At 40.5% G+C, this 288,358-nt stretch overlaps 3 protein-coding genes across 10 annotated transcripts; 1 reads left to right on the top strand and 2 right to left on the bottom strand.

Annotated features, from left to right (window-relative positions):
- Window positions 1-17,838: 17,838 nt before the first annotated feature.
- CPEB3 (cytoplasmic polyadenylation element binding protein 3) lies at window positions 17,839-117,741 on the top strand. Of its 4 annotated transcripts, XM_075216159.1 has the most exons (11): window positions 17,839-17,981; window positions 31,867-32,681; window positions 69,500-69,590; window positions 76,169-76,225; window positions 86,562-86,585; window positions 89,757-89,924; window positions 90,780-90,869; window positions 103,326-103,444; window positions 107,067-107,181; window positions 111,053-111,234; window positions 113,858-117,741. In XM_075216159.1, exons 2-11 carry the CDS (start codon window positions 31,878-31,880, stop codon window positions 114,083-114,085), a joined length of 1,878 nt encoding a protein of 625 aa, XP_075072260.1. In that variant the 5' UTR covers window positions 17,839-17,981; window positions 31,867-31,877; the 3' UTR covers window positions 114,086-117,741. The 4 variants fall into 4 exon arrangements, with proteins under 4 accessions (XP_075072260.1, XP_075072261.1, XP_075072262.1 ...); XM_075216160.1 differs by lacking the exons at window positions 17,839-17,981; window positions 86,562-86,585 and having other exon boundaries at window positions 31,563-32,681; XM_075216161.1 differs by lacking the exons at window positions 17,839-17,981; window positions 69,500-69,590 and having other exon boundaries at window positions 32,597-32,681.
- An 18,241-nt stretch (window positions 117,742-135,982) lies between these two features.
- Window positions 135,983-195,570, bottom strand: BTAF1 (B-TFIID TATA-box binding protein associated factor 1). 3 transcript variants are annotated; one of them, XM_075216164.1, is made up of 38 exons: window positions 195,178-195,570; window positions 183,253-183,376; window positions 183,058-183,172; window positions 182,154-182,300; window positions 180,100-180,257; window positions 179,711-179,847; window positions 176,004-176,130; window positions 172,732-172,800; window positions 172,436-172,525; window positions 171,530-171,625; window positions 170,791-170,967; window positions 170,527-170,667; window positions 170,100-170,224; window positions 169,848-169,968; window positions 168,938-169,042; window positions 168,716-168,865; window positions 166,466-166,608; window positions 165,542-165,716; window positions 164,564-164,767; window positions 163,802-164,225; window positions 161,006-161,196; window positions 154,044-154,197; window positions 153,714-153,823; window positions 151,415-151,616; window positions 150,144-150,292; window positions 149,504-149,656; window positions 148,730-148,851; window positions 148,456-148,623; window positions 147,846-147,923; window positions 144,095-144,224; window positions 143,503-143,644; window positions 143,284-143,414; window positions 142,956-143,081; window positions 141,311-141,463; window positions 140,640-140,851; window positions 139,984-140,143; window positions 137,619-137,789; window positions 135,983-137,244 (listed from the first exon to the last, which is right to left on the bottom strand). In XM_075216164.1, exons 1-38 carry the CDS (start codon window positions 195,189-195,191, stop codon window positions 137,098-137,100), a joined length of 5,541 nt encoding a protein of 1,846 aa, XP_075072265.1. In that variant the 5' UTR covers window positions 195,192-195,570; the 3' UTR covers window positions 135,983-137,097. The 3 variants fall into 3 exon arrangements, with proteins under 3 accessions (XP_075072265.1, XP_075072264.1, XP_075072266.1); XM_075216163.1 differs by having other exon boundaries at window positions 176,004-176,133; XM_075216165.1 differs by lacking the exons at window positions 182,154-182,300; window positions 183,058-183,172; window positions 183,253-183,376; window positions 195,178-195,570 and having other exon boundaries at window positions 176,004-176,133; window positions 180,096-180,172.
- A 13,158-nt stretch (window positions 195,571-208,728) lies between these two features.
- Window positions 208,729-239,912, bottom strand: LOC142160989 (uncharacterized). Of its 3 annotated transcripts, XM_075216168.1 has the most exons (11): window positions 239,535-239,912; window positions 229,380-229,510; window positions 221,645-221,720; window positions 220,693-220,824; window positions 220,489-220,612; window positions 218,012-218,072; window positions 217,807-217,853; window positions 217,643-217,718; window positions 215,854-215,940; window positions 212,301-214,610; window positions 208,729-209,595 (listed from the first exon to the last, which is right to left on the bottom strand). In XM_075216168.1, exons 2-11 carry the CDS (start codon window positions 229,400-229,402, stop codon window positions 209,388-209,390), a joined length of 3,144 nt encoding a protein of 1,047 aa, XP_075072269.1. In that variant the 5' UTR covers window positions 229,403-229,510; window positions 239,535-239,912; the 3' UTR covers window positions 208,729-209,387. The 3 variants fall into 3 exon arrangements, with proteins under 3 accessions (XP_075072269.1, XP_075072267.1, XP_075072268.1); XM_075216166.1 differs by lacking the exon at window positions 229,380-229,510; XM_075216167.1 differs by lacking the exon at window positions 239,535-239,912 and having other exon boundaries at window positions 229,380-232,028.
- Window positions 239,913-288,358: the final 48,446 nt, after the last annotated feature.

Here is a 288,358-nt window from a genome sequence, read left to right on the forward strand (position 1 = left end):
AAACCGGAGCACCCAGAGGAAACCCACATAAACACGGGAAGAACATACAAACTCCACATAGATAAGGCCATGGTCGGGAATTGAACTCATGACCCCAGCACTGTGACGCAGAAATGCTAACCACTAAGCCACCATGCTTTTCAATTTTCCTACTGAAATGCTGCTCAGTTTAGCTTTATTTGTATCTTAACTGACTCAAGAGAATGACGGCGTATGGGGACTGTTTATGAGTCTTTCTTTTAGGTTTGAATGTTGTTAGTACATTGATGCTTGGGAATAAATGTTAGTGCAAATGATATCCAATTGAAAGTTGAGGATGACTCCTGGTTGTTAGCACCTCTTGATTTTAAAGCCTTTGACATGGAGGAAAATTGACAGGTACCTTCCCCCTTTATGATCCCTCTGCACCATTTGTGTCTTATTTCCATTTTCACATCCCACAAACTAAAATCTTGATTTTGCATGTGGCTGTATTCTCAGCAAGGAACGTTCTGAACTTCCAAACTCTCCCAGCAGGAAATGATACATTTTGCAGAACCCATATGCCATCACTTTATGTGCTGATGGGGTAAGAAACTGAGACTGAGTTGCTATAGCATGTGTCCCTGCCCCTCTGTAGGAGTGAACCAATCCACACTGTGCATTTTTGCAAACAACGTTAACTGTCAGTCACTGTTTGGTTAGTTAGAATGCTTGTCTAGGTAGTTCCCCCTAACTAGACAAGCATTCCTTAATAGAATCTGCTATGTATCCCAAATGGAATTTATGAGTAGCATTATCTATAATACTTCCAAAGCTCTTTGTTAAGCTAGGTACACACTACACATTTTTCATCCAATAATCGGCTAAATCAGCCGACATACGACCGCTTGTTCAAAAGTCGGGTCAGCGTGTGCAATGACACGATGGTCGAAAGTCTGCCCAAATGGACGATTGTCGCCTCATTTGGTTGGTCGTACCGTTTAATATTTTCGTTCCAATCTCGTTTCCGCTGTGTAGTGTGTATAAACTTCCGACCGATCCACAACAGTGAGTACGAAATTACAGTCATTGCTCACGACAACATGGCTGTAAAAAGTCGCTAAAGGGACATCCGCTCTTCCCTTTATCCTCCTAAACAAGGCTAGTGTGTATGCAGTCCATGGACTGAGCGATTGGAACATCGATCGCATGTAAAATCGCTCGGCATAAAAAGTTGGTGGAAAATTCTGTAGGGTGTACCCATCTTTACTTCCACACCCGTCTGTCCTTCATCCAATAGCTGTTTCAGTATTTTGCCGTAGTCAGGTGATCCGCCAAACTCCAGTCTTATACTCTTGGATCCATCCCCAACTCCCTCCCCCAACTCTCCCTATATTCTCTTTTCCTCTTTCCAAAAACTGACTCCTGACACTTCTTTTTTGAAAAGTGGTCAACATTCGTGAAATGCACTTTTTATGCCATTCCAGACACATTGGTATTCATTTTTAGCAATATATGTATATTTTGATCTTTATAGATTTTTCGGCATGTACTTATTGACCAGTGTATAAATAAAGGAGTTTTTAAAAAGAAATGAAAGCCCCCGCACCCAACACAAGACCAGCTGCAGGGAGTGAAAGAGAGCATTATGGACTTATTTAGTTATGAATAGGCATTACAGTGAATTCATGTATATTATTCAACCTTTGATATATAGTAATGTCAAGAAGTAGCTTTACTTCCACTTTAAGTATGAGTGGCTATAAAGGTGAACCAGGATACAGGAAATACACTGCATGTGGAACTTTACCTTTTGGCTTATATGTTTTACTGCAGACTTAAACAAAAATTATAGCCTAAAACAGTGATTCACTTCACATGCAGAGCCCTTGTGATATCATGCTGACTCACATTTGTTTAAAGTACGGTAATGTAACTAACTTCTGTGTACTCTGCACGAGGGGTTCTCAACCATTTTTATTCTGAGCCCCAAACATTCTCTGAAAATATAAGGCCCACTTGTTCCATGACCACTTATTTTCTACATCTATAGTACTAAACATTGTTAGTTATGCACGTAAACACTCAGATATAACCACAATTCTGCATGACAGGCAGTTAGTGTTATACTGCGCCCATGAGGGCAATATTATATATACTGCATGGGCAGAACATTGTGCTTACTGTCCTGCAGGCAATACTGTATGAATTCTGGCTTGAGAGGAAATATTGTGCATACTGAATGAGGAGTAATACTCATACTGTGTATTTACTAACATTGAGCAATACCATACTTACCTACTTTTCCAAAGTTCTTTCCGGGAGATGAGCGTGACTGGAGGGCGGGAGGGGGCAGGGCACGGCCAGTTGCGTCATTTTGGCCCCACCCCCAGTGACGGATATGCCGTTTTGACGTGAGGGCGGGGCCAAAATTACGAATCACAGAGAGTAGCAGGATGCGGGAGATTTGCAAGCTCTCCCGGGAGTCTGTGAGACCGACCTGAATTTCGGGAGTCTCCCGGACATTCCGGGAGAGTTGACAAGTATGGGCAATATTGTGTATATCAGTACTGGAGCATATACTATGTATCCTGACATGTATACTAACAAACATGCAGCATGAATCTGAACTGAGAGCAATCTAGCCTTGCTGCCTGGGTATTTTACACATTTGAAATAGCTGCCCTGAAAGCTACTAATTTGGCTACAATCAGTGAAAATGTAGACGTGGCGGTATGGAAGTTTAGAAATAGCGGTATAAACAATGTAATGGGAATATAAGTGATTGGAAATTGATAGCTTTACAATGAAGGCAGTAGGAGAAGTGGCGGTATGTCATACCACCGTATACACCCCCACTTTCACCACTGGTTACATTGTGTACTGGCATGGGGCTATTGTAATTCTCTCCGCATGGAAAGAAGTTTGAGCAGACTGATGGGTGTGGTGAAAGAAGCAAAAGTCCCAGCAGAGGGTGATAACTTAGAAAGAGGGCATGGACTTATATATTGCGCCTGGCTGCAACTTTAGCAGTGGGTTCCCCAAACCCGAAAACCGTTTTGAGTATCTGAATTTGGGCCTGTGGTGATTTTTTTTAACCTCTGACAGTTTCTATTTGTGACTTTTACAACTGAACATCAATTAGACCCCTCACACAACTAACAGCCATCTGTGGTGATTCTGACTGTTGGTTTTCCCTGATTCTTTCACCTGGAAACCTGCTGTACTCCTTTTGAGACCAGATACAGTGAGCACCATGAAATCATTATGGGCCTCATTAAGATTTCGGAACAAATCCATCTCTAGGGCGCAAATGTGTACTTGGACAAACCATGGAGTGCAAATGCAGTTTTTTGCATGCAGGGACAATACTGCATGATTTTGCATGTAACACACATTAGCCACCCCTAATTACTGGGCCTCGCTAATCTCCAGGACCTGTAATGACCACATCCCCTATAAGATATGCAAGATGACCAAGGCTTTGGAACCTACCTCCACCTTTGTACTCTTGGTCAGATTTTTGTTGCCATATCCTTGGGTTTACATTTGTCACACATCACTGGAAATCACAGCTATGGAGCCCGGGATATGTGAAAGCATAACATGCTGAGTGGAGAGAAATCCGGTCCAGAGATGTCAGCAGCAGCATGTAGAGGTCCCAGAGCACAAGCAGGAGAACACACCAATGAGGACCAACAACATAACAACAATGACCAGCACAAGTAATAGAGAGAAGCAGGTATAAAAAAGGGAACCACCAGATGCAGGTGATAATTAGTGCAACAGATAAACCCCAAGTAGTAAGAAGAAGAAGGCACAATAGCAGCAACTCTGGTGAATTAGAGATACTGCCAGATGATACATTCAATGTAACAAGTCCAATAGTCCTGGAGGTAGGAGCTGCCAACACAAAGCAGCATGCAAATACAGAAAGGTGAAGGTAGATCCTGACAGCATTTTCCTGGGCATATAGACATTCAATAGTTGGTGAGCATTACCTAACATATTTTTGTTTTTTGCAGCTTTGTTTTAAACTCACACCTAGTTTGTCTGATTTATCTATAGGTAACCAATGATTATTTGGATTAACTAACTCTCTATGGCAAAGCATATATAGTTCCATAAAGTTCTTTGAAAATATTTGGTCATATATATTATTGGTGGTATTTTTGGTTGCACCATTCTGAATACTAATACCACGTTCACAAGGCAGCCCCGCGTGACCGAGCTTCCCACCCAGACAAATTCCCAGATTGACTGGGTTCACATTTAATCTGGGTCTGCCCGGATCTCCCTGGCAACATCACAAGAGGAGCTTTGATTGGCTCCTCTTGTGATGTTGATTTTTTTTTTTTTTTTAAACTATTCAATAGGTTTCGGTGAGATCCGGGTTGAAAAACCCGGGTATCACCGTTCAGACTGAAGGCTACCCAGGTCGGACCCGGGAATAACCCTGCAGAAGTCCTGGGTTCAATTCCCGGGTCATCCGACCCGAGTAGATGGAGGGGAGCCGTTCACACTCAGCCACGACGGTTTTTGAGGTAGTGTGAATGGGGTACAACAGTCTAATATACAGTTTACTGTACAAGCCTTTTATTTTTATTATGTGACTATGTAACTATGTGCTTTATTTGTAATATAACTATTTATTTGTTGTTTTAAGATTTACTTGGGGTAAATGGTAAAATTGTCTGTGCCTTGTATTCTGTTTTGGTTATGCCTCAGTTGTTATAGTGTGAGGGCTAAGTCTTTCATTGAGCCAAGCTTACGTCACACATACAAGTGAACCATGGAGGAAGACTTGCATAAACAAACATTTGATATAAGGCAGTGAACTGAACTAACAGGTCTTATCTGTTTCTTGCTGTAAGCAATCTGCCACGTGGCCAATGTGAACCATAGCCAATGACTTCTATGAGTAAATTACATCACTGTTTAAGCCTTCTTGGAACTAAGGGAGAGATTACAGGTAACTAAAGTTTAATCGGAACCCTGGTATTATATTTAACATCAGGGCCTTTTGTCTTTGGAAAGTTTGTATCAACTGCGGCTTTAATCGTTTTATTCACTTCCACCAGCCTGTCATTTGTTACTTGGCTTTAGTACATAGTCATATCCAGCTTTCCTAAATGCTGTTACTGTTTAAATACACTAAAATGATGTTAGCAGGTTTCAAGTGTTGGAATGAGAGAATGTTTAAACGTACTGAGTGTCCGGATTCCCAAGTATCTCTTGAATGTTATTTAGATGGGTACAGACCCAAACACTGTCTAGACAACGTTTTAACATAGATTAACTTTTTGCCTGTGACTTAAGGGAAAAATACGTATACGTATGTTATATAGCTACCCTATAAAACGTGTTACCTGTGGGTTTTGCAGACTAAATAGTTTGCCTCAATCACATGTTATGGAAAATAGCAAGAAAATTGCATAATGTTTTTTTTTAATTGGTTGTCACAGGGATGTATTAAACCCACGCTAAATGTGTTGAAATAACAGACAAAAACAGTAAAAATTGCAGTAATTTCTACAGTAATAAGAGCACAAGTGTAGCATAATGGTGTCACTGATTGTATACACAGAAAATATAAGGATATAACTGTTTGCAATGCAATAAATTAGTTTAAGTGACAAGAGCAAGTTTGAACTGATTCAAGTAGGAAATAACAATTAAAGGTTAGCTCCATGAAAGTCTCTCTAAATATTTGAATAATTTTCTCCCAGAAAAATAACCACGATCGCCAAATGTGGGATATAGTTCCCACATCTCATCTGTATCTCCAACATCAGTTTAACACTGAAGGGTAAACATGATGAAGGAGGAAAGGAACTGGTACAACCTTTAAAATATTTTACAAATGGCATGGTAAAAACAAAGTAACCCTTATGTGTAATGTGTAAATTAGGGAAAGTTATATGCTAGAGGAACCATTTAGGCCAATACAAAACATACAAATATTAAGTTCAAAGAAAATGCCTTCATATTTCATATTTTGGGAAATCAGTGTGCCACTCCGTACTCAGGGGCAAAAACCGCATAAGGGTTGTGAAGCATAAATAATAACTATACAGGGAAATAGCAGTAGTCACGTCTTTCGGAATGAGGTCTGATATTGTTGTAATTCCATCATATTTGGTATGTAAATGTGCAGGAGGTTATGACCGGTTTATTGAAGGGGGAGTTATATCTCTGAGAAAAGTTAAGAAAGGTCAAAATTTATGGAATACTTTTGAGCAAACCATAGTTGACACCCAGGGGACATTTCCGCCCCCCACATTAGCATTTACACTGCCCCTATGAATGCCATCCCATTTCAGTTGGCTTATAAAGCCTGTATGTGAAGGGACAAATTGTCAGCTCTTGGGGCTCAATCTAATTGAAGGGCTGTCCATCTCTTCTGCCTGCCCCAGGCATACAGATTACTATACGTAACTTTATTCTCTGTAAGATCATCCCATTTGTTTTTATAACTATTATAATTTATTATTTGCATTTCATTTATTATACTTGTTTTCACATCCATCCTGTACCTTTGTATATTAAATCTAAAATTTAATAAGTCTTGTTCTTGATACTCTAACAAATCCATTAGCTTGTTATGAAGAATATCGCTTGACCATGTTAACCCTTTGAACGCTGTGCTGGTGTGTGAATTGTTAATACATATGACTAACAAGCCTAGTGTGTGCTTGCGTGTACATTTGTGTAACAGAGTCTCGAGGTGTTAAGTGTTAACTCTTTGATTGCTTGTTTGGGCATTGCTAACCTGTGTGTAACAAGGAGTACTGTGTGCCAGTGGGGGACAGTAGATTGGGGTCCCATTGTCCTTATTCAATATGTGGTGACAGAAAGAGAGGGCGGGTGTGTGAGCACTGTTTGGGGGCGATTTGGCAAATCTATAACCTGTGCTATAGGTGAGAGAAAGATTGAGCGCTGGAATCATGTGCAACCCCATATAGTAAACACCAAATGTCACGGAAGCTGGGAGCGCATAAGTGACAGATTGGGGGCAGCATGGTGGCTTAGTGGTTATCACTTCTGCCTCATAGCACTGGGGTAATGAGTTCAACTGGAGTTTGTATGTTCTCCCAGTATTGGTTTCCTCCGGGTGCTCTGGTTTCCTCCCACACAAAAACATACTAGAAGGTTAATCGGCTGCTATTAAATTGACCTTAGTCTCACTCAGTTTGTGTGTGTTTATATTAGGGAATTTACACTGTAAGCTCCAATGGGGCAGGGACAGCGATGCGGAATTAGTGACGCTATATAAATAGCTGATGATGAGGATGATGATGGTTCACTGGCTTGTCAGGATCTTCAAGCTTTATGCGTGTATTATTATTATTATTGTGATTATCCTTTATTTATATGGCGCCACAAAGGATCGCCGTACATAGAGCATGGACAAAACAGAAATGGCATACAGGGTAGTATAAAAACAAAAAACAAAGAGCAAGCAAACCAATTAGGTGAGGAAGGGACATGTGCACAGGGAAAAGAGGTATGAGTGAAGTCATGAACACTTAGAAGCTAGGGAAGGAACGGAGAAGAGGTGTAAAAGTTAGGCTGGAGAGCCGAAGGCAGAGGTAACAGGACATGACGATTAGAAGGCCTTGTTCGTGAAAGCTTACAATCTGAAGGAAAGGGGCAGACTGACAAGAGACACAAAGAGGGGAGTCAGGTTGAGGAAACTAGAATCTGAAGGGAGAGATGAACAAGAGCGGGTAGTATAAGGAGCAGAGGGAGAATGAGGGTGAGGTATACTAAAATACTGAAGAAGGATTATGAAGAGGGGATGAGGAGGGCAAGGGAGAGGTTAGACAGAGGAAGGCTTTCCTGAACATGTGGGTTTTATGGGATCTTTTGAAGTTATGCAGAACAGAGATCATTCCAGAGAAGGGGGGAAGCACAGGACAAATCTTGAATGTGGAAGTGAGACGTGGTAACCAGATGAGAGGTGAGATGAATGGAGTTGAGGTTGGAGATGCAAGGAGCAGTGGAGTTAGAGAGGACTTTATAGGTGAGTGTGATGTGCTTGAAAAGGATTCTGTAAGGGAGGGGGAGCCAATGCAGTGCTTGACAGAGAGGGGAGGCAGATGTAGACTGGCAAGAGAGGAAGATTAGTCAGGCTGCAGCATTGAGTATGGACTAAAGAGGAGCAATGTCACAACTATATTGCGTACCTGCTATTGTTGACGCAACTTGGAAGAAGGTGCGGAATCTAACGTGCCCCTGGTATTCACCAGGAACCCCTGCAAGGAGGTATGGACTCCGCTGCAGGAACACGCAGGTCGCGGTCCTTCCACGAGTCAATAGCGAGATACAAGAAAGGATTGTCAGACAGGACAAGTTGGTAACGTTCTGGTAACAGGAGGTACACAAGGATATCCGAAGGGATGGTGAGGCAAGCCGGGTCAGTAATGTTCAAGTAGCGCAGTACAAAGGGGAGATCCAAAGGGGTGGTCAAACGGTCCGGGACAGAAGGGTCACAGCAAACGAGGAAGGTCAGGAACAATGCAGGAACTGGAAACACAGGAGAAATGCTGGAGGCAGGAAGACCTGATACTCTGGCACAGGTGAGTGCTCAGGAAGTGCCTTTTATAGTTTGAGGGACCAATGGGAGACTAGTGGGCGGCAGCGCTGGTCTCAGCTGCCGCCGAGACTGTAGAGTAGCGTCCCGTTGCCTAGCAATGGGACCCGCGTGCGCAGAATGCCAATGTAACTGATAAGGTCACCCAGTTAAGAGGTGTACAATGATAAAAGCAGAGGGTCGAGGACGGAGTCCTGAGGAACACCTACGGGAAATGGAGAAGATGGGGAGGAGGAGCAACAGCAGATAATGGACTTCATCCCCTGAGTAAAGGAATTATCTAGACCTGAAGTCGTGTATCATCACCTAAAACATGTGTTGCAATGCCAAGTAATAATTCTTAAAGAAAACATTCTCATGGAAGAAGGCGTTAATTCCAATAATTCCCAGGCTGGAGGAGTTGAAGGCCCCAAGCAAAGCCCAGGGACCTTAGCCCAGCCACATACTATTGGCCAGTAATGGCCTAGTCTTCAGAAATTATTACTATTACAGGCTGCTATGGCTGTCTTTAGGGGTTAACAAATCTCCTAATACGACTCTATATGTTAGATTATTGCAATTCAATACAAAGTTTAAATAAAACACCAGAAAACAATTCTCTGAAAAACTAGTACAGCTCCAAATCAATATAAGGAAGTCCACACGTAGAGGATAATGGTGTTGTTGTGCACTGTAAGCTGAATAGAAACTGCAAAGGAACCATTACTCTGCGACTGAGAAACCACAGGAAAAAAGCACCTACATATTTCCAAAGGTAAATAAAAAGTAGTGGTTAAATCTACTTTTGGCTGTTAAGCTAAAATTAGTTTTTTTCTTTTAATACAGAGGTGTTCATTGAGAATTTTCTAGGTTTGGAGAAGGGAAAGGAGGAGGGGTACAGAAAAAAAGAGAAGTAAGGGGGATGTAAGGGTGATGCTGTCAAAATCTACAGATACAAAATATAAATACTGACTTATTAGTGTAAATAGATCATCATGATAATACTGGACAGCATAATATTAACACAATGATGTCAGGAACTTGATACATTACATTTAGGAGACAGTTAAGAGGAGATGGAAGGCCACTGGCTATCATCACCAGGAGCTTTCAACCAAGGGACAAGCGCATTTTATAGAGAAGTAACAGGCATGGATCCCCATCTAGTATCAGCGGTGCTGCTAAAGGCCATAATGCAAGGAGGAGGGGTTCTGAAGTACAATGACTATGGTTACCAAGTCCGAAAGAAGTGGTTTGATGCGTCATTCAGAATGCAAGTGATGTCCTTCATTTTATATATGTGCCAGTTTCTTTGAATGACGGCCATATGGGTTTTTCCAATGCAAAGCCATTATACATGTGGTGGCATTTATGTATGCCTGATTATTGCTGTGGTTACTCGTATCTGGGATTGGGAGTGGGAATAAAGAGAATGAAGGGCAATCTGGGACAGTTACATTAGTGATGTTCCGGGTGAGAATATGGAGTTCTCTCCACAATGATTAAATTTTGGAGGAGTCCTGCCAAATGTAAAAGAAAAAATGCCTTCTCAACTGCACCCCAACCAGCAGAGTTTAGAAGAGTCAGAACCATCTTCCAGAGCCTCATGGGACCAGATACTATCAGTAAAAAAAATGTATTACATTTTCCTTCACTCTGATGCATATAACGTTTTTGGAGTCGAATAGCGGTCAACTCCTCAGTTTCTAGGATCTTCCCCAGCTCCTGCTCCCACTTCATTTTGTGAAGTTCCCTAACAGAGTTATCATGGATTCTGTCATGCTTAGAAATAGTAGAAATAGTAGAAATTAGGCCCTTGACAGAGGCTTTGAGATAGAAAAGGGAAACACTGGGACCCCACCTGAAGCCGGGGATGTGAAGAATAGAAGTGCAGGATCTGGAGTGATAGGAAGAAACCTGAGTGGGAATATGAAACCTTGTCTGAACCTCTGTGACCGTGGCCAAAAACCTTAGTGGGGCGATATCAAACAGGAATTTGTTTAGATTAGTTCAGTGGTTCCCAAAGCCGCGGCAATCTCACAGGGGTGCCACGGCCAGGGCCGGTGGTAAGCAAAGCAGGGGACTACTTGGTAACTATTTTGGCTTAGGGGTGCCTTGAAAAAATTATGGAGACCCTAAGGGTGCCTCGAACTGAAAAAGTTTGAGATCCACTGGATTAGTCCAATGATGGACGTGAGTGCCGTATTGTTCAAAAGTGGGAACATGGTGGGGGGAGTGGAATATAGTTTATAGCATCTTTCCATTCTACCCAAACCTGCAGGGAGAATTCTGAGCTTTGGCAATAGGACAGGATTAGTTATTTGTGTGTGGAGGACCAGTAGCAGACTGTATATCGTTAACCAGTTAATGGTCCCCAGTTCAATCTCAACCTAGTGACAAGTCTGCAGGGGAGGGGTGCCACATAATGCAATGTGCTATATGGGAGGAGGCAAAATATTTCTGAAAGTTGGGAATGCCAAGGCCTCGCTCTCAAACGGGTCTGTGAAGGGTGCTCATATGAGTTCTGTGATGGTTTATAGAACATGTGAATTTTAAGGAAACGTGTTGCAGATGTTTGAGCATATGACACTGGGAGGGCCTGAAAATAATAACGTACGTGAGAAAGGATATTCATTTGAATGACAGGGCCTCTCCCAACCCATGAGATTAAAGAAGATCCACGTTTTTAAGTCCAAATGCAGATAGTTTGCAGTATAAAGTGGTTTATATTGCCTAATTATTTGAACACCTAAATATTTTAAAGATTGTGCTTGTCATTTGTAATTGAATTTTAGCATGCTTTGTGTTTGTACATGGATGTTAAGATCTAGAATTTCTGTTTTATCTCTGTTTATCTTATAGTAAGAGAGTTTGCAGTAAGAATTAATTTATTTGTAGATATGTGGAGGAAATGAGGGGTTAAGGTACAGTGAGCAGAACATTGTCTGCATATAGAGCTAGTTTGTACTTCTTAGGGCCAACACAAATGCCTGCAATATTCTGATTTTCTCTGAATCTTGCTTCTAATGGTTCCATCATACGGAAAACATCATCTGGTGTCATTGCTAATTGGGAAGTAAGTGGAAGCGAACCCATTGACAAGTCTCAAGACAGAGGGGTTTATTTATATATTTTTCTATATATGTTTATTTATATATTTATTGGTGTATACAGCAAGGCCCTTGCCCTGAGTATATTGATATACACAGTACAGCCTCATGCTCCTAGAATTTTAGAAAAACTATCTCAAGTACCCACACTATAATCCACCACTGAGTATCACACATTTATTAATCAATTTAAATTTATTTAAACTGTAAACCCATCTAACAATTATACATACACCAATAATGTCACACTATCATGGCTACCCTTTGGCTATTTACCATGGAAGACCAGGAGAGCGTACATATATGGAGACTACCAGAGATTACTTCCTCCACAGACCTACACTGCTACATGGGTAATTATTTTCACACCCAGGCAAATATCTGAATAAAGAATATGTATTTATTTTACATGTTCACCAACAGAGCTATAGCACTTTTAGGAACAAGTAAGCAATGACACTGTAACATACATGAAAGGGGAAAACAAGACCACAAACAGCATACTCATTAAGCCAATCAATGTGGTATCCTTCTTGGGCACAGTCCAGTGGCTTAAATTTGCTTACTCCTACTACCGGCAAGGCAGCAGTCCTATTCAAGTGTCTCACAGTGTCTAGTTATGAAGGAGGTGGCTATCCGATCCTTGCAGTCCTTCTTTTTAGCCTCTGATCGATCCTAAACAGTCCATCAGGAGCCGCACCTCCTAGGCAGTCCTGCCTCAAACGTTACCAAGCTTCCACTGGTCTCTGTGCACTGCTCTTTTATCCCTATTCTGGTTCCCTTGTCAGTGGGTTTTGGATACAGTGGAGAGCTATCTCCTTTGTCTACCCCAACTGGAGGCCCTAACTTTCTGAAGGTTAGGTAGGGACTGGGTTCTGCCCTCTCTCTCCCAGACCCCCTACTGGCTGTGGCTTGGTGAAGTCTGGAGATAAGGAGCACACGCTATAGTTATGAACAAAGGGGCACAATCACTGGAGATGCATTCAACTGTGGTACCCTCCCAGACTTGTAGTCTTTTTGTAGGGGGTGTGTACTTTATAGCGATAATGACAAACCCGACAATGTTGTTTGCTTTGTAAACCACATTGTTCTGGCAGCAGATCCTTAAATTTCCACCTTAACAGCAGAATATCACAGTGTGGCCCTTAAAAGTGACGTGATTGTAGCGCCCCGGGAGATTAATTCAGCGTACTTGTTGCAGGTCTTTTTTTCAAGCAGACGGTATTACAGCTGTGTCGGGCATTACAGGTTTGTTGTCCTCATGTCGGGGATACGGATGATGGGTTCGTCATTATCGATATAAAGACTACCACTGTTTTTGTAGATTCCTGATCTCTGGGATAAACAGCACTTCAGGAGCAGTCTGACTGGCTCTCTGAAGCCCAATAGTAACAGTACTGTCTGAAGGATTACCCCAGGGAGAATTAGGCTCTTTTCAGGAACATTGTGCACATTAACAAGACATTTTCAAACTTAATAACATATTAACACGGCTACATGACAACATTAGTGAACACCTAAGGGAATTTCCAACAGCATGTTCCCAACGTGAGGGGGTCCCGTGTGGGCTCAACCTTTATTGAAAAAGCCTGGTACCCATCCCCCATTGCACATGGGTACACCTGGAGGACATAGGACACAAAGTACTGTGAACTAGAGATGATCAGGCTCGTTTCCCCTAGAACCGAACACACCCGAACTTAGCAGATCCGAGTACCGAGCCAAGCTGGCTCAGTACTTTCGCGCGTCCTCTGAATTGAAAACGAGGCAAAACGCTGTTGTTACATCATCGGATCTTGGATGTCAGGGTTTTTGGTTTCTATAAGTATCGTCCTCCACGTCGATCCAGCGCCATTTTACAGAGGGACACAGAAGGGGTAGCACAGTTCTTAGCAGTCTGTAGAGCAGTTGGGCAGCGTCATAGGTAGAATAGAAAGAGGAGGGGGTAGCAGTGTTCTTCATAGTCTACAGTGACAATCAGGAGAGCTCCATTGCTCCATTGCTAATTGTCATTGCTGAAATAGAATTAATAGGTCTGGCAGGCTTGGTCTTCTAAATCTGCAGTCCCATAATGTACAGTGTTATATAGGTAACACACAAAGAGGAGAGCTCCATTGCTCCATTGGTAATTGTCATTGCTGAAATACAAATACTAGGGCTGGCAGGCTTGGTCTTCTGAATTTGCAGTCAAAGTGTATGGTATTATATAGGTAAAACACAAAGAGGAGAGCTCCATCGCTCTATTGCTAATTGCACCACTTTTCTTTACTGACACTGCTGTGTACCAATGTGTCCTAGATGTGCTAGGAACTGCCGTGTGTTTGAGTCATTGCTCTGTCGCTTAGCATCCAGCCAGGTCGTTGCAGTATTTGTCCAAATGTGTATGAAAATAATATTGTGACCTGTGAGGTGGTCAAAATTGACTGCAAATGACTTGAAATTAGTGTTATTGAGGTTAATAATAATGTAGGAACAAAAAAGAGCAAAATTATGTGATTGTAGCATATTTTAGCAATTTTTCTAAAAAAATACAGATCCAAAACAAAAACCAAAACACACAAGGGCGGTTTTGCCAAAACCAAAACACGAAGTTAATCAAGATCCAAAACCAGAACACGGGGGTCAGTGAACATCTCTACTGTGAACACATTCCTGTGCTCTGTGGAAAACAATGTACCTGGTGAATGTGGAAAGTTTTAACTTGTCATTTTCCACAACTAATTACCATAGTTCATTGGACCTACTTATATATCAGAAGTCTGTAGCCATTTAGACCTTATACTAAAAGGGTAAAGTACATATACTATATGTATATTGTACAATATACATTACCCTTAATAATATTTATTGGTGATTCATATAACTACAATATAAATTTATGTGTAGGATCTCCTTTCAACAAGTTGATGAGGTTGATTATATATGGAATAATGTACTCCCTACTGTAAATTATAAGGATGTTACCAGTTACCAAGGTGTTCGGTGGCCACAGAACAAAGTGTCTTCTGCTTCCACCTGGAGAGACGGAACGTGGGCGTTCTAAATGTACGCCGAGTACAGTAAAGGGCATCTTCGCATGATTGCCAATAGATGCAGACAGGGACAAAGCCTGAGAAAGCCATATTATTTGCGGGTGGTCAAGGACAGGTGCAAATAGTGGAGGATGACGACTGTCCTCACCATCCGCATGTGATTGGCTGTTGGTGATTCCTTTAATACCCGGCCATATATTATGTTTTTGTGTGCACTTTATTTCCGTGCACCAGAAGGGGGTGTTCTCTGCTATATTAGAGAGGTTTTAGCAGATTTAATGATGCCTAATAATGAATGTGTTTGTAATAGAATTAAATGTTATAAATTTGGGCACAAGTGTATGTGACGTATGCCTGGAATTAAGTTGGCACATAAGCTACTACTGACAACTAACGCGCATCTTAAGGATACTTTGATACTTTGCATATAGTCGCAATTGCGGTTTTTATAATGAATGTAAATTGCGCCTGCTTTGGGGTGCAATTGCGACGAGCTGCGCATTGTTCCCTGACTGTCCAGCTCCTGTCACAAAGGCCAGTTAAACAAAGAAACATTTAGGGGTGTATTACTAAACTGCGGATTTGAAAAAGTGGGGATGTTGCCTATAGCAACCAATCAGATTCTAGTTATCATTTATCTAGTGCATTCTGCAAAACGACAGCTAGAATCTGATTGGTTGCTATAGGCAACATCTCCACGTTTTCAAACCCGCAGTTTAGTAAATATCATCATCATTTATTTATATAGCACCACTAATTCCGGAGCGCTGTACAGAGAACTCATTCACATCAGTCCCTGCCCCGTTGGAGCTTACAGTCTAAATTCCCTAATATAGACACACACAGACAGACAGACAGAGAGGGACACACTAGGGTCAATTTTGATAGCAACCAATTAACCTACCAGTATGTTTTTGGAGTGTGGGAGGAAACCGGAGAACCTGGAGAAAACCCACGCAAAACAGGGAGAACATACAAACTCCACACAGATAAGGCCATGGTCGGGAATTGAACTCATGACCCCAGTGTGTGAGGAAGAAGTGCTAAACACTAGGCCACCGTGTTGCCCAAATATACCCCTTAGTGCCTGTGTATCTCAGCCCCATGAAACATGGTGCTTACACTTTGTATTTGTTACACATAGCAGGCGGTGTAAGCGCCTTGTTCCTCGCACAGGCGTACTGATAAGTTCTATAAACACTGAATGTACCAACGCTTGTGTGCCAGGATTGCGGCTTGATAGTTAAGGGCAGCACTGACTTTTCTCCTTTGAACAAACTTTTTTAAAAATCCCTTATTGTATCACAAAACATCGCACATCATAAAAGCACTTCACTCTAAACTAATTAGAAAACAATGACTGCTTGGCTACAGCGAAATTGTGTTCATGAAAGAAATGCCAATGTTTAACAAGCCTTTAGATATGCTTATATATCAGAACAAATATAGGCTTTGTTAGCTGGAAAGACAAATATTGTTTCTATCTTACTGAAATGCGGAGAAAGTAGGAGTGATAGTGAGTAGGGTGGAGAAGATGACATCTTCTTTTGGAAACCTAATCAGACCAGTGATAATAAACAAATAAATGTAAATCTTGTTCAAGGGAAAGGGTTAAAACATAGTTATTTTTTCAGTAATTATATTTAAATTGCAAATACTGCCTATCATTTATTCTTGTCTGCCGAGAAATGTTATCAATAATAGCATTTTTACATGGTATGCTAAATAAATAATTACAAGAGGCAGCACGGTGGCTCAGTGGTTAGCACTTCTGCCTCACAGCGCTGGGGTCATGAGTTCAATTCCTGACCATGGCCTTATATGTGTAGAGTTTGTATGTTCTCCCCGTGTTTGCGTGGGTTTCCTCCGGTTGCTCCGGTTTCCTCCCACACTCCAAAAACACTGTCTCAATATGTGTCCACCTCTGCATCGGCAGCATGTGCGCCCTGTTTACGACAAGTCATCATCATTAGCGTGTATTTGCACCCGCCCAGTAGCAGGTACACAAGATACGACTCCTAACAGTCGTATATATGCGTGTTTTTTCAGGTTCATATTATTATAAACACTCCTTTACTGTACTCAGCCTATCATCATCATCACCATTTATTTATATAGCACCACTAATTCCGCAGCGCTGTACAGAGAACTCATTCACATCAGTCCCTGCCCCATTGGAGCTTACAGTCTAAATTCCCTAACACACACAGACAGAGACTATGGGAAATTTTGATAGCAGCCAATTAACCTACCAGTATGTTTTTGGAGTGTGGGAGGAAACCGGAGCACCCGGAGGAAACCCACGCAAACACAGGGAGAACATACAAACTCCACACAGATAAGGCCAAGGTCGGGAATTGAACTCATGACCCCAGCGCTGTGAGGCAGAAGTGCTATCCACTTAGCCACCGTGCTGCCTATGCGAGAATGCCATACTTACCAACTTTAGAAAGTTGGTTCCCGGGAACCTGCTGGGGGAGGTGGGCATGATGGGGGGCGGGGCCCCCATGACGTAATGACACAAACGTGTCATTTGACAGCGGGGGCGAAGCCAAACGCCGCGATTCCCGTTTGGGACCTAATTCTGCCCACTTCTCTAGGAAGTGGGCAGATCCGGGAGATTGCCACATTCTCCCGGGAGTCCGTGAGACCCTCGCAAAATGCGGGAGTCTCCGGGAACATTCCGGGAGAGTTGGCAAGTATGGAGAATGCTCATTCCCTTCCCCGTCCTGCCTCTACAGGCGCAGACGGGCATAAGTGCAAAAATCACACAAGTCAGCATAGGCACGTACGTGTGCGCCCACTTCCTGGTCATGCGCTGAGCGGTTTTGAGGCTGACAGTTGATTACTTTGCTCAATTTACATTTAAAGCAGATGGAAGGTTTAACAAGCTATAACACGAATATCCAGCGTAAGGTTTTATAAAACAGGACACTATGTCACAATGCCTATATATCCCTGATAATTGTAGATATGGTGACATATATTGATGGTCATGTGAGTGTCATTGTTTCCCCCAGTCAACCAGACAGCCCCACACAAGTGATTGTTGCGCAATGTATCAGCTGATGTGAAGGAGGCCGGCTCAGCTGTTGGTACTGCAGTTCTGGAAACAAGTCACACAGCAGTCATGCGCTTGTGCAGGGAAAGACTACATCTCCCATGAGCCTCGACGCGCGCCTGCGCACTCCCTCTCCAGTTGTCAAAGTGCTCTTGGCGATCGGTCGGTCGCCTGCAATAAGCAAAGCGAAAGAAGGATACATAGCATTGTTTTATCGATCTTTAAAAGTGATCACAAATAAGGTAATTATAACCGATCACCGCAATCTAATGCATGTTAAAATTTGCAGTTTTCCACTAGCAGAACAATTGATTTAATTACTGGGCAATATATGCTGATCCTCTGCATCAAGCTGTTTGGAGGTGATTATTTCTATGTCTGTGTCATGAAAAAGTTGCCAGTTGTCCTGTTAGAAACCCGAACCAAGCTCGATTTATTTAATTCTGGGTCTTGACCTTGAGGAAGCAGGCGAGTTTGTGTTGGGGGATAATTAAATCGCTGATTACATGTCCACTTGTTATTCACCTTTTAGCAAATATCCCATTAGCTATGCAAGCATTAGAAGTGGTCTGTCACTATCGCATATTAATAATAACAAATACCCAGTTTGTTTAAAACTATCAATATTTTGACATTGGGCATAAAGTGGTTTAATAGAGTAGTTAATCCTCATTGCCATATGTCAGTTGATTTATTGATCATTTCCACCTAAATGTTGGGCGTTGCTATTGACAGTTTAGCAACTATATACCCAATTTCAAACAACTATGCAAACTACCTCTCATAGTCTACATGCACAAGTGATCAATAATGCAAGTAATAAGCCTGTCATTGCCCTGTTTAACCATTTCCTTTTTAGCAAGAGCCTAATCAATGCCAAATAGTAGATTGTTTGAATACTTCACCCAGAACATTTTATGTATTTTAAATCTCCTGCAGTAACGTGTTAATTGGTGGACACAGAGATAATATCCTCCAAAACCTCCCTATGTTAGTTCATTAGTGACTGGAAAGGTTCAGCGAGTCTATTTGTGTGTACAAACATTGCTGGATGTAATGATATTTCAGAATAGCAGGTGATAAAGCATTCCTGTCTGCCAACCTTATAAGTGTATTTCAAAGGTTAAATGGATAGCAAAGCTAGAAAATATGCTAGAGTTCATTATGCAGGACTTTGTCATACTGAACTGGTGTAAGCTTTCTGGGGCCTCAGGGTATTGTGTATGTTGTGCCAGCATTGAAGCAGCTGATCCAGGATTGCTGCAGTATAGTACTGCAGCATTGGTAGTGATCAGAAAAACCATCTCTCTGTTTCTCTGCAGACTCACAGCATTGAGCCCCTGGATTTAGCTGTCTGTCCTTTATGTTTTACCAATCACCAGCTAGAGGCAATAACAGCCAAATCCTGCGGATTAGCACACATCTACCCCAGCCAGTAGTAGTGACATAGATCATGTTGCATGTTCATACCGATCCTTTGCCAAGGGAATGAATTTGGGTACTCCTTTACCCTAAAATGTGTTGCCAGTTTATTATCTACAATAATATTTGTAGTACATAGAGCAAATCTTCCAAAATATTTCATTTTGAGAAGTGCAGTTTATTTACCCGTAGGATGTTGACTGCTAAAGACACTTGTCCGCAACCCTTTGCCTTAGATGGTGTAAGGGGCGGCAAATTATTAGTATTAAAATTGGATATCAGGCCGTGAACCCACAAGATAATGGGGATGTAGGGTCTTCTTGTCCAAAACAAGGTGTGACAATGACAGCCCGCTGCTGAGGCACACATTGCAGAGCTCTAAGTCATGGCTTGGTAAGGTTGTCATTCTTCTACACATCTGTATTAATTGAAGAACAAATAGCGACTTAGAGGTTCTATGATAACTGCATTAGTTCCTTTCTTAGCCAGGGAAGCTTGATTGTATTTGAATCCTGTTTTCCAGCATAAATAACTGCACCACAAATGGGTTGGTCTCTATCATGTTAAAAATAAACAACAGGCAACAGCACCCAGGCAGCTACCTGGCATAGTAGCAGCAATTAAATACATTGTGGAATGCGACACATATTCTGTTGTGTAGCTGTTAGGGGATTAGTGTCACTGATGCATTTTCGCAGTCCGTTGCTTATTTTCCAGTTTGTTTAAGGTGCAAGGAAGTATAACATGAAATTAAAAAGTATGACTGGCAAAACAAGAGTATGTATAGGTTATAGGCTGTGGCACACAGGCATTTGTGAAGATTATTTCCATGTCGCATGGGAACAGTTCCGTTGCGTGCAGCGGTTTCACAGCTGAAACGCTCCCGTGTGACAGGAGAACTGCGTCAACCTTTCAGTGTCCTTACAACAATCTCTTTATACTTTAAGAATGCTGCATTTCTCTGGAAGAATATACTCTGCGTTCTCAAAGTACATTGTATGTATATGTTTCAGTGCATTAGTGAAAACACCTAGGTGTTTATATGCCATTTTGGTAGTGTCATACACACACTTCCAACAGTAGCGCTTTTCAATCCATTCAACCACTCAAGTCAGTTCTTTTAAAACCAACTTCTTTTACTGAGCGCTTAAGAACTCTGTGGCAGGGCCGGCCTTAATAAAATTGATTCAGATGGAATCTATGGAAGTATTTGATATGAGCACTGTTTACATTTTCCAAAAATGCAGTGCTTAAGTTGTACGAGTAACGCTCTATTTAAAAGTCATTGCTGTCTATGCAGAGCCTGTGCAGCGTTTACAGAAAAAGCTTGTGTGACACTATCCTTACACAGGTTCTGTGATCAACCAGCGGCCCTGTGTACATCATCGGCATCCTTTATTAAAGGGATGAGTTAGCAAGACTGACAATCCTTAGACTATGTGCATACTAGGTAAAACAATAATCTGATTCTATCAACTGCGTACTCTTATAGAGACAGATAGAATGCCTGTCATTATAGAGATCACCGTGCGCAACCGCTGTACTCATTAGTAGTAGGATGCGGCTGAAACAGGGCCGCACGCAGGGGGGTTTCTGGTTCTCCACAAACCCCTCCCCTCCGCGAAGAACGGGGGCTAAACAGTGCCCCTACATAGCGGCACTCTAGCGTCCACAGCGGTGCTGTATTGTACTACCATACAGCACCGCCGCGGAAGCTTCATTGACAGCGTCGTAGCTGCTGTACACTACAGTGCCGCCGAAATGGTGCTGCTGCTCTCTATATATTTTTTAAAAAATCCTGTGTGCGCCTCTGTGAAATGTATAACTTTTAAGTGCATTCTGCTCTTGTTTTGCCAAGTGTGTATGAGGTCCTACCCTAACGCGTGGTCTACGACAGCTGATTTTCAGTTGTGAGTCTAGGGGCTAGATTTACTAAACTGCGGGTTTGAAAAAGTGGAGATGTTGCCTATAGCAACCAGTCAGATTCTAGCTGTCATTTTGTAGAATGTACTAAATAAATGATAACTAGAATGTAATTGGTTTCTATAGCCAACACCTCCACTTTTTCAAACCCACGGTTTAGTAAATATACCCCTAAATCTCTTCAGATTGATGATTTAAGAACAAAACAGTACAATTCAGTTAAATGTTTTGCGATTAATCACATGACATTAACAGACAACGAAAATAACCTTTCTGCATTCTCTATTTCAAATGAGCAATTTCTGCCAAGAATCATTTAACATCTCTTGGGTAAAAGCAATTAATCTCCCGTTCCATTGAATTCTATAGGTAAGATTAATTTCTTGAAACTTGTATAAAGGGAATAAAGTGCAACGTCGAGTGGTTAAAGTGTTAAAATATCTTGCAGAGCAGTTAAAAAAAGAGTTAATTACGAAATTAGTGATCTCTGTTATGAAATTAATCTCTGAACCACTGTGCAATTAAAATTCACCATTCTAGCCTAGCTTTTAGGGTAATGTCCCGTTATTAGAATGCTAGGTTTTAAGAATGGCGCTTAATTGCTAAAGCGCTGATAAATAGGTATGAACGGAAATTTACAGCTAGCCATTGTAGAGTGCAAAAAGTTGAAATTTGGTGTTTAAATCACTTGTTTATTTATTTGTAAAGTATTTTATCAGGGAGAAATACATCGAAAGGCACCTGTTGATTTCAGGTATGGATACATCATAGAGATGTAACCAAATTCCAAACAAAAGGCATTAAGTGTTATAGACATGTTTAAAGGGCTGACAAAAGTTTTGAAAGATCGTAGACAGGTGACAAATTTATGTGACTCCAAAAATGGGGAACCAGGTAGCAGAAGGCAGAGCATGCAGATTGAATTTAGGAACCATTAGTAGGCTTCTGGAGGTAGATCATAGGTGATAAGCTGCAGGGGTAAGAAGTCTGTTCAGGTAATTGGGGAAAGTAATTGAAGGATGTGTGAACTCTGCAAACAAATTAAGTTGTAAAGAATATGAAGGTAAGGTACATTTGAGTGGCTGTATATAAACTACAAACTACATCCTGTAGTCTATAATTGGCATTGGCATCTGTTGTGTGATCGGCTTTCTGGCCCTAGATAGAATTTGTTTCTATAAAACAAGTCCAATGTGGAAAACATTTTGGATGTCATGGTATTGATATGCAAACTAGATGAAATGTTAGACTCAATTCATATACCCAAGGATTTATATTTGGAAAATAATGTCATTGTTGGAGTTTGCTGTAGTAATTAGATTAGGCAAACCAAGCCTTTGTCCTAAAGAACGTGGACAATGTTTAATCAGTATTCAAAACCAGTTTGCTCTGAGTTATCCAGTGTTCCTCCTGAGAGAAATGAGATTGCAGAAAACTTTAAGGTCAGAGAAGTTATATTACTAAGACATTAATCTTAACATTAAAGTCTAGCAGTAATTCACACACAATGGAAGCAGCCATTTTATGGGCTAAGAATGTATACCTGACAACCTTCAGGGTTAAATAGGCCACAACCTTAATCCACCCAAGTTGTGTCTCATCTAACTAAACCATATCCATTTCCTGACAGGCGACCACTTTTCCAGTAACCAAACAATGGGAATGTTCTGGAAAAAATGGGATTGCTGACAGTTATGAGAATGCAGCCTAGAAATTCACAGGAAACCATTAATGTGATTGAGGCGTTATGTCACTGGTTCCTAGTGAATTGACTTGAATGTGGTTCAACCCCTCAAAAAGGACTGTCTCCACTGTGTTAGACAGGGATATTTCTTAGTTTCATAACCGATGACTTTACCATTTGATGAGGCATTACCATATGACTATTTATTTGAATGTAATATATTATTAATAGTAACACTTAATAATACTGGTTCAGCCCACAATATGGACCACAGCCCACAAAATGGCTGCCTTCATACTGTGTAGGTAATGGACACATTTTACACACATCTGTGCTTCAATATGGGAACTTAAACTGACACATGCCTGTACCTATACATAAAGAAATCTAGTTCACGCTAATGGTGGACCCATCTCATAAGTTTAAGGGAAAGACTACCACCTAAGGCAGGTTTGGCTAACCTGTGGTACTCCAGGTGTTGTGAAACTACAAGCCCCAGCATGCTTTGCCAATATATAGCAGCTTATTGCTGGAACGGTATGCTGGGACTTGTAGTTGCACAACACCTGGAGTGTCACATGTTAACCAAGCCTAACCTAAGGTGTAGGAGAGGTCCAACAGGGAAGAATCTCCTTTAATTTTAGGCACTCAGCTGTCTTTTTATTATGCATATAAGCAGGGTTGGAGTCTCAAATGCTCTTTACCCGAGAAAATGTCAGTCACTACCATTTTGTGACATATGGTTGACTGACATACTTATTTCCAGTTAAACCTTGCTGTGGATTTGCTGTGACCTCTGCGATGAACAAGTCACATGAAATTGGTATCCTAAAACACTGAAGGGAAATAATAGCAAAAAATAAACATTCATATTGCATTTTCTTACATCATGGAATCAGAATTCGGAAATTCTTTCCACAGATCGACACAAAATGCTCCGTACTATCAAATAAAAAAATGTAAGGCTTTTAGTCAAAAATTAATAAAAATAACCATAATCAATGCTTTATAGAACCATGTTTGCATAAGTATTTACATCCTTGGCTGAGGACAGAGGTTATGTAGCTTGATAAATAGCATATAATAATCCTAAGAGTCTCCATCGATACTCTGGAGCTTGAGAATCCTGCCTGGATAGTACCATCCGCCTTCCTGCGATCGCTTTGACCTAGAAGTAATGTGTAACTCTTATATTACCTCATACATCCCACGAACATTTATGTGTTTGTAATGAACCCCTTCCAGTACAATCCTAGTATCCCATGCCTGGCTTGGTACAATGCCATGTCTGTTGGCGTCTGTGCTCCCATGATACAGAGGGCTCACATGGAGGTTATGATACTTGTCATATCAGATGCATCATACTCCTCCATCTACACCAATCTTTATATTCTGTGAGCCCTGTAGCATCATGGGACTTAAAGCAAAGCATGTGAAACATATTTAAAAATGTCTGGTGTTGATTCCTCCATACACTGTTAGACGATCTATACTATGGAACCACCATTGCTGCATGCTGAGATTACACGCTGACAGGATTTAACCACACATCACATGAAGTGATGGCGGTATCGATGGAGGCCAGGCAGGCAAATTGTGCACCACTTATCCTCGTGAATACATAAATGAGCAGCAACCAATGACAAACAGTGAAGGGCAGTTGAAGGGAATTTGCTTTTTCACATGCAGGGATATCATTGGTTGCTATAGGCAACATCTCTACTTTTTCAAATCTGCAGTTTAGTAAATATAACCACAGGAGTAAACACAGTGATTAATCTGTGTCACCGGGCACTTCCTCCTGCAGTGACTGAGGAGTGTATCAGCGTTCAGGGGAGGGTTAGCAAATTTTAGCCCAGGGGGCAAGACTGCACTCAGCAGCCTATTAGGAACATTTCAAAGGAAAAAATTGCAGGTGGCCCAGTGATTCAGCCCAAGGTAGCCCACTATGGGACCGGCCCGGGGGGGCAGGTGCCCCCAATTCCCCCCCCCCCCCCAGCCCAGCCTGCCCCTGTCAGCAACTGACATGGGGAGCGGAGGGTAGGGAGACGTATCTCTTCTGCACCCTGCACACGTCATACACAGAGCCGTAGGGCGCTAGCCCAAAGGGGCACAGCAGCCGTCTGCTACCTGCCTCTGTACCTTCAACCTTTTACTTTCGCAGTGGAACGTGGTGCGTTCCACTGACAGGAAGTTCAGCATTTGGAACGTAAACTTGCGTTCTAAATGCCGAACTTCCGGTTAGTGTAATCTCTTTCTCTCATAGATATTCATCCTTTACAACAAAACTGTTCCTATTTATTAAACTTAAATTTAGACAGAATGAGCAAAAGGAAAAAAAGTATTTAATGCATCAAGTAGAGGATTTAATAGCAGGGTTTTGGGAAGCAGTGGAAATAGACTTTAATATTCAAATTTATACACAAATACGTTTGTTTCTTTAATAGGAGAGTTAGTATATGCATGAATGCCCCATCTTGGTGGACATTTGTTAGCACTCACAGGCAAATTGAACTAAACTAAAACTAAAAGATCAGGTAGTGTCAGCAATAACTTATATCAGAGATGGATAAGACACGTTTACATATTATCTGAGATTTCCCCAGTGAAGAGATGTAAATCAGTGATACTGACAGCAGATAATAGCTAGCCACACCCCCACACTAGGTTGGCCACACCCACTTGGCAAATGTCAGTCCCACTTAGATGGGGGGCGCCGGTGCCCTGTCTCGCCCAGGGCACTAAAATGTCTAGTTACGCCACTGGTCATACAGTCACTGAAGGAAACAACAAGCACATAATGGTTAATCACTATGTGCTTCCAGGACCGTAACTAGGGCTGTGCGAGAGGGGCGGCCGGCCAGGGGGCAAACATGAAGGGGGGGGGGGCACAGGGAAATAATATTTTACATTAATTTAGTTAAAATTGAGGGTTTGGGGTGTCACATTTCCTTCTTGCCCCAGGCGCTAACATTTCTAGTTACGGCTCTGTGCGTTTCCTCATTCTATGACTGTATGATGAGGAAAAGTATGTCTTTCAGGTCAAACAATGCTGAATTACAAAGGTTCAACAAAAGGTAAAACAAAAACACAATCATGCTCATTTTATGGTAATGTTTTTCCGCAGTATTTCCCCTTTCTCTTGATCTGTAACTTTTTGAGTTTTTTTGCATTTTTCACCTACTACATCAATTTTGCTAACCTGGAAATTTCCCAAACCGGAGTCCCAGAAGCAGCTCCTTACAGCTATTTTTCCCGGACCTGTAATAGAACCAGCAAATCTATTTTGTTCACCACTTTTAAATGGAGGCAGAGGGGACGACCAATCAGAAGCCGCATTCTCCTGATTGCAACTTCTGTTTGGTCCTTTTGCTCATATCCATCTTCCGTAGCATCAGAGAAGCTCAGATTTAAAATTACTAGAGGGATCACCAACTAATGTAGTAGGTAGTAGTGCAGCTTGGAAGAAATGCATGTACCCTTATATTGTACCAGTTTATACATAGGCAAACCAAGGGGGGGGGGGGGGGTCCTAGTGCCTGGAAACTCCCCTCCAAGCCTGGGGCACTGGACCCTGCCCCCGCTTCACACGGCTCTGCTTGAAAAGGGAAAGCTGCATGCACCGAACAGTAGTGCATGCAGTATTGCCCATGTATATTTTAGGGATAGGAAGGGTTGGAGAGCAGCCAAGCACTGTCTAATATTATAGCCATGCCCCCACGCATGATGGTCACGCCCACTGGTGGCGTGGTGTGGAAACCCTCCTCTACAAATCCTGCGTTTATCCCTGTTATATATGTAAAAATATAATTGATCCAGTATCTCTGGTGACAAATGTAGGTCCTCCCTGTAAGCAGCGTCAGATAAATGCTCCACAATCATGTACTTAGTTGCCGACATTTTTAAATAGTTTCCAGGGAAGCTTTGCTGCTAAGCTTGTCAAAAAATATCTATGTATAAAGACTCCTAAATAAAAATATAATACAAATTGCATCCAAAAGTTAGAAAAAGAGTTCTATGGTGCGATTGTTCAATATTGAAATATAGGGACTTTTCCAGAGACAAAATTTTCCAAAATGAACAAGAAACCTGGGACTGGAAATTCGGGATAGTTGCCAACATGGGATAGTTGTATATGACCTTTGTAATTACCCGTAATGTCTGTATTACATCTGGGAGTCACAGGGGCGCACAGAGGATTTGTCAGGGGGGGGGGTTTCCTCCGCCCCCGTAAAAAAAAATAATCTAGAGACCTGCCGCGCATGCGCGGCAGCGCCGTTTCAGCTGCACTGTAGTATACAGCAGCCGCGGCGATGTCAAAGAAGCGTCCACGGCGGTGCTGTATACAATACAGCACCGCCGCGGATGCTTCTTAGACAGCGCCGCGGCTGCTGTATACTACAGTGCCGACATGTAGGGCACTTTTTAGCGGGGGGAGGGGACCCAGAAACCCAGAAACCCCCCCTGCGTGCGCCACTGAGTCATTTCAGTTCATAGGAAATATACTGATGCAAATTTATACAGCGATATTGCGTTCCTTCTGTCATTTATTGTTATTTTTTGCACATTGTACCATAAATTAAGAGACTATTGACCTCAACGTCTAAACAAGTTAGTATTTAATGCGTGTGTCAAAAGTGATTATTTTTTTCCAGTAGGCGATAGTATAAAAAAAAAATTATCTACTGTAAATCTTTGTAATCTTTCCCAATAATGTGAAAAAAACTGTATGAACCAAATGTATTCAAATTTTTATTTATGTAGTGCCAAGATATTACTCAGCTATACACAGAATAATCACATCAATCTCTGTCCCATTGTAGCTTGTAGTGTAAATTCCCTAAAAACACACACAAACACACACACACACACACACACACACGTCCATTTTAGTCACCAGCCAATTTACTTGCCAGTATGTTTTTGGAGTGTTGGGAGGAAACCCACACACAGATAGGGCCCTGGTCGGAATCGAACTCATGACCCAAGCGTTGTGAAGCAGCAATGATACTGTGCCACCATGCTGCCAATGAAGTAAATGCATCCATCTGTTATGGTGGATTTTATACCTGCATACAGGGCAGAAGTGTTGGTATGCTAGCATGGCCGATCCCCACAACAATTGGGAACCCGGCATCAGGAAAGGGGGCGAGCAACACCAGAATGGGGGCATGGCCATATCACAATGTGGTGTGGTCCCCAGCGCTTTTTGAATAACTAGGCTACCCCATACTGTCCTCCAAACACCTCCATTGCCGAGCACACCAGTGAGTGTGGCACCCAAGTGAGTGCAGCTATGCAGGGCAGCAGTGATTGAGTCATACCTCAAAAATTTCACACGAGAGGGACAGAGACCTCAAATTGGACCTGTCCCTCCTAAATTGGGACGATTGTGATGCATGCTCAAGCAACTGATGTCATGGTTTACTTTTGTCATTACCTTGAGTGCAATGCTACTAAGGATACTTACAAGTGCAGGCATGGCCAACCTGGGGCTCTCCACGTGTTGTGAAACTACCAGCCCCAGCATGCTCATCCAAAAGATAGAGAGCCGATATCTGGCAAGGTATGCTGGGACTTGTAGTTTTACAACACCTGGCGAGCCACAGGTTTTCCAGACCTGCACAAGTGTGAACATTTCTGTAACTGATACAAAAGTAAAACACGTTATGACAGGAGAGAAGCTAAGCTGACCTAAAACCGACAAAGGGGTAGTTTTTGACCAGAATCGGACCCTTCCACCTCAATTTGGTTTCATTTGTTTGGCTAGTTTCAGTCAGACAGAGTGGAAAATCAAACTTATGACCCCAGTCATCCTGTGTGTGAGGAATTTGGCCTTGGAATAGCAGGGGACTCACTTTCCCTTAAAAAATATGACCATAGTGCTTATTCTTTGCTAAATATGTGGCGGCCATATTTCCAGAGAGGTCCAACCCCTTTTAGAAACAGAAATCTAAAAAAGGTTCAAAGGAGGAAATGTGCAGTTTCACTTTAGGGTGGGGCTCTCTGTTCTATGGCTAATAGGTAGAGTATAAAAGTCAAATATAAATCTGTGTGATATTTTCTGCACCAGATTACTGGCGCAGAAGGTTCAATAAATGACTCTCTCGAGATAAATAAGAGACAAGCAAATGCAGTATTTAGAAGTCCTGACTCATTCAGCGAGTACACACAGGATGAGCAGCGATGGAGCCTGTGAGTGCTCCCAGAGGTGATATTTCAGCTTAGCTTTGAATACAGATGTTACAGAATTCTTTAGTAGGTTAGTGATTCTTGGGACACAAGTTCTTTATATACCATGGTCATTTCCATTTAAAGATACGTTTTTTATTACCTAGATATAGTGTACTTATTAATATATCATACCACAGGTATGGGCTCTGTTATAGCAGATAGCCGTTATCCATAATGCTCCAAAAAGTAATATGTTTCAGAACAACATATACATTTAAAATGAGTATCAACGCAACAATATGTAAGCACAGTAGCATCTACATTACCTGTCTTTTGGGTATATATTACATGGAGTTCACCAAACATTCCAGAAGATTGCTATTCAAGCTGTACCTTTAAATTGATATTACAGGCGCAATTCTACTTTTAACACTTATTATGTTGGATATGTGTTGCTTCAAATCATTATGACTTTCCAGGCCACCATTGTACTTATGTTTCTAAGTCCACGGGGTAAATTTATCAAGCTGCGGGTTTGAAAAAGTGGAGATGTTGCCTATAGCAACCAATCAGATTCTAGCTTTCATTTATTTAGTACTTTCTACAAAATGATATCTAGAATCTGATTGGTTGCTATAGCCAACATCTCCACTTTTTCAAACCCGCTGCTTGATAAATTTACCCCCCATGTTCCAGCCCCAGTGTTAGCAGCTACTATTCTGGGTCTTTAAAATGTGATTACATCCATGGAAGGAAGTGGTGTAACTACACACATGAAGGTGGGCCCGTGATAACCGCTCACTAACTGCTCTGCAAGTTGATTCCTCAAATGTGGAGGCCTAATTTTAATAGAGTTTCCCACTGGTGTAGGAGAGGGAGTCCCATTGAGAGCCCACTATTCAGGTAAGGGAGACAATACAATAAATTATTTTTTAAACGAGTTAGTTAAAAAAATAAATAAATCGGATTAACCTGTAACTAACCAAACCAGTGCCGAGACAAGTATTGCATATCTCAACTATGCTGCCTGTCCAGTCCCGATTTAAGGTACCTGTCCCATCGTCAGGACTATTGTCCCGATTCAGTGACAATTTTGAGATATGCCCAACTGAGTGATGCTCCTTGAATGCCCATGAACCAGCAACAGGTGAAGTGGCTATGATTGTCCCAGGGCTTCCAAATCACTGGCCCCCAATGTGATGTGGTCTACTTTGGACAGTCAGAAGGTATTCATTAAATTTAGCAGTGCTCCCACATATTATACAATCACTGCCATTGCTGGTTTTACTAGCATTGCCTGATAACTGACCCCAATACTTTCCTGTACATTGTTCAGAACTGAATATCTGCACTAAATCTGTAGCAACCAATCAGATATTTACTTTCATTGACTAATTCGGACCAAACAGATCAAAGGTCATCTCTGATTGATTGCTGTGGATTTACAGCAGATTTGCCCCTTTGATCATTGTTAGTAATAGTTTAGTGACACAGATGAGGAATTGAGACCACTTGGCCAGTCAGCTCTCTCAGTGCTGAAGTTAAAGGTATTTTAGACAATTTTAGGGATGGTGCTTCAGATTTTTGGATGTGAGGAAGTTACCATATACAAAAACCACAGAATAAAAAAAATCCATACCTGTATTGTAAATATCTTCCTACATTGTGCGTTTTATATTTACATGTAAGTATGGGCGTGTATGATTAATTGTTTTAGGAATTAAAACATTTTACAGTAAATGATTGCAGTTTTAATCAATAAATAATTTGTCTTGAATACAGAGAGTCAGCCTATTTATTTTCCTAACACAGGGCAGTGTTTTCTAGTTCTTAGACAAAAAAAAGTCTATTATTCACAAATAGTTAAAAAGAGTATCCGTTTTGTGTTATCATTAACAATTTGCATCTGGCAAAGTCAGTAGTTTGAATTGCATGTTATGTGTGAGGAGCAACGGTTGATAGTGGTTTGATGGATGGCAATAGAATTAATTATTGATATTTGGTTACCCATTGGAAATGAGAACTATGACTAACAGTGGGGTCCCTCACAGAAGATAGAGGTGTGGGGTACAGAATGGAAATGAGAGCTGATGACAGTGAGTTACACACGGCATAATCGATTGTTGGTTTCTGCATGGAACTGTTTTATGACGGTTGATTGTGACGTAGAAGAGCTATAACAGTGGGGTGGAGTATGGGAGAGTTGTAGTAAGATGCTACCTGGAACTGTGTATTCTAGGGGGGTGACAAAGCCATGCACCTACTATATGATGGAGGGGTGATGCTTTGAATTGAGGTTGGTAAGCTGACTGCTCCTAAAAGTGACAGCTATGATGATTGACAGTGGGGGGCGACATTATAGCTGTAATAATTTATAGGGTGCTATGATTGGACTGGGTCTGCATAGAGATTATTACATGGCAGCAATGGCTCATATTGAGATGATGACCCAATAGGCTGCGGTACTGAAGCTGTGCCATGCCCAGTCTGCAGGACAGGGCAGGGGGCACAGTCTGAAGGCCAGGCCATCGGGGGGCACAGTTGACCTCCCATGTCTGAGAGGTGATCACAGGGTAGCGGCACAGCCTGGGTAACCTTGCTTAAAGGACGTAGCAGCCTTTATTGACGTATGCAAATAACACAGGGGGGATGGGAGGTGCCTGCAAATAACAGGAACCAGAATCAGGCTCTCAGTGCAGCCTCACAGCTCAGAGTTCCGGTACGGGGAGCACAGAGACGTGGCGGAATAGCAGTGTAATGTGGCTCTTCTCCCCCCTGGGAGGGCGCACAGCTGCAGGACAGGGGCACATTGGCTGACATGCTGCAGGAGGGATCAGAGCCGGGCACTGCAATCTCTGTATGCTAGGGAGGCAGCACATCAGGTGACACAGTCATAAAACACATCTGCTTTTCTCCTGTTTCAGCTGTGCAAGCCATGCAGGATGATTTACTGATGGACAAAACCACATCTCAGCAGCAGCAGCAGCGACACCAGTCAGCCCCAGCTCAGCAGCAAGACCCCAGCTCAGAGATCCCCTGTGCATCAGAGACCCCCAGCCCAGAAAAGAGTGTCAGCGCCCCCAGAGAGAAGATGCAGATGGAGTCCCCTATACTGCCCGGTCTGAGCTTCCCTCAACCTGGCCAGCAGGAGCCCCCCACCGGCCCTTCCTTGTCCCCATCCTTTGGAAGCACCTGGTCCACGGGAGGCACCAGCAGTGCTGTGGATGACAGCTTTTTCCAAGGAATTACCCCTGTCAATGGGACCATGCTATTCCAGAACTTCCCCCACCACCACCCCGTATTTGGGGGCACCTATTCCCCCCAGCTGGGGCTGGCCCATCAGACTCATCAACAGCAGCAAAGGAGATCCCCTGTGAGCCCCAATAACCAGCCCCCCTACAACCAGAGAAACGCATACAGCCATCAGGCTATCATGAGCAATAAGCCCTCCTCATCCTCCTCTTCATCATCCCCTTCCAGCTGGAATAACCAGCAGAATGCTGCCTGGAACAACCCCTCCAATCCCTGGGGAGGTCTGCAGCCTGGCAGAGACCCCAGAAGGGCAGTAGGGGTTGGTATCCCCTCACCACTCAATCAGATTTCACCATTGAAGAAGCCTTTCTCCAGCAATGTGATTGCACCTCCTAAATTTCCTAGAGCTTCACCTCTGGCTCCTAAATCCTGGGTTGAGGACAACGCTTTCAGGACAGATAATGGCAATAATCTATTGCCCATGCAGGTAATCAATAGTTAATCAGTGTATGTCTTGTGTGTTTTTTTTTTTTTCTTTTTAATCCATGCATGCTTGATAGGCTGCCACTGCTTTGTAGGAATTATCATTTACACATTACTGGTAATGACGGGGTTAAAAAGAATACCAAATTTAGCAGATTGTAGATCATGCTCAAGTACAGATCAACTCAAATCAGCACTTGAGTTGTGAAATGCATGTGGGCAATTTAAAAGGCTGGGTAGCACAAGTTCAGCAGTTATGTTCTTGACATCTGGTGCAGGATTTTTATATCTGGTGTATGCACACTAATATAATCTTCACAATTCTAGAAGGTGTTGGTGTATGATTAGTTTCTTAATTTTATTGAAAACAGTATATGTAACCATGAAAGGATTGTAATATATATATCATTTGAGATTTTGTTTAATTGTAAAGCTACGTATTTTAAAACTAGTGTGGTTATTCATTTAGTCTGTGTTCTTGTACAGTGTTTATAGTAAGTGATTACCGTTTTCGTACACCATAGCCTCTCTTATGATACAGTATGTGTATTGGCAAAATGTTTATTTAAAATGCAAAAATATTTATCAATAAATGGTAATGTTAAACTACTCTTGCCATATAATCCAATTTTATAGATCTCTATTTTGCTTTATTTTTATTTTTTTCTAGTTTACAGTGCTTTTTATCTTTTACTAGTGTAAATATGAATAACGTTTACTAAACTGTAAGTACATATACTCTAGACAGTAGAATTTCCTCCACAATTATTTTTTCCATTGTAGATGTTATTTTTGTTTTCAGATTATAGTGAATTATTGTCAAATACTCCATATCGGAACACATGCCTTTACATTCATCTATTCTTATATCTGTGTTTTTATACAGTGCTAAAATACTTGAGTGCTATGTTGTTTGTGATGTCTTATGTAAGGCAGGTCACATTTTCTGAATTTGCAGCATGCAGACAAACCTGTTAGTCACTGGTACTTATAAAACTTTTTTTTTTCTCTCTATTAATGCGGTTTGACACATGCAATAATTTTGTGTACAGCTGTAGATTTAAGGTGGTAACGCTGCAGACACCAGACATTTAATTTTTTATTTTTGTTTGCAAAATAATACTGACCTCTGTAAAGACAAACGTTTGTATAGTCTCGTAACAGCTGTTGGGTAATGCAGTGCTGAAAAACCATTCATTCAAGCACGGTCTTTGACGGGTCAGTTAATTTGCTCATGTGGCAGCAGCGTAGTCTGCCTGCAGCATTATTTTTCCAGAAGCATTTGTAGCTTTTCATCCTTAAAATATGTGGGAGAAATCCCAATTGTACCTTTTTATAGAGTATACAAAGCCATGAATATTATAAAACTGTTACGTTGCAGTGTACCCATCATCTATATACAGTGGAAGCAGCCATTTTGCTAGCTGAACCAACAATCAGCATTTGGATTCACTGGGAATTAATTAGTGACCCCATTGAGGCATGAGGCAAATTGTGCCTCAATTGTGTCACTTGTTTCTATTTAATTGTTAGCTTGCGTTCTAATGTTCCAGACCACAAAATATTTGCCTTCGCTGCATGTAGATGACAGGTGCAATTAAATCTTCATATATTTTTTTAATGCTCTCAACCTTTGTCTGTATGCACATTATACTGTCACATAATAACGTTCTCTAGGGTACGTTTATGAATTTAATGCCTTTCTTTTCTTACAACTGATTTTGGTATATTGAAAATTAAGTTATGAATACTTTTTTTTTTTTTTGTAAAGCAGAAGTATAACTGGAAAAAAATCATTTTGATATATTGTAAGTGAGCATAAACTGCACTGCTTTCCGTAAGATTAGCAGAGACCTCTTATTCAGGGGTATCGTTTGCTTTTTGATTGCTGACATATGTTTTTGAATGTCTCTCCCTTTTCCAAAGTTACCAACCTAGACCAATCTATAACCGGTCCTGTTAGCATTAATGTGTGCTTTATAAGAATGTAACCATATTGTCCTATGTATTTATGGCAATTTAAAGAAAAATAAAATCTAGGCCATTGGTTCTATATATTATTATTATTTTTATTGTTGGAAGAGAAAAAAGGATCCGCTAAGCTGTGGTAAAATTTCCACCATTAATACGTGACCTACTAAAGATCAGTGGTGAAATCGTGGAAAGGGAAAAAAAAAAAGTGCAAGGGCTATATCAGTCACGAAGGACATGTCCGAGTGCAAAGCACATTACAGAATAATTGGCATGGTTGGTCATGCAAAATAATGGGTGGAGCTAAATAGTTTTGTTTATGTGGGTGAGCATGGTATGGGCATGGGGAAAATGTTAATAGTTTTAATAATCGTATAAGCACAAATTTGTGGATCTAATGTTATCATGTACAGTATCTCGGCATATAAATGAAGAGAAGTAGCAGTGTGCTATACACAAACTATAAGAACCAGAACTCAACAAATGTGGGTTTTGCTTCGTCTTGTTTTAGTGATTCGCCCAGACACATTTACATATACTCAGCTGTCAGCAGGTGAATGGCCTTTAAAGTTTAAAAGACAGCACTATGGTGTCAAATTGCAATGTAGATAGTTAAAGAGCTTTATGTTCATAACTTCAGCAATGGAAACTGTACATTTAAAGTTCTCTACCTTTTTAACAGTTGCATTGTATGTAATATGAGGCATGGTTTGGAGACATTACTATGCATCACTAACAAAAGCACCACAATCTCTTGTGAAAATGTTGTTTTATTATTATTTTGTAGTTGTGCCAAGTTGTACGGTGAGGCCGAATAATAATACATTTTTTGATAGGGGCTGCACAAAAATTTTCCCATACAATATTTTTCCTCTGATGACTGTTAGGTGACATTCTATTAGATTATGATTTAATGTTTGCATAAGAGGTGCAATTTAGCTTTTTTGAATGGCAGGTTTATTTTTATTCTTTTTATATTTAAAGTGATTGAGCACATCATGAAAGTGATGTTTTAGTGTGGTATCTCTCTGTGTGTGTAAAAAATGTGCTTTGTCTGAAGGTGGTCTAAACTTCTAAGTCCTTTAAATTCAAAATGAAGTAGATTCGGTATGCAAAGAGACATATTTGTAGAATTCCACACACAATGACTATGAGGGTTTTCATGAAGCCAGAAATGGTTGTAGTTATTCCCGAGTACTGCACTGTAATGGGAGCTGTCGTGTTCAGCTGGGTTCCTATACAGCAGGCCTGTCCAACCTGCGGCCCTCCAGATGTTGTGAAACTACAAGTCCCAGCATGCCCTTCCAGCTATCAACAGGTTGTATACTGGCAAAGCATGCTGGGGCTTGTAGTTTCACAACATCTGGAGGGCCGCAGGTTGGACAGGCCTGCTATACAGTATAACGGGGAAGTGGGGGCTTTTCTGATCATCAGGGCTGATTGTTTTGTTGTGCTGTTTAGAACCCGCTACAGCTGTGGGTATTGCTATACCTTTACATTGCAGATATGATTTGGCAATAAGTGTGACATCATAAGCAGACTCTGCTTAAGATGGATATTGCCATATATTCTAAGCGTAGGATCTTCACAGCCCATAGCTCTGCAGTTTATGAACTGTAAAGCTGCCCGCATAAGTCAGGTTCTCCCCAGAAAATGCTGCCAGCCAGGTGGCATTAGGAGGCAGCCTCGTGGGGGCAGTTGTAGTACTTTGAAATAATAATGAAAAATGTTGGTATTGTCAACACCTGCCAGGACTGGTCAGACTGTTGGGCAGTGGTGTAACACACACTGCTGGCTGTAGTGCTCACATAGTGCCTGTTCTAATAGGAGAAGCAATCATCATCATTTATTTATATAGCGCCAGCAAATTCCGTAGCGCTGTACAGAGAACTCATAACAGGAGTCTGTTGGGCTCCAAGAGCCGGGTGGCCAGTAAAAACAGCTGGGTGGGGCACCCTGCAAATAGGTGCTGGGGAGAACTCTGCTGTACATCTGGCCTGACTGTCAAATGTCTAGGTCTCTGGTCTGTTTGACCACAAGTGGGGCCAGATTGCCTAAATCCAGCACTTTTTGGTCTGCTGATAAACCCACACACCAATGGTGACCATCTCCCAGATAGTCTGTTCAAATCTGAGTGCATTTATATCCTACAGTGCAACCGAATTACCCAACTAGATCTGCATAAGTGTTCACGGCCAGCTTGACTCCCATCAATTGTCAAGAGCGCTGAGAACCATTACTTATACATTGTACCTGTTTTACTTTACTTTACGTCACTAAATAAGACCATGCTAATTAGGAACACTATATAGTCTGCTGATTTATGTATAGGGTTCAGTTACATGAGCTTACTGCTCTACCCACGTGCCCCTATTTTCCATTTAGGTTAAATGCATTTACGACACAGCTAACGTTCCATTTACACAATCGTCTAGGCAAGCAGACCACTCGGCACTAAGGACCGTTTTCCTGAACCTTTATGTTTAGGGCTTGTGTTGGATTACTATTGTGTGCGTGTGCATGAAAGTTTGTGTCTAGTTTATTGTAGATGGTATATTTGTTTCTTTTATAATACACAAGTTTCAGTTTGAAAAAATGAAGAATATATTTGTTTGAGGCACACCTAATACCCAGGGGTGAATGGCTTCACTGACTGACACTTCTGAAAGTGTTCTGTGATGGAATTTGTGACTTGTTTGCTTATGTTTTACAGGACTTAGATCACTACTTGTACATATATATTCATGTGTAAAGCCCTAGCTTCATTACTTCAAAAGAATCAACTGTGGCATTCTATAAGGACGACTGACATTGTGTCAATGAAATAGGAAAATTGTACATAGTGCACTTACGAAATGTTAGCTCTTTATTTTATTTTTTTTATTACACTTTTCTTTAAAATGTTACATATCACCCTAACACAACTAAGATCTAGATGACTCATGTCGGCTCCATAAATGCAATTACTGTTGCGATCATTTTATGTTGTGCGGTCATTGTCAATCAAACACAACTTGCGGAAATTCCACGGCGTGGTCACACACCCTGGGAGATGCTCCACGTTGCGGGAAATGTTCTCAAAGAAAAACAACAAACCCATAAGGTTTATTTATACCCGGGATCTGCGGTTTGTTGTTAATTATACTATAAAAGCAAATTGAAAATTGCAGCAAGGCTTATTTTAGTCTGTTTCCAAGGTACAGTGATAAGAGGACGAGCACTAGGAAAATGGAGAAAAGGCCGCCTGCCGATTTTATTAGAAAAATAGATCAAATGCATTCTTTAATTTTGTTAGTGTACATATATAATACAAACCTTTTTCTTTTTGCTTCATTTTGTTTTTATAAAATAATTTTTTGCAGTATTCCCTGTTTTTTGTGCAGAATCGACACTGCTGAAGGGCTGTAATGTGTCGGGGATACAGCATTTCTCATTGACTGCAACGTGTCATTAGATAAGCTTCTAAACAAGTTTCTTTGGCTGTAAAAAAGCGCTGTCTTTTACTCCAACATGACCGCTTTTGACCAAGTGTGCGTATATTAGGCCATCCGAATCTTCTTTCTTTCTTTTCTTCTTCTTTTCTTCTTTCTTCTTTCTTCTTTCTTCTTTCTTCCTGCTGCTAATTTGTAAGGCAATGCTCCGATCGTTCAGCATGTGGGTTGAATGTCTGGCTGATAGAAGGCACGATATGGTCTGTTGACAACTGCATACACAGTCAGAAGCTGTAATTGCTCCACCGCATGTAGCAGCCAGCCAGGTTGACTTCTGATCTTATATCATACAATAGCGGCTGTAAGCTAAAAGTTGCTGCCTCTGAACCTCCGTCACAAAGCACACTCTGTACGCACCAAGAAACTCTTCGATTTTGCATCCACTCACCCGGATGGCCGGCAAGGTGATTGGCTACTCTCCAGTCTCAGAAGACAGCTACACAAACTAGAAAAATCTTGCGATGCAAAAGTGTAAACGTACAATCAAAGTCCACCCTCCTACCACTTTAATGATGCTTTGCAGGTGTTTTTCCTAAATTGCATCTTGGTTTAGCTTGACAGTGACAGGACAGCGGGACTGCTTTATATGTAACCCTTTTATGTGTGTGAAGCTTTTTATTAAAATTGCTTGGAGTGCTCCTAGAAATACGCTGTATTGCAATTGGAAAATGCACAGTGGGTCCCATTAACCGTATTGGGCTGGTGCAAAATGCAGCCTGTAAATGGTCATGTGACCCTCTGCATAGCTAGAAATAATCCCAAAAATGTGCACACCCCTTTCTCATTTTAATTATTACGCTCATTTTTGCCTTTTGCTTTGTAAAACTAGCACACAGGGCCACCTACTGTGTACGTTGCAAGGAAAACCCTCGGTCTGCCCAAGCGGTCTCCTTTACCTGTAGCAAACTTATGCTCCTCTGCAGACGCTGCAGAACCCATTGGCTTTTGTAGAAGTGTAGGCATTGTTGTGCAATAGAGGTCCGTCTTGCAGTCAGATGTATCTTATGTGCCTTCTGCATAGTAGTGCACCAAAATCATCATTCGTTTTTAAAAAATTTAATTTGTTATTGTCCGCTTACTAAATCAGAATACTGATTTTTTTGCACATTACTGCTCCAGTTATTGCTTCTCACTGCCAAAAATAAAGATGAGATGTTCTCATTTATGCTAACACGTTAATATGCAAATTAGGGTCTCTATTTGCCCAAATCCTTAAATATGAATTTGGTACGTCCCTAGTTCATTAAATAAAAAAAAAAAAGCTGCTTTTCCATCTTAAAAATCACTGTTAGGTATGTATTTACACGTTATAAAGTAGTATCATATTAGCAGTTGTTGCATTATTAGAGAATCGAATAACAACAAGTTCTTTGTGGGTTCATATTTGTTTATTTAAAGCCTGCCATTCCTTATTCAAGTAGTATCACAACATACTAGCACTTTCAAGCAATCTGAATATTTTGTTATGCAAATATCTGGGCTTTGGTTATCATTCTGTGTCAGCTGTAATGGATTTGTATTGAGAAATAATGCTTATTAATGTTGCATAGTGCATGAAGGCAATGCAGTTATGAAATGCCTCAATAAAGCCTAATCTATATTAATAAAAGAAGGGGGGGGGGAGAAATAGGTTTGAACAGTGCATTAATAATTGATATGGGACTTATTACACTATATGCTATTAGCTATAAAAAGCAAGGTGTTTACAGACGTGAGTCAAAACATAGATACAAAATATATACATAAATTATTTTTACAACATTTTAATTGTCCAATGGAAATAACCTCAACCCCTCCCCAGTCCCTTTGTATCCCAAACAAAACACTAAATATAGCTTCAGAAAGCAGTTGAAAGACCTGGGTTGTGCCTTCCGCATATACTGGTGATTAGCATCCTGCATGATCTATTAATTACAGATTAATATTCTCCAGCAGCGTTCCATGTCTGTCTGTCTGCACTTCAGGCACATTGCTGTAATGTAATGTGCCATCGATAGACAGAAGCATCTTGGCTTACCGGCGTAGAGGGCAGTGCATATTAAGATCGTGTTTCAGAGTAACAGCTCATGCATAATGTCTTCCCCACCTGCCTTCTAATGGTTTCTGTCTGAAGCCATATGAAAAAACACTTTTGTGGTTTGTAGCCGTACATGCATAGCTCCTGAATCTGCAAATACTGGTGTGTTTTCAGATGGCATATAAAGTGTTCTTTTTAGGTGCATTTGACTCTGTTGTGAACACCTGTTGTCATTCTTCAAAATAGTAAGCAAGGATGTGCAAGACAGTTGGCTAGAGCAAGCTGTTAGCAATTGGAGCAACACAGAGTATTTCAGCACTCTAGCTCTTGTGTGTCCAAGTGTAGGCGGCTTTGAAGTGGGAGACTCTAGTCCAGCTGAATATCAAGTTAACTCTTTGATTAAAGAAATACCTGTTCTTAACATTCTATAAAGTACCACCGAAACCTGTGCTTGGCCCATAATGCATGTGTTTCTTGTGGAAATAAACATATGAGAACTAATTTTGTGCAAAGCAAATGTAGCCCTGTGCCCATCATGTATGGTGACACCCCTCTCGTTCCTCAAGTCCAGTCATCATGAGAAATCAGCTATGAGTAAAGATGTTCATTACTATAGGCCAGGGGTGGCCAACCAGTCGGAGACCAAGAGCCAAAATATATCTTTAGGTTCTGCAAAGAGCCAACTTGACCTTTTATATATGTGTGTATATACTTATACTCAGTATAAACACACACATACATACATTAAAAATATAACAATTTACAATAGTGAAAAAGAAAATATTCAACACATTGCCAAATGTTCAGAACAATCCTCAAATCAGTGAAGGAAGGTTCAAAAGGATGCCTATAGTCTGTTTCCAGTAGCTCGCACTGCTACTGCATCCACAATCCCTTAGACCTAGTAACGTGTCCCTCTGACTTCTCCAAATGCCCTCAAATCTACTCACATGCTCCTCGGCCTCCCCACCTGTCACCAGATTTCACCAGATGCCTCTTGTATGCCATGAGACCTCCCCAACTGTCACCAGACATCAGCACATTCCATCACATCTCCTTACATACCCATTAGCCTCTTCACATGCCATCAGATCTCACATGCCCCTTACTTACCTCTCCCACCTCCAGCCCTTAGCCGTATGAGGTCCCGCAGATGAAGGCGGAATAGCACACTGCATCTCCTCCTTCTCCGATTTGGTTGTCTGAGACACTGTGACCGCCCTGCATTGTTCAGAGGAGGTCATTAGACATGGCTGCTCTTTGTCAGTCGAGCAGCTGAATGTTTTCCAATCTGCCCCTGCCGGTGCCTGGAACACTGTTTGCCGGTCAGGAGTCACATTTCAAAGCTCAAAGAGCTTGGGTTGGCCACTGCTGCTATAGGCATTTTAAACTCTTCTCAGTAGACAGTCATTTTTTTTTCCCCCCAGTCCCATAATTCCCTAATCGCTTTCAAAAACCCTTCCGTTAATCTTAATGTTTGATAATCCTCACAACCAAGTCACAGGTCTGTAAATATGTCAGAATGCAGGCCAAGTGGAGGAAGACCCAAACCCTAAATTTGTTCTAACCTGTGCAAAGTAATATCCTAAAACTGTGCCAACCATATGCTACTCCTAACACTAGGTACACCCTGGAGATTTTTCAGCCAGTTATTGGGCCAATCACCTGATAAATGACCACTCGGCCACATATCGCATTAGTGTCTATACTTGGACGATGAACGCCAGTCATTCCAAAGTGCCCGATCGTCATTTCATTTGGTTGGTCGTGCTGTTTAATAATCTCGTTCCAATCACCTTCCAGTCATGCAGTGTGTATGCACTCCTGATCACAATCTCCATGGAGTTTACAGAGTCATGGTCTTTTCAGCCGATGCCGGCAATGAACATGTCCTGGTGATTTAATGTAGAGAGTGCTGTAGATGGAATAATTAGTTTGAAACTAAATATTCACTCTCAGAACGAAGAGTCACAGAAGCTAACAATATTCATTATGACATGTGGATAGCTATAACAAGGCGGTTAATTAGTGTGACAGGAATGAATGAATGCATATTGTGCTGTCATTCTCTAGACGACTATAGGACCAGATGAAGAGCACAGATCTGAAGGTAAATCGTGTGTAGTGTTTACCTATGAATCACCCGACCAGTGGGACCGTCAGTCGTAGGAACAATTTTTGTAGATAACAGATTTATAGGAAAATTCTCCAGTGTGTACCTAGCCTTATACTCGGCTAATCTGAGGTTAGAGTTCCTATTAAGTGTGTGACCTTAATATGTCACTAAGAATTCCCATAAGTTTCGTCTGTATACTTGTGATTTGTGGGTATTATCAGACTCATTTGAGGGCATGGTTTGGGCAGATTATCGGTGTGTCCCAATTTTCCAAATGGGTGCGTGATTTTAGATCTGTAAAAGAAATATAATTCACAAGTACACTAATGGTTCTTAATTTTAGTTATGTTAAGTGTTTCATAGCAGTAGAATATATATTGAGCAAGATAAATAAATTAATATTTTGAAGTCATTCCTTCTCATCTTAGTCGAGAAACTCAGGTTTGTTTTTTTGCTTTTACTTAAGTGTGACGATTACATGTTACTATTATTTCTACAAAAGATACGGTAAGTGAATGAATTGCCCATTTGGCAATAACATAAATTGCTGCACAATTTTTCCACTAACTAAGCTAAACTCCATGATACAAAAGAGCATACAAGAGCAAAGTTTATTTAGTGTAGTGCGCTTACAGCCAGATAGTTTATGTAGTGTTTCTAATATGATTCATTTCCTCAAAGGTTAAAAGGCAAAATGTTATTGTTTTAATTAGCTTAAACATTTTTGGTTAAAACGACAGCGAAATGTTAAATATCCTAGTGCTAAATGAAGTCCTAGCAGTGAAAATGAAAATCCTACCGAGTATAAAAAATAATCAAATATTATAATGATGGTCCTAATTCCTGTACAGTTACCAGATAAAGAGAATGTGTCAGTCTTATTTCTTGTATCAATTTACGCTTAATTCTAACGTATAAGTAATGAGTGTCTTATGTTTTATAACTTTACTGCATTCATTTTTATACTTTTATAGACATTTGTAAATTGTACAATGTAATGGAGAGAATTGTAACCCTCCTTCTGTTGATATGTTGTTGCAATTAGTAATAAAGCCTGGCTTCTCATTGATTCCTTGTGGCAGTCGGGGGAGATTGGTTAGTGGGTCTCTATTAAGCGTTAAGTTCATAGCTTGTAATTTGCTATAGTCTCTAATTTTACAGTAATATCACATTAATTTCCAAGTAAGTCACCAGATTTAGTATTCTTTATTTTCATTAGAGTACTGGACTTATGTTATCCATTCTGGGGAATCCACTAGTCTAAACTCCACTTCAAAAATAACTAAATGCAAGGTATAGGTCTCTGTGCTTGAACGATAATAAAGAATATAGTGTTATGTTACCTAGTCCCTCGCAGTTGCTATACCAGCTTCTAGGACTGTTTCTGATAGCATTTTTTCATTTGAAGAACCTCTTTATATAAAGTATATATGGACATATACGCTACTTAAGAAAGCAAGGTCCAGTGAAACGTCCTTGGCGTTATTGCTGATTTGTATATGTCCATAATTTGAATTGAATGAACTAACAATAGCATTTTGCCTTTTAGCCTTTGTGGAAATGAATCCTATTAGAAACGCTATATAACTATCTTACTGTAAAGTGCACAACACTAAATAAACTCTATTCTCTGTTATCCTATATAAGTGTTCTTTATAAGACTTTGTGCAATGTCCTGTGGTCCAGTGTTATACAATATGTTCTGTTCAGCTGCATAATGATTGTATCTAATAATAGGGCTGATAGATCTTTTTGAAAAATGGATCTTGCATACCTGCAGGCATTCTTTTCACATGGACGACTGACCGTGACCTTTTCCTAATAGTATTGTAGATTTATCCACTTTTTAAAGCTTGAATTGAAAAGCTTTTGCATGTGATGTTTAAATATTTCCGCTACATTTTCCTAGTCAAGCAATGCGTCAAACGCGTTTCGCTCTCCTTTGCTGTGTAGGGTGCGTGCCCTTCTCTGCAGCTCCCTTTTATTTATTTTGTTTTATGCTTTTATTTCTCCTTGTTCAATTCTTGCAGCGCAGGCTTTTCATTTTACTACTGTAATACTACAAAGCCAACATGTTTAGTCTAGCTGACTCTCTCCACAAGCTAGCAAGTAGGTCATAAACGTACTAGTTTGAATATTTAATGCAAGGCCATGTTCCTGGAGAACTTGGCACTAGATGTATAAATAAATGAGGTTCGGAGATGTGGTTTTTTTTTTTGCTTCTTAAACTAGAGACTCTATTTGTAGAGGGCTAGTTCCAAGGATGAGAAATAAATGCAATTTAAAGTAGATGTTGCTAATGTTAGTCTATTTTTTTAATTTATTTATTTTAAAATTTTATTTATTTTTATTTAATGACTGTTACATTGTGCTTGGAATTCACATAGAGACGTGTTATTCAGGTTGCAAATAGTGTAACTAGGCACTCCTAATACCAAATAAGAGTATATTACTTCTGTAATGACTGGAGTATACAAACAGCCATGCCACACCCAATCTGGTCATTCAATCCAATTGGATTGAATTGTTAAAAAAAAGTAAAAAAAATCCATTGGTAACAATCTTCCTAATAAAACCAAATATAGGTGGCTAAATAGATTTGATGGTTTGATTGTGTTGGGCGGAAACATATTATCCAAAAGGATTGGATTAAGATTTATGTCTATAAATTGTGGCGTTAAAGTCTAACAATTTCAAAAATTTCAATCAGATTGTAACATGAATGCCTCAGTTGCTTCACAATGTGACATTAAGGCAATCGGCTTGATATGATCTTGATCACTAATTTCCACTACAATGTTGTTTCTATAAATATAATAAAGTAAATATTTATCCCTATCATTTCCTGTACTTCCATAATATGTTCAAATATGTCAGTACTGAAGGGAATTAAATATTAAATTCCAAATGGTTCCAGTGTGAAAAGAAATAATTGTGACGTTCTAAAATGTTGTTTTCTTATGATCTGTTACTGTGTTCTCCCCATCAATGTAAGCTATTTTCCTCTTGTTACCAGCTATTTTAGGCTCAGGAAGGCTAAATGGTCTTTTTCTGTCTATAGTCTTTCTAAGGCTGGGTACACGTTAGTGTTTTCAGCCGATTTATCGGGCCAATCACACGATAAAGGACCATTCGGCCCGATATCGCATTAGTGTGTACGCTCCAATGATGAACGATTATTGTTCCAAAACTCATCATATTGGTTTTCGTTTGAGTTTTAAACTGGGCTAAAAATCTCATTCAACGATGGAACGATGTTGTTCCAATCCTGCCGTGTGTATGCACTCGCCACCAGCAGTGTCCATAGATCTGTATGGAGTGTGCAGAGTCACCATCTTATCAACAGATGGTTATGACAGATGAAGAGCACAGATCTGAAGGTAAATAGTGTAACCCGTGTTTAGTGTGTACACAGGAATCTGCACGCTGATCGGGATTTTTATTTTTTATTTTTTTTAAGTCGTTGGTAAAATTGTTAAGGATCTCGCATCAGGAGATATTTTGCATAGTGTGCACCCAGCCTAATCCTGGTGTGCATAGAAACACATCCCTACTCTAGCAAGGAGACCTTATCCAAATATCTTAATGTATTTTTCTTTATTTTTGGAGGGCCTTACACCTAAATTACAAGGTGCATTTTATACGGATGCTGCTTATCATGTCCACCAATAAATATGTAAATGTCATACTTTGACATAACTTAATATATTTGACACTTCATAATCATCAATATCAACATTTATTTATGTAGCGCCAGCAGATTCCGTAGCGCTTTACAATTGGGAACAAACTAATAAAACAATACTGGATAATACATACGGAGAGGTAACAGGGCCCTGCTCGCAAGTTTACAATCTATTGCACAATGGTTTGATACACAGGGGTAAGTGATGCATCAAATTTAATATTTGTCCAGCTAGAATGCAAAGGTTACAAAGTATTTAGTGCGCTGTATGCTCAGTCACACAACTATGTTGGTCAGAGGGTTGTTGTTTTGTGTTAACTGTGTAGAGGGTCAAAATAGGTTGGCCTAGGGAGATTAAGAGGGTGGTAAAGGAATATTATAAGCTTGCCTGAAGAGGTGGGTTTTCAGAGAACACTTGAAGGTTTGAAGACTAGAGGAAAGTCTTACTGTGCGAGGAAGTGAATTCCATAAAGTGGGTGCAGCCCGAAAAAAGTCCTGTAACCGGGAATGGGAGGATGTGATGAGAGTGGAAGAGAGATGAGATCTTGTGCAGAACGGAGGTGTCGAGTTTTGAGATATTTTGAGACAAGTGAGTAGATGTATTTTGGTGCAATTGTGTTGATGGCTTTGTATGTTAGTAGAAGAATTATATATTGGATTCGTTGAAAAACAGGCAGCATTTTAGAGACTGACAGAGTGACTCAGCAGATGTAAAACGATTTGCAAGGAAAATCAATCTAGCTGCTGCGTGCAAAATAGATTGTAGGGGCTCGAGTCTGATTTTGGGAAAACCAGTAAGGAGGGAATTACAATAGTCGATGCGGGAGATGATGAGTGCATGAATTAAGGTTTTTGCAGCGTCTTGTGTGAGATATGTGCGTATTCTGGAAATGTTTTTTAGATGTATTCAGCATGATGTAAATATAGAGTTGATGTGGGGAACAATGGATAGTTGTGAGTCAAGGATTACACCTAGGTAGGGAGCTTGCGGGGCGGGATTTATGGTCATGTTGTCAACAGAAATAGAAATGTCAGGCAGGAAGCTTCTATTGTTGGGTGGGAATATTATTAATTCTGCGTTTGAAAGATTGAGTTTGAGTTGGCGAGAAAACAAACAAGATGAAATGGCAGAAAGACAGTCAGTAACGCGAGACAACACAGATATCGAGAGATCAGGAGAGGATAGATAGATAGATTTGTGTATCACCCGCATAGAGATGATGCTGAAATCCAAAGGAGCTTATTAGTTTTCCTAGAGAAGTGTTGTAGATAGAGAATAGCAGAGGACCTAGGACTGAGCCTTGGCTTGTGGTACTCCAACTGATAAAGGTAGCAGATTGGAGTTTGTATGGCATTTCAGACAGAGGCCTTTAATAGACACTACGCATCAATAAACCTAAAATACAAGCTTGGTTTACATAAAAGAGCTACTGGAACATTTATAAATGGATATGTAAAGGTTTCAGGTGCTCATCAGTTGTGATTGTGGGGTGGGTATATTCTCCTACACAGAGCAGCCTTCCTGCTAGTGGTCCCATCAAAGGACACAGTAGTCAGACTTTTTTTAACCACATTTTGCAGAAAATTGGCAGAACGGAGAACAGCAGACAGCGCTTGGCTGCACAGCAAATATAAAATTAATATGGAGCACCTGTTAATATATGGGAAGTATATATAAGTGTGTGTGTATATATGTGTATATATATATATATATATATATATTATTATACACACACGGCAACTCGTTTTTTAGGGTTAGTGGTACTTAAAAAGACAGGACGTCTGCTGTATCTTGGGATAAGCTGTGATATGTCATGGATCCTGTGAGTCAAACATTTCTGCAAAGCAAGACTGTCAAGCTGTCAGTCATCATCATCATCATCATCAACATTTATTTATATAGCGGCAGCAAATTCCGTAGCGCTTTACAATTGGGAACAAACATTGATAAGACAATACTGGGTAATACATACAGACAGAGAAGTAAGAGAACCCTGCTCGCAAGCTTACAGCCACCCTGTGCTTGCTGTGTTGTATTGGCCCCTCCCTCCTAACTTGGCACCCGCTGCAGAGGTTAGAGAGAGCATGGTAGACAAAGTTTAATATAAATATGGTGTAAACACTCCAGTTATAAATAGATGATGATGATGATATTCCATGTGGATTATTTAGCTTCACAAAATTCAGCAAGCTGCGATGCACTGTGTGTGCTGACACCTTTCTATCATAGCCAGCATTAACTTTTTCAGCAATTTGTGCTACGGTAGCTCTTCTGTGGTATTGGACCAGACGTATTAGCCTTCGCTCCCCACGCACATCAATGAGCCTTAGGGGCCCATGACCCTGTCGCCGGTTGTCCTTCCGTGGACCACTTTTGTTAGGTACTAACTCCTACATACCGGGAACACCCCACAAGACCTGCTGTTTTGGAGGTGCTCTGACCCAGTCGTCTAGCCATCAAAATTTGGCTCTTGTCAAAGTCGCTCATATCATTACTCTTGTCCATTTTCCTGCTTCCGACACATCAACTTCAAGAACTGACTGTTCACTTGCTGCCTTATATATCCCACCTGTTGAGAGGTGCCATTGTAACAAGATGATCAATGTTATTAACGTTCCTTGTCTGTGGTTTTAATGTTGTGGCTGATAAGTGTGTATATAATATTTCAAATAATGACTTGTATTACTCTTTAGAATGAGCAGGTGACATAAAACATTTCTTTATTTTGCTGTCAGAATTAATTTGTAATTTGCCTTTAGCAACCTCAAAATGTCAGGAAAACAACCCCAGATGTGTGAGTCAGAGGCCAAAGTAATTGTTGTTTTTATTATCCTCACAAAGCTGTCTGTGTAGACAGGTCTATAACCTTATCTCATTGGAATGCAAGACACATTCATGTCAGGTTCTCTATAAATTACACAGGTGACGCTGCACGCTCCTATAGACATCGTTCTGCACTTTCTCCCATTCTATAAAGAGTAGTGTCACACTAGTACTTGGTGTGCCGGTATATAACTACTTTATGATTTTCTCATACAAACGCATAATAATGGTGGCTTCTTTAAGTCTCTGTGACTGCACGTGTAGACCCTTTAAACATAAGATTCAGAAAGTCCATTCATTACTTTGTGTCTATAGAAGAGATCATCATTTATTTATTTATTTATAAAGCACCACTAATTCCGCAGCGCTGTACAGATAACTCGCTCACATCAGTCCCTGCCCCATTGGAGCTTACAGTCTAAATTCCCTAATACACAGATACAGACTAGGGTCAATTTGTTAGCAGCCAATTAACCTACCAGCATGTTTTTGGAGTGTGGGGGGAAACCCATGCAAACACAGGGAGAACATACAAACTCCACACAGATAAGGCCATGGTGGGGAATCAAACTAATGATCCCAGTGCTGTGAGGCAGAAGTGCTAACCACTGAGCCACATCACTGCATTTGTTTGGTAATAATCGCTGGTGAAGGAATCGCTATACAAATCATATGCTGTATGTATTGGAAATGAGAATCACTTATCTCCTCTTGTAATTGTTACGAGCCACGGCGGTGTTCACTGCCGCCGCAGCTCGCTCTCGGTGCTCCACAGCGTCCCGTCCGTTACCTTGACGACAGGGACGTCCCTTCCCGGCATGGCCCGACCTGTGCTAAGGCAACGGTCGGATGCTAATTCCCTCAGCGCCGCTTTCCGGCAATGTAAGGAAGCCGGGTGCGTGCGCAGCACCCCCACCAGCCTGCGGGCTAATTAATTAAATTTACTAATTTATTAACGGGGGCTGTGGATACTTCCAGAGCTAGGATCTGATTGACTGCAATTGGTATTTAAGGCAGGGAGGGCTTGGCCTCCCTGTCGGTTATAGCGTCCAGTTTCCCAGTCGGTGAAAGCCTTTTGGATTGATTACTGTGTATGACCCCTGCCAGTACCTTGGACCTTGCCTGTGACCCTGATCTTTGGCGTGTTATCTGACCATTCTGCTTGCTAGTGACCTCTGACCTCAGCTTACATTTGACCATCCGCTGCCATCTACTGTGTCTCCTGGCCTGCCGCTACGGTTCTGTATTACAAACTTGCACTATGTCTGGAGATAAGTCCTGGGGGCATCTGAGTACCGGTGAACGTATAAAGCTCTATGGGAAAGGCGGCTGCTAAAGGTATAGACCTCCGCCAACTAGTTCTGTGAGTTTGTGAACAGACCGTCAGCCTAACAGTAATTGAGCAACACTTGGTTAGTTATTGGCTGCCTATCCCTGTTTTGAGCTTCTCTGCACACATACAGGTTTTGGTGCTTTTCAACCAAATTGACTACAAGTTTGGATGTATGGGCCCCCCAGCGTGCTCTTCCAAGCCATTGAATTTGGTCTGAAAATTCTGTCTGCTAATAACTAGGGTCCTCCTAAGAGCCGTCAGTCAAACGTTCAAATCTGCTCATTTTGGTTGAACGTGTGGCCAAATTAGGTACAGAGCCCGTCATTCAATCCAATGCTAATGTCTGTGGCTAGGTTTACAGAGCGTAGGGAAGATGTTCTTTACTCTGTTACTACATTGACAAAGATAATTATAGGTCTAGTTTTGGGAGGAACACTATTTATCTGTTCTCATTGTATCTGGGTGAGTAAAGCCCTCTCAGACGAAATCTTTTGTTTGTGTCAACAGTAAAAGCTTTTAGCTTTTATGTCCCCCTTGCTGGAGAATTTGCAGAGCACGCTCTCTCGTTTTTATATTGGGTAATCCTAAATCTTCTGTCACGGAATGTAATTATTATCTGTTTTATTCGTTACTCTGCATCCATTTATTTTGTACAACGCAAATTGTAAAAGTGTTGTCCACCGTCATGTGGCTTGAACTTATTTTCTTGTACGGGCCTCCTTACAACCTATACTTCTCCTTCTTTATCCTTTGTGGCTTACTGTTGTGCTTTAGCCATGTCTTCCATATGAGCAGGCAGAATTGGTATTGAGCCCTTAGATACGACATAGATTGCTTCAGCTCTCCGTTTTGTATAGTGTTGTATCCATGGGGAAGCTTTATGGAGAAAAGAACAACTCTGTTGGCTTATGGCCGATATATGTGAAAAGCACAGGAGAAAGAAAGCCATGCGTTTCAGGGTAGTTGCATCCCGCTGGTTGGATGAATGTAATGGTGTTTATTTGTTAAAGTGCTGGGCTGAGTTTTGGCAAAAGAGAATAGTCTTAATGCACCATATGTAGCTTCATGTACAGTGTGGTGGAATAAGTAATTGACGTGTGTTTAAAGCAAAAAAAAATATGCTTAGTGTATGACTGTACACGGTATAGTTGAAATATAAAATAAATGTACATGGTAAGGAAAAATAATGTGCATAATTAAATCAGTTGTACAGTCGGTCTTGGCCACCTCACACTTTCCAAGATGCCTCTAATGTACAATGCCATGTACTACATAACAGACATGTCCACAACCGCACAATCTGTGGTTTCTGCAGATCCAGGCTCTTCCCCTGTTACATGGAGCTTCGTCCTCACTAACGTTATCACATAAGCTGGCAGGTCACTGTCTACCACAAGATCAGAAATACATTTCCATAAACATTCCGACGCCCTGATTGGTTACAGGTTGGTCTTCCAAGGCCGTCTTGGGTGCATGTGCAGGAAATAGATTGATAATAAAAAAAAAAGGTACTCTGACCCTAGTAAACTCACTTTAAAAACGAAAGCACTTCATCTAAAATTCAGTGTTGGGTATTTCTTCATACATGTGAAAATGATTAATTTCTAAGCTCCGATCCATTTTTTTTCAATCTTGGCCTCACGTGACTGGAAACTATAATGATTATCTCTTTGAGTTGGTGGTGTTGTTTCATACCATATTGAAACACACATATTTTGGCATATTTCAAGAGCGCAGCTTTTTTTTTCACACCATTTCTGACGAAGATGAGCTGTTTTAACAATGGTCACAACGCAAAATACTCTGTACCCAATTTATTGGGCTTAATTTAATTTTAAATGAGCAAATAAAGAAGATACTCAAATAGGCTTAAATTAGGAAGAGAAAAATACTTTTTTTCCCATACATTGCATTTTGGTGGGCAGATCACCAAGTCGTTGATAAAGGTGGGCTGTGCTCTTCCATTATGTCCTTTCATCTTCTTCATCATCATTTATTTATATAGCGCCACTAATTCTGCAGCGCTGTACAGAGAACTCATTCACATCAGTCCCTGCCCCATTGGGGCTTACAGTCTAAATTCCCTAATATAGACACACACACATACACACACACATACACACATACACACACACACACACACACACACACACACACACACACACACTAGGATCAATTTTGATAGCAGCCAATTAACCTACCAGTATGTTTTTTGAGTGTGGGAGGAAACCGGAGCACCTGGAGGAAACCCACGCAAACACGGGGAGAACATACAAACTCCACACAGATAAAAGGCTATGGTCCGGAACCAAACTCATGACCCCAGTGCCGTGAGGCAGAAGTGCTAACCACTAAGCCACTGTCCTTTGTATTAGAGCGTCACTGTGACAACTGGTTTATAGTGACATAGTCTCTGTATCAGTACATACATTTATTTAGACTTTAGCTCACCCTCATGTACTTACCTTTTCTCAGTAATGCCAGTTCACCAATTATTGATCCAGGAAATATTACACATAACTTGTATCCTATCTTCCTCCTTCTCTGTGGAGGCCTTGTAAGGTGGTCATGCACCGGATCCTACACAACGCTTGTTTCAGTTTATGATTTGCCAATTGTGTGTGTTACAGGTTTCCAAATACTGCAGCGTAATATTTTGACACTTAAAAAAAAACACTGAAAATAATGTTTGTTTGTTTTTGTTTTTTTTTCTCTGTATGTTTATATTCCTAAATTATTTACATTTTCAGTGGCCTTTTATATCTTAATTTGCCCTTTAATGCTAGAACTTGATTAGGACCATTAACACTGCTTTTATTGGAGGCTCACAGTGGGTTTAAACACGACACAAAATACTCTGTGCGGGGAATTCAATTGACTGCGGGGTTGTTATTTTGGGTGTCTGTTTAAAAAATAAATAAATAAAATTTATCCGCACGGGTTTTGACCCGTTGACGCAACCGTTTTTAGCTAACGCAGCATAAAAAAATCATTCAATTCAATTTAAAAACCGGTAAGGCAGGCCCTGCGTGTTAATTATTGGTGCTTGCGAAATTTTAGGGGACTGAAGGGGAGGGTTTAACGCAGTCAGCTATAATAAAAAAAATAAAAAAACATTGCACTGGCATACATTTGTATTGCATTACACAACCTCCTATTTTATAATCTCTACTTAACAGTACTTTTTTTTTTTTTTTTAACCATACAATCATCTATTCCATGACAAAACACATTAGGACATACCGATTAGTGCTTACATACATGCATAAATATATTAATTAGGGATTATTGTTTATTACATGCTTTTTGTAAACAAAAATCACCTTTTCCATCTTATGCATTACTGAGAAACATAATTTTTCTTTCTTTCTTTTTTTTTTTTTTTTACATGGAGATTTTTACAGTATATTGATTTATTTTTGATTGCTCGTTGGGACACTCTAATGTGGCTTTTGGTTTGTGTCCTATGGAAATATACATTTTCTGCCGAGTTTTAGGTCTCTTGCCGACTGGAGAAGGTTTTCCTTCAGGATTTGTCTATACCTTGTACCATCTAGTTCCCTCTGACATATAAAGCATCTCCATAACATTATTCGTCCCCCACCACAGGGGCAAACGCATGATTTGCAGAGGGGAGTTTCCACACCACGCCGCCGGTGGGCGTGACCAGCATGCATGGGGGCGTGACTATAATTTTAGACAGAGCTTGGCTACTCCAACTTTTCCTATCACTATAATATACATGGGCAATGCTGCGTGCACTACTGTTAGGTGCACGCAGCTCTCTCTTTTCGAGCAGAGCCGTGTGAAGTGAGGGCAGGGTCCAGCCACCTCAACCATACAGTGCCCCAGGCTTGGAGGGGGGTTTCCCCCTTGGTTTGCCTATGCACCATGCTTGGCTGTAGGGATTGTGTTATTGGGATGATGTGCAGTGTTAGGCTTGTGCCAGACATAGCACCTACTATTGAGGCCTAAAAGTCTCTCCTGGGGAAAAATGTATCGAGCTGCGATTTTGCCTTTTTCAGCAATTTTCTTAGGCGAGTTTGAACCTGCTGATGTCTGTCTGAAAGTTCGAGTTGATAGTAAATTGCTAGTAAAGTAACCAAAATCGATACCCTACAAATTGCTGTCCCTACTTTTGGCCATATGAAGAATACAAGTGGCCATATGTATGAAGCTGAGATTTTGCAAACTCGCCCGAGATTGCTGTGAAAACAACCAGAATCAACATGCTGCTTTGGATAGGCGAGATCAACAAACACGTCCGCCTTCCACTGCTGCCCAATGTTACCATAACACAAGGCACAGTTTTAATTATGAAGGTAATCATGAGTTCTTGTTTGGTGGGGTGAAAAAATTATTACTAATTATCTTACGGGGGCAAATATCTTTTTGAATAAATTAGTGGGCAGCATGCACTTGTGCCCATGTGCATGCTGCCACTTGTAGTGCCACAATGAAGTACTTGAAATGTTGTCTCCATCTGGAAATTCTACATCAGAAAAAAAAAATATTATTGCCCCACTGGTAATGAAACAGTATGCCACTAAAATATAATAAAATAAAAATTCCCTTACATAATATATTCATTCATGAAATTTATAAATAAAATAATTTGACTAAACAGCCGGCAGGATAGGGGTTTTTAAAATCAGCTCACATCACCAAAGATTGGATTTTGGAATGTCAAAATCACAGGATAATGCGGTGGGTGATTTTGCGCATAATATCGCCCCAGGATCCCAGAACTGATTCAAAACGTGTGGCAAATATATAATTTAGAACACATGACTAGCATCTTAAATGATCGCCCTAAACAATTCCTCTCAACATGGCATTATTGGCAGGACCATTTTGCTCCTTCACAACACATTTCTTAATGTATTACACCATTTGAAAGTTTAGATAACAACATGCTTTTTAGATTGTCTCTTTACTTTCCTTTTATTACTCCCCTTTTCAGTCAACCCTATACTAATAAACCCTCACCCCCCCTCTTTTCTTTCTTTCTTTCTTTTTCTTTCTTTCTTTCTTTTTTCTCCCTCTCCCTCTCCCTCTCCCTCCCCACCCACCCCGCTTTCCTAGTCCTTCCTTCTCCCCATACTGGTACAAAATCTGCCTCCCATCAATAACTCAATCTGGACTAACCCCTCAACACTACTCCAGACTGTTCTATACAAGATATTTGTACTGTTATTTTGAACTTGCCTGAAATGTATTTCATCATCATCGCCATTTATTTATATAGCGCCACTGATTCCGCAGCGCTGTACAGAGAACTCACTCACATCAGTCCCTGCCCCATTGGGGCTTACAGTCTAAATTCCCTAACATACACAGACAGACAGAGACACAGCCACAGACAGACACATAGACTAGGGTCAATTTGTTAGCAGCCATTTAACCGACCAGTATGTTTTTGGAGTGCGGGAGGAAACCGGAGCACCCGGAGGAAACCCACACAAACACGGGGAGAACATACAAACTCCACACAGATAAGGCCATGGTTGGGAATTGAACTCATGACCCCAGCGCTTTATTGTTTACTTCTAATATTCTGGGATGTAGTCCTGATTCATTTTCTGTACCTATTACTTTTGAAAAAACTACAATAAAGTTTTATGTAAAAAAAAAAAAAGTAAAAAAAAATAATTGCAGGTGATATCGAGTGATTTGCCGTGATTCAAATCGCAGTGATACAAAATGCTCTTTTTTTTTTTTTTTTTTCTTTTGTTGGAGTTCACTTGATTGAACATGCCCTAACCAGTGGTGCGACCTCTCATAAACAGGTTTATTTATTCTTGAAAGGAATTGAAACAGTAATTGTACTCTGGAGTCCAGTTTATCAATAGTGTGTCCTCTGAAGACAGCTGATTGCACCAGGGTTTATATTGGCAGGTGAGCTTAGTCCCAGTATAGCTGTATTGTGTACACATTTCTCCTTTTATGTATATGCTGACACACAGTGATTTGTATATTGTTTGTTTGTGAGCGCCAGACAACTTTCTTTTGTTTATATTAGATATTTATAAGGGCCGTATACCTCTAATTATTGTTGCTTTTGTTTTTATTTTAATTGAGTAAAGGCTTTAGTGTTTTTTTTTATTTATTTTTTTAAATTTTCATAATATTTTGTGCCTAATAAATCCATATTGACTCCATGATGTAAGAGAATAAAGCGTGAACCATGCCAAAGGTGGTGAATAGTTTATAGAACCAATATCTTTATTACACACAAGTCAGGTAGAGTCGGTGCTCGCGAATACACTGTGTTAATTTTCATCCATTTCTGTCCTCCACAGACCATTTTCATGATTGCTTTTTGATGCTGGACAAGGCATAGAAAATTACAGAGTTTATTGCGCTTCTGCTATGTCTGTCTGTTCATTGTATTCTGGGTCACATTATTCTTATTGTCCACTCCACAAGCATCTAAAGTTGTTTTGCCTCAAAACACCATCCAAATTTCAGTTTAACAATGTGGCTCTATTTATCATCAAAATCTGCCTCTTGAGACTGAGATTTAGCGGTCTATTTCCTCGTTTAATGCAGTGTTCATTTTTCTTTTCTTTTCTACTTCATGAACAGAGCGTTAAAATCACTCCCTGAATGCATTCTCTTTATATTGTTAAAAAATGAATGACGGACCATAAATTCTGAGTGTCCTAATTTCTTGTGTCTATGACCAGTTATTAATTTTGTCAACGTCTGTGTAAATGGTATGTCCCTTTATTCATAGGGATCCATAATGCCTTTTAAAGGTAAATGCAATGCAGTTTAAAATAAGTCTCTATAATGCTAGTATGCCTTAGCCCTTCAAAAAGAAAATTTGTAATTTTGTTTCTTGCTAACATAAAATGATTTATGCGAAGCCTTACCAAGCAACGTAACGTTTCTATTAACGCTGATCTGTTTATAGTTAAGTCTCTTTTTCTACTTTAATTTATTTCCGCCATTCTCCCAGAAGGCTGCTTGGCTGCCTGCGAGGTGGGCGGGACATGCTGTGATGATGCAAGTTACGTCATCCAGCCCCACCAAGGTCAGTGCACATTGAGTGGGCGTGTTTAGTAATGACTAAATTAGTGTTGTCATACACCTCGCCCCTGCCCAATTGATGACACAAAAGGCATTGTCAAGCCCCGCCCACCTTTTTATCTCCTCCCGCCGCATCTCCCGGAAGTGAGGTATGAACAGTAGTCAAGTATGACTATATTTAGTACAGTGGTATTACTTAAAGAACAAGTAATGGTGCTATTTGATGATATACATGATGTGTATGGGGTGTTTATACGTAACTAAATATGTCCAAAGTGCTCTCTGCAGTAAGGGCCATATTAAGAGAAAAGTGCTTCTTTAAGCAGGTGCAGTTTGAGTGTCAGCCTTTGAGACTGGCTGTGTAGAAATGCTTTGGGTAGATTGATAAGGGGTCAGGTGTGGATCTATATATATTTTTTGTGGGGGGTGTGATTTAGTGCTCCGCCCCCTCTTTCACTCTTAACAGGTACCGGCTGCCTGTGGCCACACACTATGTACCTGTTGGCTGAGAGGATTCTCGGATACGTTTGTGTGTGTATATAGTGTACGGATGTATTTCCCCCGCTGGATCCGCCTCTGTACAATGATGTCACAGTAACCCCATCGGGACAATGTCCTAAATATGTGGGATGAGCTTCTGCTGTTCAGTGGAGTGGGGAAAGGGTAATATTTTGTTATTTGCCAGAACTGCAATGGAATGTCGGCACTAAGCCATATGTTTTACCTCCATGATTCACATCTGAACACTTCAGTTTGGATTTTAGTTGTCCATTCCATAAAGCAGTGGGTGGCAATCTCACAGTGGTGCCGGAGGTAAGCAAGGCGGAGGACTACTTTGTAATTATTTTAGCTTAGGGGTGCCCTTAAAAAAATAGACACCCCTAAGCTAAAATAATTACCCCTAACTCCATAGAGATAAATCACGGTTTTATGACAGGATTTCTACTTTTCTCAATCTGAGGCACCCTGAGAAAGTTTGGGATCCACTGCCATAATGTATAAAAATGTTATTTGTTTTTCACTTTTTTTTTCTGTAAAGAGTAAGCAAACTCCTTTCCAATGTAGTGTGTTTGCGCTGCTTACCATGCAAATGGTCACCCTAAAGAGAAGTTATGCCATAATTGACAGAGGTTAATACTACATTTTGCCGTTTAAACCCATCCATTCCTTTTAAGTAAAGCCTGCAAAATTCAAAGTGTTTGACAGCCCACGTTATTTTTGTTGTCTAGGTAGATTCATCTCTTAACCACAATCACTGCATTACTGGTTGTCATGGGGACCAGAAGGGAAGAGATATAATGTCATTAATGTTAGGAGAATAATCTAAAATTAAAATCCGCGTGGATAGTGGTAACACTGATCGTTCTCGTCATTGGCGGACTGAGTTTTGTGGCGATGGTCTTGATTTTTTTTTTTCTCAAAAGGTTTTTATTAAGTTTTTAGTAAAAGAATATGTAACAAACATAGCAGTTACCACAGAGTACAGTGCATAATGTAGATCCAATAAATCAAACAGAACTGCCCATAAACCATCAAAAAAGTAACAAAAAACAATAACACCGGAAACATTCAAGTACACATAAGACAAAGACATCAATGGGCAGGAGTCGGAGACTGGCCGTATTGACCCCAATCAACCATAAAGGCACATTTTGAGAGCGGGACATCTACCCTCCAGAGGGGTATACAGCATGGGAGATTTAGGTGTCAGACACAGGTCTATAATTTGAAAAGAATTCGTACCATGTGAACCATTTAACCAGGGGCGAGGAAGCTCTTGAGGAAAAGTTAAAGCCTATGGTTTCCATCTCATAGCTGTGTTGTACTTTGCTGATGATTTTGGTGAGAGATGGAACCAAGGGGGATTTCCAGCTTTGAGCTTTTGCGCTCTGGCTGAGATGAGTATGTGCCCAGCCGCATAGTGATTATGACGCTGCAGATGAGGGGGATATAGGTGTAAAAGCACCATAGCCGGACATGGGGATAAATCATCCTTCGTGACCTGGGTGATTAGCTGGAAAATTTCAACCCAAAGAGGTTGTATTTTAGGGCAGTTCCAAAAAACGTGTATAAGCGTACCCACTTCTCCACAATTTCTCCAACAGTACTTAGTTTCTGACGGCCAGATTTTATGCAGTTTGTCTGGCGTGAGATACATCCTGTGAATCATTTTAATAAGCATTTCTGAATGGTTAATATACTTTGACATTTTGTATACCGGTATATTCTGATTGATTTTCGACCAGACCTCTGGTGAAATATCTAAATTTAGTTCTTTCTCCCAAATCCCCTGCACCGAGAGATCTCTGCTGTCCACAGGAACCATCAAGATACCAAACCGAGATGCCTCCCGCGTGAGAAGTGGGAGAGAGAGACGACATAAGGCCAGGGGGAGCCGGTTTTAAGACCGGAGGGAATGAGGGATGAGAATGCACCCAATGTCTAATTTGGAGGTACTTGTAAAAGTCACGGACTGGGACATCATATCTCTCTTGAATTTGGGAAAAAGAGAGAAGTGAACCTCCCTCCATAAGGTCCTGCACCCGGCTAGCCCCCTGCCTGTCCCAAAAGCCAAGGCGCAGATCTGGAATCAGTTGGGACAGTGCAGTTGTAGAAAGGCTAGAGGAGGGGAGATGAAAATCTGGCAGGAGAATCAACATTTTGTCCCAGACAGAGAGAGAGTCTCTAACACTTCTCAGGGCTTGTGAAGGGCTCACTCTACTTGGCTTGTCTAACCATAGCAGGTCTAGTAATGGGAATGGCAAGAAACTATGTTGCACAATGTCAACCGAAGGCTTCCTTAGCTGAGGAGGGGCATGCTAATCCCTAAACTGATCTAGGATAGCCGCAAACTGATATGTTTCTAGCTTAGGGGCAGCTAATCCACCTTTTACTTTAGCTCCAAACGATGGTCTTGATTTTATGCCGTTCTATAAAGGACTCTGAAACTGCCTCATTTCTATTTATATTAACCTATCCTGACTAGAAGAGCAGCTCATGTCTTCACTTCCCATGTTTTAGATAAAGGCAGACCTGTGGTTTTATACAGTCCTGATGGGGGAGTGACTCAAATGTTCTAAAGCTTACATGTGATAGTTCCATGGCCTGTAGGTCCACAGGTCTACATAGATTGGATTATTATGGCATTAGGATAATCTAGCTGGAAAAAAATACAAGGAGGTATAGAAAACCTAAACTTCCCTCAATACAAGTTATAGTACTACAGAAAAATGGCAGACAGCTAATGGTGGGGACATACTGGGCCAATACGCCCTGTGAGCCAATATCATATTTAGCTTGTTGGCTTTATAATAATCAACCCCTCTGACCGCCTGACCACAGACGTGCCTGCTCAGCGTTTTGTACTAGCGATAAGTGTAACCGGGCCTCATTCTGCTCCACGGCTTCCCAAAGCCAACACCCCAGGGTCTGAAATAAGGTATCCTTAGTGGGGTTATTGAGGAAGTAATTCAATCTGGGTAAATAGGACCAGACCATGCTCCAGCCAACTTACCGGGACTATTTGTGGGTCAGGAGTTTAAGAAACTAAATTATTTGAATAGAAAAAAAATAGTCCAGATGGGGAAATAAAACGTGTGAAAAAATAAAAGGAATATATAAACCCTAGCTAAAGAAAAGTGGACCATACCACATCAAAGCCATGTAGTCCTCCTTTAGATGGGCTGATTATTGTGTGGTGCAGGGCTTAGTATGATCTAATGTAAAGACTATCAACGGTGGTTAGACTCCCGACTTACACGATTTGTAATGTATGCCTATGTTGTCATGAGCAATCTCAACTCTTGCCATGGATTGTCATATCTACAAATCTCTACTAAAATGTCTATATTGTGGCACGTGCTGAAGCTGCTAATATGGCAATCTGTCCAATGTACGTCTCCTTAGTCAGTGATTTGGACAGAATGGATTTTAATGAGTTATTTGTCCCTCCTGATTTAAACAGTTGTTCCATTCGAGGAAATAAAACAATTTTACTTCTGCTTTTAGCATGAGCAGTAACTTGAAGATGCGACACACACATTGATCCGAACCATCACTCTGTTTCCCTAAATTCTGTCACCAGGTCTAATTATATGGTGGTGAAGCTACTTTAGTTTAATTTCTTGTTTGTGTAGCTGTATCTGATCGCTCTATCCCTGCGTTACCATCTCCAGCCCTGGGATTGCTCCTTCAAATGGCTTTTTCTTCGATTCAGTGAGTAGATAATAGTTTATTGACCTGTGCTGCGTTCAGAGGCTGGAGATGGAAGATGTGACTGAAATGCACAATGGCTGATTTGGTTGGGAGGCCGCTGTAGAGATGCTGAACTGATTCTGATGGACAGCCGAAAGGACAAAATGTTCTGTGGAGTTGATTGCTATTCTAAAGGAGGACTTTGTTTGTCTGACCTCTGCGTGTTATTTGATTAGGCATCAAATCTATAGATTGTACGATAGTACTGGGAGACTGATAGAAACCGCAGTCGCAGGAGGCAGAATCTCATTTAGCAAACACTTGGAAAGCACAGATGGATTATGGGCCCCAGATAAAAAATACAATTTCTGGGGCCCAACATTCATTTCACCTGCCATATCTAATCACACTCTTCAGTTTACCTGACCTCTCTCTTTATTCTGGAACTGCTGTACTTCCCTGCTCCAACCCTCATGACTTTAATGGCTGTAGCGTTCTTTAGAGCCAAGGTTTTTCAACTGTTGGTACACGTACCCTTAGGGCGCCTCAAGTCAGATACCTTGGCTTGTTTTAGTGTAACATTAAGGGCTCGTACACACAGAAATGGAAAAACCATGCTAGTTAAAGCCTAGAAAAATCCTTGTACTTTGTCCTCTCCCTAACAGAGCCTGAGAAGCGTGTTTATTAATAAGTCTCAAAACGTCCTTGCAGCATAGTGTACGCAGACTTAAATGAGCGTTCTTATGGACCGCCATTGTATTTTTATCTAGCGTTACTGCTTCGGAATGATGTAGGCAATGTCAAAATTGATGCAAAACAGATATTTATTTTTTAAATTGTGTGCGTAGATTTCCAATCAACTTTTTTGGGACTATTGGCATCAATGTGCAGTTATAGACTTTGCACGTTAAATGCTTTGGAATAACGCTCCTATATACAAGGCTTAATAGCGCAGTCTGCATAAAGGCCATATTACAATGTTCAGTTGTTGACCAGCAATTCCAAAAAATACTTTCTTTGATTTCCTTCTATAATGCTTTAGGCATTACTTAAATCAGAGGTGCTCAAACCCAGACCTCAAGAGCTACCGGCGGGTCATGTTTTCAGGATTTCGGTATGTAGAAACAGGTGGAATAATATCTGATGGAGCACTATCCTCAAGAGCTAATGGGGTATATTTAAGAAAGTACGGTAGTGCACTATCGTGCACTTACCGTGTAAATTAGGCCACGATGTGCTCTCCGCAAATTTATTAAAGGTGCATCGCAGCAGATATCATGGATATCTGCTGATTTGCACTCCTGATCGTTTTTGCGAGCAGTCACCATTCAACAGTATGGTGACTGCTCTGGCCGCAATCTAACAGATTTTTTTCGGGAACTTGTTGTGTTAATGTACGCCAGCTGAGGCTGGCCTACATCATCCGAAATGCTGCTAAAACTTCTGTTCTTCGTTATGTCCAGCTCTGCTCCGGAGAGCAGAGCTGGACAGCGCATGCGCAGGGAGTGATCTTGTGATCCCTCCCTGTCACAGCCTCAAGCTCTCCGGACGGCACATGCGCAGTAGCATGAAGAGACAGTGCACCGAAGAGGAGGAGATCGGGAGACAGCGCGACCGAAGAGGCCGTGTTGAGTATGGTTTTTTTAACACAGAAACAGCAGTTTTTCGGAACTGCTGTTTCTGTGATCCATTTTTAATAAATTTGAGAAATACATCAATCCTTATCCATGCGATAAGGATTGATAAGTGTTTCTCATTTTCCCCGATACATGATAAATGTGCCCCTAAATGAACTGTTAAATGAACTTAAATGAACTGTTCGTGCAGGCTGTCCAGTGTGGACATGATTTTTCCATACACACACAATTTGTTAATGCGCAGTAAATCTTCTTTTATTGAGAATTGTATCATAGTCTCTGTATTTAAAGCCCAAAACTGCAGCAGGTCAATATTATTTTTTTCATGTGCTGGATTTTTGTACATGCATGAAATATAACTAAAATAATATTATCAGTTGCCCCTATATTCACTTTTCTGCATCGTGATCTTATTATAGTTTTATGTACTCTACATCTGCTGCGAGACATTATTCCACTTGAGTTATCTTTGCCTGTACTTGAGACGTGCAGGATCTGAAGGGTAGAGAGGATATTTCTATCTTAATACGTTGAACTTTGTAGAATGATTGACATCCAATCTCCCACTGAAATGGGTCACACCTTGCAAAGGTCGTATTTAAGAGGATAACAATCTTTGGCTTAAAAATCATGCTCCAATATTGATGTTCAACTGCCAAGCTACTGGGGAGAGGGATAATTGTTTTTTTTTTTTTCCCTGTACTTTTAAAGAACCACTAATCCTAAAATACAAGTTGTCATCTGAGGCTGCAATCATTACCCACTGGCGTTAAAAAGTCGGTGATCACTCGCGTTGCTGGGATCACAAACTATTCTATTAGTTATTTTAATGGTTTAATGTCTGTGTCTTTCAGTAGATTTAAAGGCAGGAAGTCTGCTGTGCATGGGACAAATATCTTCCTCCGTGGATTACAGCTGCAGCTAAAATATTGTCAGTTCTAATTAGCTCATATAACTCTTACATACCTATCGTTTTTTTGAATGTTATTTGTGGCACTTTGTATAAAGCAACTTATATTGTAGGCTTATTAGGTCTTTGTAATGTCCCGAAATAATCTGGTAACTTGAATCAAAAGCAAATACTCTAATGTGCTTTCCCTGTCACCCAGCTGTTTGGCGCTGGCTTGTTGCAAGTAAGTTAATGTTTTCCTGTTGCTTCTGGAAAGGTTGTCCACTACGTCATGGGTTCTAATTGTAACTGATATGTTTGTTCGCCATTGGGCTGTTAGCGCAGTGAATAGGCTGTGAGCTTGGATTCTGAAGGTGTTGAACTTTACAGAGTGATGCAAATGCAACAGTTACTGTGTTCACTTAAAGGTCACTGAGCACTGGGATATTCCTGGGGAAAGTAATGAGTTATGCCCTCTCCATCAGTGATAAAAATATAGGCAGCTAAATATTGGAAATGGAAAAAAATAATTTCTCGTGCTTTATTATTTTAGATTAACGTAAGCACCTGTGCCCAACACAGACGTGCTCTTAATCTGTGTCATCCTGCCACTGTGACTCTAATTACTTCTCAGAATGCTTGTGTTTCCCAAGTCCCTTTTACACTATTGGCTTCTTATGTTGTAACTGAATTTAGACTAAGTCATCATCATCATCATTTATTTATATAGCGCCAACATATTCTGTAGCGCTTTACAATTATGGACAAACCTAGTAAACTAATAAGCAAACTGGGTAGAACAGACAAAGGTGAGAAGGCCCTGCTTGCAAGCTTACAATCTATGGGACAATGGGAGTTTGACACACAAGTCTACATTTTGCATTTCGGCTCAGTCAGGCTGCAAAGGTAAAAGTGACTCATAGGCTAAATGATCCTGTCACACAACAGTGTTGGTCATGGGGTAGTCGTCTTGTGTGAAATTGTGTAACGGATGGTAATATGGTAAGGTGGTAGTGAGGTTAAGATGGTGGTTGAGGAATATTATAAGCTTGTCTGAAGAGGTGGGTTTTCAGAGAACGCTTGAAATTTTGTAGACCAGAGGAGAGTTTTATTGTGCGAGGGAGAGAATTCCATAAAATGGGTGCAGCCCGAAAAAAGTCCTGTAACCGGAAATGGGAGGATGTAATGAGGGTGGATGAGAGACACAGATCTTGTGCAGAACGGAGTTGCCGAGTTGGGAGATATTTTGAGACCAGAGAGGAGATGTATGTTGGTGCAGTCCTTGAGTTGAATGGCCGCCAGCAATGGTCAAATTGTATATCCACTTCATGATCAAGAAAATCTTGTACATGTTAAAAAATCAAAATGTCACATGAATGTTAATCTCTTTTGTTGTTGAATATTTGATTGTGCAGGCCTGTTATATCTCTCCATGAGCCTTGTGCAGCAGTTTGGTCTCACTCAGTGATATCTCCTTGTTCTGTTCACTCATTTGGCGTTTGTTCAATATGGGAGAACCACTCCCCCCCCCCCCCCCCCCCCCCCCTCCCCATCCTTTATGCCCTTTCTTTTCCATATCATAACCCCAACGCTTAATATATGCTGTCCCTGTGAAGTTTTTCACTTATCATTTCGCAGGCTCTTCAGTGCGAAGAGAAGGGTCTTCACGGCATCTTCCTCGACCAAAAGTATCGGGCATTCGCACAGAGAGCCATTGTAGTGTGACTGTGACAGGGAGGGATCATATGATCCCTACACATCGTGCTGTGCAGCTCTGCTCTTCGGAGCATAGCTGACAGTAGTGAAATGTTTCAATTATGTTTAATGTTCGTCCTGCTTAGTAAAATGAAGAGAGATGCAAAGCAGCTGATATCTATGATATCTGCTGCGATGCTATGATCATAAATAACAATTTTGCCGTTAATCCCCAAAAACTAACATTTTCGGGCATTAACTGAGGATTAATGGTTGGGGAAAAATAGGCAGAGAACAGGTAAGTGATAACGTTCACAAAGACAGCAGTTTAACGTGACTGCTGTCCCTGTTGCAGCTTTTCGATAAATGTGAAATCCTTATCAACGCGATGAGGATTGAACAATATCTTTCATATTATGCGGCGGCGTCTTAAATACGCCCCATAGTCTTGCAGTGTTTTCTACCCATCTATCCACAGAGGATGATAGTGGAGTATACAGCCAGGTCGGTCAGAACTTCTAGTGTCGGGCAAGTAGAAAGTAATGAATATTCAGTAGCCACCCAGCTATAGTGTATTCAAAAAGGACCGGGACAAATTGCACAAACATAGGAATCATTTGTTTTTCAGATTTTCATACATTGAACATATAACACAGCTACAATTGTGCAGATAGAGATGGAATGTTTAGCTCTAGACTTGATGAACAGTCCGCTTTACATGCATTCCATAATTAAGTTGTGTCCAATTTTGATGTTAACCTGTAAGAGAAATGAACCACAGTAGGAATCCGTGACCATAAAACCGTGCTGACTCTGCCATCGAATTGTTTTTATAACTGTATCCTATGGTTTTTCGTTTCTTGCAGTAGTTCTGGGCACAGACCGCCTGCTCTTTGCACCCTGCTCATATCTTTCAATTTGCCTTTTGCATGGTAACGCTACCGTGTTAAACCACAGCCAGTTATGATAGATCATGGTTTACAGTTAGGTGAATATGCCACATCACGGCTAATGTGTATAACCAGTATATCAAACTTTGTTTTCGCTGGTGCTGGAGGGCTCCATAGAAAAGCACCGAACCTTTAGTATTGTGAGCGACCGAGCATACTTCCATCAGCTTTGAGTGCCTCACAGTGCTTTACTGCACCGCCTCCAGGTATTGGAGGAAGATTCATACAAACTACAGTTGTATATTTTATCCTGTGCATGTTGACAAGAAGCAGCCGGGTGCTTTCTGTTTTAGTAAAGTATTGTCACATAAATGCTGTAGGACACTTTATATAATTAATTACAATCTGTCCGTATCTGCTTCTATAGTACAAAGGGATATCTGCGGAATGTCTTCAATCCTCAGTTTTGTGGTTGTACCAAGTAGAAAGATTTCATCTCCGGTTTTATTTTGTTTGTTGCTGTAACTGGAATAGAAAATGCTTTTTTCTGCAAGTCATAATGTTATGTGGATGGCCTCTTATGGCAGAGGGTGCAGCCCCCAAATGAGCCTGATTGTAATTAGATTGAAGTCAGAAGATGCTATTGTAAGAGGACTGATATTGGCATCTGTGAGACAGACAGAACCGTGTGTGAGAGAGCTCGCTCCAGCTCGCTTGTACTCTCCCCCACTATGTTCTGTCACTACGCTTAGAAAGCTGCTCTTGTGGCCCAAGCCGTAGAGCTTAGGGGCACATATTTTATACTTCAACAAGGCTTTCCATTGGCCCTCTACAGCGTAGGGATATAGCATCATGTGGCCCTCTGCAGCATAGGGATATAGCATCATGTGGCCCTCTGCAGCGTAGGGATATAGCATCATGTGGCCCTCTGCAGCGTAGGGATATAGCATCATGTGGCCCTCTGCAGCGTAGGGATATAGCATCATGTGGCCCTCTGCAGCGTAGGGATATAGCATCATGTGGCCCTCTGCAGCGTAGGGATATAGCATCATGTGGCCCTCTGCAGCGTAGGGATATAGCATCATGTGGCCCTCTGCAGCGTAGGGATATAGCATCATGTGGCCCTCTGCAGCGTAGGGATATAGCATCATGTGGCCCTCTGCAGCGTAGGGATATAGCATCATGTGGCCCTCTGCAGCGTAGGGATATAGCATCATGTGGCCCTCTGCAGCGTAGGGATATAGCATCATGTGGCCCTCTGCAGCGTAGGGATATAGCATCATGTGGCCCTCTGCAGCGTAGGGATATAGCATCATGTGGCCCTCTGCAGCGTAGGGATATAGCATCATGTGGCCCTCTGCAGCGTAGGGATATAGCATCATGTGGCCCTCTGCAGCGTAGGGATATAGCATCATGTGGCCCTCTGCAGCGTAGGGATATAGCATCATGTGGCCCTCTGCAGCGTAGGGATATAGCATCATGTGGCCCTCTGCAGCGTAGGGATATAGCATCATGTGGCCCTCTGCAGCGTAGGGATATAACATCATGTGGCCCTCTGCAGCGTAGGGATATAACATCATGTGGCCCTCTGCAGCGTAGGGATATAGTATCATGTGGCCCTCTGCAGCGTAGGGATATGGCATCATGTGGCCCTCTGCAGCGTAGGGATATGGCATCATGTGGCCCTCTGCAGCGTAGGGATATGGCATCATGTGGCCCTCTGCAGCGTAGGGATATAGCATCATGTGGCCTTCTGCAGCGTCGGGATATAGCATCATGTGGCCCTCTGCAGCGTAGGGATATAGCATCATGTGGCCCTCTGCAGCGTAGGGATATAGCATCATGTGGCCCTCTGCCGTGCATTGGATCGACCGCACACGTGGCCCTCTGTTGTATAGGGAACTAATACTACAAAGCCTTAATTACTTGGTGTAACTGCTGAACAGTGGTTTTCTATAGGGATATTTTGTAGTATAAAATACAGAAATAAACAACTATTTATAGTTGGCTGTTATGCTTTTTTCCAACGTATTAAAAATTAATGTTTAAGATTTAATGCCTTTTATTTAGGTTTGTACTGCAGCCACTAATGACTTGTGCAGGAACAATTGCAGAGATCTACAGTGAACATGTCTAAAGCTGGGTACACACTACAGAAATTTCAACCAACTTTTTATGCCGAACGATTTTACATGCGACCGATGGTCCGATCGCTCGGTCCATGGACTGCATACACACTAGCCTTGTTTAGGACGATAAAGGGAAGAGTGGACGTCCCTTTAGCGACTTTTTACAGCCATGTTGTCGTGAGCAATGACTGTAATTTCATACTCGCTGTTGTGGATCGGTCGGAAGTTTATACACACTACACAACGGAAACGAGATTGGAGCGAAAATATTAAACGGTACGATCAACCAAATGAGGTGACAATTGTCCATTTGGGCAGACTTTCGACCATTGTGTCACTGCACACACTGACCCGACTTTTGAACGAGCGGTCGTATGTCGGCTGATTTAGCCGATTATTGGATGAAAACTGTGTAGTGTGTACCCAGCTTAAGTTAGAACGTATTACTTTGTTTGCTAGTGGCACACTGCGTGTTGTGTTATTTGTGTATCTGCTGTAGGATCCCAGCACTTACACTGCCTACAGTGTGATCAGGAGCGAGTAAGTTCCAGACTTCAGTGTGCTTCTGCCCTAAGAATATTTTGTTGTGGAAATTCCGTAACTGTGCATTATTAACCTTTATTATACTTTAATAATTCTTTAGAGATCTTTCACATAGGTATTCTTTTCGCTGCTTTGCATTAGTTATATTCTGTTTATATTTACATAGGGGGCAGTGATTACAGAATGCTCCTTATTACTTCCCTGTGGCACTAGGAGCACAACGGACCACCCATGGACAAGCAGTGTCTGTGTGGTTTAATATGTGGCTATTTTCTGTTTTTAGTGTTGATATTATCTGATTAGAATGTATTATTGTTGCTGATGTAACATGGCTATTGTCGTACTTCTACCTTCTTCACTTTTTATCTTCCAGGACCGGAATAGGCCCTATGACTCTTTTAACTTGCACTCTTTGGAGAATTCATTAATGGATATGATAAGGACTGATCATGAACCTCTAAAAGGTAAATTCTCCCTTTCTAGTGGACAATTACTGTCTAATTTAAGGATCGTTACCAGTCCGTTTTATTTGTCATTGTATGTGTTGGAGGAATAAGAGGAATAAGTGAACTGTGTAAAGATTTGTCTGGAATTGAATATGTGAAGTAATAGACTTTTTGCTACAATTTGATTAGTCTTATCAAAGTGTTTAACTTCTTACCCATTTATCTCAAAACAATCTATATACCCCCTTCCTAGTCTATATGGGTAGAATGCAGTACAGATATTCCATTCAAAGACGTAATTACAATGAACATCTTGGGCTTGTAGTACGGAACTCATTGCTTAGGGTCACATGATGTAGGTGACCTTACTTACTGTGTGCACAGACCCGAATTACTGACTGCAGAATGACTGTACATCAGACTGGACTGTGTTCTAAACAATGTTATAATCACTGGGCACAGAACTTGTTCAATTTCCCGTTTTGTTTTGTCTGTGATTCCAGTATTTGGATGCCATAAAAATTTGACCAAAGAGTCAATAAGTTGAACGATTTTGATTGGTCATTTGTGTTTTTACATATGTAAATGTTTCTATTGTCAGCATTACTGGTTAATATTGACCATTTGCACAAATGCTTTCAGCAGCTGTTTATGATTTGTTAGTTTTCAGAACCTTAAAAGTACATTTACTAAAGGATAACTTCACCTAAAACTAGTCCCCACTTAACTGAGGTCCGACAATCGTGCTCTATGGCGTATCTCCCAACATCCTGGTTATGCCCACGGCTGCCCCCTCGCTCACCATGCTCCTGCAGCCAGTATGTGGCAGGGGTATCATCTGCTGACCTGGTCATTGTTTAGACTGAAAGCATGAGCGAGGAGAGTGCTGCAGACATCACTCCCGGAGGCCTCTTCACTACCTTTCAGCAGAGCTTCCTGGGGCTGTGTTTATGTTCTCTTACCAATGCGGATAGTACTTCTTTGTTTACAGATCTCCGTCCAGAGTTTTGTTTAGAAACTGGCTCATTTTTTATTATTATTATTATTATTATTATTATTATTATTACTAGTACCATTTATTTATATAGCGCCACTAATTCCGCAGCGCTGTAAAGAGAACTCATTCACATTAGTCCCTGCCCCATTGAAGCTTACAGTCTAAATTCCCTAACATACACACACAGACAGACTAGGGTCAATTTGAAAGCAGCCAATTGCTGCACGGGGGCTCAGTGGTTAGCACTTCGGCCTTACAGCACTGGGGTCATGAGTTCAATTCCCGACCATGGCCTTATCTGTGTGGAGTTTGTATGTTCTCCCCGTGTTTGCGTGGGTTTCCTCCGGGTGCTCCGGTTTCCTCCCACACTCCAAAAACATACTGGTAGGTTAATTGGCTGCTAACAAATTAACCCTACTCTGTGTGTGTGTGTGTGTGTGTGTGTGTGTGTGTGTGTGTTAGGGAATTTAGACTGTAAGCCCCAATGGGACAGGGACTGATGTGAGTGAGTTCTCTGTACAGCAGCGCTAGGGAATTAGTGGCGCTATATAAATAAATGTTGATGATGATTGCTGTCTGTGGTCAGGACATGCTGCACTGCATAGGGATCATTCGGTCTGGAACTGGTGTTATTATAACAATTATTTACTTGCATCGCATTCATTTTGGAATAAGACACAAGTTCTCCGTTCATAATCGCTCGTCTGGACGATTAAAAGCATATAGTATGCTCATTTTACTGATATAAACAGGAGAATGGTGAGAGTAATAGAATAGCTGCTTTTTGGGGCTGAAATGATAAGGCAATGTTCCCGTATTCAGTATATGGATTTCCTGATTAATGATCTACAGGTTGTGATGGGCGGTTGTCCCTCTGCATCCCCCAGAGGGGGTGAGTGGCAGCGTAGGTGATCCCCAAAATAGTGGTCTGTTCATCACTATGAGGCTAATGCCTGCTAGACAGACCCTGGAAGTTACTTGTCGTGTTTGCGGCTCAGCAGCCTGCGTTTAGTATATACAAAGTATTCTTGTTAAGGCAAAATTCCAATTTTATTTTATTGCATATTCCCTTAACTTGTGTTCCGGAATGTTGTCTTTTGTACTCCACATTCTATAATTCTTCTATTGCTCTTTTCTTCACCACCTCTGCCTCTTACGCTAATTGACCAAACGTGACTGATTTAGAGAACATCGCAACAAATCTTCTCTTTTACAGAATGCATATTATAATCCTCATTTTAGGAGTAAATCTAACTAAAGGTGCAGTTTTGCACCTAGGCAGAACCATGCCGAGCTGCAGGGGGACAATTTAAAGTGTAATTTAGGCTTGGAAGGAGTGGACATGTCCTAGGTCAACTCTGAATTGCAATGTAAAAATAAAGCTGCCCAAAGTTTGTGTTACATGTAAAAACAGCTAGTATGTTCCCTGTGAAATGAGACCCCATCTCTCCCCCTCTCGTTTATGTTATATACCCCCCCCCCCCACCAAATCATTAAAGAATGGTAGGTCTGTATCCTGTCTGAAGAGAATGAAACGACATACATAGCTCTATTCTTAGAAAACACTGAAAAGGGCAAGAGGGACAAAGAAGGATGTTTTTATACCTTACATAAAGACTTCTTATTAGAATTGGATGGGAAATAATATGTTCGCTCCATCAACATTTTTAAGGACCTTTTCGTACTCCTTGACTTTTATAGAATTCCCCCCCGTAGTGATCAGTAGATTGCTATTTTGAGGTCTGTTCTAACTGTGCACATAAATCCTATGGTAAAATATAACAAAAATGGAGTGAAATTATTGTAAAATATGATGTTTATTTGATCTTGTGATGTCATTGCTTACTAGCTATGCCAATAATGGAAAATATCGTAGTGATGTACATTCAGCGTCCTGATCTGATATGAAACTGTGTTTAAGCATTGATAATAATTATGTTTATATAATCTCGCAGCATTGGGTAACATTTTTTCTTGGGAGGTTTCCCTGTAACTCTCCTGATATCTGGTCATTCCACCTTAAATCCTTGTTGCATTAGTTTGAAAACCAAAGAGACAAACCGGTTGCAGTCACTCAGTTTGTTGTTGAATAGCGTGACCATCCGCTAATTCATTAACCTGTAGCTTCAGCTGAGTCATCATGGACGTGTGCTGAAGTAACGTTACTAGAGGTAGGATTTGGGGTTGAGTTCAATGAAACCATTGCAGCCTAGGACTTTTCTGCTAATATAATGTTTGACCCCTGTGAAGGACTAAGGGCCACGTGTTGGTCTGGTTTTGTGCAGTGTAGTTTGTCTTTGTAGTAATACTTATGTTGTAAATAACTGTTCTACTTGTAACCGATTCCTGCGTTATTCTGTTCTCTTGGCATTCGGGGTAACGTTTAATAGCTTTAAACAAAACTTTTTTATGAAGTCAAAAGCTGTTTTATAGAGGCTCTGTAGAATACTCTGTACCATCACACACTATAAACAGACTTATGCATAATGTTAGGTGTCATTTGGTTGCTGCTTAGCCATATTCTCCACCAACGGGCACATTACATCTGCCTATAACCGGGACTTTCACGTGAGTGTAAAACTGTGTAACTACATAAACCAGGACAAGATGAGTAGAAGCCAGCACTTAATTAAAAAATAAAATAAAAATGTACATCTTTTTAATTGAGGTCAACTTACGCATTCCAGGCAGGCTCTGAATATCAATATAAAGATTATTGTTTAAAATGTCATCGGGTGAATTTTTAATCCGGGAAGTATGTGGTCTGTGGGAGTTGTATGGATGTAAGCGAGATCTGACTTCTAATTTACTGATTAGTAAAATAATAATGACCTGGGAGGATCATGATCACTTCTGTGGCAGTGTGTATATTATGGAGAAATGCGTTGCTTACACTTGCCACACATGAGCCGCTCTCAGCCTGAGCACGGAAGGACAGGTCTTTTTTCCAGCTCCCTGAGCTGCGAGCAGAGAGTCGGCGTTAAAGGTACCGCAATATTGGTAATACTTTTGACAGTATATTCAATTGGCCGCGTTACTTTTGACAGGGCCATCATTACCTTCTGGTTCATGTCATTGTAAGTGATTTGCTCATGTCATGAACCCCTCAATGTAGTGCGCTGTGTAATACGTCAGCACTTTATAAATAAAATGTAATCCAATATAGAAAAAGATTGTAGCTCACCACATCCTAGTGCATAGTGATCTCCTCAGCAATAAGCAACAATGGCCATGACACTCTCCAGCATAATGTTGAAGGCAAAATCTCTGTACTCTAATATTTTGGTCTTCTTTGAGACTTTTCTCAAGTAGAGTGATTATATATATATATATATATATATATATATATATATATATATATATATATATATATATTTTTCTATAGATATTCAGTGAAACAAATAGGCATGGGTTTCAGAGATCAATGTTTTATCTATTGTTTTAGAGTGCTAGTTGCCATCTTGCTGCCCAGCTAAATTTAAATATCATGTATACATTGGCTTAATTTTCGCCAAACAATGTAATGCAAATGAGCTTTCAGATTGAGTCTTTTGCAGGTGTTATGCTCCTTCATTTTTGACCACGCAGCCTATGCAGTACACCAAGAAAAGCCTGTTTTTGCTGGCGGGACGGCTTTCTCAATGAAAACTTCCCGTTGCCAAGCAGAGGGAAGACTATTTATAAAGCCCAATGTGGCCGTGTCCCCAATGACTCCACATTTGCTATGTGCTTTTACTGGCTTAGAGAATGCAAGTAAAACACCAACATGAGCCCTGAGTTAGTCTGCACTAAATCGTATTAAAACAATGATTCTACTGTACTAGTCACAGAATACAGTAAATGTTTTGAGGTTAGCCAATCGTTCACTGACCGGGATCATTCGCATATCTCAAAATGGTCATTTCTCAATCATTACAGGGACAGAATATGTGACTTGTCCTTTGTTTAAAGTCAAAACCATGCATACTGACAATGGAGTCCTAATAGTGATCAGTAGAAGCCAGCCTATCAGATTCAGCAGTGTCAGGGTTTGGTGGCAGGTATCCCGATTTAGGAGAGCGTATTTCGTGCATTTATGGGGGGCCATGTTGGACGGTCTTTTTAAATGATTTCCCTAATTAACAATATTATTCTGAGACTCTTGGAAAGCTGTATAGTACAACGTCTCTTCTCTGCCATGTTTTTCAGGTTTCGTTACACTTAAAAACAAACTAAATCCTCCTTTCAACATCACAGATGATCACAGCCTCTGAAGATTGTCTTCCCTGTGAAGTGTTCTAAGCTCCTTTCTTATAGCAAACACTTTGATTATATGCTATTTTCTCTGTAATTTTCTTGGCTATAAAAAGTTTAACTGTTCAACCACAAAACAGTCAGCATTTCGCTTGTTTTAGATGCACCCAAAATAAACTTTTTTAATATGTTGTGTTTTCTGTAAGAACCTCCACTCGGATGACAACGCCCGAGGTGTTGCAGGTTCTCACGGCCCCCAGCATGACACTCTCTACTAGCACTCTGGTCAGCGGACACTCTGCAATAATTGATTGCAGAAGGAGTACAGGGCGAGTGTTATCATGCACCGTTTCCTGCAGTAAGTGTAGTGTGTGACTGACAGTGTTAGTGAGAGAAAGATGTTGAGAATATTTCCTCTACAGACTCCTCTGTGTCCTGTAGTGAGGGGGTTGGGGCTTAATTGTCGGTAGTGTGGCGTCAAGCAGCAAAAGTTGGTAGGAGTACCCACATTGCACTGTAGAATTGTGTGTGTTTGTGGCCCCGGCGGCATACTTCCAGAATGATGATGATGATCATCATCAGTTTATATAGCACCACTAATTCCGCAGCGCTGTACAGAGAACTCGCTCACATCAGTCCCTGCCACATTGGGGCTTAGTCTAAATTCCCAAACATAAACACACACACGGACACACAGAGAGAGAGCGACTAGGGTCAATTTTGATAGCATCCAATTAACCTACTGGTATGTTTTTGGAGTGTGGGAGGAAACCAGAGCACCCGGAGGAAACCCACGCAAACACAGGGAGACCATACAAACTCCACACAGATAAGGCCATGGTCAGGAATTGAACTCATGACCCCAGTGCTGTGAGACAGAAGTGCTAACCACTGAGCCACTGTGCTGCCCATGATCTGATAAAAGTGAATTGGATCATTTTTGAGTGTGCCCATAATTACCTTCGGCAGCTGAATGTTAGACCTATGTGTGTACTGATGGGACTGTATGTGATACATTTGCTCTACCGAAGCGCCAAACACCAGATCTGTCACTGATTCCAGTTACGTGGGCTGATTAACACCTTTGTCCCGCCAGCGTTGGACTAGACACCATTCACAGGGCATTCTCTATCTCAACGAGTTAATTGGTTCCTTGTGAATTGTTAGGCTACATCCTCATGAATATTTGTTCAGCACAGAAAATGGCTGCCCCCGTTATTTGTAGGCCATACATGTACTTCAAAGTAGATGTCCATGTGGATTGTTTTACTACCCCGGTTTAAATTGTAAAATGTTCTACTGGCTGTGGCCATAACCGGGAAAATCAGAAGCCGTTTAATAATGTTTATTCTTTTCTCTTTCACAGCTCGAATGGGGATAAATTTCCATCACCCGGTAACCGACAACATAATGGCACTTAACAGTAAGTTTCTGAACATTTTCTATTCTGAATCTACAGGTTCCAACTTACATTTGTTATTACTATAATCTGCAAAAAGGGTCTAGTGATCCCTGAGTTTTGTAGCCTCATAATAAACCCTTAGGTTTATTCATATGAATGGTTTTCCTCTATCCGGCCAACATTCTTCCTCCCCGTAACAATGATCCCTATTGGTAGAAGCGTCATCCTTTCCCTTGGATGTCCACAGTAAGAAACGGAAAAATGTTCCTGTGAGTAAACCCTTCTTGCTTATTGGAAGACTCCTAAATAAAAACATTTCAACCAGCGTTGAAAAGAAAATCTCGACTTGGATTTAAATGTGAAGGTTGGTTCTGATGTACTTATCCATTGTTCTTTTGACATTTTGATTTCTTCGTATGGTTTTAAGTTTTGTCACAGAGCATTTATTTTGTAGGCAGAGAAACTTATGTTTTGTTGTTTTTTGTTTTTTTGATGTTCCACTAAAGGGATGTAAGGCGTGCTCTTCTGGTCTTTGAAGTGTTATCGGAATAATTCAGCATTCTGAATTTTCACCATTTTCTCTGTTGGCTGGTTTATTGTGATAAGCCCCGGCTACAGATTTTCTTTTTCTCCCAAGCCCCTAGGACATCTCCATTTTGTCCTTTTTTTTATTTTATATTTTATCTTTATATAACATGCACCGGTCTTTTTATGAACCTGCTCCAAAGAACGTCTCAACAATTCTTTTACTATACTTTTGTGTTTATTACTTAGCTCTTTGTTCTAAGCGCTGATTTATGTTTAATTTCTAAATGCAGTATGTAGTGGGAAGCTTTTATGGTCTTTCTAAAAGGATTTTCTTACAGGCGCTATAAATTTGCTGATGGATTAATAGAGATGTTCAGCATCTTTTTTTAGAAGTATTGCAACCAGCATTGCTCTGAAGCTCATCTGCAGGCTTAGAATGGTAAAGAACTTCATATAAATGATGTACTTTTTATTTCATTACATTAACTGTATGTGGAACAGGAGCCGTTGCCTGTGGAATCTCTATAGTCTGGTGATTAAAACCCCGGGACATTGTGTTCCTGAAGAAATAAAATGGCACGACGGCCTCACCAACCATTATTTTAAATTAATTGGTGCAATATTTACATAAGAACACTTTGTTTTTTTTCAATAAATATTCACTCTATTTATTGCACTTGGGCAATATGCTGTATAGAATGGATTGTGAATGTAAAACTTACTGGGGCACGAAGTGTCTCTGGAACGGACCCTATGGCACTTTGCGTTACCGCAACATCAGGGATTTCCCTTCGCCTCCCATAGGGCTGTGAAGGAAAATCCGCGATGTAGCGGTACCCTATTAGCAAGAAATGCGCATCCGCGAGGTTTGGCCTTAATTATATATGCCCCAGTGTCATTCTTTGGCTTCTTATTTGGTTTGTATCACACGGTTGGATCAAATATTGTAGCATTCAGGAGCCAAATGGTGAAATCTAGGGGAGCTGTATTAAAATCAGCGCAAGGTCTTGTAGGAGCTTCATAAGATGACAATCTGGCGCTCATTGTGTGAGGAGATAGGAGCAGAGATTTCTCTACTATAGTAACCGGTTTCGTCCAGCTTTTTATTTTTAATAATATGACTGAAAGGAGACGCATCTTAAGAGACACAGGGTCAGTCACTTTTAAACCGCTTCATAAAAGAACATAATAAAACGCTGATAGGCCGCTACCTGTATCGTGGATCTTCTTGACCAGGGTGTCTACTTTTGGGACATTGAATTAGTGGGAAGGGTCTTCCAATAAGAACTGGACTTCAGCACAAGCAGATAATGGCTAATCTATCCTTAATCAGCCATTAAGATAAAGGATTTATCATTAGTTAATGGGGCTGCTGAAGTGCTGGTTAATCCAATTACATTTTACAACAGTTGTAAATATATAGGTAAAATATCAGTTTGCTACTTAGCTGATTCTAAGGATAATATGTCCTCTGTTGTGTCAGTCATTACGGTTAACGGCAGGAAGTCCATACTCATATGCTTTTGTAGCTGAACTGTTCATTTTGGTCTTTTGGCGTAAGAGTAAAACTGGGTTCACACTACAGAGAATTTCTCCCGTTGCGATATCGTTAGCGATTTTACCAATGACTGACAAAAAAAAAGGCCCCAATCAGCATGCCAATTCATGTGTACACACTAGATGCGATTACCTTCAGATCTGTGCTCTTCATCTGTGTAAAAGGACCTATATTTATGCCTTACTTGCCCAGCTATATTCTTATTCTGTTCTCAGATACTCGTTATAAAACTCACACTTTTATGCTCTTTTCCTTACACAGTGTCGCCTTACTCAGTCTTTTTTGACCACACTAAATAACACTTGGGGCTAGATTTACTAAGCTGCGGGTTGGAAAAAGTGGGGATGTTGCCTATAGCAGCCAATCAGATTCTAGCTTTCATTTATTTAGTACCTTCTACAAAATGACAGCTGGAATCTGATTGGTTGCTATAGGCAACATCCTCACTTTTTCAAACCCGCAGCTTAGTAAATCTGGCCCTTAAGCTTTACAGAATTATTTATCCAATAACCACTGTATCTCAGCAGTACTTCACAATATATATTCGTTATAAATAACCAATACTCACAACATATGTATTTAAATCAAAGTATTTTACTGTTGACACAGAAAACTCTGCATTCACAGTTCACACATATATGAAAATATTGTTTCACATAACATAGTATATCAATATAAAATTAACCCTAGGTTCACCACCTTTATTCCTGACATTATTTTCTTTACATATGATACAATATCAAACAATAGCTACGCAGTTATATGTATAAATAGTTAAATCAACATTGCAAGCACATGTAGCTTTATAGAAATATAATTATAAATGATACTTATCAAATCCTTGTATCCTGGAACCAATTCTTTGTCTGCAATGTAAGGAACTTTCCTGTAGTACTTTTCTGTAGCGTAGTGTATGTTTTCTGTAGCGTAGTGTATGTTTTCTGTAGCGTAGTGTATGTTTTCTGTAGCGTAGTGTATGTTTTCTGTAGCGTAGTGTATGTTTTCTGTAGCGTAGTGTATATTTTCTGTAGGGTAGTGTATATTTTCTGTAGGGTAGTGTATATTTTCTGTAGCGTATATTTTCTGTAGCGTAGTGTATGTTTTCTGTAGGGTAGTGTATGTTTTCTGTAGCGTAGTGTATATTTTCTGTAGTGTATATTTTCTGTAGCGTAGTGTATATTTTCTGTAGTGTATATTTGATCAAACCTGGCCTTACTGTACATTGCCTAAGTGAGAACACAGTGCCGCTCTCAAGTCATTCCTCTTCAGTCGTAAGGATTCGTAAGGGCCACAAAGTCGTAGGTCTGAATAGCCGCAGTTACATAGGTTCATTTTATAAGTTTGCGCAGGGAAAAAAGCGCTAACATAAATTACGCAAATGGGCATATGTCTCAGTCTGAACCAGGCCCTCTAAGAGCTCATATACCATAGGCAGGATGGACCGCCTATGCCACCCTGTCTGTTGTTGCTGGGAACCGGCTGGGCTTACTTTGCCACCGTTCCCTTTCATTATCCAAAAAGCGCCCTCTTGCCGCAGTAGGAGGGTCTTACACGAGCTGCCACCACTGGACTCCTTACCAGCATCCAGTACCGGGTTTCTTCTGGGTAAATGACGCTGCTAGTGTATCTCGTTGCTGGTATACCTGGGCTGGTACTCCTGACCTCTTACTGTGGATCAGGGTTGCTGTGAATGGATCCTCCCTGGCCTATCACACTGACCAGGGCTGCTGGGTAGCAGGCAGAGCGGTGGTACTGGAAAAGCTGGGGTCCAAACCTCGGATACAGCCGGAGAACGGATTAGATTTAGGGTCTAATCTGTAGATCACAGGAATACAGCGATATTGAAGATGTTTCCAAGCAGGTCTTTGAAGCAAGATGTTTGTTTGCTCTCACACACTGGTGGAAGATACCAGTGTGATCAGGTCAGTTGATATCAGAAGAACGATACATTTCAGTGTACAAGTCAGTGTATTTATACTTTTCAGACACATGCTATTTTTAGCATCAGGATATACTCTATTTACACAAACATAGATTTACATGCATTGCAAAGTCACTAATATTTATACTTGGCTATGAAATTCTTAAAACCCCTGTTGTGATTTCCTGGATCTTATTTCAGAAGCAGGAGACCGTCTAGCAAGTCAAAAGGTCTGACTGGCATGAATACTTCAGACAGTCGCCGAATACCCATTCCCACAGAAAAAAAAAAAACAAGCTACTTCCCCACATCACAATACACCAAAGGCTTGGTAAACACAGGCTCATTGTATCAGATATATACATCAGAAATAGGCATATCTTATAGTAAGGTTAAACAAGAGACAAATATCTTCCCCTGGTCTCAGATATAACGATTTCCTATCTCACAATATAAAAAAATAATTTTACGTGCAATTAAATAAATAAGTGCCCTGCGCTATTTGCTTTAAATACATTTTTACCAAAAGTTATTTAATAGTGATCCAGTCACAGCATCTAACCTGCACTGCTGTCAGCTGTGTCCATTTGCCAATATGCTGGACACGGCTAAAATCAATGAAAGGAGAATGTTACTGCTTTAAATAGTGTGTGTGTGAGACCTAGTTAGTCCCAGGTTATAGGTTGATCTATCCAGGAAGATGATCTAATGTTCTGTCAGGATAAAGGTTGGTCTAATCCTGTGAATATTTTTATGCTCTGACAAGATACAGGTTGGTCTGGTTCTGTGAATATTTTAATCCTCTGACAGGTTACAGTTTAGCTTTGTTAACAGACATCACTGAAAGAGTAAATGCAGACCTGCAAAATGTTCCTTATTATAAACACTTAGCTGAATGTGCTACTGAAATGTTTGCACATTTACTGCATCTGTGAATAGTTACTAATAGTGCTTTTATAGAAGAGGTGTTTTTTTGTTTTTAGATTTATTGGTTCAGAAGCAGAAAACTAGAGTTGACTTCTGCTCTTGTTGAACTGCGAGCCCTGGCATAACAGCTACAGAGGCTTTGAGGGAGATTCAGTTGCTGGGATGTGGCACGTGGACGTCGCGCTGCGCTAGTTGCGGGTAGTTACTGTAGAAGTCTCCACTCATTTAGAGGTGCAAGGAAAAAGGATTTATGTCAAATCTCCACCGCGAGGTATCTCGCGGACGTTCCGGAGACATCACGCGGCTGCTTGAATTTTCCCCTCTGTGTGCATAAGTGAATTAGGCGCATGTGCAACACTCGGTGGGTAATGGGCACACAGAGTAACATTTATTAAGCTGGTTTGCAAATTACTCACACACCAGCAGGTCATATGAGGAACTGCCTAGGAGCATACCAAATGTTTGCATTTGGTGTGGGGCTTAGTGCTATGCCAAAAAGTAGAGCAGATTAAACTCTTGTCCTACACAAGGTCTGAGCTGGCACAGGAACCTGCCAGCGGGTGCTGATCATTCGTGTAAATGTGGCAGTGAGAGCACCTTTTGTTTCTTCTGCCCTGTTTCTCAGAAATATCCCACAATTAGTGTATTGTATGGGTACACTTACTCCCAAAAGAATTAGCTGCTTGTTAAAATTCACTGTGCCCTCTTAGGACGGGTGCCCACTCGCGTTTGATTTCCGTTTTTAAAATGTGTTGAAGCACCAGTGACAAAGCACATGTGAAACACATTTGGATTCTGGTGGTTTTCCTTGCAGGAGTTTATTGGAGAACATTGACCATGCATTTCTACCTACTTTAAACACATTGAAAGGAACCTGGAAAACCAAAGGTAGTCTGAAAAGCGAGTAAATCGTGAGTGGGTCATATCAGACCTACAAATCCTGGGTTGACCTTTTTGGTCTCCCTTCTTCACTGTAAATCTCCCCACTTGAGTGAAATAAATGTATTCTAAGTGCATACATAAGAAAACCATTAGATATGAGAACAAAAACAGCAGATTCCTACTGGGCCTGCAATTCTGCTGTTCTAGGCCTGGCCCGGTGTGACCTTTTTATTTTTTTACAAACACGGTCTTGCTTTGCGTTCTAATGACTCGAGCAGGTAAAGACCCTATTGTGACCCTAATATATAGCACTCATTTGCATTACCAAGCTGAATAATACACCTGAAATATCTGACACATATAGTCAAATATAAACAAGTCCATCATGCTTATTCTCACTCCCTGGAGAATATTTCCTTTGTTAAGGCATAGCTGAGCAGACAAAATATGAGTGACAGTCTTGTAGTACTGCAGGGCGCGGGTCAGTTATGTCACAGTAACATAACTTGAAGGTCTGCTTTTTGACTTGCATCAGATCCCATATAGATTTTAACACTGAACAATATACAGTATATCAATTTGTAAGATATTACAATTTTGGGGTTCAATGGACCTTTCACTTGGGCTCATGTTATTAGATGACAAATCATGCCGTGTTAGAATAGATAAACCCCTGTCTCCGCAGTCTCTAAGAATGGCTAATGGCACCTCATTTCAGTTTATATGTATTTGAAGATTGCTGGGGTCATTTGTGACCCACATACTGATAGTGGTCCCTGATAACTAGCATCTATAAGCTAAATACCTTTTATGGACTAATTGAAATTTAACTCTCTAAATAGCCCTTATTATTGGTAGTTTAGCAGGTGTTGGATTTTTACAACCTGCACAAAATTAAGTGTTAAACGCTAGTGCTGCCATCTTTAATAGACTATTAATAGAACTGTTGGATTACTTTGCTTTCTTTCTGAATTGTTAGAGCATTTACAAACTTATTAAGCCTGTAGGAATTAATGCTAGAAAGTTTTACTCTTGTTGGAAGATTAATACTACATCTATGAACACAATTTTATTAACCCAACATCCAAGGACATTTCTGGATAATTTAATGTACCACAAATGTAAAACAATATTTCCACCTGGTAGCAGGAGGTTTCTGGAACAAGGTAGAGGTGTACCAGGGCTGCCATTGGCTGCTAAGATTTAGCTCCGTTCAGCAGTTTGTTACGCCTGGTCGGTGATTTGATGGATAGATTGTTAGGAAGGGAGCACATGAATCCTCTGTGCTAATAAATAAGGGATGTGGAAGTGCAGATATTAAAGGGGAAAAACTATATTTTAGCAAAATAATATATTTTGGAATTTGGTCTTAATATAATATTACAAATGATAAACTCATATTATTCTGATTGTGCTATAAACTTTACCTCCGTACTCCTTGCATTCCTGGCTTTAGATTTCTGTCCAGTTGCTGCTGTTGGATCTCATTGCAAAGTCTATTTTATATTTATTTTTTTCTGTTTGTGTTATTTAATAATGGCCAAATTGAAAGATGTATTGTTAGTTATTTTATTAGTTAGCCGTCTGATAGTCTCTCTTTAATTTATATACTGTGTGTGTGCATGTGTATGTATATATGTGTGTGTGTGTGTGTGTGTATGTGTGTATATGTGTATATATATATATATATATATATATATATATATATATATATATATATATATATATATATATATATATATATATATATATATATATATATATATATATATATATATATATATATATATATTATTCATACTCCTTGTTTTTTTTTATTTATTGTATGTCATTTATGTTAGAAAATTGCCAGCATAACAAGGAGTGCTGGAAGATGATTTTCCTAACAAGTACTAAACACAATGAGCTATAGGACTACCATCCAGAAATGTCGTTTTTTTTTTTTTTTTTTTTTTGCTTCTGTAGAGCATCCTCTTTACAGGTTCTGTTAAATTCCATCAGCGCACAGCATGAAGTAAATGAATTTTCTTTAAGTCATATATAAGTTGCCATTATTATAATAATGGTCATTAAAGGACCTTTTCGCCGCTGAGACATGTCTTTTTAGTGAACAATTCTGTCCCCCTTGTTCAATTCTGTTTTTCAGACCTTTGTCAGGGACCAGAAGTTGGGTCTCCAGGAGGTTACCTGGCACAATGCAGTTCTATTTGGTTATCCTAACGCTGGGACAGATCGGGTGATGTGGAAATGTGTAGAGTAATTTAGTAGGGATCCGGTATCTGGATGTATTTGAAGGATATTTTATTCCATTGGATGTCAAACCTTTAATGTTTGATCAGTCTTCATTTGTAGCAGTCAGATTTTCAGTCACAACTGCACAGAGTATTTCAGGAGACTAGTGTGTTGATTGTGTGGGTAATGGTGACCTGTCCACTTGTGTAATTGATAATGGGGCTTCAGGTGACAGGGTCTGATGATGGTGGTAAGAGGGAAGTCACAGTTTGAGTTTGTTAGTGGAATGAGCGGGGTCCCCCCAACAGCACAAAGTAGTGAGGTGAGTGAGGCTCTGTCTTGTGGGAGCTTCTATTAAACACATCTCTATATGAAATCTAGTTCAAACATCCAACTTGTGGTGTTTTTAGTTTTGCTATAAAAACCCATCTTCTCTGGGCAGGCGATATACTGGGTACATAAAAGAAGTTTTTAATGCAACTTTCTTCTGGTTGTATTCGACTGAGTTTGCTGCGTTATTGGGGACATTTATGAAAATGAGCCCAGGGGGAAATAAAATGGTAACCATAGAAACCAGAAGTTCACTTTCATTTTCTGAATTGTCCTGGGAAAATGACAGACTATGTGCACTTACTATGGATAACTTCATCTTTCTCCTGTACATGAGATTTTATGAATGTTCCCCCAGACAAAAACTGCTGAAACATAAGTTATGATCGAGAAGACACAGGTTGCTCCACAGATAACTATAAGGAGCGTTTTAAGGTTGCTCTTGATGGTGTCGGTGTGTTCTGACCGCTCTATAACCTGTAGATCTCCTTTATTAAATATATAACCACCATGTTCTCTCCAGCAGCACTAGGGATGTCTGATAACTGTCTGTATTGTGTACAGCAGTGGTGAGCAACAGCCGGGCCTTACCTGGCAGCCGACTTCCATGTCATGTGAGCTCCTCTGTATAGTGCAGAGAGGTGGCGCGGTATACCCGGAGGGAGGGCACTGCGTTCTTCCTCTGTGTTGTCCATTTGAAAGCCAGAGGGCCGCATGTTGTCCATCACTGGTGTACAGTAACAAATAGTGTGCTGTGAACAGATACTTTTTGCGGAACCTCTTTTCAATATTCTAAATATTCTTTATATTCTAAACCAAATGAGCTGGAAATGTGCACCACTCTATGGAATTCTCTCCCTCGCACAATAAGACTCTCCTCTGGTCTACAAACTTTCAAGCGTTCTCTGAAAACCCACCTCTTCAGACAAGCCTATAATATTCCTCAACCACCCTCTTACCCTATTACCACCCGTTACACAATTTCACACAACTACCCCCTGACCAGCGTTGTTGTGTGACAGGATCATTTAGCTTATGAGTCACTTTTACCTTTGCAGTCTGGCTGGACCGAAATGCAAAATGTAGACGTATCCTCATGTATCAAACTCCCATTGTCCCATAGATTGTAAGCTTGTGAGCAGGGCCTTCTCACCTCTGTCTGTTTTACCCAGTTTGTTTATTAGTTTACTGTGTTTGTACCCATTTGTAAAGCGCTGCGGAATATGTTGGCGCTATATAAATAAATGATGATGATGAAATGTGAATTTTAAAATCCTAAATCTATTTGGCCATTTATATTTGAATACAGTTTTGGATAGGCCGTCAGCCACACACCCCTGTTCTTTAATTTTATAAAAAACAAAACTTATGGGATTGAAGAATCATTGTAATGAATGTGAAGAGTTGAGGATAGAATGGGTAACTGATTAACAAACAAGAATACTTGTAGGACGGCAAATTCTCAAAACTAATTAAACGTGTTCATATCAAAGTACCATGAGAAATGATGTACTGTTTATGAATCACTTGTTTTCTTTATGGCTGTTGTAACTAAAATATATGTAAATGAGTCATTTCTGACACAGCGTAGCATAAATCCAACCAGTTTGTTGATTATTAATTGAATCCAACAACCAACATAAGACACAGATATTTTGTGGTCTGTGCCAGTGTTGAATTGCTGAAAGCGTTTAAGGTGACACTAGCGGTAATTTTGTTGTGCAGAGTAAATAACACACACCTGTATGTGTGATACATGTGACACAACAACATTATCATGCTACCACAATAGCTCAACAAACATTTGCATGTATAGCTTGTTCCTTACAGGTGTGGTGTCTGCAAGTCATGCTGCATAATAGACATTGATTTCAAGCGCAGCTTAACCGTAAAGCGTTATGTACAAAACAGATAAATAAATCGGCGCGTTTGTTCATGTATGTGTTAATTTTACCAACTTTTCCTCTGTTCCCATGCAGCCAGGAGCTATGGTCGGAGACGAGGTAAATACACTTGTTTTGGGTGTTTTTTGCTTGTCAAAATCTCAGGGTCAAAAATATAAATAATCAAAAATATTCCGGCTTTTGCATCACTTGTGATTTATTGTGTTTTATTCTTATTGATCATTTTGTTGTTAAGAAGGGTTCTGATGATTTCTATGTCTTTTGTATGATTTATTTAATTGTGTTTTTGCTGCTTCAGTTTTCTCCAAATTAATTTACACTTTTATTGTGCAGTTGTATAATCTCCTAACCCTTGGCTTTGGATTGGTTGCTTCTTAAGCATTGATTTGAGTAAATAAACCAAAATTTATTGCATATTTCTATTCTGTTTCTTTTTGTCAATTACTTTTTTTTTGCCCTTTACAGTTGAATCCTTCATAACCTATTATGTAATTTTATTAGTGGTTCCTTGTCTGTCACTAACCACTTCTAATGATTTACGATTATTTTACTTTAATGTCGGCAAAGGGTCTTGGAACTCTTCCTTGTACGGTTGCTGTCGGAGAAGTGATTCATGTGTGATCCTTATACCCAGTCAGCATAAAACCATAGACACAAGAGCAAATATAAATGGCCTCCAATTGGTTGTTATGTGTGCTAGGCAGAGCCTATAGCTTTCCCATCTGATCCTTGTGATGTCCATGACATCTCCATTTCTGATCTACACATGTTCAGGGACCATGCAATTTATATGTTTACCAGGAATTCATTCAGCCCATAGGTGCCCTGCTGAACATGTACTCTTACTAAGCTACCATAGTATCACAATGAAAACTCTTTTGCCCCGATTACTAAAATACAATAGATTTATTATTTCCTACGGAAGAGCTGGAACCCAACCATGGCAATCCCACATTCTCTTACATCACCCATGATACCCCGGACTTTTAAACATATTGAATAGAATTTTAAAAAGGCACAACATATCTTTTGAGAGGAAGGGGGCTGTATGATAAAAACAGACCTCGGTGTGGTGCTAACAATGATCTGCACCTGTTAGACCACCAACAAAATAGTGGTTATTGCCGCTTGTTAGTAGGAGAACAATGGAGTTTCGCTCAGCACATTCACAGCGCATGTGCTTTTAATGCATTGTTCACTTGTTTTTGATGTTGTGAACAAGGCATCTTTCATTGACTTGAATGGAGACCGGTTAAACCTTGCCCCCACCAGTCTTCATTTTGAACTTCATCACATAGACGAATCTGTGTAACTCGCCCTTTGTAGGAAGATCCGACATCCAGCTTGTTGCTCCTTGTGTCGGTCAGTGAGAGAATTATTAGTCCAAAGATTTCCCAACTGATTGTTTCTTAACCAATGGAAATATACTACAGGTAATGGTTACGGAACAGTGTTTGTTTCTGTCAACTTTTATTAAACAAAAAAAGCTTGTTAGAGAGCGTCATATTGTAGGTTTCGGGAGTTTCTTATGTAGGACGTGGAACCAAGTTATTTAGTTGGATACATTCCGGTATAGTTATAGAAATCTGCAGAGGTAACTATTACTGCTGATTCAGCAAGATTTTGGAACACTATGGCCCCTTTCTGACATGGTTTATAATTGAAGATCATCAAGACCACTGATGGATAATTCATAATGTTCTGGGCACGGTGAAGGTCATGTAATAGGATCATTACAAACTGGTGAATAAATGTAACATGTTCTCATTCATAACTTGGGAGATTGTTTGTCTATCTGGTCACTATCATTGTAAAATGAACATACAGAATTCTTTCACTCAATATAAACAGATGAGAACTTTTCCCCCGTTTGCTATTCCAAGTATAAACGTACTTTACAGCGATCTGTTAACTGGATTTGAAGCTGAACGAATGTATGTCACCTTAGTACAAGTCATGACCACATAAGGGTGGATTTGCCGTTGGACGCACATGAGTTTTGCTGGCTGAGAGGGGAGGGATTTTGAATTTTGAAATTTTTTTTTTTGTATGCTGAGGATCACATGCAGAGCGATTAAGTGACTCCTTAGTAATACTAAAGCTGAATAACACATTATAGAGTGTATAGAGGAGTGCAAATAGTTCCAAGTTCCTAAGATATGTTCAGTTCTAACGTAAAAGAAAAAAAATCTTGTACATAATTCTTTATGTTCAAAACACATCGGTGTAGACTGTAAGCTCCACTGGGCAAGGCCACCGGCCACCCTGCCGCCCGGGTCCAAGGTGGCCGCCCGGGTCCAGGGTGGCCATCCCTGCCGCCCGGGTCCAGGATGGCCGCCTGGGTCCAATGTAGAACAACAGGGTCACTCTAGTCTGGTCGCACATATTAGTGAATAGAAGAGCTTGCAGCTCTGTGGAAATGGTCCCAGCGAAGGATGGCCGTGAGAAGTGGTTTCCACCAGGGTTCTCGCCGTGTCCTACACGTAATCCTAGGGTACTTCTGAGAGATTGATGTTGACTTTAACTCAACGTAGGTTTCTTGTATCAATAAAGAATAAATTATATAAATGTGAACATAAGATATTTATTTATGGATAATCATTAATGGACCTAATAGGGTATTTGGTGAAGACTTAATATTATTGGATACTTGGTAGTAAAACACTGATTTTAGATCCCTTCATATTACCCTAACAGTGTTGTACTTTATATACAGAATTAATTTCTCAATTGTTGTGTGGAACGCGATATAAGCAATCAGAACATCTATTGATACATTGAGGAGGATCAGGGAGGCTTAGCTATCCACCTCCTCTTTCCCAACTCTTGTTCATCATTTGTTTTAACAGAATTAAGATAGAGAAGATAACATGGAAACAATAAAGTATATCATTTAGGTCCAATAGAAAATGACTAAACCTAGAAGATGCGCTGATTAATGTTCCACACCTAATGGAGAGATCTGAGGCCTTTTACTGAAGATCGCTCTGTAGATCTTGGTGCTCCATCTTGGATATCCATGTTCGCTATATATATATATATATATATATATATATATCTTAGTGACCTATGCTGCAGATATATATAATGTATCTGGATAAATAATAAAGTAGTTGCTTCTAAATTACTATATGTGGTCTTTGATTGATTAAATTTGGCTTAAAGCAAATAAAATCCCAGTATTGTTGATTATTATAGGAACTGTGATTTATATTTATTTATTTATTTATTTATTATTTTTGTTAACCCCAACCTCTCTTTTGCTTCCAGGTCGGTCTTCACTTTTCCCCTTTGAAGATGGTTTCCTCGGCGACAGCCACGGTGACCAGTCCTTGTCATCTGGTTTGAGTTCTCCAACACACTGTCAGAATGGTGAACGGGTCGAGCGCTACTCTCGCAAGGTGTTTGTCGGAGGGTTACCTCCAGACATCGATGAAGGTATTGTACACAGTCAAAACAAACACCTCTTAGAAATTGTCTCACAATCCTTTCAAGAGTGTACTGGACAGCAGTAAAGACATGGTGTGGTCCTAATGCTTTTAGTAAGTGTTATAGTGTTATGCTACATATATAGGGATAAAAAAACACTAGTAAAAGTAAGTTGGTTTTAATTGACCTTAAAAGTATGTCCTTTCTCCCATTAGTACAGACTAAGTCATGTTAATAAAGTCAAACTAATGCTGGTGGTTAGCCAAGGTTTTAGTGTCGCACTTGCTCTACTGAAGCCAACTTTCTGAATTTGCAGTGTAGGGCAGGTCTGGCCAACCTATGGCTCTCCAGGTGTTGTGATACCAGCCAGCTATTGGCTGGCTATCTAGTGGCAAAGCATGCTGGGGCTTGTAGTCTTACAACATCCGGTGTAGAGACAGACTTATCCATTTCTTAAGTGCTGGACTCTGCATTATATGTTCATTGAGATGTGTGTTGATGCTTTAGGGTTAATAGTACATGTACATTACACTTAATGGTTATGTTTCTTATCTCCATTCATTCTTATATTTACTATTTAACACGTATGCTTCACTGGTGACACCTAAATCCCAAGTTTGAGTATAAATTTGGCAGCTGGCTTAAAAGGAAAGAAAATAAACATGAATTAAAGTATCTGCTGCCCCATGAATAGCATTTCCCTATACTTTATACCTAGACATCACTTGCTGGAGTCTAGCAATGTGCTAGGTTTTTGGATTGTTCTTTGCTATGTCTCATGCATATATAATAACTCATTAATAAATAAATTGATCATAAAGGCCTTTGCAAATTATACAAAAACGATTGTGATGTTATTTCCAGATGAGATCACTGCAAGCTTTCGGAGATTTGGTCCTTTGGTGGTGGATTGGCCTCATAAAGCAGAAAGCAAATCTTACTTTCCACCAAAAGGTAATAAGCCTGTCTTTATTATTTATTATTATTATTATTATTATTATTATTATTATTATTATTATTATTTTATTTTGTTATTGTTTTGTTATGTAATTGAGTAAAGGGCTGAAGAGCAAAACTAAAAATAACAAATCCATTTTTGTTCATGTTTTAGCTAATTGCCCCCTCAGTGTTGCAAAATTATGGGAGTCCCTCCCCCTCCTCTCTATTACCTTGTAGCAACAACTGCACAGCCCCAGTGAGGGGAAGGAGTTTATAAGACTACATCAGTGATCAAATTCACACTGCATAGGATGGGAGGTGTGTAATGAATGTAGCACCTGATTGGACAGAAACTGCAGCCATCCAACCACGCCTTCAGTGTGCGCCGCCGGTCCGGCCTGTGGTGTGCGCCGCCGGTCCGGCCTGCGGTGTGCGCCGCCGGTCCGGCCTGCGGTGTGCGCCGCCGGTCCTGCCTGCGGTGTGCGCCGCCGGTCCTGCCTGCGGTGTGCGCCGCCGGTCCTGCCTGCGGTGTGCGCCGCCGGTCCTGCCTGCGGTGTGCGCCGCCGGTCCTGCCTGCGGTGTGCGCCGCCGGTCCTGCCTGCGGTGTGCGCCGCCGGTCCGGCCTGCGCTGTGCGCCGCCGGTCCGGCCTGCGCTGTGCGCCGCCGGTCCGGCCTGCGCTGTGCGCCACCTATTCTTGCTTCTCCTCCTTTTGATGAAAACATAGGGGCTGTTGCAGTCAGATAATAGTAGGACACCACGAGAGGAGATTTTGCCACAAGGTTAACAGCCCCATTAAATTCAAAGAAAGCTTTCGGTACACAGTCATACATACATCCATGAGTTATTTTGATCTACAACAACAGCTAAATAAGTGTCTAATATCATCATATATCACTCTATTATCTGAATGTACCTGTTTAAATAGCCCCCAGTAATTACTGTTCTTCCAAACCAGAGCTGCCACGTACAGGTATTTGTGTAGACATAATTCCCTGTTCTGTTTACTATGGGTGTAAACTGTTAGTTATTTTTTTCCCCTTAGGCTGGAAATAGATTCATTAGAATATTTACGCCTTTGACACACTGCGCTGTTACTAATTCATGTTACATCTCTCAGATATTCTGCCTAAACGTTTCAGGTACATTCATGCAGCAACTTCCTTGTTCTCGCGCACTCTATTTACTGTCACTATTAATAAAAATATTTCTCAGCGTTTGATCATAAGACACAAGCGAACACAGAGCCTGTTATCTATTTCTGTGTCGCGATTCTTATAAGGGAAACTGCTTTGGCATCCTCTGCCAGCTGCCTTCTATCTCAGGAAACAAATACTGTTTATAATATCAATGACAAATAATCCAATTATTCCTAAAGGATAACCACCCAGCTACTTCACCCATTGACTGTAACTTTGAGCTTATTGAGCAATAAAATAACTTTATAATATTCAGTATTAGGATGAAGAAAATAATGCGTCCCCTGCACTAATAACACACCCACAATAATGAATGGATTAAAGATTTTGAACACACACGCGTGTGCGGTGGTGGCTTATAAGATGACAGAAATCGGTGTATGTTGTTGGCAGACGGTGGCTGACACATGGAATGCACTAGGCCAGTGATGGCTAACCTGTGACACTCCAGGTGTTGTGAAACTACAAGCCCCAGCATGCTTTGTCAGCTATCAGCTAGTTATCTACTGGCAAAGCATGCTGGGGCTTGTAGTTTCACAACACCTGGAGTGTCACAGGTTAGCCAACACTGCACTAGGCATTGAGTGGTGACCTCTTGTGTGCCGGTTACCGGTTGTCTTGGGATCAATATGTAGAAATAGCGGAGGCCATACACAGTGCAGTATTTTACAATTAAATCATGTTAAGTTAAATGGAGGAATATAAATTTGCGAGGGGTGATTTCACACGTCTCTGTAGTCACAGGACAGAATTGTGCTCTTAATGTTAATTTGTTTATTCACTCAAATTTAAGTTGAAAGATGTTTAAAGGATATTTAAGCGTTAATTTGTCAATAAATGTCAACATCCTCCACTCGTATTCTTGGAGGAAAGGATATTATGTCACAGCTTAAAGAGTACCCTACACGTACACAGAGTGGAGGCAGCCATTTTGTGGCGTGTACAAATATATATATATATATATAATATATATGCATTCCCTAGAAACCAGTGAACTCCCTAAAGTGCTAAGCGGAGGTTTTGTAGCGTAAACAAATGTTTATAATGGTGCAGTTGAGGAACCAGCGAGGCCACTGCCTCCTAATCAACTGACAGACTTTTCTCTCAAGATTACCACTTGAGCAGCAAAATGGCGGCTTCACTGTGCATAATATGGGCAATAGGTGCACATAAAGCCTGAAGAATGGCAGTGTTCCAAGTACATCTGAAAACTATTTACCGTTTACTTATTAGTTGTTCCTAAAAATAATCCGAATTCCTTGAGATTAGAATGTTTCATGATTACTTCAGACAGTACATAGAAAGTACACAGCTAGTCCCTGACGCACATTACTGGTGAGGGTTTTATAGTCTAGTAAGAAAAATGTTTCGCCAGAAGACTCATTATAAAGAAATATTGGAAAGCCCTCTGCATTCTTGGCATTTTAATTGGCAAAATTGTTGGAATTACACTCATTTTACAGGGCCAAAAAGCCTGCAGTCCGTTGCAGCTAAGTGCTTTACCATGTATGCCAAATATTTCTTCATTTAAAACGGAGAGAATAGTTTGTGTTTTGGCGGAAAATAAGACGTTCTAAAAAAAAAAAAAAGCTTTCCAATAAGATTAATGTATTGCACAGAAGCCGTTTCCTTTGTTTAATGGAGCTTATGTGTAAAGGGCAGTAATGTAAGAGGCAAATGTTTATAATTTATTGCATATAGGATGCCGGTTGAGGAAAAAAATACTTGGGTATAGTATTTGGCAGATTTTCTCATACATTAAAAGGGATATTTACCTCTTCCCATTTACAACCATGTGCCAGGAATGGAATTTTTTTGTTTGTTTTTTTTAAACTCCTGTATCGGAAAAAGGCTTCCCTGTTTAAAAAAATAAAATGTATTGGTGAGCATCTCTTTACAAGCATTTGGAGGTGTACTATAGATGAAGCATGTTTCTTTTACATATACGGCAGGAGTAGGCAGTGGATGCACCAGAACTCCTCACAATAAACCCCGCCCCTGCCATTGTATGTGAACATTAACCGCGAGGGGGGTTGTGAGTGAGTGGTGTGATTGGTACGGTTTCCGACTGCTACTCTATTGTGTTGTTCTTCTAGAGACAAGGACTAACAAAAGGAGCATTGGAACTGTAAAAGGACATGTTAATAGCACTTAGGGGCTAATGACAAGACAAATATGCTAATTACCAACTAATCGCTAATCTCATTAATTCACCACTCGTAAAGGTAGTTTCCATTTACCCAAGAAATAAAATTAATTTTCTGCTCTAAATTGTGCTAAAGGTATATGTATCCCCTATATAGTCAGTGTTCTCCCCAACACCTATTTCCTTGGTTCTCCACCAGGCTGTATTCACTAGCCATCCGGCTCTTGGAGCCCAGCCGAGTCCTATTATAATAGAATAAACCATTGTTATAACAGGCACTATGTGAGCACTACAGCCAGCAGTGTGTGTTACACCACTGACCACCAGTCTGACCAGTCCTGGCAGGTGTGGGCAATAACTCCAACATTTATCATTATTATTGTAAAGTATTACAACTGCCCCCACCCGGCTGCTTCTTAATGCCATTTGGCTGGCAAGATTTTCTCGGGAGAACACTAATAATATTCAGACAGATAACTTATCATAGGGACAGTGATTCTTATACAGACAGACATGTAGCTTCATTTAAGAGAATATAACAATCGTACACGTAATATAAAAGAGTGTAGCACAGATGGTACAATACATCATTAATTTCCCTACACTCTGAATTGTTTAACTGTTTTACATTTGTGTATTGATACCTTAATTGTATGTATATACTGCACTTTGGCTCAGTATTATATAGTATTTGAATAGTGCTAGTAAATATTCTGTACTATCTCATTGGATAGCTTTCCTTTTAAAGAAGGATTCACTGGCACAAGTTTTATGTTCTGTGCAGTGTCGAAAGTGAGAATTCGAGAAAGTAATTTAATCATTAAGATGTGGACTGAAGGGCTGGAACTGGTAAACACTTTTGTACCTGTGATTCTTAAAGAGCTACAATCTGTTTTTCCGTGTCATGGTTTGCCATGGCCCTTTTAAAAAAGCCAAGTGTTACAAAAACATTGGAACTTAAACATTGGTCGGGGGAGGTGAAGAAACCCGGGTTTAAAATTAAGGATGAGCTTGTTTACCTACAGCTTATTAGCTTGGTGGGGAAGGCAAGGGGACGCTACAAGCGTATGAACCTAGGGGCGGCCTGAACCCTTACTGAGGCCCTGAGGAGAAAAAAAATATCTATTGTCTTGTTTTCCACACTTATCCCTCCCCCTCTTTTTATGAACACTAAATTCATTTTTTACTTTCCTTGTGCCACACCATGTTCCATAAAGAGAAAAAGTTTGGCAACGATAGGATTGCTCATTATATAAATATAAAAACCAATGTAGAATTAAAGCAGAAGCTATTGTAAGTGTAAAAAGGAAAACTATTTGTGGAACAAGATAATATGAAAAATTTATTTCAAAAGCAAAATGAACACGAAGGGCTAGATTTACTAAGCTGCTGGTTTGAAAAAGTGGGGATGTTGCCTATAGCAACCAATCAGATTCTAGCTGTCATTTTGTAGAAGGTACTAAATAAATGAAAGCTAGAATCTGATTGGTTGCTATAGGCAACATCCCCACTTTTTCAAACCCGCAGTTTAGTAAATCTAGCCCAAAGTCCCAAAGCAGTAAATCCTTAGGAGAGCACCAAATAGATGTCAATACATTAGCTATGGAACTGTAAAAAGCTCCTCCATGGAATTAGCTTATTTGACAGGATAGTCCTGATAAGTGTTCTCTTCTAGAAATCGTATCTGGTTTGTTGTATCTCTTCAAAATAGATAGCGATGACTTGTGTCCACAAGGGTTAATCCTGGTGAATCGTCACATATTAGATATGTGCTGTCCCGAAATTGTTTAATCCTCAACGCGTTTCTCCGCTCTAACAAGTGGTTTCTTCAGAAGTGTAATAATAACTATGTGCAGACCTCGTATTTATAGTTCAAATAGCCAATAGGATTAAAGCATTAGTCACCATCTGCCTGTGAAGGAGTTATCTTTTATGTTGATATATTGGGGAATAAGTTGAAACCAATTATAAAAATACATACAAAAGTAACACTATAATTTTAAAAAAACAAAACACTGGTTTTTACTGCAAAAATGTTAGAAGCATAAATAGAAAAATTTAACAAGAAACCCTGTTATTACGATCAGACCTGTTAAAAAATGACAGTGAGAGATTTCATACGCCAATCATTTCCAAACTCGTGATCGATCATATAAGAGAACAGCTAGCTGTAAGTCATTCTTGATAAAGAATAATACATGAAATAGCCACACATTGATCTTTCACTCCTCTGCAGCAGGTGATCTGTTAGGAGGGAGGTGCTTCTCTACCTGAGCAGGCAGAGTTTGAGTGGCGACTTTGGAGACTTGCTGTGCAGAATTTCTCGGTGTGGTTTTGTGGATTCAGACACCAGGGGGCGGGGCCAGTGATGTCACAGTAACTCAAATGACTGTTTCCTCACCTTTTGACTGGTATGAGGTCCCATCAGGACTCTGACCTAAAGATGTGGGGAGGAGCTTAAGATGTCTATAATGGAATGAGGAAGTAAAACTTGTTGCAGTAGAATGTCAAGGTGAACTTGAACCATGTATTTCACCTGCATGATTTATATGCTAATATATTAGTAATGACCTTTTTCATATGAGTAAAATGGCGACCTAGTGTAGAAACCTGTGGGCTAGGGAATGTGCACCATAATGGTGGATTAGAGACTGGATTTTTCAGAATAAAATGTTTTGTACTCCCTGCTTCACTTCTGTTTGAGAGGAAAGAGGGGGGGATTTCAGTAAAGTAAATTCAAGGTTGATTTGCAGCCTGTGAGCTAGGACTCATTCATGTATCCTAGTGCTAGACTGGATATGACCCAAGAATTTATCTGTAATATTCGTTTGGTAAAACATATAGGCAAGACTTGAAAGAAAATAAAAGAAGTCAAATATATACATTGGGGGGCGATATATGTGTATAGTTAAATAAAAGGAACAGTTAGCTTCCGTAGAACGTTGAGGGATTTTCTGAATGCCTTAATTCTGAATTCTCTGCAGTTTTAAAGTGTCTACTGCAACTCCCAGACGCTGCACCTGCTTTGCATGTTATAACAGGATTTTTACACTTTTGCCAGGAGGAATGGGTTATAAGACGGATCGTCAGGTGTGGCATGTTCAAAATACTGGGAACCACTCAATTAAGACTCCTATTAAAAAAAAAAAGTATTATACACCTGAATATGCAATCCTGTAACATTTCTCTTTCAGTATTGAGGGGCTTTGAATGTGCTACTACTGCTTTTTATGTTGTTGAGAATGTTTGTCACAAGTTTTCACATGTTATTGCTTACTAAAGATGAAATGTAGAATCAGCATTTTCCTTAGCGGATAAATGTGTGTGACGAGGCTTCTGACCGTTTTCAATTTTTAAAGTAGAAGAAATGTGTAGTTTTCTAAAAGGTAGGAGTGACCATAGCCATAAGCTGGTAATTGTGTGTAAAAATTATAATTTTGCAGGCTTAACTATTTTGATCAAAATATGAACTAATCCCTCATGTTTTCATTTTGCTGGATACGCACAGATGAGCTCTGACAACAACTGTATGTTTGTTTTGTACACACATATATGGGCATTTTATATTGCCACGCAGCTGGTACCATATATAATATGGGATTAATGAAGTGCTGTCTTATTTCCACAACTGCTAAGCACAAGACTGACTTGTGTCCTCTGCAAGAGTGGCCGGCAGGATGCTGTTTTACCGTAAGTCAGACCACCCTGTGTCTGTCGACACGACACGCCAATCTCCTTCTTCCAGACTGCATCCAGATACACGGGCGCAGGCGAAATGAGCGGGGTAATTAGAGTGCGACTATGCAACAAATTAATTTTGAGTACATAAGCAAAGTGTACCTAATGTGTTATGCTATATAACTGTTTCTAGACCCTGCAAACCCTTGGGCCTTGGTCTGGCTTTTGGAAACAAAATTTGGAAAAGCAAGAAGTGCATTAAATTAATGTAATAGTGGATGCATACACTGCGTGTGCATTCGTCAGTGTGTGTTTATCGCTTATCTAATTTCATGAGGGAGTGGGGGGGGTTTTCATTGAACCTGCCTGCAGCCGTTGCTTCTGTGACGTTAAAATCCGGAGTAATACATTCTCGGTTACAGCTTATGTCTGTGGCTCCAACGCAGGCAATTATCTGTACATAAACCTTTTTATGTTCTTTTAAAATGAAGGGGAACGTGGAGCGTGAAAGGAAACACTCGTCACACTGAACTAGATCAATTAAGACCTCTGGTAGGAGATCCATTTGCGTTATTTACTGCTGTAAGGCAGGCATACAATCTGGGCTCGCCATAGATTGCTATCAGCATGCGACTTCTCTTTTCAATTTCACTAACTCGTTGTTGGTTAAACAATGAGAAGGGAGTCAGCGGGCAATGGCTGCCGTATGTGGAAGTCATGCCGGCACACTGCGCTGTTGTATAGTAAATGTGAGGGGAAAAATCAAAACTGTTTTCCTATATTATTAAATAAAAAAAAATAAAAAGAAAAAAAAGATAATTGGGCTACAAAACCATCTGTTGTTGTGTCTCTGCGCTGCACAATATGCCTGTATTCATTTAGCTGTATATGCGTTCACGGTCTTAATATATGAATTTCTCATTCTGTTTTGATAGTTGTACTTTATGCAAAAAATAATTAGCCAATATTTTATTTTATTTTTTATTTATTTTTAATCTGCAATTCTGTTTCATATTTATACTGATGAAATAAAGCAGAGCATTATGGGTGCTTAACGCTGCTCGTTTACATATATTAGTGTTACTCTATTAGTGTTTCTTCAATGAAGGGAGATTGCATTAAGGATTTAAGTTCTGTTGGTGTTATTTTAGTCAGCAGTTTTTCAGCATAATTTCATGATGATTTTTCAGTGGGTTGCCCTGATCTGAAGAGACCAGGACATTATGTCTTGTGCACTTTTATTTTGTTCCAATTAAATAGTTTTGGTCTTTCTAATGCAACAGAACGTGTCCATACATTTAACGTCATACATAAAGTCAATCTACTTGTCTGTTATTATAAACAAGTTAACCCGTGCATGATACTCATGCATTCTAGTCAAATCAAGCTACTTAAGGTGTTAAAAAGGTTCTTGTCATGCATTTGGGGCTAGGCCAGGCCTCCTCAGGGGAAGAGCGTTACTTCCCGACGTAAGCGCCCTTTTTTAACGTGGTTTTGTCCACATGTCACCACCTCATCATTCTTCTCCATCATCTCATCCTTCATCTTCATCGCCACATCCTTAATCTCCATCGTCTTACTGTTCTAAAACCTCTCGATACACAACGTTTCTGCTAAACACCTTATCGCTGTGCTCAATCAGTCTTCCTTGAAGGGCAGTATTCATAACCTGCACTTTCACATCACTGCTTCTCCGTACTCGTGAAAATGCGACATACAATTGTCCATGACCAAACACAGGCTCTGGTAAATAAATACCCACACGGTCAAGAGTTTGAGCCCTCAACTGGTAAATTTAGCCTTTACTACCCCTCCCACGGGGGGAAGGGGGGATGATGGAAGTTAACTGACTTCACTATTATAATTTTTTTGTCAAATAATGTCAGTATACCAAATTTCAGGTCTATTGGATGAGCCCTTTCTGAGAAAATAGTTTTTTCCACACACACACACACTAGCACACGCCGCTAGGCTTATATATATTAGATGTGCGCTTTTATATATGTTGCCCACCGGTGGGTGGGGTTTGTTTAACATTTGGGATCAACACAACAGTTTAACTTAAATCTTTTCTAGAAAATGGTGGTTGGATTGTAGTGAAAGCGTCCACAAGCCACCTACTTAATCATGTAATAGTTTAGTAGCTAGTAATTTAAGGAAATTATGTCATTAAGGAGAGCAAAGCATAAAAATGAGTAACTTTGCACCTGGGCAAAACCATGTTGCATTGGAGGGGAGGTAAATTTATAGTATGGGGACAGATTTATAGTTGGGGTAGAACATGTCCCAGATCAACTTTAAATGTTAGTGTAAAAATAAAGCTATCAAGTGTTTGTGTGCTACATGAAAAAACAGCCAGTATTTAACTTATGTGCAAAATAATAAACTAATTTGCACCCCTTGCATTGTAACATGGTTTGTCCAGGAACAAACTTACTCCTTTTTTTTTTTTTTGCTTTGTTCTCCTCATTGACTCAGGCCCTATGTCTTCTGTTGGGTTCTTCATTTGTATGCTAGAGAGCTTGCAAGAAGGATTCTGGTATAGCATGGAATAAGGCGTACAATTCCCAACACAGGCAAGGCCGTTACAGTAGGTAGGCCGGTACCCATGGATGTTGTGCATGTGTAGTTTTGTGGGTGAATAGACAGGGCAAAAGATTTGTGACTTTAAACGCTGCGCAACTGTGAGTACCAGATTTACTTGTTTGAGAGTATCAAGAATGAGTCAAAACCTAAACAATATCCCACCAACAATGGCTATATGGTCAGAAATAGGCTGTTGATGATTGGGATGTCTGGACATGGCCTGTGCATGCAGTACAGCAGTGCTGCCATATCAGAATGCATAACTCATACCTAGGGCTAGATTTACTAAGCTGCGGGTTTGAAAAAGTGGGGATGTTGCCTATAGCAACCAATCAGATTCTAGTTATATATTTAGGACGTTCTACAAAATTACATATAGAATCTGATTGGTTGCTATAGGCAACATCCCCACTTTTTCAAACCCGCATATTAGTAAATCTAGCCCCTAGTCAGACGGTGAATGAAGCTGCCCAGGGTTGGTGAAAGCCAAGTAGGTGGGATTGCAGTGGGTTAAAAAATACAGAGCCTTGGGAGATTGGAAGAACATCCCCAGGGGGTAAATGTATCAAGCTGCAAGTTTCCAGTGGGTTTGAAAAGTGGAGATGTTGCCTATAGCAACCAATCAGATTCTAGTTATCATATATTTAGGACGTTCTACAAAATTACATCTAGAATCTGATTGGTTGCTCCACTTTTCAAGCCCTGCCGGAAACTCACAGCTTGATACATTGACCCCCCTGGTCTCATTAATCTTATTTTCTGCTGTTTCAAGCCGAAGACCAGGGAATTTGAAAAACTACATTACTCCACGGAGTATCCTGCCCGATATAGACAATAGAGGTTGTTGGTGGCAGTGTAATGGCTTACAGTGTGCTTTCTTGGCACACATGGTGCTTAGTTGCACATGTACACCTATGTTTCATATGGCTCAGGAAATGTAAACACTGTTGAAGAGCAGGTGCATCCCATCATGGCCACAGGGTATCTGTGAAAGGATTTTTTTTTTTTTGGCAAGATATTGCTCCAATACCACAAGGCTATGAAAGTCCTGCAATGGTTCCAGGAATAGGGCCATGTATTCAGCTTAATGCAGTGATCACCAGGTCTTCATGCATTTGTTCTCCTGTGGTGTGAGATGAATCAAGCTATTCAGATTTGCCACCAGCTAATCAACTATGGGACACGCTGGACTTGAGACAGATATGCAAATATTGACGCTCAATCTTTATTACAAGAATGAATGTTATCTATTACCAGTTAATTAGATGGGGTTTTTTAAGCGCCAGTCTCCCTTTTTGGCCTAAGTTTTGGAACCACCTGAGAGGGATGTCTACGTTCCAGTCGCACCTTCTCAAAAAACCAAACAAAGATTTCAGAAAGTAGAATCCTCTGGACTGTGAGGGTCTCTGGCTCCTGCTGACTGTATAGATCTTTTTGGTGGGTTCATCATAATGTCCAATTAAGTAACAACATATATTTTTACGATGCTCAGTTCGTTTGTGTCCGGTTCTGCTCAGTGATTCACAGACTATCACGGTTGTTTATTTCCCTCCTTTAGTAAAGTGACAAATTTCTAGAAGAAAGTGTTTTGGCTTAAAGTGGTTGTAGCAATCCTTTCAGAACATAGGGTTTGGTATTTGTCAATAGATCCTTCCCTCTTATCTTTTGTGCCCTGTTTCAATAAAAACATGAGACAGAAAGTTCAGTGTTCGGATTGAGACGCATGTTTTTAATATGAGAACGCTGATCTTGTTTTCAGAATGTATGTGTCCCTGTGTTTAGTCATAATGTTGTTGTTGTTGTTGTTGTTTTAGCCGATGAATAGTTTTTCTGTGTATGACTTGTTGTGGAATGGACTCGCTTGTATGAATGCATTTTTTGTGTAATGTCATCAATGCGAGTTTCCAGTTTCCTATTGGGATATTCCGATGTGTGTGTCATTGTAATTTTCCTTCTGTCCAACTCTTGCATGGCAATCGTTTCCATCCCAAATGAGGGACACCTGGCTGTTTTGGGCCTGTAAATTACATTTTAATGTGCTTCTTTTGACTCATTAAGCCGGCAAGCCTTCAGATGGTAAATTAGAGCGTGCCTAGTCAGCTGTGAGGCTTGGCTCTTTCATGTTACTGCACTGAAGGTGACTCCTTGGATAAATCACTTTCTGTAAACTAAATTCTCCCTCGTTTTCCGAGAGTCTAAGGCCTCTAATCTGTTCTCTAAACCAACATAGAGGCTCAATAATGATTTTGATTGTATTGGTCGTACAATATATTTTTTTAATACTAGAAATGTGAAACCGTAGCGGCAGGTAGCATTTCTGATCACAAAATGGCAATAATTTGAAGGTTAATTTCTTCCAGGCCTAGAGTTTTCGTATTGCATACTATTACTGCATTTCTCTAACTTATATCCATGAATGACTGACTGGGGCTTTTGGAGTCAAATTTGGACTCCCAGTATAAGGAGTGCGTCAGTTATAGATAATGATGCACTAAGGCTTCACCTGGTATATCCCAACCTAATTGCATGACACAGTGTTTCAGGACCCAGTGATCCTTTGTATGGTTAATTTAGATATGGAAGTGAGGAGCTGTAAACTCAATGCTACTTTAGCTCTGTGTACCCAGTGGGAGAGGCTAAGAAATAGCTGCTCACGTGTTTTTCTTTTAATATAATTATAAATGATATTTGTATTCTATAACTGGCGTGAAGAAAAGCATTTCCTATGCAAAGCTCAGAGCATTAGTTCCTCCGAAGGCATCAATTCAAATGCTTATGTACTGGAAAATTGGATTGTTCTATTAATAGTGCAGTGTGGTTATGACGACCATGCCTGACGTGGCTGTTTTTTGCTCTCTTTAAAGGTTATGCCTTCCTGCTCTTTCAAGAGGAAAGTTCCGTGCAAGCTCTGATTGATGCCTGTTTGGAAGAAGACGGCAAACTCTACCTGTGCGTGTCGAGCCCCACCATCAAGGACAAACCTGTAAGGAGCTGGTGTCTGATCTACTAGGGAATAGTGGAATCAGGGGGGTTGTACTAAATGCATGTGTCTGTAACCCCCTCGTAATCTTCAATGTTGCCATTATATTATAATGGAGAATTCTGAAAGATGCGTGAGAAAGTCGCACTTAAACAGCAAGTCTGATGAGATCAGCTGTAGTGAGAGTGTACTCTGGATCCCAAAGATCCCACTCGGCCATTGAATAATGCTGAGACCTCTTAACCATTATATTACTCTGGTAATATAACGCACCAGCTGAGTCATTTCCTATGGCTCAACAAACTTTTTCTTTTTTTTTAAGCTAAAAAGAGTGGTCCAAAAACCTGTCCTTAGGCCTTGCCACTATCTATGGCAAAGGAGGTACAAAGGAAGCAGACAAATTTATATTTATATTACATTTCTATATTTTATTTTTTTATTTTTTATTATTAGGGGCTGGGAGTTGGGAGCACTTTAGGGTCAGCATGGTTGCACAGTGGTTAGCATTGCATCCTCACAGCACTAGGATCCTGGGTTTAATTCCACCCAGTGCCCTATCTGTGTAGAGTTTATATGTTCTCGCTGTGTTTGAGCGGATTTCATCCGGGTGTTCTGGTTTCCTTCCACACAGTCCAAACACATATAACTTGATTTCTGGCAAATATGGACGCATGCGCTCGTTTGTGTATTTAAAACATAAGCTGCAGTTTGGCAGGGACTGATTGGTTACATACTCTCTACGCAGCGCTGTGTAATCTGATTGGTGCTATATGCATATATGATGATAGGGCTGCTTTCAGTACAGGTGTGTTTGACAACCGTTAGACAAGAAGAAAAAAACAATAAAATAATACGTAAACTATCACTGTCAGTAGTCACGGACACCATGTCCTACATCAGATCCTACTCCAAGATTTATAATTAAACGTAACGCACCCCAAACCATACTTTTAAGATAAAGTTGTAAGTTAACCCTCGTGTCCTGAAAACTGGGGTGGAGGACAACTAATATGATATTTTCCAGGCCTCCCAAATGGCATAAAACTTCCATTGCTGTGCTGTCGTACCTACCCAAGAATTCAGTCCTGAATCTTGGAGGTCATCCATAGTGTAGCACATACACGATGCACACCTAATAACTTGTAATAACCCTAATGATTCACAGTGACCTAGAACAGTGCTGTCTAACGTCATGCCTATATATACCCACGTGCCGGAGGCCCCAACACTTCCTTTTGGGATACAGTGATCAACCACAAATAGACATCATACATACAAGGTGCATAGAGCCGAGTTATCCAGGAACACAGGGCAGATGATCCGTAGAGAAGAGCACACACAAAACACCCATGCTGCCCGTATAGGGAATCTACATACAGACAGAACAGTCACAACGAAGACAAACGTGTGCATAAAAGACATCTGCTCAAAACATACACAGACGTTCCATGCGACACCCAGAACACTGACCTTTAAATCAGCTACTGACTTGTGCTTGTATTCAAAATAATAGTTTATGCTTTCCAGCCCTCTACATTAGAATTGTACCCACATAGCCATTTTTATCTAACATGTCTAGTATATTTCTACTCTGCTGTATTTCCAGGTTTCAATAACCATCATACTTATTTTTTAGCCATTTTATTTATATTTCTTACCCGAACCGCATTACTGTCTGTCAGTAATATTTACTCTTATTAGCCCTTCCTTTTATTTATTTGCATGCATTTCTTCCATTTACTGTAAACTCAACTTTTCTTTTCAAAAATCACATCTCTGCTTTGTTAATTTTAGTATTTTCACCCCCCGCTTCCATTTCTCCTGCTGCTGTGGTGTTTGGATAACTCGCTGTTGATGCAGGAAACGTCTCCGTTCGTCACAGCCAATCAGATGAGACCTCTGTAGATTCAACCAATCCAACATCATGGCTGTCCGTTTGTTTGAAATAGGCCTTCCAGTCACATCTTTTGATAGTTGCACATAATAGATTCTGAGCGGGATAACTGTTGGCCAGATTTTGTGAATCGCGCTTGCACAGACACGCGCACAATAGGTTTCCAATTAAAGGGTGTGATCTGTACTTTTATTGAGGGATTTAGAATTATTAATTACTATATATTTTATTAAAAAAACTTCATACCTACTTTGAAAGGCTAACTCTACTTTTTAATACCATTTACAAGAATTCCCCATAGCCTAATCAGTTCTTCTAATATAATCTCCATCTACTTCCTTTACTTAGTTGCAGATATGAGGCTATTCATCTCTTTCAGGAAATATACGGTTTCCGTAACTCATTTGAAAATGTTCAGGAACACTGGTGTGCATAGGATAATGCACACTTTCTGCAAATTCTAAGATTATTAGAATCCACTGAGGTTTTCTATTAACATATGAAGGGTATGGAATTCCGGTGTGACTTAATACATGTTATAGCTTTCATTAAGGGTGCAATATTTCTTCTGAAACAGTTTCCTAATTATGACATCTGAACTGCCCACATATACAGATATTACAGTTTATAAATAAATTTCCAGAATACGTACATATATCAAACAAGACGCTGCAAAAACTTGAATTCATGCACTCCTCATCTCCCGCATCAACTGTTGCAATTCCCTCTTTACTGGTCTTCCCAAAAAATCAGATTCCAGCCCCTACAATCTATTTTGCATGCAGCGGCTAGATTGATTTTCCTTGCAAATCGCTCTTGCTCTGCTGAGCCACTGTCAGTCTATACATTGGTTGCCTGTTTTTAACAAATCCAATATAGAATTCTTCTACTAACATACAAAGCCATCAACAAAACTGCACGAACATAAAGCTCCTTACTTGTCTCAAAGTATCTCCCAACTCGACACCTCCGTTCTGCACAAGATCTGCGTCTCTCTTCTACTCTCATCACATCCTCCCATTCTCGGTTACAGGACTTTTTTCGGGCTGCACCCACTCTGTGCAATTCCCTCCCTCACACAGTAAGACTTTCCTCTAGTCTTCAAACCTTCAAACGTTCTCTGAAAATTCACCTCTTCAGGCAAGCTTATTATATTCCATAACCACCATCTTAATCTCCCTAGATTACCCTATTACCATCCTCTACACAGCTAACACAAGACAACAACCCTCTGACCAACATAGTTGTGTGACTGATCACACAGCCCACTCAATACTTTTTATCTTTTGCGTTCTAGTTTGGCCAATATAATGTAGCACAGGCCCTTGTGTATCAAACTCCCATTGTCCCATATATTGTAAGCTTGCGAGCAGGGTTCTCTTACCTCTCTGTATGAATGGATTACCCAGTATTGTTTTGTTAATGTTTGTTCCCAATAGTAAGGCGCTACGGAATCTGTTGGCGTTATATAACTAAATGATGATGATGCATTTATTGGCTTTACTACATACTGTAGATGAGCTACTGAGAAACATGGTATAAAACTAGGTATGCCAGTTTTAGATCTCATTCTAAAGAGGAAAGAAAGCCACGTAGTTTATAGTAACCGTGCTATAAAAATATATTAGAGGAACATAAATAGAAAGCTTTGTGCTATAAAAATAAAAAAAAGGAACACCAGAAGGTTGTTTGTTTGTTTTTGTTTTATAATGTATTTATATTTTCATGCAGGTCCAAATCCGCCCCTGGAATTTGAGTGACAGTGACTTTGTGATGGATGGATCTCAACCGTTGGACCCTAGAAAAACTATATTTGTTGGGGGTGTCCCACGACCCTTGCGAGCCGGTAAGTGAGATGAAGTCTCCTGGATACAAGGATATGTAATGTGAAAGCTACGTGAGAATGAGCTGCGGTCTCTGTGCCAATGACCAGTTTCTTTCATTGCTCTATGTTCTCCCTTGTTCCTGCTGGGACACAGACTAGAGATCTACTGAGCAATAAATACTTGGGCGCGACAAGAAAATATACTTAAACTATTAGTTGGTGTCCATGTGGTCAACACGTGTGGTACAAGCTAAAACTGCTGCTCTTTATGCCGTAAATCTTCGGTGAAACTTACGGGCCGTACTATTTATACATTTTGAATAATTTATTTCTTAATAAGAGTGGGGGCTTCCATGTTTAGTAAATATGTTGACGCTCAACAGGATTACAGACTGGATGTAAATTGCATACAATGTGTGGCAGCGTTGATTAGCCTGCCTTAGGGTTATGTATGAGCTCCGTTTTACCGAACACGTCCCATCGCTACAGCAGTGGTCTACGGGAGTCTGCTCTTCCGGCCACTGGCTTCTGCTAAAACACTTAACTAGCAACAGTGGTGAATGGAACAAGCTTATTGTATAACAGCGGCATCCTTCCCGTACTCGAAACTGAGAGCGTATTATGCTGTGAGCTTGCAGCGCAGCAGGAGGAGCATCTCTATGTGAGGACTGGATTGCTCCCATTTCTGTTGCCAGCTCAGGTGATGCTACTTCAGGACAGAGGGAATGGGGGGGTCCATATGCTACACAGGGACACCCACACCCAAATTGTTATATTTGGTTGAGAGGGAGCCCGTTGACAAACACTGGGCTTCCACTTTAAAACCATCCAATAGATTTTATTAAGACGTCCTTACCAGAGTCACCGTAGTACAGGGAAGGGAACAGCTTGGGTGTACATGTTTCTTTAAGTAGTTTCGCTGAGTCATTGTCCATAGGTTAATATTGACTTTCCCTGTTGGTGCATCCATAAGTCTAATATCGTATATCGGTCGTGCTTGGTACAAGAGGATGGGTAGACATGTAAGGAGTAAGAGCTGGTTCAGGATCACCGGTGGCATCAAGCACGACAGAGACTAAAGTAAAAACTTTTGTCCATTAGGTAGATACGTTTTTGTAAGGGGTATCTTTGATTCTAAACATATAAACTTGCTGTCCGTTTATGTCCCGCCCCCTTATAGTGGAGAAGTTTTAAAGAAATGCACTGACTTTATCTCTCTATCTCCTGACACTCCTGTGATATGTTGTGGGGATTTCAATAATGTGTTGGACCCTAATGTTGATAGGTGGAGGGAGGTGGGAGATACTACACTTGCTAGAAAATCAAAATTTGCTGATCTGGTGGAGGAGATGGGCTTGGTGGACGTGTGGCGTCTGAGATATCCGGCAGAGGTTTGTTTTTCATGCTATTCTACTTCGTATAATGCCTTTTCCTGAATTGATTTAGGACTTCTATCAAAGGGATTGCTGCCGGTTGTCTCGGATGTTGCATATCTACCAAGAGGGATTTCAGATCACTCCCCGTTGGTACTGACTGTAAAGCAAATCTCGAGGCCAAATATTTTGGAGACTTAACCCCTTCTGGTTGACATTATTGAAGGATGGGAATACGCCAGAATCTAAATGGGAAGGGTACTTTTCTACAAACGTGGGTACAGCGGCTCCACCTCATGTCTGGGACTCATTTAAGGCTTTTTTTAAGAGGTTCCCTAATTAGAAGTATTAATTGCTTTAAAAAAGAGTCTAGGCTCAGAGGTGATAGGTTACAAAAGGAGGTTTTGCGGTTGGAGGAGGTGTATCTATCTTCTCATATGGCTTCTGACAGGCTGGCTTGGTTGGCGGTGCAGCGAGAATGGTCGGACTACTTGTTAGACAAATCAAGACGTAAGTTGTTATTTGCTAAGCATACTCTAAACAGTACTTTGAAGCGGATAAGTGTGGCACCCTGAAGCCTTCTTCACAACCATTGAACCCTCTCTCCTTGAAGTTCTTGATGATCTGATAAATGGTTGTTAGGTGCAATATCCTTGAAAAAGATATTTATGAGGCTGGGCGCAAAAAGGGGAGGGAATGCATACACAGGGAAAAGGAGACGATGTACAATTGGGTCCGCTGATTTTAAACACAATCCTAAGTGTTAGCGCTAGTTCTGCCTGCAATATCCTTGCCTGTGAAGGCCTTTGTTAACAAGGGTTATCTGCAAAGAAACACGTGCAGTCATTATTGGTTTGCACAGAGGAAGAACAATGATTTCAAGCACCATCCTCCTTTTAAAGCTCTCAGTCTGTTAATCTAACTCAGTCAGCATGGCAGAGTGATCTCCAGCCTTGTCCTCATCAACACACTCACCTGTGTTAACGAGGCAATCGCTGACCTGATGTCAGCTGGTCTTTTGTGGCAGGGCTGAAATGCAGTGGAAATGTTGTTTTTGGGATAAAGTTCATTGTCATGGCAAAGAGGGACTTTGAAATTAATTGCAATTCATCTGATCACTCCATGACATTCTGGAGTATATACAAATTGCCATCATAAAAACTAAGGCATCAGACTTTGTGAAAAATATTTGTGTCATTCTCAGAACTTTTGGCCATGACTGTATGTAGCCTATCGGGCGTGAGGTACAACCGGTTTAGAACTTTTACCTGCATTTCCGTGTGGTTAATGCATGTGGATATGCAGGGGGGTGTATAGATGGTTCCCATTGTTGTAAATGTCAAGTCTGATTCCGGAGTAGAGGCTTTGGGGGAGGGAACTAGGGAATGGCGGTATTGATAGATGAACGTTATTTACCTACACACTGTGGATGCAGCCATCGTGTCACAGTGATGTCTCTGCTCCATTTTCGTGGTTCAGCTCAGTGTGTAGGGTGCAGTGTTGTCTCTCATTCATCCTGGGAACATGATTCCAGACCTATGGTGACCATTTGTGCAATTTCAGCCAGGGATAATAGCTGCTTAGAATTCATCGGCTTTCCTGTAAAAGATGGACATCTGAATTAACATTTTGTTAAATTACATTATTGTTACAATGTTTTACACAAACATGCTTTTATTAACCAACCGAAGCTGACTTGGTGCATGTACAGCCAGCACATTCCTGCAGGGCTTCCTAGCTATGCAAAGCTAACTTTACACATTAGGGACTATTGGCCTCTTGGGTATTATTAAGGTTTGTGTGTTTTCCGCAGCTAAATCTAAAAATCAACAAAACTGCGTTTTTGGCTTTTCCTTGCTTCATTTATCTTTGGCAGAGAGCTTTGGATTGTTTTCTATCGTTATAGCTGCAGCAATAAAAATCCTAAATTTGTAATTGGCAAATGATAGGCTTCCTCATTTTCTGGGGCGTAGACTGGAACGGTGCAGCTTGAGCTGTGGTATGAATGGAATCTACGTCTTTCACTGTGTGGTGCTCGGATGGACCAGTAATCTAATTGGCAGCGGGAAAAAACTCTGTGCTGCTTATGTATCTCTCAGGAGTGGAAATCAAAAATGCGCTGTAGTCCTTTTTCTCTATGATGGGGCCACGGTATCTTCATATAGCTTTACTGATGCACGTTCAAAGCTTGCTACAAGGAGCCTATTAAAAAGAATATTTTGGACCATTAGTTTAATTTTATTAAACACAGCACCTTCCCGGTGCAAGCTTTAGGATGAAACGGCACAACATTAATATATAAAGTTAGGTGATTGCCTGTTAATGGAAATGTAATTTATCACTAAGATTAAGGGCCCTTTGAAGCTTAGAGGGCCACCCATGCGACCTCAGATGTTTCAGATTACTATATTATATTGTTGCTTTGATATGCCACAAAATAAAGCATGCAAAGAGGTAAATAAAAAAGAAAGTTGTTTTTCCTGTTTTTTAAATTGCTCTATTTACCCCTATCCTTTCAGTTGAGCTGGCGATGATCATGGACCGTCTGTACGGGGGTGTCTGCTACGCTGGCATCGATACAGATCCAGAATTGAAATATCCCAAAGGCGCAGGTCGGGTGGCGTTTTCCAATCAGCAGAGCTATATTGCGGCAATCAGTGCTCGATTTGTTCAACTGCAACACAACGACATTGATAAGCGGGTAAGGGCAATCCAAAGACCACAGGTCATTTATTACCATATTGTTAGCGCAACTCATACTAACATGTTTCTCAGACAACTCAACAGGAGCTGTAGAACTGTTTCTGTACGGAGAATGATTGACATTTGCTTTATCCTATATCCTCATAAAGCTTCTATTTATAGATCCAATTCTCTTATGTAGGCCACATTCTATTTTCTTCATCCACTTCAGACATTGGCTAAATCGGACTGATTCCCTCAGATTCCTGAATCTGCTAATCTCCCATGTGATGAGCGTCATCAGCCAATTAGATTTGGCCGGCTGCGCACTGTGCAATGTCTGGCAAGTGTAGTCAACATTATTTTGTACGTCATCAACATTAGAATTTTGGTGGCCAAAGAGAAGTTGCTCCATCGGACGAGGGGAAACTGCTACATCTGAAAGTCGGCCAATCACAGCTTGATGTTTGTTACAAAAATCTCTTCAAATAATTGGCTAGTATACCTCCTATATTCTGTTATGTATGAAAAATACAGCACCCACAAAGTCCTACCTCCTCCCACCCCCTGCAGATAAATAGATCACTACTTATTCAGAGACTGAATTTAAATGCCATATTGATTTATTCTAATTATAAAAATCATGTGGCAATGTTTTTGTTTTGTTTTTCTCTTAACGGAACATCTTCATTCTCATCTGCCAAGTCCTTGAAAATCCCTTATGCAGAATGTAGTTTATTTTTCCTGCCGCTGCTCTGTTCCCAGTTTCTAGCTTACATATTTTATTGTGGTTGCTAATCTGCCTAAAATATCAACCGCAGCAGCACACGCCTCTGAGTTAGGAGCCGGTATTGAATAGTCCTGCGACTTGCCGTTTCCTTCCCAGAAGATCTGGAGCATCTCGTGCCAGGATCATTACGTCTGACGCTGCCAAGATCACTCGCTTTAAGTCCAGCCAGAAGCAAAGCCCATCCCCTTTAACCCACTCCCTCAGTAAAGTCCTTTTCACAGTTTGTGTCTAATTAAACAATTAGCGGCAATGGGCCACAAAGCAAAAAAATAAGTAGTAAGACAAGCGTCAAAATAGACTAAAGAACATACAGAAAGTTCACGGCAGACATACAACCGTTGGATCGTCTGATTTTATTCATTACTGAGGTTGTCCAAGCAAGATTACATTAATTTGCTGCAGTTTTTTTTACTGTATCTGTTGAGTGTTTTTGTAGCATCTGCTGTTTCATTAAAATAATATTTTGTAGCGTTACTCTTGTTGGAGAGATTGTCCGCTTGTTTGGAATATAACTCTTTGTGAATGTTTCTCTGCAATCCTCTTTACTTGGTGGCACATATTAATCCTCTGTGAGTATTTCTTGAGGTTTGTGGTTTAGACCACAGATCACCCTTCCCTGTAACATTTATCAGTTATTTTTTAGCAGGCGAGATCTCCAAAGCAGTGAAAGGTGAGGAACAGCTAAAACTTTGTGTAGCGAAATAAAGACCTAATTCCTACTACGTATATAGATAATAGTAATACTACTGCCACTCCCCCCTGTGCCTTTACAGGCAAGGATTCTGCTGGTCTGTCTTCTTGTTTCTCTACACTGTGTACTTTAAAAAAAGGTCCGAATTAAACCAACCCAAGCCACAATACTTTATTTAAAAGTCTTTTTTATTAAACCATTGTAACAGTCAATCCACAACTCTGTTAGATAGTGACAGAAGAGGTTTTCTCTCGATGTACATCATTGTATATTTGGTAATAAACTGAAGCTTCCACAAGTTTGAAAAAGCGAGTGTTATAGCTTAGGTGTATATAGAAAGCGCATTCTATAGACTTGCACATAACTTAAATGAAATAAATAGACCTCTCTCTTGCGCTCGCTCGCTCTCTCTTGCGCTCGCTCGCTCTCTCTTGCGCTCGCTCGCTCTCTCTTGCGCTCGCTCGCTCTCTCTTGCGCTCGCTCGCTCTCTCTTGCGCTCGCTCGCTCTCTCTTGCGCTCGCTCGCTCTCTCTTGCGCTCGCTCGCTCTCTCTTGCGCTCGCTCGCTCTCTCTTGCGCTCGCTCGCTCTCTCTTGCGCTCGCTCTCTCTTGCGCTCGCTCTCTCTTGCGCTCGCTCTCTCTTGCGCTCGCTCTCTCTGGCGCTCGCTCTCTCTTGCGCTCGCTCTCTCTGGCGCTCATATCTGTAAATACTTGGTAAAATGTGAACACAAGCTATCTTGCTCAGGTACCGTTATTTGCATTTATTTATTACGTGAGTGCAGATGTTTAACTGTACCCTTCATCTACTATCCGTGGGGGCGGCCATTAGGAAACCGAGAAGTATAAGCAGCCACTAGTAACTGACGACATTACTGAGGCATGAGGCACCGAGAGAAATGATGAGGCACATGGTAATGGCTGCCTCCGTATAGGCGACAGGTGCACTTTGAAGCTTTTGCAATTGTCACAATGTATTTAGAGATCGGCCTGTATAAAGGAAAGGTTATACAGGGTATTTTAAAGAGCTTAAATGTTTCTGCTGAGGCAGGTTTTATGCAACCTTAAAATCGCTTACTGATCCCTTTTGCAGATGGACTGCATTAGGAAAGTGTTATTTTATTACCTTTTATATCCATGCTCTTTCTGCTTCCCTGCGCTTGTAGGTGGAAGTGAAGCCATATGTGCTGGATGATCAGATGTGCGATGAATGCCAAGGCACACGCTGTGGTGGGAAGTTTGCCCCCTTCTTCTGTGCCAACGTTACCTGCCTGCAGTATTATTGCGAGTACTGCTGGGCTAGCATCCACTCCCGCGCTGGCAGAGAGTTCCACAAACCACTGGTGAAAGAAGGAGGCGACCGGCCACGTCACGTTCCTTTCCGCTGGAGCTGAGCACTCGTCCGTCACGAGGGCTGATGACCGGAAACCATTGATGCGCTCTCGGATCTATAGAAGAAATTGGTCTTTTATGTTCTTTTGTATTATAAATGCTATTATTTACAGCCACCTTACTGAACTTAGTGTCCAGTATATGTTTTGAATTTTGCACTTTGATATATAATATCTCTGTATATCTGTTTGGTACCTTTATTTCCTTCACAGGAGTGTTGTCAGTAGAGACATCTCATTAGGGTTGGTGCAAGTTCCTCTCCCTTACAGGTTGTTGTGAGTGTGGTGAAGAATTTCTGTTCAGAACTCTGGAGCATGCACTTATCTATCTGATTCACAACTTATATTACCCTCGCCCGTAGAAGAAGACTTACCAAAGGCCTCATAAGTGCAAAATGTAGCAAAAATCATACCATCAATCTTACACCATAACCCATGCAATGAGATATAGTGAATCCCTTCACTGTCAGACGCCTGCAACATCTTTAGCTTATATGGGTATTTGAGAACCATGTTTTTTATAATATGCTTAAGTTAATAACAAAACAATATCTTATACAGTGAATCAGTTTTTTTTATTTTTATTGAGCAGGTTGGGTTTGAAAGAAGTAGACCTTTTTAGTGTTATGTAAATGGATGCTGCAATAGCTTTTGCTGCTATTTAAAAATGGTATTTACAATACCAGAATACTCTATTCAGGCTAGGGTATCTGTGATTTAAAAAAAAAAAAATATATATATATATATAATGTATAATTTAAAATGAAGTTAAAGAGCTGCTGAAAATTGATATAGAGAACTTCCGAGGAAGGTCGCGTTTTTCGTTTCTCAATGCATGTTTGATAAGTCAGATTACTGCATGCAATAATATTACCACAATCATATACAACTTAACGACGATGCACAAATGAATGAAGTGTCTATATAGACAAGCAGTGCTAAATAACTAACAATTATGACTGGAGGAAGGCATGTCTGATTATCTGTAAAGCATCTAAATAAATCGGGTCAGTTAATTACAGATTATTCTACTGTATTAACTACCAATAATTAAAACTAGATGTAGGATATTAAGTAAAAAAAAAAAAAATTTAAAAGATTAAAAGTATGGTAGAGTAAAAAAAAAATAATGCGGTGCTCTGTTTATATTGTGCAATTTATTTTATGTAGTAAAGTGATTGTCATGTACTGTGATCAGATGTAACTTAAGGCCTCTGTGTATATCTGACAGCTCGATAGCTGATAGCTAAACAGAAACATGAGCTCTTTCTTGGTTACAAATCCCTTTTTTTTTTTTTATTTTATTTTTTATTTTTTTTTGTATTGGTTGTCTATTTTTTTTATATTATATTTCTATAGAATATTTTTCTAGCTATTTTAGCCCGGGCTCGGCACACTAATTATTCCAGTTTCTCCTATCCTCAGACACTACCAGAAAATAGTTGGGAATATTATCTGTTGGGCTTACATGCAAGGCACAAGGAATGCTAAATAAATGTCTGCCTTGAAAATATATAAGGGTAATGTTTTTAGTTTTTCTAATGACAAACAAAACTTTTATCCTAGACATATCCTGTGAAGCTTGAAGAGTTTAGTCCTGCTAACAGTGGACATTTTTTTAGCACATGGCTGTTTGATCTGCAGATAGTATATATTGGTGTACGAAGCGTTGGTGTACACTGGCTCCCCAATCCTTCTTTAAGGAGCATCCCAACTTTAAAGGTTAACCACACAGGTAGTAGTAATCTGCAAAAGATAGCATGCCTGTACACAGAGAGCATAATTATCTGTTATATCCCAGAAGGATTTTCTGCATTTAATCCTTTTCAGGGTTCAACATTATTTATTGATTTTTCCCATATATTTGTTTATATGTTAAGTTGCAAATGATAGACATAAAAAAATTATTTTTATATTTTTCTTATTATTTTTGCTTATGAATGTTGTATTCTAATAATAAAAAAAAAAAATGCTGGGGTTACATTATAATGCTTCCCCCTGAAATTCATATATGTTTGCATATCCTTTTGGAGCTAATTGAAGATATTGTAACTTTGTTTAAAAAGGTTACTTTTATCTTTTTTTTTCGTCATCTGTAAAATGTATCTTGTTATGCACTACTCTGTATCTGGGCAATTTTTCACAGTCAGCTTTTTTTTTTTTTTTTTTTTTTTTAAAGAGAATCTTTTTGACATGATCTTTTGCAATACCTCAAATTTTGAATATAGGAAAGAAATATTTTCTAAGTAAGTTTATTCAGAAATATATATATATTTAATTTTTTGCAGAAAAAAAATGATTTAATATTGCCATTTTCATTTGTTTTCATGCTTTTTTGCTTTTTTTGTGAGAGCTAAAGAAATTAGAGATAAGTAACTTTATATGAGAACATAGCAAATCAAAAATCTACCTAATTGTGTGAAAGATTCAGATCCCTCCCCCACCACCACGTTTCACATCATGATATACCGTACTTAAGAGTCGAATAGCTGATGCACATAGCATAGTGTAGAACTGTGTTATATTTGGTGCTCAAAGCTAGGATTGGAAAGTGGAAAAAAATATATAGTTTCCCTTAATTTGTATATTTATAATCAAGTGTTGATTATGCATGACTGACCAGAATTGTGAAAGAATTCTTCTATTTATATTTTTTTTTTTTTTAAAGAAAATAATTTTTTTAATTTGTTAAATTATATATATATATAAAAAAAATGTCCTTACTTTTGTTCCCCAGTTTGTAAATCTGTTTGCCCCAAAAGCTTTCAATATTTCACGTTAATCTATTGGCTGTAAGAGGAATCCGCAATTCGTTTTTTGCATGACCCTCTTACAACTGAATGGTTTAGCAGGGTCCTTTAGGCAAATGAAATATTTTTTAGAATGTGTTTTTTGAATTTTCAACTTGACTAAAAAAATGTTGGATATATAAGTTCAGTTTGTTGCCTTTCCTCTGTGTTAGACTTGAATTAGTCAATATTTTGAAGGCAGAATTAATCTTATTTGTTGTTATGTGCAATACCGTTTGTACTGTTTATATATAAAAAAAGGAAGAAAAGAAAAAAAAAAAAAAGGCATAAATCTTTATTGCAGATTTATTTTCATTGCAAACATTGTGGGTTCCGTAAAATCATTTTCTACTGTCAAATATGTACCTTTTTCTTCATGCTGGTATTTTTTCAATAGTAATGTAGCCTTTGTACTAAGACAAAATTTTCATTGTTATTTTTAGAAAGATTTTTTGCTAAGAAAAAAATTAAAACATATTTACATATTTTTCATTTTTATTTTGTATTTTCCTTAGAGTGCTTTTCTCAACCATAAATAACTGTTGTTCCTCGGAGGTACTTTCAGATCTGGTCAATGTCATTAATATTATTTTGTATTTTTACTTGGAATAAAATAATTTTATTATGCTAATTCTTTAAAATGTTTGTTTTTTTCATTTTAGTTATTTTTTTGGCGCTAAAGAAAAAAAAACCTTTGTAATATTGTTACTAAAATGTCTAATTTTTTGAAAAGCAAAGCTTTATGTATTAACTTGCTGATGTGGTTTACAATGGTGTGGCAGTGATGAAAATGGTTGGTTATGTAATAAGTGATTGAAACAATGTAATGAACAATTGGGCAATAAAAAAATGAGTGAAACAGAAAAATAATTTACTGTTGAGCAGCATTTTCTCTTTCCTGACATGTTATGGATTAAAGAAAGTTTGGGCATGTTCCAGTTTTTGCTTATAGATCCGCTTTAGGAATTCATGTATTTATGCCCATAGCTGCTATGAATGGGATCTGATGTACTCTGGGTATTAAAACTAAGAAAATGGTTTGATTTGTATGTGATGCATTATAGCAGTTGATGTGTTCACAAGGTCATAAGTAACACACCTAGTATTAGAGAGGAATGTCTGGGCATATATATATATATATAGATATAGATATCTATCTAGATAGATATCTAGATAGATATCTATAAAACCATCAAATTCCATTCACTTACATCCCCGATACATTTTTCATACCGCCACTTTTAAATGTCCACTTTGACCACTGTGTGTATATTGATAGATATATATATATATATATATATATATATATATATATATATATATATATATATATATATATATACACACGCCTGTGCATATATTACAGATGGACTGAATTAAACAAGAGGGACCTAAGTGATGCTATTATTATTTTTACCACCAGGTAGCGATTTAAATTGAGTCCTACACAATACAGTTGCAGGAGATCCAGGTTCCTGATCTCATCAGGTGAACCGTAAGGATTCGTCCATCCCTGAATCTTGTTGCACATGAAAACCCATTAGGATTCAACAGAATCCAGAAGTAAATTAGAGATTTGCTGCCTCTGTAGTGTGTGTATTATATATCTTTCTATATATGTGTATACCTAGGACTTCTTACTTGCTAGTAAGTGTGTGTGTGTGTGTGTGTGCAGGGCCTGATTAAGGGTTCTGGCCGCCCTAGGCTAATACGGCCGCAGCGCCCCCCCCCCCCTCCGAATATATAGGTGTATAGGAACACTCCTGAATATGAATGTTCAGGTGTATTCTCCAGCATTCAAATTTAGACAGATTGTGCCATTGTCTCTTACCTGTTCTTGCTCTTCTCTCTTGCAACTTTGTTATCCTCTCGCTGGCTTCTGGAAAGTTGGCGTCCTGTTTTGAAAATGCAAAAATGTATTATAATGCAAACCCTGAATGATTAGGCCCTTTAGTTAAAACAAAACACTCCATTATGGCCAGCTAAAAATACCACACTGGACAGGCATATATATAAGCAATATCTGAATATTTGTTGTCAATCAAATACAAACCTCTACCAGCCCCATCTCACTAATATTTAGTATTCTAGTGATTGCTGAGACCACCCATGTGACCACCACACAATCATGAGATTCTGCCCCCCAAAGCTGCTCTATTTTTTAAATACCCCCTGCAGCCATTTTCCTTAACCACAACCCCCCCCCCCCCACAGCCATTTTCCTTAACCCCTGCTGCAGCCATTTTCTTTACCTCCCACCCTGCATCCATCCCCCTTGCAGCTATTTTCCTTACCTCCACTCTGCTAGCTATCCCCCGCTGTCACATCAAAACTCCCCCAGTCACATATATCAGCCCCCCTCCTCTGCCCTCCTTCATACATATCAACCTCTCTCCCTCCCTATAGATTTTCATGGCAGCCCCCCCCCTCCCACCCTCCCACCCTATAGATATGCAGGGTAGTTCCCCCCCCCCTCCCTATAGATATGCAGGGTAGTTCCCCCCCCCCCCTCCCTATAGATATGCAGGGCAGTTCCCCCCCCCCTCCCTATAGATATGCAGGGCAGTTCCCCCCCCCCCCCCTCCCTATAGATATGCAGGGCAGTTCCTCCCCCCCTCCCTATAGATATGCAGGGCAGTTCCCCCCCCCCCCTCCCTATAGATATGCAGGGCAGTTCCCCCCCCCCCCTCCCTATAGATATGCAGGGCAGTTCCCCCCCCCCTCCCTATAGATATGCAGGGCAGTTCCCCCCCCCCCTCCCTATAGATATGCAGGGCAGTTCCCCCCCCCCCTCCCTATAGATATGCAGGGCAGTTCCCCCCCCCTCCCTATAGATATGCAGGGCAGTTCCCCCCCCCCTCCCTATAGATATGCAGGGCAGTTCCCCCCCCCCCTCCCTATAGATATGCAGGGCAGTTCCCCCCCCCCTCCCTATAGATATGCAGGGCAGTTCCCCCCCCCCCCTCCCTATAGATATGCAGGGCAGTTCCCCCCCCCCCTATAGATATGCAGGGCAGTTCCCCCCCCCCCCTCCCTATAGATATGCAGGGCAGTACCCCCCCCCCTCCCTATAGATATGCAGGGCAGTTCCCCCCCTCCCTATAGATATGCAGGGCAGTTCCCCCCCTTCACTTACCTGTAGTTGTGCCAGCGTCGCTCCTCTCCTCAGATCAGCAGATAGGAAGTGAAGACGTCCTGCTTCCTGTCTGCTGCATAGCAACAGGCAGCCTGGCGATTGGCTGTGTGTTGCTAACCACTGACCACCAATGCTTTTGATCGTCGAGCCCTCCACCCCCCCGCGGCGCCCCCCCCCCTTCCGTGGCGACCCCCCCCCCCCCTTCCCCACCCCGAAAAAAAAATGAATGAAGAAAAAATAAAAGAATGAAAAAAAATAAATAAATACCCGCAGCGTCGCGCCCCCCGGGACCCAGCGCCCCAGGCTGCAGCCTGGTCAGCCTAGTGGTTGATCAGGCCCTGTGTGTGTGTGTGTGTGTGTGTGTGTGTGTTTAATATAAATATATATCTTCAATATTACTAGATGCTCCTTTGCATATAAACTAAGTGCACGTTAGGTTGCGTAGTCTTACATGATTCAGGACAGTATTTATTCAATGGATTCTTAAAGCTACATTACAGGTAATGAAAGCATTCTTAACACCTTATAAAACCACCTAGTGTGATATTTTTTTTATTTTTTTTTTTATTTATTTTTTTAAAGAGATGGTCACATAATGAGAATCTGTGGCAGTCAGTCCTAACATGCAGAACCTGAGTTTGTATATATTGCAGACATGACCCTATGTATTGCCGCTTATTTCCAGAAGCTATTTAATCCTATTCATAATGTATGGCCTGAGGAAGATTAATACATATGCAATTACACATTATTTTAGCATGGTAATACCACATCAGTAGTAAAAATCCATGTTCTCTATTAATACCTTGCATTATAGCATCTCATATGCAAAGACGGGTCTTTAAATATTTTATTACATTCTGACTGACACCAACTTGAAACCACAAAACCGATCAAGATTTATTTTTATAATTGGTTGTATACTGTGTACCCTCAATGAGCAAAATATGCTTACTGGAAGCACCATTTTCCATTTGAAATGTTTAGAAATGTACTATGATAAATGAAGTTATACAGTGAGTGACATGTTAGACCCAACATTCTACTTCTAGTATGTTGTGTTGGGGTGTAGAAATATTTATATATTTACTGTAGGAAACCTGGATGTGACTTGTTTTCTCTTGGTCATGTTCACAGCTATAATATCTGCCTTTTCAGCGACAACTATTTTTTTTAAATGTACTGTATCGCTTTTCTTTTTTTTGCTAGCGATTCTTAAAGTGTACCTGTCCACTTCACACTGCCGGCAGCCATTTTGTGTTTCAAACTAAAATGCATCCTATCCATTGACTTCTAGTGAATCAGTAGGCCACAAAATGTCTGCCACCAGTGCGTGTGCTTGACACACTTTAATAAGGCTTCTAACCTTTTTGTTTTTTTGCTTGGACTAATTATTGTATGATAATAATAAAGTAATGTGACTGAACATGAAGCTCAATGCTGCTATTGCTTACAAATGCTTTTGTTTTGTAGTCTGAACAGTTATTTTTATGTAACAAAAGAAATGATTAAATCTATCTAGTTGGATGAACCATGGATAATTTGTCATCCTTTTACCGCCACCAAGAGATCAGATTGTGGTGTGCTTGTGGTATGATCAAAACTCCGACCCATTCACAATGTACTTTACCATTAAATGGTCAAATAAATATGAAAATAGAATATCGACAGTACACAACATTAAGAATAAATTATTCTTGCTTAGTCTACGTTTTTGTGTTTTTCCTGGTTGGCGACGTAAAATATAGAGCATGTTGTGTTTCAAATAAAGCTGCAATGTCGATGAAGCAAACCGAGCCGAATTCAATGCTCTTTGTGACTGGACCTAAAATGGCCTCTAATCCCCATCAAGATCTGGACCAGATGAGCAGAAAATGTGGTTGGACAATGAGTGTGATCTTGTACTGTTGTCTGTCAACTAGGCTGATTGGTGCACAGATGTCAGATCTGCCAATTGTATAGGTGCATCCTGTGATCAGAAGGGTGTTTATGAAAGGATAGGCAAATATTAGGTAAGGTATATCTTTTCCGGCAACACCAGTTTTCCGGAAGATTCCAAAAAGCGGTGGTGGTCTGTGAGAGAATATCATACACGCTCCTAGGTTGTTGCACTTGCATGATACTGCGGCAATTGTGGCAGTAAATGGTATATAAATAAACTATAATAATGCAGGTATGAAATCTCTTATCTGGAAACTCATTAATACAAATTATACTAATTATTGGACATGGAAACAAACACATTTGACATAGAGTCGAGTGAGGTAACAGTGTCCTGATGAGCATTTAATATACTGGATTTGCTGAATGTCATCATTGGTTGTAATTGTCATAATGTAAACTTGTTGACAATGACTGCAATTACAACAAATTAAATTTTGATAATGGCAACAATAACATGGTATGATCCACTTTTTAGAAAGACAAATGAAACGTGACCCATTTAGCGTTAATTTTGTATTTTTTTTAAAGTGACCGCATGTTCAATCAATAGAAATGAACAACACAAAAGTGTTCAATACTAAGAAAAAAAATCTTCCTAAATAACTAAACCGAAATAAAGTCTGGAAACTGACACGCTGATGAGGTTTTTAAGTATATTAAGCAATTTGAGGGCAAGCTATTTACCATTTTTATCTGCTGAAGGCTCGGCCCGCAGCCTGTTGACATCTATATATACTAAAGTTTCTACAATGGAAAAGGGGAGGTGTTGTCCATAGCAACCAATCAAATTCTAGCTACCATTTATTTACTATAATTGAATGTAGTTGCTATCGGCAACACCTCCACTTTTCTTCTTAGAAGTTTTAGTAAATCTACCCCCTCCATTAGAACACCTCATTGAGGGAGTAGATTATAGCACCTGCACGGCCATAGCAGTGTTTTTACTCTGCTGCTTCCTCGTCTCTATATTATCTTAGACTGGATGGTTCTGATAGATGGTGAATTCCTATTGTGTCACTGGGACCAGATTGAGGGTTTCAGTCACCCTAGGCTTATACACCGGAAGTTGTGGTCCAGGATCAGTTTCACGTCAGAACCCTATTTGTTTATACTAAAGAAACATATGTTTAGTGTATATATATTTTGAATAAGGGTTTCTTCTTCTTTAATATATAACTTCATATATGTCTAGATATAATTATTCTGCTTATTTTGGGCAGGTGACAGTCTCCATCCTCATGTTCTTAATGTAATCGTGCAAAATTTATACAGCAATATGTATCAACGCTATATCAGCCACATGGGAAGCGTTTCCTGTGTTCCCAAATCACTCTACCTTGTCCTCCATGTAAGAGGAGCCACGAGCCCTGTGTTCAAACATATTTGCATCACAAGTTCCTGTTCCAGGACCATAATCTCTGTGCTGTGTTCCCTGCTCCACTAACCATCCAATTATAGTAAATTGTCATACAGAATTTCACAGAAACATGAGGACATATTGTCAATGTTTCCTCCTGTTATATTCTGTGTCAATGGTGTGGTTATAGCTTACAATAGACTCACCGAATGTCTTATCTTATGCATGCCTCCTCAGGGTCACTCCTAAAAGCTTCAACACCCTGGAAGGCAGTTCAGTCCTAAAATCTCTTGAACATCGTTTTGTTCTCGTCTCTTTTGTTTTGTTTTTTTCCTTATTACTTCAAGAACATGGAGGTTGGCCTTTATCCTGCATTTAAATACAAACACTTTAAAGTGGAACGATCACCATGATAATGTTATTGACTAATCGTTCTTTGTCACTAAGCCGTCCTGAAATAAATGCTTTTAGTAGCTCTCTCCATGTGCTGCAGGAAGGACAAAATATTCCCTGTGTGTCCATAAATTGCTAATTGTACATGTTGTAGCAGAGCTATCTATACTGCCGACAGCTGTACATGATACTTTCAGGCAGCCCAGCTGAGAGGCAGAGCCGTAACTTAGAATGCTAGCACCTGGGGTGAGAAAGACAACAAATGCTGCCCCCCTAGCCCTCAATTTTAACCAAATGAACCTAAAATATTCTTAAATTGCGCCCCCTTCAGCTTTGCGCCCTGGGCAGTTGCCCCTGTCACACAGCCCTAGTTACGGCCCTGCTGAGAGGGAAGGGAGGTGGGAGCAGGTACAAAGTACCGGGGGCCCGAACCTGCCTGCGTAGTGATAGGAGCTACCAACCTTGCTGCAGCTAAGGAGGGGGCCCCAACTGTATTGGGGCCCTGACTTCAGGTAGTACTGATAATTACTAATTCATTATATTATGTTTTTATTCTTTTAATGGGTGAGCTGGCTCTGTGTCTGATGACACTAGTATATTTCAGTATTACAGAACTACCCATATTTTAACAATGACCTGCAATTTTCACAGCACCAATATGGCAGGTGCTGGGACCCTGAATAATCCCTGGCAGCACATTAGATTTTAGAGACATATGTTGTAAGGCCGGATCAGTGAGTGACCCAGCCATACTAATGAGCACAATTTTAAAACTTGAAAGTTAAACTGTAAACCTACATAATAGGTGATTAAACACCAACCTCAAACCTTTTGTGTTTAGAGAAGGATCCAGCTCACAGTAATGGGTAGATCATGTGGAGGTGGAAATTCAGATAAACCCCCACCGCCTGCCTATGAGATTGTTTTCTGCAAGTCTACAGTGCAGACTGTAAGCTGAAGTTGTATTCTGGGAATTGTTCACAATTCTAAACCTTTATAACACTGCTAATAAAAACAAAACAAAAACTAAACAAGCACCAATAAAAATCATGTATACTCCATGCACATTTTACTAACAAATGAAAAAAAAAAAGTAATGCTCAAACCATGTCGTGTCTTGTGGCCTTCCTTCAATTTCTAGTAGTACAACCAGGGCCGGTGCTAGGTGTCTCGGCGCCCTAGGCAAAGTTTCCAACTACCACCCCCCAACACACATCAAATACCTAATTCCCAGATCCACAAACTTGCTTTTGTTAAAAAAAAAATAAATACAAAAAAATAACAATCTTGGAGTACAGATTAATTAGTGACAGCACGACGGGAGATCGCTGTACACTATTATAAATCACAAAATAGAGATTGAGGCAGTTGATATGGCCTTTACTAGTAAAAAAAAATGATGTGAAAGATCTGAAATATTTTCTCCTAGAGGGGATCAAATTTATTTTAATAATAATTCTTTTCATTTTGAAGATGATTTTTACTTGCATAGAATTGGTAATGCTATGGATACCAGGTTTGCCCCCTGATACGCTAATCTGTTCATCAATAAGCGGAGGCGGAGTTTGTATGGACAGAGCACAGACAGGGGGCAAGTCTGGTTGCTTGGTATTATTATTATTATTATTATTATCATTTATTTGTTAGGCACCACAAGATTTCCGCAGCGCCGTACACAGTACAAACAGTAGACTATACAGGGTGAAACAGTACAGAACAATAAACAAAAATAACAACACTTCAGAAACTCCAGGCAGGCTAATGCAATAAACAAGGAGCAGAAAAACAGGTAAGGAAACATGAGGGGAGAGGACCCTGCTCATGTTAGCTTACATCCTAAGGGAGGGTAAACAGAACAGGCACAAGGGGAGCCAGATGAGGCAAGGGGGAGAGAAAGGAGAGTGAGTGGAGGAGATGAGGGGGTTAAGTTGATGGTTGGTAGGCTTTGAGGAAGAGGAGAGTTTTCAGTGCACGTTTGAAGGAGCACAGAGTAGGAGAGAGATGGATGGAACGAGGGAGGTCATTCCAGTAAAGGGGGGCTGCACAGGAAAAGTCTTGGATTCTGGAGTGGGAAGAGGTGATAAGAGTGGAGGAGAGGCGGAGATCATTGGCTGAGCGCAGGGAGCGGCCAGGAGTGTGAATGGAGAGGAGGTTCGAGATATAGGGGGCAGTAGAGTGGGAGAGAGCCTTGTAAGGCGAGGCAGAGGAGGAGTGGTGTGAGAGGAAGATGAGTCTTGCGGCCACATTGAGTATAGAGCGAAGGGGGCACAGATGGGAGTGGGGGAGGCCAGTGAGGAGGAGGTTGCAATAATCCAGGCGGGGGATGATGAGTGCGTGGATGATAGTTTTGGTGGCATCCTGAGAGAGAAAGGGACAGATGCGGGCGATGTTGCGTAGTTGGAAGCGACAGGCTTGAGCAAGGGAATGAATGTGGGGGCAAAAGAGAGAGGAGTCGAGGGTGACACCCAGGCAGCGGAGTTGGGTGACAGAGGAGATGGTGGTGTTGTTGACGACAATAGAGAGGTCATGGTGGGATGGGAGTCTGGGCGGAGGAAAGACAATGAGTTCCATTTTAGAGATATTGATTTTGAGAAAATGCGCGGACATCCAGGAGGAGATGGCGGAGAGGCAGTCGGATACCCAAGAAAGGAGGGTGGAAGAAAGATCAGGAGAAGAGATGTAGAGTTGAATGTCGTCAGCATAAAGGTGATACTGAAGACCGAAGGAGGAGATGAGAGCACCAAGGGAGAAAGTATAGAGCAAAAAGAGTAAAGGGCCGAGAACAGAGCCCTGTGGGACTCCCACAGGGAGAGGGTAGGGTGAGGAGGAAGAACCAGATGTGGATACAGAGAAGGAGCGGTTAGGGAGGTATGAGGTGAACCAGGCATGGACAGATCCAGAGAGGCAGAGAGAGAGAAGAGTTTGCAGCAGGAGGAGGTGGTCCACAGTGTCAAAGGCTGCGGAAAGGTCAAGGAGGATAAGTTGGGAGAAGTGACCCTTGGGCTTGGCCAATAGGAGATCATTAGTAACCTTGGCCAGGGCAGTTTCGGTGGAGTGGAGGGGACGGTAGCCGGATTGGAGAGTGTCAAGGAGGGTATAGCCCCAGAGGTGTCAAGGCGGCTGCAGACAATCCGCTCAAGGAATTTGGGAGTAGTGAGATAGGGCGATAATTAGCAAGAGGTGGGGTCAAGATTGGGTTTTTAGGGAGATAAGAGTGTGTTTAAAAGAGGAGAGGACTACACCAGAGTAGAGTGATAAGTTGAAGAGGTGTGCGAGGTAAGAGCAGGCAGTAGGAGAGAGAGAGCGAAGGAGGTGAGGGGATGGGATCGAGAGGACAGGTAGAGGGTGGAGAGGAAAGAATAAGGGAGCAAACTTCTTCACCTGTTGTAGGGCAAAAGGAGCACCAGAGTTGGTTGTTGGAGGGAGGTGAAGCGATGAGGGTGGCGGGAGAAGGGGAGGAGAAGATGTTCCGTCTGATGGCCTCAATTTTGGAAGAGAAAAAGGTGTCGAAGTCAGATGCGGAGAGGGAAGGCAGCACAGAAGGGGGGGGAGAGAGGAGGGAGTTGAAGGTGGCAAAGAGGCGGCGGGGATTGGAGGACTGAGAAGAAATGAGGGACTTAAAGAAGGATTGTTTAGCGAGGGAGAGAGCAGAGCAGAAAGAGGAGAGGATGAATTTAAAGTGAAGGAAATTAGCCAGGGAACGAGATTTCCTCCAGAGGCGTTCAGCAGTGCAAGAGCACTTTTAGAGGAAGCGGGTGGGTTTGGAGTGCCAGGGTTGGGGAATAAGGCGGCGTCGGTGCATACATGAGGCTGGGGCGACAGCGTCAAGGGCAGTAGTGAGGGAGTGGTTGTAGAGAGAGGACGTATGGTCTGGGCAGGCCAGGGAGGGAAGAGGTGATAGAGTTTCAAGAGAGGAGGAGAAAGAGGTAGGGTCAATAGCATCAAGGTTGGGCCTAGTGAGGGTGGCTTTAGGCGATGCGGGAGCAGGGGAGGAGGACAGATTGAAGGAGAGGAGATGGTGGTCAGAGAGTGGGAAGGGAGAGTTAAAGAAGTCAGAGAGATCACAGAGATGAGAGAAGACAAGGTCGAGAGAGTGACCAAGACAGTGGGTGGGGGAGGAGGAAAGAGGCGAGAAGTTTGATGGTGGCGGGGTCGGAACAGTTGTCAATGGGGATATTACCGGTTGGTACCGCTTCATTGATGATATTATTTTCATGTGGAGAGAGTAGCTTAGAACTTTTTGTGCTCACCGATCAGTATGAAATTGAACTTACGTTTGATGTTAGTTCAGAAAATGTGAACTTTTTAGATCTAATCATCTATATTGAGGAGGGAAATATTTAGACCAAAATATATAAGAAATCCACAGACAATAATGCCCACATTAATGCTAATAGTCATCATCACTGTACTTGGATTAAGGGAATACTATTTGGACAGTTTCAACCAGTGAAGATAAAATGTTCTACTAAACAACAGTTTGATACACAAATTGCACTGATAAAGAATCAGTTTTTTGAAAATAGGTTATCCTAAAGAACAGGTTGAGAAAGCATTAGAACAAGTGAGAGACATGGATAGGGAAATCTTGTTAAGTAATGATAAAAGTAAGAAGAAAAATAATCCATCTAATTTAGCATTTATTACTAGATATAATGCGCAGTATAAACAGGTAGAAAGAACTATAAGGAAACATTGGAAGCTCCTGACTAAAGATTTCGTCCTCAAGGAGATTATTCCTGATAGACCACTGTTATAAATAAAACGGCCCCAACCCTATGGGACAGTTTGGTGCTCTACCTAGAGAGGTGGATAGAGTGCCAATAGCCACAAAGGGATTCCATAGGTGCAGGGCATTTATAGGGTGTAAATCTATAAGCAGCAAATCAACTATGATCACAGAAGTAATTTAATTTGTGGTTGGATGAAAATATCTCATTAAGGAATTTATTACTTGTAACTCAAGGAATGTGATTTACACCTTGACATGCAGTTGTGGTAGACAGTACGTGGGAAAAACCACCTGATCATTAAATATACGCCTCAGGAAACATATCAGGAATATAAAGAAAGGTTTTCCCAATTATTCTTTGTCTTCACACCTTAAAGACCACAATTGTTCCACGGATAGATGGCTTACTTCTGTGTTGTTAAAGCTGTGAAGGAAAACTAGAGGAGTAGGAATAATGAGCATGTTCTAGCAAAAACAGAGATGGAATATACTGTATATATAATATGAAGACATTGATACCACAGAGTCTAAACAGTGATTTCGAACTCAAATGGTTCTTATAAAAGTTCTGACTGGTATATTGGTTTATGTGGATTCTTTGAGTAATATTACTCATTTTCTAGCTATTGCATTACGTTGTAGGAGATATAATCCATTTTAATTCCAATTATATAATACTATTATATAGTAAGGTTTGGTATTTGATATTTGAATCATTACTGTAGTTATAGAGACATGGGAGGAGAGCCACAAATAGGAGATGATATTCCAAAAACTATACTAATAGGTATAATTTATTACAATATGATATTAAATAATATCTAAGATGGCACCACCGGTTCATGAGGGACATACCTTATATGGACAAAAGTATTCGGACGCTTGACCATTACACCAACAGGGACTGTAATGACAATGTATTTAAATATATATACTTCACCTCCAAGATTGAGTCTATACATCATGACATCTCCCAGTAGTCCCTTCTTACCCCACCCTCTCCCCCCTCCATGCCCACTCTGTCCCCCTTCTCACCCTCCTCTGCGGCTGCTATCTCCTTTCTCCCCCTCCTTCTCTTCGGTATCTACAGATGAAGTTCATACCCTTATCTCTTCCTCTCCCCCCCTTCCACTTGCACACAGGACCCAATCCCCTTCCACCTCCTCCGTTCCCTCTCTCTTGAAGCCTGCTCCCACCTTGCACACCTCCTAAACCTCTCCCTCTCCTCTGGAATCTTCCCCTCCTCTTTTAAACATGCTCTTGTCTCCCACATACTCAAGAAACCGTCCCTTGATCCCACCTCTCTCTCTCTAATTACCGCCCTATTTCGATTCTTCATTTTGCCTCCAAACTCCTTGAACGGATTGTCTACAACCGTCTCACCTCCTTTCTCTCCACTCACTCACTCCTTGAACCGCTACAATCCGTTTTTTTCCCCCTCCACTCAACTGAAACTGCCCTCACTAAGGTCACTAATGACTTTCTCCTCGCTAAAAAAGACACTACTCCCTTCTTATCCTTCTTGACCTCTCTGGTGCCTTCGATACCGTTGACCACGCACTCCTTTTGCAAACTCTCAAATCTATAGGCATATTTAACACTGTCCTCTCCTGGTTTTCCTCTTACCTCACCAACCACTCCTTCTCAGTCTCTATTCATGATTCTACATCACCCCCTCTTCCCCTACCTATTGGCGTTCCTCAAGGCTCTGTTCTTGGCCCGCTGCTTTTCTCCCTCTACACCTCCTCCCTTGGTGTCCTCATCTGCTCCTTTGGCCTCCGGTACCACCTCTATGCTGATGATACCCAAATTTATCTTTCATCCCCTGACCTCTCCCCTTCCCTTCTGTCTCGTGTCTCCTCTTGTCTCTCGGCCATTTCATCTTGGATGTCCCAAAGTTTCCTTAAACTCAATATTTCCAAGACCGATCTTATAGTCTTCCCCCCTCTCTATTTCTGTTAATAACAATACCCTCGTTTCTGTCCCCCAAGTCCGATGCCTTGGGGGTCATCCTTGATTCCTCCCTCTCATTCAAGCCTCACATTCTGTCCCTCTCAAAACCCTGCTACTTCCACCTTCGGAATATATCAAAGATACGTCCCTTTCTCACCACGGAAGCTACGAAAACCCTTGTTCACTCGCTTGTTATCTCTCGCCTTGATTATTGTAACCTCCTTCTCTCTGGCCTACCTGATTCTCGCCTTGATCCTCATAAGTCTATCCTCAATGCTGCTGCCCGCCTCATTTTTTTCTCCCGCCCCTCTGTCTCTGCAGTCTCCCTCCCAGTCACTACATTGGTTCCCCATACCTTACAGAATTAAATTTAAACTCCTCACCCTCGCCTTTAAAGCTCTTAGTCAATCCTCCCCTCCCTACATCTCCAATCTCATCTCTACCTACACTCCTACCCGCCCCCTCCGCTCTGCCTGTGACCGCCGCCTCACTGCTTCACTGATCACCTCCTCTCACTCCCGTCTCCAGGACTTTGCCCAGGCTGCTCTCCTGCTGTGGAACGATCTTCCCCGTTCCATCAGGTTAGCATCTACTCTCCAAGGCTTCAAGCATGCCCTTAAGACTCATTTCTTTATTCAAGTCTATCAGTCCTCCTCCTAACTCCCTTGTCCTGGCTCTCTCCCCCATTTAGTACCACCCTATTTGTGTCTCCCCCATCCTTTTAGGATGTAAGCTCTCAGGAGCAGGGCCCTCTTTCCTTGTGTGCTCCTTCTACTATTCCATCACCCTTTGTACCTCTTGGTCTGCTTGCTAGCCCTTTTTTCTCAAGCTTCGGCCTACTTCTCGCTGATTTCTACCATCCCTTTCACTATCTGTCCCAGAAATAATCTGATTTGTTTTACCGTTACCGTGTTTGCATATATTTTTATTTTCTGTATCATGTTGTGTCTTGGTTCTCTGTTTCATGTATATGTAATGTACGGTGCTGCGGACCCCTTGTGGCGCCTTATAAGTTACAGATACTAATAATAATAATATGGAGTTGGTCTTTTTGCAGTGATAACAGCTTTCACTCTTCTTGGAAGCCTTTCCACAAGATGTTGGAGTGTTTCTGTGGGAATTTGTGCCCATTCATTCTGTAGAGCATTTATGAGGTCAGGCACTGATGTTGGACGAGAAGGCTCGCAATCCTCGTTCCAGTTCATCCCAAAGCTATTCGATGGGGTTGAGGTCAGGTCTCTGTGCGGGCCAATCAAGTTCTTCCACACTGAACTCATCAAACCATGTCTTTGTAATCCTTGCTTTGTGCACTGTGACAGTCATGGTGGAATAGAAAAGGGCCTTCTCCTGTTGCCACAAAGTCGGAAGCATAACATTGTCCAAATTTACTTGGTATGCTAATGCATTAAGATTGCTCTTCACTGGAGATTATGGGCCTAGCCCAAACCCTGAAAAACAGCCCCCTACCATTATCCCTCCACCACCAAACTTCACAGTTAGTCAGATGGGCGAGTCTTGGTTTGGCAGATGCCAAGAGAACAGTTATGCTACCAAACAGAGAAGCGTGATTCATCACTCCACAGAACACGTTTCCACTGCTCCACAGTCCAATCCATCCAACGCTTGGCATTGGTGATGTGAGGCATGCATGCAGCTGTTTGCCCATGGAAACCCATTCCATTAAGCTCCCACCACACAGTTTTATGCTTACATTAATGTCAGTGGAAGTTCAGAACTCTTCAGCTATAGAATCAGCAGAGTGTTGGTGACTTACTCACCATGCGCTTTAGCAGACGTGGACCCCGCTCTGTGATTTTACTTGGTCTTCTGCTTCGTGGCTGAGTTGCTGTTGTTCCTAAACGCTTCCAATTTATATCACTTACAATTGACCGTAGACTATTCAGCAGGGATGAAATTTCACGAACAGTCTTATTGCAAAGGTGGCATTATATCACAGTACCACACTTGAAGTCACTGAGCTCTTCAGAACGACCCATTTTGTATCACAAATATTTGCAAATGGACGCGGCAGGGCTAGGTGCTTGATTTTCTTTTTTTTCTTTTTTTTACACCTCTGGCAACGGGTCTGATTGAAACACCTCTATTCAATAATTAACAGGTGTGGCCAAATATGTTTGTCCATATAGTGTATATGATCCAAGATAGATTTTCTACTTTGTCTTGTTCACAAATGGTTACTATGGCAGCTGGAATATTATATATTTTGAAGCTCCCATTGTGAATTTTTGTCATTAGAGGATATGAAGTGTTAACAGTTTGTTACGAAGTTATCATATTTACCAGTTCAATCGTATAATATGATCTTTAGGAACTGAAAGTGTGAAGTTTTCAAGTTGTGCTAACAACACAATATTAAGTTAGAGTCCGTTAAGAAATGTTTTGTATGGATATTGGGTGCCCCGATATAACAAGTTCAGTAACTCAGATTGAATTTGGTATAATAGTTGATTGGTCAGTTGAATTATTACATGTTGCCTTGGCAACCTTACTCCTAGATATCATGAAGACATGGAAAGGTACGCCTGTGTCGGCGGAAATAATGAATAAGACTAAAAAGTTTTTAGTGATCGGAAGTGGTTTAGGATGCCATGGGAGAGCAAACTTTCAATAGGGGGTATTTTAAAGAAAATTTAGAAATCTATTTGCTGGAGAGAAGTGGCACTCGAGAGTAAACCTTGGAAAGAAGGTAAATATTATGTCAAAGAATAAGGGATCTAGGCATAAACGGTTACAACAACCCATTTTTGATTGGGATTATTTTATTTATAGAATTACTTATGTAAAAGGCAATATATAGTATATACCTTTTAGAATGATTGATTCATATAGTGATTTGCAAATTACATAAGGTATGTGTTTTTATTGTGTAAGAGAAAATTTACATTTAATTGGTCACCTACTACCGTAAATAGCAGTAGTAGTTCATGCGATGGACAATCCTACACCAATGGCAAAGATCCAGCTCAGGCTCGAAACGTGTTGGTACTTGGAAAGAAGAACTGTGACATTGTGTTCCTGCCATTCGACTATTGGCGGATCTGTCTAGGATACCAAGTGTGGGACAATGTACAACTGCTCTCAATGCTGATATGGGCTTTGTTTACTACACGGTATGGTAGGAGCAATTGCTACACCTCTCTGAGATGTATATGTTTTAATAAATGGCGCATTACCCTTAAAACTTGATCAACGAGATTTGTCCCTCTCTTATTTTTGAGTTTATTCTGCTAGCTGTATCCTTTCGAGTAGGATGTTGTGAAAAGGAAAAGCAACAAGGAGACATTCATTAGCGCTGATGTTCTACATATGATAAATGTAAGACTACCACCATTGGGGTGAAAGGAATCCCAGACTGATTACACACATTATATTATATCATATATTGATAACACTGGGAGTGTGATATTGCTGGTTTCCCACATGGTGAAAGTCTGTACAGTGGAAATTTACTTCACTATATATTTCTACTTTTCCTTTTCATGTGGAATTGGTACCATGAATGGGTAGTGGTGAAATTAGAACAGGAAACATAAAGAGAAAGTGTGGTGTTGGACTATTTACTAAGGATATATATCCTGTATATGATTGACTTTATATGACAAGAATTTAGGGGTGTGGTACGGTTTAACGGTGCTGACTACACCAACACCACTTACCCAGACATCTTCAGTCCAAATGGCTGCTTCCCGACAAGTATCCATGACGACTGTTCTGTGAAGTGACTTCAGTCAATCGCAATGAAGGAAGACGCCGGCAGGACTTGATGTCAGTGAGAGGAAACGCTGTTTTTAAGGGGGTAATGTAAGTATTCAGCTATGTTGTGTACAATCCTTTCTAAAGTACATTGTACATAGCCGTATATATTTACATTAACCCCTTAAAAGCAGCATCAACAGCGTCGCCTCTCACTGACGTCATCAAGTGCCGCCGGCGTCTTCCTTCATCGCGATTGGCTGAAGTCGCTTCACAGAACAGTCGTCAAGGATCCTTGTCGGGAAGCAGCCGTCCGGACTGAAGATGTCGGGGAAAGTGTCGTCAGTGTTCTCAGCAGAGATATGCCGACTACCACTGGAATCTAGTGCCTATATATCCACCTAATTTTCCTTTTTAATTGTATATGTGAAGGAGTGATTATGCTATTGTCATGATTGGACTATTGTGGTTATATTCAAGCGCTCTAGAAAATACTTTATTCTACCATCTCCGTTCAGCTGTAGGACCCACAGAGGTCAGTTGTGATTGCGGAGCCATTTCAGGTTTGGCTGTTAGATCCTCTGCACCCAGCTGTCAGTATCATGGACTTTGCCGTGACAGAGCTGTAGACGGCCTTCTCTATTAACCCCTGCCAGGGGGGGGGGGGGTGGAAAAGTATCTTTCACCTGTTCCATTGTTCTGCACCACTTGGATCAATTGTTCCTTCCAACTCTCTCCTTCCCTACCCCAGCTAATACACATCTCTCCATCACACACCTACTCAATTTACACTCTCTCGTGTTCACTATCACCACACTTCTATTGAAGCTCCTTTTCTTTCTCAATCATCCCATTTCTCCCTCTCCTATTATGATTTCCCCTTCACTACTTCCCTCCTCACTAGTCTGCACACATGAACAGTTGTGTCCCGCCCCCAGCAGCCTACATAAATAAGAGAAAAATATTGTTATAATTCTGCAGTGTCCATAGATCTCTATGGAGTGTGCAGTCATGATCTTTTCAGCCAATGGTTATGACAGATGGAGTGCAGATCTGAAGGTAAATCTGGTAAAAGGTGTTTAATGTGTACACATTAATTAGCATGTTGATCAGAACTTTTTTTTTTTTTTTTTTACTTGTCAGTGGTAAAATCGTTAAAAGTATGACATCAAGAGAAACTCTGTAGTGTGTACCCAGCCTTACTCGACTCAAACTATGCAATGATTCTTTATGGAAAAAAAAATAAAGAAGTTTTACATTTCACTCCTTCTGTGTTCCCCTTTTATTCTGCTTTTCTCCCCTACGCAAATGTTATAGAAAATCTCAATACAATAAACCAGACCTGCACAAAAAAAAAAAAAAAAAAAAAAAATCAAATGGTGACAAATCATGTGATTTGTCTCATGATATAACTAACTGTGCAGCTAAATTCTCCTCCAGCATAGCCATAGGATTAGTAAAGTCAAATGCCAACCCAAAAGCTGGATACACCTATGCAAACAAAACATACTTCCGATGCAATGTCTCTTACGATTTAACCAATGATTGGAAGCCCCAGTGAACATGCAGATTCATGCGTACAAACCGACACAAGTTACCGTCAGATCTGCAACTCAACCATCTGCTGAAAACACATCTTTCCATCGTTGATCGTGATTTTTGGGACGTTTATAAAACCAAATCAGATGTGACGTGTTTTGATATGATAAAACACAATTGCTTTAGCATATGCACTCTTGCGCTTTCTGACCAAACTGTCCTGAATCGCATGATAATGGCATAGTCGTGTACCCAGCTCAACCCGCTCTTCCTAATATGAAATGTCCGATTCCATTTCGTTTTTGCTACAAGAGGGAACTATACAGGGGGGCATGGAAAAAAAAAAAAAAAGTTTTTTTTTTTATTCTCAAAGTTTTATATGGAATGGTCATTCATTACAACACGCCACAGATAAAAGTTGTGACAATAGTTCATCTCCATAGAGTTTGCATTTTTCATTGTTGACTGTATTTTACATAGAGGTGGTTATATATTTTTTTTTATATAACTATATATACTTCCATGTGAGCCAAGCCACTCTCCTCTCACCACCGAAATCCAAATCACAGATATGGACAAATATAAAGGATGAGCATATACAACATAAACTACATATAAACAGGGTAAGAATACTTTCTTCTGCTAGAACACATAGATATTTGCTATGTGCAAGGGTCAGATCAATTAAAACATCACAAGCACATCTGCTTTCCCTCGAACAAAGGATACAATCCTTCATCCGTCTGTTCTTGAAGTAGTTTAGCATAATGTGTGTTTAGTTCTATATTAAACCATCAAACCTGAAGTGCATTTCATTCAAGTTCAGATCGTATTTAGCCCCAACCCAAATAACAGCAAGAGACATGTATGGATTGCAAATGCATTAAAAATGTACAACCTTAAAAAAACAAAAACAAAAAACCCAAGAGAAAATGCTGAAGCCACATTTATGCCAGCAGAGAAGGGCATTAAAATGAAAACTTAAAATGTGGCTTTTGTTTACTGCCAGATATTTACTTGTACAGCTCAGCCGACGTATCCCGTAACAACGCTTTGAAGAATAGCTCGCTAGATGCATGTCCAAGGAAGAGGTAAATAAGCTAGTGATGACTGCAATTTTACAGATCAAATAAAAACATTTACTTAGGCATTGCCATACAAAAATATGCGGAGATTATTACACATTAGAAAGAAGAGCTGGCAGTGCATAAAATCCAGGGTTTTCTTCAGCTGTAGAATAATGCACCAGTATAGCATAAAGGTTCCACACCTAATTTTTTCCTCTTATTAAGACTGCATAATTCGTGACACGTTTTCTCCCATTCTAGTCTCTCCACAAAGTCCTTTCTGAACTGAATCAGTCTAGTAAAAGCTAGGTCAACGTTCCTGGTACCATCCTGTTCCTTGCTGAATATCAGCAGACAGACGGACGGAGTAGCAGCAGCCGCGATAGCCTATTTATGTGAGAGAATGCATAAAATTGTCAAGACTGAACTCTGAGTCGTACTGCTCCTGGTTCCACAGTTCTCCAAGGTTGTCAAGGATAGACTTCATGGAACTTTTTCCGCTGGCTTCAGATGTATCCATCTTCTCGCTCTTTCCATCCTAGGAAATATTAAGAAATGAATATTCTGCAAGCAGACTACAATCATCTACTAAACAATGTGGGCCTGTGTAAATGCAATAAAATTAAACTCAATATCCACAATATAAAGCTTACATTTTTAGTTGTCCACACTTACTGTATAGTTTCTGGGGGTTGTATACTTCTGACTTACCCCCAAATTGCTAGGAGTTATAACTATTTTTAAAATCAGTAAGTAATTCCAGTAAATATCAATAGGTGGCACTGTCTTCTCAGCTACTTAAAGGGTCCAGGCTCAACAAGTGTGAACACTATAGGATAGGGTTTCACAATGAACAGGCTTCGGGTTAGTGACAAATAGGTAATGTACACAGTGATGAGTGTCAGAGCTTACCTTATCTAAGGTGAACAGGTCCAGCAGCTGGTCAGTACCCATACTCTGCAAGCTGGCATTTTCTTGACTTATTACAGTGTTTGCAATACTCATTTTGAATTTTTGCAGACCCATAATCTTCTCTTCCAGCGTCCCTCTCGTTATCAGCCTGTACACATTAACTACGCGTTTCTGCAACAGAAAATCAGCCGTTTAACATCGGTGGAATAAGCTCATTAGCAAGTTGTCCATGTTTAATGTTTGCACTGGATGGTGGGGTTTCTGTCAGAAGAAACGTCTGACCTGGCAGGTCTGGCGTCAGCTTGTTGCTTAAGAGTAAATTCATGATGCTTCTCTACACAAGGATATTTTACAGTGTGGTGAATGTAACTATATCTCACCATAGATGAAGCCACAGCATGGATAATGTCAACATGATCCATGAACACCAAATAAAATATTCAAGGTTGTGTAGGTATTTGAGGGTGGTTTCTACACCCGTGAGCTGCAAGCAGTGACAAGTGCTAGTACGGAGGCTGAGTAAAGTCAAACCAATCACTTCCCAACACACATCCCTGCTAAAGGTAGGCCTGCATTTGAAGTAACACAAACAAAGCAAGCTTATTTATAGACATGAATATGGTGAATGTTTAAGCCAACAATGGATATTTTTTTAATTACCGTTACAAAAGCCAAACAAAACCACAGAACACACACTAAACCAAACCCTGACCCAGCCCCCTCCCCTTATAAGCCTCCTACTTCTCTCCAGTATACCATTAGCCAAGCAAGGACTTAAAACTAAAAGAGCAGCTGATGAGGACAGAGACTCTAGGATTCTAGGTGGGGTGGTCTGCCCCATTCCCTAATCCCAAATAGCATCTGCAGTAAAGAAACAGACATACCTCTTACCCTCGGAATGTCCCAAAGGCATTCAATCTAAGTAGTATCAGCTTGGGGGACTTCAGAAGCCACCAAGCTGAGAACATCTACCTTGTAGAACAGGCCTGTCCAACCTGCGGCCCTCCAGATGTTGTGGAACTACAAGCCCCAGCATGCTTTGCCAGTAGACAACCTGTTGATAGCTGGAAGGGCATGCTGGGACTTGTAGTTTCACAAACATCTGGAGGGCCGCAGGTTGGACAGGCGTGTTGTAGAACTTTGACATTTTATGCAAGCGATGACCAGATCGTCGCTCTGTAGACCCGACGAACAGAAGATCTTTTCTCTTTGCAAAGGGTGTGAACAGGGGGGCTCTAAAGGAGAACATAGCAGAGCTCTCAGCACGAGGTTAAGGTCCGAAGGAGCTAATGAAGAACAAAAGGAAGCCAACTGTGGTATACTCCTTGGCAATAACACCTTTACTTCACGAAAAACTGTTTACTGGCACTGGACAAAATCAGTGCAATGTAAGCAGATGAGTTCAAAAAACAAACAAAACAAAAATAATAAAAAAAAAAAACCAGGAAGAAAACGAAGTTGTATGCACCAAGCAAATTAGGTCTTCCAAAGACTAACAGATGTGAAAAGAATAAGGTTTGTGCCCTGAGCATTGTCTGAATCAGAGTTAGTAAAAGGAAAAGGTCTTACGTGAATTGTGAGGCTCTTGAAGCCACAATTCTTAAAAGTTGTCCTTTAGGTTTTTATGGAAAAGGGCCTTCAGAAAGCAGCTCTGGGCAAAGATGATCTAGTAGGCTTCTGACTAGCTAGTTACACCAACATACCAGGAAAGTCTGTGCCAATGATCAAAACCCACCCAATCTGACCTTCAGTAATAAGGAGAGCAGGAGGAGAGGTAGACTAACTGGAACCCACAGGCTCTATAGAGACATAATTTGAGCCACAAGGCCAGACCTCTGGTAAACTAAACACATTCAAAACTCCTCCTCTGAGATGTAAATTGCCAAGCTGGTGAGAATAAATCACAGATGCTGCTTCCATCATTACTGCAAGTGCCCCCCGACGGCTCAGATAGGCCACTGCAGTGGTTGTCCATATGAAGCCGGAGGATGTGCCACATCATGTACATCATAGTTCCTACCACTTACACAGATAACGAAGGTGATGTGGGAGTTGGTTAGGAGGGTAGAGATCAAAGAGCATCTAGTGCAGGGGAAGAAATGCCCTCCTGCTCCAAAAAGGCAGCACAGGAACATGGATTTTGATGGGACCAAAGACAAATTGTAGAGCCTAATCTGGATTATAAAACAAGACCAAGTGTGGTATGGTCATTTACCAGCTCCTTGGATAATGCCTTCAACCAGGATGCTGTCAAGATATGGGAATCTACAAGGTTGAGCAGGTTTTCTTCAGTGACCATTCCTGGGTCACATTACAGTTACGTTAACATGACAACTACACATGCAGTGACAAAGTATGAGCTTACCTGTCCAATGCGATGTGCTCTGTCCATTGCCTGGAGATCTCTCATTGGATTCCAGTCATGCTCCACAAATACTACAGTGTCTGCCCCAGTCAGGTTGAGACCCAAGCCACCCACATGGGTGGTCAGCAGCAGAACGTCTATCGAAGGATCATTATTAAACCTGAAAGAAGATGAGAAACCTGGCATGATTAGGGGTTTTCTTTCAAACACCTCATTGACACAAAACACATCTGGTATTCTACTGTAACCCAATAACACCATTTTAATTATTCAACATATACATTCTTAACCTATGAAATGAAAACAAATTATACATTACTGAAAGTATACAGCTATACATCAAAATGACAAGAGAACTCAATATATTTTCCTCCTTGTCCCTGGCTTAAAACCATCAGCTTCTTTGCAGCATGTGGATTGTAAATATAAGGAAGATTAAGAGTACTTGTCATGCAGCCATGGTGCACCGCACAAGGTACGTTCCACCGCATGGTAACACAGCTTGGATGGCTGTAAACACAACATTCATTAATTCCTATAGTAACAGTGTTTACTATGGAGACCAGTCTACGTAAACTGAAGTCCAAAGCATCTCCTATTAATGCATTACACCATAGACACAGGATAAACAGCAGGATGGCAGATTGGTCACCTACCTGGACACAATGGAATGTCTTTGGCCGGCAGGTATACTTCCATCTAGCCGTACATATGTAACAGAGGGCAGGTGGGTTTTCAATAGGTCGTTTTCCACAATATCAAGCATGCTCTTCAGCTGACAGAAGATCAATATCCTATGCTGGGCTACCACAGCTTCAGTGCCACTCTCTGGGGTGCCAGCATTGCCCAGTCCACAGTCCAAAAGCAGCTGTCAGACAAAATAAGCACATTTCCTGAATTCATAATGCAAAATAAACTTTGTTCGGCTGTTTTGCTCTATTCAGATGCCTCTAGTCCCAATAAATGGTTAAACTGCATTCTCGCGAATACTTGCTCAGACCTGTAGTGCTTCCTATTCAAACATGTACTCTGACATTTGTATAGTAAAATGTTCTTCAACCAAAATCCCTTTCTAAAAGTTCATAAAGCTGCTATTAACAGCTTGAACAGTGTCACAAATTCTCACAAACAATTTGGAGTACCAGAATCAAGATGTAAATATCACTTGATGACTGCAGCTACTGATTACAGCATCAGCCTAGTGCTAGAGCCAAAAATGCAAGAACAAAGTGTCCTACATTAGTCACGTCTGAAATTATGAATTACAAGCCCTACGACACAAATGCTGCATATCGGTTCAGCAATATCAAAGAAAATTTATACATACTTGTTTTAATGCGGATAACTTGGGGGCATGCTGAATATCTCGCAGAGAGGAGCTCTGAGTAGCTAGTTGATCTGTGATTTTCTTGTATTCTGGGTGTTGTGCCGACAGAACCAAAGCAGGGTGGTTGCATAGCTTTCGTAAATATTGCAGTGCCTTAAGTGAGAAAATAGAAAGTTGAATAAAGTTATTTCAGTTCACAGAAAAGCATTGTTATCCACTAAAAGATTGTTCCTATGTAACAATACTTGTACGAACAAACAATAACATTCACACATACATTTAGGAGTTTATCAGAACTGAGAATATTTGAGATTAAGTTGTTCAGTGGAAAACATTACAAAATAAATGCATTTTGATGAGCACGTAGCAAAGTAAAAGAAAACCTATATATGTGGCTCATTTATAACAAGACTGACAATTGATTACTTGAGTATTTACTCCTTGCCAACATACACCATAATCTAGCCTGGAGCAATCAGTTATCTTCATTGGTCACAATTATTTTTAATTGTACACCGGTGGATTCCAATCTCTGGCATCTTTGACAGGTGTATTTATTTTGAAATAAATAAAAAGTTGGTTAGTACATTATCAATCAGGAGAACGGTATAAGAATATTTCAAAGCACAGTATCTCCCAGACCACTGTCAAGTGCATCATAAAGAGAATTTAAAAAACACAAACTCCAAAACTAATAGAAAATGGTACAACCATCTCGTATAGGACAAGTTCCAAAACTGAACACTTATGTGAAAAAGGCACTTGTTAGGCACTGATCAGGGAGGTCACCAACAGCATCTCAGAGAACAGAGTTGCAGGTTTCATTTAGAAGCAACTGCTCATTGGACAGTTGCTGGGGCATATAAAAAAAAAACACCAAACAAACAAAAAAAAAAAACACAGAAGCCACAATCATAAAGTCTCACCTAGAGTTGGCCAGAAAGCATACTAAATGAAGAACTATTCTGCGATCTGAGCTTCTCCCACAAAAGAAAGAGTGAACATTTTGTCCTCAATGCTACAAGCAAACCTAACACTGAGCATGGCCCCAAGAACACCAGCCTTACAGTGAAGTATAATGCGGCTATAGGAATGCTTCTCTACTTCAGGAACTTGTCAAAAAAAAGGGTAAAATGGATGGAGCAAGATATAGATAAGTCTTACAGGAAGACCTGCTAGTTTGCAAGAAACCTTAGAAAAAAATATTTTTTTTACTCTACCACAAACACCAAATACTCTGTGAAATGGCTTCAGCTTTATTTTTTGAGTCAATTTCTGGCTAAAGATTTCCCAATTAATTTTCCCATGATGCAAGAAAACATAACATGAAAGACGCTACCATTTAGAGCCATTGTAATTGCAGTGTGAAATCTCAAGTTCTGTTGAGGTATGGAAGCTGTTATACATCTATATTTAGATCTGACATCTTACTAGCTTCTCTTTCCCGTAAGGCATCTTGTGTTTTAGCTTTAGTGATCTTGTAAAATGTTCCCTGTTGTCTCATAGTAATGCTGTGGTGCCATTAAACACTGCCCTGTGGCCATGGATTTCTGGTCTACAGTATACTCGCCAGCAATATGCACGGGTCAATTATTTGTTTTTGTTTACCAGCTATCAAGCCAATCACTCCTGAGAGTGATATTACCTGGAAGACGTGTCCTGTGGCTTTCAGCTTCGGCTTGTCACACTCTTCCTCCAGCGCAGATGTTGAGACAGATTCATCAACATCTGTTTTGGCTCTAGATTTTGCAAAATCTTCATATAACTGAACCTAAACATACAAAACACTTGTTTAGTAAAGCGGTATATTGAATTGCAGTGATCTTTAAAGTTCATTAGCCAATATGTTCTGATATCATGGCTTCCACCCCAATCAGGGTGGATTAGAACAATGAAAATGCTTAAAACAATTAACCGTGTAAACAAACAAAATGCATCAATCTCACATACATTAGAATAATTCATAAACACACCTGCAAAGGACTTAGGGAACAGTAGTAATCTTGGATAATTTTAGGAGGAAGATCCTGCAAGACATCCTCTTTCATTCTTCGGAGCAAGAATGGCAAAACCTGCCGATGCAATGCCTCCATAGCAAGTACACCTGTGCAGGTAAAGGAAAATGAAATATAACGAGGCAGAAGTTATACTAAACTAATTTACACAAAAGCAAAAGGAGATTTACTCCTTACCAGATTCCTGCTCACGAGATGAGCTCTTAGCATCCCTACTTGCCAAAATAGGCTTTCCGTATCTTGCTGCAAACTGCCGTTCTGTTCCTAAAAAGCCAGGCATGAGGAAGTCAAACAATGACCAAAGTTCCAAAACATTGTTCTAGGAAAGAAAAAATACAAAGTTCATATAAGCAGTCTGGCGAGAATTAAACCAACAATCAGGTCACAGTTAATGTTTGAGTGAGGTTGCTGCAGTACGAATGAAATGGTATGCAATTTTTCTCTATTTTCATTTGTCCTGAATAGCAGGACACCTACAAACCCCTCCTTTTGCTAGCAATTGTACAGAGATAACCAAATATAAAAACAAAAGTACATGTTGCTCTGAGACTTTCAACATGGTCAGGTCCAGTTTAAGTTTGACATTTCACTACAAGGACAATGGTTTAACTTATTATATACTACTCTTAGAGGCCCGTAATGTCAGTGCAGAAGACTGGTGGGACACTTCCCCCCCCATACACACAAGACCTACACTGTGTGGACACTTTTTTTTTTTCTTCCCCCACCAAAAGACAGATGAAAGATTTGTACTAGACGGCATGCATACCTGAATTGGTGTTCCAGAAAGGATAATTCTATAATTGGCTGTTATCTGCTTTACAGCTTTTGACAATTTAGTTTTTCCGTTCTTAATAACATGGCCTTCATCCAGAATACAGTAATTAAATTTCATATTTCTGAAAAAAGACATTAAAATATTAAATTAAAATTCAGGTGACATTTTTATAGAGCCAAAGCATTACAAGAACATGAACTGAAACCGAAAGAGGTCATGACTGGTTGACGTGAAATGCTGTGAATAAAAGGTTAAAGGGTAGTTGTGACCATAAATGAGAGGTAGTTTATCCCATTATTTAGATAAAAGCATAGGAAAAGCTCTTGGGAGTGGGAATTGGCAACAAGATTTTTGTACTTGTGTTAAATTCTTTTCTCGGAATCTGTTATAGGGACATTGACAATGGGATATAGAGGAACTATATTCCATAGAGGACCCTGATGGCTTATGTATGCCACTACTATGGCATTCACAGACTGATTCTTTAGGTTATTTCCCACAACAGAAGATATCTGAATAGAGCTCTTAGAACCACTCCTGGTTTTAGCTAGCACATTTAACTGGAAGCCTGGCTTCCCCCTGGAGACCAAAGACCTTGAACCCCATTAAAATAGTGACAGTGCTCAGCATCAAAAGCTGCAAACCGTGGGCCAATACAAATGGCAAAGGGATGTCTCTTGTTGAGCAAGAGCTACCAAATGGAGAGAGTGGCACATCTGAAATGTCTGGTCAAGTGAATGAGAGACTAGTTCCAATACAAGCTTGACCTGGAACACAAATATGAGACTGCACAAACTATATAGCATAGATGTTGAGACCATCTGTCATAGGATTTTCATACCCAAATGAACAGAGCTGATTGAGACTTAGTCTGTGCATAAAGTGCATCTGGTCTCAAGGCAAGACGACGCTTTGCTTTTGTGTGTCAAACAGCAGACCAAGAACACAAGTCTCTGCATAGGAACTAGATTGGATCAGACAGGATTCCAATGTCCAGAGAAGGGACAATTTTCACACCTTTGGGTGACAAGAGCATTCATGACTGCCATGATCTTCGTAAATACCCGCAGAATTCTTTCAAAGGCGAATGACAGAGCCCAAAACTGGAATGGTTAATGACCATCCTGGTCAAAATTAATCCCCAAATAGTTTGCTGTAGAATCTTGGGTCCTATCAAGTCTCCAGGAAGGCCAGCTGTCTGGCTGCCAAAGCTTGTTTTCCCGTCGTCCTCCCGAAGGGCAGAGGACTGTACCCTGTAAGTCTGTTCTCTTGCTTTACCTGCGGTGCGCAAAGGCAGAAGCCTGGAACTCTGCACCTAGATATATAGACTGGCATAAAATAACTTTCTAGCACCAATGCACCCAGAGCTGCATGCCCCAAATATTTAGACATCCTGGAAGCGTTCAACTAAGTATAGTAATTTAGACCTAGATCTACTAGATAGCAAACCCTCCAAAATCTGCTCATCAGCTTGTTAAACCATGCGGAGGCTAAATCAGTCCAAGAGACCACAGCCTTAACATACAAGTCTATTCCCAAAGGCCGCAGCACTTGAAATAGGAATAGCTTTGGTCTGATAGTTGTGCTATGGAAGAATCCACCGTTGGTGGCAAATCGCAGATATCCTTTCCCTAGTGTGGACACCGGTAAATTCAATTTGCGTGATAGTTGAAACATATGTTTGAGTTGTGCCCACACTTCACTAATAAGTTCCATAAATAGGATGGGAGCAAGGAAAGGAAATAAGCAGATGCTTCTTCCTTTTTCCTCCAACACTGCCAACTCCTTGCTGCCTGAAAGGTTTACTGCTTGCTGCACTACACTGAATTATCCACAGCCTGCTACCTTGTGGAATCCTCCATCAAGTAAGAGGAATCCTCATTGTCCAAGTTAACCGCAGCTTTGCCCTCCTCCCGATAGGACAGCTGGCTACCATAGGACTGGGCTACCATAGGACTGACGTTTCAGAGTAGTAGCTGGGGAGGCAGAATCTTCTCTATATCGCAGGAAATCCCACACACATATACACAGAAGCCTCTCATAACCTAGTACTTCCCTCAGGAGATAGAGAAGCAGGAGTTAGATACCAGCTGCTGTACACACAACAGAAAGGAACGTGGCTGGTGTGGTTTTGGTCTATGCAGGATTCAGTTTGTAGGCAGAACCCACACAGGTTCTGTATCAGCTGCGATTTAGCGGTTTCATGCCATTCATATTTGTATAGACTTTAGTGATTTAGCGCCATATATTTTTAGAACCCACGCAGAAGCCTCTTGCTTTTATACTTCCTCAGACGGGATCTAGAGGAGCTGGAACAGCAGATGCCCGTGTATGACCGTTTTGAAAGGCTAATCTGAGGAAAGACTGCCAACGAGGAAGTGCTAGGATGTCTAGGGTTTTGCAGATCCCCCCCCCTTCCCAGGGCCACCATCCAGATGGATCCCTACAGGCCTGCCTGCATCTATGTGGGGCTGCTGTTTAGTGGAACTCCCCACCTGACCCACCTCCCTAACATTGAAGGCAGTACACACACTTCCATGAACGCCCCAGTTGTTGGGGTCTGACTAGAAGTCTAGAGTCTCCTGACCCACAGAGGGTAGTCCACATTTGCAATCAGGAGAGGTAAGTGAACTTCCCTCAAGTCAAGCCTCCGGTGCACATCTGATGGCACGGTAGCAGTGTACAACTCAGTCATCTGTACCTGCAGCAGTGCTCAGGACCATCCTGAAGGCAGTCCCTCTTATGGAGCGACAGGTGGTGGCACCAAAAAAGGTACCTCTTAAGTCCACTCCTTCCATTCAACTCTTGCCGTGATGCTATCTGGACGCTGCAGCATCAGTGAAGAGGATAAATGACGCAAATTAAAAAAAAATGCTGCAAGAGGCAGCCCTGGTGAAAAGCTCCCTACTCCTGTGGATACTCGTTCCCTTCTGTAGAACTCCCTGCAGGGGATATAGTTTCAGACTTTGTGAAGAAAATGTCATCGCCAAACTGTGTGGACCCACTATATCCAATCAGCAGTGTAGGATGTAAGAGAAAAGGGAACATTACAGGTGTAGGGTCTTTGCAGATTAGAGATGTGAGATCAGTAGGTGCCGCGATATTGTATGGACAGTGTAGTAGTCGACATCTGTACTGCCTCAGTCACTGAGAGTGCATCCTAAAACTTTATACCACACGTTCAACATCCCATCCCCCAGTGTCAGGATAAAGTGAATTGACAGGGGGTGAGAATGCATCTTCTAAAGTTTTAGGCCAATGAAAAACTTAGCCCTAAGCAAGCACCTAAAAAACTGCGACTAAAGCTATACTATACAATTTAAGAGCACTGATGTTAGGTGGTAGGGGTGAGTTTTGTTCCCATGCAGTGCTCGCCCGCCTGAACGCACAATGTAACTTGTGTCCGAAGGGACTAAAAATTCTTTAGAGGATGACAATTCATCTACCCAGAAAGAATATTTGCTTTAAAAGAAAAGGAGAAAAAAAAACAAACAAAAAAAAAACAAAAAACGACGCTTTCTATTTTAAAGGGAAGTATTTAATATGCCCAAGACTGAGCACCACTTATTCCCACATTTCAGGAAGTTTTAGTGAGACGAATGAGGAGGAGACAGCCGAGGGGGAGTGAAATAGGAGGTGTACAACTATGTATATGAATAGTAATGCCTTTAGAAACCTAGTCTGCAGTTCTGGTCTTTAAGAGAAAAGGTACAGAAAACAGTCCCTCCAAATTGTGATTTACCTGAAGAAGTCTATATCATTCCTCACAACATCATATGAAGCTACGATTAGGTTGTGCCTCTTAACCTGGTGTTGTAACCTGTGTTAAACAAAAAGATATTACTACTAAAATGAATCTCATATGCAATTCTGCATTAATACATTTGTGACCACACACTTTAAGATAGTAATCTAGCTCAGTAATCTAGTAATCCAAGTTTAAAAAGTATTTGCTCACCCGCATATTAAATTATTTGAATCCAAACCTTTATCATATACTGGCAAAAAAAAAAAAAAAAAAAAAAGGCGCCGTGGTAGGACAAATGCCACAAGTCACTTAGCACTGGTATTTGAATCCATCATTGCTTGTGTTAGGAAGTAACAGCACTGTTTGCTTTTCACCTTTGTCCCATTAGTGACACAAGGAGAGGATCCAGTGTAGTTCTGCTAGTTGGGAAGAGGGGGCTGGTGACCACATCCTTTAAGGCAAGTTGAAAAGGTTGCGCACTTACTCAGATAGGAGTCTAACAATTATGTAGTTTGAAAAGTTTGCCACTTTCAACAGCATTTATGTATATCCAGCATACACCCAGTTTGGATATAATTCCAAACTTCTACAGTGTACTACTTGCCTGGCTCGTTCGGTTGGTGGGCCAGTGTAATGTAATGGGTTCAGATATTCTTTAGAGCAGAACTTTCCGACTTCATCCACCCAGTGCCCAGTCAAGGTTGGGGGACATACAACCAATGATGGGAGAGGCATGCAGTCCGACGACTTAATTCTGGAATACTCCTGAGATCTGTCACAGCAAAAACAGAAGTGTTACACTTAATGTATCCAGTGGTAACAAAACAAAAAAACAAACAAAACCACATAATGAATCAGAACCCCCCCAGATACTGTACCTGAGAAAATGGTCTCCTGCAAGAATACATATCGACTGCAGTGTCTTTCCCAATCCCATATCATCACATAGGATGCCGTGCAATTTATATTTATTCAGGAACGCCAACCAATTAACTCCATCCTTTGGGAAACAAAACACATTAAACAAACAAAGGCAACAATAGCAAATCAGTGTCCTCCCCAGAACATTTAGCCAGCCGGGTGGCATCAAGCAGCAGCCGGATGGGGGCAGTGTTATACTTTGCAATAATAAAGAAAAGTGTTGGAAGTTATTGCCCCCACCTGCCAGGACTGGTGGTCAGTGGTGTAACACACATTGCTGGCTGTAGTGCTCACAGTTATAACTCAAATAGGAGAAACACTGGTTTATTCTATTATAATAGGACTGTTGGGCTTCAGAGCCGGGTGGCAAATAAAAACAGCCAGGTGGGGAACGCCGGAAGTGCTGGGGAGAACACTGCAAATAAAAAGTATAGCCACAATTATCTATGTAAATGCAGTGGTTAGGAACATAAAAATTATTTTTCATCGGTCCGATAGCTTCAGAATGAAATTATTAAATTCCCTTTTATATGCAAAGGAAACTTGATTGCAACAGTAATAATTAGTCCCATAAACTAAACTATGGGAGATTTGCAGTAAAACATAAACCAAGCATTCTAAGCTGTATCTTCATTTCATATTACTCCTTAAGGAGGTATGGATTAGGCTTGGCCACTAAAGAAATGACATTTTGCAGTAGCCCCCAGGCAGTATAAAATGCTGCTCGTTACCTGTTGATATTTCCGCAGCTCAGCTTTTATTGGAACAGGGATTTTATAATTTTCCAATTTCTTTCCGTCCAGCAGCTGTTCCAAGAAGCTTCGCTCCCTGGCTTTTAGTCTAATTAACTCCTCTGGCATAGTGGGTGGATCTGGGATCCCAGCCTAAAAATGAACAACCAAGGTGATTCGGAGACTTAATGCATCATCAGAAGTAGGTTTCAGACATAAGAACATTGGCTCAAAACTTTAATAGTTTGGTGCATTATCATTTACAGGAAATTAGAAACAAGTGTGAAGACTGAATATTTACGGAAACAAACCCTGGCACAATGACAATATACGGCTTACAAATAGAGCCCTGCACTGATCAGACTGATGGCTCATTGTAACCCAACCTGACACCAACTTTTACCCATTGGGGCCGACCTCAGAACATCAGTTTCTTTCTATAATTATGGCGTATTTATATATGTCAAGTGGATGTGATAAAGGATGGGGGAGGAAGAGAAAAATGGCTACCAGCCTCAAAAAAAAAAAGGGGATTTTTTTTTTATATATTTATTTATGGCACTGTATACTCTGAAAGGGGAAGCAGAAGCCAGACTAGAATACTGTATTGGGGCTTACAGTATACAGCAAATACACTTACCTCCAGAGGCATTAACCTGATGAGTGTTGCAAAACACTGTGTTGCCATGAAGCGCACACTGTCCGTCTGGTCACTCATCCTACCCAAAACCGGTACCACAAGGAGCACAATGTATGGGACAATACAGACATCCAGCTGCTCCATTACACCTTTGATGTTTCAAAGTCAAGTTGTAAAACCATGAGATGTGTAATTACGTCACATACACCACCATAAGAAAAGGACAATCATAATCATTTATTTATATAGCGCCACCGATTCCGCAGCGCTGTACAGAGAACTCATTCACATCAGTCCCTGCCCCATTGGAGCTTACAGTCTAAACTCCCTAATATAGACACACACACAGACAGACTGAGGGTAAATTTTGATAGTAGCCAATTAACCTACCAGTATGTTTTTGGAGTGTGGGAGGAAACCCGCGCAAACACGGGGAGAACATACAAACTCCACACATATAAGGCCATGGTCGGGAATTGAACTCATGACCCCAGTGCTGTGAGGCAGAAGTGCTAACCACTGAGCCACTGTGCTGCCCGTTCCTAACATTTCACCGCCAGATTAACAATTGCACAAATATTGTTCCCAACTTTTACCTATTTTAGTTATAGGGCACACAAATTTTAAAATATTTTTCCAGCATTCGCCCTCTGATTCCTGCCTTTAGAATTTACAGACAGCAAAGAGAAGTTTTCCCGCCTTCAGCAGACTCTGCTGAAGAAACACAGATCCCTGCAAACCAGTGAAGAAAGCAGTGTTTTATTTAGATTTATGAATATAAGGGTCCCAAGAGAACATCTTTAGAGAACTCAAACTAGAAAAACATTGAAAGAAGACGTTTAATTTAGGAAGGGACAGATATATATATATCTACCCACTTAAAAATGTGCTGTGAACTATAGTTACTAAGACATTCGCCTTTATAATATTTGTTCCCTAGTGCAGTTTTGGAAAGTTATACTGGCTAGTATGCGTTACAAGATCTTCCCCCATGCACCAGATTTCACGACACACACACACACACACACACACACACACACACACACACACACACACACCTTCAGGACTACAGCAAAGTCTAAAACGTGTTGGCCGGTGCGTAGTCTTTCATAGGATTCTAATGACACGTAGTGTTGGGTGGATGCATTTTACAGTAATCAAAGACTAAGAATGGATTCATGCCACATGTACATTGCCAATTACATTAATGAAAAGAAAATTTAAAAAGCAACAACGTTTGGGAAACAGTTTCATCTGAAATGAAAGGATACAGGCCAGGGCTTCAATGGCCCCTTCCTGCTTTGTGTTATCATCAATAGCGCCAAGCCACGGCAAAACTTTCTCCAAAAAGACATTGATGGTTTCCATGGTAGCAATCCGGCTCATAACTCCTACACATCGAGAGGCCATGTGTCTCACTGCTGTGTAAGGGTGTTGCAGACACATGAATAGATGAGGGAGATGTTGTAGCAGCTGGAAATAAGAAAAAAAACACTTAATAGTGAAAATCCTTTTTGCTATATCTTGAAATCGTGGCATGCCTGTTCTCATTTTGCACAGGCAGGAATATTACAGATCTGATTCCTCATACTTACATACTTACATTAAATGTCATCACCCCTCCATTTAAAAAAAAAAAAAGTACATAATCCTGCACACTCATCTCATTATGCAGACATATGAAGGCGAACACAACTTTGATTGGTCAGTTGGTTGTGCAAAACGCACCCTAAGCTAAGAAGCATAAAATTATCTTCCGGGCTTTAAACTAGGAGAGGTGGCTGGGAGACAAACAGCAATCCTGATTAGCTTTCAGTTACAGAACTCAAATGCTTAACGCGAAGGTCGACTAGCACAGAACATGGTCTCTATATTATATGGGGAACAGTGTTCCTTGGATAGGTCTCAAGTGAGGGAAACAATATTGCTGGTTACATATCAGGGTGGGGTTCTAAAAGTTCTTACTACTTCGTATCAGACTTCAAGATTACTTTACAAGCGCCTCAAAGTGTGTGCAATGTAATGAAGGATAAAGACCATACTCCGATGTATCATGCTTGAAAGCAACACATGAAAGTAGAAAGGCGTTTGCCAGGTGAGGTATAGGCGTCTATTGATACAAATGGTGATGAAGGCCTTTGGGAACAAGTGTCTACTTGTGGCACGTCTTGTGTTATCATTTCTATTGCATACACGTTATTCACTGCATTTCATAGCACTTTCCCTAATTCTACGTGAAACTTAAGGATCACAGTCTAATGTACAAAAAAAAAAAAAAATGCAGAAGCTGCGTACTACAAACATACATTCATGACAGAAGGAGCCCGATTAAACCTGCTGCTATTTACACTGCTCTATACTGAAAGTTACAGGAGCCAACTTCTGCTATAAGAAATTAAGAAGTTTTGCAGTACGCAGAGTAACCTTGAAATGAAAATATCACTTCATTCTAATTAGGATAATTGGCATACAAAGTATTTCGGAGATGGGCAGTAAAGAGAAGTTATTGTTATCCTTTGGCTAAGACAGTAACATTTGGCTTGAAGCTCCTTTACCAGCTGGAGCCAACACCAGCCTTGAAGGCTGCTCCAATCCATTAATCCCTGGACTCCATTGTTCATCCAACACCCTGTCCAAGGCTGTGTGACAGCATAAAAGGAGGAGAAGAGATAGGTGAGCTGGACGACCAATCAGAAACCGCACAAACATTACGGCTTTTTATTGGTCAAGCCGCAAAACCCACGTCTGTGGCCATTTTGAAAAGTTAAACGAAAATATTCACCATGTTCGCTGGTGAGGCAGCTTTAAGGTGCCCATAAACACTGATGCTGCAGCCCACACCTAGCATTGCGCCAGATATCAGTGTTGGCTAGAGAGACATCCCATAAGGATCCGCTCATAATGAAATAATGATCAGACATAAAAAAAATAAAAAATAAAAATATATGGGTTAGAATGTGAATGAAGAGAACTGTGCCATGGGACCAGAAGTCATTAGGCTGCTCCATCCCAGTGGCTGCAGGGTTGATGCTCATCTGTTTGGGCCTTAGGTAGAGCAGCAAAGGCCTGTGCTGTGCCATCTTAACACAATGTTCAGGTGCCAAAAAGTAATGTCAGGAAATCTTTATCTTTGTTAGAAGATAAAGAATCTGTACATCTGTTTTTGCCTTAAGCTAGTCACACATACACACTTTAAATCATGTGATTGTTGTAGAATTGGACTTTTTTTTAAAGTTCATGCCTATTTAATTCAACAATGGACCTATATTGGCATGTATAGAACTTGCTGTATATGCACAACACATCAAAGTTGCAATGCAAGTGAAGCAAAAATGGATTTATGGCAAATGATCTGATTAAAGAAAAAGAAAGTGTGTGTGTGTAGAGTGATAATGAAAGCAATATTTCTTTAGAAGTGGCTGTATTTCTTTTTTTTTTAGAGTGGCATTTTGCCATGTGCATCAGTTATAAAAGTTTAATTTGTTGTTTAAAAACAACCGAAAACAAACCAAAACTATTATGTCAGCAGAAAATATATACAATACATATAAAAAGATAATCATGAATTACCAGTGGGTGAAGCCTTGAATCCATGGAAGAGGCTGTGACCTCAAACACTTGGAGACTGTTGACTAGTTCCTGTGCCTGATCATCTCCATTATCCAAGAGAAGCTTGCCATCTAAAATACATTTCAAGTAACGACAAAAGCTTTAACACTACTGGTAGCAAGACAATACCCAGATGTGAATGCTATGCAAATCTGTAGGTTATTTAAGAAGGTAAAATAAATGTGAATGTTCAGGTCATTCATAAACTTGCATGTCTTACTGATATCCTATGATTGAATGCGCAAACAGAACAGACCTGGAAGAGTGAAACACGAATCACAGGACACATACCAAAAGAGTCAATATTAATGTTGCTCCTTAGAAGTCCAACCATTGCTTCCCAAAGATGCGGCAGACCTGTGGCCAAATCACACGCAAAGTGCTTTGCAATAGTAGCAAGTGTAAACTCTGCTCCTCTTCTCTGAATTAAATGTTGCTTCTGAATCTGAAAAGGGAAGAAGAATCCTTAATACAAATATTCCAGAAAACAGAGGACTCTTGTTGTAGACCTGCTTCTTTCGGAACCATGTGAGGCAACCTCCCAACTTTTACACATTGGGAACATGATCTCATGGTCACTGTTTAATGGAGCAAAGCTTACAATAAAAATATATTCCCATTACTGTTCTGATGAACTTGCCACATTGATTACCAGATGCACAGAAGTCTATTTTGTAGTTCTCACTATCAGGGCAGGTGAATGAAGGAATAGAACTCATCATGGTTGTCTGCCTTATAGTGTATTTAAAACAATATTAACAAGAAACACACACACACACACACACACACCTTTTCCCTCTGCTGCACAGTCCAGTGAAAAGAAATATGGATCTGAATTCCCACCATTCAAGGTTGTACTATTTGATGGTACAAGAACTACAGAAATACAGGTTTCACCAGGGGAGGACATTTTTCAATTCACTGCACATATAATCCAGGTCTGGCAGTGACATTTGCTTTCCAATGAAAGCATGCATTAGAGTTAAGGTTATCAGAGTGGTCAAAATATTAATTGTTAGCAGCCCAAATGTGAGCGAGTGGAAAAGTGCTGTAATACCCAAAACACATAGAAAGTTGTTTTTAGACTAGAACAGTGATGGCTAACCTGTGACACTCCAGGTGTTGTGGAACTACAAGTTCCAGCATGCTCTGCCAGCTATCAGCTAGTTATCTACTGGCAAAGCATGCTGGGGCTTGTAGTTCCACAACACCTGGAGTGTCACAGGTTAGCCATCACTGCACTAGAAGGTCTCAACCTACCTAGCAGCAGGCACTTGGCCTGCATTCCTGGAAGTTTACAGGGCAAGAAAACATTTATCCTGGTAGGCAAGGTCTGGAATTGGTCATGGGTGTCTCTAAATCTAAGGGCTGAGCACTATTATCACAGTAAATGATTTGATCGAATTTTGATGTAGGAGTAGATCTATTAAACCTTTAAAAAGAGAAAAAAAAGTGGAGGTGTCAATAGCAACCAATCACATCCTAGCCAACAGTTTCTAGAACATGATTGGTGGATATGGGCAATAGATCTACTTTTTTTCTTTCTTTGAGGAGTTTGATGTTTCTAATTTATGGATTTTCATACGAGTCCCATAACCAACTTTAAAAAGGATAATTCCAACTAAACTAAAATTTAGCATTGGATGGCACAGCCTTCCGTAAATCCCTTTCCATAAAGCATATTTACCTGTGGTCAAGGACACCCAGCAGAAGTCCCTGAACTCACCCAGCTACAACTGACCAGACTTTTTTTCAGTTCAGTGTGTTGTCTAAGACAACTGCCATACAAGATGGAAGCATAGACCGGGCAGTTGTGCAGAATACCAGAGTAAACCTTTACATGCATATAGAAGTCTCTGCATTAAGCATCTGTCCTTTGCAGGGTAAATATATCAAGATGAGTTATGGCGGGTTTGAAAAACTGGTCAGATTCTAGCTATCATTTACTATATTCTACAAAATGAAAGCTAGAATCTGATTGGTTGCTGTAGGCAACATCTTCACTTTTCAAACCCGCCGAAAAACTCAACTTGATACATTTACCCCCAGATCTGCAACTTAATATTACCACTACACATTCCCAAATGACCTATGAAAGATGTCAATGCCTAGATCAATAAAAGGAAATAAGAGAAGACATTGAGAAACTAGGAGGCAGCGCTACACCTGTGGAAGCTTTGTTTGCAGAACTACACAACTAAATCCCATAAAGACAAGGAAAGTAACCTCAACTAGAAGATCGTGGATCTTGAGGATAGATCTCAGAAACATCAGAACAGAAGGCTTGACCGAATTAATCTAAAATTTGTTTTGAAAGGTGACGTGAAATTCATTATTCAGAAGCTCATTCCAACTGCAGATGAATTATAGAGTGATCATATTCAGTGTCTTTAAAGATAAAATCTGGTCTGGGAGAAAGAATTCTATTTTTTCGGCATGCATTACTTCCAGACGAGAACGCATACTCAAAAAACAAAAACAAAGCTATAATGCTGGTTACATGCAGGGAACCATTTCTTGAATTATAAACTTGACAAAAGGTTTTCAGCTGCTGAAGAAATGTAAACTGGGGAGGGAAAAAACCCCAAAAACACCAATCCAAAATAAAACCTTAGGGGGCCTCTGTTAGGCGTTACAATCTTTTAGTTTTTCCTTTCATTATACCTTCCCCGTGGGTACAGACATTTCCCAGAAAAGCAACTCATACCCCTTGCAGTCTACAAGCTCTGTCACATAATGGAGAAAAATAGAGGGGGGGGGAGAAAAAAAAAAAAAGGAAAAAGCCAATATTGTCCTCCAACAAGTAAAAAGGTTCAACATGGAGGACTACACGCACGAATGTCTGAACATCTGGGACTAGTCCTAGTCTTTTGGATGAAGACTACAGAGTTGAAACTTGAATTTTTAAAAAGGAGCAAAGCCTTAAACAGATGTTCAAACTCTTATAACAAGAAAAGTAATTAGGACTTTGCTTTAAATGATTATGTTCACACCAAGAGGTTTATTATAGTCAATTCTCTATAGCCCTTTGTTAAAAGCTAGAAAACCAGCTTTAACTGTCTCCACTACGCAATCAGAAAAACCTTTAGATTTAAGAATCAGCCAAATAGAGGAAAATGCAGATTAAGGAATGGTCCTCGACTTAAATCCTGCTGTCCTGGAAGAAACCACGATGGGCCTCTGGCCAAAAAGGTCTTTGTTACATGGAGATTCTAAAGGCCAATCTGTTGCTACAAAAGTTTTTTTTTATTTTTAGAACCCTTGATAGCATAGCTACAAGAGAAAATTGGTAAACCAGTTGAAAACAATCCACGAAACATACATCGCATCTAATAAATGTTCCTGCAGACCAGTATTGTTCAAGAACAAGGGACCCACTTTGTGACTAAACAGAGATTCCATCATGCAAATATCTAGTTGACCGCACTTTGATCATTTGTAGGCATAGTTTTCAATGCAGGGACCATTCCTCAGGATGTAGAGAATTCCTGATGGGAAAATACGATACCCAGTTTTATACTCCTGTGATTAATACCGCCGAGATTGTTGGAATATAGATATATCTGCCCAGCATATGGTAGGTAATCTTCACACCCGTCAGGATCATAACTCCTGTAGACAGACCTCAGACCCTGTAGCCTGGCATCGGTTACAATTATCGCCTGAAATAGTGAATGAACGAATCCTGACGAGGTTGTCTCTGTTGAGCCACCAAAGGAGCAACAGTCATGTCTTTGGTGAGGACTTGATGAATTGACTGGATAGGTGATGGTGCAATTTGATCCATTTAGAAAGAAGCTCCGCTTAATCTCCACTCCCCCCCCCCCCCTTTTTTTTTGGATACGCCTCCCTCCCTTTAGCTCGTCTCCCCAATAATTTGGCTCAGAGGTATACTGTGTTATTGCTGAATATCTTTGGGTGTTTTGATGTACGTCAACCCTATACCTATTTCCATATCATGTTTTAAATGATGTTCTCTTACCTTAAAATACCTAATAAGAGTTTTCTTTCATAAAAAAAAAAAAAAGTTTTCAGTTAAGACAATTGTCTGCTGACTTGTGTTGAAAACAAGTCCTAGGAACATCACCCACTGGTCTTTAGGCAATTAGAGAGCCACCCCTGAGATTCCAAAATCTGGCCCGTCATCTGTGTGTGGGTATGGAGAAGTGCAGAAGACAATGCTTCTACAAATTACTGTCATGTCACTGGCTTCCAAGAAAGCCACCATTGCCAACATGAACTTTAAGACCCTTGGTAAAAGGAAGGGCCTGAAACTGGAAATGCAGACACTGGACTGCAAATTTGAGGAGACACTGATGACCCTCTTAGATTTGAACAGGTAAGCAATTGCCATTGATGTCCAAGGACATCATGAATATGTTATTCTCCAAGCCATTTATCTCGCAGGCTCCATCTTGAATCTGTCTGCTCGCATATAAATGTTCAGGACTTTCAGACTAAAATCCCATTTGATTTCTGAAACAGGAAAAGGTTAAAATCTTCTTAGATTAGATGTCCATCTTGTTAGATAAGATTTATTCTAGTCCCACATCAGCCAACTCTAGGTCAGAGGACCAGACCAACAAATGGGAGGGTCTCCAGAGTTTCTTTGGATTCTGGATTGGCCTCCCAAGCCTTGAGCAAAAAGATCTGACAGGCTCCAACTGCTTAGGTTGAAATTTTGGATACAATGATAATATGTACTGATGCCCCCTGATGTGATCAAGTCCTTAATTCTGACTTTGGTGTATTGGAATTTAGACAGTCAGCAAGCTATTAGGACCATTTAATAGTTGCTTTATTAATCCAGGATGGGTCTGAAGTAGGCCCGAGCAGCTACAAATGACTTAAAAATGCCCTCACATTTCATGTCTGAGCCATCCTTAAGCAACGGTGCATTCAGAATGGGGATCCTTGTAGTCTTAGACAACCTTGCAATAGGGGCATCCACTTTGGGTGGAGATTAACACTTCTCTATTCTCTTAAGGAAGTAGAAAAAAAAAGGAAAGAATTTTATACATCTCACTAAATAGTCAATCCCCTGCCTTTTTACAGGCCTCAAAGTATGAAAAATCCTCTCAGGAGGAAGCTGAGGTACCGGGGTGGGGGGGTAGTAGGTTAATTGGCGGCTATTAAATTGATCTTCGCCTCTGTGTGTATGTACTGTATGTTGGGGAATTTAGACTGTAAACTCCAATGGAACGGGGACCCTGATGCTGTAGGGCAGCAGTGCTAACTACTAAGCCACCATACTGCAAAAGCCCTCAGCCTATGAAGAGGTTAATATTTATATAAAACTTTTTGTCAAACTGGCGCCACCAGGAGATCTGAGCAAGTTCTCTGTACAGCGCTGCAGAATTAGTGGCATTATATAAATAGATTAATGTCTCCTGGCCAGAGGAGTCGTCGTCAAGACTGCAAAATTTTCTTAAAGTGCCATGATCATTCCCACCCCTCTTCCCCCACGGTGCCACCGTCTGCCAATGGAAGGGGGTAATTAATTGCAGCCTGCATATATTTTATTCTCGAGGTGCCCCTATTACTAATTTTGATGTATATTGTAGGCATTTTTTTGGTGCATAAGGAAAAGGTACACATCATGGACTAGAATACATTTCTAGCAGCTTGTAGAACTACTATTAGCAGAAATACTGTTATCTTACATCAATCTCACTATAGTCATACCACACACACATCAGAAGACCTATTTACTAAAAGATCTATGTAAAATGTTAATGTGATAAGTAATCTATTATTCAGTGAAGCGACTGCTCAAAGTTGGACATATACCTCTTTAGAAATACTACTAAATATGAGTCCGTTATCATGCATGATATTACCAGACTAGTCGTGGTACAAAATACAAAACACGAGGACAGTGTTCACTGTATTCTAAATACAAATACTTGGCCTACTTTTTATTTGTTTGAGACAACCATCATTAATACTTCATGTTAAAAATAAAAGTTAGATAAGACAACAGTGTGGTGAGGAATGTTCTGCGTGTATTTTATGCAGGGGGTTGCATATGTTAGGAAAACTATACCACACAGTGAATGTCTGGAAAGTCAACTGCTTTGATAGACAAAGGAAAGCCCAGACAATTTGGAGCATCTGATGCAATAGTAAGCCGGTCATTGCTTCACCCACTGGGAGAAGCAATTATGAAGTAAAGGTTTGTGTTGCTAAACATTTAGTTTTTCCCTGTGACAAATTACATTACCAAGAAAAACTAAAGCAGCGCTTGCAGATGAGTCTATGGGGTGGGGGGATTTCAATTGGCTACGATGTGGTGCGCGGACTGCACACATTACCGGCAATTATGGTAAAAATCTTTGCTCATTTTCCTTGCATTCCATAAAAATGAGCAGAGATTTTACAGAAGTCTCCACCGAGAAGTGTCTCACAGATGTTTGAGACTTCACGGCTAACTGAATATATGCCTTTGTATCTAAGTACTGGGGTTATTTCAGAGTGTAAAATGACAGGGAAACAAAGTCTTATGTAATGCAATATATCAATGTTTCAAATCCAGAGCCTGTGCAATTTAATGTATTTTTATTAAATAAAAAGCCCCCTCCTCCCTAGTTCTCTGGTAATAGCCCATCCCCTGTTCAGCGGGGCCCCAATACTTAACCTCTTCCACATTTGTAACCATAGAAACTGGATAAACATTGACAATAACCATGCTTACAGAGGTTGCCAAGGAGTCTGCTCTTCATAACCCGTCAAACGGCAGCAACATGTTGGGAGTTTAACTGGTCAAGTATTACTCCAGTAAATTGTAGTATCCAGCTTAATATTTTTAAATCACTTTTTTTTTGGCAATTGTACACGTTCTCTTAACCCACTTGCCTATCAATTTACTTTGACTTAAAAGAAAGAACTTTGAGAGCTCCGACACTATTTACACATTTGCAGGGTAGCCAAGTGACTGGTCATTCATCAGTTGCAGAAGAGGAAACAATAGCTGCACTGCCATTCAAATGGCATTATTGATGGCTGTAGGTAGGAAGATCATTTGCACCCAATAGTTCTAATTCTACACACTCTACCAGAAGAACCACACAGGTCTCCAGGATTCTAGCAATTTGCAAGATTACCAAACCATCTGGGTAAATGTTCTAAAAGATTAGACATTCTTCCATCAAATAAAAAGGAGACCATTATGGAGATGCAAATGTATGCAGAAACACCATATTGTTTAGAAAGACACATTGCATTGAGTGAATACAAAAACCAGCAGCAGCTACCTCTTCAGACTCTGGAGACCCATGGCCAGCGCTTCCCATCGGCAACTCCGCCACCTGAGATCTTGTAGCTTTAGGAATTGGGCCCCGTCTGCTAGTAATTGCAAAAGCGGCTTGTTGATGTCTGTACAGTGTAATTATTCCTTGGTGCTTTGTGACTGTGTGACATGTTCCATCTTTTTCAGAATTTAACCCTTTATAATAAAAAAAAAGTTGCATGATAATTTCTGCACAATACACACCAGCTGCACATTCAATTAGCATTTTAAACACCATTTTACTGCCAAATTTCACAAAGGGCAATGCCTACTGCAAATAGTGTATAAATCAATCATAAAGGGTGGGGGATTGGGACAAAAAGCAATTTTATTCTGGAAGATTGTGTAGGGTTGCTGAATTTAGGAACAAACTAATCAGATATCTTACTTTTCATTTGCAGCAAAAACAGTCACAGGTTTTTCCAAATAAGTGATTTGCGTATATTAAGTAGTTAATAGAAGCACTGCAAAACGGCATCAAAAAAGAAACAGTTTATATAAGGAGTTTCTTTTTTTCGCATATCGATGGAGACAAACCATAGTAGTTGCAAAATAAAAGAAAAAACCCACAAAAACAAATAAAATTGAAGGCTAAAAATGCTCAACAAGCCTGAGTACCCCCTACAGAAACAATGTAACTGCAGCAGACAGCCTACAGGACTACCTAGTCTGCTTTTTGTGCGTGTTTGAAATTGGGGGAAGGAAGACTGAAAGGTGATGAATTCATGGAATAGTCTCTCCCAAAAACAAAGGTCTCTTTGTTCTCATTTTTAAATACTACTTTCCTGTACTCTAATACCTCAAGTATATTTAAATGTTTACCAAAATTCTATTCTCATCTGAACTTAAAGTGGCAACAGAACTCCTCGGTATGTTGTCGACTGCTAGACATTCATTTTGTCGACATTCACATGGTTCACAGTATCATTAGGTCGACAATTCAAACGTAGACCATATCACATGGTTAGGGAGATTACCCTTAACCTATACCATCTACATTGTTGACCAAACACTGTTGATGTCATTGTCTACTTTCCAACCCTGTCTATATTCTGGTGTCGACCATATAAATGTTGATCAGGTAACTGTCAAACATGTATCACACCCACTCCTATCTTTTACTAATACCTCTACCTATATATTCAAGTATTACACAGGCTTTCATTGCTATTGGCTTCCCTTCATATCATCTGACTCTCCAAAGTCCCGTTCTTAGGTTGTTAACATCACCATTCATTCTACAATGCTTTGGATTTGCGCCCAACATACATTATATTACATTATGATGCATTAAACATTCCACAGAGGGCCCATGACTGATCCTAGAGGTACTCCACTGTTTACTAGACCTTCCACTAAGATTAGACCAGAGACTACGTCACTGTTCTCAGTCTTAATAGCTTTGTTTGCTTTTTTTAAAAAAAGGCATTTCAGTAATTTCCATGCTATAGTTGTCGCACTTCCATTTATAGAAAAGGGATAAAGCTGCCAAGTCAGACATCAGGGGAGTCAACACAAGTGAAAAGAGGTGCAACTCACATAACAGGGTACAATGTTAACTCTAGAATGCCAAATGCTAAAATTGGTTATGTAACCAATTTCCAGAGGCTACCTGTACAGGGTTATAACCGGAGGAGCATTGCCTTTACCAGGATGCACCTTTACACCAGCTGTGGGAAAACATTTCTCAATCAATAGCCAAAAAATTACTCCCTTCAGCTTATATTTTCCTGAGCCAAAAGGGAGCCAGATACAGACAAGGGGGATGTACACAACAGGAAAAAAAAAAAAAGTAAGACGACCCAAAAACAAGATCCTTGCTGCCTACAGTGGATGTCTCACCGTTTGCCATATCAATGACAAACTAATTACCAAGGAGTAACACTGCTGGTCTAAGCAAAGTCTGCATGCACTATAGGTGCTCTGTTGGATGGGTATTTATAATGGCATCTCACCAATTAGGCGACAACAACGCCTGTTGGCCCATGGAAGATATCAGAGATGATATGGTTACCGACTGGACAGAAGTACCTAAATTAGGCTAAATGAAGCATCATTGATCCAATGACTCATCGACAGACAATCCTTGGCATTTACTTGAATCCTGAGCATTGTCTTTAGGGGCCTGACTAGGGTCCAAAGTACCTGCATTCAAATCAGTAGAGGCTAGCTATACCGTTACTTGGACATACAAGACCATCTGGGGAAGGAGAAAAAAGCAAAAGGAAAAAAACCCCAAAAACTGGCACATTATAGAGGAAAAGGTCTCTAGCAGAAAGACCTTTATTTCCCCAAGTAGAGCCTTCAGCAGAGGGTTGCAAAGAGATGAAGAGCTTTTCCTAAATACCAATAAAAAAAAGGGACATGTTAATAAAGAATTAAGACACTCCAGCTCAAAATAAAATTGAGGGAGCTGTAATAAAGCACCGAACCACCAGGATCACCTAACAGAAAAGTCAGAGAAGCGGCTTGCTGCAATGGTGGATAACCATCAGCCCAGCTATGATAAACCAGATTCCCTTCCAGGAGAATATGGTGATGACTGGTCAAGTCCAGGCTTCAAGACTTTAGTCTTGTTCTGCTGCTACAAAGGCTTTTGCGTACCCAAGAACATAATACACAGGAAATCTATTACCCTGAAACTCATTCTGAAAAACTAGGAACAAATAAAACAGTAGGTCATAACACCGCCTGCTTAATCATATTTTTAACAGCAATATTTATTTCTGCACAAAGACTTTCATGTCATAATTAAAAGTACCTTTTAAGATGTCCATGTTGTTCAGGGCCGGGGCAGGACAGCTGACAGAAGGGGTGATATTGGTATCCACACATACTGAACTGAAGAGGTTTTTAAGAATTTTGGGATTTGGACAAGGAGTCCTTGCAATGCATTGCTGTAGGAGTTTGGCAATGCACAGTGCCACATAGTTCTGCACCACAGTGTTCTCTTCCTTTTTCACAGCCTCCATTAATGGTTTGATTACGGGATTAAGTTTCTCTGGGAGCTGCATGATGTTGACGATGGCACAAGCAGCAAGTGTGTGCACCCTGAGCTGCAGGACCTGCCACTCCTGATTGGTTTCCATTACGGTCATCTGCACTTGCTGTCTTTTTCCATCCAGCTGCTGGTAAAGTTTAGAATTAACCCACGGAGCACTCGCTTCATTGAATAGTGTAGTAACCTAGAAACAAAGTTACAGCCAAGTCACTCAATTATTTTAACAACCACAACAGTATAATAACCTAGAAGTTCTCTGATCAGATCAAAGCTTCATTAGAGGAAGACTAGTGTTAGTGTCTATAGAACAAATTATTCCTTAACCAAAGAAGCACTCTCATAATGGGCTGTATTAAATCACCAGAAAGCTTTCACTTCTTTAATGCTTTCATGTGGTTAGGAAATAAAAAGAATCTGCAGCCAAATATAAAACTCTGAAATGCAGCACGTCTGACACAAGTTAATTACGTTATTGTTGGCCTAGTAACTCAATCCATTACGCAATCCACAGGACATACTCACCAAATCATTAGCTTGGTCTATGGTGAATACGCTGCAGTTCACTTTGCTCCGGATGTCTATCTGAGCATCAGCCAGGGAGGAAATTAACTGCTTGCACTCGTTCTGCATCCGCGTGAAAGGAATTGCTATCTCATCATAATACAGATGCTCGGAGAGAACTGCAAGCAGGCGTGGCTGGACCGCAAAGACTACCGTTTGACATTCCTAGAGATACAAGATAAACAAGCTGTGTAATAACACCACAAAAAACAGACCCATGGGGGGGGGGGGGGATGAACGACCCAAATAAGAATTTACATTACAGTAATGAATTGTGTCTTTTATAGTGCAGAAAGCACAAACAAATCCTTTAAAAAAGAAAAAAACTATAATGCCAACTCTTGCAACTCCATTTTCTCTTATTGCTTTACCCAATACATATTCAGACTATCTAATATATAAAAGCCTAGCGGCGTGTGTTAGTGTGTGTGGAAAAAACTATTTTATCAGAAAGGGCTCATGCAATTGACCTGAAATTTGGTATACTGACCGTATTTGACAAAAAAATTATAATAGTGAAGTCAGTTAACTTCCATCATCCCCCCCTTCCCCCCGTGGGAGGGGTAGTAAAGGCTAAATTTACCAGTTGAGAGAGCTCAAACTCATTTTCGTGAGGTAATTTTACCTCATGCACACACATGCTGTGTTAGTGTGTGTTAGTGTGTGTGTGGAAAAAAAACTACCGGGTGACAGAATGCTCAAGCTGCAGCGCCACCTGCTGGGCGGAGTTATATACTACACTGACCTACTAAATTCTTACCATTATCTAATATATAAAAGCCTAGCGGCGTGTGTGTGGCAATGAAGATGACAAGAACCTTTTTAACACCTTAAGTTGCTTGATTTGACTAGAATGCATGAGTATCCTGCACGGGTTAACTTGTTACTGTATAGTTTTCAATAAAAAGATTGGAGGGAAAAAAAAGCCAGTCTTATTACCTTTTGCAAGGCAGCCCACTCAGAAATAACTAGAGACACACTGATCCTTTGCAAGGCTGACTTGGAGTTCAGATGGAAGAGAAGCAACTGAGATAGGGATTCAGCAGGCTTTATCTCCTGAGAGGCTGTATTTACACCGGGATCACAGATACAGCAGCATAATGATCCCAACAATCTAAGAGCGGGGGAGAACCAAGGAACATTTTACTGAAAAGCACTTCTGAACACAAACACAATAAATTCCTTAGCTGAATGTCATACACAGATCCTTTTTAATGAAGTATATTGAATATCTGTTTTGGGTGGAAATTCCCGAATTGAAACCTGGACCCCAAAAAGGTTACTTACCTGAGGTCAGCAGTTCTGGCTCTCCAACAACCTGAGCAGGTCTCTGCTGCTGCTCTCCTCATTCCCGTAACACGCCTAATGTCAGCATGTAGCTGGCGGACAACACGGTCTGTATAAAGACAGTTCACGCTGGCAGGATGAGGGCGAGTCCAGCAATGTATACCCCACATTTTACCTGATCCTGCCAAATGCAGAACCCAAGGTAACCTTTCTGGAATCAGGTTTCAGTTAGGTCATTCCACTAAAAAGTATGACGTTTTGAATGGAATAAACTACAATTACTACAATAATGGAACATTATTTTATTTCTTGCAAGAACAGATCCTCTTGCCACTTAACGCAATATTAACAGGTGTATAAACGGTTCAGGGCCAATTCTTGTGCAATATTAGCGAATCAGCCTGTTCTGTTCCTGCACAATGCCAGTGTCTACTTCATTCCAGTGATCTACAGGTAAGAGCTAACACTTACATAAATATATTTTTAAGAACATCAATAGGGCATCGTGCAGAACAAAGGTGCTAGCAAAAGCATGCAAGTATGAAAGATAGATTAGGTTTATAGTGGTATACTGACTTTGCTGCAACTACACGAGCTCGAGTCACCACATAGTCCCTGGTGGCAGAGTCTTCGGTCACACTGTCTGAACCAGCAATATACTCGTGTGTGGCTTCTTTTATCTGGCATGGGCCTTGACGCAGTTTGCCACAGGCTTTTTCCTGCATAAAATCAGAATGAAATGTAGAGATTCTGGTCAGTATTCAGAGCATGAGAACAGACCTAGATAGAGCAGGGTTCAATGACAAGCCACAAAACTACAGTGCTACATACAACAGTTAAACACTGGTCACTTGGAGTTGCTATGGTGACTGAACGTTAAAAACCTTGCAAACAGCCTCAGCATGGAGTGCGGGAACAGAACATAGGATTCACAGAAAACCAGTTATGGGAAAGGGCTGCCAGTTCGAGAACATCCTAACCGAAACAGCAAAAGAAAACTCCAAAAAGGACAGAATGAGAGTCAAGCAGGAACACCCTGCATGACCTGCAGAATTCAAGAGCAGGGTAGAAATCTATATGTTGAAAAAAATAAAAAGTCACAAAAACATGATCTCACTTCAGACCAAGTGGTCAATGTATTAAAGTGCGATGCCATCTCCGGATGGAGTTATCAAATATTCTATGGGATCCTGCTGAAACCTCTCCGGCTTCACAGAATCTCTCACCGTGAAAGCGTTATGCATATAGCGCTTTCTCCTTTCACCGGCAGCGCTAGGCTGCTGATAACTAGTTAAAACAGTTAAGGAAGAGGGGGGGACTTTGCCGTAGCTCCCACTGAAATTTGCAGCAATGCATATGGATAGACACTGCATATTTTTAATACATAGACCACTAAGTAGGGTCTCATGGTCTCAAGTGAAATGGTCTTGCAAACTCAATTATGAAGAATCGTGGCTTCACAGTCCATGTCACTGAATTCAACTGTTAGGCCCTGGATACACGGTCCAAACATAACGGCAGGCATCAATTACTCAAGACTTCAGTTAAGTCACCACTGTGACATTGTTTGGGCCTTGAGAAGAGATAGCCAGCTGCTCAGAGCCAGGGACCAAGTTGCAGAACATTGATCAGTAAGTTGGCCAAATAGATTGTCTCTAGGGGACTAATCTGTGAAAAAAAAAAAGCAGACAACTTTCCTTAAAAGATCTCTAACCAACTGAATTATAAAAACTACACAGACTGGTCCTGCTCTTTTCCAGAATGTTCTCCCTGGAAGCTCATGCTGTTGCAGGCTCTGTACCATGGCCTTCATTTTAGGGGTTAATCAGTGGAGCGCCATACTGCAAGTCTAAAGCCAGATTAAGTCATATTCCCCTTTGCAGTAGAGAGCGTGAAACTAGTCAGTTCTTCTTTTGTCCTGGTGACCTTGGACTAGGGCATGAACTTGTGACTACAGGGTTATGCAGCCTCATCTACCCCTTACTCACGCTAAGCAGCCAAGGACTCATTTGACAAACAGGTGAGATCAGGGGTAAAGGAGGGACCCCCCAACCTCAGAGAAGGAAGTAACTACCCCCACCATGCTCAGTCACTTGTGTAATTAGGTGTGTGGAGACTTAAAGGAAAGATGTACTCGCCTCCCCCATAGAGCACTAGAAAACATACAAAAATATATGCTTTTCCTTCTGTGTTGCACTACCGCTGAAGGATAAATTCCTATTGTGTTTTTTGTAGCTCCACATTAGTTTTTTCTGTTTTGTTTTTTTAAAAAAAGCTCTGCGATGGGTTATTTGGGAAGAGGAGACAGGGGATATTAGTGACTTATTGAATTGTATGAAAATTGTGAAAATATGTATTTAATAATGCATTCAATTGTAGATGTGATATTTTATACCTCAATAAAAAAAAAAAAAAAAAAAAAAAAAAACTCTGCTGCAACTTCTACTAGATAGAATATACTGCTAGACGACGTGTTGATCACAAAAGCTTTTTTAAAAACAAAAACAAAACAAAGACTGGGTTGTTTGATACATCTCTGCATGTAAAACAATTGTATTTAGGTCTGTTGTGTCATATACACGGGCAAACTAAGATATGCCAAGCTGCCATAAAGACTCTGCTGAAATAAATGGATGAAAGTGAATGGAACAAATGTTCTTAGTAGAGTTGCAACAGTGCACAGATGAACAAAAAGAATGTGGAAGATAGAAACCCCCTAAAATCATAAATATAAAAATGAGCACGAAAAATTCAAGTTCTAAAATTATGACCACCACTTAACATGGTTTCCACAAAGACAAGACCTGGTCAATATTTAAAGCTCACCTTTGACTTGGGCTTCACCTCTAGCAGCATGTTTAAATCAATAGGTAGATGAGAGGGCTGCATCATTAAACAGAGCCAAGCTCCCATCCAGGGGCAGGCAGCAGCCACCACATACTGCACTGAGGCCTTGCGTATCAGCTCCTGCCATACCTGTGGAGAGAACAACATGATGTAGTACAAGAGCAAGCTGAATGTCTCACCACACTGCGAAAGAGATACTACCTTGTGGATAAGGTCAAGAATTTCCTGGTTGCTCTCCAGAATACAGATCTGAAATATATGCCGCAGCATGTCCTGCAAGATCGGGATCAGCCAACCTGTACAGCTCTGGAATACATAGAGAGAAGACAGGGTTTGTGGAAGCTGAAATGTAGTGGCAAGTGTCAGCACTTATGTATGGTTTGTCAGGACGGAGATAGGTCTTAACATTTCAGCAATCACTTATCTTGCAAGTCTCCATCTTACACTGTCTTGCCTCACTCGTTCCAAACAGCACATAAATGGCAGCTTTATTATTGGTGGATAATGCTGCTTTACACACACGTCCCCACTAACAGCTACAAGTGTTATTCCACTACCTTATGCATTAATTGTTCCCCACATTTCAAATTATAAGCACATTTGGGCGGGGCCTCCAATAACTCTTGTAACTTGACATACATTTGTTAGGGAGCAATAAAGCTAGTATTTTAGAACACTTTATAGAAAAATTCCAAACAATTTTAAAAAAAAAAGTAAAATTTAACCAAGAGTCAGTAATCAGGAACATCCAGGAAGAGGTCAACTACCAACAGTTACATGCAGGAATTACCTCGGAGACTGAACAGGTGGGCTTACTATGCATGAATGAGGTTCTACTGTGCTGCAGAGCACTAGACCCAGACCAAGTATTGTTCCGCTGTTCATAATCCATTTGCAAGAGCATAAAGGAAGCAGTCTACGACCTAGTTTTTTCTCAAGCCGATTTGGGACAACAGCTAAAGCCTTGTAGCAGGCATAAAAAAAGCACAAGTCTTGTTCACTTGTAAAGTTAAGGTTCCACTACCAACTGTTGAAGTGGCCAAGACAGTCACATATAGAACACCGCTTGTATTTTATAGTACAGCCACATGACACAATCCCATCCACTAACCTGGTCCTGTGTGGATAACAAGGTGCATAATGTTTCCAGGGCTGCCTTTCGAACGGATGATATAATATGACGTAGAAAAGGCCACACACGCGGTACTAATATTGAAAGGGATTGTTGAATACTGCCAAAACAAAAGCATGACCATTAAAGACTTAACAACACTGTTAACGGCGCTTAACAAAACAATGTCTGGGGAAACAGACTCCATTACACAACTTGTTATAGAATGCCAACATCACCACATCAACTTACTTGCACTGTTGAACCTGAGGATACATTAAAAGCGAAGAGAGGAGGGTCATGATACTGTTGGTAGAGGCTGTTAGGTCATCTAGCTCCAGAAGTGCATCCCATAAAGTGCCAAGAATGAAGGGAACCTAAAATACCAGTATCAAATAAGCTATGCAAGGTTATGCTCTAACACATGTTGTCAGCACTTAATCCCAGAAAAGACTACAACCATGATATTAGGGATCTATTGACATAAGGGAAGGATTTAATTTTTCATATTAACCATCACCACCTCTATACTGCTATAAAGTGTGAGCCTCACTCGTTCCAAACTGCACATAAACGGCGGCTATTATTGGTGGATAATGCTGCTTTGCTTTACAATAGCTTCACACACTTCCCCACTAATTATTTTAATAAATAATTACACATTAAAAAGACGGATTACCTGTTTAAACTGCAACCTTACTAGACTGTCCACAACAGGTACTAAAGATGCTGCAGCTACAGCCCGCACATCATCATCAAGGTCCTGAAGCCCTTCAATTATTGCTGGTAGTGCTTTTGGTAATAATGTCTTAATTAAATCCTATAAAAAAGACACAATAAAAAAAAAAAAATTGAAGCAATTAAAATGGGTGTTAAAAAACCTCTATAAAAAGGGTATAAATATAACGTTCAAAGATAACTAGAGGTTATAACTGAAGGTTACCTGGCGAATAGCTAGGGCATACTTTATTCCTAGCAGTCCCCCATGTCTCACTTCCCATTGTTCTTGTATCAATAAGCGTAGTAGGATTTTCACTGTTTTATGAACTCCGCTGTCATTCATATGTTTAAGGACCACCCCTAGCGTCTGAGCGCACGTCTCTCGCACTGGAGCTACCACCTAGGGGTTAAGAACAAGAGTTAGTATTTAATTACAGCCGATTGCACTATTTGTGCTCCGAGTGGACATCAGTGTTATAGAATTGCCAGGGCATGCTATAAGTCATACAGTATCTTGTGAAAACTATTGTAGAATATATAAATCAAGGTATGTAGTTATACAAACGAAACTTTGGTTTCCCCCCCCCCCCCCACTTCCAAGCCCTTCTAGGGTGATTAAACACTTATTATTACTTGACATTAAATAATTAGTTCCAAATGTTTTCAGCGCTTGGGATTAAAATGGATATACATTTAACAAAAACACGGCATATAGGTTATCAGCCAACTAGACATTTTGAGCAGACATTCTGCAGAACATGAGCACAGGAGAACACTGCATCTCCTAGAGACAGTTCAAATACTAAAATATAAGCTGAAGTCTCATCTAGGTTATTTAATTTAATCCAAATAGCTACCAAATTAAAATTCTGAGATCACCAATACATCTACCTCACAGCTGTCAATGACCACTGGGGGATTCCCCCCCCCCCTATTTTAACCCTCAATTAATGAAAGCTTACTTCATCAGAAATAAAATCCCCAAATCGGTCTAATGCAAAGACACACAGGAGGCGGATAGCCAGATCCTCAAGCCATTCTTGATGCTGCTGCTCCATCTAAAAGAGATTAGAAAGACGAAGCAAAAATGAACGGTTCCCTTCTAAAAGAATAGAGTTGGGTACAATTTTATTATATTTTCCACTTTTCAGGGCTTGAAATTTAATAGTATGCATGTCTGCCCAGGGGCAGAGTCATCTCAGATGCACCTGTACTAGTCAGATCTGCTGATCGGGCAAGTACATTGGTACTTGCTCTCCTACTGTAGACCAAAAAAAAAAAAAACCAAAAAAAAACGCAAGCATCTAGATGGGTGGACAATCATGCATGGACTACCTAGTTCACATGCCACAGGCCTCCATCCTATTTCACTGCCACTAGTGTCTCTCCTGCACTCACTGCATTTGGCCATTTTTCTACCTGTTGCTCAAGGTCATTCAAGACTGCAGTACATAGTGCATGAGAAGCAGCCGCCACTGCAGAGTCTGACTCATGTACAGAGCTGTTACAGTTCCCATATGGAAAACTGTATGGGCCGGGAAAGGGGGAGGGGGGCAATTGGTTTCCAGTTCTGCACAAGATTACCCCAAGGAAGCAAAATAGCCCAGCAGGGGTAGGGGTGTGGTTGGGATGGTTTATCATTGGAAGGAGGGAAATAATGGACTAAATGAGTTATCATGCAGAAGTCTAAACTTTAATTTCAACGCTAAACGTCATGATCACCAGGATATGAAACTATTTTGCTACAGAATCCTTTTGCAACAAACTGTTGCTCTTACAAGTTTAACACATTTTTGTTAATGTTCCAGATTATAAAACAGTTCGGCACATTACAACAACTGTTTGAGGTGGGTGCTGGTTCATTTTACCTCTTCATGTGTGCTATCAGCAATCCTGCCTCCACTTTTACCATGTGCCTTAAGTATCTCCCGGAGACCTGTTCCTGCACCATGCCGCACCTTCAAACATCAAAAAACGCATGTGACTTTAGGCATGTAAAACACATTCCATGTGCATTTATATTCAAAAATCACAACCTTATGGAGACAAACGACAAACTTGGTATTAAGTTTTTTTTCAGTAATCATCCACATTAAAACTTCAAAGCATGAGATTGTCTTTCAAAGACATGCAAGCAAGTCAAATCAATAATGCTTCAACTCACCTCCCAGGATGGGTTGAACAGATCATTACATAGCTCTTCACAAAAGCTCTCCAGGGGCCACTCTCTTGTCTAACGGAGAAGGTGAAAGAAACCTTCAGCACTTATTTTCAAAGTTAGCAGAGCACACATGAATTTACGGTCTGAAAATTCATTAGGCAAATCAAGAATTGTATTCACATTTTTATTAATCTCTGGTGGGTTAGCACTTTGAACAAGTCTACAATAAGAACCCTTAATTTTAATTAGTACATTCATTTCCAATCAAACTTTAAAAACAAATGAAAGATGCAAACTCAATATGTCAATTATCGGTAAAAGGGGACTAAAAGAACCCCAAAAAAAAAACAAACAACAAAACAGATCACAGAGCATGCGATTTAAGAAAGCAGAAGTCAGATGTATGTGGCAGACACTCTTAATGAGGGACATAAACAAATGTATGAATAAAATGGGGAAGGTTTTTATACTTCAGTTAAATCCATTTGCTATCCTGGGGTTGAGGCGACTGCTTGGAAGCTGGATACTTAATAAGGAATGGGTCTTCAGGAGTTTAGCATTAAGGTGGAAACAAGAATCAGGGCCAACTTTCTGCAGAAACAAATAATGAACCTTAAAGGGAATTAAGCTTAAGCCAGATAGATGTCCTCCCTCTAAACCCATAAGGACGGGAGAGGGCATTTGAATTGGGGAAACCGCTAGACCAAACTGAAGTTCCATTTGGATACCAACTGAGCCCTGGTTCCGGAACAGAACTTGGGCACCATGTTGAACCGGAAGGCCATAATATCAACTTCTGTCTAGCACCATCTCTTGACCAGCACAGCAAGAAATGTAACATGGGAGGCCTTTGTTCAAGTTTTCCTCTCTCAGCAACCACCCGAGACACAGATGTGACTGCAGGGACAGTGACTAAGCTCAGATACACCATCCTCTGATTTGGAACAAAAGTTTAATTTGATCATTCAAAATCAATAAGTGCAATTTCAGTACCCGACTTTGCCGATGCAAGTGAGCATGAAGGGGGCTTTGAGGAGATTGTCCATGTAAGGCACGATGGCGATTCCTTAAGAACGCAACGGGGCAGACATTACTTCCATGATCATTATAGACTCATGGTGCAGTAGCCAGACTGAACACAAGGCCCTGAACTGGCATGAGTCCTGTACCGCAAATTCAAGTAGGTATCTGTGCCCCTCCCAGATTGGAATAAGTAGTGATGCGTCCGATGTCTACAGACACTAAAAATTAGTTAAACTTTATGCTATAATACCTAAGAGAGACTCCATTTTGAATCTGTCTACTCAAAGCAAACCTTTTCTTAGCCCGAAGGAGAGGGTTTACTACACGTGGAGAGAACCCTCTGGACCTCCACAGGTTGGCCTTAACAGCCATGTTAAATTGAGCAGAGGCAATGCCGAATGTGTGAATGGTCCTTGCAGAAGGTCTTCTTGAAGAGGTAATTTCAGACCCGGACCTACCGCTAGCCCCAGAATTTCAGTGTACCAAACTCGCCATGGCTAAGTGGGAGCCATTATAATGACTGAGAGTCCCCCCCCTTGCTACACTCGAAGAACTCTGGGGACCATAGAGATGGTAGGAAACAGGTATACCAACCTGAAGTCCCATGACAGTCATTACATTGATGGCCATCGCCGAGGGGTCTCTTTGCTTAACAGCAAAACTGAGGTACCTTCCTGTTGTGATGCAATCCCATTAAGTTCAGGTCGGGGATCCCCCAACATAGGACCAGAGACAGGAACAACTCCGGATGGAGCGACCACTCTCCCGGCAATATCGCAGAGGTGCCTTTCCCTTATCAGTCTTATTTTTATTAAAGGTAACAGCAGAACAGTATAAGAATGAAATACAGGCATTCACAACTAAAAAGAGATACTAACTAGTCTGACAGTCAAAAAGGAGTATCCCCTGCTAAGACTTATGCATTTAGTATTCTATATTTTATTAAAAATGCTATTGCAATAATTACTTTAATTTCAACATACCCCTATCTATGATGTAGAGATATAAGAAAAGTGGTACCTAGCATTCCAATCAGGCTAAGATGTCTCATGGAGCAGGAGTGGTCTGTCAGCAACTCAGTGTTTCAGAGAATGTCAGCTGCTCTTTTTCCCCAGGCAGTTTTGGTGTCTTTGGAATAGCTCGCTTGCTTCAGATTGTAGGGAAAGGGGCTTAGAACCCTCTAACTGCACAGTTTTCCTACTCAAGTTTTCTTCTGCTAACAAGGCGATCTGCTACATCTATATTATGCAGCAGTCGCTAATAGCAGAATCCTAGTGACCGTTACACCCCCCCCCCCCCTCCCTCCTTTGCTGAGGAGGAGACTTTGTATATTCCAATATGGCGGCCCCTGGCATTCCGATTACAAGCGCTCTTTGCCATGTCTGGCAGCACCGGTATATCGGTCCTGATCAATGTGGCAGCAGCTGTAAGCAGCTTGTCAGCGCCGAGAAGTTGTAAAGAAAATAAAAAGCACAGTATTTAACTCAATCTCCCAACATTTCTTTTAGAATAGGTGTTTTCTGGTCTGACTGACTAACCATAGGCATTAACTAACTTTGCACACAAATGTGGCTCACTAAGATCCACAGGAAGCACGTTATCCTCTTACTCAGCCTGCTTAAGTAATGTACTTGAGCACCAACTGCCAGGAGTGCACCCAAGCAATCATACATTATGAATATGAGAGGCTCAGAAAATGTACGAGTCAGCTACGCTTAGCTGCAAGATTCAAGGCTGCTCTGGAAAACCAATTTTTTAAAAAGAAACAAAAAAAACCACAACAACATTTTTTTGTAGTTATGTATTCCAATTATGTCATTTAAAAAAAAACAAAAAAAAACGAACAGCATGCATTTATTGGTTTAACACAGTATTGTGTTTATTCATTGGACATAATTGTGGGAGGCAGGCCCACTGTTTCATTGCAAGAGCCCTTCAGATCTACTAGGTCTCCCTTTGAGGCTTAAAGCTAGAGATAACAAGACTTCCCGGTCTATATACACAGCACTGATAATTCAGACAGACACATGCAGCTTTACCATGTAGGGCCATTTACTGCAATAAATACAAACAATAAAACATTCCATAAATAGAGTAAAGTTTGTGTGGGTCATTTGATAGCGTCCACTTTCCCTGAGTAAATTGACGTGATACAGCATAAACAAACCCAGTTTTTATGGAGGTGGCAGACAGACCAACTTGAAGTGCTTAGGAGAATGAGATCTGTATTTTGAGAAGAAATCAAATATTACCTCATCAAACAGTGAAGAGTTGTCAGGTATGTTGTCAATCAACACTTTGGACTCCGTTGCTGGCTGACTGATGACAACGTTTGTCACTTTCCTTCTCTTTTCCTCAGGCTCCCCATCTGTACTATCACTGCTGGAATAGGAGAGTGACCGTTATAAATTCAATGGATTAAAAACAAAATTCAGTATCAGTCATTGCAAATTACCAATTGTAAACAAAACCCCAAACAATCTGTAAACCCAGCGTATCTAAACTAATTCTACCGTATGACTGCACCCAAGGCTTTGAGAAATATAATATATACATATACACACAAATAATCGACAGACACCCAGGTTTGTGTTTGGGGTCAGCAGTGGTGTTTAAAATAGACAAAAAGTAAAAGTTACCACCATGAAATATTGCTGTAGGACAAGGAAATAGGATTTTTATACTTCTGTAAAACCCGTTTTGGTCCATTTGGGACAACGCAAACTGCCAATTTAAAGCTTCTGCTAACCAAGCCCTGGCTCCTCCATCTCTACCCCACTTCCTGTCTTCTTCTCATGAAAAATAAGCAGACTTGCAAGATAAAGCTGTAAGCTCTGAAACTCTTCTTGCCATAGAGATGCCCAAAAAGACAGCTTTCTAGGTTATAAATTTAAAATCAACCGTAGCCAAGTGTTCAAAAGGCAGATGCTGCAATGCATTCAACATATTAAAATCCCAAGGCGCTATCGGAGGAACATTAACGGTTACACATAAACGAGCCCTGAAAGAAAGTCTGCACATCAGGTATCACAGCGAATCTTCTTTGGAAAAAAAAAAAAAAAAAAAAAGAAAAAGAAAAAAAAAGACAGAGCAGACAGCTAACCTTTAAGAGAACTAAGGCGTAAACCAATATCCAGGGCAGCCTACAAGAACATGAGCAACCTGGACAATACAAGACAGGTAGGAAACCCCTTTTCACACCAGGCAATATAAGTCTTCCAGACCTGATATATATTGGCCGAATACGGTCTCCTAGCACGAAGCATAGTCTGTACCACACGCTCCGACAACCCCATTATCTCGAATGATCATGGCTTCAAAACAGCCATGCCGTTAAAGCCAAACATTCCAAACCTTGATGACGGAAGGGACCTTGAGTTAACAGATCTGGTCGTAGCAGCAGGCACCACAACAGACCACCCCTGCCATGGAGAGCACCTCGGTGTACCCCCAGAGACCAATCTGGCGCCACTAGAAGCACTGGAACACCCTCCTGCTCTACCTTCAACACCCTCGGAAGCATTGCTACCAGTGGGAACAGGTAAATGAAGTGGAACTGCCAGGACACTGCGTCTACTGAGACAGAGGATCTCTCGCCTGGAAACAGAAGAGGACCTTCTAGCTCAACCAAGATGCCATCTTGTCAATATCTGGTTGACCCCACCTGTCTACCAACTGACAAAACGCGTCCAACTGGAGGGACTATTCGCCAGGATGCAGAGTCTGTTAGCTGAGAAAAATCTGCTCCCAATTATCTACCCCTGGAATAAAGACAGTCATAATAACCAGGACGTGAACTTCGGCCCACTGACAAATCCTGTGCCTCTCTCATGGCTAAGGGACTTTGGCGCCGCCCTGGTGACAGATATACCATGGCATTGTCAGACTGAATCTTCTCCGCCTGACCCTGCATCAAATGTTGCATGCTGATCCGAAAATGGAACACATACATTGATCGGAACCAATTTTTACAACCACCAAAAAAAAGAGAGTGACGCACATGGAGAGACAGGCAGGATACCTGGCCCAACAGATTCAGATGAGATTTGTTTCATTTGAACAGAAGTTCCAACTGGAACACCCGTGCATGAAACTGAGCAAAATTTCACCATCTTCTGCAAGACCAGGATCTTGACTGGAGGTAAGAACAATAGTTGTTGACCAGTGTGAAATTAGAGTCCCAAAAAGATTATCTGCTGGGATGGGATCAACTTGGACCTTATGAAATAGTGTATCCAACGGTTGTAATCTACAGTACTGGCCATGGCCAGACCAAAGGGAAGAGCCCAAAATTGGAAATGCTCTGACCAAACTGCAAACCTGAGGAGGGACTGATGACCCTCCCAGATGGGAACATATAGATTCTAGGCATCAAGGATGCCTAGAGCCACCATTAACTCCCCGTTCCATGCTGCGAAACACAGACCACAAAGACTCCATCTTGAACCTGGGGACCTTGACCGAGTGTTCAAATATTTCAGATTGGGTCTAACGAGTCTGGGATTTTATTCAAACTTTTTTTTCTGGTGCCAAAACCAAACCATTTTTGTGAATCCTGCACCAGAATTCCAGAAGAAATTGGTTTGGATCACCTCTTTCGTGGACATGCAGGAAGCCACCACGGAAGGGTAAAATGCCCGTCACGCGGACTGCTTGTCTGCAGGCTTAGCTGCCGAACGCAGAGCAGACCAGGCCTGAACGCCCACGCTACCCCTTGGTGGCGGACAACTGATCTGAGGAATATGGACCGCGAGACCTGCCAGATGACTGGAACCTGGACATCCTTTGTTTGGGAGCACCGACAGGAAGAAAAGTGCTCTTTCCTCCCATTGTTAGACTGATAATGGAGTCAAGCTACGGCACATACAAAACCTCTCCGGAAAAGGGAATTATCTCAAGAGCCTTTTTTTTTTTAGATTCAACATCAGACTCCCAAGACTTAAGCCAGAGAGTCAGACTAGCAGAAACCGCAGAGGAATATATTTGTGCCCTTACCAGTCCCACATCGGCTAAAAAAAAATAATCCGTAGCTCTTCGAATTTGCTCTACCAATGGAAGACGTTCAGCATATGGTCACCCAGCAGTCCTGACCAGCAATCTACAACTGCTGACCCGCAACAGTGCACAGCAGTCCATGCAGTGCGACGTTAGAAGTGATTGACAGCCGCAGCTCAATAAGCCGATAAATAACAGGAGACAGAAGCCTCAGATTGTAAAAACTCAAAAACTACTAAAATAACATAACAGAATTGGGCTGCTACACAGACCAAACAAAGCCTGTTCGCCAGGCACTTAAACTAAACTGAAGCTAAACAGGAAGTGGGGTACAGAGAAGGAGGAGCTAGAGCTTTGTTTTAGAGTGCCAGTTTGCCCTGTCCCTAACTCTATACCCCAATCACTCCCAAAGGAAGACAGAAATGCATCCATTAATTTTACTTTGTCCAATTAAAATGCGAATTTAGGTTGAATTACTTTTCCTATTTACAACCAACTGTGCTACCATCTAAAATTTAAGTTAAGACTCTGGTGGTTTTAGAGCCACTTGACAGCAGCAAGTATGAAGACACATGAACATTTGATTGAGTCATACAGGCGTGACCAGACTGTCAGTTCATCCTGATTGATGTGTGGTCATTGTCATTCTCAACTCCATAGCATCTGTCTGTGTCACATACTAACAGTTGTTGGATCCTAGGAACATTTAATACAGAACCTTAAACATGAAAACCTGTGACAGGGTATTGTAATGTGTAATTTACTGAACCATGATGCAGGTGATGTGACAGATTCAGCTGCAAAAAACAGAACCTGCCATGCTCCTCAGTATCGAAAATTTTATTGCAAAAATTCTCTTTTTTTTTTTTTTTAAAAGACAGAATTTCATTTAAAAATAAATAAAAAAAAAAAAGTCATGAGAGCATGTAGAGTTGTGGTGAAGACTGTTCACTAATAGAATTACCTCTTTTCATTGCTTTCCGTAACATCGCGGGATCTTTGCTTTGCAATCAGTTTTGCCATTCGCTTGGCTTTATTTTTCTGCCTGTTACTCATACCCGGAAGAAATTCTGAATCAATAAACTCTGCAGCCTGAAGGGTCTGAAAGTAAAGACACCAAACATCACAAGTCAAAGTCTTATTTTTTTTCAGCACTGTGAAGCCAACTAATACTTTAAAAACCACCAACATGTCTATTAATGGAACGAACAGTCTTCTGTCAGGATGAACCTCAGAATTATGGATGGGCCGAGTACATAGGGGGGACAGCAGTTCAGCATAATAAATTAATGCACACTAAAAAGATGATCATTCTCCTTAAAACAAAAAGATACTCAAGAAACTTTTACCTACAGGTTTATTTACAAGTGTGTTTGTCGGCATATAGTCCAAATCTTCATCATTAAATAGTTCTTCAGTGTTCATGCCTATCGCAGCTCCCATGTCGAGGCCTAGTTTTCGCTGTAGCAGTTTCCTCTGCCGGGCTATCCTTTCCTTAGGATCCACTTCCACTAAAACACAAACACGTTTCACCTTATTACTTTCAGAACATATTTACTTAGCACTCCATTACGGCTACACCGAGAAGAAGCCCACATATCAAGACCCCTCCAAAATTAATATATTATATATCATTTACATAGTCCTGTACAGTATGTAAACTGTCTTACCTATGAGGTTAGGAGAAAAAGGACTGAATAGTATTACAATTTGCAGATTAATAGAAAAGATTTTTTCCTTTGCGGTGTACCCCTAGAAATTTATTTGGGAAAATAAGCAAGCAAACCATTTTTTTTTTCTTTTTTTACATGGGAGCCATTTACCAGCTTAAGTTTTAGGTATAACTTATGAGGTAGGGAGTTGTGTGGTTTTTCAGTTCCCATAGACACCAAATGGTCGAGTAGTTATTCCATTGTCCCAGCTTCCCACATAATTCCATTAGCTGCCAGGAAAACGGATTGACATCTGTATGGGATTTGCCATCTAACCTCACTGATGTTAGATACACCCATTTCCACCTCTGCTCATCTCAGCTGCAATTACAATGACAAGCAGAAGTATACTAAAGTGGTTTATCAAAGTTACTTTAGAAGGTTGTATCCAGTGTTTGACATTATTCTGCACAGCCCATATTCTACGTGCAAACAATTTGCATCCAAATATAACATAAAGTGGAACAATGGTCTCAAATTTCTAAGTTAGATAATAGCCTTGTTACGTCAGCCTTCATACCTGAGAGCATTGGATTTTAATTGAATTTCAGTGTTTGAAGCGTAGATGTTAATGTAGGACTTGCACACAAGGACCCTTGACACTGGATTGCCAGATTAAAGGTTATTAAAATATGATTTAATACCCCATACCTTTATATTGCTAGATACATAGAGATTTGCATTAGTGTTTTTTGCCTATATCCGTATAGGGAATTTATAGTGCCATACAGCTGGTACCCTGAACCTTATGGTACTGGTTGAGTGGGCTTATTAATTTTCTATTTATACAAGTCTATTAAAACCCACAATTTAAAAACATGATACTAAAAAAAAAACAAACAAACATTGAACTACAAAAGATTCAATAATTACTACATGATTCAAGTGACCTACAATCAAATTCCTATTATCTCCATATAACGTGTCCAGTCAGAAATAATTTGTCATTTGCTCACAGAGCACACTTCAATTCCTAACTATAGGATGGCAAAGGCAAACCCTAATGGGTGGAGAGGAAGAGGTCACAAAAATGAACAGATACTGCTCAATAGACAGGATCAGCAGTCTTGTATATATGTGCAGTATGGGAACTAGACCCTTTCCCCTTGCCAAGTACACATATGAGGAGCACATAAGGGGTTAACCTCCCCAATGGAAGAAACAGCTGCTGGGTGCCTATCCCTATAGGATAGATCATATTATCAGAGATTTCAAATACCTTACACCAACAAAACCTCAGATAATAGACCCACTATAAAAGGTGTGAATGCTCATTGCTGTGTGCTTATCAACTAGCTGTATTTATATATTTATATCAACTATTCTCTCCCGATGACACCTGCACCAAGTCTATGCCGAATTTAAACAAATCCGTCTACATAAAGCCAAAGTACAGAGCTGGCCAAGGTGCATCATACAGTCTTGTCTGCATGTCTTCATTTTGAGATGGCCTTTAAATGTCTCTGGTAAGAGCATACAACTGTACAAGAACAATGTAATTTAAGACAATCCATGAACTAGTTTGTACGAGAGGCTACTCCCACCTGCTTACTCGCCTATCTAGCAGGTTTGTGCCACCACACTATAGACAATGATTTAGAAATACATTTTAGTCAGAATCAAAGCAAGCTTGTCAACTGTATATTCTAATCAGGAAAATGACTAAATAATACAATATCACTATGAATGGCATACCCGATTTGTCATCTTGCACTTCAAATTCAACACCCGCCGAGCCCAGGAGAGAGGCGCCATGTTTTAGCAGTCTCGATATATCAAACCTGTCAAAGCTCAGTCTGTCGGATGTTGAAGAGTCATCGTTTGAACACTCTGAACCAGCCTCTAAAAATGAAAGTCAATATTAATCCTTATGAGAGATTCAAATTCTAAACAGGCTTCCCAAGAGCCATGGCTGTAAAAGCATTTGTAGCTGCAGAAAGATTTATATTTAAACTTCCAATCCTGCTCTCTGGAGTCAATGAGACGTGCTGCCAGAGCCACGAAGATCAGCGGACAGAGCAGGAAATTCAATTGGAAGCAATGTGCTGTGGAGTGCCTCAGGAACGGTCGGTCCCACCAAGGCACTCTGTAGTCTTGTACCTCTGCTCATTTCTCCCCTTACACTCCATAGGGGTGTGCTGAAAAAAGAGCAGAAATTCCTTACCGTAATATACGGTAACTTGCACAGCCAGGCATTGCGGTGATGTGGACATCACTTCCAAATGAATTCCCCCCAGTCCTGTAGGAGGATGGTCTCATGTTAATGTGGTCCTGCCACAACCATTAGATTGTACTCACACCTGTTTATAGCAGAGTCTGGTTTTTTTCTAGAAACCCTTTTGTGCTTTAAAAGAAGTAATGTAAAGCAAGACCATTAGTTCACGGCTAGCAATCTTGCCCACGTACGCTAGAATACAAGCTGGAACACGCTTGTTTTGTATACATGGGCAAGCCATGAGGTTGGCTACACCGCAAGATCTCCAGCAGAAGTTGGAACAATTACTACCCCTTATGCTTCAAAAAAGAACTATATTGATTAGGATACGTTTTAAACATGAATTGTAGTGCAATATAGAGCGCTGTTATAAAGGATTAGTACCTCTCTTCAGCCTGATTGCTGGATTCCACCTTGGGACATTTTTTACAATAGCTTCCACAGCCTGTCCAGCTGCAATCCGTGCATCCCAGTTTGGACTACGCAGGTAGATCAAGACCTTATCGCATAGAAACAAGCCATGTTAGAGAAAGCACACTGTATGTCTGGACAGTTAAACATAAGGTAATAATGACTCACTTTAGATAACAAGTTGTTAAGCTCATGAGGGTGGAGTTTGACCACTTCACCAAGCTGCTGTGCGGCTGCTTTCCTGGTAACTGGAGTTGTCCCGGTGTCCAGTAAAATGAAGAGGCGGTCTAACCTACAGGAAAAATGCAAGACATTTAATGTAAACTTTTAAATTTGTTATAAATATAAAAAGGACATCAGGGTGGTTGCCATTTAGTGTTTAATTAGTCTTGTAGCCAAAAGTTATTCTTTACAAATTGCTAAAAATGAATAAAATATAGATAACCATTCTCAAAGGAACAGAGACCTTCCCCTCAGTTCAAAACATACGTGAACATACAAAGACTAGTTAGGATGTGGGCACACGGCTCTGTGCCCTCGTCCTATCTGGGGCCCTGGAAGACAAAAACCCACAACCATCTTTCACATTCTGCTTAATATTTAGTGTCTACACTCCTGGCAGTCTGAGTTAAGCAACATGAGTGAACACAATAAGTTATTGCAAAGTGAGACCTAGCTGCTGCACAAGAGTTGGAGAAACTGTGGTCCTGCACACCGTGATGCTAAAATCAAAATTAGTGACAATTTTAACATTCCGCACACAACTTCTCTGCATCTACTAAAAAGGAGTTAATTAGCCACTTTTCCTCATCTTGGCAAGCAAAGAAATGCAATGCTTTAAGTGGAACTGAGCTGCCACTGCACTCTTCACTTACATGATCTTAACTGATTCAAGTACAACTGCAGGTTGGCTACTCTCCCTTTATATAAGCATCACTTACTTAAACCAGGAACCTTCCCCTTGGTCTGTATACACAAGTTATACACTGAAGGATCAATCACAAGAAAATAATTGGAAATTATTGGAAAATAATTGGAAATTCAGGAGGGTTGACTCTCAGCCAAATTATGTTATCCTAAACCCCACCTCTGATGCCTTAAGGAAGCTTCACATAATAGTTACTGTTAGGGAAAAATAAGAAAACCCACATGAAAACTGATCAGTTTGGGAGGTCTACAAGTATTGTTAGGGCCAATCTATTCTGGTGGATGGTTCAAGCAGCCAGTCACCCAAAAAGAGGCAAAGTTCTATTATTATTCCCCACCAAAGAGACACCTACACTCTAATAACCATTAGTCATCATTTTAAATAAAACGTTACACGCTATAAACCTGGAAGGAACAGGGGGCCAACTCTGTAGCCCATTGCCGTTCTAGTACTATTATATATCCATTCTATATCATACCACATGAGCTTATAACTCAACGTGTCCCATCAATAAATTTAGCTTTTTTTCTTCGTTAGTTTTTAGCTGCACAGTGGTTCGCGCTGCTGCCACAGTGTGCTGGGGCCACGAGTTAGATTCTGATCTGCGCTCTGTGTGGAGGTTGTATGTGGGTTTGCTCAATTTTCCTGCCACAGTCCCCAAAAAAAAAAAAAACACAGTAGGTTAATCGGGCGCTGACAAAAAAAAACAAAAAAAAAACAAAGAAGACCCTAGAGCATGTTTGTGCGATAGTAAATTTAGCCTGTAATTAAGCTCCAATTGGTCAGGGAAGTAAATCATTAAAATATTCCTTGTACAGCCCTGTGTAATATACTGGTGCTTTATAAACAAAAGGTAAAGATATGAATTCGTAACTCCTTCAAAGAAAAACGCTGGACAAGATTTACAGAAAACCCGTTTAGGGTTAAATTTAATCCACTTTTGTTTGGGCAAATAAGCAGATGTAAAAGGTCACTTTTATATGATCAACCTGTAACCATCGAGGAGGGAGGGGAAAATCACCAAGAGGCTGCTGCTAGGTATCCGGCTATAGTTGACGTAGGCGCCAACATTACACAGACCATTTGCTTTCGGAAACAAGAGTTATAAAGTGTAGAATGATTTGTTTCAGTTACAAAGTAAACACCTGCTCATGAAAAGTAGATCCATAAAAGACAAAATACTCACTGAAAAATAAGAGGCAATTTTTTTTCCAGCGTTTAGTTTAGATAAACACACACTGCTCATCTACATTGCAGGACTATTATAAGAAAAGTGGAGGGTTGGTAAGGAGGATGCCACATGTCAGCACTACCTTTGATCTGTGGTTTGGAGAGGTTTTATTGGAAGATTGATATTGCAACAAAAGAGCAAATGTTTTCATCAACAGCCAAGGTTTATGACCCAGCCATGCTCAGCATACATATACAAATAATGCACATCCTAGTGTATAACAAGGATATGACAAGTCAGAGTGGATTCCGAACAGAGTTCAGAGCAGGGGGGTGTATTACAGGGAATTACACATGTACAGCAATTTTATGACAAATATTTTGCATTTTATTAGGTTGGCTGGTTTGTGCCAGTGTTCTAGTGTAAAATATCTATGACGACTAGAGACATCAGAAGGTGACAGAACAATACCTTCACAGCTGTTTACACTTATGTATTAAGTCAATATCCAGAAATGTTAACACATAGTGAAACCACTTCTAAAGAGCCTTACTGAAATAAGGTTATGAATGTACTGGTGATGCAGGATTGAGAAATCCAAATTTCATAGTAAAGCCCAAAAGCAACCAGTTACTAACTCGTGCCCTCTTCTAGATAATTATTTAGCACCAGCCATCATAAAATTAAAATAAATTACATTTACTAAATAAAAGCTAGGCAACCTCAAAAACCAATACTCACACACACTACAGGACTTGAAGACACTAGAACACCGTAATATATTCAATACGTGAAGATGTTAAGTCTACTTTTGAATGTTTCATTCCATGATGTTTGCAATAATGCCTTCGCCATTACACTTGCTCAATCTGGTGGTATCATCTTTAGAGATTGATGCTTTTAGCCATAAAGCACAGAAACAACCCAAACGTAGTTATGAGAATTTATTTAAAAAGGAGTAGAGTACAGCATGTGACCATGTGTTTGTGTTCTTTGAGATTTTTGCTAGTATGTATTGTGCATGTGTGTATTTATGTAAATTATCCTTACATATTAGAGTTGGCATTTGAGTGTTCTGTACTGACAAGAAGAGACATTTGGGGGGGGGGGGGGGGGGGGGTAGGGGCACAGTCCACACATAAAATTGGTTTGCATGGAATATACAAGACAGATAAGGGTGACTCATTACAGGCACAGATGTGTGGAACACCTTACAGACATACTTGGGAAGAAATAGAACAAAAGGATATAGGGTTTTGCAGTGTGTCGAGTAGAGGATAGTAGCAATAGTGGGTGCCTTGGTGACAAGCATGACTTCATTACAGAGAGACCTATACTGCAAGCGGAGCCATGTAAGATGTGAGCTCATCCTGTAGGTTTGTCTGAAGGTTTATAAAGCTGGAGTATGCGCTGTGATAGGGTGGAGAAGCTGTTAGAGGAAGTGGCATACCCACAGCCTGTTTGTGACGATGAGACCAGAGTGTTCCCTCTGTCTGACTTTGCTTTGGTAGAAAAAAAAAAAAAAAAACTGTGCCTATGGACAGTTGTACGAAGTTTAAACACTTTCTGGAGTTTGTCTTTAACAGTGTCAACTTGTATGCTCACTGGTACATTTACACATCTGATTTGGTGCACAACATAGCCTGTTTTGAGTATCATATCCAACAGACCCATATTTTCCTTTTTCTCCTTCAATCACATACCACAGCTCAGTTGTGCAGGTAGTGATATAACTGCATGTACGTGGCACGGACCATGTCTACTCACCCTAATGCACAGATGTATGCAGTATTATACTATAACGTGTACACAGAGAAAGGGCACTCACATGTAGATCATTGATTGTGATGTCAGCTATATTTTCAATGCACTTTGTATGCATGTGGTTTGACCAGTCTAATCATGTACAGTCTAAGCTACTTAACAGTCACGTCACCTAAATGGCCAGACCACATACTATACATAGAACTACTGGTCACACTCAAAAAGGTTGTATTATCGGGGGATGTATATGTCAATGTAAATCTATGTTTACTGTGTCTATCAGGGGATGTACAAAAAACCATAATCAAATATAGGGAGTGGTATATTCCTCCACTTGGAAGCTCTTACTTTTGGAATATTCCAGACCAGACTCAAAATTGAGTCCTGATTTCTGTCACTAGGCCATACAATGTTGTAGTATGAGGAATATCAACTTATATAGCACCACCAATTCCACAGCAGTGCACAGAGAATATTTGTAATTCACATCAGTCCTTGCCCCACTGGAGCTTACAGTCTAAATTTCCTAACACACACAAAGAAGGGTTAAATTTGTCAACAGCCAAATGACCTACTGGTATGTTTTTAAGGTGAGGAAGGACACCTGAGCACCCAAAGAAAACCCACGCAAACAGGGGGCGAACATTGGGGTTTTGAGTTTGACATGCCTGCTCTAGGACAAGGCCTTTGTTCAGGAAACAAACTCATGACCCCAGTGCTGTGAGGCAGGAGTGCCAACCACTGTGCACATTAGTAACATTAGGAGACTGCTAAAGATAGTGGGATTATGGCAGACAAACACTCGCTGGTAAATGATAATCTCTACAAATAAACTTACTACACTGCAAGATGGATAGGGAAATTTGAGGTAGTGCCTTTAAAAATGCCCACTAAATAATTAAAAAAAAAATGTTGTCCTACACACAACTACTAACATTTACATAGTGCCATACCGGGACACAACTTGAAGCATTGCACTTTTCATTAACAACTGTAGCTGGGTACACACTACAGGTTTTTCAACCAATTATTGTGCCAATCACGATAAACAACTGTCTGATATCACACTATTGTGTACTCTCCACGATCATGTTTAATTGTACCAAAGTGTATTGTATTCGATTTCATAATTTGACTTAAAGTCACTGTCTGCAATGGAATGAAGTCGGACAAATGTGGAAGTGTGTACGAACACACGACCAGCAGTGTAGGCAGATCTCCACAGAGTCACAATCTTTCAGCAGATGGTTATGACAGATGAAGAGCACAGATTTAAAGGTAAATAGTGTAGGTGTGTACACATAAATCTGCATGCGTACCGGGCTCACTTTCAGTCGTTGGTAAAATCATTATAGAAATCCCATCTGCAGTAATTTTCTGTTTTGCGTACTGAGCTTAACCATTAGCAAGTGCAAGCCCATCTAAAGTTAGGTACACTGCAGAAAAATTTTACCCGATGCGATATCTTTAATAATTTTGCCAATGACTGACAGTCCTGATCAGCATGCCGATTCATGTGTACACACTTCATCATCATCATCATTTATTTATATAGCGCCACTAATTCCGCAGCGCTGTACAGAGAACTCACTCACATCAGTCCCTGCCCCATTGGAGCTTACAGTCTAAATTCCCTACTATAGACACACACTCACACACAGACAGAGAGGGAGAGACTAGGGTCAATTTGATTTCAGCCAATTAACCTACCAGTATGTTTTTGGAGTGTGGGAGGAAACCGGAGCACCCGGAGGAAACCCACGCAAACACAGGGAGAACATACAAACTCCACACAGATAAGGCCATGGTTGGGAATTGAACTCATGACCCCAGTGCTGTGAGGCAGATGTGCTAACCACTAGGCCACTGTGCTGCCCACACTTACACTATAGGACAGATAAAGAGCACAGATCTGAAGGTATAACCATCTGAAAGGATGGTGACTCTAAGATCTATAGAGATCTGCCTACACCGCTGGTTGTGAGTGCATACACACTGCAGAATCTGCCCAACATTGTTTCATTGATTATAGAGAATTTCACTCAGGTTATAAAATCAAACAAAACAATGTTTGGTGCGATAAAACATTATCATGGGAGAATACACATCAATGCAATATGGGACCCAACAGTCGTTTATCGTGTGATTGACACGATAGTCGGGTGAAAAGCCTGTAGTAGGTACCTAGCTTAATTTAACAGGTATTTTAGGCTACCTGCCATGTCCTATAATGGGATTACTAGACAATAGAGGAAAATATCTTACATAAACAGCTTAATCTAAATATATCTAGCTCTGATAAGATACCAAAACCTTTCCATCTACATTTGAGTGTTATTTGCACTTTAGGGGGCAGATTCATTTTCCCACAATGTTGCCCGGAACATCACAGCTGCACATTTTTATCATTTGCTTGCGTCTCTAAGGGGCGCGGGAAAAAGTGAGCGGATATTTCACTAAAATAAGAAACTGCAGCATAGTATCTTGTGGCCGTTCCATTTTTTACAATCTAACCCTAGGTATAGCAGTCCTTTAAATATACAGTGTTCACAGTAGCACTGCCAAGCCTGCTGGTGCTATATAAACAAAATGTTAACAAATTAAAACAATAGGACACTTCCTTAATCCTTAAGCTTCCTCACAATGGGGTAGATAATAGGTATGTTTTCTAAGATGAGTAGAGAAAAACGGGTTGAAATCTCGAAGATGTCAGTTTTGGTCGCCAGAAATCACTTTAGAGTGTCCCACGACGACCATTATTTGCCCAGTCATGAATTAAAAAAAGACTGGAATTCGGACATGACTTGCAGGTGTACAATCAAATACAAATTAGTTTTGGGTAGCGTAAAAATCACCAAGGAATATTTCAGGCAAATAATTACAATTAATGCACATTTATTTTGGACAATAAACATTTCCAGGACCAGCTTTCATAAATTTTGATTAAAATGCCTTCCTTCTCACAGACACTGCATCATTACCAGCCTACTACAAAAACACACACACACACTTTCCTGCCTTAATGCTACATACCCATTGGTGTTACAGCTCTGCGTGTAAGGTGTGTCTAACACAAGCCAAGAGCATGTGAAAAGACTTTATACATTTGCATTAGATTATTTTCAATGCTTCTTGTCCCAGGTCAGTGTGCAACAACTGTCAATGCAGTTTGTCTCAGTAAGAGTGCAATGAAAACTTAGATGCCAAATGTAATTCGCTTGGAAAAGGCTGTTTAGCGCTTATGAAGAATAACCCAGCAGTGAATTAGGCATCACAAATCCTTTTATAGATTTAAGAACAAAATGAGAACTGCACATTATGAGCAGGAGAGCAGAGTAAGAGCCTGCCAGACATTAACATTTATATAGCACCAGCATTTTACAGTTGGGAACAAACAGTAATAAACGAGACTAGGTATTAAAGGGAGAAAGTAATAGAAGGGCCCTGCTCGCAAATCTAAAATCTAGTACATTCTCACCATGAATGGACTTCCTAATTGGCACAACAAAATATACCCTAAGGTATGATCAAAAATGCAGTATGGGTTGTCACTTAAAAGCAGGACTTGATTCCTGTAACATCAAGAAGATGCATTTTTTAAATAAATATTTGATTTTTTTGTCTTGCCATCAGAACCAACAGGCTGGGAATTTTTAATTCACAAGTCACACACCCACACTATATTTTCTGAAAGCTATACAAACATCCTTGTGACAGTGCTACTACCTACACATATGGCACTCAAGGCACACCAAAGTACAACATGCCTTGCATTAGGTTTCTGTGTTTTACAGAGTACCACAAGACATAACCAGGATACAGGTGTATAGGACATTGCAGAGCTACATGTCACAGTATAAAAAGGCACTGAATAGAATGTGTGCACTCCTGTAGTTAACTCAAAAAATGATTGGAGTGTGGAATTACACAGATTCTAGTTCTATGGAGGCCAGAATAAAACTATACTTGGTAGTGCTTGTTGAATGCCGTTTATAGACCTGGACGACATAGACAACTTGTAGCCAAGCAATTTCCATGGCTTGTTTTGTAACATGGTTTCCTATGGACTACAATGAATCTGTGCTCTACCAACTAAAAAGAGTTATTAATGTTAGCTTCCATCTAGAAAAAGGTCAAATAATCTGCAATTTAATTAAAACAAAAAACAAAACAAAAAAAACTGTGCTGTAAGTACCAAAGTCAAGACAAGGAACCGTTTTAAAAAAAAAAAAAAAAGATTTTTTTTTTTATTATTTTACCAACAAGAAAAGCGAAATGAGGACTATTTTGACACATGTTTAGGTGCTTTGAAAAAGTTGTTTAGCAAGCAAGAAGTCAAACTAGCAAGAAAGTCACATAATTTCATCTTACACCGCATAAAAATCCAGAGATGTTTACTTCCTTATAAACCTTTATAGAACATTGTTCCGCCTTCTACAAAAGCTTCTTTCCTGCCTTTGTTCCACACTAAATATATTCTTATGAAGAAAAAAAAAAAAAAAAAAAAAAAAAAAAAAAAAGATAAAAAAAAGAAAAAAGGAGTTGCTTTTAAACACTTTACTAAAACTAATTACTACACCCATCCACATTCTAATAACAAATAGTTCTCACATCTCACCTATATTACTAGATTTTCTGGCATTACAAAATTTGGCAATGATCCAGGTCATATTTGGGAGAAAGATAGAGCTCAAAAGCATAAATAAGGAAGGGGGGGACACACCCAAACCATGAAGTTAACTTCCCTTTTTAAATTTTTACCTTATAAAAAAAAATAAAGATATTTGCGATTTGTTAGAAGAAACTCATGGTGTTTATAGGTGTAGGTTAGAACCCTCCACTATAAATAATGCAGTGAGTGTCTTATGATCTGTTTTTACATTGTCATAGGTCTGGATGCAACAAACGTCTGAAACTTGGGTGACTAAAAGAATTCACACTGGTGCCAGAGTATAGTGGGCAGGGGGTGTAGGAACCAGGGGGGCAGTTGCGCCCCCCCCCCCCCCATGATTTCAGTTGGGTGGGCAAAGACTGTTTTGCCCCCCAATGAACTTCTATAGAAAAGCCTTCATGCTACTTTCTGAAGTCACGGTATCTGTTCTAAATTTGTGATTTTTTTTAAATGATAGATTGTCTTAGTTTAGCTACCAAATGTTCTGTAATATATAGAGTGCCTTAGTATAGATTTAATACAGATTGAATTGTTTATTTCAATTTTATCAAAAAAAGTGTTGCATTCATAAACATTTAATAAATAACCTGTATTGATGAACAACTATTCACTTTACTTTTACTGTGTCCAGTAACAACCATGAAATATAGCAATTTAAATTTATAGCAAATACCATAACCTGTGAGGCAATGACTATAGATTTAAAAATACTCCCAATCAAATGACATTAGGCTGTCAAATAAATCTGAATAAAAACTAGGTTAAGGACTATGAAAAATGAAAATTTTTAAGATGAACAACTGAATTTATCTTTCTAACAGCTATTGTACTAATTGGTAATAATATTTATTTAATAATGTATAAATATCTTTCTGGCCAACCACTGAAACACTGACAAAAATGAACATAGGATTGGAAGTCTTTGTCCATCTACAGTCACTGTTGCAAAATGAGAACAAATGCAAGAAAAAAAAAAAGGGGGGGGGGCTCAAAGCCCTATACTAGTCCTTGGCCTTTTGCTCCCCCATGAAAATTTTCATTCCTTACAAACATCTTTGAGTCCCTCTATATCTGACCTGTACTGGCCGCAGGCATAGAATGCCCAGGCCTCTTTTTGGGGGTGGAGTTATTGGTGAGACAGTCTGGTAACAAATCAGAATGAATCAGCTGCACTTTAATTCGCTGCCAGACTCACTAACATACTGTCTGGTGAGACTAAACTTAACACACTAGACACTATAGAGCTAGCTAATTCGGTTTAAAAATGGTCCTCCTCACTACCTACCCAGCCCTGCGAGATATAAGGCAGAAAAGGTGGGTCATTTCTCTGAGCTTTTTTTTTGTCTTAGAAATTGTTTGTTCCTAATGCTTGTTAATTTTGTTGGAGTTCTGTCATAAGAGGTTTATATCAAATAGTGTCAACCCACAATGAAAAAGTTTGAAGGATTAAACCCCACCTTTGAAATTCTGGCTAGAGACATGCTAATTGTCTGCCCTCATTGACTTACCATGTGTTTTTTTTACCTACCTTTCTAGTATGTCTAGAGACAGAAATACAGAACCATCAATCCAACCTGCAGACAGCCTAATTCAGTCCTAGTAGATATCATCAGTGCAAGTCAGGAGCAGTTTGAACGTCTCCGCCCAAGGTTCCCATGAACAGGTTTTATTCTTTACTGGCAATAATAAACTAGCTATAAATGTGTAAATACCTTCTACAAGTACTAAATGTGTTATCCTGGATAGGTTACCTTTACTTGTGATGAAAAACCAAGCATAGGTTTAAACAGTTTGTAACCTATCAGTTTCTGCAGACATGAATCTATTCAGTTTGAAAACACACTGAGTTCTCACATTCCCACCCTCCACTCTAACATACCTCTTCCCATGCAATCTATTTATTTTTTATTTCAACAATTTACAGACCTCCCAAAACAGTTAACCCCTCAATACTGGAAGGCAAGTTTGTTGCAGCAAATAAACATTCTGACAGATTTCAGTCTAAAATTGCACTGCATTAAGATGTTTCTAAGAGATGTCTATGCATTCAAAACAACTGAATTATTGGCCAGCACAGAAAAAACCCATGCAATTTTGGAACTGTAGTTTCAGGTTCTGTAACTTTGATAGGAAAAAAATAAATAACCAAGTGTCCCAGCCCTTAATACTGCTGTGTAATTGCTAAAATTTAAGTGTTGTTTTAGAAAGACTATAAACAAATGTGTCTTGCATAGTTCATACATGTACCATTAAGCAAGCTTAGCAATTAAAAAGGCATCACTGAAAAGCTGGTACTAAATATAAGCTATTGATTTGCATACATAATTAGCAACTGACAGCAACATTCACCATGAGCTAAAGTCAAGCCTTCCAAAGTCATAATGCATCTCTTGGGATGTTATTTTGCTTTCTGTATGCAGCAAATGTACAACGAAAGCCAGAGTAAGAGAGAGGCACAAAAATAAAATACTTTTTAAGCCAAACTAACCATCTCTGAAAAAGTATATTTGGAACATGAAATACAACAAACAGAACAATCATATGCAACAAACATCAGATGAATGTGTGCATGTTCAAAAACATCTGTTTATAGAAACTTCTCTCTCCTGACCCAAATCAAGAAAAAAATAAACAATTTAGTTTGGTTACTTACATATAGGAAACACTTTTTAAAAGAATATAAAGTCGAGGTTAACGATGAACATGGGCACACACTGAAATTGAGCAGACAAAACAGGGGATTTTACGCTTTCATTTTTACAGGCTTGTCATTTTCTCACCTATTGTATTGTGGCTGATTGAATGCTAAGAGTAACACATTTGTCTCAAAGAACGTTACTTAGATGACAAAAATAAAAACAATCAGCCATTAAAGCTCAATACTACAGTAACACACAGTGAGCAGGAAGGATAGGTAGGATAAAAGGGACACCTGTGCAACTGTCACAAAGTCTAAAATACAAAAACAGCCAAGAGAACAGAATTTAAACTGTGGTACAGATCTTCCCCTAGCAACAGGAACTACCAGAACAGCTCGATGCCCTCTTCAGCTGCAACATAAACACAGATTAACTATAGATAAAAAAAAAAATCACCATAACATTAGGTGCAGCCCTTATACAGACATCTGCAGTCTATAGCAAATGATCATTTGGCAAGGAGAACATGAGGACAGCATCCACACTCACTATTAGTCCTGTATAATAAGCAGCATGGCATTGAGGTGTCTCTGTAACCAGAAACCAGGCCTTACAGAACCAAAAAGGTATTTGTGGTAGATAAGCAGCCACTGACACAGTCATCTAATACACAACTCCCTGTACTGTAATGTGATAACTAAGCACATATACAGTTATTGTGGAGGGTGATTGCCCTATAGGTAGAAGGGTGCTCTATAGAAAGGGGGGCATGCTGTGGTAGCTGGCACATGGGAGACCTTTGGTTTCTGTCACAGCTGGTTCTGGTGCCATGAGAAAGCACTGAGTTGGTATTTATGGGTACAAGCACTGTATGGTTATCAGCGTGGTGTGACCCCTACTCTGCCGGGTTCATACCAACCTGGACACGGCCATGGCGAACCGACGAGTCCCGTCCCCCACAGGGGCACACACTGGGCCGCGGGGTAAGCCGGGCCGTCCTAGGCAGGGGGGCTGAGGGCCGTGAGAGAGCCGGGGCCTAGATTCCAGGCTTAGACCCGCCTCTGCCTCCGGACAGCAGATGCATCTACTGCATGGCGCCGGCTAAACCGCCCACATCGCCACTGGCCACACCCAGCCAGCCGTATTCTCTTTATTCCCGGGTACCGAAGGGTTAATCACTCTTCAGGGCCACAGCGGAAGCCGGTGCGCCGGTTAAACCGAATTAAAGGCGATATTTTATCGTGGCCGCGGAGAAGCCAGATACCTGGCTTTATATGAGGAGCCATCTTGTATTTATTCCTTCCACCATGGTAGCCGCGGTCTGATTGGTTACATGGGCGGCAGGCGACCAATGGGAGACGCCGTTACAGTGATGCTCTCGGTCTGGATTGACAGGGATTCCACGATTAGGCTGGCGGGGTGAGAGGGGGCGTGGTGGGAGGGAGGGGGTAGAGAGAGAGAGAGAGGAGAGGGGAAGGGGAAGCAGGGGGAGAAGTGATGACATAGTGGAGCATGAGACAAAATGAGATGATTGAAGTATAAAACTAGGTGGAGAAGTGTAATAAATGCAGAACCAGGCAGAGAAAGATCAGCAAACTGTTTATATTTCACTCTGCCATGTGCCCCTCATGAGGCTAATGAGAATCCATCCCATCATCACTTCTCTGGGATAGATCTATCATCATCATCATTTATTTATATAGCGCTTTACAATTGGGGACAGACATAATAAACTAATAAGCAAACTGGGTAAAACAAAGAGGTGAGAAGACCCTGCTCGCAAGCTTACAATCTATTGGACAGTGGGAGTTGACACATGAGGTTAAGTCTACATTTTGCATTTTGGCCCAGCCAGGCGGCAAAGGTAAAAGTGACTCATAGGCTAAATGATCCCGTCACATAACAACGCTGGTCAGGGGGTAGTTGTCTTGTGTGAAATTGTGTAACAGGCGGTAATAGGCTAAGGTAGTGAGGTTAAGAGGGTGGTTGAGGAATATTATAAGCTTGTCTGAAGAGGTGGGTTTTCAGAGAACGCTTGAAAGTTTGTAGACCAGAGGAGAGTCTTATTGTGCGAGGGAGAGCATTCCATAGAGTGGGTGCAGCCCGAAAAAAGTCCTGTAACCGGGAATGGGAGGATGTTATGAGGGTGGATGAGACACGCAGATCTTGTGTAGAACAAAGCAAGTATAGCAGTAGATCTGAACTATTTTTTGGATCATAGATCCCTTTGGCAGTCTGGTGAAACCTATGGACTCACAGTCTGCGCTTCTATCACGCCTAATATTGATGATTTCTATTGGTAACATTACTTAGATTTGTTGCCTACATTTATAATTGAAACAAATGCTAAATTTCAGATAGAGGTTAGTGAAAAGATTAAATTAAACCATGGACCTCTAGAAATTTATCAATAGACCACCGCCAAAGGGTCTATAGACCCCAGGTTAAGAACCCCTGCTCTAACCTAAAGGTATACACACAGGGTTGCCACCTTGCAAATTGCTTTAGTTAAGTCATATTTTTCCACTAACAATGACAACACTGCATCCCGTAGGTGTGATATGTTCCAAAGGAATTTATGGTGTGTAAAGTAATATATACTGACATTTTTATTGTTGTTTGTATATAAAGTCATCACTAAATACTCTTGCATGTCATCACGCGGGAACACAGTGACTTTCACAATGTCCAGCTATCTAATTTATATACTTCTATTTTCTTGTTCCACAGTCCCATCTTAAACAGAGCAGGTAACAGTCTTCTTCACCCTAAAATCTCTGCCCACCTACACTTTTGATTCTCCATCATTCACCACTTTACTTACGTAGTCCTTCTACCTAGAAGTCACTGGGTCCAGAGTAATATTGTGAACGAGTCCCTATCCCACCAAGCAATTCTCCATTTTCACTCCACCACTGAGTCAAAGCTACACAAGATCAGCTCCATCCAAAAAGCCACACAAATAATTACCTTTCAATTTATCCTTACAAGCTAACTATGACCCAGCCGCAACATCTGCTAAAATCATTGTCATGCATAAACCCAAATGTTAGGAATTCATAGGAATACGAAGTGATGTAGTAAGAACAATATGGAGTTTACTGCACTTCACCTTATATAATGATGGTCTGAGCACAAGCACATATTATATTGCATTAATCAAAATAAGATAGGTGAAAACACAGGTTCTGAGGTAATGCAGGAATATAAGACTTTGTGACAATGCAGGACTATAACAGTCTTTGTGATAAATGCAGGAATATAATAGTCTTTGTGGCAATTCAGGTATATAACACAGTCTTTGTAGGAATGCAAGAATGTAACAGTCTTTGTTGTGAATGCTCCCGTAGAGTGGGCACTGCTAATTAAGCTAGTCCATGCCTGGGGATACTGTGTGGAGCTATATGAATAGCGTGTAGCTGCAAAGCCAGGTATTAGTTCCAAAGCTAGGTATCGGGAGCTGCTGAATGCAGGAACTGCTATATGTAAGATCAAAATCACACAGGACACAGATACAGGAACCATGAAGCTATCATGTAACACTATCACAATGAGTGCAGGACAAATGAGAAGTAATAAAGTGAAACTTCCAATCACCACTCAGAGTGAGACATATCTGAACTGCATTGCAGATCTGAGTAAAGCAAAATGCAAAACAGATAAAATACAGAAAAAGAACCTACTCTTTGCTAGTGTTTACCCAATATCACTCAATGTCGATTTAAAACTATTTGCAAAGGTTTTGGCTACAAGGATAAATTTAGTAAAACATCCCTAATCCATCCGGCCCTGGCTGTACACAATATCAATACCAATAAAACATAAGGCCTCTATGGGAACATACTCATGCCTGGAAAAAAAAAAACTGATAGAGCTCATTTTCAAATGTAGCCCTCCAAGCTGAAATTTCTGGGTTTTTACATAAGTACTAAATATTGTGACTTGTTATACATTGCAATTTTCACACCTTTGCTGAACAGCATAAAATCGAATCTTGAAAGATGGCTTAAATTACTGATTTTTGGATTGGATGTCTCACATTTCTTAAACATTCCTTCCACCAATTTATTCCAGACCTTATTGGTTATTGAGTTATGATTTGTATAGGCAGGTAAACACTGTGTTAAAATGAAAACACAGAAGTCTGAGCATTCCCTACATGACCTCTACATAGTCCAGTGCGTCAACATGCATTCTCTCCCTGGTGCTAAAATATGGGTATATATTGAAGTATGGTTATACTGATTTAAGTATTCTTACAATATCTGCCATCCTGTGGCTTCCAAAACAAATAAGGCCGTTCATCTTAAAACCACCTTGTTGTTTCCTCCCCAACTTGATCTTCCCCTTATAAAATAAACCTCAATTCCCTCCCAGTATGAACCCAGCAGCCTTCTCAATTTGGACTAATCGGAATATTTCATCTTTAAATGATTTGACAATCCTGGGATATTTGCCTGAATACTCTGAGCTATAATCTAGACTTCATCTAACAAACACTTCCACCAAATTTCTCAAAATCAGACATTTTTTACCATTCTAGAGGTTCCGCTAGTCATTAATGCACAAGTTCCACTGTGGAATCATTTGCCTCTTCCACCCCTGCTAAAAAGCCAAATTTCAACCATATACAAATTCCTTTGTTCTTACCAATTAAGACCCCAGGAAATCAAGAGCAAGATATGACAGTGATACCCAATCCTGATAATCAAAGACTAATAAAGGATCGATCTGAGTAGACATCAAGGGAAATACACAACATTTGTACTATAGATGGCACAGGATTCCCACCAGGATCCAAGCCTTGACTTCAGCTACTTCAAACTCATTCTGGAAGTCCAGCTCTCTGGTGAATACCTTTGTACATAACAAACTTATTTTTGGGCTGAGGTCGGGTAGTTGGTACACACTATGGGCCTGTTTCATTAACAAATGCAAAATTGATGTAGTATATCAGGTATATGTTCGTATTCAACAAGGAGCGGATCTGAAGATACGTCTGTTGTTGAATATGGGTCTAGGTGCGCTCTGCTCTAACAGACTATACACTGCAGGGTATGTCCAATACATATGTGGAATATAATATCACAAAAGAACGCACAGAATAAAAATTCAAATAATGTCACCTGTTAATAATATAGTCATTAATGACAAAACATTAAAGCTTTTTTAAAAAGTTTTTTGTTCCAATAAAATACATTTATTAGGATCTGTCTACTATACATGAAATACATTTTTTAGGATCTGTCTACTATACATAAAATACATTTTTACAGTTGCTCCTGATTGCAAGCACATGTTCAAGCATACATACACAGTCGTAGTAATCGGCACTTATACCAGATCTGCAGCTGGTGCAAGTGATCGACTAAAAATCATGTACCTGTGACATACCCTTGAATCTGCTGCTGCGTGCGCTCAACCTTGGCATGCTCTTACTGTACATTGACAACGTGCCTAAGTCTCACTTCCCTCCCCGTTCCGCTCGTGAAATTGTAGGCTGTAGTAAGGGTCCTTTGCGCTCAAAGATGAATTGGACATTTCTACTGTCTTTGACGTATGGTCCATTTGAGGGCATACGCAGAGTAGTTGTGTGCAAATTAATCAATGTAGCGCCGTGTACACTCCTTAGTGAATCAGGCCCTATAGCTTTTACTTGCCACTTGAGAACATCTGGGGGGCATATACTGTATGTCTCAAAATATAGATATAAATCCTGAAATGATCCCTCGATTATGACGGATATGACACACGCTGAAGGTTACTAAGGCTAAGTGGCTTTGAGCACACACATAGTTTAGCCCTGATAACCTGCACTTTCACACTGTATTTGTCTGCACATAGCAGGCAGTGTAAGAGCCGAGTTTCAACTACATAAGCCCCGATATACTCTATGATCAGACTTTCTGATACATGTACTTGTGCATGCAAATAGATCATGTAAGCAACAAGTTTTATATGCCATTAGCTCAGTGATGGGTAACCTGATATACAGGGTGGTCCATCAGTGTGGAAACACCCTTTTAAAAATTAGAGTTGCATCCAAGATGGCCACCATATTGGCCACATACCCTAAAAGTTTTCCACCACACCCAGATCATATGTGTAGAGACTGAAATAATATTTCCCTACTATTTTCCGTTTTAAAAGGGTATTTACACTTATGGACCACCCTCTACTTCAAAGGACACATACGTAGCCTTCCTGACTTCAAAAGAACCACACATTAACCTTGATGTTATGAATTTAAAAACAGCCCTAAAATGACCTCGGTATCCCCAATAACTCATCCCAAAATTCCATCAACTGCCACCACACACAGGGACATTGCAGACTTTATATAGACTGCATTCATATAATGGTGGCTGAAGACATTGTATAGTGCAATGTAGCGCTACCATTTGTAGACACTCAGGTCTGTACCATGAGCTGTCAGTGTCAATAGATAGACAAATAAGTGTTACTTCCTTGTCAACAGTTAAAACATTTACTCAGGCTCATTGCCCAGGCTTTAAAGACTTTTGGTGTTTGAAAATAATGACAGGTATCTTAAGAACTATGTCAACGTGTGTTTTGTTTTTCTTCTAACAACAACTCTGTGGCAGTGAGAAAGTGCTGAATGCACCATCCCCTCATTTGATCATGGCTGTGCTCCATCTGCCTGGATGTGAGTAGTGCTACTGGGAGAAGGGAAAGTTAGTATAACACAGCTGGACAAGTAGGAATGCAAAATTCTCAGTCTGCAGCTATGTGCTATGCTGTCATAGGTCCGCAACCTGAGGCTCTCCAGCTATTGTCAGACTGCCAGCCCCAACATGCCTATGGCAATGCATGCTTCTCTGCCTTTTGGCTTAGATCAAGTGTAGTTCTGTGCTCAGAGGATATGACGCGGCCCTCCCAAAACGTAACGATTACCTTGGCCAGTGTTTCCCAACTCCAGTCCTCAGGGACCCCTAAAAGTGCATGTTTTCCATATCTCTTTGCTGGAGCACAGGTGTGTTCATTACTAACTGACACACTTTGAAAGATCCATAGGTGGTACTAATTATTTCACTTGTGACCTGGAAAACCTGCACTGTTAGGGGTCCCTGAGGACTGGAGTTGAGAAACATTGACCTTGGCCTTCTGGCCAAAAGGCTGGCAGAAAGACAGCCCAGGATGAAGTGCCCCGGAGTGGCAACCCAGATAAATCACATGGGGATTGATCACCCTGTGAGATAGTAATTAATTTAGCACTTTATACCCACTTTTATATTTGCACTATTGCTCCTTTGCCGTTTGGTTGGGTGGGCCAATTTTTATATTGCCAGCAGGAAGCCTGGATCTGTGTATAAATAGCACTAATTTATTTTTCTCCTTGTATGTCACTGCACTTTATATTTTTGCTTTTTCTTCATAAGGTTCCCAGTCCCTTAAATCACTTTATTCCCCTCCTTTTGTGAGTAGGTAGAGGATTCAGTGCCCTGGGGGAAGTTTTGGCAGAACCCAGTGCAAAAGGGTGCAACCTTGGCGCACCCCTGGGCACTTTTTGTGGGTTTGCCTTTTCTGTTTTGACTTTTTGGCACTAGGGTGGAGAAAGCACTGCCCAGGGCTTTAAATAAAATAAAAGATCGTAATCCGTTAAACAATTGCTTTCATTTTGTTACTTATACTGATCGATGAAAGTAAATTATTATGTGTTACTGCACTTTTTTGTTTTAGACTACTTTCTACCAAGCAAATGATTATTGGCCTATTAAAATATGACTGTGCTTTAACAAAATGCAAAATATCATACCTTTGTTACTACAGTCCCTCTGCCAAAGGCCACACTCCTTCAGCAGTATTTCATGTGCCCCTACCATTAATGCCCCAATTCGACATTGACCACATGCACTAACACACCCAGAAGCCCTTAGATCCCTCATGTACTCCAAAACTTCCCCACATGCCTCTCACACCTCCCCATATGTCACCAGACCTTCCCACATGCCACCCACTCACTGAATGTCTAAACATACTTGACAGCCGCAGCCCGCAAAGGAAGGAAAGTGAGAACATAGTGCAGATTACACTGCACTCTCACCTCCTCCTCTGATTGGCAGTGAGCAGGAGGTCACCTGACGGCTCCTGTTTGTTTTATACCCTGATTTATAACAAAGCAGAGAATAAGTCAGTTCAGAGGTAGCGGCGTGGGATCGCAGGTGAAGTCATCAGGCCGTCTGTTGCCCACCACTGCAGTAGCTTTACTTACATTGATGCAAAGCAGTGTTGAAACCCCACCTATCTGAAGTTTGTTTGATCAATGTAATGCAATTTAGACAAGCAAATATCTGATAAGCTATGAGTTGCTGCACTTGTGAACTGGTACATCATTGCTAGTAATGAACATCTAATATTCTATCTACAGCAAACTTAATATTTTACGGACAGATGAAATTTAACTAGAGGATAGCTTTCTAGAAATACACCACTTTTTTTTAAATTTAATAAATATTTACTGTGGATCAGTGAAAAATATCCTGCGCACCATATGCTTTGCTGTGTTCATATCTGATGACTCAGATTCCCATGTACAGTGTATGTGTTCAGTCACTCCCTAGAGATTCTTCATAATAAAATGGAACCGCTTTAATGCAACATTAAAATGAATCAATAGTCCTATTTGCTTATTTTTATTCCTAAAGTGTAAATGAATATTCTCAAGTTACAACAAATGTGAAAATTAAAACAGAGAACTGGAACAATTGCAAGATGGTACAGGGCGCTAATGCCTATTCCCGCATTGTAAGCCTTGTTCATTTTTCTAGTATTAGAAATTAATTTAAGGATCCAATGTCAAAGTGGTTATTTGTGTTGTAATGATTCTTGTGTCACAACCAGATTGTCTGCGCACAACACTTCCCATGTAATGGGATGAGCATGTCCTATACACTTAAGTGTGTCAGCACGAAGAAAATTGAGTACTTTGAATGCCAGCGTGTATGTATGCATGTATATTTATATATGTATGTATATATGTGTGTACACAAGAAACATAATAGTTCAAACATTATGGCCCAAATAATTAAAACCTGCGTTGTGTTTACCGCCACACTCATTTGCCATTTAAAGGTAACAGAGTGTAACCTAATATTGGAACAATTCACCATGAAAAATTGAAATATCACTGTAACCATTTCCTTACAACAAATTCATTCAGATTTAAAGACTTTAAAACAAATGTTTATACATAAGAGGTGGAAACGGACTAATTCATAAATAAATATTTGTGAATTTAAACACAATTCTGATTTTTTTAACACACACACACAGTGAAGTGCTGTTTGGACTTTCAATTCCAGAACTGAAAGCCCAAACAAGGCCATCCGCTGGTCCTGCAGATGTCTGGAGAAGGTGTAGACCAAATTCTGCTATGGGATCCAGAAATTGTAAAGAAACACAGTAAGGCTTATACACACAGGCATTAAACAGTTGTCAGCAAAGCTTAGCAAATGCCCGTTGACACAATGGTGGCAAAATATCTGTACACATACTTTTTGACAAACATTGGCTTTGTGTCAATTTTAATGTCTTCTGCAGCATTCATAATAGAGTAATACAACATGCTCAATGAGGTATAATAAAGTATAAGGGGAACTCCAGCCAATGCATCATCATTTATTTATATAGTGCCAACATATTCCGTAGCGCTTTACAATTGGGGGCAAACATAGTAAACTAATAAACAAACCGGGTAAAACAGACAAAGAGGTGAGAAGGCCCTGCTCGCAAGCTTACAATCTATGGGACTATGTAAAGTATAAATTCCACTATACTACAGCGCATATTTGTTATATGTTAATGGACGCATCTAAAAACCACCCCTGATGTGAAGTAAAATTCCTTATATAACGTAAGCGAGTGTAAGGAAGGAAATCCAGAAGGCAAAGCAAAGATAAATAGGCTTACTTGTCAACTTTACATACCGTGCTTTCAGGGGATGAGGGCTTTATGACACAATTCTTCAACAATCCGGGAATCATGTCATCAAGCCACACTTACCTCCATAAAATACAGCTCTGCCACAGAGTACTTACTGTGGTGGGTGTGGCTTGATGGCATAATTTGCATCATGACCCCCGCCCATTTCCTGGCAAGCTATTGACCTACAGGAGAACTACCTGCCCTCTCGGGGGTTAGCAGGGTCTATCCCTAATTCGGGAATTTAATGGCCATTCCCGAAAGAGTAGACAACTACGTTAAAAACCAAAACTGTAAGGGGAAAAAAAACATAATTGGAAAAAAGGACAGAGAGTGACTGACCAAAAGGAGATAAAGAGCTCAGAGGATAGGAAAAGGAGCAGGCAAACAGGACAGGCTGAAAGCGAAGCCGTTTGTACTCACCACTGTAAGCCAGTCTCTGCAGCTCTGCATACTGCTAGTAAAACACACCTATTAATGTACAGTGGATTTTAGTCTAAGAACTATGTTTCTGACCGTACCCTGTACTTACCAGAGAAAGAATTGTTTGATTTCACTGTGCTGTCATTAAGTTAATCTTGGAGCATAAACCTGGTTTTACAACGCCACCTGCTGACAATTTCGGAAAGCACGAAATGCAATTCTGTGCCATATGTATTAATTTCCTTCCAGGTTTGAAAAGATAGCGCCTTATACTGGGAATGAAATACAGTGAATATAAGTTACTAATAAAGTGTCATGAGCCTCATCCTTCAATGGTTTTCACATCAGAGATCATACTTTAGTAAGATTAGGGCGGTAACTACAGGCATACACTTCACTTGAGAGTGTCTGCTACAAAAGTCTTATCTGGAAGACTTTTGTATCCAGTGAATGGAACATGGACATCAGTGAACTTTACAAACATATTCTATTGTGATAAAGCATATGGAGCCAAGGGACATGTGACCATACTTGCCAACTTTTGCTCGTGGGCTTCAGGGAGATCCCGGGGGAGGTGGTCGGGCGGGGCTTGACAAATCTCATTATTTTGGCACCGCCCCCTAAACGATTGGCTAAAATGACGTGATCTTTGCGGGGGCGAGAACTGGAAGGTTTCCCTGCTCTCCCAGACATTCCGGGAGAGTAGGTAACTATGCATTAAAGAAAAGCAGCTAATGAATCTCTAGAGAATGAAACGTCTTTTATATTTGTCATGTTGTCTTACCTGTCAGTCTTTGATTAAATCTTGGTATCCATGAAAATGGCCACTTCCATAGGTATCCATACATGGACATAGGACACAATTTCTGAACAGTGTCATCATGCCACAGATGGCGACGCCAACCACATCTTGTACTGGCTCGTTTAAGGAGTCTCCCTGACATTCAGGGAGAGTTGGCAAGTATGCGTGTGACTGGCAGCAGGTGTACTCAGTGGCTACTTTCAGTCTTATTGAAAGTCTTGGTAAGGAAACTATGTTAAGTGTTCCTTTTTCATATGGCTAAAGATTAAGGTTTTAACCAGTGTACTGATTTTTGGGTCTGCTACCCAGGACAGAGTTCCCATTTGTTTGCCCATATACATTGTCTGGCCATGTTCCTTCTTATAGCTTGTGTGCATCTGTCCTTAATTCTTAAAGCAGTACTTGTCTGGATACATATCAGCTCTGCTATCGTTGCCATTCCTCAGATGCCCTGCCCTTCACTTACTACTTGCCTGTGCAAAAACAAGTATAATCATGTGAAAGAAATCCTGTTTACCTGACTGCGTAGTGAAGTAATACTGGTGTATCGGTAAGATTGTATGACTTATGTTAAGACAGTGCAAACTGCTAGCAGCAAAGTAGAGCCTATAATCTGCATCATTTGGTGGAAGGGTTAAATACATTCTTAAGATTGAGTTTTTAATTACATATATGTTGTGTATGAGAGTGCTGTTCATTAAATATCAAGTAATCCTCTCCCGCTTCCTAATCTGCAACGTCCCACTCTGTTCCTTACTTTAATGCCTTTACTTATAAGGCAGTCTTTCACCCTTGCGCTATGCCTATTTTGACCGTCTTGGGCTCATCACATTCTGACATACATATCGGTAATTTTTCTGTGCTGTACAGACACACATCATCCTTTGTTTTTCCAGAAGGTTTAGTATGTTCTGAAAATACCATTCTTTATAACCCAAGACTTCAATGCACAAAAAGAAAAGACAGTTTTAAATGGACCTCAAATAAAATTGATATATTTAGCAGAACACTATATTTCCAAAGTTTTACTATTGACAAGACTTCAGTATACTATTGATCCAGTACCCATCTGTAGAAACCTTGGCTCGACTATAAATGTATATTACTTATATAGAATGTTATTCTGATTTACTGCAAGAGCTGGAAGTTCATCCCTTGCAACATAAAGCATAACATGGGGATCTATTCTTACCACTAAATCCATAGTCATTAAATCCCTTTCATTGTAGCCTCATATTATCAGTGACAGTCACTGTTAGACCCATAGTATCAATCACTGTAGAGACAAGACAAAACAAAGGACTGTAGTTCCTTCAGTTCTGCACATATATATACTTCCATCCCCAAGGAAGTGTCAGAGGTTCCAAAATATAGTTTGGGTAAAATCAAACAGAAAAATAATCACCTGAACAGGAAGGATTAACAAGAAACAACAGAATACAGAACAGTACAGCCTAGGAAGCTCTTAGACCACATAGAGTTGTTTTGTTTTTTTAAATGACAAATTAAACAAATGGGGTGAATGACCAGAACTGAAACAGATAACTGATTGCATAAATTAGCCAAGGGGCCAGACTGCATTTAAATACTGCATAACCAATCTGGTAGAGACCATATGTTAAAAAGTCATATTTGTGGAATGAAACTGTCCCGTGAATAGAATATTTCAGTACCCTGACCATAGCCAGAGAACTGAAGGAGGCACGCACTAGGGTTCTGAGTTGAAGGGGCACATGGATGGAACCAAAATGTTGCTAATTTCTTCCTATTGCAGAAAGGATGGAAACATCATCAAGATTGTCTTATCCTGATGGAAAACTAGCTGTGAGGATTTACAAGGACAATGCTCCCAGTTTTTACACTCTCTTAGCTGAACATGTCGGCAATAAGAACAGAACGTCCCAGGATAGAAACTTGAAGTTTACTGAAGGTTCAACAGAGACCTTCAAAGGATGGGTATGATCAGGCTAAGGTCCCACATTTAGCGTAAAGAGCGCGCACACACATTGGAGAGACTGAAATAATTGTTTAAATTCAGAGGACAGAGTACTGGCTGCAAGTGAGAACCTAAGTGGAAGGTTGTCATGTAAGAGCCGACTGAGAAGATTGGTGGAGATGCAACCATGCTCTTTAGAGCCACTTACAAGGGCTGACAATGCCAATCTGGTAAATAGGAATGTTAGGGACACCTTTTGTCTGAATCTAGATTGCTGCTGGCATAATGTATAATGAAAGAAAATTATTACTGTATGGAGATGTGCTAGGGGAAAACTAGGGCATCGATAAAAGCATCCTGAGGCTTGTTTGTCCTTTGGCAGATTCTGAGTGAATACATCTGGGTGAAGTGACTACTTTACAGGGTCTATTTCACAAAATTTGAGGATCAGTTGCTCTGATGCACCAAATGTTCAGATGACCACTTGATGATTCAGATGCCTAACTGCATATGTACCGAAGATCCTCTATTAGAATTAGTGACTAGTGGGATACGACCGAACCGAGATTGGTTCACCAATAGTTATGTGTGTCAGCATTGAGTATGCTCCCGCATGTGCATTCACCAATCACTCGAACCCCAGGCTTCTGCGCTACGTATCAGAGAACAGACTGACAGTATGTGGAATACATATTTCTGTTATTTCAGGGAGCTTTACTCAGTAAGTCTTTACATATGTTAAAAGGGTCTTTTCCACCTAAACTTAGAAATGAACAGGCAGTCTGAATGGACGGTTGGAGCAGCGGCAGGGGAGTACTCTCATTTCACTATGTAATGGCAACAGGCAGCTGTTCCTGTGTATTTATACAACATAGAGCACCTGTGTATACACAGCTCGGAGAATAGCAGCTGTGTGCAGAGGAGCAGGACAACAAACTAGATGAAAGTGCATCCTCCTGTGCAGCTTCCACACAGCAAGGTGGCAGAGGCATCAGGGGTGCAGAGAATCAATGGCAGTGGGAGGAGATCCATAGCACTGTGTAATGCCTATTACGGTTCATTTTTAACTTTCGTTGGAGAAAACTTTTAATATCCAACATTTGGTTCACATAAATCTTTACAGTTTGTACTCTTGGCTGTTACCAGAAACTGCAATTACAGCTAGTATGTGGGGTCAGTACACTGTGGTGTTACAGAAAACAGCTGTGATAGAGCGCACATGAATCGATTATCTTCCATCGAGCATTGCAGTATAGACAAACTACAACTTCTCACACTGATCAGTATTTCATTCTATTGCCATGGCACTTAAACCCATATCACTTGAAATATGCTTTAAACGTGAATTAAAACGAATTAAGCATTCATTGACCACAACACAGGAAACGTTTATTTGTGAATGTACGACGATACAATGAAAATGCATTCAAATTCTTCTTCACATTGTCTACTAGTCTTCATTCTACCAAAACATCAATTACAAGTTCCTGAAGAGAAGTTATAGTTAAAATACACGTTGCCCTCATATGACAGGTCTATCTGCATTTACATATATAGATGTAAATCTCTATATTAGAATTACAACAATTCTGTAAACAGTAGAAAGGGAAACGGTCTATGCAGCCAGTTAACAGGAGTATATACACATTTATAAGTACTTGTTAAATTGTAACGTACATACAATGGAATCAGCTGATCCAATATTCACAAGAATGTGGTTTCTGTGCCGCTGATACAACTATGTCCTAGTGAATCGGTGCATTCCAAAAGATGACCTCTACTGTGTGTAGGCGATGGGTAAATGACAGTCATTGGATCAACGTGTATTTTAGCTATGGTATGCCCATAATAATAAAAAATTGGATAATTTGTTAAAGGGTAAATTTATAACAAAGTCACGTGTAACAACGCCCATGGCATATGGTAATTTGAAAATTAAAAAAAAAAAAGTGTACAAAAAAAGGTTTACAACTACCATTTGGTATCTCAGGAATTTAAAGAAAGAGAAACAACGGAACTGACATTTTCAATTAAATCTGCTTCTTGGTGGGAAGCGGGACTCGTCCTCACGCATACCAAAGCCACGTGGCGGAGGCAACGCATCGCGCGGGTCTCTTGGTGGCCCTCTGTGCATCTCTGGAGCTTGCATAGGTTTCATCAGGGAAGGATATGGAGCAAACCTGTTGGCTCCTCTAATTTCTTCCGAAGGAGTCACTTTTCTTCCTTCAAAGGGTCTGTAATGAAAAGACTTCATTTTTAGTACAGCATCATACAAGGCCGTCAACTTGCAGAGATTCCTGAAAAGTGTCAGAATGTTAGCGATTTATTTTGAAACAAAACAGAATGTAGTTTATTTACACATTACATAAAAAAACGTAAATAACAATTTCCTGACAAAAGAAATTCCAAATTTTAAAACATCAGAAATGTAATATATTTTGTAAAACGTTGCCAAAAAAATGGAAGGGTTCATAAAACAAATGAAACCAAGGTTCTTGATACAATATACTCTTCTAACCAAAATTTGAAAACATCCCTTTAGGTATGGTTTTCAAATATCAATTAAAATGTTTTTAAATTTAACAAATGTTGTTATGGTATATTTATGGACATTATTTATCCAGTCTTCAATTCTCCACCCTAGCTGCGTTTCATCAACCAACACTTTTAGTTCAGAGTGCAACTACTGCGGTGAGTGTGTCACTTGCACATATCATTTTTGAGGTTTCAGTCCATATAAAACACTATTGGCCAGATTCAATTCAGCGCAATGTGTCTCTGGAACAGTCCACAGAAACACAGTGCTCGGAGCTTAAGGCTGAAATCTCCGCTTATTTTTTTCTCACACTCCCATAGAGGTGCGGTGAAAAGTGAGCAGAGATTCCTTACCGTAATAACCAGACGCGTGCACAGCTGGACAACGCGAACAATTGAATCTGCTCCTATCACATCGAACTCCGGGGTTCAGCCACCAGTCCTCACCCTACAGCCCTAGTTCACATAGGAAATTCCTCCATGATGTGTTTTTAAGTTATCTTATAATGGGCTTGAGAAAGGTCCTAAAATGTTGGCTGGGTAACAGTCTTATTTTTTTTTTCTATAGGCAAGGAAACAAGTAAACTGAACTTGGAAAATCTAGGTTATGTTTCATCACTGCTTAGGTTTAATTCTAAATTTATTGAAAATAAATGAGTAAAATACATTTTGCACTTGAAACTGGTTATTAAAATAACTTCAAATATAAATGAATACACAAAAGGATAACAGAATTTTGTTGCCTCTAAAAAATGTGCACAAAATGTCTCTTTGAAATAGCAAGTATATATATTATACTATAGATAAATACATAGTTAAGCTCAGTGGCATAACACATCCCCTAACACGTGGAAGCAACAACGCAGCCAAAGTAGACATTGGAGACTTGTTTAGCTCTGAATTCTTGGAGAAATGGCTGTGTAGTGACATTACTGTCCAGTATTCCTGATTTGGCAAGCATCTTATTAGTGCTAAACAGGCTGCACTACCATGGTGAAAAGGAGAGTCCGCATAGGATGTTAGGGATGCAGCGAGTCCCTGGTCAGTTTAATATTGTTATGCCTACTCGTCTCTTACATAAATAAGACTAAGGGCTAGATTTACTAGGTTTAGAAAAGTGGAGATGTTGCAACCAATCAGACCCTAGCTTTCATTTATTATTTAGAGCATTCTACAAAATGACAGCTAGAATCTGATTGGTTGCTATAGGCAACATCTTCACTTTTTCAAACCAGCAGTTTAATAAATATATCCCTAAGCCTTAATACAAAGTCATTGACACAATGCTTTATTGCTGGAGAATAACCATGCATACTATCGTGTCGTGTGCTGAGAAGTACACCTGGTTAACAATGTAGTGACTTCACAATGGGCAGTTCCCGAGTACACCTGACAGACTGGTGAAAAAAAGTTTTGGATTTTTTTCACAGCACATATACATTTTATAAAATACATTACAAAATGTCCTTGACAGGACAATTCTACATAGATGGGATCTCTTTGAATCTGGGTTTCTTGATTAGTATACAGCAATATTTAATTTATACATTTTTAGTATTTTTCGCATTGTACCAAGGATCATTATCATCATCATTTATTTATATAGCGCCACTGATTCCGCAGCGCTGTACAGAGGATATTGGATATTTCAAGGCAGGCCTTATTATACATATGCTTAGTATGTAATATATAATATAGGCATTGTGTACACAATTCTGATGGCAGCAAAATCATATGTAGTCACTTTGTGTATTAGATTACTTATATTTTAAGATATTTGAATAAATGCTTTAAGCACAGGAGGATAAGTCTCTTTCCCCCTTATTTTCTAGAATTTTTATTTTACACTCTTGCACATTTGTCCCCCTTGTGTGAATATATATGAGAAAATGATGTCACACAGCTTTGAATCTGTGCCTCAAGGTTTTTTTCTCCTATTTTTAGTTACTACACTTAAAATGAGCAATCATGCAATTTTTTAGATGCATGGAAAATATAAATTTCAACGTTGATTCAAATCTATTACATTTACAGAGATTTACAGGTAGCCAATAATATTTAAGTTTATGTTGTGTTTGGTAGAGTTGTTTAGTGTCACATCGGCAAGTGGCAGAATTACTATGTTTACAAGCTTAGTGATCTGGAATCTGTGTATTACCAATATTGTGTCATTAAAAAAAACATTTGCTCTTGAAATCAAAACAATTACCACGTGGTGATTTAACAACTTGTCCGAATAATCTATATTTACCGCTATGAGCTTATTGGACTTTACCACTACTTTTTCCACCCCCAACATAAAAATATATATGTTGCTATTGAAATACTAATAAAAATGTATTGTACTTCCAAACTATTCTATAGTGCAACATTTTCTTTTTTTAAAAAGGCAAGATAATTTTACCTTGTGTCATTCATGAAGTCACCACGCATTGAGCCATCCATAGTTCTTGGTTTGTTCATCGGAAATTCAGCACCATGTGGATGCAGTCGCTCACTTAAAGGACCCTCCATGGCTCGTGCATCCCTTGAGTGCATCCATTTGTTCATCGCACCTTCCATTGCTCGACCATCCCTTGGGTGCATTCTTTCATTCATGGCACCCTCCATAGCTAGTGCATCTCTTGGGTGCATTCGTTCATTCATGGGACCCTCCATTGCCCGTGCATCTCTTGGGTGCATCCTTTCATTCATGGGACCCTCCATGGCCCTCGCATCCCTTGGGTGCATCCTTTCATTCATGGGACCCTCCATGGCCCTCGCATCCCTTGGGTGCATCCTTTCATTCATGGGACCCTCCATGGCCCTCGCATCCCTTGGGTGCATCCTTTCATTCATGGGACCCTCCATGGCCCTCGCATCCCTTGGGTGCACCCTTTCATTCATGGGACCCTCCATGGCCCTCGCATCCCTTGGGTGCATCCTTTCATTCATGGGACCCTCCATGGCCCTCCCATCCCTTGGGTGCATCCTTTCATTCATGGGACCCTCCATGGCCCTCGCATCCCTTGGGTGCATCCTTTCATTCATGGGACCCTCCATGGCCCTCGCATCCCTTGGGTGCATCCTTTCATTCATGGGACCCTCCATGGCCCTCGCATCTCTTGGGTGCATCCTTTCATTCATGGGACCCTCCATGGCCCTCGCATCCCTTGGGTGCATCCTTTCATTCATGGGACCCTCCATGGCTCTCGCATCCCTTGGGTGCATCCTTTCATTCATCGGACCCTCCATGGCCCTCGCATCCCTTGGGTGCATTCTTTCATTCATCGGACCCTCCATTGCCCTCGCATCCCTTGGGTGCATCCTTTCATTCATGGGACCCTCCATGAGTCGGGCATCTCTTAGGTTCATTCGATCATTCATGGGACCCTCCATGTCTCGAGCATCCCTTGGAGGCATCCTTTCACTCATATGACCTTCCATAGCTCGTCCATCTCTTGGGTGCATCCTTTCATTTAAAGGAAGCTCCATGAGCCGTGCAACTCTCTGGTGCATTCTTTCATTCATAGGGCCTTCCATTTCTCGTACATCTCTAGAATGCATTCTATCATTAATTGGGCCTTCCATAAACTGTGCATCTCTTGGCTGTATCTTTTCATTCATTGGCCCTTCCATGGCTCGCATATCTCGTGGATGCATCCTTTCATTCATTAAATTTTTAACAGCTCTGGCATCTCTTTGGGATAATATTTCATTTCCAGGACCTTCCATAGCTCTTATGTCTCTTGGTTTCATCCGATCATTTATAGGACCTTCCATGAATGGTCCATCTCTTGGGTGCATTCTTTCATTCATGGAATCCTCCATGAGCCGGGCATCTCTTGGATGCATTCTTTTATTCATAGGATCTTCTATATCTCTTCTATCTCTTGGGTGCATCCTTTCATTTATAGGTTCATCCATAAGTTGTGTATCTCTAGGATGCATTCTTTCATTCATAGAAACTTCCATTGCCATTACATCTCTTGGGTGCATCCTTTCATTAATAGAACCACGGAATGAACCTGACATCATAGCTCTCTCTCTAGGATCAAATCTGTGGTCATCATTCTCCATACTATGAACCTCTTGGCGGCGCAACTTTTCTCGTAAGGCTAAATCGCTGTTTAAAGAATGCATTCTGCGTTCAGCTTCTATTTCATTAAACTCAGCATTGTTCATTTTACCACGTGCAAATGGTGGTAAAGGACGAGAAGAAGGATCTTCAAATTGCATTTCTAAAGGAAACTCACGTGGATGGAAGCCACGGAGAGGGCTTTGCCTACCTCTTAACCTTGTTTCATCAAAATCCATTCCTTGCATCTCTCTAGGTCCATAATTATCCCGAATTTCCATGAGTGGTCTAGGTTCAATGCCAAGAAAATCTCGCCTGTTTTCTAGTTCCGTTTTAAATCTGCTATCTAGAGTTAAATCATCTGGCCTCCGTAACCTTTCAGAAGAATTCAGATACTCCTGCATGCCGTCAGTAAGATGTCTCTCTCGATGTTCAAATGGCATGCGAAGCCCACGATCATCAATCATCTCTCTTGGTGGAGGTCTTCCATCACCAAATTCAGGTCTTAGGTTGAAAAAACTCCTATAATCTTCCTGGAAGTCACCAGACCTCCCTTGTATCAGTGGCAATTGCCTACGTTCACGGGCATCAAAATCTCCAAACTCATTTCCTGGTATTAGGTCAAGAATGGACCGGAGTTCTCTCTGTCCATGATCCCTGTAAAAGAGATCAGGTATAAACAATTATGTAAGCATTTCACAAATCATAATGCTTTAGTTCAGCCACAACAATATAGTCTGCATTAAATGTTTGTAAGAATACATTTTGTATTTCATATTTGTAATAATTTACCCATCCCTCAGGTGCACCATTTGCAGGAGAGAAACTAAGCAACATTTTCCTTTTATCGTATCCTTCCCAAGTCCACAGAATGTACTTGATATTTTCCATTTTTAAATGTTCTAAAAATTCATCAAGAGGTATCCAAAACAGCTGTGAAGCCACTGTCCACCTTTGTATTCCTACTTCTAATCACACTGAGCAGGTGTCCTGTGTGTACCAAAGAGGCATCAAATAATGAGGAACTTTGATGCTTTCTCTAGAATGATTTGTGTTTTAGTGGTCACAGGTGGCATTTAAATTTTTGTTACAGCTTTAATATTAAAGTTTATATTTTCATCTACAAGAAAGGCACACAAGAAAAAAAAAAAAAAAAAAAAGTGTGTGTACAGAGTTTAATAGTAAATGTCCCTTTCTCAAGGTAGATAAATTGCAGGGGCTAATACACTTGCTGTTTGGGAGTTTCCCATGCCCCACCTCCTAGGCACCGCTCTAGCAGATGATTCTTCTGCCACCAATGGCTGCAGAATGTTGAAATACAGTACTTCCAACACATAAGGGCTTCTATTGTGTCCAAAGGACTGACCATTCAATGTGCTGGACACGTGAAAAGCAGCTATGGGGCAGATTCAATTCTCTTTACTATCCCGTCAGAGCCCCGCAGGATGTCTGTTATCCGAAACATGCAGATTTTCCCTAAACTAAGAGGTGTGAGCGATATCAGCAATGTTCCGGGTGCTGTGGAGTGTGCACAACCGGACATTGCGCAAGGTTCCTACAGGACTGAACTGAATTTTCCCCTACGTGTCTGAAGCACAGAACTTCAAAATTCTAGCATCGGCAGCAGGAAAAATCAATATGTGAACATCACCGTATTGGGACAACTTACGATTTAATTCCATTGATTTTCAAATAAAATATTGCCTTAACAAAAGAACTAAGTATGAAAATAAAATATGAACACAACAATCCATAATGAATATGAAAAACTAAAAGTCTTATTAAAACAGAAGGAGTTCACATGGGAGAGAAGAGGGATGGCAGATTCATTTAAGGAACTGTGGGAGAAGATGTAGTTATATGTCCCTATGGCCAATGTTGCATCCAGATTCCACCTTACCTTGCCAGATCGTCCTGAGGAATATAGAGCCCATTATTGAGTGCTATTCTTTCTTCGTCCGTTTGAGGCAGATCTATACCAACATTGCTAGTGGGGAAATTAAAAGTACACTAATATTAAATTTCTAAACACAGTAGCAAAAATGAAATAGAGGCAAATAAATGTGTTTTAAAACACAGTGATTAAAATACTGCTTACTTGGAATATATTGTATACAATAAAATATATAGTAGATTTCCACAATGTTACCATATTATATACTAGGTGAAGTAAACATTTAGGTTTTATCCTGAAATTATATTTAGTGCTCTAGCAGACAGGATATATACAGGGTGTCCATCTCTAGGACCATCAAACTTTACATACATTCACTACAGCCATTAGTTCAACCCTCTACACATCATTGAAAGTTACCTACAGCTCCCACTATCCTTACTGTGCACAATCCATAACGAAGTGATACTGATAATTAGGATTCTAAACTGATAATTAGGATTAGAAATAGTAATAAGCGATATCATTATAATTATCATGTACAGAGAATATATAATCATTCACATAATTCCCTGCCCGATTGGAGTTTACGGTCTAAATTCCCTACCACATAAGCGCAGTCCATTTTATCAGCAGCCGATTAACCTATAAGTATGTGTTTGGACTATGGGGGGAAACCGAAGTAACCAGAGGAAACCCACGCAAAAATGGGGAGAACATACAAGTTCCACACAGATAGGGCCTTGGTTGGAATCGAACTCATGACCCCAGTGCTGTGAGGCAGCAATGCTAACCACTGTGCACAACATAACATGCAAATATGCTAGACAGATTATATAGGTCAAATCTATGTTATCTGAACTTGTCTGACACAGAGGTGCTTATTTTAGCTCAGGACTCTCTCTCAAAAGGACGGATAAGATTTTAAAAACATAGCTTGGAGATCTAAACTGGAAACTGGAGTAAATCCATGTATTATCCTTGCCTCTGATATATAGCTATATATGCGAAAATGCTCTTATGGCTATTAGAAGCTACCAAGGAGTTATAACTAATCATTATTATAAACAATATGACCTGCAGGGGGTATAAAATGTCTGATAACAAAGGGCAACAGCTCAGGGTATGGTAGCAAGATGCATTTCCAGGCTGGAGCAGCACTTAGGTCTCAATAGATGACGGGAACATTTATTTATAAACAGACAAATGAGGAGTAGTACAGAGATAACACAACCTTGCGTAATTTATCTCTCACATCTTTTCATCAGTCCGTTACTAAAATGATTATCCATTTACCCATCTCACTCAAGGCCAATGTTGCATTTGCTGCTGGTTTATGTTAAAATGATCCTGCCACATACACAGAGCAGAGACCGCCATATGGTAAGCAGTATTCCTTACAATGCAGCCTATCTATTCCCTAGGAATATCATAGTTGCCTACTCTCCCGGAATGTCCAGGAGGCTCCCAAATTCTCCCTGATCCTGGCCGGCTGTGTAAACTAAACGGAGGGGGCCCCGCCCCCTGTTTTTATTGGTCTAGAGTAGTGATGTCCATTTTGGGGGCAGGGCTAATGATGCGATTCTTCGAGCCCCGCCCTCCACACTCCCACCTGCACCCTGGACATCCTGGGAAACATCTTGCCCATGTTGGCAAGTATGGAATAAATTACATCACATGAAGTACCCCACATCTCAGTAATGTAACTAATTATTAGTGAATGGAGAGGCAGCATATCTGTACAGCTTCTCTTATCCTTATTAACTGCTGTAACACACAAAAACAGTGACAATACCTTCGGATGGGCCCTTTAACAAGGTCCTCAATGTATACTGTTCCTTCTATTGGGTGGCCTCGAGCCTGTGCAAAAGCTAAAATACGAAGATAAAAAAAAAAAAAAGTTATTTTACTTGCACCTTTTTTTAATGTTGCAAAAGTATGTCTGTCAACCACAAGTACCAGATATAGCGTGCATGGGCCTCCATCCATCAACATCAATTAGGAACCTAAAAACAGAATAAAACAGTATTGGTGGTTTAATTTCCGTATTGGAAGTAAAATGGAAAATAGTAGAAACCGATCTATCCCAATGGTAAAGCACTGCTGGGTATGCTGGCAGTGTATAAGTAAATAAATACAAATAGTAATGATTATTATTATTTACCTGCATATAAGATATCCTGTCCTGTTAATCCCAGTTGTACAATGGACTCCAATGAGTTTATCTAAAGTAAAGAAAAATATTGATTTCATGTCAGATTAATTAACTTTCTGCAAATGCTTTATACTGTTCTATGATAAACTGCTGGATTGTGTCATTTAGAGCTTTATTCAACAGGTAAATAAATACGGTATCACTATGCCTGAAGAACAGAGAGACTGTCTACAGTGGGGGTGGGCACATATCGCCGCCCCTCCCCCAAATTTTCTATGAGGACTGGCGGTTTTGTGATTCGCCCATGGTTTCCAGAATTTTGGTAGCCCTTGGTGCTGCAGATGGAATATGCCATGTGTGATGTATTTGCATAATCAATGTACTGCTATGCCAGGAAACGTAGATGCATATAACATACAATCATTCCCTCAGGCAGTATTCTGTTAGTATCATCACCATCACCATTTATTTATATAGCGCCACTGATTCCGCAACGCTGTACAGAGAACTCACTCACATCAGTCCCTGCCCCATTGGAGCTTACAGTCGAGACAGATCGAGAGACTAGGGTCAATTTTGATAGCAGACAATTAACCTACTAGTATGTTTTTGAAGTGTGGGAGGAAACCGAAGCACCCGGAGGAAACCCACGCAAACACGGGGAAAACATACAAACTCCACACAGATAGGGCCATGGTCGGGAATTGAACTCATGACCCCAATGCTGTGAGGCAGAAGTGCTAACCACTTAGCCAGCTGATCATGTATGCAGACTACGTTACTATGGATTTTCTCCCTACATGATTCATGTGCGCCAATCAGTACTACAACACTCCCATTGTTCTCTTGTATGTACACCTTTCCTCACAAAAGCACGTAGAGTATTTCAACATTTATTTAGCATATTTCATAGAGCTTTACAGTTGGGAACAAACACAGTAAGAAAACCTCAGAGAGAGGTTAGAGGGACCAGTTCGCAAGCTTACAATCTATTTGACAATGGGAGTTTCATACATGAGGGTAAGTGATACATATTGCATATTGGTCCAGCCAGATTGCAAAGTTAAAAAGGTTCTTCGAGGGCTGTATGATCCACAGCAATTTTGGTCAGGAAGTCAGAGAGTTGTTATCTTGTGTGAACTATACAAAGGTTGGTAATAGGGTTTTCAGAGAATGCTTGAAATTTTGAAGACTAGAGGAAAATCTTATTGTGTGAGGGAGGGAATTCCACAAAGTGGGTGCAACCCAAAAAAGTGCTGTAAAGTGAGAGTGGGAGCAGGCAATGAGAATGGATGAGACGCGCAAATCTCGTGCAGAACGGAGGTATCGAGTTGGTAGATATTTTGAGACAAGAGATGCTAGTGCAGTTTTGTTGAGTTAGTAGACGTATTTTATATTGGATTCAGTAATAAACAAGCAACCAATTTAGAGACAGACAGAGCGGCTCAGCAGTGTAAGAATGATTTGCAAGGAAAATCAATCTAGCCACTGCATGCAAAATAGATTATAGGGGTTCGAGTCTGATTTTGGGAAGACCAGTAAGGAGGGAATTGCAATAGTCAATGTGGGAGATGAGGAGTTCATGAATTAAAATTTTTGCAGTGTCTTGTGTGAGATATGGCCGTATTTTGGAAATGTTTTCTTAGATGTATTTAACAGGCTGTAGATATTGATTAGAAGTGGGAAACAAATTGATAGTCAAGGATTACACTTAGGTAGTGAGCTTGTGTGGTAGGATTTATTGTCATATTGTCAAGAGTACTGACACAAACTCTGCAGGATCTCCAAACCACAACCACAAGAAAGATTACATTTTCATGTTACATACAGCACATAATTCATTCTGTCTGACCTAATTAAATTGTAATATTTCTGAGAAGCTCTCACAAATCTTCTCAGAAATATTATTGCAGCCAGAGATCAACTAAATTATTTTGCAAGTAAACCAGAGCTACTCTTACAACCAAGAAAATGCAATATTGCTTCACTTTCTACTAAGAGAACTTTAAAATATGAATTGTGTTTAAATTCAAGAAGCAATTTTTGCACTTTCCCATTTAGTGTCATTTGTTTGAACTCAAGGAAAAAAAAAGCCCCGATGACTCATTTCATTTTAGCTCTCTTATGCGATTCATCTAGACTGTATTTCTCGATAGAATGCATGCATACAGGTTACAGCAAAAAAAAACAAATAAACCAATATATGAGAATTGACCCATACAAGCAACTTACTTAGTTGCAGTAAAAAATGGTGCAATTTGCTAAATGTAATTTGCACAACTAATTACAGTGGTGAAGCCAGAAGGAAGCGATTTATGTTGTTTTCTCAGAGTAAGGAATTTGAAACCTACAGCAATATTATACAAGAGAAAAGCAAGGTTCTCGGACAATCAGCATTAGTAAATATTCCCAAGCAGTTTGATTTACAAAAACTGGTTTGCATATCAGGTACTTTTTTGTACACACACACAAACATGTATTTTTACCATTATCGCCATTGGCAGTCAGAAAACGCCTCGCAACCCTCTTGAACTGGTGAATTGTGGCATCATCCGGTATTTTGAGTCCCGCTGTGTGTAACTTCACATACTGCACACTCCTAGGTAAATCCTTTACAAAAAAACGGAACATACATTAAAATAACAAATGGCGCACACATCATTAATGTAGGCAGTAGCAGTTAGCTGTACCTTGGTGGTGTAGTAGCGTTCTGTGTTTGTCAAGTCTAAGATTAAACCGAGCTCTTCATTCTGGGAGCGGATGGTGGTTACTAAATCTTTAGGGGTAAATTTCTGGTTTTGAGTTACGCGCTGGTTTGTGGTCTGTAAGGAAGATTAAACTTATTAACTTATGTGATTGTTAAGACAGATCATTTGAACATGGCAAAGGTAGATCGTAAGCTTTCATCATCAAATAATGATGGTAAAATGAAAGCATAACAGTCCTTCCACAGCCCACATCCACGTTATTGTACGTACATTTAAAAGCTCACTAAAACACAAAATAATAAATATGAAAAGGCATCTTATAAAAGATATTGCCATTTGTTCCCATGTAATAACAGCATAGAGGTATCATGACTATCACTTGTTCTGTTGTATCATCCATGTAAGGCTGTGAAAGGTTCCCTGCAATGTACTTCAAAGTCTGCTCTGCACACTAAAATGCTCATTTACAGTTTATTAACAATTATTTATATAGCGCCTACATATTACACAGCGCTGTACAGAGAAAATTTAGTTATTTACATCGGTTCCTGCCCTAAAATGCTTTCATGTAATGGAGGTTGTATCACAAATATCTTAAGACGGACATATATTTGCAAATGTTCATCTTAGTATCCCTATTATGAAACAGGTATTATAGGCCATGGGGCCCTTCAGCATATGGTTATCTGACTTTTAACAAAATTGCACAAAAGTGATAAAATGTATTATAAGTAAACCCCCCCAAAAAAAGGACTATACTACTTCATATATAATTGCTGTATAAAACAGTGCCTATATTACATTTAAAGGGGTATACTGAAATAGAAACACACGGTAAACTTTGCAGATATTCACAGCACTCTTCATACATACATGTTTGTAAACACCCCCATTTAAAAAATAAAAATAAGATATATATTTTTCCCCTTCTTACCCCTTTCAGGGGCACTTTGAAGGCAATAAACCGAGATCCTGGTACCCGCTGTCCAATCGACTTCAAAGAGCGCCACCTGTAGATGAAAAGAGGGATTAAAAAGCCATTCACAATCAAACACAGCCAAGGTAGCATAAATACAAGCAGACAGTGAAACAAGACCATAACCAAGGTACTACAAGTGCTTCATGTTGGAGACACCAGACAGTGAAGAATTAATGTTTGGCTATTCCCATGTAACAGATGTAAGTAATGTGAAGAACACAAAACATAAAGGAAATGAGTCATAGATGAGGCAGGGAGGGTTTAAGCATCTAGGTAAAAGGGAAATCTGTCCCGCTTGTAAACACGTTTATTTTATGCATTATTTTAGCAAAATAAGGGTCAGTAAAATATATGCATATATAGCATCCTGCACCAATATCGTTCTTTATCTCCACTTTTGCTTTACGGACATAAAAATAAAAGCTGTCCTTCTGTGTATCCCCCACATCAGAAAACTAGTGTCAAAAAGTAGCCTAGTACCCAAAAAAAAAAAGGAGCAAATGTGCACATGGGAAAAGCCATGTTGCACTGCAGGGGCAAATTTAAAATGTGCGAATAGACCTAGGATCTCATTCATTAAGAAAAGTTAAGTAACAAAATTGAGTAAGTAGTCTCCTGGACAAAACCATGTTACAATGCAAGGGGTGCAAATTAGTTTTCTGTTTTGCACATAAGTTAAATACTGACTGTTTTTTCATGTAACACACAAATACTTGATAGCTTATTTGTACACTGACATTTAAAGTTGATATATTTGTGCTACATGAAAAAACAGTCAGTACTTAACTTATGTGCAAAACAGAAAACTAATTTGCACCCCTTGCATTGTAACATGGTTTTGTCCGGGAGACTACTTACTCAATTTTGTTACTTAACTTTTCTTAATGAATCAGGCCCCTAGAGTTGGGAGAGGGAGTGTGTCCTAGCTCTGCTCTAAATTGCAGTGTAAAAATAAAGCTGTCCAGCATGTGTGCTGTATTCAAAAGCAGTCAGTGTTTTTCCTGCACGCAAAAACAAATGTATCCCCAAAAAGAAGCCCAAACTATATAACTATAAAGCAATGTATTAAGCGAAAGATGCAAGAGGGCATGTACAAGCCAAATTAAAATAATCTGAAAGCTTGAAATTGCAACAATAATATAGATATATATGAATATGTTTGCTCTGTTTAACCTCGGTTTTCAAGAAGGAATCCATACTACTTGGTGGTACCACGGTCTACAGTATGGTGGATGCAGTGCTCCAGATCAGGCTGTTCAGATGCCTATTGGAGGACTTCTTAACAAGGTAGTGCCTAAACTTCAACCGTCTCACAATTCTTTTATCTTCTTAGATTCCAAGTTGGCCTTCCTCTATCCATGTCATGAGACAACAGTTGCTGAAGCTGTGTTCACTGGTCTTCTACATGACTTGCCATACAAGCATTTGTCGAGCACTATTTTTACGTAATTTGCTGAAACTTAGTTTAAACTGCCAGTCAAATCCAAAACAATCGTTTCTTCCTACTGCATGCAACGTTTATCTATCCCAGACTATACTTGAGTCTCAAAGAAAGGGCAGGATTTTGGTTCAAAAGAGGAACAGTTGGATGTATTGTGTACCTATGAGCAGATGTGAAAAATTTAAATGACTGGTTTGGGAAGATCAGTCAACTTGGTATATGTGAGGAATGGGATACATAGCCTCAGGGATGATTTGCCCACAATGAACTCCCTTCAACTGCATATTAGCTGGAAGAAAACAGAGCAATATTACGTTGGAGAAACCGTGCTCTTCATAGATGTTACGTCTATGACCATTTAAACTGTGTCCATGGCAGTATAGATTTAAGCAAATAACTTGCTCGGTATATCTGCTGTTAATTTACATCATAGGAAGATAAAATAGGGCAAAATATGTAGCCTAGGCTGTGTGTAATCTCCATCAAATCTGCAGCAGAGATTAAGTATTGGGTCTGGATTAAAGTGTGGCTGGAAGATTTGACATAGTCAGCATAAATTAAGTTAATAATGAATAGTGAAAGCTACACACACATTTAAGGACTATTCATTGAGAAAACTACCCTCAATCAGCTATTTATTTTATTTACTATCTTACACTGAACTCCACTACCAATATTAGGACTCAAACACAGGCACCTTCCCTGCACCAGTGGTACGTATGGTCAGTCGTAAACAAAGTGCCAGTGTGTAAAAGCTCTTTAGGTTACGGTCCAGAAACCAAAAACCATGTTTAAAGCTGGCCATACATGCAACGAGACTATCACCTTGCTCGAGAGCATACTGTCCAATATGAACAAAAATAGTGGGTGTCCAATCTGTAAAAGGTACAGCCAGTTGTCTCTTGACCAAAAATTAATGCCAGTCTTAATGGGGTAGGCAAAGGAAACCATACATAGGCCAACAGTAGTCATCTTCTGACCGCCTTTATAAACATGCCCAATAATGATCCCATAGACTAACAGGGTCATTATTGGGCATCAAGGTCATTTTGGGGCCAAATGCCCAATACTGCATTATGTGGTCAGTATTGGGCAAGTCTACCACAAAACAAACGGCAAAATTACCATTTCTGTACCAATAGGGTGTTTACATAAAATAAGCACAGTACATAACTGACACATGTGCACTGTGTTGAACTGAAGTTAAAATATGAGCAACACATTATGGTTATTTATAAATGTGAAATACTGCAGAAGAAATATAGTTTAAATAAAGTTGTGACATTAACCGTATAGCTCTATGCAAATGCATCTCATTTTATACAATGAGCAAGTATGTCAAAATGACTGTCTGTTGGTGTGCAAACTTTTATAAGTTCAGTAGAAATTGCCTTGATTAGGGGGAGTTGATCATCATTTGATGATGAGTTCCAATCCTTATTGTATATACTCATTTTCTAACAGATAATAGAAGATAAAAATCCTGTTTTATTTTTGGTCTGTCATTAATTTAAAATAATGGTGCATTACACAGTGATCAATAACCCCCATTTTTACTTAAGTAATCACTCCTGAAGTGAATGTAGGCAGATCTTCCAAATCTTATATATCTAAATACCCGTACTATTAGTACAAAAGTCTGTCTCTTTCCTCAGTCACAGTCAAAACACTCACCCCAGTCACTCATTCTGGTGCCATACATAAAGTACACAGGCCAATCTGGAGCATTTGCCTTTTTTCCCACGCCGTGGAGAGCAGAGGAGGGATTCATGTATGGCCCAATACTGAATTCATTGGTTTATCTGCATGACTTTTTGGGGAGATTTTGTTAATGTGTGTATTAAATATCCATTAGCTGTGTTTTTGTTACAATTGAGTTTCATTTAAAATAGGTCATGTCTGATCACCATCTGGCTGCCTGCTTAACCAAAGCCTGCTGACACCATGCAATGCAAGTCCTCTCTCCATTAAGCTTGCCCCCACACCATATCTAAGTACGAACAGTATTTTATGTAAAATAACGGTTGATGAAAGTTATCTGAAGTTATTTTTTCAAGTTCTATTTATATGTTCTAATGTTTTATTAATAAAGCAGAGTCAGGTGTAACAAACATCTTGTTGTGTGCATGCTTTTTAGGGTTGATGTGGGTCACATTGTAGTAAGAATGTGGTAGATCATTACACAGTAAGCAAATAAAAAAAAAAATATTGCTGTGCCACTAATCGGTCGGTCACCCCTCCTTTAAAGGAAACACTAAGAAATCTACTGCCTTATTCTAGATCTTCTTCACAGCAGCTCACTGTGTAACCACATGGCCTGGACACAAACACTGTCCTTGTCACAAATACACAAGGAAACAAGTTCCTTTTTATATATGGCATATACAATATTTACTACAAACAAATGGTGTGGGGGGGGGGGGGGGGGGGGGTTAGTGTCTTCCTACATCTGTTCTATCAGCTCCTCTGAACCTATAGGAATGAGCTTTGCACTGGATACCTGGTAGGCTTGCAGGATTACCTTAATTTAATATGATTAGTTATGTACATTCACAATCAGGAAGGAGTACAACAGACATGAAAATTATTATTGCAACCCAAGATTGTTGGGGTAAGGTACAAGTAGTACTAGTGTTAAGGAAAGATGTACAAACATTTTTCCAGGACTGTATGAAGATGGTACAACTCTGGCAACACCAGATTATTTTTTTTCTGTAAGAACTATTGCATTTCTGGATCACAAATATTCATTGACTTCCGCACATTAACTCTTGTCTAAATCAGATTTATTTTTTTTAAAAAGTGCTTTACATACATAACTTTGATCTTGCAACAAAGGAAGACATCTAAAACAATATACAGCCTTTTCTCACACTAAAATAACAAAAATAGTTGGAGATTCCCAAGCTAAAACCCATAGGGACAAATTTAAATGGAAACTACTCCACAAGGAGAATAGACATCTGGGCAATATCATATACATGAGAGACCCTTTTAGTCAATGACACAGCCACTTTTTTTTTGCTTTTATTGACAGACATTGCATTAGAGCGGATCAAATGTAGGCCAGCCAGTCTTAGGACTTCCTTAATTAGCCAATGTATGACTGACAGTGCTATTGATTTGTCAATGTCTTTAGAATTGCCATTAAAACATAAGGAATGTTACTTACCAAAACTACTCAATGTAAAAGGTAGTTTACAATAAATAAAATTTTTATATAGTTTGTTAAACCCTCAAACGACAAAATGCTCATCAAAACATCCACATTTATTTAGTTTAAAAGTACTCTGTATAGTAAGTTTTTTTGCACTCTGTTTACCAACTAGTGACAAGTGATGAGAATCAGGGGAAATAAAAGTGCAAACACAAATGTGACATTCGTAATGTATAAAAAGAGTAGGGCACAGAGGAAGTCTTCTTCTGGTTCAGGCCGTAGGAAGCAGCTTCAAGTCTCTGAAGGTAATTGCAGCCAGACGACACAGATGTGCGACATTTTTGAGTACCTGCAACTATAACTTGTTTGGCAACTGTCGGTAAATTCTTGTTTGGAGACAATTTACAGCAATTGTACCTTTTAGCACAAAAACACTAAATGTACCCTTGTGACATGCCTGCACTATGAAGGTTAACTGTCAGGCCAAGTCTTGGCTTGCCAAAATTCAATAAGAAACCAATTAAAATACATAAGACAAAACAGATTGCCCCAATCAAAAAACCACACTGACTTTATAACTCTACATAAAACCACCACACAACCTAAACCAATTATAAATAAAATGTGGGCAATATGTAATTAGATCAACTTTTTCAAACCCACAGTTTAGTAAATATACTCCTTAATGATGAGAGAAGAGAAATGGGAGTATCATTCAACATGTGGTGGAGCAAATCAAATATTAACTGTGGAGAACACAACAATTTTTGGTGACAACCCCTTTTGCCAGAAAAAGACAACGGGTAAAATAAGGGACAGATGCCGTAACTTAAATATTAAGTAATGCTTAGAAGAATTCAGCCAATCTATAGGAATTTTCTGAGATAATGTTATGAGTCTTATGCTGGAAAGCATAGAAGGCTGCTTAAAGAGTCCTGCTGCCAGTAGGAGGCAGGCATTAAAAGCTCCAGCTAAACATTGCTTCACTGTTTTCCCAACAAGGCTTTATAGTAAAATAGCCTACAGTGTGGTATATTAGGAGAGGTTTAAAATAAAAATGGTTGAGAATTTGGTTCAGTATTAATCTAGCATCATATTATAGAGGTTAAAAATTTAACAAAAAAACTCAATTATAGTAAACATTTTAACACTGCCATTGAGATTGCATCATTTACTCTTGCACAAATTTATCTACAAGACAATCCTAAGGCCAAGAGATGTATTTTACATTAAATAGACCACTTGAGTATACTGTGTACATGAGGAATCAATGTGGAGGGCATGCAAAAATACATGATGCAAATTTTATTTACAGGACAATTAAACCTTAACATTCTACAGCATCTGTTATTTTCTCTCACCCCCAAAGTTAACAGGCACAGTCTAAGGCAGTTCACATATGACAAAGCTCAAATGTAACCGCTTAAAATGTCTTATGCATGCTGTGCCATAGCTTTCACCTGTGTATTAATCAATGAGCTTAGCTTGTCATATGAGCCCTCATAGCGACAGACAGCAAGTTAAAGATGCACCACATTTCTAAGCAAAGTCTCCTTTGTTAAGGAACAGGACAGGAAGCAATTAACATTAAATAATTGCTAGATATGGGAACCAGGTAGACTACGACATAAGCAAAAATATAAATTTCAGTTACTAAGTATAATAAACATTCAATAAAGGTAGAGTTAGCCTTCAAAGAAAGCTATGCAGTGTCTGCTAAAAATATGTTTTTGGTTTTGTTTTTTTCAGAAAAGAACACTGCCAGGGGCTTACTAAAATAGCCTTACCCTTTACAGTTGCATGCAAATATAGTGGGAGAAGATATTAAAATAAAAAATTGAACACTTTTCTGGAATGAAAGGCTAACGAGATATATGCAGTTACAATGACATGGAGAACATATGCAGGACTTTACCCAGAAAGGGAAATGAAATGAGTTGTCTTTTATTGTCCAAACTAAACTGCTATAGATTAATTGTTCACTAGGACAACAATTCAAACCTGTACACAAATCTACACAGTGGTTGAATTGGAAATTTTAGAAATGATGGCATAGAAAATGTAATGGAATTGTCAGTGAACAGAATTAGATAGTTTCACAATTAAAGCAGAAGTGGCAGTCTGGAAAACCACTGTATATCACCCCCAATCTGCACTACGACCTAGGAAAAATATTACTAATGTCCTCTAGACAGTGCCCTGAGGATTGCTACATGCTGACATTTGTTTATGTAATACAGAATCGAATAAATCAATAAAAGTCACCATCTTTAAATAGCAATGGAGGTAATGTGCGAGTCGAAGGACAACTGATCCTCGAAGCCACAGACTCTTGTTTTAGTGGTTGTAAGAAATGGGCGAAGCTTCTGGGGCTTGACCATAAAATATTTTCCTAGATAACAGTCCAGCTTTTAAAAAATTAATGTGCCTAACTTGTATGACTAAAGAGACTGTCATCAAGTGCATCACTTATTTAAACTAATAATGTGTCTCTCCTGCAATTACTATAGCCCACTCATTATGCCCTATATGGGTCGACATACTGAATATATCACGGCAGGAGCTTGGTGAGGTATGGAGAATGCAGCCCAGGGGAGCATAGCAAAAGCCAAAAGCCCAACTCTGCTTTCTTATCGAGCTATACTGAGAGGGAGCTATATTAGGAGTCATCTACCAGGTGAACAGAAGTGTAATATGCAGTATGTAATAGGAAAACAAAAAGTCAACTGCAAATCCATTCACAGGTTCTGTTTATGGTTGAACATCCTTTTAGTACACAATCCATCAGGGGTATCTGTTAAAATAGGTTGCTTAAATTACTTCCTAAATATATAACAAGCATGATTAACAAAATAAAAAAAGTATACCCACTTGTGATTTATTTTCTGCAAGGAGTGATATTTAGTCAGTGTGAAGGGGAAAAAAGCAAAGGAAAACAAATTTGTTTCACAAATGTGTGTAGGAGATTCTCAGTGTGTGGTATAACTAGTGTTAAGACTATCTTTATACATAAATGTATTGTTTTTATACACTTCTGAACAATTGTTTGCCTAATGTACCAACATCTATTATGCAATCTACCATATAGTTACCACATCCATTTCCAAGGGTCCATTCCTGTGTTGGTGTTTGTCCTATCAAGATGTTCCCTTGAAATACATTGTGGCACCAGCTAGGCCATTGTGTTTTTGGGCTCAAACACATGGGAGTTAAAAAATATGGCCTGAAAGTGTACACAAAAAAAAAGCATTTAAAGTTTGCTCTCAAAGCTTTCTTATAGAAAACTGTGTTAAGTACTTCATGGAAGCCCCCCAGAGTATTAAAGTTTCTGAATGCTGTAAAGAGCAAATGTAACTTATCAGAAACTGTGCACGAGTTCAATCTTTTTTGTACTACCAAAGCAATAGACTATACAAATATGCATTAAACATGTAGAATTAACACCTTTGTGCACAAGGTGTCATGATAAACCGGTGATCCTTGTTGTGTATCAATAAAAATAAAAAGTGTGGGTCCCCTTGGCGCACAAAGCAAATTATAGGGTAAAACTTGAGTAGGAAAAAAACCTTTTTAAATTTATTTAAGGTTAAATCAAACTTCAAAGCTCTTGTATACAGAGATATTACAGACACAGGTTGCAACCTTGCTATATGTGCGCCAAAGGGACCCACACTTTTTATTTTATTTTTTATTTATTCATCTATCAAGGGTTGGGACCTCCTTTATCATTTCTGATCCCCCAGGCAGACACCCCCCCCCCCCCCCCCTCTTTACCTACAAGGGGGCGCAAACCTCCTCCCTTTTTATCTTGTTGTGTATCAGACAGTAAAAGTTAAAATGTGTTAAGTGTTATTGTTCTATAGGTATACAGAAAACTGCAGTGTGCTCTTGTGGTTTATGCACAGAAGACATACCGTTAATCTTCGGGTATATTCTTAGAACTGTTGAATATTTTGCTGGGCATACATACCATGCTGGACACTTCACATTATTCTAATGTTTTTAGACAAAGTTTCATTTAAGCATCTATTAAAGCCACTGCAACATGCAATATTCTGTCAAAGCCAAAGTGGGCAGGAAAAAAATGTGGTGGCTTTAATAAATGTGTCTTAAAGAAAACATTGTCTTAAAAAATACAAAGAAAAACACAGTATTGATAAATGTGAAATATTATGATTTCTGGCCTTAGGATAAATGAAGATTACCAGATTTTAAAACTAAGAAACGCCAAGGTTTTTACAAGAGAGCTGCGGACCTAAGGCCTGAGGGTCTCAAACTTCCAAACATGTTTTTTCCCCCTCTATACATGCAGTGCACTTTCAGACAAGAAATATATAAGCACTAGGCAAAAAAAATAAAATAAAAAAATAGTGCACAAAAATGTGGAAGTGGTTATTCAAGTGTTTTATGCTTATGAGGGTGTGGCTATAGCTTAATATTTGACAGCAGGCAGGAACCACTTGGCCCATCTAGTCTGCTAATTTTTTACCTATGGTAACCTTCAACCCTATTTAATCCTTATTTCTTTTTAATGATTTTCTTATATCAATCCCAAGATTGTTAACATTTCTGTCTTAGCCTCTACCACCTCTGATGGGAGACTATTCCACTTATCCACTACCCTTTCTGTGAAGTAGTTTTTCCTCACAATCTACCTCCCTCCGGTGTCAGTGCATGTCCTCATGTGCCAATACTTCTCTTCCTTTGAAGGAGGGTACCTTGTTAAAACCCTTGATATAATTGAAAGTTTATCACATCCTCCCTTTCACTTCTCTGCTCCAAACTATACAGATTTACATATTTGTCTTTCTGGGTAAGTTTAGTGCTGTAGGCCATACACCATTTTAGTTGGCCTTCTTTGCACACTTTCTAATGTATTTATATCTTTCTGAAGATACAGCCTCCAGAACTGAACACAGTATTCTAGATAATGCAGTACCAATAACCTATAGTGGCATAATTATTTTTTTTGTTTCTGCTACTAATTATTCTCCCTGCTATCCAACCATCTGACTTTCCTTTCTCATTGCTTTGTAACATTGCTTACCTGTCTTTAGGTCACCTGAAATAGGGACTCCTATCTATTTCCATTAATACTTTATTTAGACTTGATACACAAGTGCATGCTTCTGCATTAAATTTATGCTACACTCTTGACCATTCCTCTAGTCTGCCTAGATCAATCATTTGTTTTACCCCTCCTGGTGTGTATACCCTGTGGCATATCTTTGTGTCAACTGCAGGAGAAAAAAAAGAAAAAGCAGACTTTCCATTCAATACCATTTGCAATGTCGCCAATATATTAAAAACCACTGGTCCAAGTACAGATCCCTGGGGTACTCCATTGTAACCTTTCCCTTCTATGGGGGGGGGGGGGGGAATTCAATTCCCCCCTGAACTACCGCTGCGCTAAAACTATTACCGTTATTCTGGTAGTTTTAACCAGGCTTTCTGCTCACAGGTCAGGGAGCTGCGAGCAAATAGCCGGCCTTAGAACTACTGCAATAGCGGTAATTACGCGCACTATTACTGCAATAACGGTAATAATGCACAGGCCGCGTTACTTTTAACAGTAACACGGCCAATTGAATTCCCACCCACGAATGCACTCCATTTACTACAATGATTTTCTATCCTGCAACCAAGATCTTACCGATTCAACCATCTTAAGCTGGGTACACACTACAGAAATTTCGACCAACTTTTTATGCCGAGCGATTTTACATGCAATCGATGTTCCGATCACTCGGTCCATGGACTGCATACACACTAGCCTTGTTTAGGACAATAAAGGGAAGAGTGGACGTCCCTTTAGTGACTTTTTACAGCCATGTTGTCGTGAGCAATGACTGTAATTTCGTACTCACTGTTGTGGATCGGTCGGAAGTTTATACACACTACACAGCGGAAACGAGATTGGAACGAAAATATTAAACGGTACGACCAACCAAATGAGGCAACAATTGTCCATTTGGGCACTTTCGACCATCGTGTCACTGTACACACTGACCCGACTTTTGAACGAGCGGTCGTATGTCGGCTGATTCAGTCGATTATTGGTTGAAAACAGTGTAGTGTGTACCCAGCTTTAGAATCCAATCCCAAGTTTTTCAGTTTATTTAACAGTCTGATGTGGGACAGTGTCAAAAGCCTTACTAAACTATTGATAAGCTACATCTACGGTCCCCCACCTCTTTTTTGACTTGATGACTTTAGTCACCAAGTCAAATGGCTAATGGCATGTGTTTAGCTGCAAAAAAAAAAAAAAAAAAAGTGAAAAATCCCTTGGTAGGTCCACAAAACTCTGCTATAACAATGTTGCCAAATGATTTATGCAAGTTAAGAGTTCCCAAACTTTGTGGTGCTGTGACACAGTGGATTAGATATCGTTTATATGTTAGCTCTATTGCATATGTGGAACACATGTTAAGAGGTTTCCAGTTATACCTGAATTCTTGTAACACTTCCAGACTTTGGAACATGCCTGGTCAGGAATTCAAACTTACAGTAGACAGTCGTTTACCTAACCTGTCACATCTTTTCACCGCCTGGCCTGCCTAAAAAAGGTAGAACAAATGTTGAAGCTCCTCCACTGTTACTTCCCCTATTCAGGCGAATTACTGAATAGAAATAGAAAGTTCACAGTGGAAGTGCAGCGATTCCCATTTGTCCTGCTTTAAACGGGCTGAGCAGTAATAGCAGGGAGGAATGCAGGGCAAGACCATTACAGCAGTCAGGGACCCATGTCGACCCAGTAAAGTACACATCCATGTTACGTATCATGTTCTATATTATCTCCACACAAAGTTAATTTTTTTAGTTTTGGGTATTGTTCTTTAATTTGACAGAAGAAAAAGCTGCCATACAATGTAATTATAAGAACATATTTAAAGAAATCACTCTGTAGCAATTCACAGGTGGTGGCAGAAAATTAAGTTGCATATGTACAGTATTGATTTGCAAGAGCGCTCTCCTATTACATTTATATCACTATGTGTGTGGGCACCTCAAAATAATTTGACAGAGCTTAAAGATATTTAGCATATTAACAATGCCACAACAAATCCCAGTTGCCACAGTGTCCAAAGAATGACATTTTGTGACTGGATGCCAAGCTCCTCTCCAGCACAAGTTGTGCTTCTAGCTGTTATACTAGCCAATTATTGTCTGATGATGCTCGGGTTATTACCTGCACTGAACACTGGTTGGCTGTCAAAGTTCAGGGTGGGAGAGAACTTGGCGATCAGCTAATATGCTCACATGACAGCACTCCACAATGGGCAGGAGGGTTGGAGGGAGAGAAAAGGGAGCGGTGACTGGAGGGATTGGGGATTGTCCAGCAGTAAATACATGTGGAATTTTTCCTACAAGGCCTAACATAAGGCTCAGTATTGCAATAATTTCCAATCGTGTAGCTGAGCCTTGTAATAATTGGCACCATCCTCGGTTTCTAGGAATTTAACAAATACATTCCCTCTTTTCGGCACTACATGATATGCATGGTCCCGTTGAGCATAACTAGCTCTTAACCTTTGCAGTTGGCTCCTAGATGTTGGACAAATTTGTTGAGCCCTGTATTAACAAATGCTCTGCCACTAAGTTCAAGCTCTATTATAAGCCACTTTAAGGACAACATGTACTGCCTACAAGTTTAATGGGCATTAAATGAAGTCCCTCAATATTGTTTTCAAGGCTTACGTAACTGCTGGTGTATATTGTTAAAATAATTTACATAACACTTTTGCAATAGACCTTCAATGAATTTTAGTAGTAAAACAAAGATATTCTATATGATTTGGTGTGCATTATAAATGACCTTCCAGAAGAGAAATGTCAGGTCCTAACACCTATCAATGAACTGTATTTGCATGTACTCTAGACTTTCAAAAGACAGCAAAAAATTTATGGTTAGTGAAAAAAAAGGATGTAAAACATAAGTATGAGTATCTGAGAAAGTTGAACAATAGCAATGTTTAGTTCTAAAAATAGAAACAGTGGGGTGCATTTATAAAGTGATATTTGGTGTAGAAGTTCAATTTAGTTTTTACTTTGCACTAAATTCACTACCCATTCTGCAACATTTTGTATTCAAATCCGTCGCCTGGAACAAATGATAAAATGTTGATGTGCAAGAACAGAACAGCAACATTTACACTACATACAAAAAGAAAGTAGGTATAAGGCAGTGAAAAAAAGTTAAATAAAAAAAAAAAAAAGTGTTTCTCTTGGCATGTCCGTAAGGTATAAAATCAATATATTTTAGTTCCTGGCTGTAATGGTCGCCTGAATAGACATTTGAAGGTTTAAACACCGTTTTTAAGGTTGTCCTGCAATTATGCTATGTCCCATTTTGAGACAATTAAAAAACATCTGTGTTACATTTTCACCTAAGAACACTTAGAAATGTAATGCGCCAATTGCAACACGTCAATAACACTGATTGGTCTGCCACGACATACATTCATATTAAGTACCAACAAATATGCTTAAGCTATGAGAATTTAGTTGTTTTAGCATTGGCCCAATAGCATGCACGTGAACAAGTATGCAGCGTTGTAAACTGTAGCAGATTAGGACTAGAAAAGGGAGTTCTAAACCACTTCAGTGTTAGTGTAGGAGATAGCTATAGGCTTCATTATATCTGCAAACTCATGCACAAAAATCCATGTGCACATGTACTAACAGCATGGAATACAGTGGGTAAAGGTTGAAGCTAATCAGGAGGACAGTAAAGGAAGAGATGCAGTAAACTGTATGACAATTATAGACTGATAACAGTCTGATGTGATTCAGTATAGTTAGTTGAAAGTTTGGACTGGCCCATACAGATGTATAAATTGGTAACTGCTCAAGACGTGCTACAGGTAACTACCAAAACAAAGTCTCCTAATAGGACATTGTGGCACGATTCTACAAGTGTCTGAAACTTTAGAGGAACGAGGCTCCTTTCTTGTAGAAGAAATTCCACTAAACGGTGTTTTGTTTATTTCCTGGTAGCGGAAACCATCTCAGACACCACTTCTGTGCCATGGCCATTCTGAATATCCATAGCTTTATGTTACTCAAACCAATCAATAATCACTCATTGCCTGTGGTTGGGACATTGTCATCACTTGATAACCAAATCCAGTTATGACAAATGCTTCACCACTGGATCAAAGTTCACTCTGTATTTACCATGCCCTGTAAGGTTATAAGTCGACAAATTGTGGTAGGTAAATGCATAAAAAGTTGCCAGAACCCTACACCACAGAACATGAGCACTTACATTTGTAGGCTTTTGCCATTTTCAAAACATGTACTCAATTGTGGCTGAAGAGGACAATATCCCCCGTTCACCACTTTGTAGGCCACTGCATGTATTCTTTGTATCACTTTATTAGTAAAAGTGCTACAACCCAACCATTTTGTTCATTTGGACCTCTCGACATGATAAGTGTCATATATCCTAGATTAGAGCTGTCCATCCAGCAAATTACATGTTCTCAAGGCCACCTCCTGCAGCCATGTGGTCCCAACAAACTGTTTCATTAATTGCAATGAGAACCTATAGCAGCTCCACATTACTGTGGTTTGACTGACTGGAGCCACTAGTAATTTTAATGAATGGAAGTCCTTCAACGTAACTGGAAGAAGTTTTATGGCAGCTTCTCCATGCGTTCCCAACATTAACAGGGCATTCTCATCCCTGCTAACATGGAAAGCCCTAACCACCACAAAAAAAGGCAAGATGACTTGCGGTCTATGTGTGCCGACAAGGTGAGCAATTCTAGCCAGTTCTCCATCAAACAGGTTATTACGTATGTCTAAATATATACACACAATCATTATGCGCAGTGTGGCCTTCCATGTCTGAGAAGCTGGACAGTACTAATCTAGATAATTGCGGCGAAACAGTTTAGGGATTCGAATCTCTTTTGCCTTGCAAATCAAACCAATGCATGGGCATGAGCGTATTTTTCAACTAGTACCAAGTTGATGTTTTCCCTCACATTTTTATACCACCACCAGTGCTCCTGATCCTCATGAAACAAACTTCAAAAGTCTTCACCACTGGCAAAGTGTTTTTTTTAAAAAAAAAAAAACGCGTCTGTCAGTCAGTGGGGTGTTGTCCTCTAGCCAAGGTTGATAAAACATTGGGCAACTGGGCTTACCAGCAATTTTATACACGAACCAATGCATGATTTCATGTTAGCAACTAGTAAGCCACAACTATATACTATGACGTTAACCAATTTGTTCTTTACTTTTGGTAGTTGCCTGTAGGACAATATATTTACAGAGTTGCTCATATCCATGCAACAATAGCTTGCTTAGAGGTTTAAAGCAAACAGCTTTTGTATAATTGCAAAGTATCTGCAATCAATGTGGCGCAGAGAAATGCAACTTACGTTGCTATAAAGAAGCAGGTCATCATCTGGGGGTCCCGAAATAATGTTCCGATGTCGACTTCTAATACAAACATTTAAATGGTCTAGTATTGGGGCACAGATACTCGACATGATACATATTGTGTACACTCCAGCCTCTTCCATAATGCAATATGGCCATTGGGTGCTACTGTTATCAAAGGGTAAAAGAAAACTGCTGTATTTGGGCAGGCATAAGTTTCAACATCATTTTTCATCTTTAAAATATCAGTGAAGACTTTATTTTCATCCAATTACTATTGGATGTTTGCCAAAACATGGAGTAGTTTGTCGGTATTTATGAATAGGTGCCATCTACTTGATTCCACACGATTCATTTCAATGTTGTTTAATAACCGAGTGCACAGCAATCAGTCAATGCAAATGTACCAACATGTGGATCACTCATAAGACACTTGTTAACTTAAACACAATTGAGCAATAAAGTTTGTATGTACAGTCCTTGTACTTAAAACTAACATTGTATTATTAGAAATATATAAAAGGCATTTCATATATCAAATTGTAATGGAGCAGTAATAAAGGTACTCATTGTTGGAATACTATAGCTTTTTGCGCAACCATTTTCTCATATAGGTAAATGGTAAACTACAGCTGTATCACACCAGTTAATCTTAATGACAATCATATCAGACTTGTGAGAGCCATCAGACATTTCACCAGTGGATGAACAAGTGAGCAATATAGCTCAATAAGGTGGTTTATGGGGATAGTGAGAAAAATGCCATGTGTTTTACAGAGATTTCAAAGGGCAACAATGTGTTATATTCCATTAACACATTTTGCACCAGTACAGGAGGTATTGCTATTGCCACCTTCTGTAGCCAGGTACATACAAATGTACTTCAATTACAATCAAAGCACAAAGGTAGTGAATAGTGTTGCTTTGGTAACAACACTCCCTACTTTAATCAAGAGCTCACACAAACCTCAAGTAGAACACAGTTAAGGCGTAGGATTGCCAGATGTGTTTGTCACACATATCCAGCCCTATCCATTTAATGCATGGGTAGCACTAGTAGAAGGGTGCATTATTTCCTAATGAACTAAAAGCCATGCACTACATGAGCCTGGTTATACAGACCAATAGGAGAAAGAAAACACAGGACAACTCCAATTCAACCTAAAGGTCCAGTGGATGTATACCTGACTAGCTCTAGGGTGACACCCATCTAAATGACCAACCAAATGCATGGTGGAAGAATTGTTCCTATGCTATCTAGCTTCACTCAGAATTTTTTACATTGTATAACTTGATCTATGTAGCCCACTATGAGAAACTATACCTGGGCTATATAATGTTGCATAGGTTCATGTGGAGTCTTGATGGGGCACCTTTGTTCACCAGTATGGGCTAGAAATATGAGTTCTAAACACAGAAGAAATTGTATTTCATCAAGAATCGTCTGCCAATTTTTTTTTGTTTTTTAGGAAGCATCGAAATATCCATCACCCGATTTCCAGCTCTCCAGAAGATACAGCCCAATAAGGTTGCTGCAATTCAACTTTTGCAGAATATGAAAGGCAACAGTATGGGGGTCACTAATTGTTCTGCGTAAAAAGACACTGCAATGAAAATCATGGAAATTTAACTGGCCTCATAAAACTAGTCATCTCCATCTTTTTTTTTTTTCTTTCACCAGACAGAAAATGACTGCCAGCATGCTAGAATTGTTGAAGTGAAATTACTACTATGCAATCTAATCTCTTACAAAGCAATATTGAAATCATATTGTTCATGTGCAAAAATAGATCACCACAAAGTTTAATGTTTGACAGAAAAAGGCAATCACTAACCCTAATTCACTAAAAACACCAAAACGTTAAGAAAATGGTGTCAGTTAAAAAAAAAAAGGCAATTTCTAAAAGCTAAGTAAAAGGAATCTGAGAAGATGCAATTGCAAGATCAAAACTAGATTGTGGTATTTAAAAAGAAAACCACCAAAGTGTAACAAAAAACACCCTTGCTGAAGAACGTCAGCAAATTTAGATCCTACATGTTTACATTATTCTGTTTAAATAACATTTGCAATTTGCTTCAAATGGAGGGCTGAAAAATATGATCACAGATGGAGATATCCATAATTGAACTTACCTTGTGGCCCATTTTCCACAAATGATTTACATACCTTCATCAACAGTCATTAACATACAGTGGGGTTTCCAGGTATTATTTCCACTTCCCTGAAAGGCATCACTAAACTGCAAGTGTGTGCAACCTCCACACACTTACACATAGCTCACCTTGAAGGGAAACTACCGAATCACTTTAAAATCCTTAAATTCAACACAATCCACATGGTTACACATGGATCTGCAACATGTCCAAAGCAATCAAAGAGTAATAGTGGTTAATGGATACAATTACTCTCTTTTTTTGAGGGGAAGCAATTTTAAAAAGGTCAAATATAAGAAATATCTTAAGTTTCCAGGGTTTTGTGCACAAGCCTATGACCATACTTACCTTTGGCGTGAAATACCTACCTGGTGTGGGGGTTGGGTAAAACCAGCCCCACACATAACACCCTAGACCCGGTTTGGGAACCTGTGGACCCTCGCAAGCGATGTGGAACCGCATCCCAGCAGTATGCCCTGCCAGCCTCCAGGCCATGCTGGGACTTATAGTTCCACAGCAATTACGAGTTACACAGGCTACCTATGATGGCCGTACACATTGTACGTGTAAACATGTACAACCAAGACCAGTGCACATGCTCTCTACACTAATGACCTTCAAATCCGAAAATTTTACAGCCACAGCGCCGGGACCGGTCAGCAGATCAATGTGTAACATCATGGCGGACTGGCCATACTCACCTCTCTGGGATGCTGTTCTTCTTCACCATGGTAAACAGAACGGACCGGTGGGAGCTCGAAACTCCCCGCGAATTAAATCAGATGCGGAGTTCGACGACGATTAGATCCTGGCAAAGCCAAGGCGCACAGAACAGCGGAGACTACTGCGTAGGGCCCTGGATCCCTAACAAAGGAGGGGGGGGCGGCTAAGGGCTGACGGGCGAGGCTGCTCCTGCTGTTAGTTGTATGAAGTAAAGTTGTCGTGACCGCGGCTGCTAGAAGCGACGAACAGAACTGAACCGAGCAGCCACCGGAGCACAGAGGAGCCCGTGACCAGAGCAATGGAAGGGAAACGCCAGAGCTTCCGCTCACGTAATGGCCGCGTGGGGATGTCTACTGCGCATGCCCGCGTGGGGATGTCTACTGAGCATGCCCGCGTGGGGATGTCTACTGCGCATGCCCGGATGTACACAGACTCCCGCGCATTTTACAGGGCGGCTGTGACGACGAGGCTGAACAGAAGTTGGCTTCTTATTGACGCTCCAGCTTCTTATTTCAGAAAATCTTTTTTTTTTTTAAAGGATTAAATCAACTTGGATCACTGATTTCACATCAGATTAACACTGAAGGGTGTCACTTATATAAACGGCATTAGTATTTAGCCTGACCCGACAAGGTTTTGACAGGAAATCAGTTGGCAAAGTGGGCGCAGATAGCGTTTTCATTATTTTGAATAAGTAGCTGTAGTTTTGCAATGGTTAAATGCTGCTGGGCCACACATTTGATAGTGGGAATCAATACAGGCTGGTCAGATATATATATAAAACACTTGTGGATTGCCTGGCCCAACACTGTTTTGGGCATAAAATCATGTGGCAAAGTGGGCACAGATAGCATTTTAATCATTTTGAATAGGTAGCTGTAGTTTTGCAAGAATTGATTTTTTTTTAATTAAAAATTGCAATAAAAATAAATCCCACATCACTTTCTCCACAATAAAATAGACTATATACAACATCAAGGGGTAAAATGGACCAATAGGAACGAAACATCACATTGTCATAACACCCAATTCTCCTAAAATCTCTCCACAAAATCTATTGCATCACTTCACAAATGAGAATAACTATGTATCAAATAAACATGACATCCTCTAACACAATACTCTGCATTACAACAACCCCAACCCCGTCACCAATCTATAATACCACCCACACACTCTTTACTGTCAGGAAATTAAAACAAACTAAATATATGTAAACCTTATTTTAAAAAAAAGGGCTTTCCACAAAATCTAATAGTGAAAGAACAGGATAGCGAAGAATCGAGAGACTGGCAGATGTTAGCTACCACCCAGGGATGTCTCTTTTGTGGCAGGGCTGAAATGCAGTGGAACTGTTGTTTGAAATGAATTGCAATTCATCTGATCAATGTTCATGACATTCTGAAGTATATGCAAATTGCCATCATAAAAAGGCAGCAGACTTTGTGAAAAATAATATTTGTGTCATTCTCCAAACAATTCACCTGCTGTAGACTAGTTCTGTTCTCCAGGTCAAAGTATGTGCAGAGCTTTGATCTTGAGCTAGACTTGTGGCGAGAGCAGAATGCCAGCTTTATAAAAATATAAAGATTAAGCCCGCTTGAGATTGCTTCTCGCCTATACTGATATTGTATTGCTTGTATTTTATATGGGTGTTATGTATTTCCATGTTATGTTTGCACGATTCTTGAATGTCACCAGATGGATCCCCTATGCTCCATTGGGCATGTTAACATGTCCGCTAAAGGAGCTGCTGTCACTTATGGTTATAAGAGCACTCAGGAAGCACCAGAGGACTTTGCGGGACTTTCTCCGTTAGCAGCCAGCCATGTTGTTCCAGAAGTGCTAGTCAGCCCCGGGACCATTCTCCCTAAAAAAAAACCACATAGGGTTAAACAGGGGCAGACTAGGGCTGTCCAGGGGGTTAATGTGATTTATACTCGCTTTGATGATTGAAAGGATATTATGTGCTCATGTTCCTGTCCAGCTAAACTTCCTGGTGCCACTCACCTCTGAGTGTCCCGCTGTTACCTGAGGACTGGGGAGGCTCAGAGGCAGCCCCTCTGATAAGCACCAGTCCAGGGCAGATGAAGATATAAGGACTTCCCTGCTAAAGCCACACCATCCTAGGAACAGGTTAAGCCAGTGGTTCCCAAACTTTTGCAGTTCGCGGCACCCTTAGAGTCTCCATAATTTTTTTAAGGCACCCCTCCAAAATAATTACCGAGCAGTCCTGTTTTAGAAGTAGTTGGGTCAATGTAATTGTAATAAGTATTTAGGTCAGGACAGAAATGCTTATTTAGTTGTATGCAAAAATGCCCCCTCTGCATCCAGACACTCTGCCCCCACTGCATCCAGACACTCTGCCCTCTCTCACGCTACCCCCTCTCATGCTGTCCCCCCCTCCTCTGCCCTCTGTCACGCTGTCTCCCTCCTGTCACACTGTCCCCCTCCACTGCCCCTCTCACGATGTCCTCCTCCTCTGCCCACTGTCCCCCTCCTCTGCCACGCTGTCCCAGCTCATCTGCCACGCTGTCCCCCTCCTCTGCCCTCTGTCACGCTGTCCCAGCTCCTCTGCCCTCTGTCAAGCTGCCCCAGCTCCTCTGACCTCTGTCACGCTGTCCCAGCTCCTCTGACCTCTGTCACGCTGTCCCAGCTCCTCTGTCCCCCTCCTCTGCCCTCTCATGCTGTCCCCCTCCTCTGCCCTCTGTCCCCCTCCTCTGCCCTCTCTCACGCTGTCCCAGCTCCTCTGCCACGCTGTCCCCCTCCTTTCACGCTGTCCATCTCCTCTGTCCCCCTCCTTTCACGCTGTCACTCTCCTCTGTCCCCCTCCTGTCACGCTGTCACTCTCCTCTGTCCTCCTCCTGTCACGCTGGATCTCTCCTCTGCCCCCCTCCTGTCACGCTGTCACTCTCCTCTGCCCCTTTCCTGTCACTCTCCTCTGTCCCCCTCGTGTCACGCTGTCACTCTCCTCTGTCCCCCTCCTTTCACGCTGTCACTCTCCTCTGTCCCCCTCCTGTCACGCTGTGACTCTCCTCTGTCCCCCTCCTGTCACGCTGTCACTCTCCTCTGTCCCCCTCCTGTCACGCTGTCACTCTCCTCTGTCCCTCTCCTGTCACGCTGTCACTCTCCTCTGTCCCTCCTGTCACTCTCCTCTGTCCCTCTCCTGTCACGCTGTCACTCTCCTCTGTTCCTCTCCTGTCACGCTGTCACTCTCCTCTGTCCCTCCTCTCTGCACTCTCTCACTTTGCCCCCTCTGCCGCACGCCAGCCATAAAAAAAATCAAACAGAAACACTTACCAAACCGCGCGGCGCCGGGACCCAGCATCCTCCTCTTTCACGCAGCAGCTGTCACTGATATGACAGCTGCGTGAGAAAGGAGAATGCTGGGTCCCGGCGCCGCGCGGTTTGGTAAGTGTTTCTGTTTGATTTTTTTATGGCTGGCCCGCGGCACCCCAGTGACAGCGCCGCGGCACCCCTGGGAGCCGCGGCGCACAGTTTGGAAACCGCCGGGTTAAGCATTAAAGAAGGCATTGTCCAAGCAGCTCTCTTGCTCTTGTCTGGACTTTTCTAACTAATTATTATCACTCCTGGTGGACTGATCGGAGGATCATGGTTACAACGGTTACCGTGAAAGCCTTTGTGGACCCCCCACAAGCAGGCAGACTTTTCACTTGAACCCTTCCTTGCTGGTAGAGGAGCAGAAGATTGTGGCTCAGCTGCCGGGATGACACTACCATGGGGCGGTGATTGTAGCTCCGTTTAGATAGGGTTCTATGCTATGCTTGGTGCGGTGACCCACTGGTATTTGTTAATGTAATGTGCTATAATTCTGTGTGTTGTGTTTGACAATAAACTTTACCCACTAATTGCCTAGGTGATTTCTTACCTACTAAGTGTTAATGGGGATGCCAGGTTGATACATAAGACTGCTTTTGGGCAAATCAGTCAGTTGGCAGTGAGAAAGGGCTAATGATATTCTCATATTTGGTGGCAGCGGTGGGATCAACTAGTCCTGTGCAGATGCCCAGGTGGAGCCACAGGGGAATTGTATATGAGATACTTTCTGGAGCTCCACCATTATTGGGCATAGTAACCAGCTCACTGCAATAGCTGAAGACCTTCCCAGCTGGAGTAACCCAAGATGTCCCACAAAGAGAGCAGAATTTCATGCTGAGTTGGAGCACTCCTATAAGAGAGCAAAAAAGAGGAACCTTCAAGAGTTGTGCCAAATAAGGGGGGTGAACTTTGAACCAGTGCAGAACCACAGCAAGATGGGGGACAGTGGCTCATAATGAGTAAGAAATGCCCTTCCCACAAGAGCTTAGACGATGAGGTCAGTCAGGAGTGAGAATCCTAATGATTCTGCAGCCTTCCTGTCATATATGTCCTGGGACCCTACACTATGGGACCCTACACTACCAAGAGTTAGAGGACTTGTAATCAGTCTTGCAATATGTGCTATTGTCTTGTGGGACTCCCATCCTGCATGCCCCAGTCATACAAGGAACAAATTTATCCTCCCCAGGTAGATTATGCCACCAGATACCCCCAAAGCAATAGCTTTGGCCTCCATAGATGCAGAGCAAGTAGACATGATGGATATATTTAGCCCAATAGGATCACGCAGGAAGTGATTATTGACCAAGGGTGATGCAAACTTTTTGGGAAAAGTTTGGGGTCAGACCCCTGCATACCATACCATACAATCCACAGACAAATAGACTATCCAAGAGGTTCAATGTTACCCTTAAGAAGAAACTTGCTTACCGAAAAGTGCATCAGGATTCTACTGGCTTCTCTCTGTTTGAGTTGTATGTTCGATGGGTATGGAGACCCCTTGAGTTAGTCCATAAGAGCTAGGAAGAGACTTTCATTGTCATTGTGAATGGGACAGGGGCAAATGCAGTATTTCTAGAGGGGGGTTTCCATGCCACGTTGCCAGGGTCACGGCTATCATTAGAGACAGTGGTAGGCAGCTCTCTAACTCTCCCCATCACTTTCAAATACACTGCAATGGTAGCCATTCGATAGTTGGGATGTATGACCTGCTTCACACTATACTTATTAAGGGTGAGCTGTTTGGATTTACCTGTAGTGCATGCAGTTTGCCCTTAACGAGCAGTACAGTGCGAGGTGGGACATACTTCCCAACTATCGTTGCAGTCAGGCCAAAGTCCTGTCTAAGCAAGACAGAAAATAAGGACTGGCCCACCAGAATCAGGACAGTTGGCACTGACGGACCGATAAATTAATTCCCACCCACAACTAAACGTTTATCACTCACCTTCACCATCAAATTAATACCCAGCCTCCATCTCATACTTACCTTCTACCATCTGGCTCTGTAGTTTTCAGAAGCAGACTCTGTCTGCCTCTCATTTCCTGCACATGTTATGTGCTGGCCGTCCCACAAAAGAGGGGTACAGGATGAGCAGCGTAGAAGGGAGGAGCAGAACAAATCTGTAGATCCGCTGCAGTAAAGTCCCAGTGAAAGGGACCAGTTTGTCAATAAGTCCTGGATGGAGGGGGTTTTTAGGGCACATTGAAACCCGCCCTAAGTGTATGCACCTGAGATGGAGCAGACAGCCTTAAAAAAGGAAAGGAGTAAGAGACAGCCCCGACTCCTGAGGAGGAAAAGGCAGCCTTGAAACCAGAGAAGAAGGAAGAGGCAGTGGTGACGCAGAAAAAGGAGGATGAGTCAGGCATGGCTCCTGAGTCTGTATAGCTGGCCCAAACTGTTAGGGATATCCTCATAACTGTGGAGATTGAGGAGGAAGATCTCCAACAAGATAAATATTCTATATTTTGCATAACAAGATAAATGTCAGATGTTGGATGCATTTAATTGAAAAAAGTTGCCCAATTTATAGGACAGACTGCGTAACTTCAGACATTATCTAGCATTTTATAGTTATCATTCAATATAATTTGTTATAATATCATTCAAAATAATTGCAAAATGTTTTGACTTTGGAGACGCAGTCAACCAGGTGCTTCATAGTCTTTAAAATCCAAGTTATCCACAAACTGTTTGCTGAACCACTTCCCAAACGATGCTTTTCTGCAGTGGCCTTGTGTTTAGCACTCCTGCCTCACACACTGGGGTCATGAGTTAGATTCCCGACCATGGCCTTATCTGTGTGGAGTTTGTATGTTCTCCCCGTGTTTGCGTGGGATTCCTCCGGGAGCTGCGGTTTCCTCCCACACTCCAAAAATATACTGGTAGGTTAATTGGCTGCTATCAAAATTGACCCTAGTCTCTCCCTCTCTGTCTGTCTCCCTCTATGTCTGTCTGTCTCCCACTCTGTCTGTCTGTCTCCCTCTCTGTTTGTCTGTCTGTGAGTGTGTGTCTATATTAGGGAATTTAGACTGTAAGCTCCAATGGGGCAGGGACTGATGTGAAAGAATTATCTGTACAGCGCTGCGGAATTAGTGGCGCTATATAAATAAATGATGATATGTTATAAGTAAACTTCAATAAACATTAATAGGACACAAGTGGAGAAGTAGTGTTATCCTTACAGCCTTCATTGTATAAGGCCACTAGGACAGAGTTGCTGCATTTTGCTATAGAACATTTCTAATTAGTACCTTTATGAAGTAACACATTAATTAGCATTGTAGAACATAAGTGCAAAGAATCTTAAAATAATAGGCAAACTCTAATACATTACAATACATAGACCTCTGTGAAGCTACACTGAAATAACTCTATATTTGCTATGTGTTATTTTTTTATTCTTTTTAAAGTGCATTGTCTCACTAAGAATTTAGCTTTTTGTCCCACTGAGGTGCTGCAGACATGGATGAATCCCTAGCAAAGACTGAAACATATCAGGGCATGTTTGAATAGCATCCATCTGCAGATGTGTGGTATCAGGTTTAACCTGGGACAAACTGTCCAGTTCATCAAATTGTTACATAAAGTGATCTAGAACTGGTCACATTTTCTGTGTTTTTTTAAAGGTCAGTTAAATTATAAATCTTAATATAAAGTGTTGTTGTTCTTTAAATATGCTTGCTTTATTACACAGGATATCATATTACTTTAATATAGTGAACTGGATTATTAAAGGGAGTACACAGTGTGATTACAGTGTTAGATCTTAATAGCACAATCACTGTACATAAGTAATACTCAATAATTTATTAATATACGCGAGAAAAAGTCGTAGTGCACAAATCATACATGCTGTTAATGCAGCATTGCACTATTTGTTCACAATATAATATAAGGAAGTGTCATATACACAAGAGGGAAAAGTTTATTTACTGTGAGCTGTTTTTATTGAGGAATGCGAGACATGCTCCACTCTATATTCTAACCTAGCTGTACGCTATAGGTAGAGTTGAGCATTGGTATCCCTGAAGTTCGCCTTGTCTAAATGCCACTGTTTTTGAACTGCATTTTGTGTCTCAACATATTCACAGAAATACGCTTTCCCTCTATGCATCTTTCTAAGCACATATATGTCCACCTCTAGATGACCACAGAAATGCTTTTTTTTTCTACAAATAATTTAATTTTTCATCTTTTTTCTCAAGGGTGAACCGCGTACCAAAAAGCAAACAAATACACATATATATTTACCAACTTTTACAATACATTGTTCAGCTACCTTGCAGGAAAGCCTCATTGTGTCCCTGAAAGCGATCAAATGTACAGTCTCTCTAAAGCTAGCTACACACTACAGGTTTTTCATCCGATTAACGTGCCAATCACACGATAAACGACTGTTAGGTCCAATATTGCATTAGTGTGTACACTGCCACGACCTTGTTTTATCGTGTCAAAGCACATCGTATAGTTTGATTTGATTTTACAACTGGACTACAAATCTCACTTTTACCGTAGCAATGCTAATAGTGCACAGGCCACGTTATTCCTAGTAAAACGTGGCCGAATTGAATCGGCCCCCTAAAATACTATTTATTTGACCATTATTGTGTTATACAACTCATGACAGTAAGAGGACATCAGAGCTGTCTTTATTTCTTTACTTCATATTGAGTTTTTAATTACATCTGTTTTGCTTAGTGTTATAATGTGCTTTTGCTATGAAATGTACCTAGATGGAGCAAAGAGAGTTCCAGGATCGTAGCCAAGATCCAAAATCCAAAATCCTGATGTTTTTCCTGGAGAGAAGTGGCTTCTTTGCTGGCCTTCTTGACACCGGCCATCCTCCAAAAGTCTTCATCTAACTGTGCGTGCAGATGCACTCATACCTGCCTTCTGCCATTCCTGAGCAAGCTCTGCACTGGTGGTGCCTAGATCCCGCAGCCGAATCAACTTTAGGAGACGGCGCTGGCGCTTGCTGGACGTTCTTGGCCGTCCACCTTTTAAAGCTTCCAGTCTGTTATTCTCAGTCAGCATGACAGAGTGATCTCCAGCCTTGTCTTCATCAACACTCTCACCTGTGTTAACGAGAGAATCACTGACCTGATGTCAGCTGGTTCTTTTGTGGCAGAGCTAAAATGCAGTGGAAATATTGTTTTTGGGAAAAAGTTCATTGTCATTGCAAAGAGGGACTTTGAAATTAATTGCAATTCATCTGATCACTCTTCATGACATTCTGAAGTATATGTAAATTGCCATAATAAAAACTGAGGCAGCAGACTTGTGAAAAATAATATTTGTGTCATTCTGAAAACTTCTGGTCATGACTGTACACATTTCACAGGTACAAGAAATATCACTATCACTATTAATTTAAATCGGCAATGTCGGGACCCCGCAGGTTAAGTGTTTAAACACTTAACCCAACATTGCCGCTTTAAATTAAAAGTGCTAGAGGTCGCGATGACATCAAACTTTACTGATGGACACCTGACTAGCATCCTGCCGCGATCGGAGATCTACAGCGTCAGTTTGGAGGTAAGTCTGCTCATATTAAAATAGTTTTTCCACACATTCGGATTTTAAGGGGCATATTCAATTTTCATCGGAAACGCAGAAAATCTCGCGCTCCACGCACTATTACCGTTATTACGGTAATAGTGCGCGGAGAAAACGTTATTACGGTAGTTTTCTCGCTGGATTTCAGCTCGCAGTTCCCTGATCCGCAAGCTGAAATCCAGCTAACTACTACCGTAATAACGGTAGTAGTTTTAACGCCGCGGAAACCCGTGACAATTGAATATGCCCCTAAGTGTAGGACTCCTCGTTGTTGGAATTTTCCATACCATTAAAGCGTACCCAACCCACTTTGACACCCTAATGATGCCAGAGCAGAGTTTGTATAGAGGCAGAGAAGAAATTGGAGGAAGGAGTGGGCGGTCAGACACGCCAACCACCAAAACAATGGAAGAGTCCTATTGCCTAGCAACGGGATGCACTAGTGCACATGCACCCGACGGCGCGAGTATGGCCGGGGATGCTGCATACCTGTTGCTTAGCAACAGGACGCCTGTGGCCGGAAGTACCATTTGGCCATCCTTGCTCCAGGGAAGAACAGTGGGACTGCACATGTCATATAGATTGTGCCCTCCTAACACCCATTCATTACATAGCAAAGCAGTGGCGAACTGGAGATACCTTACATCTTCCTGATCTATGAAACAAAGCTATCAGAATGGCGGAATTGTGGCTAGTTTGCTACCTCTAATACCCCATTCATACTGCACCAAAATCCCGGGTTTTTGCCGGGGCGAGCTCAAACGACCCGGGTCTTGGTGCAGTATGAATGGTACAAGTCAAAAATCCCGGGTCTAAAAACCCGGATCTTCAACCCGGGATTTATCGAGGGGTAATTCCCGGGTCGGACCCGGGTTTCCTGCACTATGAATGGTGCAACCCGGGTTTTTCAACCCGGGTTGCACAGAAAACAAGCTGATTGGCTGTCTGCCTGTCTCTGGAGGATGATGTCATCGGTGGGAGCTCGTGGAAGATTCGAGAAGGAGTCACCTTTCAATGACATCCCCATTTTTCAGCCAATGAAAACTGCTCTGGTGATAACTCCCACAAATTGCCAGGGCACAGACTTGTGCAGTATGAATGGGGTCAACCCGGGAAATTCCCATGTCCGAGGTGCAGTTTGAATGGTGTTTCTGAGCTGGGACGCTCCGAGCCCCGGCAAAAACCCGGCTTGAAAAACCCGGGATATTGCCGGGGCGGCAGTATGAAAGCGGTATAATTATATATATATAGGGTGACTCTTGTACTATGCTTTCTATAATGTCCATGTGTTTTCCATGCACAAACCAGGTAGTTGTGAATCAATTAGAACTGCATTTATTTTACAGCCCCAAAAGGCTGTTTCAAAACCAAAAGAATAGCAATATTATTAAGGCTATGATTAAAGGCAATGCATTTGGTAAGGTAGTATTATAGTTTATTGACACTTGGTTAATTAGTTAGTACTTCTCCGTAAATTGAGTTTCTACAAATCGCTTCAGCTGTGAAGAATGTACATTTAACAGGTTATTACATGCTTTGTATGTACTGGGAGCCTGGGACTACACTTTGTGACTTTTCATTTGTTCACGTGTATTAACAATTGTCCAACTCTTGTGTCTCTCAACTGATTTTTAGAAAGACCATAAGACTTTACAGTATTAAAGTAAAAAATATTTTTGCTGTTATAAGTAAAATAGTTAGAACATGGAAACAAATTAAAGCAGTGTTATATTTTAAGGGGATTAGTAATGGTATAGAGAACACCAGTTACATTCCAGTTTCAGAAGTAAGTTGGATCAATCTTATATTTGTTTTTTAGTTTTCAATAGTGAAATTATATAACCATTCTTAAATTATCTAGCACACAAAGCAATCACACTTGTTTTAATTGTGTATTTACTTGTTTAATAACTGTAAATGAGTTCCCAATCTTTTAAACTAATTTATACTGACACAAAAATACTGACAACCAGCATTTTACTGACACATTAGTATCTGGTATTAAAATTTGCCCAGATCTGAAATTAGATCTTGTTAATTGTATTAGCAGCGGCACACAATATACAAAGTGGTGTCTGCATTAGACAACATAATGTTTCCTCTCAGTGGTGAAACTGCTGCCACTGGAAGAGGTGTGGCTGCTAATGGGGATGAGGGGAGGAGGGCCCAGCTGCACCAATCTTCTGATTTGGAGCTTGCACATGTGCAATAAACAGCTTGTTTCTCAGCTGCTCCTCACTAACCTCCCCTCCCCAACTTTAGTTATGGGTTATTTACTCCATAAGAGCACAGTGACTAATTTAGGGCATAGTTGCCTACTCTCCCGGAATGTCCTGGAATCCTCCTAGACTCCCTGGAGATCAGAGCAACCTCCCGGATCCCGGGCAGATTGGTAAATTACATGGAGAGGGTGGGGCATAGTGACACGAGTCACGCGTCATTAGATTTAATATACAAAAATACAGGGCATACAGATACAAAAATAATGAATAACAATTAATAGATTGACATAGCAAGCAAAGCAGTTTAAAATAAAAGTGGGTTACATTCAGATTCGCACTTACATGAATTGTATTCTGGCCAAGGGAAATTTGGCTTGGAAGATGGACAGCTTATCAATGTGAATTTATTTCACAAAAAGTCTGACAATTTTCTGTGTCTCGTCTCAGCATTTGAAAGACCTGTCCCTGCCCCCAGGGGTTGTGGCCTGCGACACTTTTTCCAATCACCATTGGCATGTTGCCTGATTTACTAACCAATTCTACTATGTGATCTAACTTTCTATCCAATTTTATCATTAATAAATCCCCTATGATTCTGTCCATCATTGATACCAAACATGATGACATTTTGACAATGTGACATACCTTTTCCAAAGATATGTGATTTTAGCTGTTCCCATATACCACCCCCCACCTCCCCGTACCTGTCATTCACAACCCTGGTGTGATTTCTGCTCCTCAATATGTAGTGGCACCCTGATCCCCCAAAATATGAACTATGAAGGGATTTTCCTTTTGCAGCTCATATTTCTATATACCTGTATAGACTTTCACATGCTGCCTACAAGGATCTTCAGCTGTGATCGGCCCCACAAAGTCTATTCAAGTGTCCAAAACTTTATCCCAGGCCAGGCTATCTTACCGCAGGAGCCCTTTGAAGCTGCCACAGGTGACACTCTTATCTTTTCACACTGGAAAGCCATGAAATACATTTACATCAGACACTCTGTCTTTACATTTTACATTTTAACAGCTCAATTTATCCAGGGAGTCATTTGATATAACCTATTTACACTGCAGTTATGATTTATCCCTTATAAATAACTGTAAGCTTTCTATATTCACGACAAGTAGACACCCCACCATCCTCTGGAATGCCTTGATCCCTCTGGGCACCAGCCAATAGATCACAATTCCAGTTTTAATTTTAGGCCCTGTGCTAAAATTATGTGATCCAGGAAGCTCACACTGAAATATTGAAAGAAAACTTCTCCATCTTGGCAAACATCCAATTATCTGGGAGCCCCTGCAATACCTCTCTCAAGTAATAGTAATGTTCCTGAAACATGCTGGAGAAACGTAACATATTCTTAGAAGATGGTTGGGGTATCAGGATGAACAGTATGACCTAACATTCGTAGTGCCCATCTTTTTTTATTGAATGCTGTCTTCCATTTGTCTCACTCCCAGAGATGCAAGGTCTTAGAGAACCATCTTTCTTTGCCAAGAAAAAGAACCCTGCAGTAGGTGGGGACCTGGACTTCATGATAAACCCTTGCTCCAAGTTCTCTAGACTATAATTTGTCACGGCTGATGTCTCCGGCTCATATAGCTGGTATTTCCTGTTCCTTGGTTACATGGTGACTGGCAGCAGGTTAGTTGTGTAGTCAGGCAAATGGTCTAACACAGTGTTTCTCAACTCCAGTCCTTAGGACCACCTAGCAGTACATGTTTTCCATATCTCCTTGCTGGAGCACAGGTGTAGTCATTACTGACTGACACAGTGTAGCAGGTGGTACAATTATTTCACTAGTCATCTGGCAATCCTGCACTGTTAGTGGGTCCTGAGGACTGGAGTTGAGAAACACTGGTCTAACATGATTAGTTTCACCAGTATTATTTTAGTCCTCCAATCAATCACTGTTTTTTGTGTGCATAACCAGAGGCCACCCAGGATGAGTGGGCTTTGTGGAGTGTGGATGACACTGAATGAGAACAGCTCCCAGTGATTGGAATCAACACATATCAGCACCTGTATAGTCTTGCGAGTTATTGATGCTGGTGTTATAGGTCATTCCTCTCCACAGTTTCTCTGGGTATTGGCTTGATCTTCAGAACCAAATATAGTTCCATTTTGTGAGAGAAGTCCAAATCTATGAAATTTTCCATTGCTCCAGAACGCAAGAAATTCTTGAGGCTAGATTTAATAAAGACCGGTGTGGTGAAACTGCCAGTTTTCGGCAATTTACTAAAGCCCACACCACCATTAAAACGACCAGAATTGACATTTATAAGACAATGATAAACATACCAACCGCCGGATTTATTTATAGCAAAACCACCATCCAAACGTCAAAATAAAAGAGGTGGTTGTAAGTGGCGAGATTGATCAAACTGCTGCTGTTTGAGCTATTTTGCCATTCATATAATAAGAGGAAGCACCACTGACATTTAAATTATTGGGGCAATCATTATTTATTAAGGGGCAAAATTAATTTTTCATTTACTTATGGGGCAACTTTTTTTCTTTATTTTAAGGGGACACTATTATTGTATTATATTATGGGGGACATGTGAATATATAATAATATTAACCGATTGTTAGTGGTGGATATAATTATTTATGTTGCACAATTTGACATTACAATAAAGAAAAAAAAATGCTCCCATAAGTTAATTAATCATGCATTTTGCCCCTTAATCAATATATAAAGATTGCCCCAATAACTTTAATGTCAATGGCTCTTTCTCTTTTATTCTGAATGGCAAAATAGCTCAAACAGCATGTTTGAGCTATCAATCCATTCAGGCGCAGGTATTAAAACTGTCCTGTCCTGTCTTTTGGAAGGCGGTTTTGATGGAGGTTTTAACCAAACCGCCGGCGGTTTAGCTGTTTTCAATCCACCACACATTGCCAGCTATTTTTTCATTGCAGCCTCAAACCGAACTATAGTAAATGCGCCGGTTTGGACCACTAAACCGCCGGTATTGCGTGGCGGTTTAAAACCACCACCAAACTCGAATCTTTCTAAATCTAGTCCTTGGTGTCCACAGAGAAACCAGATATCTGGTTGATTTTAAGTTTTGATTGTAGTTTTAGATAGGGCAGGGAGTAACTGAGTCTTCCTGTAAGAGTTGAGCTCTTGCAACAAACCTGGCAATATTGTGGAATTACTTAATAGTAAACGTGTGCTATCAAAATGGGATTTTAATTATTGCTAGATAAACCAGGTTGATTTACAGTGACTAACCTTGTCACATATGCATGCACAGGTGAGTGCTGTTTGCAACAGCCCCCTAAATAATTATATACAGTATAACTAGATATAGATTCCATAGATTGTAAGCTTGCGAGCAGGGCCTTCTCACCTCTTTGTCCGTTTTACCCAGTTTGTTTATTAGTTTACTATGCTTGTCCCTAATTGTAAAGTGCTACGGAATATGTTGGCGCTATATAAATAAATGATGATGATGATGATGATGATATAGCTATTACTATTATTTGACACGCAGAGTTAGACTGAACTGCAAATTCTAATGCAGCCATTCAGAATTTAATTCTCATTGTTCATTTTAGATAAAAAAAAAATCATTTAAATGTTCAGATCTGTGCTCTAAGGGACATTTTTATAGTGTCTTTAGTCATCCTGCTATATATTCTTTCTTTCGTCTTACAGAGGGGTAAGGTCACTTGTCACTAAAACATTGATCTACTCCAATAGCCTTCAATCTCAGCATTAGTGAAATATGTTTCTATTGATACTTCATTGGAGTAGACATTGTGACTCTTCTAGAGAGCATTGACGAACAGTTGATAACGTTGTGCTGTCAGACTTTACTCTGATTGATGTTTATGGAGAAGTGCAGAGGCAGTACTCAATACGGATGATGTAACAGGGCCAGGGGAAAGTAGAACATGCTGTACATGCTCTATTTCCCCCGTCCTTCTCTGTCATCCGTCTTCCTATTCACCTCTCAGTAATGGAACAGAGGAGAGATGGATTTAAATAATACATGTCCACACAAGTCCTTAGGCTTAGCAGTTAAATCACATTTGTAATTTTGATTGAGCCTAGAAGATGAAATTAAATCTCTTCCTCATCTGAACAGAGGTGCCATTCAATCTTGGTAAGTCTTCACTTCCAGCCCAAATATATATTTATGATTTTGGAGGGACCAAAAATTGCTGAATGCTTTTTGCAAGGTTTTGCTTTGGCGATTGTGCCCTATGTACAACTCCAGGGGATAAATGTAACAAGCTGCGATTTCGGATTTTCAGCCACTTTCTCGGGCGAGTTTAAACTCGCCAATGTATTAAACGGCGATTTGACGTAAAATCGACAGTAAAGTGTTTCTTCAAAATCGTCATTCTCAGAATCGCTACAAATCGCAGTCCCAATTTTTTCCCACTCTAGCTATACAAATCGCCAAAGGTATGAAGCTGTGATTCCGCAAACTCGACCGAGTTTAAATTCAAAATCACAAGATACAACCTGCTGCTTTCTATAGGTGAGATTGGCAAACACATCACTGTTAGACTGCAGGACACTGTTAATATAACAGGAAGCACAATGGAAGTTTAAGTAAATCATGATTTTTGTTTTAAAGGAGCAAAAATGTTTATAAATTAGCTTACGGGGGACAAATTATTTTACAAATAAATTAGTTGTGCACATTTCTGTAATGTTTTTTAATCAGTCTACAGTATGTGCTACATTATCATTATTATCTTTTAGTTATAAAGCACCAACATATTACATATTAATGTACATTGAGGGAATCATGACACAAAAAAATAATTGCAATGAAGTGGAACAGAAGGTAAAGATGGGCCTGGCTAAATTTTTACAATAAAAAAGAGGTGCGGGGAACACTTCATACTTAAGGTAGCAGAATAACTATTGTAGCTGCTGGTGAGTACAGTGCCTGTGGTTATTCTTAGCCATTATTATTATTACCATTTATTTATATAGCGCCACTAATTCTGCAGCGCTGTACAGAGAACTTATTCACATCAGTCCCTGCCCCATTGGGGCTTGCAGTCTAAATTCCCTAACATACACACAGACAGACAGACTAGAGTCAATTTTTGTTAGCAGCCAATTAACCTACCAGTATGTTTTTGGAGTGTGGGAGGAAACTGGAGCACCTGGAGGAAACCCACGCAAACACAGGGAGAACATACAAACTCCTCACAAATAAGACCATGGTCGGGAATTGAACTCATGACCCCAGTACTGTAAGGCAGAAGTGCTAACCGCTGAGCCACTGTGCTGCCCACATCAGCATTATCATCCTCTGACAGGCATTTCTGTGCAACATCTGTATGCACCTACCTATTTGCATTTGTTTAATTTAGAGTTGGATGTAAGTGCTTTAGAATATTGTAATTTTGTACATTTTGTAAAATGTGTTGCACTGCCCATATGCATAAATTGCAGCATTATTTTAAGATGCGTGTATCTAACACCTGCAGCCTCTTGCACTTCAAGAGGCAGATAAGGCACATTTAGATGCAAATACATTATAGCATAGTAAGGGGCATTAGATGTAAGTTAAACAACCCTTCCCCTTGAGATGGATCTTATTTTGACATACATTTATCTTTGAAATATGTCCCTTTGTCCCTTACCAAGAGCAAATTCAACGCCTACACATGTTAGGTGCACATTTCTATAATGAATATATGATTTGTTTTTGTTTTATTTTATTGGCTTACTATCTAAATACCAGTGGGGCAATACATTGTTTTCTCATGATGTTAATATTTCCTGATGGGGCACCATTTAAACTACATACTTGGGACACTACAAGTGCTCATGTGCATGCTAACACTTATAGTGCCACAAGTATGTACCTTTACTGGTGACCCCATCAGAAAATATTAAGTGTTGCCACATCATAAAAAATATAAATACTGCCCCACTGGTGATGAAATATTAAGCTACTATAATATAACAAAATAAAATTAAAAAACCCTTACATATAATCATTAATTAAATTTGTCCCACTAAATTATTCATAAAATATTTTCTCCCCCGTAGGAAAATTAACAATCATTTTTGCCCCTCTACAACAAAAAACATGCTTTCTTTAAACTTCCATCGTGCATCCTGTTATATTAACATTGAACAGATAGCTCAAACATGTTTTCATTTCTGTTCATTTTGTGTTTACTCTAAGGTGAGTTTAACTACAACATGGGAGAGATAGGTGTTTTAAAAGCAACACAGATCGCCAGAGATTGGATTTTGGAATGTCAAAATCGCAGGTTAATACATATGGCGATTTTGCACATAAAATCGCTAGTTACCTTTCAAGATTTGCAGCTCTTCACCATATTATCGTGGGCAGCACGGTGGCTAAGTGGTTAGCACTTCTGCCTTACAGCACTGGGGTCATGAGTTCAATTCCCAAGCTTCCAGTTCCACACTCTCCGGGCCCCATCAAAATTCACATTGAACAAGGACCTCCAGAGAGATAAGCTACACTTACCACTTTCTTAATGATACAGATAAATAGAGATGCTATTCTACTTGTATATAATAATGCAGAATTTTCAGCTACACACATTTGCAAATGTATGATAAGCCACCCGACACTTAAAAAAAGTCAGGTGATTCACTTGTCATGTGACCTAGTTTAGAAGAAGGAAGGTACCACACAGAAGAGGAGACATAGGGGAAGGGAGGGAGGAATGGATCATTCGATCCCCTGCTGAATGAAGAAAGGTGGCTGGTCCCGGAGGAGGAGCCAGCCACCAGGAACCATACAGTGCCATGCTGACGGGAGTACCTGATCCACGAAGTCTCCTTAATCTGGCTCTGGTCTTTCAGTGCTGCAACTTGAGGAACCTAGAGTGAATCTTCCTAACAGCAGACTATATAGGCTTAGTCTATTACATGGGATTGGCGATTTGGTAAATAAATAGAACTAAAGCTCAAAATAAATGATTTGATGAAAAGACGAACTGTACTGTTAATATGAAGACGAACAGATATGCCAGAACAGATTCTTTATTATTAGATTATCACTATATTCTTTTGGATGTCCGCCCACAGCGATTTGGGATACCACATCCCAAAGTTGATAACTTGAATCAATAAATAAATTGTCCTGTTTATCAAGAAACGTTGAAGCACATATTATAATTATATTCATCCACATAAAAGCCACAGTGTACAATAACACAACTTAATACAACTTAATACAACTGCAAAAAGACTATGTTTGAAGGAGTGTGTCCATAAAGGTTTCTAGAGACACAGATGGACAGTCAGGAAGCACACATTGTCTAGAGCAGTTTAAGCATATATGTATTTAGGAATTCAAACTCCAGCAAAAAAACCTAATTCGAATTTTTAGGACAATTACTCTTTCGTGCCAGATAGAAATGATCTGACTCTGATATTTAAGATAATAACAGTAATGAAATACATTGACTTTAGATAATAGCCTGAAGGAGACCAGTAAACCTTTTCCCTGTGTGCCTGTTGCACCTACCCTAAGGGCTCAGAGGAGTAAGCGTGCTCTTTTTAGACAAGTAGGCAGTGATTGTAATCTGCTGTCTGTTGCTGGCTGCAGTATGTGCTGGGCAAGAAACAAACTCTCAGAATTTTTCGGACTGGAGCAGCTGCAAGAAGAATTGAACTTTGTTACTGAAAGAGAGATGAAAAAGTATAAATGATTCCAGCTGCTCATGCTGAGAAATGCTGGCAGCTGGTTGTAACGAGGAATAATAAGCCAAACCCTTCCTGCGATGAGGACATAATGTCTGAGGATCAGGTGCTCTATGTACACGATGGTTGATCACCAATGGGGTTGGCTTCCTGCCATTTAATGACACCTCATCAGTTTATGCAAACATTATGCAAAATTATGATACATATGTAACATTGAAGTCCGGTTTCTTCCTCGGAGAGGGAGGGTAAGGTTGCGGCACATAGATGCCACTCAAACATTGCCTCTGGAAGCTTTATACGCAGAGGGCCCATCAATTGGGTGACATACACTTCCTCTCACTATATTTCAATTTTGACCAGCACAATCTATTAATAAGGAATGTGACTTAACAATATAAGATCTTTTTGGCCCTTTAAGTAATTTACACCACAAAATGCCTTGCATTTTGGAGCACCAATCAAAGAGGAGGAAAACCCACTCAGTGTAGAAACCCCCTAACACATCCCCCCACATGGTGAAGACTAAGATATAGTTGGGATGAATACAAACATCTGTTCTGATTGGTCAGTTGAGGGGAAATAAACCTATTGGTCTTAGTCAGGCTACAGGCCAGAATGGTGCCATTAGTCATGCTTCACTGATCAGCAGCCCAACACAGGTTTTAACAATAGATAAGAAATTCTAATTACATAATTTTTAAAACAAACAGTTGCCAAAGATGTGAAGCACAAGTTACAGTGAGTAGAGATATGTTTCAGATTAGGAGAGGATGAGAGTAGTAGCAGTTGATGTAATACCTGGAGATGAAAGAGAATAAAAGTGGTCTGCTATTGTGACTGTGAATTTAATAACACTTTGGGGTATATTTACTAAACTGCGGGTTTGAAAAAGTGGAGATGTTCCCTATCATCATCATCATCAACATTTATTTATATAGCGCCAGCAAATTCCGTAGCGCTTTACAATTGGGAACAAACATTAATAAGACAATACTGGGTAATACATACAGACAGAGAGGTAAGAGAACCCTGCTCGCAAGCTTACAATCTATAGGACAATGGTAGTTTGAAACACAAGAGCATGTGCTACATCATATTGCACAATGGACCAGCTAGAATGCAAAGGTAAAAGTATTGAGTGGGCTGTGTGTGTGGCAATGTTGGTCAGAGGGTTGTTGTCTTGTGTTAGCTGTGTAGAGGATGGTAAAAGGGTAATCTAGGGAAATTAAGATGGTGGTTGAGGAATATCATAACCTTGTCTGAAGAGGTGGGTTTTCAGTGAACGCTTGAAGGTTTGAAGACTAGAGGAAACTCTGACTGTGCGAGGGATGGAAATACACAAAGTAGGTGCAGCCCGGAAAAAATCCTGTAACCGAGAATGGGAGGATGTGATGAGAGTGGACGAGAGACGTAGATCTTGTGCAGAACGGAGGTGTCGAGTTGGAAGATAGTTTGAGACAAGTGAGGAAATGTATGTCGGTGCAATTTTGTTGATGACCTTATATGTAAGTAGAAGAATTTTATATTGGATTCGTTGAAATACAGGCAGCCAATGTAGAGATTGACAGAGTGGCTCAGCAGAGGAATAACGGTTTGCAAGGAAAATCAATCTAACCGCTGCGTGCAAAATAGATTGTAGGGGTTCATGTCTGACTTTGGGAAGACCAGTAAGGAGGGAATTGCAATAGTAATTATAGTAACCATGTTACGAGCCGCGGCGGTGCCCAGCCGCCGTGACTCACTCACCTGCATCCCGGCCGTCGCTATGGCGACCGGGACGTCATTTCCGGCCATGACCCGGCCGTTGCCGGGGCAATGGGCAGACACCTCAGCGCTGCGTCCCGGCGATGAGGAAGCCGGGCGCATGCGCTCATTGTAGATTCTAGCCTGCGGGCTGATTATCCTGCTCATTAGCTAGGCAGGGGGCTGTATCTAAATTCAGAGCTAGGCTCTGATTGGTGGCCATTAGTATTTAAGGCAATGAGGTCTGCTGCCTCATTGCCGGTTATAGCTTCTGTGCTCCAGTCTGCTGACCTGCTTGTTCCTGCTCTAGTCTTCTGAGACCACTTCTGATTTACCTTTGGCTTTGAACTGACTCCGCTTGTGTATCCTGTGACCCTGATCCCTGGCCTGTTTACCGTTTCTGCTATCCGCCTGTGACCCCTGACTCCAGCTTGTTTACTGATACCGCTGTTTGCTTCCGGCCCTTGACCTCTGCGTGGACCTGACTCCGCTTGCCTGGGTTCTCCCCAGCCGGTACACACTTCACGACCCTCTGTCGGTCTGCAGCCCAGTCTGTCCCCACCATCAGGGGCTCCAGTGAACACCTGACTGGCAGAGTAGATTCCGGGTTGTGTTGTGCCGGCTGGAGGGGTTCCTAACAAACCAATCAGATTCTAGCTATAATTTATTTAGTACATTCAACAAAATGACAGCTAGAATCTGATTGGTTGCTTTAGGCAACATCTCCACTTTTTAAAACTCACAGTTTAGTAAGTATACCCCTTTGTGTGAAAACCTTGGTTTGTTTAGAAAAAAAACACCACGTTCCCACCCCAATACGTCCCAACTTAGAGTCTATGTATATGTTCTTGGTACACTCATTAAAGAGTACAATGATTTTGAAAGATATGATCTTACTGGTGGACGTCTCACATGTACCTGAGAACTTATGGATGGAGCTGATTGAAGTTGAGTCTACGTTTTCGCACATAAGGACTTGTCTAATGTCACAGATAACAGACCAGCACTTGGAAGATCAACTGAGGCTGAAGACATCAAAGCTGGAACTGAAAAATGAATTCCTAGCACAAAGCAAAAAGGAACACATTTTTTTTTTCTATAAAGGTGTAACTGATGTTGTTTAATTAAACAGACCTACTAATTAAAGGTGACCCTTTAAATAATTCTATATGCTGTCCAACCTTAGCTGAAACAGAGTGCTGCAGTGAGGACCTTGTTACATTTTTAAAATGTTTAAAATAGATTTCCATTTGAGAAATAATGTGAGGCTGTAATTAAATTTCAATGTTTGTCCTATAATTTGCGGTGCACTGGAATATGCTTACCTGTAGTTTCCATACTGTTGTCCTTGGTAGATTGTAGTATTTTATAAAGAATTGTAGTATCAATATAATTAATAGCATTGCTTATAATGTCAACAGTCAACAAATAATGTATTTTATCGTGTGCCTGTAACCTACAGAAATTTCCAGTACCAAAATTGTTGCCTGTGTGGCCATTAGTAGTATATGTACAAACAAGGGTAACAACATGTATATGTTTGTACATCTCTGTCGAAGTCGTATAATTAGATGAACGAAAAGTATATTGGTTAATAGTGTTTTATCGTGCAATTGCACTCAGCATGCCACGCTACACGGGGCATGGCGCTATCACGCGGTAAAATACGCACACACTCGCACTATAACATTTGGTTATTTATATATTTCATATTTATTAAAGGTTCCAATCCACATTCATTTATTAGTAAAATGTATTAGATTGTATATTTATTTATATATAATACTGTAGTAAAGGTTTTTATGGTTCAGGTGTTTTAAAAGATAAAGAGTTTGGTCTCATATTAAAGCTTATTTCACCAGCATTAGCCCAGTGTGGACGGAATAGCGATCGCATCTAGCGATCGCAAGATACAAGCAATATGAGGTTAATGCTCTTAAATACTTTTGTGTGGGTCAGTTTGAACTGGTCATTCAGAGTCAAATCATGGGAACAATAGGGTGGGGGATGTTCCCCTCACCCTTTGTAAGGATCAAATGAACTGACCTATAACTTGCAAGGAACTGGAATGCCATCAAGCCTGGACCAATGAAGACCTCACTAAGAGTTGTAATCTGTACAGTATATACAAACATGTTGGCTTTTGTTAGCTCTCTTGGAAGCTGGAAATGTGACGGCATGGCTGCATTCATTGAACCTGAGTGAAACCTATAAGGAAGATGTAATGTATTCGGTGTTTTATACTTTCCTGCTTTAATGTAACATCTTTAATAGGTATTATGTATGGGCTATATTGTACTGTATTGTACTTATTTATTGAACTGCTAAACAAATTGCTTTTGCTAAATAAATTGCTTGTGCTTCGGAAACACAATACAATCGCTTGGGCAATGCTTATTTGAAACGATAAAATTACTTTAATATCTCCAAGCCCACTTCCAAGGTGCATACATTTGCTGCTCTCAGATATAATTGTGCCCTGTGTACAGTTTGTATGGTTGTACATTTAATAACAAAAGGGTGACAAAACTTACTGTAGATACATTAGTGAAACAAAAACAACAAAAGAGGAATACTAGAACTGAGGCCGCTGATATAAGGAAGAAGAGAAGTTACAGACTGTTAAAGACTGAAAAGCATCAACTAGATTAGAGAGAGCTATTAAACCATGTGCAGTAGACGCACATATATTTACTATTGAGGTTTTGTTGTTAGGATTCTAAAAATGAAAAGTAGACCAGTAAATAAATCCAGATGAAAAGCTTAATAGTCTGTGTTCCGCTATTAAACGGACCATTCATCTCCACATCAAAGTGTCTTTAAAGCATCAAAGAAGGATGTTTAAATGTGTATCTGACTGTATGTTAAGAACATAAACTAACTCTTGCAATTACCTTTACTATACTCTTCCCAGAGCATAGTGGCCGGGTGCATCATGCTTTTTAAACAATTAATAGCCCAATGAACAGTACCATTTTTTTACGGGATAGACATGAAAGCTCTATTGCACAAAATGAGTATACTTTGGGCAGGTTTGGGGGAGAACTCCGAGTGTCCTAGGTCCATCCCCTTCTCACCTTGCGTGAAGCAAGCGGGAGGTCAGTTGTGGGGCTGGATGCTGCTCCTCAGGGTCAGCTGCCGCTGGGAAATTAAAAACATCAATTGAGTGACATTATGTTACTCATTCAGTGTTTTAGGCACCCCCTAAAACTTGGCACTAAGGAAACAGTTGTAGGTCGCCTAGTTGTAGCACTGGCCCTGGATTTGGGTGGATCAGGGATGTTCCAATCTAGAATGTTTGGCGATATGTTATTAGAAGTCTTTCTGAAATGTAAAACTAAGGGATAGATTTACTAAAAATCATGGTTTTAAATCATTAACTGTTTAGTACTCCAAACTACATGCTACATGAAAAAACATTCAGTATTTAACGTATGTGAAAAATAGAATACTAATTTGCACCCCTTGCATTGTAACATGGTTTTGTCCAGGAGACTGAAATAAGAAGTTTCTCAAGTTAAGGTCCCTAACGAATCAGGCCCCAGGTGTTTAAAGCACAATCAGAGCAGCCTGGCAGCATCCTCTGTCTGGTCTCTACCGACAGGGACAAGAATATAGTGTGTGCACCTGCCTGGATGGGGGAAGGGGGGGGGGGGTGTGATTGGGGCAATCGGCAATCTCACCCCCCAAGAAAAAAATCTAAGTCCACCGATGACTCTCATTTGCACTCTGCAACCACAGGCATTAAACAGGAAATGGCAGCACCTAAATCTGGATATAATTTGAGATTTGGGAAAATATACATAACAAAATGTATGCCTTTCTGAAACAAACAGCAAGCATGTTATTATCATCATCATCATTTATTTATATAGCGCCACTAATTACGCAGCGCTGTACAGAGAACTCATTCACATCAGTCCCTGCCCCATTGGAGCTTACAGTCTAAATTCCAGTCTAATTACCACTCCTATACAGTTATTAGGGATCTAGGTTTTTAGCGCTGTATTTTATTATTTCCTGGATTTCCAGACTACAGCACAGACAAAGGACTATTTAATATTTTTTGGCCTGTGTGAGTCCTTGTACACATTTTTTGTTCTCTTTCCATTATCATTGATTGGTGTCTCCAATATGTCTAGTGCCAGACACAGCTCTGGTATTAGCCTATTACGGCATTCCTAAGACCTGGGGGCAACCAAGTACCAGTGAGCACCTTTAGATCTAAAGCAGTGTTTCCCAAAACCCAGTCCTTAGGACCCCTAACAATGCAGATCTTCCAGGTCACAAGGGAAATAATTATAGCACCTGTGGATCTGTTACAATGTATCAGTCAGTAATGACTACACCTGTGCTCCAGAAAGGAGATATGGAAAACCTGCACTGTTAGGGGTCCCTAAGGACTGGGTGTCACTCACCGGACTGTGAGTGCTTCTTCCCGGACATTTAGGAACCGTGGCCGTCCTCCATCCTGAGGGACTGCGCATGCGCAGCCCTTTCTATACCTCCAGTGTATGTTCCTTTAACTTAATTGGCAGATCAGGCAACCTCCCTATATTAAGCACCTGTGGTCAACACCACGTTGCCTGATCTTGGAGTCTCATTCCCCATGAGTCTCTGAAGGTGTTCCTGTGTTTCCTTGTTTATTCAGCCCTGCTGATTCCTGTGGTTTCCAAACCACTTCTACCTCTGTGGTTTCCAAACCACTTCTGCTACTGTGGTTCCCATACCACTTCTACCATCTACTGTATCATCGTGACTGTGAGCTGATTCCTATCCGCTGCCTCCGTGCACTACAGTCTTCTAATCACTTCAACTCTACCATGTATCATTGGGACTGTTAGCTGATGCCTATCCGCTGCCTCCGTGCATTACAGGCTTCAACCACATCCACTCACCTGTTCATGATTGTGACTGCCAGCTGATTCCTATCCGCTGCCTCCGTGCACTACAGGCTTCAACCTGCAACTCGTCTGTGTTTCATCATCGTGACTGTTTGGCTGATTCCTATCCGCTGCCTCCGTGCACTACAGTCTTCAACCTGCAACTCGTCTGTGTTTCATCATCGTGACTGCTAGCTGATTCCTACCCGCTGCCTCCGTGCACTACAGTCTTCAACCTGCAACCCGTCTGTGTTTCATCGTGACTGTTTAGCTGATTCCTATCCGCTGCCTCTGTGCGCTTCAGTCTTCAGTCCTTGTCTACTCTACCGTGTTTCCTTGAGTCTGCTGCCACTATTGCTACCCGCTACTCTCCGTGATCATCTGTTCCAGTTCAACTCTGCTCCGGTGTCCCATCGTTACTGCACCTGCTGGTTGCTATTGGTTACCTCCGTGTTCCCGCAGAGACCCGCTGCTGTTACTTCTCAGCGCTACTCATCCATCTACTGCTGATCCGCTCTCCACGCCTTCCTGTGTTCCCTGCTGGTCTACCTACCTGTGCGCTGCACCTGCTAGACCCCTGCTTCACCCATCCAGGGACTTGTATCCTGCTGGCCTCCTGCCCTTCAGGTATCTCTGCACTCCTGTCTGACTGCCTTCTCCTGAACCACGGTATGCATACTTCCCATTGACTGTGCTGTGTATTGCATACCTTGCTGGACTGTGTTGGTTCTCCTCTGGAGTGTACTATCCGCTGAGTCTATTGCCATCATTGACTGTGTTGGTTCTCCTCTGGAGTGTACTATCTGCTGACTCTACTGCCATCATCGACTGTGTTATCTCATGCCGGATCACTTCAAGAGACTTTCTATATTGGCAGTGTTGTTCAGTCATTTATACATTTATATTGTGCATATTACTGTGGATCAAAGTCAAGGTGCCCGTGTATATATTGTGTTGCAGTCTCTTCCCGTGCACCTCCTCACATATATATTCAGTAGTACAACTTGCTAGTGGCAGACCACTGACTCCTGTTTACAGTTTCACCTGTTCCAGTATCCTCTCACATAGCAGTGGTACAACTTGCTAACGCAGACCACTGACTCCCCGGATACCTCCACTTGGATTCCATTCCTTCACTCAGACAGCGGTACAACTTGCTATCCGCAGACCGCTGACTCTCATCACCTCCTCGTTTCTGTTGGACATTCCTCCTCACTATAGCAGTGGTACAACTTGCTACCGCAGACCACTGACTACCTTCACGTGTCCTTTGTCCATACAGTTCCTCGTGTATTATTACCTCCATATTGCCAGTGCTGCTAGTCATAGACTTTCCTGAGCATCTCATCATCTGCTATTTCCTGTTCCGTGATCACCCTGCTACCAGAGTACCATATTACCACCTATACTGCTCTGGTAAGCCTATCACCTGGTGATCCCTGGGTAAAGACTCCTAGTGCCCGTGACAGTAAGATCAGGCCATGACAGACCCAGATACGGAACCTACTGCTAAAGAGATGCTGCAGCATCTGGTCAGCCGTGTGGAGCAACAGGATGCTCGCCAACAGCTGTTACTTCAATGTTACCAATCGTTAACCTCCCAAGGAACATCTGGACAGACTGTTACAGCTAGTATTGAAGCTCCTGTGCTTTCCTCCGTTTCCCCAGTGCCATCCCAGGTGTCTACAGCTCCTACGCTTCACCTGCCTACTCCGTCAAAATATGACGGGGACCCCAAAACTTGTAGAGGTTTCCTTAACCAATGTTCAGTCCATTTTGAACTCCAACCTCAAAATTTTTCTACCCATCGTTCCAGAGTGGCCTATCTTATCTCGTTGTTTTCTGGACAAGCCCTGGCTTGGGCCTCCCCTCTGTGGGAGAGAAACGATCCAATTCTACAAGATAGTGCCAAATTCATTTCCACGTTCCGAAGTGTGTTCGATGAACCAGGTCGTGTGACCTCCGCTGCTTCCAGCATTCTTCGTTTGCGACAAGGCTCCCATACAGTAGGACAGTATGTCATTCAATTTAGGATCTTAGCCTCTGAACTTCAGTGGAACACTGAAGCATTAGTTGCCGCCTTCTGGCAGGGGCTCTCCGATAAAATTAAAGATGCACTGACTACCCAAGAGCTTCCTTCGTCACTAGAAGATTTGATCTCTCTTTGCCATCGTGTAGACATGAGATTTCGTGAAAGAGAATCTGAGAAAACAACTTCTGCTAAAGCACCTCTTCGTTTAAACCCTCAATTTCGTCCAGTTTCACCTTCTGTGATTCCCATGGAGATAGGACGTTCCAAATTATCTTTAGAAGAGAGGAAACGAAGAGTAAAGAATAGACTCTGTATCTATTGTGCTGATTCCACACATATGCTCAGTTCTTGCCCTAAGAAATCGGGAAATGCCAGGCCCTAACTAGTTCTGGAGAGGTGAAGTTAGGGTCCCTGGAGTCCTCTCCATTGTCTATGAAATCTAAAGTCTGCGCTTTCGATGTTACGATTTCCTTTGCTACCAAATCCTTTGAGTCACAGGCATTGATTGATTCCGGAGCAGCAGGAAATTTCATTTCTAAATCACTAGTGAATCAATGGTCCCTACCAGTGATCACTTTAAAAACACCCATTACTGTGACGGCTATAGATGGATCACGTCTCATCAATGGTCTCATCACCCAGAGTACGTCTCCAGTAACCCTTCAGATTGGTGTACTACACCATGAAGAAATTTCGTTTTTAATTCTTCCTGTTACGACAAGTCCGATTGTCTTAGGCCTTCCATGGCTTCAATGTCACTCTCCCCAGATTGACTGGCGCACCCCTCAAGTTACGTCTTGGGGGCCTGAATGTCACCATCGTTGTCTCTCTCAAGTTATTCCTCTTAAAGTACAGCAATCTTCCATCTCATCTTCCTCCCCGGGACTCCCTCCTCAGTATGCTTCATTTGCCGATGTGTTTGATAAAGCTCAGTCTGAACGTCTTCCTCCTCATCGTTCTTGGGATTGTCCGATCGACCTTCTACCTGGCAAGACTCCTCCCAGGGGTCGGGTCTATCCTCTCTCGTTACCTGAAACTCAAGCCACATCTGAGTACATACAGGAGAATCTCCAGCGTGGGTTCATTCGACCTTCCACCTCTCCCGCTGGAGCTGGGTTCTTCTTCGTCAAAAAGAAGGATGGATCATTACGCCCTTGTATAGATTTTCGTGGACTCAACGCCATTACTATCAAGAATCGGTATCCTATTCCGCTGATCACTGAGCTATTTGATCGCATCAAGGGAGCTCGGATATTTACTAAGTTGGATCTTCGTGGTGCCTACAATTTAATTAGAATCCGTTCCGGTGACGAATGGAAGACCGCGTTTAACACCAGAGATGGGCATTACGAATATTTAGTAATGCCCTTCGGGCTGTGTAATGCCCCCGCGGTTTTCCAGGGTTTCATCAATGAGATCTTTCGGGACTTATTATATGTATGTGTCGTTGTCTACCTGGACGACATATTGATCTTCTCACAGGACCTGCCTTCTCATCACCAACATGTGGCAGAGGTCCTCTCCAGACTACGGAAAAACTCATTGTTCTGTAAATTGGAAAAATGTTCATTCGAGTTACCCCAGATTCCATTCTTGGGGTATATAGTTTCCGGAGTTGGCCTGAAGATGGATCCAGACAAAGTAAATGCTGTACTACATTGGCCTCAGCCAACTACTCTTCGTGCCATCCAGCGTTTTTTAGGTTTTGCCAATTACTATAGACGCTTCATTCAAGACTTCTCATCCATTGCATCTCCCATTGTGGCCTTAACTCGGAAAGGGGCTAATACTAAGCAATGGTCATCTGAGGCTCTCCAAGCCTTTCAAATCCTCAAAGAGTCCTTCTCGTCTGCTCCCATTCTGCGACAACCTGATGTGACACTCCCCTTCTTCCTAGAAGTAGATGCCTCTAATGTGGGCTTAGGAGCTATTCTCTCCCAACGCTCGGAGCAACAAAAATTACATCCTTGTGCCTTCTACTCTCGGGGTCTTCTGCCCGCAGAGAAAAACTATACTATCGGGGACAAGGAGTTGCTGGCCATCAAAGCTGCATTAGAGGAATGGAGATACTTGTTGGAAGGAGCTCGCCATCCGGTGACGATCTTCACGGATCATAAGAACTTGTCATATTTGCAATCTGCTCAATGCTTGAACCCTCGTCAAGCAAGATGGTCTCTTTTCTTTTCCCGTTTTGAATTAATTATAACCTTCAAACCAGCTGCTAAGAACAAGAAAGCTGACGCTCTATCTCGAGCTTTTGTGACGTCCTCTGATGTAGAAGAGGTTCCCAACCATGCTATTCTAGACCCCAAATGTATTTCTCTGGCTGCTTCATCCACCAAAATGCTACCATTTGGGAAAACCCTCGTGCCTCCTACTCTGAGGAGGAAAATCCTTTCGTGGTTCCATGCCTCTCGTTTTTCTGGACACGCCGGTGAACATAAGACCTTTGAGATTCTCTCTCGTAGTTACTGGTGGCCTTCAATGAGGAGAGACGTCAAAGAGTTTATTGCTTCCTGTGATTTATGTTCTCAGTTCAAATCCTCCCGCAGAACTCCAGCAGGGTTGCTGCGACCACTACCCATTCCGTCCAAGCCTTGGACCCATATTAGTATGGATTTCGTTACTGATTTGCCACCAAGTAAGAATCACAATACTATTTGGGTAGTGGTAGACAGATTTTCGAAGATGGCTCATTTCGTCCCTCTGTCCGGTTTACCTTCCTCGTCTACTCTGGCTGAACATTTCATTAAAGAAATCTTCCGCATCCATGGATGTCCGTCTGAGATTGTGTCAGATAGAGGAGTACAATTCGTTTCCAGATTCTGGCGGGCCCTTTGTAAAACCTTGGGCATACGATTAGCACTCTCATCGTCTTACCATCCGCAATCTAACGGACAAACGGAACGAGTCAATCAAGATCTTGAAACTTTTATTAGGATGTTCTCTTCAGCCAACCAAGACAACTGGGTAGAATTGCTCCCTTGGGCTGAATTCGCCCATAACAACATGTACCATGAGTCATCATCCAAAACTCCATTCTTTGTGGTCTACGGTCACCATCCGTCTTTTCCGGAATTTCCTGCCCTCCCGCCCACCCAAGTTCCTGCTGTGGAGACTGCTTGTCAGACCTTCAAAAATATCTGGTCTCAGGTCAAAACCTGTTTAAAGAAGACATCTAACAAATATAAGTCTTTCGCAGATAAGAAGAGGCGGGCTATTCCACCACTAAAAATTGGAGATCGTGTCTGGTTATCTACCAAAAATATTCGTTTGAAGGTTCCATCTATGAAATTCGCCCCTCGTTTTATTGGTCCATATAGGATCATTCAAGTTATCAATCCAGTATGTGTTAAACTTCTTCTTCCTAAGAATCTTCGGATCTCCAATGCCTTCCATGTGTCCTTGCTCAAACCTCTCATCATCAACCGTTTCTCGACTCCTTCCTCAGCACCGCAGCCAGTTCAAGTTCATCAGGAGGAGGATTTCGAGATTACTGAGGTATTGGATGCAAAAATTTCGCGAGGAGTCCTCCGTTTCCTCGTTCATTGGAAGGGCTTTGGTCCTGAAGAGCGTTCATGGATCAAAGCTGAAGATCTTAATGCTCCTGCCCTTCTGAAGAAGTTTTATTCCAAAAATCCGGACAAGCCCGGTTCCAGGCGTTCTGTGCCCACCTTTAAAAGGGGGGGTACTGTCACTCACCGGACTGTGAGTGCTTCTTCCCGGACATTTAGGAACCGTGGCCGTCCTCCATCCTGAGGGACTGCGCATGCGCAGCCCTTTCTATACCTCCAGTGTATGTTCCTTTAACTTAATTGGCAGATCAGGCAACCTCCCTATATTAAGCACCTGTGGTCAACACCACGTTGCCTGATCTTGGAGTCTCATTCCCCATGAGTCTCTGAAGGTGTTCCTGTGTTTCCTTGTTTATTCAGCCCTGCTGATTCCTGTGGTTTCCAAACCACTTCTACCTCTGTGGTTTCCAAACCACTTCTGCTACTGTGGTTCCCATACCACTTCTACCATCTACTGTATCATCGTGACTGTGAGCTGATTCCTATCCGCTGCCTCCGTGCACTACAGTCTTCTAATCACTTCAACTCTACCATGTATCATTGGGACTGTTAGCTGATGCCTATCCGCTGCCTCCGTGCATTACAGGCTTCAACCACATCCACTCACCTGTTCATGATTGTGACTGCCAGCTGATTCCTATCCGCTGCCTCCGTGCACTACAGGCTTCAACCTGCAACTCGTCTGTGTTTCATCATCGTGACTGTTTGGCTGATTCCTATCCGCTGCCTCCGTGCACTACAGTCTTCAACCTGCAACTCGTCTGTGTTTCATCATCGTGACTGCTAGCTGATTCCTACCCGCTGCCTCCGTGCACTACAGTCTTCAACCTGCAACCCGTCTGTGTTTCATCGTGACTGTTTAGCTGATTCCTATCCGCTGCCTCTGTGCGCTTCAGTCTTCAGTCCTTGTCTACTCTACCGTGTTTCCTTGAGTCTGCTGCCACTATTGCTACCCGCTACTCTCCGTGATCATCTGTTCCAGTTCAACTCTGCTCCGGTGTCCCATCGTTACTGCACCTGCTGGTTGCTATTGGTTACCTCCGTGTTCCCGCAGAGACCCGCTGCTGTTACTTCTCAGCGCTACTCATCCATCTACTGCTGATCCGCTCTCCACGCCTTCCTGTGTTCCCTGCTGGTCTACCTACCTGTGCGCTGCACCTGCTAGACCCCTGCTTCACCCATCCAGGGACTTGTATCCTGCTGGCCTCCTGCCCTTCAGGTATCTCTGCACTCCTGTCTGACTGCCTTCTCCTGAACCACGGTATGCATACTTCCCATTGACTGTGCTGTGTATTGCATACCTTGCTGGACTGTGTTGGTTCTCCTCTGGAGTGTACTATCCGCTGAGTCTATTGCCATCATTGACTGTGTTGGTTCTCCTCTGGAGTGTACTATCTGCTGACTCTACTGCCATCATCGACTGTGTTATCTCATGCCGGATTACTTCAAGAGACTTTCTATATTGGCAGTGTTGTTCAGTCATTTATACATTTATATTGTGCATATTACTGTGGATCAAAGTCAAGGTGCCCGTGTATATATTGTGTTGCAGTCTCTTCCCGTGCACCTCCTCACATATATATTCAGTAGTACAACTTGCTAGTGGCAGACCACTGACTCCTGTTTACAGTTTCACCTGTTCCAGTATCCTCTCACATAGCAGTGGTACAACTTGCTAACGCAGACCACTGACTCCCCGGATACCTCCACTTGGATTCCATTCCTTCACTCAGACAGCGGTACAACTTGCTATCCGCAGACCGCTGACTCTCATCACCTCCTCGTTTCTGTTGGACATTCCTCCTCACTATAGCAGTGGTACAACTTGCTACCGCAGACCACTGACTACCTTCACGTGTCCTTTGTCCATACAGTTCCTCGTGTATTATTACCTCCATATTGCCAGTGCTGCTAGTCATAGACTTTCCTGAGCATCTCATCATCTGCTATTTCCTGTTCCGTGATCACCCTGCTACCAGAGTACCATATTACCACCTATACTGCTCTGGTAAGCCTATCACCTGGTGATCCCTGGGTAAAGACTCCTAGTGCCCGTGACACTGGGTTTGGGAAACACTGATCTAAAGGAAAAAGGACTGCTATAGACGGGGTCTTGTTTAGCTTCCATTTCATGTCATTATATGTTATTTACTTGTATCATGATGCCCTCAATGTCTGCTTTAAAAATAGAGGATAATAATAATAATAATAATAATAATAATAATAATAATAATAATAATAATAGACCAATGTAGGCAGCTAAGTCCATAATTTAAGAATAATTGTACTAAATATTCTATCAAATAGCATACTGAATGCAAATCCTGATTTGCAGACTGCAATATCAGATTTGCATCCAGTCATCCAAATCAAATCAAATCATCATTAAAAAAATATTTTTTAACTGTTACATAAAAATTGGGTTAACATGGGATACCATAGGCTGGGGTGTTCCCTACATCCTGCCCATGTCAGCTCCTGTAAACTCATGTTCTACCACTTGGTGATCATCTTCGTAGACCCAGATCTCTCTGTTCCATGCAGGAAACAATGTGCCAGGCTGTAAGCCACCCACTTCAAAATATTAAGAACATAAATTACATTTGACTCACTTTTTCTTCCTCCTTCACCTCACATGTGTTCTTTTATTATTCAATCATATTATATTTAAATATTTATATTTCAAGTATTTCAAAAATGCATTTGTTTGTACTACAAGGGTTAATGTATCCTCTATTGATTAAATGATAAGGATATTAAACAGAGTTCTTTAGAGCTCCTCTTGTGATCCCTGCCATTATACGGCCGTGGAACTCCTTGGTAAATTCTAAATTCGCTATAATTTATAGTTAAGCTCACATTATTCCTTATATAACCAATATTATGAGATCTGGAATCATGTACTGTGAGTACAGGGCATGCTACAAATAATATGGTAGCAGTATCTTAATGGGAACTTAATTATGTTCTGTGGTCTGAACTTTGACCTCACATTCCCAGCAGCATGAGAAATCCCTCTATTTTTCTTGCTACTGATTCTGAGTTATTATACACAGAAGTACTAAGCAGCAATGAAACTAATCTGAACAAATTTTAAGTTGACTTTAAACTTTGAAAATTGTTTCATGGTCATGACAGAAAAACTATTCAACTATATGTCTTTATTATTTCATGCTTTTCCTGGTGTAACAAAATAATTAGCCTTCTCCCTCTGGTTAATTATTCATTCTGTTAGTGATTAGAGCCAGCTCTATGTCACACAGGGCAATGATGTCACAGAAGGGGCCCCAGCCTAGAATAACTCTTTACAGAACGACTAGTCAACACGGGCCAGCTGTTGCCCAGATCATGTGACCAGTATATAATGATCCATTTGATATTTAGGCATTGGGAGTTTGTAGATCCTGGGATGCAGTTGCCATAGTAACCATCTGGGCATCCTGCCAACTTCAGTGTTACAAAATATTTCAATCAATTCCGTTAAGTTATTCCATTATCTTGTATGTTAATGAAATGATATACCTACCACGCCAATAGGGGAGATACTGTTGCCCTGTAAGAGATGATGCAATTGATAGGTTTTCAAGCATGGGATCAATGCTTCAAATTACATTGACATTCATAATAGTTGAAGAGGTGAAAACGGATGTGTATTTCCTATTTCAAACGTTGTTGTAGCTGACATGTTTTTGCCACATTTATTTCATGATAGTTGTCCTACACATATGTTGATAGGTACAATATAAAATATAAAAAACAATTAGATTTTTGCATTAACTGTTTGTATTTATACATACTATGTGAAAGTGCTGCACTTGTTTTCTGTGAAACAGTTTTCATAATTGTCTCAAATAACTAAGTTCTAACATTAAAGATAACAGCAGTTGTAGGGTATATTAAATTCTCCACACATAAACATAGAAATGTGTTTATTCACTTGGAAACAATGCTGCAGCACTCTGTAAAACAGTTACGCTGTTGTTTTTCAACCATAATGCATCAAAACAATAAATTATAATGTTTGAAGACCATACAAGGCCATCAACAAAGCTGCACTAACATACATCTCCTCTCTTGTCTCAAAATATCTCCCAACTCTGCAACTCCGTTCTGCACAAGATCTTCGTTTCTCATCCACACTCATTACATCCTCCCATTCCCGGTTACAGGACTTTTTTCGGGCTGAATTCTCTCCCTCGCACAATTATTTTTATTATTATTATTATTAATATTTATTTATAAGGCGCCACAAGGCATCCGCAGCGCCGTACAGAGACAAACAAAATCACAATACAATGGGAGACAGCACAGTACAGTAAACACAGCACAATAAGACTCTCCTCTGGTCTACAAACTTTCAAGCGTTCTCTGAAAACCCACTTCTTTAGACAAGCTTATAATATTCCTCAACCACCCTCTTAACCTCACTACATTGCCCTATTACCACCCGTTACACAACTACCCCTTGACCAACATTGTTGTATGACAGGATCATTGACAGGATCATTTAGCTTATGAGTCACTTTTACCTTTGCAGTCTAGCTGGGTCGAAATGCAAAATGTAGACTTAACCTCATGTGTCAAACTCCCATTGTCCCATAGACTGTAAGCTTGCGAGCAGGGCCTTCTCACCTCTTTGTCTGTTTTACCCAGTTTGTTTATTAGTTTACTATGTTTGTCCCCAATTGTAAAGTGCTACGGAATATGTTAACGCTATGTAAATAAATGATGATGATGAGGATATTACATTATAAGAGTGGACATCTCTTTTAAAGCTGTACTACGACCTACTGAAAACATTTTATTCCAAAAAAGATTCCCAATTGATTGTAAAATGGGATCACAGCAGATGTTTTAATTTAATTTTATTTGGAAAATGTAACTCTTGCATTTATTAATAACAGTGGAGACAATATTCTCTCTTGTGTATAGGACACTTCTTTACAATATTATATTGTGCACAAGCAGAGTAATGTGGATTTAGCATTTACTAATAATACTGTCAAACCAAATCTCTACACTATGGCTGTATTATGATAGGACTAATGTACCTCAGGCGCAAATGCTCCTATTTTTTGAGCTTGACGCTTTAACATATGGATATAATATTTTTTTTATGTGCCTTTTCCTCTGTACATTCAGAGCCCAAATGCATACTCATCTAAATGAGGCACATTATTATTATTATTATTATTAATAATTATTAATTTTTATTTATAGGGCGCCACAAAGTATCCTTAGCGCCGTACAAGGACAAACAATGGCACAGTACAAGGTGAAACAGCGCAGTACAAGTAGCAGTAAGCACTATAACTCTGGGGGCTCAGGCACAGCAAGAAAGAGAGGGAGGGGAAAAGTGAGTACAGGCAGGTAACTATGGCCCAAGAAGGTGGGCACGGATGACAGGTAAAGAGTCACTGAGGGGAGCGGAGAGAAGCGAGAGGAGACAGAGGGCAGAGGGTTGGAGAGGAGGTGAACTGAGTAGCTGGAGAGCGCAGTTAAAAGTGATGGAAACAGGAGGTAGGAGAGCCCTGCTCAAAGGAGCGTACAATCTAAAACATTATGAACGAATCAATCAAAACATAAGCCAGTGATTGTTTTTTTTTATATTTATCATATAAGTAAATCATGTAGCAATCTTTAAAACATCATACCAAGCTCCCTAGGCATTGGCAAGATGTCTAGCTCAGAAACAGCTTTTGAAAAGCCAAATGATGGTTTCACTACGGTAAACTATTGTTTTGTAATTCATGTTCAGGATGTGACCTTTGTCCCAGTGACTATATGTTAGAGCATGTGTTTACAGGCTCGGACATAGGCTGGAATGTCTATGACATCCTAGCATATGGTATTCCATGGTATCACTTATTTTTTCCAGTTAAGCATCAATAAAATGAAATGGTAAAAGAAAATTAATAAAAATGATTAAAATAACAGAAGTGAAACAAGTGAAAAGAAAAAGCACAGACACCATACTTACCAACTTTAAAATGTTGGTATCCGGGAGCCTACAGGGGAGGTGATCGTGATGGGGGGGCGGGCCTCCAAAATGCCCGTCATTGTGGACCTGCCCCCTGTGACGTCATGACGCAAAAGTGTCATTTGACAGCAGCGGGACCTAATTCTGCCCAATTCACTAGGAAGTTAGCAGATTCGGGAGATTGCCACACTCTCCCAGGAGTCTGTTAGACTCTCGCAAAATGCGGGAGTCTCCCGGACATTCTGGGAGAGTTGGCAAGTATGACAGACACACACATTTTACAGACACTTTTTTATTATGTCTCAAAACATACACCAAGGGGTATATTTACCAAACTGCGGGTTTGAAAAAGTGGAGATGTTGCCTATATCAGATTCTAGCTGTCATTTTGTAGAATGTACTAAATAAATGACAGCTAGAATCTGATTGGTTGCTATAGGCAACATCTCCACTTTTTCAAACCCGCAGTTTAGTAAATATATCCCCCCTAACCTCCAATGAGAAACACATGTTTGGTATCCATGTAGATGTTAGAAGTCACGTAATAAAATAAGAGCTATATATTGTGGGTTGACTTCATCTTGTGAAAGAAACGAAGTGGAACATTTCAAAAATGTTTAGTTTTTCTTATTCTCCTATATAATACTCATTAATTAAAAATATTTTTTTTCGTCTATAATAACAAAAGAAAGCCATATATATCCTGAAAATAAACTAATATCAAATTTGAGTGGAGTGAAGAATTAAAAAGCTAATTCCAATAGAAGAGATGCAGCGTGGAAATGTGACTAGTGGAGAGGTCTCCTGAGGTGCAGTTTGTCATAGAACCCTTAAAGGGTTAAACTACCAGTTACCACAGGCGGATGTACGATCAGCTATGAGTGGATACTTTCATACAGTCCAAAGAACTGTGACGTGACTGGTACAGTTGAATAGTGTAAACGCTTGCTTCATGCTATGCTTCACATTGTTGCCACCCAGCATGCACCTCTCGGACAGTATTTAAAAAGGCATGTGTTAGGTGCATTACATGTGAAGACCAGTATATTCATAGACTAGTCATAGTTCCAGATACTGGATTTTATAGTGATCATGTCATTGTTACCTTATTACAACCTACACAGCTTGTGATAGTTTACATCACTAATATCATACTTGCAACTCTCCAGAGTTTTAGTGCTTACTGTTACTTGTACTGTGCTGTTTCACCTTGTACTGTGCCATTGTTTGTCCTTGTACGGCGCTATGGATACTTTGTGGCGCCCTATAAATAAAAAATAATAATAATTTCGCGAGTGTCTCCCGGACTCCCGGGAGAGTCTGGCAATCTCCTGCGGCGTTTGAACCGAATTCTGCCCACTTCACTAGGAAGTGGGCAGAATTCGGTTCAAACGCCGCGATTAACCGGGAATCGCGGCGTTTGGCCCCACTCCCGCTGTGAAATGACGAGATTTGCGTCATTACATTACGGGGGCGGGGCTAAATTGCTACGCTTTACGAAGCTCCGCCCCCTACATGCCCACCTCCCCCTTGCAGCTCCCGGAAGAAAATTATTAAATGTTGGCAAGTATGACTAATATATGATTGAACCAATATATGAATGTCATCCACGTTCATCCACTACAGGGAAGAAGAGCCATATTTGATACCTCTTTAGTTCTGCACCCCTACGTGCTCCTTTAACACATACTTGTCATATTTTAAAAACTCCCCTCTGGGATATCCCGGATGGTGAGTCAATTGGCAAGTGCAGGGGGGGGGGGGGGGCGGGGTGTAGGTTGTGGGGTGTCACAAATCAGATATTTTGGGCGCTAACGCATCATCACGCCACCGGGGGGCAATCCAAACCAGATCGTGGATTAAGGAGCCCATCTGTTTCTGGTGAAAGGTTTTCAGGTACTTTTAGGTTGCAGGGAGTTAAAGAGTCGTGACCACAAAGTTCACACAAGTAAAAATATAATAATAATATACTTAGATTCCATAGTTCTCTTAGTAATATGTTTAATCAGCAATTATCCAGGGCCCTTCTCTCTCTCGTCGCAGCAAAACCAGCTTTTATAAAGAGGAAACTAAGGGTGCCGGATATCACTAACATATAAGTTATAAACATAATTAAGAACTTCTTATTGGTACAGCTATGAGTATTAAACAGTTTCACTTATTCTATGCAGGTGCAATAGCAGTGAAGTTACCCAGGAGTTAGCACTGGGACATCGCCTAGCTGATATATGTATATAGTCATATCTCTGCTCTGTCTTGGTTACATAGCATTTCCTAATACACACAATAAAAGTACAAGAACCATCCTAGTGACGTGGCAGAATTTGGGAGAAAGGCCTGCTCTCTCAGGGGACCGGGAAAATTACCTGAAACTTAAATTTTGCTATGGCATCTAAAAATTTTGTTTGGTTGGCCTAGAGCCCTGCAGGATGGTGAAGTTAATTAGGAAAGGATATGAGGTTCCATAGAATGTTGGCAGCAGACATGTGACAGATTCATTCTTCAAATTTATTTATTTGACCACATTTTACTTCCACCAAAAAAATAGTTGTATATTGTAAGAAAAATAAAATAAAAATAAACTCGCTGGCAGAAAGGGCTCATTATCTATTTAATAATTTGTCATTACGGTTTTCACTTATTTTGGTTACTACATTGAAAGGACAGAAAATATGTTACTCAATAATGTGGATACACGAAGATTGCAGATCATCACGGAGATAAAATGTTCCTGGAATCAGAACAGAGGTTTAAAATGTTCCGTACAATTTTGTTACCAAGGAGATACATGTCATGACAATTGTCATGGTGTTTAATATGGAAGTAAACTGTAAGCACGGAACTAATTACATTAAACCTTTAAACCCACCTAGACAATTTTAGTCACATTGTAGAGGACATTTAATCTACATATGTAAATATAAGAACCACATTAATAAAATGTGACCTTAGTTAAATACATTTTTACTTTGTTTCTTGTTTTATATATTGAGGATACTCCAAGAGCTGTTAAGTTGCACCACTCAGAACACGGTTTATTCCCTTCACACAGCGGAGAGAGACATTTTGTATACAACATTGTATATATTGCAATGAAAGTTACAGGTATATGTTTAATGCTCATTATAGTAGAGTAAGGTAGTTGAATTATTTAGATAAGTGTAAAACAAGATTACATTTAATTTCAGGAAGTTTGTGTACTAAAGTCTCTACTTCACTTTTTCTTTTTAAGAACTTTATTTATATTAAGATGATACAACAGATGCCAGTGATCAAATGAGAACAGTTACATGAGCAAGTAGACAGAATTAGCGAGTAGGATTTGCTCATTTTGAATGGAGCGAGAGGCAGTGTTGTAAGGACATGAATGTGTAACTGACATTCATAAGAGAAGCAAAGTGTAATGTGGAGAGTATAGTGAGTGGAAGGTGGGAGTCGAGGGTGGGAGGTATTAAAGTTATTTCAGTGCTTACCAATAAACATTGTCCGCTGCGATTCATGTGGTTCCAATGCACAATTAGATTTAATAGCAATATGCAAATAATAACAGTTCAGTAAAATAAGTACATCCGATTACATATACAGCGCCCTGGATCCAGCATACAGTCATTCACTCCTGAAGTCTGTGATAAAGGAGACTGTCTGATAATCCCAGAACTCAGTTTGTATACAGTTGATGTTACATTGAAAACAGTAGAGATGATTTGGCATGTTTCCATAGGTCCAGGAATGAGAAAAGTCTGGTATAATGCAGGTCATAGGTTGGTTCAAACAATGCCCTCCAAGGGTGGGGATCACCTCTCCAACAGCTGCATTGTATCTTCCCGCCGAAAAGCTGATTTAAACTGGTCTATTTACATTACACACACAATACCATTCTGATCATTAATTCCCTATCATCCATAACTCGCATACGCAAGGTGCGATCTCTTAGCCGATAGGAACAGATCTCTGAGGATAAATAGGGGATTAGAATCGTACCAAACATGATATGTTTCCTGTATCCTGAACCTTAGATCTCAATAAAGTGCTTTTAACATTATTATATTTAACTATAAATCCTACTAAATCTGACTATAAACAACTGTGTGTTGGACCTATTCTTAGGTGAACTATTTACAAGAGAATGTGTAAGTGTATGTGTGCATTATTCATCCGTGCGATTGCGTCATAACACGTGGCGTACTAATCACAATCGCACAGTAAAACGACATTAATCAATTTGATTTACTTCATCCAATTATTTGACTTCGACGGAGGCCAAAGCCACGACCCATAGGACCCGCAATTCCTTTTCACTTTTTAATAATGAAATAATATTTTGTGTTTAGTCTTTTGTGGACAAATTTGTGGCTTAAACCCCATGCTTGTCTCATATTATGTCGATGATGCTTTTGGCTGCTGGATGACATCAGCGGTGAATCTCACACACTAGATGTGCGGTGATAAAACTCATGAGAAATCGATTTGTTTAATGTTTCCTCTTGTAGACACACCATGAAAGCGATATGTTTTGGCAGGTTCTGTACCTTTTCTAAGATGTGTATCTTGTACAGTGAAGGATTACATCTAACAAGGGTCCCCACTACGCATATTTATTTTGTACCAATAATAATATTTTTTAATATCCTCTATACAGAGCTTTTGAGGAAGTCCCCTCACCCCTAATGTTCTAAAATACACAGCAAGCCTCAGTATTTGCAATAAAACAGCACTATAGTCTACCCGAGTTCATAGAAATATACAGCAAGCTCCTCAACCCAAGCTCTCTGCATCTATTGAGAAGGTCATCCCAAATTTAAGTTTGGAAGGTTTGACCCATTTACAGGTCTGGATCACCTTCACAGATCCTGCAGAATCATTTATATGAGATGTTTTATGGTAATTTACTAATATTTTATTACCATGAAATGTAATGTCCATCACACCGGTTATCCATCACTTATCTGTGTTTGTTAATAGGTAGGGGTATACCACCTGAAATATAACGAGGCTCGTGCAGAGCTGGATGCATTTGCACCCCAAAAGTAAGCAGGAAAAGACGCATTGCATGAAAAGCGCAGTTACTTGTATATGGTCAATCAGACGCATCTCCTGATGTCAGGAGTAACATGGGTGCATTCGTATAGTCCAGGATAGGGATCGCATAGAGATGTGGTTGGACAGTGTTATTAGTAAATGCTAAGGTCGCGTTACCCTATTTGTATACAATATAATAATGTGACATACACATAACAGAGAATGATGTTTGGACGGTGTTATTAATAAATGCAAAAGTTGCTTTTCCATATAAAATACAATTAAGTAGAGGTACAATTGCAAAATACAATTTGAATGCTAACATCTGTTGTTTTCCCATTTCAAAATCAATGGGAAACTCCTTACCTACCGCAGTCCAAATGGAAATATTAATGAAATAATGCAGATAGACAGACACAACCTCATATAATATGGCAGCCACACTATGATTTAAGTACTGTCAGTCGGAGGGGTCAAGATGCAATCAGCCATTCAGAAGCGGCTAGCTAGTCATCATCATCTCGTTGCACCAGCCCTCAGTGCCCACAAGTGATACGTCTCTTGACAGTTGTATTTACTTATACATCCTGGTCTTCCTAAGTTGTAATCACGTATACGCTCCCTTACTGTGCTCAGCCTACACTTCCCTGCCCCTTCCCTCCCCCTCTCCAAGCATACAGCGTAGGATGCAACAAAATCTGCATTTAGACATATGTGTATGCTTATTTGTGTACATACAATACTGACGGAATATATACTACTTTCCTGTGTGATGCTTATTATTTTCTTGTACACATGTATTATTATTATCGTCGATTTGCAAGGCGCCACAGTGCTGCGTAGCGTCGTACAGTAGGGAAAACAGTACATACATAAAGCAGGGACATACAAGATAGACAAAGTGAATGGAGACATGAAAACAAAGGGTATGAACGACCCTGCTCATTAGAGAGCTTACATTCTAAGGGGCGTATTCAATTGTTATGAAATCCCGCCGCGTAAAAACTACTACCGTTATTACGGTAGTAGTTAGCTGGATTTCAGCTCGCGGCTCAGGGAGCTGCGAGCTGAAATCCAGCGAGAAATTTACCGTAGTAGCGGTTTTTCCGCGCACTATTACTGTAATAATAGTAATAGTGTGCGGACCACGGGATTTTCGGCGTTTCCGCCGACAATTGAATACGCCCCTAAGAGGAAGAGGGCACAGCTGAAACATGAGGAGTAAATGTGTATCAGCGTGTAGATTGGGACAGTTGTGAGGATGAATTAGTGTGAATAGTGTTATCGGGGATAAGGTCACCTCTAAAAAAAGAGATGGGTTTTCAAAGAGCATCTAGAGATTTGAAGGCTGTGGGAAAGTCTGATTGAGTGTGCTAGGGAATTCCATAAGTGGGGAGCAGCAAGTCTTGTAGGTGGGAGTGAGAGGTGGTTACCAGAGGCAAGACAAGGCGAAGGTCAGACGTAGAGCTAAAAGGGCAGGAGATGTATGTAGGGGTGGTGTTGAGGGCTTTGTAGGTAACGGTGAGTAATTTGAATTTGATTCTGGAGGACAGTGGAAGCCAGTGTAGGGATTTGCAAAGTGGAGCAGCAGATGTGGAGCAGTGAGAGGGGAACAAAAGTCTTACAGCAGCATTTAGGATGGATTGAGGTGTGATATATGGGTGTCAGAAATGCCAGATAGCAGGAGGTTGCAATAGTCAAGACGGGAGATGATAAGAGAATGGATAAGTTTTGGTAGCATGATGAGTAAGAAAAGGGCGTATTCTGGCAATGTTTCCGAGTTTCATAAAACCTTTCCATGAACTCGCTTATAATGGCGTAACATGGATGAGGTTCCTAGATGGTTAAGGTCCCTACCTCTACTGACTGTGGCTTTACAATGCTACAAATGGCTAGACAACTGTTGTCAGCATTTGTGTAAAAATAATTCCACATATATATATATATATATATATATATATATATATATATATATATATATATATATATATATATATCAGCCCCTGTGTTCAGTACTGCAATATAATATTATTATATAATCTTCCTCCCATTGTGTCTGTTTCGTTTCACCCTCCCTTAGGATGGAAGCTCGTATGAGCTGGGCCTTCTTCCCTCTTGTCTCCACACCTGTTCTTCTGCTCCGCCTCTAGTACATTAACCTGCCTGGAGTTTCTGAAGCATTGGTATTTTTGTTTATTGTTATGTACTGTCTCACCCTGTATAGTCTACTGTTTGCTCTGTGTACGGCGCTGCGGAAATCTTGTGGCGCCTAACAAATAAATGATAATAATAATAATAATAATAATAATATTGCTATAATATAATTTATAACCCATTATAATCAGCCAGTTATGTAAAAAAAAAAAAGTGCTGTAGGGAGAAGGAATATATAAAATAAAATGTAATATAAAGTTAGGTTATTTTTTGTTGCATTATTTGTTTTAATTTTTTAGATTTATCATTTATAATAATAAAGTATCGCTAAGTTAAGCAACACTAAAATAGCCTCTTTTTATATTGATAAATATATATTGTACCGAAGACCACCCTTTATGGATGGGCTGCTACCTATGGGCCAGTGCTGTGTGCTTGCCCCTTGGGCTATATTATGCCAGCCCCTGGAGAAGAGGGTGATCAAGAGTGTCAAAAGCAACAGAGAGGGCCAGGAGAATGAGTATGGAGAAATTACCCTTAGATTTTGCAGTAAGTAGATCATTGGTCACTTTTGTGAGATCAGGTTCCATGTAGTAAAACTGTACAATTGTTGAGTTAAGTAATGTAACCAGTCCTTGAGGAAGCACATTTATTATCAAGAAAGATGACCTAACTGCATTCTAATATGAAAAATGTACTTTCATCAACTGCATATTGGTCGCTCGATACAATTTCAATTAATATAAATGAATCTAAAATTAAAAAGATGGACTTGTAAAGTTTTCCAAGGACTAGCTGGAAGAATAATTTTCTTCTAGTTGATATAAAACTAAATAGATTATGCCTATTAAACCTTATGGTCATATAAAAATGTATTATAATATCTAAATTGCACATTCCAATTTCCTTGTAATATTGTACTTTGGAAGAAGCTCCTAGTACAGTGTGGATCATATTGCTATGTGTTACAATAAGAAGAAGTGACTATGGGCCTAATTCATTAAGAAAAGTTAAGTAAAAGTAAGTAAGGAAGGCAAAACCATGTTGCATTGGAGGGGGGAGGTAAATTTAAAATGTGATGGTAGATATGAGGACAAAATAAAATATACATGTAAATAAACATGTTGCAATACACCCAAAAGTTGCAGCATAATACAGTAGACAATGCAACACATATATTGTGTATAATATTTTAGAATACGAGTGTGCCAATGTATAAGGACATATTAAAGGATCTGTTTGACATCCACTGGATCACTTTTTACCAGGTCCTTGCAGGCCTGGTGCTCCCATTAGGCAAGGTTAGGCAGTTGCCTAGGGCGCCGGGCTCTGGAGGGCGCCTGGAGGGCACCACAGAATGAAAATTACTTTAAAACTGTGCGGCGACCGCTTACCATACCTTTCAAGGCCGCCGCACAGCATTCAGATACATCCACGGGGAGGGGGGAAGAGGCTATTGCTCTCCACCGCCGCCTCTCTGCTCTGTCTCCTCCCCTCCACTCACTGACTGTCGGGCCGTGACATCATCATCACGGCCCGACAGTGTCTGTGAGTGGAGGGGAGCAGACGGAGCAGAGAGGCGGCGGTGTTGAGGCAAGGTAAGGAAAGACGTCGGGAGGGGGGAGGAGGGAGCCGACTTTCAAAGTGTTCCTGCGGCGGGCGGGGGGGCGATTTTTGCGGGGGTGGGGGGGGGGGGGGGTTGGGGCGCCGATTTTGACAAAGTGCCTAGGGAGCCATGGACCCTAGCACCGGCCCTGGGTCCTTGCCATAGAGAAATTTGAGGAGATTAAAGGAGATAATTGAGAAAAATAAATTTTAGTAATGTTTGATAATGGGAATGTGAAAAAATGTCCTGGCTGCATCTGTTATTTATTACAACAGCTGCAGATTTTAGGAGGAAGCAGAAAGAGTGAGGTAGGAGGGAGGTCACCGCTGTATAATAAGATAAGACTATAATAAGAATCTCCTCGCCAAAGACTCCTGATCCTGACTGCTGGTTTTCCCTATAGTTGTATTATTCTTACTTTGCATGTTTTCTCCCGTTTGAATTAAAGTATTACTAAACTGTACAATTATCATGTTTTTCTGTGTTACATGCTGGTTACACACATGAATTATTATACGTTGAAGCCTGAAGTAAAGAACAATAATTGTCATTATGCTACAAATTTTGAGTCATGATAAATAAAACCCTATGTATTATTTTGTTATAAAGGACCTGAGTAATTAAAGGGAGCAAAGCAAAAAAAGGATTGTTTCCTCCTAGACAAACCATGATACAATGCAAGGGGTGCAAATTAGTTTATCATTTTGCACATAAGTTAAATAATGGCTGTTTTTTCATGTAACACACAAATACCGGATAATTTTATTTTTATACTGAAATTTAAAGTTGATCTAGGACATGCCTTACCCCAACTATAAACCTGTCCGTACATTTTAAAGTTACCTCCCCCTCCAATGCAACATGGTTTTGCCCAGGTGCAAAGTTACTCATTTGTATGCTTTGCTCTCCTTAATGACTTAGGCCCAATGTCTTCTCTCTACTCTGTATTGCATAGTACTTTCATACAGACCTAAGATGCTGCAGTTTTTACTTATTTATTTTTAGAGAATTTTCTTGACAATAACACCTCTCCGTAGATATTAGTAATAGAAATGACACTAATGGTCTATTTAATTATTAGAATTAAACACTAATATACCTATACAATTCTGTACAGTCATGGGCAGAAGTTTTGAGAATGACACAAATATTATTTTTCACAAGTCTGCTGCCTCGGTTTTTATGATGGCAATATGCATATACTCCAGAATGTCATGAAGAGTGATCAGCTGAATTTCCACTGCATTTTAGCCCTACCACAAAAAGAACCAGCTTACATCAGGTCAGGGATTCTCTCGTTAACACAGGTGAAAGTGTTGACGAGGACAAAGCTGGAGATCACTCTGTCATGCTGATGAAGTTAGAATGACAGACTGGAAGCTTTAAAAGGCGGGTGGTGCTTAAAATCATTGTTCTTCCTCTGTTAACCATGGTTATCTGCAAGGCAACACGTGCAGTCATCATTGCTTCAAATGAACCATTTATCGGATCATCAAGAACTTCAAGGAGAGAGGTTCAATAGTTGAGAAGAAGGCTTCAAGGCGACCAAGAACATCCAGCAAGCGCCAGGACCGTCTCCTAAATTTTATTCAGCTGCGGGATCAAGGCACCACCAGTGCAGAGCTTGCTCAGAAATGGCAGGAGGCATGTGTGAGTGCATCTTTTGGAGGATGGCCGGTGTCAAGAAGGCCAGCGAAGAAGCCAATTCTCTCCAGGAAAAACATCAGGGACAGACTGATATTCTGCAAAAGGTACAGGGATTGGACTGCTGAGGACTAGAATAAAGTAATTTTCTCTGATGAATCCCCTTTCAGATCATTTGGGGGATATGGAAAAACGCTTGTCCAAAGAAGGAAATGTGAACGATACCACCAATCCTGTGTCATGCCAACAGTAAAGCATCCTGAGACCATTCATGTGTGGGGTTGCTTTTCAGCCAAGGGAGTGGGCTCACTCACAATTTTGCCTAAGAACACAGCCATGAATAAAGAAAGGTACCAAAACATCCTCCAAGAGCAACTTCTCCCAACCATCCAATAACAGTTTGGTGATGAACATTGCCTTTTCTAGCACGCTGGAGCACCTTGCCATAAGGCAAATGTGATAACTAAGTGGCTTGGAGATCAAAACATCGGAATTTTGGGTTCATGGCCAGGAAACTCCCTAGATCTTAATCCCATTGAGAACTTGTGATCAATCCTCAAGAGGCGGGTGGACAAAAAACCTCCACAAATTCTGACAAACTCCAAGCATTCATTAGGCAAGAATGGGCGGCCATCAGTCAGTATGTGGCCCAGAAGTTGATTGACAGCATGCCAGGGCGAATTGCAGAGGTCTTCAAAAAGAAGGATCAACACTGCAAATATTGACTCTTTGCATAAACTTATTGTAATTGTCAATAAAAGTCTTTGACACTTATGAAATGCTTGTAATTTTACTTCAGTATACCATAGCAACATCTGACAAAAAGGTCTAAAAATACTGAAGCAGCAAACTTTGTTAAACCAATACTTGTGTCATTCTCAAAACTTTTGTCCATGACTGTACACACCATTTATCCTCCACTGTGCACTGTGTTCATAAAGTCTCTGTTACAAAATAACTATATAAGCAGATTTATGAAAAGACAAACCATTTTATAATATAAAAGTTTCACAATATTAGCAATATTACACAGTCTATTACACATTCCTTAGTTCCTTATTGGAACTAGTATGTCTTTTGTTTTTAAAGTGTGCTCCTCCATTCTTGTCTTGAAATGTATATATAATAATTGTATTATATCAACACTGTTACCAATATATTTAATTCACTTAATATTTGAGAATAGACATGTAGAAATATAAAAATATAATGTACTATAAATTGGAAAAAGGATACTAGAATTCACTTTTTCCAAATCCAGTAACCAAGCACCCCTAACAGTCTAGAGTTTAAGGGTTCACTCACCCCTAACAGTCTAGAGTTTAAGGGTTCATGCACCCCTAACAGTCTAGGGTTTAAGGGT

Source organism: Mixophyes fleayi, chromosome 6 (assembly GCF_038048845.1).
Source record: "Mixophyes fleayi isolate aMixFle1 chromosome 6, aMixFle1.hap1, whole genome shotgun sequence".
Lineage (NCBI taxonomy): Eukaryota > Metazoa > Chordata > Amphibia > Anura > Limnodynastidae > Mixophyes > Mixophyes fleayi.

Coding starts and splice junctions, on each gene's coding strand:
- BTAF1 (XM_075216163.1), bottom strand. Junction 182,301..183,057: donor AGCAATCAGGCTGAAGAGAG/GTACTAATCCTT, acceptor TTTCATTTTTAG/AGGCTGGTTCAGAGTGTTCA. Junction 137,245..137,618: donor ACCTGTTCACCTTAGATAAG/GTAAGCTCTGAC, acceptor AATATTTCCTAG/GATGGAAAGAGCGAGAAGAT.
- LOC142160989 (XM_075216166.1), bottom strand. CDS start 239,563: ATGGTGAAGAAGAACAGCATCCCAGAGAG. Junction 215,941..217,642: donor GTTAAAGGGCCCATCCGAAG/GTATTGTCACTG, acceptor TTTCCCCACTAG/CAATGTTGGTATAGATCTGC. Junction 214,611..215,853: donor CCTCAGGACGATCTGGCAAG/GTAAGGTGGAAT, acceptor TCTCTTTTACAG/GGATCATGGACAGAGAGAAC.
- CPEB3 (XM_075216159.1), top strand. CDS start 31,878: ATGCAGGATGATTTACTGATGGACAAAACCACATCTCAGCAGCAGCAG. Junction 76,226..86,561: donor CAACATAATGGCACTTAACA/GTAAGTTTCTGA, acceptor GTTCCCATGCAG/CCAGGAGCTATGGTCGGAGA. Junction 90,870..103,325: donor ATCTTACTTTCCACCAAAAG/GTAATAAGCCTG, acceptor CTCTCTTTAAAG/GTTATGCCTTCCTGCTCTTT.